Raw genomic sequence first — 287,616 nt, forward strand, 5'->3', positions numbered from 1 at the left:
ATTGCTATTATTATTATTATTATTATTATTATTATTATTATTATTATTATTATTTGGTTTTTCAAGACAGAGTTTCTCTGTGTAGCCCTGGCTGTCCTGGAACTCACTCTGTAGACCAGGCTGGCTTCGAACTCAGAAATCCACCTGTCTCTGCTTCCCAAGTGCTGGGATTAAAGGCGTGTGCCACCACCGCCTGGCCTTATTTGGTTTTTCAAAATAAGGTTTCTCTGTGTAGCTCTGGCTGTCCTGGAACTCTCTCTGTAGATCAGGCTGGGCTTGAACTCACAGAGATCTGCCTGCCTCTGCCTCCTGAGTGCTGGGACTAAATGTGTATGCCGCCACCATCTGGCAGCTTGTTTTATTTTTAAAGATGTATTTATTTTTATGGTATGTGTATGAGTGTTGTGCCTGCATGGATGTCTGTGCAACACATTATTAGAACTGGCCCTGATGACAAAGGCACAGGTGAGCCAGTCCCGAGGGTATAAGAGCAGGAGAGCTGACCCAGTCCCTTGAAAGCTGCAGCACTTGGGGATTGTGCCCCTTGATTTGACTGGACAGCAGTCACAGTGGAGCTGGCTCTGGAGGTGTGGGTGTGGGTGAGCCATCTCCAAGGGCATAAGAGCAGGAGAGCTAACCCTGCTTCCTGTGGATGGAGGCACTGGGTAGCCTAGCTGGAACAGTGCTGGAGAGCTCAACCTGGTGGTTTGGATAAGGGAGAGCCAGCATGCTGACCATCTCAGATACCACCCAACTCAGATTCAGGGCTCTGAGTTGGCCCACCCCAAAAATCTGTATCATCTGCGAACTATTGGGATGTATAAAAGGGCCAGTCCCACAAATCTGAAGCTGCAGGATCTCCAAGACACAGTGCAACAACAGGATAGCCCGGAGTCCCAGTGAGGATCCAGTATTGATGGTGTCACAGAAGCCAGAGACCTCCAGACCAACGACTCATTGCAATATAATTGTTCATTGTATTGATGTGTGTAATGCCATGACTTCCCTGCAGTGATGGATTAAAACCTCAAATAATGAGCTAAAATAAATGTTTTCTTCCTTGTTTTTTATTAGATATTTTATCACAGTAACAGAAATGAAAGTGGGACACTTGGGGAGAATGTGATCTCCTCAGGGTATCACATAGAAGAGGGTGTCAGGTTCCCCAGATCTGGACATCTGAGCTGCCATGTGGATGCTGGGAATCAAATCTGGGTTCTCTGGGCCTTGAACTCTGGTTGTCAGGCTTGGCACCAGGCGCTTTTACTCCCTAAGCTATCTTGGCAGCCCTGGATATGTTAGCTGATGCTAACGTTAAGAACGCTGCTTTTCAGTTCACGGGTTGAACAGGAGAAAAGGGAGGCTGCTCGAGTGGACTGGTGGGTCTAGGGTCCTAGAATGGAACTAGATGTTCGTTCTCTCTCTCTCTCTCTCTCTCTCTCTCTCTCTCTCTCTCTCTCTCTCTCTTTCTCTCTCTCTCTCCCTCCCTCCCTTCCTCCCTCATGTGTATCAGTGTTTTACCTTCATATATGTCAGTGTCAGAGTGTCAAATCTTGAAGTAACAGACAGTTGTGAGCTGCCATGTGGGTGCTGGGTTTGAACCCAGATCCTCTGGAAGAGCAGTCAGTGCCTGTAACCACTGAGCCATCTCCCCAGCCCTGCTTCCTGTCATCTTGCTTGAGCTCATCTTTTTTATTTTCCATTTTCTCTCCTCCTTCATCGTTTTGTTTGTTTGTTTCGTTTGCTTGAGTTAAAGTTTCCGATGGCCCTGGTGACCCTGGCTGGCCTCATACTTAGTATGTAGTTGAGGATGACCTTGAAGTTTTTACCTTCCTCCCTCCACCCCACTCCCCATGTCACCAAATCCAGAATTTCCATGTGAGCTCTGAGAATCTCAAGCTTGCATGACAAGCACTTTGCTGACTGACGCAGCTTTTGCTAGTTTTCCTCTCTGAAATAGGTTGGTCATTATATTAGGACCCAACATGACTCTAAAATACCAGATAGCCAACCCACACATGGGTCTATGAATCTGGAGTCTGGATATTCTGTCTACATCCCTGAATCTTGTCCACCACCAAGCTAGGATTCTAGTTGTAAAGGACAGAAGTACAACCTGAGTGAGTTTGGGGTGGTGTTGGGGGAGGAATTTATCAGCTAAAGGGGGTGCCTACATTTGGGGAATTCAAAGATCCAAGAATGGAGCAAAGACCCTATGCTTAGGAGTCAGAGATGGTGGGTTCAGCCCAGGTCTGCCATTTGCTTATTCCATGACCTTGAACAGAAAATTAATCAACTTGTTATTTGATTAACAAAATAACAAAATGAGGGAGTCTGGGCCATAGCTGAGTCAGGAAGCAAAGAGTTTCTAGAGTGTTCTCAAGTCTTCTTTGTGATCTCACTTGTGACTGAAAACTTGGCCATTAGCAGATTCCTGTGCTACTCTCTACTGTTGAGGTAAAGGAAGGCTCCTTCTGAGTCCCAGGCAGGGAGTCCCTGGCAGGGAGTGAGTGCCAGGCAAGGAAGGCCTGCCCTGTTTCCTAAGGCAGTGTTCTGGCTGCTGGGCAGGGCAGCACACAGCTAACAACATCATTAATGGCTTGCACTTGTTTTCCGGGCCATTCTAAGAGAATAGGGACCACTGTGAACCAGGAAGCTTTCCAAGAGGCCTTAACCTCAGCCAGTGAAGACAAGAGCTGGGCCACCATAGGCCCTGGAACCTTCTCATACCCCAGGGCAAATCAGTAGTTCCCTCTGCTTAACATGCCCCTGGAGCAAGTCACCTCCTCCATCTGTCTGCCAGCTCCAAGGAACACTGCCCAAAATAAAAATCCCCAATTAGAAATTCCTGCAATCCAGAGCAAAACAACTTATTTGTTTCCTAGAATAATCTGGAGCTACATTTGGCTTGGCAACCAGTGGGTTCCACATATTCATGCCGTGCGCCACCAGCAGGGACTTCTGTTAGTCAAGGCACAAGAAGAGGGCCTGTGGTCACTTCCCAGGCAGCAGCAAGCAGGGGCTGAGAACAAGGCCGGTTTGTTCAGGGCTCTGCAGTGGGTTTCTGGAACAGGGTAGCTAGGGAGAAGAAAGAACTCCAATAGGACTTCAAACAGCAGCTCCCACAAAGGCTGAACCAGTGATCTCTATGTTCTATGATCACATGTTCTGCAGGGAGACAGAGACACCAATGAAGGAGTAAAGACATCAAGCTGGGAGTAATAGGAAGTGAATTAACCCTGCTCTACCACTCTCGAGTTCTCTGACCTTGAACATGTGGCTAACCTTTCCTGTGCTTTCTTACCAGTGAAGTCCTGGTTCGGGGGTTTGTTCTACCCACCTACACTCACAAGTAAGAACTGGAAAAGAGTTAGAATTAAGGCTAGGCATGGTGACAGAAGTCTAATCCTAGCACTCAAGACTCAGTCAACCCAGTCAGGACTCCATAGTGAGCCAACCCTTCGTACAAATCAAAGTACAGCTGGGGACAGCAGCAGGGTCTGTAGCATGCTTACTTGACAGGCATAAAACCCTGGGTTTCATGCCCTGCACCACACATCCCAGGTGAGGTAGCCCATACTTGTAATTTCATCACATAGGAGGTGGAAGCAGGAAGATTAATTCTAGGCTAGCCTTGCCTACATTGGGAATTCCAGGTCAGCCTCGGTTACATGAAAACAGTTGGCAAGGTGAGACACAAAGTATTCAGCTAAGAAAGGGGGCTGCCACTGGAAAGATGGCTCAGCAGTTAAGAGCACTTGCTGTTCTTACAAGAGGTCAGGAGTTCAGTTCCCAGGACTCACATGAGACAAGCCACAACCCTCTTTAACTCCAGCTCCAGGATGTTCATCCACCTCTTCTGGATTCATGGACAGCTGTACTTACATACATACAGATAAAACACTTTATATAAAATATATCTCTTAAAAGAAGAAACAGTGGATAGCCTTGTGTTCTATGTTTCTGGCACCTACTTTGTTGTTGAGACTAGGTATCATTTTGTATCCCTAGTTAGCCTAGAAACTAAAAATGTAGATCAAGCTGGCCTTAAATTCACATAAATCCAGCCCCCTCTGCCTCCTGGCTAAAGGTGTGTGGGGACATAGGTGTGTGCCACCATCTGGGCAATTTTCTCTCCTTCATCCATTGATCCATCCATCTAAATATTTACTGATTACTTAAATTTCAGCTCGCTCACTGACTTATTACATAAAATGTGTGATGCCCACGACAGTGGTGGAACTGCATGGTTTGAGAGACTGGAGGGAGGCAGGAAGTAGTTATTCAGTCAGGATCCTGCAGGATGAATCCCCAAGGGACTGCACTAGAATTGCTATCAGAAGGTTGGTAGAAGTGACCCAAGGAAGGGAGAAAGTCTGAGAGGGTGGATGTGGGAGGCAAAAGATACAGTGTAACAAAGTCAGAGACAAGGAACAAAGAGGTGAAATTCAAGGTGCTGAAGAAAGTTCTCCGAGGCTGGAAAAGAAGTTGGGGGAGGGGCCAGAAAGGAGAAGGGGGGGGTCCAGCTGCAGAGCTGCACGTGCTTAGGATCAAGGAAGACCTTTCATTTAAAAAATGATTTTTATTACATGTATTATGCATGCCACACCACGAGCACCAGTGTGGAGCTCAGAGGACAGGTGGAGGAATCAGTTTTCTACCTTGTGGGTCCTGGGGATTGAATTCACCGTCAGGTTTGTCAGCAAGCTCCTCTGCGCACCCTTCATGCAGGATCTTTTAAAAAGCTTGCGAAGGCATCTGGACCTGACTACTACTTGCTAAGAAATCAGAGGCATCAGGAAAGCTCGAGCTTTATAGGTAAGACAAGGTTGGTTTGTTTGTTTTGAAATAGGGTCTTATATAGACTCAGCTGGCCTGAAACTCACTATGTAGACCAGGCTGGTTTCAAACTCACAGAGATCTGCCTGCAGTCAGGCTCCCAAGTGCTGTAGTTAAAGGCGTGTGCCATCAAGCGCTGCTAGTGACAGTTTTTAAATTTAGAAAGATCAGTGTGACTAAGGAGATGTTCCAAAGGGAAGTCAGCAAGGTTCAGTTCTGAGGACCACACCCAGCCTTGTACCATGTGATGGCAACAGGGAGGAGGAGGTTCACCCCCTAGTATCTCCCTCCCCAACCCAGGTCCTCAGGTGCTGGGTGCTCTACCATTGAGCTGCACACCAGCCCAGAAGCCATCCTATAAAGGACACTCAGAGCTGATTGGCTTCACTTGGGCAGAGGGAGCAGAGTTCCTGGGTTCTCTTGACAGTGGGCTGGGTACTTACTCAGGTGGAGAACTAGCAGTAGCAGCAGCAGCAGCAGCAGCAGCAGTAGGATCTTCCCACCCACGCACTGGGTTTATTTATGGAGCTGCATTTCACATACAGGACAATAACAAATTTTTTCATGTATTTGTTGATGTTTCTCCAAAATCAAGACATGAAGCATCTCTGTCCCCTTTCTAGCCATTAGACACCCCTTCAAGTAACCCCTTTCCTCAATTCTGTGATTCACTACCTTGGAAAAGGTCAGGGCCCACTTGCAGAATGGAGTCAAAAAGGTTGTTACCTCAGCCTCTTCTGGTGATGTCCTGTTTATAATGGGTATGGACTATGTACAATACTTATGACAACTCACTCAAGATTGTCAGCCATGCCTCCTGCTCCACCAACTACCTAGGCCCCTAGCTAAGGTCATCCATGACAATTTTGTCATTGCCTCATGGCCCCATGCCTCATTTGACTCATGACCACAGTCCATGCCATCACCCAGAAGACTGTGGATAGCCTCTCTGGGAAACTGGTGTGATTGCTGTGAGGCTGCCCTGAACAGTATCCCTGCATCCACTGATGTTGTATGGGCAGAAGGGAGCCATACTCGCTCAAACACCATCAATACAGTTTGCTGTAGCCAGCCTTAAAAGGAGGGGGAAAGAAGAAGAAAACTCAATGGTTATAGAGAGATGCATTTGGGTTACTGGAGAACAACTACTATGAACAGTGATTTAAGCAGATGCTGTCCAAACTATACCCTATCTCCCAGTAGATGGAACTATTTGAGAGGAGTTAGAAGGCATTGCTTTGTTGGGAGAAGTGTGTCACTGGACTGGGCTTTGTGGATTCAAAAGTGCACGCCATTCCCACTAGCTCTCTCTGCCTGTAATTGTGGACTAAGATGTAAACTCAGCTCTTGCTTCAATAAGCATGAGGGGTCATTCACAAGAGCTGTAGCAGGTAGGAGATGTTACTTGGAGGCAGCTGTGCCATGGAGAAGCCCATCCTCCCAGCAGCGCTCACCCCTGGAGCTCCTTACAAAACTTGAAGGCAACATCTGGTTTTCTCAACAAGTGTTACTATTTGTATAATTTGGGGGAGTCTAGGGAGGCAGAGGAAATGACACCAGACACTTGAACCTTGTGAATTTCAGGAGCTTTCTGAGACTTGTAAATTCTGTTTACTTCTTGAACCTTACAGGGAATGTTTCAGTTTTAAGGACAGAGCTGCCGGCTTTAAAAGACCAGCCAGCTTTTGAAACTTCCTTTCAGTTCACTAGGAGGTTCCTGGGAGGCAGATGATTTTAAAATACACATCTATAGGGGAGGAATCTGAGGAGCCTGGTGTTGAAAGGTCATACTTTCCGATTCCCAGTTAGTTTTATGGTTGTTGTTACTGAAATTATTAGTTTCTAATGTATTTTTGGGGCTTAATCCTTTGTCAGATATATGATCTTAAGTTATCTTTTCATCACAGGTTGCCTTTCCATTCTGTTACCCACCCCCTTACATTTTCTTTCTTCCTCCTTCCTTTTCAATGCTGGGGATTGAATCCAGGACCTCTCAAGTGCTGGGTTAGTGCCCTGCCACTGAGTTACACCCCCAGGCTGGGTGTTGTCCTTATTGATGGGTTCCACTGTCAAAGCTGTCACCCAGACCTATGACAAGAAGTTCTTCACTTACACTGACTTCTAGTGGTTAAAGGTTTCATGTCTTAAAATAATCCTTCCATTTGTTTGGAGTTGGGTTTTGTATTTTTGTACTATTGTAAACTAAGGGTCCAGTTGCATTCTTTACTGCAAGGGTCTGTTTCCCCAGTGGTAGCTACTGAACAAATTACCTTTCTTCATTGTGTCTTTTGTGATAGCCTTGTTGGAGATCAGTTGGCCTGAGATGTGTGGTTTGTCTGAGATGTGTGGGTTCGTCTGTGGGCTTTCTATTCTGTTCTGTCACTCCATTTGTCTGTTTTTTTAGGCTAATAGCTTACTGCTTTTTGTTATTATGTGTGAGAAAGTGCACCTAGTGCATGTGTATATATACATGTGTGTACAAGGGTATGAGTATGTGCAAAGTGCATACATGTGCAGGTCAGAAGTCAACAGAACTGTCTTTCTCAATTATTCTCTGTGATGGTTTGAATATGCTTGGCTCAGAGAGTGGCACTATTAGGAGATGTGGCCTTGTTGGAGTAGGTGTGTCACTGTGGGTGTGGGCTTTAAGACCCTAGTCCTAACTGTCTGGAAGTCAGTCTTCTCCTAGCAGCCTTCAGATGAAGATGTAGTACTCTCAGCTCCTCCTACATCATGCCTGCCTGGATGCTGCTATGCTCCTGCCTTGATGTTAATGGACTGAACCTCTGCACCTGTAAACCAGCCCCAATTAAATGTTGTCCTTTATAAGAGTTGCCTTGGTCATGGTGTCTGTTCGAAGTAGTAAAACCCTAACCAAGACAGACATTCTCCTCATTATGTTTTTAGACAGAGTCTCTCTGTAAACCCAGCACTTACTGTTTGGCTAGACCAGTTGGTCATAGAGCCCCAGGGATCCATATTCCCTGCTCTGGAGGTACAAATCATACCTGACTTTTTGTGTGGGTTCTGGGGATCTAAACTCAGGTCTTCATGCTTGTGTGGCAGGTACTTGACTGAGTGAGATGTCTCTCTATCCTTGTTTTGTGATCTATTTAAAATCAGCAAGTGGGATGTCTTCAATTCTCCAGTTTCTGCTCTTCCTGCTTGTGCTGGATAGTTTTATGTCAGCTTGACATGGCTGGAGTGATCTAAGAGGAGTCTAAATTAAGAAAATGCCTCTGTAAGATCTGGTTATCTTATAGAGCCAAAGAAGTCCTGAAAAATGTCTTAGGGTCTTTATTGTTATGATGAAACACCATGACTAAAAGCAAGCTGGGGAGGAAAGTGTTTCTTAGGCTCACATTTCCAGGTAACAGTCCATCAACAGTGGCACCTACAACAGCAGACCTGCAAGGCGTTTTCTTAACTAGTGATTGATGAGGGAGAACCCAGCCCATTGTACATGGTGCCATCCCTGGGCTGGTGGTCCTGGGTGCTCTAAGAAAGCAGGCTGAGAAATCCATGGGGAGCAAGACAGTAAGCAGCATCTTCCCATGGCATCTGCATCAGCTCCTGCCTCCAGGTTCCTGCCCTGTTGAGTTCCAGTCCTGACTTCTTTCAATGAAGGACTGACTGTTGTTACCTAGAATGGATTGCTTTGGCTCTATAAGGTAAAGGTTACCTTTTTGAGATTTATGCATTAAAACTCATGACTGGGGAGATATAACAGCCAGTAATGTGAGTTGAAAATACTAGGACCTGAGTTTAATCTTCAGATCCCACTGATGGGGAACTGGAGTCAAGGGTACCTCTGGGGCTCCAGGGCCAGCCGGCTTAGTCTATATGGCCAGCAAGACACTCTGTCACAAAAAAAGTAAGATGGAAAAGACTGGAAGAATGACACCTGAAGCTGTCCTCTGACCTCCACATGCACACATGCACACCTACACACAAAGATGTATCCCCTTGCACTGGAGAAATGGCTCAAAGGTTAAGAAAACAAACTGCTCTTACAGAGAACCCCAGCACCCACAAAGAGAGGATCAAAACAACCTGTAACTCCAGACCCAGGGATTGGCATCTTATTCTGGCTTCTGAAGGTACACCCACAGACTTGCACATACCCACACAGAGACACGTGCATGCATGTGCACACACACACACACACACACACACAGGATAATACCTGTAATTCCAACATTCATGTATCATAACTGGAGAATTCCAAGCCATCCTGAGTCATAGTGTGAGACCCTGTCTCAAAAATAAAAACCAGACTAATCTCTCAGGTCCTCAGCTTTTCTTAGCCATTTCTTCCATTCAAATGTTAATTGGATATGGCCCTGCTTAGTCTCTGAGATCAAACAGGATCTGGTGCTTTCAGAACGGTCTGGATATATCCTCTCCTCCTCATTTATAAGTTACAAGCCTGTAGGAATTCCAGAATTCCTGTTCAACTCCCCCTGTTCACCTCATCCTGTTCACTGCATGGCCCCATGTCATAGAAGCACTTTTGAAGATTTTTTAAAAAGGATTTTTGGAGCCTTTATTTTATGTGCATGAGTGTTTTGCTTGCATGTCTGTCTGTGCACCATAAGAGTAGAGTACCAGTGAGGGCCAGAAGAGGGCGCTGGATCCCCTACGACCAGAATCACAGACCATTGTGAGCTGCCATGTGAGTGCTGGGAATCAAATCCAGCTCTTTTGGAAGAGCAGCCAAGTGTTCTTAACCACAAGCCCGTCTCTCTAGCCCTTTAAGAGATATTTTTATCAAACGGACTAGAGTTGGGAGAAGATGAAGCCAAAGAGTGACCTCTTTTTTAAAAAAAATTACTTATTTTGTATTTTTATACAAGTAGATATTGTATGTTCTGCTGCCAGGAGTTTCCTCTTACAGCAGCAGATCATCATTGGGGAGGTGTCCACCCCAAGCTTTCCGATGTCCCTTTTGGGACTTGGAGGAGAATACCATTTACCTTATAAATTTGAAACACACCAGATTTGGAGAGGTGTGTTTCTTTCTGTGTAGCTAATATTTCTAAATTGACAAATATCCAATTTTGTTGGGCATGCTGGTACACACTGATAATCCCAGACTTGGCTGTGGATTCAGGAGGATCAGAAGTTCAGGATTATTCTTGGCTGCACAGCAAGTTTAAGGCCAGCCTGGGCTACTTGATACTCTATCTAAAAAAAAGCCAAAAATGTGGGCTAGTGAGATGGCTCAGAGGGCGAATGTACTTTGTTGTCAAGCCTGATAACATTGTTTCAATCTCAAGAACCCACATGGTGGAAGGAGAAAAGGTGTCTTCTGACACTGTGATACATCCAAGAACACACTGATACATACTAAGTAAATTAAAAATAAATGGATATTCGAAAGGAATGTGAAGATGTACAAGATTTCCGCCCCACATCTCCCCCTCAGAGAGAACTTCTTTTTAATTAACTTTAATAATGTAATAAGCTCTACCAAGCAAATAACTCAACAACCAAGTCTTTTGGTAGGAACCCACAGGCAACCTTAATCCAAGTCCCACCCAGCACAGTCCCTCACTTAAGACGACTTTTCTTATGTTCCAGTCAGGCCTGTTCTGTGGTGTTTCCCTCCCGTCTACTCTGTTCTGTACCAACAGGGCAAATCAGCTCAGCGGGTTTAACATTTAGCAGATCCTTAAATGGCCTCACTTGGCAGAGAGGAACGCTCGGATTAAATGCTATTTCTTGTAGCAATTTTTTCTATGTTTAAGAAGAGTTCAAATATAGCTGAGATATTATTCATCTTGAAGCCATCATCCACCAATTTGGATATAACTTCCTTCTACTCATTCTGGAAATCCCACTAGGGCAAGACTCTTAGGCTAAGAGAGCCTCCACTGGAGCCCACCCAGCTCCTCTCCCAGGACAGTTGCTTCCTTTCCAGGACTGGTCAGTGCTCTCTCCTGAGGTTCTGCCAAGGGGTGTAATGGCTCCCAAGTTTTCCTTCTAGTATAATAATTTAGAGGTTACTGGTTGGAGAGACACAAGCTGCTGTTAGCCACCCCTCCTAGCACCAAGCTTATTTCTAAGTGGTCCTAGGCTCTGTAAGAGGTGATTGACGAGCTACAGAGATTGCTCAGTGGTTAGAGCATGGAGCACTTTGATCTTCTAGAGGACAGGTGTTTGATTGCCAGCACCTACTTCAAATAGCTTATAAGTGCCTGTAACTGCAGCTATGGGGGGTGGGGGGGAATCTCTCTCTCTCTCTCTCTCTCTCTCTCTCTCTCTCTCTCTCTCGTTGTTATTCTTGAGTGTATGTATGGTTTCTGTGTGTTCTGTCAATGTGAGTTCAGTGCTTGTGGAAGCTAGAAGAGGTTGCCAGATCCTCTACAGCTGGAGTTATAGGTAGCCTAATGAACGAGTGAGTGCTGAATTGCACACTTGGAGCTTCTGCCAGTCTGCTAGAGCAGGAAGTGTGTTAACCCCCAAGTCTCCAGACCCGTCAGGAAAATCTTAACTGATGTAGCTCATCAGATTTCAAGCTTTATTACTTTGTTGTTTTCTTTGTTTCTCTAAATTTCTCTTGTGTCTATTTTTTTTTGTATCTTTGACAACAATGAATTGCGTGCTCTCAGTGTAACAGGATTGCTTTCCTTTGCTTGAAATTTATTCACTCCTATTTCTAGCGTCTAACCACTAAGCTTGGTTTGGTGTCGCAGACCTCATGCTGTCCCTCACACTCTTAGTTGTCATCCTTTTTAGGTTCCATCTTGCCAACATCAATGCAAAAACAGAACCCTAGCCTCAAAGGGAGTAAGACGTAGTTTATTCTAGAGCCAAATATCAATGCTGTTGGTCCATGAACATAGACCAGGATGACCCCAAATTCCATTGTCCAACAGAATAACAATTTGGTGATTTTTCATAGTGACAAACGGAGAAAGTCATAAATCAAGGCACTTTTAAGATGTGTTGGTGGGGACATCAGGTAGGCAGGCTAAGGTGGACGGAGATTTGATGGACTCTGGAGACAGAAATGGAGGTTCTGTTCGTACCTTTCAAAGGACTCACCTAATGGTTACAAGGCATTAGGCCACATACCAGGGTGGCAATAAATGGTTATTAAAAGTGCCAAAGAAGGCCAGGAATGATTTGACTCTAGGCTTGGAATATCCTAAACTCTCTGAATCCTTGAAGTTTTAACAAGTCCATCAGCCTTGCAGAAGATCCAGCATAAGGTAGGAGCCTTTTCAGGAACAAACATCTGCTTACACCAACAAGACAGGGTCTTCCCTTTTCTTCTTCAAGGTCATTTCAACCAATCCTGTGTGCATAGAGAGGATGAAAACAGCCAAAGACAGACAAAAATATCCAGTCTCCATGTGCAGGAAGGTAAATTATATAGCCAAGCATGTGAAAATGGTATCTTATCTGGTGCTGCAGAAGATGTAGAAACTCATGGGAAATTCCTCCCAAGTAATTCAGGCATTTCTCTCTTCCATAGAGAGTTCCACTGACCTAGGAGCCTGACACAGACACTGTAGTAAAGTCTGGGGAGATGGCTCTGTTTGCCTTGCAAGCATGAGGACCTGCATTTGATCCCTAGAACCAACACAAAAATAGCCATGCCTAGCCTGGCTGGTGAGATACAGACTGTTTCAAAAGAAAACCTGTGGGCTGGGATAGAGAGATGGCTCAGTGGTGAAGAGCACCCACTGCTCTCCAGAGTGGTGCATGGACTTGGCTGTCAACCCCCAGAGGAACTTACTAGAATGTGGATTTCTAGCTTCCAACCTCTTCTCTAAAGCACCATGCTGGGGTAGAGAGGTTCCATATGGCTTGCCTGGAAGACACTTCTTATATAGGAGTGACCAGAAGTGATTGTGGGTGATGGCTGGCTGGCTATGGGCTGTGTGTGACACTAGAGAGACTAGAGAGAAGATGTGCAAACATCTTCTCATGCCAGATAGGGAACTGATGGCAGACCAAAGTAATAAAATCATCGAAGTCCAACTTGGCAAACTGAGGAGTTTATCTGGGTTACTTACAGGAGTGTGGGAGAAGTGTTTCTTGCATTAGACACACCACCAAAAGCCTCCTCTAGGTTGCTCAACTGAGCTAAGAGTCCTCGAGGCAGCTCAGCTGCTCTCTGTCTCCTTAGCAGTCCTTACTGCTTCCGTATCCTTGGGGAGGAGGAGGTTTCTTAGGCTTGTGAGTTTTTAACTAACTTTTGGTTTTTAACTATTCTTTATTACATTTCTTTCATGTGTGTGAGGTTCATAAGTGTGGCACTCAAAAGACAACTTACAGGATCAGGCGTTGGTGGAGCACATGCCTTTAAACCAAGCACTCAGGAGACAGACTCAGACAGATCTCGGAGTTTGAGGCCAGCCTGGTCTACAGAGCAAGTTTCAGGGCAGCCAGGGCTACACAGAGAAACCCTACCTTGAAAAACAAAAACACAAAGACAGCTTATAGAAGTTCTATAGAACTCGCAGAGGTTGGTGGCATTCTCTGTGGAAGGATCACAAATACCAGGAGGAGAGAGGGGAGTTATTTGTGGGGGGGGAAGGGAGAGGGGAGTATTACAGTTTCCCTTGAGTTTGTACATCTCCTGCACTATCAGATAAGATATCATTTTCACACTCTTGGCTGTTATTCACCTTCCTGCACATGGCGACTGGACGTGCTTCTTTGACTTTGGCTGTTTTCATTCTCTCTTCCTTCCTTGCTTCACTCTCTGCTCTCTCCTGTTCTTGCCTCCTTGGGGCTGGCTCCTCTCATGACAGCCCTGGCACAAACATTTTATTCCATTTTCTCTGGGAGGGAATATGGACTAAAGACAGAGAATAGAAATAAAAGGGTTATATGTAAGTACATTTTCCACAAACCTCAAATTAAGTGGGCAATTTCCTTTGGTTGATTCCAAGAGTCTTGGGACTTAAATGGTTTATAGGTGCCCACACAATGAGCATCGCAGTGAGGCCAGGAGAAGGGGGGCATTCGCCATCCTTTTAGCTTTGGTCTCCTGCTCCCCAGGGTCTCTTGCAGGTATTGAGTTTAGGGAATGACAGTAACTGCTCTCTCTGGGAATGGGAGGAAGGGCCATCCTCTTCAGATCTTGGTGACTGTGGGGCCAGTGCTACCCTTTCTTAGATGTCCTTTTACATCTTGGGACTCTGGAAAAATTGAGCTGTGCTGTTAATGAGAATGTAAATTAGCTCAGCCATTATGGAAACAAGTAAGGATGTTCCTCAAAAAATTAAAAATAGAACCACCATATGATCTGGCAGTCTCATTACTAAGTATATATCCAAAGAAATAAAATCAGGATCTTGAAGGGATGTGTGTGCTCCCCACTGTGTTCTCTGCAGCATTATTAATAGCCAAGATAAGGAGTCAACTTAAACATCTATCAAAAGGTGAATGAGCAAGGGAGACACACAGGCACACACACACAGAGGCACACACACACACAGAGGCACACATACACACACAGGCACACACACACAGAGGCACACACACACAGAGGCACACATACACACACAGGCACACACACACAGGCACACAAAGGCATATAGGCATACACACAGAGGCAAGCACACACAAATACAAAATATTATTTAGCTTTAAAAAATAAATCCATCATTTTGTGATAGCTTGGAAGAACCTAGAGGATATTGTGTTATGTGAAATAAATTGAGCACAAAATATAAATAATACATTATCTGACTATACATGGAACCTTACAAATACGATACATTGAGGCTGAGAATCGAATGCTGGTTTCCAGCATCTGAAGTGTGGGGTTGGTTTGCTAGGTAATGGTCAGAGAACACAAAGTTTTATTTAGGTAGGCGTATATTCATGAGGTCTATTGTGCAACACGGTGACTGCAGCTGATAGTAGTTCTGGTTGTGGTCTTACTTTGCTCTTTGCAGCCATGGGATGGGACCCAGCCTCTCTCACAGTGCTGGGGACACACTCTACCACTAAGCACACCTCTGAGTATTCTAGAAAGTTGTTAAGAAGTAAGTTTTTTAAATTAATTTTTAGTTTTTCCCCTAACTTTTAGGAGTTTCCTAGTTAGGGTTTTACTGCTGTGAACAGGCACCTTGACCAAGGCAGCTCTTACAGTGACAACATTTAATTGGGGCTGGCTTATAGGTTCAGAGGTTCAGTCCATTATCATCAAGGCAGGAACATGGCAGCATCCAGTCAGACATGGTGCAGGAGGAGCTGAGAGTTCTACATCTTCATCTGAAGACTGCTCAGAGAATACTGGTTTTCAAGCAGCTAGGATGAGTGTCTTAAAGCCCACACCCACAGTGACACACTTACTCTAACAGGGCCACACCTTCTAATAGTGCCACTCCCTGGGCCAAGCGTATACAAACCATCACAAGGAGTGTGTGTGTTTTGCCTGCACGTATGCGTACCATATGCATGCCTAGTGCTCTCGAAGGCCAGAAGAGTGCATTGGGTCCCCTGGAACTGAGGCTATAGATGGTTGAGAGCTACTGTGTGGGGGCTGAGAATCAAACCCAGGTCCTCTGGAAGAGCAGCCAGTGCTCTTAACCACTGAACCATCTCTCCATCCCTAAATCCCAATCTTTTTATGCAGTTTAACTGCTGGAAGTAGACTTTGTTAGGTATAGATGGCAGTTATTTCAGATGGGAAATAAAAGAACAAACCCTCAACTTGGAGATGCTGGCCTGATTTTGGATTTAGTTAACAATGTCTAGTTTAGGGCTGGAGAGTTGGCTCAGCAGTTAAGAGCACTGACTGCTCTTCCAGAGGTCCTGAGTTCAATTCCCAGAAACCACATGGTGGTTAACAACCTTCTGTAATGGGATCTGATGCCATCTTCTGGTGTGTCTGAAGACAGCTACAGTGTACTCATATACATAAAATAAATAAATCTTTAAAAAAACAATGTCTAGTTTATTTCAGAGACTTCTGTGGCCATGGTCCTGTAACATTCTCAAAAGTGCTGCAGCTGGTGATGTATCTGTGGCGGGCTGAGAACTGCCTACTGTTACATACCAGCCAGAAGACTTCCAGGCTAAGCTGGTTGCTATACACCAATTTTATCAGTAGCATGGTAATAGTTTGTTTCTGTTTACTCACTCTGCTGTTTTAGTTCATGTTTGTGTGTGTATGGTGTGTGCATGTGTGTGCAGGTACATATACATGGGTCATATAGGTGTTTGTAGGAAGTCTGAGGCCAAGGTCAAATGTCTTCCTCAAATAGATGCTCCAAGTTTTAAATTTTTTATTATTCATTTAGTTCTTTGTTTTTTATATTATGAGAGAAAGTGTCTCTCCATGTTGCCCCAGCTGTCTTGGAACTTGTGTACACTTGACTGTCCTTGAACGCACAGAGGTTCATCTGCCTCTGCCTTCCAGGTGCTGTGTATCAGCATGCCAACCTTGAAGAATGCCTTTTGTGTGTGTGTGTGTGTGTGTGTGTGTGTGTGTGTGTGTGCATGCACAAGCAAATGCATGTGTCTGTGAAGGTTCCTGTAGAGTCCAAAAGAGAGCGCCAGTTTCCTTGGTGCTGGAGTTGCAGGCAGTTGTGGATGTCTTGAGGTGAGTGCTGGGTACTGAACAGGGTTCCCTGCAAGAACAACAAGAACCTTTAAGCTCTGAGCCATCTCTGTAGCACCTTCACCTCAGGTTTCGAAAAAGTTTTTCGTTGAAACTGGAGTTCATAGATTAGCCAGACTGGCTGGCCATCAAGCCTCAGGACTCTTGTCTGTCCTCACCCCACCCCTACAGGGCTGGACTACAGATAGACACAAGCTGTCACATCTACCTTTTACATGGGTGTTGGTGACCTGCATTCAGGTCGTCATGCTTGAATAGGAAGCACTTTGCCTGCTGAGTCATCTCTCCAGCCCTCTTAATTTTATTTCATCCACTTAACTAGTTGTCTGGTCTAGATGTCTCAGCTGTTCCTCCTCAGCTGGATTCCTACACTGGAATTCTAAAGTAGGTTCTAATACCACCGAAGGAATGCCTCAGCAACAGGGTAGATGAACTTCCCAGTAAGAGTGAGGGCAAGTAGGCAAACAGGGAAATCTTTCTCCTTCCATGTCCTTTTATATTGGCTGCCACCAGGAATTAGTGGCCCAGATATAGGGTAGGTCTTCCAACCTCAAATGATCTAATCAAGAAAAATACCTCACAGGAGTACCAGCTGCTTGGGTCTTAGTTGATTCCAGGTGTAGAAGAGTTGACGGGCAAGATTAGCCATCACACTATGTAATTGTAGATGAACCTCTGAGTGCTAGGATTATAGGCATACACGCATCATTATGCCCCATTTGATTCATTGCTAGAGCCCTGGGGTTCATGCGTGCTACATTTCATAGTAAGCTTTACCTGTCACCTCAACACAGCTTAGAGACATCGACACCTAAATTGAGAAGTTGCCTAGATCAGATTGGTCTGTGGGCATGTCTGGGGTGGGGTGGTTATTGATGTAGGAGGGCTCCGTCCACAGGTATCCCTGGGCAGGCACTTTTAGGCTGTGTAAAGAGCTCCAGGCTGAGCACGAGGAGCTTCAGAGTGAGCCCGAGAGCCAGTCAACATCACTACTCCACGGTTTATAGTTCCGGGTCCTGCCTTGACTTCCCTCAGTGATGGACTGTGACACAGAAGTCTGTTTAGCCTTGGCTGTCCTGAAACTTGCTCTGTAAACCAGGCTGGCCTTATACTTATAGAGATCCACCTGCTTCTGCCTCTGGAGTACTGGGATTAAAGGCCTGTGCTACCGGCATCTGGCCCCTGAGCTTTTTTTAGTCAGGGTATTTAGTAATAGGGAGGTAGGCAAAGCTCTCTACCAACTGAGCCCCAGGCCTGTCTGTCACACACCTCTTCTGATTCTAAAGCTCCAGGACCTCTTGCCCTCAGAAATTCACTTAGTTTTCCCAAGTCACAGAAGCTGAGGCTCCAGGCTCACTTCACTGAAAGGTGTGGGCAAACACGGAGGGCACTGGATAGACGGGAAGAGGTTGGTAGACCGTCTGGACCAGAGTCTCTGCATGTCTAAATAAGATCAGAATGTAACCTCAAGACTTCTCACTCAGTCCTGCCATTCTGGGTTGCTCACTGACTTACGGGTTGCAGCGTAAAGTTGCCTGTTCATCTCTTCATGCCAGTTTCCCAGGCTAGATTCAACTCTTCCTAAGGCCTGGTGGTATGAACGGTCAGTCTTAGGCTCTGTGCTTTCCTCTTGTCTCTTGGGGTTGGGCTGTGAGACTTTGTATACTTCCAAGTTTTCTAAACCCACAGAAACTCAGTTTATAGCTTTCTATACTTTTCCACACCCAAGTTCTAAGTGTGAGGAGTAAACTCGGGACTTTGTGTGTGCTAGGCAAGCAAGCTACCAAGTGAAGTCCATTCTGAGCTCAGCACTGTGTACTTTAAATAGAATATTTGCATAGATTTTCTAGTTAGAACTTGACTCAGTCTCTGTCTCTCTTCTCTCTTCTCTCTCTCTCTCTCTCTCTCTCTCTCTCTCTCTCTCTCTCTGGAGGAGGCATGCATACTTGCATATGTGTATGTGCCTGTGGAGGCCAGAGATGATCTCAGGAGTCATCCTTGTTAAGATAACATCTACCTTGTTTATTGAGCAGAGTCTCTCACTGGCCTGGAGCTTGCAGTTAAGCTAAGCTGGCTGGTCAGGGAGCCCCTGGGATCTGCTTGTCTCTACTTTCCCAGTATTGGTGTCACAAGTGTGCACCGTTACTCCTAGCTTTTTTAGATGTGTTCTGAATATTGAACTCAGGTCCTCATGCTTGCATGGTGTAGTGGTTTGACTAAGAATGGTCCCATGGGCTCATAGATTTGAATGCTTAGTCACTAGGAAGTGGCACTATTTTAAAAGATTATATAATGATAGGAGGTGTGGCCTGGTTGGAGGAAGTGTGTCAGCCCCAGCCTCACCCCCTCTGTCCCTTTCTTTCTCTGCCTATGGATCAGGATGTAGCCCTTGGCTCTGCAGTACTATGCCTGCCTGCCACCATGCTTTCTATCATGATAATGGACTAAACCTCTGAAACTATAAGCCAGCCCCAATTAAATACTTTCGTTTGTAAAAGTTGACATGGTCATGGTTTCTCTTCACAGCAACGGAACAGTGACTGAGACATATGGCAAGGTCTTTAGGAACTGAATTATCTCCACAACCCAAAAACTTGCCATTTCTCTGTTTTTAAGAATTTTCTTCAACTATTAATTTCTAAAAATTTTATCTATCTATCTATCTATCTATCTATCTATCTATGTGTATGCACATGCCATGACACATGTGCAGATGTCAGAGGACATATTATAGGAGTTGGTTCTATCCTTTTACCATGTGGTCTTGGGATGGAACTCAGGTAACAAGCACCCTTAAATACTTACTGACACCTTGCTAGCTCCCTAAAAAAAATTCTCTTTTCATTTGTTTATTTTATAAGTGTGAGTATTTTTGCAGATGTATATGTCTGTGTTCTACATGTGTGCCTGATACCTGAGGAGGCCAGAAGTGGGCATTGGATCCCCTGGAACTGGAGTTGTAGGTGCTGGGAATTGAACCTGAGTCCTTTAAAACAGCAACAAGTGCCCTTAACCTCTGAGCCATCTCTCTAGCCACGCCCTGAAACCATCTCTTCAGAGGTAATGATTATTATGTATTTTCCAGATGGGAAATTGACTCTTGATGCAATGAAGGGCTGTGGGAGGTTGTCTTGATTGTTAACTGAGATAGGAAGCTATGCCTTAATTGTAGATGGACCACTTCATGGGCTGGACTTTAGGCTGTATAAGAGTAGAGGAAGCTAGAGCTGAGAGAGGAAACAAGCACATAACTATACCTCCTGACTGCGGATGTGATTCTTTAAGTCCCTGGCTTGACTTCCCTGCAGTGATGGCCTGTAACCTGAAACTGTGAGCCACATTGACTCTTTCTCCCATAAATTGCTTTTCATCAGGATGTTTCACTACAGCAACAGAAATGAGACTGGAGAACCTGCCTCAAGTGTTGACAGGACACCTACCACACAAAGCGACCGCACCAAACACATACATGTATTATTCTGTGCAGTCCTTACAGGAAGTCTACTGTGATGATTAATCTCAGCTGTCAACTTGATGAGATCTAGAGTCACATGGATTGGAGCCCCTCGGCTTGCCTATGAGGAATTATCTTAATTAGGCACCATATTCTGGGCTGGGATCCTGGACTGTATACAAAGGAGAAAGTGAGCTGAGCTTCAGCGTTCATCGCTCTCAGCTTCCTGGTTGTGGACACTTCATGACAGTTGCCTGAAGCAGTGTAAGCTGTCATAATTTCCCTGCCAACATGGACTGTACCCTGTAACTGTGAGCCAGAGAACCCCTCATCCCTTTAACTTCTTGTGGTATTTTATCACAGTATTTTATCTTCTGGGTGTTTTATCACGGTAACAGAAAAACAGTTAAGATACAAAGATGACTGCTGGAGCTTAGCTTTCTCACAGGAATTGAGGGAACTGAGTTTTTTGAAGGACTGAGGCTTAGAAAGGTTAATTAGCTTATCTAAGGTCACAGAGCTCTTAAGAGTCAGAGTCAGAGCTCATATCAACTGTCCTTGCAGGGTCTGTATGACAGAGGACAATGTTGGTGCTACATAGCCCAGAGGGGAGGTTGGAGAGATGGTAGATACTCATAGGTCACCCTGATAATGCTTCAGCACCTCTTCTGGAGCAGCCAAATACATGGGGGAAGAAAAAGAGTGCATTAGTAGGTCAGGTCTGCACAGGACACCTCTGCGGGAGCAGGAGGGAGGAGGACTCAGAGAGAGAGGGAGAAAGGGGCAGGAGGCCGGTGAGAATCCAGCAGAAGTTCACTGATATCTACAGCTGAGCAACTTCGTCCTCAGGTTTTTTGATAATGACCTCTATTGAGGTTGGTTCACATAAAAATATTTATCTCCAATGAGAACAGAAATGAAAATATCTCAGAGAGGAGGGTGGGGAGACATCAAGGCACCAGGAGCCGGAATCTCAACCATCTGGAATCCTGCTGAGTTTTGGCGGCCCATTCCAGAGTCTCAGGTATCTTGCCAAGATGTTTGTTTTCAAAGGAGAGGGAGAGAGGGGATAAATTAGTGTTGCCAGCTATTGTAACACACCAAGTCCTCTTCTCCTTGGCATTTACAGACTTCCTGTCAATGGCCTGGAGAGCATCTGACAAGGTAGCAAAGAAGCAAGGTGGGGCACAACAATGGAGTGATTGAGCTGTGCCTCCCTGGGTTCATAATATCATCCCTGCCTGGAGCCATATGCTCCTGAGAGGCACTGATGAGCTTGGCCCGCTTTCAAAGGAATTCCTAAACCCAGATTTTGCTATCGTCATTACATCTCCGGATTGTCGATGCTCTGCATAGGAAACACACATTTCTGAAAGTTCTTAAATGTTTCCCATCAGTGTTGATCAGCTTCCCCACCATTCCAGGAGGTGCCTGGGGTGTGGAGAGAGATGCCGAAGAACAGCAGGTACAGTTTAATAAGAGGGAATCAAATGGCTTCTTTTTTAGTCTGTTTGGTTGCTCCTTACCACCCCCACCCCCACTGCCACTTTTTAAAACAGAATGAAAACAGACCCGATCTGCTGAGAACGCTAGCTCTGAAATACAGCATGGACCCTGTTAATGCCGTGGCCACCATCTTAGCATTCACTCTGTGCTGCCATGGGGATCCCATTGGATTGTACCTCTGCATATCTTCTAGGTCTTCCCATCCATTTTTCTTCTCCTCATCTCACATGCTAACTTTGCTGTATTTCATGAACAGTAAATCTATACCCGAGGCTGAGAAGTGATGGCCGAGCAGTTGGGTTGGAGGCTGGGAGATCCCATAGCCAGGTTAGGCCTTTAACTCCACAGCATCCCTGACCCAGGCTCCTATCTGATGGGACAAAGTACCAAAGGTTCCAGAGAACCCAACGCTGTCCGCATCCTGTGTGTTTAGTTAAGGTGTGTGGGAGAGAACAGGTCAAAGGGACGAGTTCTGGATAAAGATGGGAGTTTCCCACTTGAGAGGTCTTGGGTGGATGGCATGTTCAGAAGTTGGGGGTGCTGGTTATTTATATGTCTCCATGAAGGGGGTTAATAGTTCAAGGACACCCTTGGGTATTGAGGCAGAATGATAGCATATTCAATTCGTGGTCCAAACTCTTGATCTCTTCATGGGAGTCAATGATAAATCAGGCTCAGAACTTAGAAAGGAAAACAGGCCTATAACTTTCTCTGTCTCTCTCTCTTTGCCTCTGTGTGTCTGTGTGTCTGTGTCTATCTATCTATCTATTTATCTATCTATCTATCTATCTATTATCAATCATCTATCTATCTCTTGTACGTTAAGCTAGCCTTGAACTTGCTCTACAGCCAAGGATGACTGTGAACTCCTACCCCGGCTTCCTGCTCCCCACCTACCCCACGCTGGGATTACATGTGTGTATTACCATGCCTATTTATGCAGTGTTGTAGATAATAGAACCCAGGGATTCCTGCGTGCTAGGCAAGAATGCTACAAACCGAACTACACCCACAGCCCTTTAAGTATTTTTTTGTTTTTAACATGTATGGGTGTTTCCTCCAAATATGTCTATGCATGATATGCATGCCTTATGCCCATGCTGCCAAGAAAAGTTTACCAGATCCCTGGACTTATGGGTGATTGTGAGCTGCCATGTGGTTCCTGGGAATTGAATCCAGGTCCTCTGCGATATCAGTAAGTGCTCTTAACCACAGAGCCTTCTCTCCAGCGCCTTTCTTTTCTTTAAAACATTATTTTTGAGACTGTCATATGGATATAGTATATTATGGCCACCGAAAATTTACTCCTCCAGTTCCACCCATATCCCTCCCTACCCCATGTCTCCTTTTCAACCTCATATCCTCTTTTCATATCCTACTGTGTTGAAATTAATGTCTTTATGTGCATGGGTGTGTCCATTCTCTGGAGCATGAATATGCCATTAGTGGGCACCTCTCCAGTTGTTTTTCTTGAGCACATACTGCAGACCCGGAAAAACTGAAAGCCTATTGTTAGTGCCACCCCCTTCAACCCTCCCAAGGACAGTCAGGTTAACATGGGAGAGCCTAGGTGCTGTTCTTTACCACCTGCTCTGTTGCTTTCTCCTCATCAGAATCATTAGCTGCCCTCAGAGACCGCCATTTCTGGATGATACCTGTTCCTCCTCTAGTCTATCATAATTCTAGTGCCCCCCACGCTATGGAACGAACGAACGATAAATTTAACTACCACCTACATACCCACTTACAATGGTGAGAGCAGGAACTGAACCATAACTAGTGCTTTAGTGGAAAGGAAAACTGGAAGGCAATTATCCAACCGTCGACTATGTTAGAAGCAACACGGAAAATACACACGTGATTATGGCTATTCTAACGCACATGTAAATTTGGTCTTTTCATCATCAAGACTTCAACTGGGAGAATATCACTGACTTCAAGGTTTGTGGATGATCCAAACTACCAACAATGGAAGGATTTGGAATGTTTACTTATTTATGTGGGAGGAAGGCTTATGTTAAGGTCAGAGAATGACCTTGATCTCTCCTACCATTCCTACCATGTGACTTAGGATTGGACTCAGGTTATTAGGCTTGGCAGCAAGAGCCTTTACCCAGTGAGCCACATGACTGCCCTACCCCCACCCCTTTGAAACAAGGCCTTACATATCCCAACTTAGCCTTGAACTCTCTAGGTAACTAATTGTGACCTTGAATTTCTGGTCCTGCTGCTTTGAATTCCCAAGCCCTGGTATTATAGGTGTGTACTACACAGTTTACCTGGCACTGGGCTCTAACTCAGGACTTTGTGCCTATTAGGCAAGCCTACTCACGAATCCACAGCCCTAGCCTGAGCCAATAATTTCAAAAATATTCATTCCATTTTTTTTCTCTTCAGAATTACAATTTCTGATAAACCATCTTTACTTGTTTCCTATATGGCCTTGAGTGCTTACAGGTCACAGTGTGGTCTTTCTTTTGTTTGTACTTTCTGTGCAAGTAAAGGAACTTCCTTCTCATCCTCTCCTTTCATGGAGAAGTAAATGAAAAATTCTCAAAGTCAGATTTTCAGGGTGCCCTCTGGGGGACTCTGGAGCATGGTGGAACAAAATGTGGCTATTAGTTTTTAACTCCCACTGTCCTCTCAGGGTGGTGGGGTCTTTGGTTTGTGCTGAGTTTAAATAGTCATCTTTAGTGCAATAGTCTTGAGGGTACAATTTAATGCTGGGTGTGGAGGGGTATACAATTTTAGATGTAAAAGCTAGAAGAAAGCAAAATTACTGTGTTTAAGGAGTAAGGAACTATAAAATAGGGGTAATAAGCATTTGAAGACACAGGGTTGTTTTGAGGGCTAAATGAGATAATTTGAAGTGTCTGGGCACAGTTAGCACCTAGAAGCTGAAGCAAAGTTAAGACGGGTTGTTCTGTTATCATTGCAGTGGTTTTTGCTGTTCAAGTCGAAGGCTTGCTTTGAAAACATGTTAATTACAGATTCAAGCAGAGGATCAAAACAGGAACCACGGAGGATATTTCGAAGCATCACTTGCAAAAACAGAAAGAAAGAAATGTTATAGACTGTGAGGCTGAAGAATGAAATGTACATGCTGTAAATGTTGACAGTGAGAAGTAAAACCGTGGGCATTAAAGCTCAGGACGCAGGAAGAAGGGTGAGTCCGCTCTTGTTTTACGAGTATTGGTGGAACACAGTGGATAGGACTTAAGGAAGAATATGGTAAGGGTCTGTGATTCTTGAAGAAAGATACCTGAGACTCAAATAGTAAGCAACAGCAAAGAGCATTTATTCTACAGAGAGCATGCATGCAGGGGTTTATCATCCATTAGGATGAAAGACAGAGGTGTGGACTTTGCAGGTCAGCTTAAAGCCTGTTCTGGTAGGGGTGGGTGACTTTTCCCCTTGATTGGTTGGCTCTATCTCTAGGAGTATGGCTGTCTTCATGATTGGTTAAAGCTCTGGAGGATTCTGGGGACTTTGGCTCAAGCTAGGTCACTGGTGGGGCAGCTCCTGACACCTCCTGATTGGCTGTTCATAAGAGCTGGTTTTTCCTGGAATTGACTTGTTTTTAACCTGAACTCTTGATCCTTTTACCCCCACCTTCCAAGTGCTGGGATTACAGACGTATGCCATCATGCCCAGATCTTTAGTGTTGAGCTATATAGCATGTAGCAGGCATGTCTTAGCTAGGGTTCCTATTGCTGTGACAAAACACCATGACCAAAAAGCAAGCTGGGGAGGAAAGGGTTTATTGGCATTACACTTCCACATTGTAGTCAATCAATGAAGGAAGCCAGGACAGGAATCCAAACAGATCAGGAACCCTGAGGCAGGAGCTGATGCAGAGGCCATGGAGGAGTGCAGCTTACTGACTTGCTCCCCATGGCCTTCTAGCTTGCTTTCTTATAGAACTTAGGACCACAAACCCAGGGATGGTTCAAGGTTAGGGCTGGAAAGATGGCTTAGCAGCTTCCAGAGGATCCAGGCTCAATTCCTAGCCCCTACATGGTTGTTCATAACATCTGTAACTCCAGTTCCAGGTGATCTTGTGCCCTCTTCTGGCCTCTTGTGCACTAAGCACGCACATGGCACGCAAACATACTTGCAGGCAAAAACCCAGCCTCTGAGATAAATGAAATTCTGTCTCAAAAATGTAAACAAACAAATAAACCGAAGATAAACAGTTTCATACACATTCATGCATGCATGTTACATGACTTGTCCCCCCTTTCCATCTGAATTTTTGTCCCCTGTAACTTTTTCCTTTTTTAAAGTCAGTGTCTCACTATATAGCTGAAGTGGAAGCTTAAGGGTTCTTTGGAAAGTTAGTTGGATGGTGTGTTTTGTTGCGGCAAACACGTGAAGGAGTGTTTAGCTGTAGTGGACACAGGTGACAGGTGAACACCGGTGAAGGAATGTTTTGCTGAAGCAGACATAGGTGAGAGGAGGTTCTACTAAAGCAAGCACGTGAAGGGACAGTAATGAAGGATTCTTCACTAACAACACACATGTACTGCTCCACCTTACACTGCGTAGTTGAGCTCCTTTTGTCTGGACTCCATAGAAAGAAACACACCAAAACCAAAAAACAAAAAACTTTTGATGCTGTACTGCAGTTTCTTGCTGTTTCCATGAACTCTGGCTGATTGACAGAGTGATGCCAGCTGAGGCAGATTCATAGATGGAGGCAAGACACATGCTGAGGCAAGACCCGTAGAGGACACGTGATGTTTTGGGGGCACATAAAGGGGGAGAGCCTGGCTTGTTTGCATAGCTGGACACTTGTTGGTCTCAAGTCTTCACTCCCTCAAGAGAGAGGCACAGCCAAGAGTTGCTTCTGACATCCCTGCTGGTCTGAATCTCTCCTGACTGGCTATTCCTACTAGGTCGTGCCACTGTTAGTGATTTGTGTTTGCTTTCCGGACTCTACTGAACTGGGCTACTGCCTTATCCGTAAAGAGTTTATGAGTGGATCGAGCTGCCACTGCTAACCTGTGAACTAAACTGCTTGATTTCCAAACAACACAGATGGGAGTTGCTCCAAAGAACCTTTCTAAACAGATTCACTTCCCCCATGTCCTTTCTTTTCTACTGCCTCTAGTGGGTGATGGGCTAAAAGAGAGGTTAACGCATTTAAGAACCATCATTAAAAGTAGGCTTTAAAAAAAATTAGTTACATATAGCCCTGGCTATTTTGGAACACAGATACCCTCCTGCCTCTGCTTCACAGAGTGCTGAGATTGAAAGTGTGTGTCAGCATGGCTGTCCTAATATCATTTCTAGTCTTCCATAGTCTGTTTCTTGTCACAGCAGGGTTATGTGTGCTGCTCTGGTTCTTGGTGCTCTCCTGGAACTCACTTTGTAGAGCAGGCTGGTCTTGAACTCACAGAGATTGGCCCGCCTCTGTCTCCCGAATTTTGTGATTAAAGGTGGGCACTACCACAGCCCAGCTCAAAATTGTTATTCTTTAAAATGTTTTATTAGCCAGGCATGGTAGTGTACACCTTTATTTAATTCTAGCATTTGGGAGGCAGAGGCAGGTGAGTCTCTTGAGTATGAGGCCAGTCTGGTCTCATAGCAAGTTCCAGGCCAGTCAAGACTAAATAGTTAGATCTTGTCTCATAAACCAAGTAAGTAAATAAAATTTTTGTTAATTTATTGTGTGCGCATGTGTTGGAGGAGTGAACTTGTGAAGGTCTTAGGACAACTTTTAGGAATCAGTTCTCTACTTTCACCACCAGGGTTCTAGGAATTGAACTCAGGTTGTCGGGCTTTGTAGGTTGGGTCTTTATCCACTGAGCCATTTCTCTGGCTCCTTAAAATCATTATTCTCAAGAAAAGAGATAAAGAAATATGGAGAAAATGACAAGACAGAAATGACTTAATATGATGAGTAAAAGAAAAATAAGTTACATCCATGCAAAAAATGAGAACATTAGGTCTGAGCACAATAGCTGTTGAGGCCCACACTCTGCCTCAACATTTTTGGGCTAAGTGCTCTGGTCAAGAGAGAGAGTGGGGCTGGAGGGGCAAGCGACGTGAAGAATGGAGACAAGTCAGGGTGAGTGGTCAGGTCTTAATTCTCCTCCTGTCTCGTTCTGTCTCGTCCCATCTCCCTCCTGTCTCTCTTCCGTCTCTCTTTTATTGAAAGGAAATCTGGGGTATTTATAAACACAAGCAGGAGAACACAGATGAAAACACTTTACCACGCACACCATACAGCTGAGGTCACTAAACAGCAAAACAAGCTATGCAGGATAAACAATATATTTATCAGAGTGTGCTTCAGCTGTTATAGGCTTTTGAAAACCAAGTCTTTCATCAGGGTATATGGTTCCAGATGGCTGCAAAGTTGATCTAGCCGCTTTCTACTAAAGTCGGCTCCCAACAAATAGCTGAACCGTTAGCTGGAGAAACGGCTGGGTAGAGTCACTGTTGACATAGCGACTCTGAAGGACAGGTTAAGCAGTCCTTTCATGGAACTGGGGATGTGCTTCAGTTGGTAGAGTGCTTACCTCGTACACACGAAGCTCTGAGTGGTTTAAGTGAGAACAACCACCTTAGGATCTTAAAAGTGAATACTTGGTTCCTATTTAGTGAAACTGTTTGGGAAGGATTAGGACGTGTGGCATCGTTGGAGGAGGTGTGTCTCTCTTGTGGTGAGCTTCGAGGTTTCAGACGTCCATGCTATTTCTAGTTAGTGCTCTGTCTGCCTCATGCTTGTGGATTAGATATAAACTCTCAGCACATGCATGCCTGCCTGATGCTCCTCACCTTGGTCATGAATTCTAACCCTCTGGAACTATGAGTCCTTAAATTAAATGCTTTCTTTTATAAGTTACCTTGGTCATGGTGTTTTGTCACAGCAGTAGAACAGTGACTAAGACAAGCACAGAACTAGACATGAAGGACAATGTGACTGACGTAGTAAGTCTGAGCAACACTGTCTATATCAGTACTCTGCTTTTCAAAAGAACAAAACAACAACAACAACAGCTTTCCTTTCTTCCCTCACTGGCAGGCATTCTTTGTACAAGATACTGGGTTACATAAAGATATTTGTATACAGGACTGTAACGTACATTGAGCAAATTTAAACTTTTTTTAGAAAGTGATGGCTTAACTAGTAAGAGCACTGGCTACAAGCCCCATCACCTGTGTGGCAGCTCAGTTCTTTGTAACTCTATTTGCAGGAGATCAATGCCCTGTTCTGCTCATATGGTACATATACCTGCGTGCAGGCAAAATGCTCATAAAATTTAAAAATGTTTTATAGACTTAAACATAATCAAGTTCACTGAGACAATAGTGCAGTGGGGGAGGGCAGGGTAGAATGAGGACTGAGTTTCTGGTTTTTGGATGGAATATTCTGGAAATTGGATAGTAGTGCTGACGGTTGCATGCTAATGAGAATGTACTTAGTAACACTGCACTGTACACTTAAAAGATTACCAAGGGGGAAGGTTACAGATACAAAGGGGCAGGGAAATGCGTGGGATTGGAGTGCATGATATGAAACGCATAAATAATCAATAAAAAGTAAAAAAAGAAATCAACATGGAATTACTATGTGATGGTTAGCTTGTTAACTTGGTTAGAACCATCACCTGGTTAGAGCGTCTCTAACCAGTGAAGGATCGCCTACAATGGGTTAGCCTGTGAGCATGTCTGTGGGAAAATGTCTTAATTAAACTTAGTGTGTGGGAAGGCTAGTGCACTGTGAAAGGCACCATTCCCTAGGTACGGGGTCCTGAGCTGTTTAAATGAAGAAACTGAACTGGGAACAAGCAAGTAAACATGCATGAGTTCGCTTCTCTCTGTTCTTGATTGTAGATATGATGTGACTAGGTCTTTGAAGTTCTTTGCCCTGACTTCCCCACAATGATATATTGTAATCTGAAATCGTGAGCTGAAATAAACATTTTTTCTCTCCTAAATTACTTTTTTATTAGTGTATTTTATCACAGCAATGGAAGTGAAACTAGGACATTGTATGACCTAACTAACCCACTTATAATTATTTAAGCAGCGAAAACGCATGTCCACACAAATTCCTGTACATAACTGTTCTTCTTTTTAAAATTTTACTTATATGGGTTTTTACTGTGTGTCTGTGTATTGTGTGCATATCAGGTGCACACAGAGTCCAGGAGAACTAGATTTACAGACAGTTGTGAGCTACCGTGTAGGTGCTGGGAATTGAATGTACAGCCTATTGAAGAGCAGGTAGTGTTCTTAACATGTGGGCCCACCCCCAAAGGTTCTTAAGAGCACGATCCAAAAGTAGAAAAAAGCCTGAATGTTTATCAGTTGATGAGCAGGGATGGAGAATGGGGGATGACCACTAACAGCTGGGGGTTCTTTTGGGGAGGCGATGAAAGTGTTCTGTGGTTAGAGAGTGGTAACGGTTGTCCAGTTCTGTGGTGGAAATGACCGATTATGCACACTTCAGACAGGTGAGCTGCCTATCCTGTGAGTTATAGCTTAGATAACTACATTCTGTAACTGAACAACATTCTTAGAAAGGTCTTCACTAATCAGGTGACATGTGGGATGATTGGTTGCTTTTATGACTCACTTGGAGTTTTTAAATATTAAGCATATGTGTCTGTGTAGGCGTATTTACACATTACACATGGGTACAGTGCCCTCAGAGGCCAGACGAGAATAATGAATGCTTTAAAGCTGGAGTTACAGGCAGTTGTGAATGACCTCGCACTGGGACTTGGGCCTTCTGTAAAGTCCTCTTAACCACTGGGCCATAGCTCCAGATCTGCCTGGATTTATAGTTGTTGTTATTGCTATAATTTGATTTTTTGAGGCTGGACCTCACTTTGTAATCTGGCTAGGCTAGAACTCGATATATAGACCAAGTTGGCCTTGAATTCACAGAGACCCAGCTGTCTGCCTCCTAAGTGCTGGAATTAAAGGTATGTCGCACCACACTTGGCTCCACTTGGCTTTTTAGAAACAAGGAACATGAATTCAAAGAGGCAATCCGACAGTGATTCTGGACTGTACAGATCTCAAAAGTTAAAAAGAAGATGTGTGGGTGTTTGGTAGTTAAAAGAAACAGGCTTTCGAGCAAAAGCTCTTGTCTACAGAGACTGTTTCCGGATGGACACTATGCTTGGTAAAGAAATGCGAACTTGACTCAGCTGGTAAAGTGCCTGCTGCACAAGCAGGAAGGCTGAGTGTGGATCCCCAGAAGCCATGTAAGGTAACTGGGCATGGTGACATGCATCCATAACCCCAGCATGTGCTCAGAGAAATGCAAGGATCCCTGCAGCTCAATGGTCAGTGAGATCCAGCTTCAGTGAGAGACCCTGTTTAAAAAAAAAAAAAAAATGAGGGACTGACTATTCAAGTTGGTCTCCACACACATGTACACACCCACTCACACAAACATTGCATACACACACACACACACACACACACACAGAGGAAATAAAACGAAAACTTTGTTAGTACTATTACAATTAGAAATATCACTTCATTTTATGTTCCCTTAAGCTGAGTAATTTTCAAATAAAGACTCCCCAGGATGCGATTTTACTGAACTCCAGATCTTTTAAGACAGATAATTCAGTGACAGAAAAGTCGCTTTCAAAGCAGCAAGAACAGGAATATCTCCTTTCTGTGGTGTTCCTCTGATTTAATCATGGTGAAGTATGCCTATAGACATTATCTCAGCAGGCCAATCCATAATTAGAGTTCTCATTTTCTTCCAGGCACTTTTTCTTGAATTGTTCAAGGGACCTGATGAGGAGAGTCTCTAACACCATGATAATGGTTTTAACCCTGTTCAGTGCCAGCCTATGACTGAGAGGCGCGTGGGAGGTAGGATGTTGCATAGTGCTCTGGGAGAAAAGCAACCACATGACCCTTGGGCTTGCATACAGATTCCTGCCTCTTGGAAAGCCCCTCAGAATCCCTATCAACACTTTCTTTGCAGACAGACCTTTTCCTTTTAAGCATCTGTCAGAGAAAATATGCTTTGGTCACTAGAGTATCTGGAATAGAATAAAGATAACCCTAAGGGAGGGACTAGAGAAGTGGCTCAGTGGTTAAGAGCACTTGCTGTTCTTGCAGAGGACCAGGGTTCAGTTCCCAGCACCTATTCCTATTCCAGGGGCTCTGCTGTCCTCTTCTGAACCCCATGGGCACTCGTGGCTTACATATATGCTAGCAAAACACTCATACACATAAAATAAGAATAATGCAAAGGAGACCGGAAGTAAACCAAACAGGCTTTATGTGACTTCCACTGAAGCAAGAACAAATTAGGAGTCTAGGAGATCAAAAACAAAGGTCAAAGGGCATGTGTCACCATGGACTTTTTATAACCCTCTGTCTTCGAGTATTCTAACAGCTTCCATCTTTCTGTCATGTTCCCTGTCCTAAGGTTTCTATTGCTATGATAAAATACCATTACCTAAAGCAACCTGGGGAGGAAGGAGTTTGTTTCATGTTGTGTTTTCAAATAACAGTCCATCACTGAGGGAAGTCAGGGCAGAACTCAATCAGGGCAGGAACCTGGAGGCAGGAGCTGATGCAGAGGCCATGGAGAAATGCTTGCTCTTCATTGCTTGCTCAGTCTGCTTTCTTTTAGAACCCAGGACCACGAGCCCAGGGTGGCACCATTCACAATGGTCTGGGCTCTCCTACATTAGACATTAATTAAGAAAACTTCCAAGTCTTGTCCACAGGCCAATCTAGTGGGGGAGTTTCTTCAAGGTAGTCTCTCTTCCCAAATGACTCTTGATTTTGTTAAATTGACATGAAACTAGCCAGTGCACTCCCTCTAATTACACACCCCACCAATTCCTTAGTTATCTTAGGTCTCAATTCATAGATTTTTGTTTTTCAACACAGGATCTCAGGTAACCCAGGATGACCTTGAACTTCTATGTAGCTAAGGATGCCTTTGAATTGATAACACCATGCCTCTACTTCCCTAGTGTTGGGCACCACCATGCCCAGTCCATGTGAGCGTCCTGTATGCTAAGCAAACATTCTAGCAACTGAGCCTCAGCTCCAGCCCCCAGTTCATTATTACTCCTGCTCAGCTCAGCTGAGTGTCAGGGATTCAGGGATACTGACATTGAGATGCTTATTTGATTTTACTTGGTTACTTTCAATTTACCTACTTCTAAAACTAGCTTGAGATGCATCGAAATAGCAAAACACTCATGACAGAGGGAGTACAGATTTAGAAAAGGAATCCAAGATTATTTAAAATGTCAATCAAGAGGGAACTGCTTATGTAATTAGAAGAAGAATCACCCTTTCTCACACTTTTTCTCTGTCAGAGAGTAGAGGGAGGGTCAGCCTAGACTAACAGTTTAATTAGGCCAAAGGTAAAGAAAAAGGGCAAATTTAAAATTGGCTTTTTGTGTAACTAAGTCATGGGTGTAGAGGGTGGTTGGCTGAGCCAGGCATGGCACTCAGGCCTAGGATCTAGTGCTTGAGAAGTGAAGGCAGGAGGATCAGAAGGTCAAAGTAATCTACATGATATGAAATTCCTTCTTGCTGGGAAGTGATAGCCCATACCTTTAATCCCAGCACTCAGGAAGCAGAGACAGATGGAAGATGGGTGTCTTGAGTTCAAGGCTAGCCTGGTCTACAGAGCCAGTTCCAAGACAGCCAGGAAATCCTGTCTTGAAAACAAACAAACAAATGAACAAAAATTTTCTTCTTCCTCTCTCTCTCTCTCTCTCTCTCTCTCTCTCTCTCTCTCTCTCTCTCACACACACACACACACACACACACACACACACACACACACATACACACACACCTTACTCATTTTGAAAGATATAAGCTGCCATAACAGACATAGATAGCTACGTGGTAAGGAATTCTGGATAGTCCCCTAGAACTGAGGAAAGCCTGTCAGGAGTGATGAAAACCCTTAATTGTGGATCTGCAAGGAAGTGAATTCTTTGAGCTTCAGATGGGAGCCTGGCAGCTAATCCTTCTACAGGCTCTAAGGAGGCTTCAGCCTCAGCTCACATGGGCACTGGAAGTTGGTGAGGCCATGTCCAGACTTTTGAGCTACAGAAATCTCACAGGAATGATTGTGTATTATTTGAAACTACCATAGCTTTGTATTTTGTCAGGTTCCAATAGGAGGACAAAAACACACTGGAAGGTCATAGCATTTTGGAGTACAAAAAAACCAAACAAACAAACAAAGCCCAAACCGAATAAAAAACAGGAGAAACAGGTTAGAGGCATTGCATGGGATGAAAATTCTGGTTTTGTCATGTTAAATTTTAGCTTCCTATTAAATATCTGAGTAAGATGTCAAATGGGCAATTAGAAACATAACCCTGGAGCTTTAGGGAGAGACAGAACTATAATATTATAGGGAGTCGTCAGAGGATGACATTTAAAGTATGAACTGGGTAAGTTCATACAGAGGCAAAAAGACAGAGGACTTAGGTTGGGTGGAAGATTCCACCAACACTGATTGGTAGGGAAGAGGAGATGGAGCCAGAGAAGTGGGAGACTGAGGGACTGAAGTACCCAGTGAAGCAAAAAAGATGCAAAGCATTATGATAGAGTACTGAACAAAACAGCTTAAAGAAGCATCTGTTCGGGCTGGAAAGATGGCTCAGAGGTTAAGAACACTGACTGCTCTTCCAGAGGTCCTGATTTCAATTCCCAGCATCCACACAGTGGCTCACAACCATCTGTAATGGAATTTGATGCACTCTTCTGGTATGTCTAAAGACAACTACAGTGTACTCATATAAATAAATAAGTCTTAAAAAGAAAAAAAGCATCTATTCGGTTCACAGTTTGAGGGATCCTGTCCACTGTGGTGTGGAAGGCATGGTAGTGGGAAAGCAGGGTGAAGAGTCATGGTGTATCCACAATCAGAAAGCACACAGAGAGGTAGATGAATGGTATCTTCAGCACACTTTCTCCTTTTTGATTCAGATTCCAGCTCATGGGATGCTTCAGCTCAAATTCAGGGTGGATCTTCCATTCGCAGTTAAACCCCTTTGGGGTTACCCTCACAGATGTACCTAGAGGTGTACTCTCGCTCACTCTCTCTTCTTCCCTCCTTCCTTCTTCCTTTCTGTCGCTCATTATCCTCTCCTCTCCCCTTCTCTCCTCTCCCTTCTCTTCTCTCTCCCTTTCCCTCCTCTTCTGTTCTCTTTCCTCTCCTCTTTCCTCTCTTGCATCTTCTCGTCTGTCTGTCTGTCTGTCTGTCTGTCTGTCTGTGTGTCTCTCCCTATCTTTCCTCTGTCCTTGAAAGCCTGCCAGTATACTCATGAATCTCAGGCCTCCTGGGCGGGTATGTCTGCACCTCGTGGATGGATCTTCTATTTTCTGTTAAAGCTGTCTAGGAATGTCCTCTCACACATACCTAGAGGTGTGTGTCCTTGGTGACTCTAAACCAAGGCAGGCTGACAATAGAAATTCAACACCATATCGCCTGTGGTAAGAGTTGTTAAGAGGTTGAACAGCATGAGGCTGAACAAGCCTCCAGTATTTGGCCAGGCAAAGATCAATGAAGGCCATAGATAAAAGTTAGTGTTAAAGGATTGTTATGATGAATAGAGTTGGGAGGGGTGAAGAAAGGTGCGGATGAAAGGCTAGTAAGAGTGGGCAAGAACGACTTGAAGTTTTATTTACTCTTTGCTCTGGAGAAAGACAGAAGGATAGAACAGAAGCTAGAGAAAGGTACAGATTTAAAATTATTATTATTTCTTTTTTTTGGTTTTTCAAGATGAAGTTTCTTTGTATAGCCTTGGCTATACTGGAACTTGTTTTATAGACCAGGCTGGCGTTGAACTCACAGAGATCTGCCTGCCTCTGCTTCCAGAGTGCTGGGATTAAAGAAACACACCGCCATCATCACTCAGTGAGTTTTTTTTTTTTTTTTCCAAGATGAAGGATTTGGAGGATTAGGAGGCATTAATTTCCCCCAATGGAAGCTGTTCAATAGAACGGGAGACATTTGATAGACGATAACAAGCCAATAGTTGCAACTACAAGGAGGGAGGACTTAAATCTCAGTGGGAGAGATTAGGAATCTGTCTGTTGCTAGAGGACATATGTCAACAGATGGACATACATGAGAGGAGGTGGCAGAACAGGCGATGGAAAGGTGACAGCCTTCCTTGTGTGCTTAGCAACAAATGACACAAGGTCTTCAGCTGAGAGACAGGGGTAGGAATGGCATTGAAGGCTTGAGGAGACAGGAAGCACCTTAAAGTAGATGTCTCCAGGACATCTCCACTTCAGTACAGAGCCATGGGACCATCAGTCACTTCTTCAATCTTGTTTAGATTTGTACTTAGAATTTAAAATGAACCAGTTCAAGTAGCAAGGTAAGAAACAACGGGAAGAACCAGGTTAAACAATAGTTTTCAACACCTTGGCTGCATAGATAGATCTGAACATGACCTGGCAGCTGTAGGCAGAAGAAGACAGGGTCAGAAAATTAAGGTGACAGGCTGGGGATGTGTTTGGTTAATAGAGTACTTGCCTAGCATGTACAAAGCCCAGAGTTTGATTCCCAGGACTATATGAACCAAGTATGATGACGCATAATCTCAGCACTCCAGAGTAGAGGTAGCGAGATCAGGAATTCAAGGCCAGCTCAGCCTATGTGAGATACTGTCTCAAAAATAAATGAATAAATAAACAGACTTTGTACTTGGGAGGTGTGGTCAGGAAGACTACAAGGTTGAGAACACCCTGGACTACACAGCAAGATCCTGTCTCAAAAGAAAGCAATGGCTAGGCACAGTGGCATAAACCTTTAGCACCAGACTCAGGCTAATTTCTGTCAGCTTATGGCCAGTCTCATCTACATAGTGAACTCCAGGTAGCCGAGACTATATGGGAGACCTTGTCTTAACAAAATGAATGTTTCTTTTTTTTTTTTTTTTTTTTTTTTTTTTTTTTTTTTTTTTTGTTGAGACAGGGTTTCTCTGTCCTGGCTATCCTGGAACTCACTCTGTAGACCAGGCTGGCCTCGAACTCAGAAATCCGCCTGCTTCTGCCTCCCAAGTGCTGGGATTAAAGGCGTGCGCCACCACCGCCCGGCAAAAATGAATGTTTCTTGTGAACAAGGTTGCTTTACTTGGAAGAAGTGTGGGTACAGAAGTCAGTAGGGATAGGGCCAGCAAATTAAGGGTCTCCAATTTTAAAAAAATGTCTAGAGTAGAGCATTGGAATTGAAACTGGGAGGGAGGGTGGTGGGCAGAGATTTTTGGAGGCAGAGTATTGACAGATGATGACAGCTATTCAGATCTGTGCCCCTTATCCTTGTTGACCTTCTAAACCTTTGAGGTCCTCGATGCTTATGACTCACAGAGACCACAGCCTCCAATTATTTAAACATGTTCATTCTCTCATTCCTCAAATAGTAAAATCACATAATTCATGTTTTGAACTAATTTAAATCTGGTTCTATAGTCTGGGGGGGGCAATGAAAACGAGGAAGAAAGTGCAATTTAAATAACGCAGTTGCCTGAGTACCTCGTAGCTCCAGCGTGTGTGGGGAGGGAGGATGTGGTGGGAACCATACAGGCGCCTTCTCCTGCACTGACTCGGGGCCCCTGAACCTCTTACTGTCTGAGCCTAACATCTAAAGGGCCCTCTCTTCTTTGGCAATATGGTTTCTAAAACTGGGACAACTGCTTCACTTGCTCTTCAAAGTCAGAGTTCGAAGCTAACTGCAATTATGCACTTCTTCCCGAAAAACACCGTTGGTGTTTTAACAAATTACATTTCTGTTTGTCTTTTGTTTTTAACAGCGTCTCAGGTAGTCCAGATTGGCCTGGAACCCACCATATAACCCAGGTTGGCCTTCAACTTGCTAAGTAGCAGATTATAAGCTTGAACAACAGCTTTCTTTCTTTCTTTCTTTCTTTCTTTCTTTCTTTCTCTCTCTCTCTCTTTCTTTCTTTTCTTTCTTCCTCCCTCCCCCTCCTCCTCCCTTCTGCCCCCCCTCTCTTTCTTTCCAGGGTCTTACTATGTATCCCTGGCTGGCATAGAACTGTGTAGAGCAGATTTGCCTTAAACTGACAGATCCACCTTCCTCAACCCACCAAGTTAAAGGCACTTGCCACCATAGTCTGCTAGGAAAAAGAGTCCTAAGAAGGAAATAGCTAGATGACATTGGTCTTGGGGCAGGCCTGTGGGGGATTATCATAACTGTTAATTGGTATAGGAAGACGCAGCTCATTTTAAGTGGCACTATTCCCTAGTCAGAAGGCCTGAACACCGTAAGACAGGAGGATGTTAGCTGAGAGAGAGCGAGCAAGCCAAGTACCCACGTGCTCACTCTCTTTGCCCTTGACTTTGGATGTGATGTGACTAGCAAATTGACCTTCTGCCTTGACTTCCCTGAAAGAGCGGGCCATGGCCTGTAACTGTTAGCCAGATAAACCATTTCTTCCCTTATGACGCCTTTTTCCAGGGTATTTGTCATGACTGAAATAAAAGCAGAACAATAAGTTTCCTCTCGTGCTTTATGTTTAAATTTATAGTTAAGTCTCTTTCTCTGAATGCTGGAGAAAATTACTGAGAGACAGGATGGCATTAAATCTGAGCTCAGTCAAGCCACTGGGAGGGAATATTGAGCACAGGGAGATCAGATGTGAGAAAGGAGATCACACCACAGGCAAGCTGAGGCTTGAGCCGTTTCAGAATTTAGACTAATGCTTTTATAGGGTGAATTGATTCTGCAGTTCTGTCTGCTTCAGAGACCATGGGGAGAATAAAAGGTTGCTTTGATAGAATTAGAGAATGTAGAGAGAGTATTTAATGGAGCACCAACAAGGCTTGAATAGATTTTCTTTTTTTAAACATTTTTTTTTCTGCACAAGTAGAACATGTTTATTGTAGAAAAAAAATCAAATAATTCAGAATAGAAAAAACCCCAAGAACCTTGTAATCACACTTCATAGAGACAACCATTATTAATATTTTGCAGCAAATCCTTTAAGTTAATTTCAACTCTCGCTGAACACACGCCACATACATTTATTCTAACAAATGTACTTGTATTGAATATAGTATATTATAACCTGACTTTAAAAAAGGTTAAGATTTATTTTTATGTGTGCATGTGTGTGGGTGTTTGCTCATGAGTGCAGTGCCTTTGGAGTTTAGAAGAGGGTGTCGGATCCCCTGGAGTTAGGGTTACAAACTGTTGCTTGACTGACAGGGGGTTGGGAACCAAACTCAGCTCCTCTGGAAGAGCAGGATATGCTCCGCACCTCAGAGTTACCTGTCCTGTCCCTGACCTGATTATGTATGGAAGGCAAGGTCTCATGCAGAGCTGTTGTTATATGATTTACATATCTCCATATCTATTTACATATCTATTGTCTTAGTTTGGATTTTATTGCTATGATGGAACACCAGGACCATTGCAACTCTTATAAAGGACATTTAATTGAGGCTGGCTTACAGTTTCAGAGGTTCAGTCCATTGTCATCATGGAGGGAAGCATGGCATCATGCAGACAGCCTTGGTGCTGGAGGAGCCAAGAGTTTTATACTTTGATCCAAAGGAAGCCAGGAGGAGACTGTTTTCCACAGGCAGCTAGGAGGAGGGTCTCATCTGCACTGGGCATGGCCTGAGCATAGGGACTTCAAAGACCACCCTCATACTTCTTTTAACAAGGCCACACCGCCACCCCATGGGCCAAACATTCAAACACAGGAATCTATGGGCCCCAAACTTATTCAAGCCACCACATCTATAATAACTCTAACCCCTGTTATTTTACCTTTCATATCTAGACCTTACATCTACCTGGAGTTGACTATTAGGTAAGACATGAGGTAGGGTCCAGTCTCATTTGGGGTTAGGTATATTAAGAAGTTTGCTGAGAAGATTATAGGGGCTTTGCCACCAATTAGTTAAGTATCCATCTATGTGTGAGACTGCTTCTGGACTTGGTTTTACTTTGTTATTTTTTCTCTTTACCCCATACGTTTTGTCTCAATCTTTATAGTGAGAGAGACAGATTCATACTGCCCAAGCTGTGCTTGAGCTCACTATGCACAGCCAAGAGCTTGACCTCCTTAACCTCATGCCTAAGACGCCAAAGTGATGAGATTGCACCACCACACCTAACACAATAACTATACTTCAATTAAAAAAAAGATACTGATATTGTTAGCATTCTGTCTAAACTCCACCCCCACAGTTACATGGCAACAGCCAGGTATGCTCCTCCCTACAGTTACCTGGCAAAAGCCAGGGAGGCCTAGCCCACTATAAAAAGGACTGCTTTCCCCCCTCCCTCTCCCCCTCCCTCTTTTCCCTTCCCTTCCCTTCCCTTCTTCCCTCCCCTCCCCTCCCCTCCCCTCCCTCCCTCCCTCCCTCCCTCTCTCTCTCTCTCTCTCTCTCTCTCTCTTGCTCTTTTGCTCTTTTGCTCTTTTGCTCTTTTGCTCTTACACTCTTGCCTCTTGTTTCTCTCTTTCCCTCTTCCCCCTTTCTCCACATGTTCATGGGCGGCTTCTACTTCTCTACTCTCTCTTTCTCTCTCTTTCTCTGCCTCTACTACCCTCTTAACTCCTCTTCCCATATCCTGAATAAACTCTATTCTATTCTATTCTATTCTATTCTATTCTATACGATGGCTAGTCCCTCAGGGGGAAGAGATTCGTCAGCATGGGCCAGCTGAGACATCCCCTTCCCCCATACCTCACCGCACCTCCACAGAACATACTCTCTTTATCTTTATCTTCTTATAAACACATCAGATATCTTTGTGTGTGTGTGTGTGTGTGTGTGGTGTATACATGGGCTAGCATGTGGAGGTCAGAGACCAATGTTGAGTGTTTTCTTCAATTGCTTTTCACTTTAAAATTTTTATTTTACCTTTATATTGTATGTATGTATGTATGTATGTATGTATGTATGTATGTATGTGTGTATGTATGTGTGTGTGCCTGCGAATATTTGTATACGTTTGTGTGTGCACATGTGAATATTTGTGTGCCATAGCACACATACGGAGGTCAGGGGACAACTTACAGGTCTTAGTTTTCTCCTTCCATCATGTAGTTCCTGGGGACTGAACTCAGGTCTTCAGGCTCAGTAACAAGCATCTTCTTTTTTGAAATAGGCTCTATCCTGTTTTTTGTTATATTTTGTTATGTTAACCTGACACAAGGTAGAGTCACCTGGGAGGACAAACCTCAGTTGAGATAAGACCTCATCAAGATTGCCTGTAGACAAGTCTTCAGGGAGTTTTCTTTGTTAATTCATGTGGGTGGCCTGGCCTTTGGAGGAAGAGGCACTGGTGCCACCTCTGGGCAGGTGGTCCTGACCTGTATAAGAAAGCCAACCGAGCTGCTTCAGTTCCTGCCTTACTTGAGTTCCCCCTTTAACTCCCCTAAGTAATGAACTATAACTTGGAAGTGCAAGATGAAACGAACCCTTTCTTTCCCAGGTTGCTTTTGGTCATGGTGTTTTATCACAGCAGTAGAAACCTAACTAAGATGGATCTTTTCCTCAACCTGGGACTCACTGATTCAACTTGATTGACTGGCCAGTGAACCCTTAGGATTATAGATATACACCACTATGCCCAGTTTTCATGTGGGTGCTGGGAAGTGAACTCAGGTACTAATGTGTTACAGGATATTTGAATCTTTTTCTTTTAGCATTCTGTTTAGCATTCTCCACCCTCGCAGTTACCTGGCAACAGCCAGATATGCTCCTCCCCACAGTTACCTGGCAATAGCCAGGTAGGCCTGGTCTGCTATAAAAGGGTCTGCTTGCCCCCTCTTCTCTCTCTTATTCTCTTGATCTCTTGCCTTCTTGCTCCCGCTCTGTCCTCTAACCCCTTCCCCATTCCCTTCTCCATCTCTCCATGTGCTCATGGCCAGCCTCTACTTCTCTATTCTCTCTCTCTATCTGCCTTTCTCTGTCTTTATTACCCCTTTTAACTCCCTTCCCCATGCCCTAAATAAACTCTGTTCTATACTATACCATCATGTGGCCAGTCCTTCAGGAGGAAGGGATGCCTTGGCATGGGCCCACTGAGACATCCCCTTCCCCCATACCTGACTATACATTCAGAGAATATATCTTCTCTCTCTTTATCTTTTTATAAACACATCAGTTTCTAGTTAGGGTTTGGCTCAGCCCTTAGCACACATATTTAATCCCTCTGGCTAGAATACAAACATGTCCTGAGTACTCACCTTTAATCCCAAATAATGAAGGTAAAGTTAGTTTGGAGAACTAATGTTTGAAAGAGATGTCTAATTGAGTGGCAGAAAAAGTGATGAATCAGAGTAAGATCTGTTAGATTTGCATATGCCCAACTCTCACAACAACAGAGAGGAAAGGGAAGCTACTTAAGGGAGAGACTGACAGTACAGGAGAAGAGAGTGCAGTACAGGAATACAGTAGAGTTCATGGAGAGCAGCACAATAGAGTTGAAAGGGAGAATAGAGCAGCAGTAGAGAAGAAGGAGATAGTTTTACTGGGAGAGTTTAACAGAGACAGATTGAAGAGAGAACAAGTTAAAGACACAGGTAACAACAGAATGAGCAAGAAAATGAGAAGGAGCCAGAAGATTAGAACAGATTGCTAAAGTTAGTTTGAGGCCAAGGAGAGCAATTCAGAGGCTGAGGGAAGCCAGATTGAATTAGTCAGCCTGGATAGGAGTTTGAGCCAGAACAGCTAAGTTGAACCAGCCAGCCAGAGTTCAGAAAGAACAAGAAAGAGGGAGCTTATTCAGCAGCAAGCCTCAGAGACTGGACATTTTAGACCTAGATCAGGTTGTACTGAGGCTAAAAAACTTTCAGGACTAGGCCTAGGTTAGCAGATAGAGGCAATAAGCCTTTGAGATGACAATTACTACATGAGAATAAAAGTAACATTGACACTAATGCCTGTACGGCACTTTGCTGACTGAGCCACCTCCCCAGCCCAGGGATGTTGAGAGGTGATTGTTTAGGTCTTTCACTTTGTTAAACTTTATTATCTTGTGTGTGGGTATTTTGCCTGAACGCATGTCTGTGCACCACTTATGTGCAGTGCCCACGGAGGCCAGAAGATGGCATTAGATCCTCCTTAACTGGAGTTAAAGAGGGTGTGAGCTGCCAAGTGGGTGTCAGGAAGCTAACCCAGGTTTTCTGGAAGAGCAACCAGTACTCTTCTCTGATGAGCCATCTCTCTAGTGCCCGCCTCCCCATCTTGGTTTTCCTCACCAGCTGATAAGGCTAAGGAGGCTGTGGATTTGTAATGACAATGGCCCCATAGGCTCATGCCTTTGAGTGTTTGGCTCCTAGTAGGACAGTTTAGGAAGGATTCAGAGGTGTGGCCTCATCGGAGGAGTTGTGTCACTATGCATGGGTGCTGAGGTTTCAAAAGCCCATTCCAGGCCCAGCCTCTAGTTCTACCTTTTGAGGATCAAATATAAGTTCTCAGCTACTGCTCCACTGCCATGCCTGTTTGCCCATTGCCAACCGTGAAGATTGTGAATGAACCCTCTGGAACTGTAATCAAGCCTCCAGTTAAAAGCCTTCTTTGTTCCCTCTTTTATTAAAAATAGATTTTTTTTCCTCTCACATACACATCCTGATTATGGTTTATTTCCTTCCTGCACTCCTCCCAGTTCCCCCCATCCCCCCTCCCATCCACCCCTTTTCTGTCTCTATTCAGAAATAAGCAGATTTCTAAGGGATAATAATAAAATTTTAAAATTGATAAGATAAAACAAAAACTAGCACATCTGAATGGCAAAAAAAAAAAAAAAAAAAAAAAAAAAACCAGAAGGGAAAGAACCCAAGAGAAGGCACAAGAAAGAGAGATCTGCTTATTTGCACATCCAGGAATCCCATAAAACATTAAACTAGAAGCCATAATATGTACAAAAGGACCTATAGGGTAAAAAGAGATAAAAAAAAAACACATAAGATTAGATTAAGTATACAAATAAAAAACCCCAACAAGATAAAATTTAAAGGCCAGTGACAAGTGCCTTTAATTTCAGCACTCGAGAGGGAGAGGCAGGTGGATCTTTGAGTTTGAGGTCAGCCTGGTCTACAAAAAAGAATGGGAAATCCCTGATAAAACATTGTCAGGCAAGGAATTTCCAAAGATGCCACTGAGTTAGTTTTCTGTTGGCCATTGTTTCCTGGGCATGCAGCCTACCCTAAGAGTAGTTTGTTTCCCCATTAAAACTCCCTTGGAGGAAACTAAGTTTTCATTGCAAGTAGTTATCAATTGGAGATTGCTTCTGGGTTAGGGATGGGAACACATGTCTACTTCTTTCAGCTCTAGGGCCTCTTGTGGTACAGACTTATGCAATGTGTAAATGCTGTGCATTCTGCTCAGTCTTGGTTCCTTGGTCATATGTACATTGACTATGGTGATTTAGAGGGCCTTGTTTTCTTGGTGTTTTCTAACCCCTTTGGCTGTTACACTTTCTGCTTCCTCTGCTTCAAGATTTCTTGAGCCCTGTGGGGAGAGATTTGATGGAAACATCCTATTTAGGGCTAAGTCTCTCACTCTCTGCATACTATCTGGTTATGGGTCTCTCTATTTGTTCTCTTCTGCTGAAGAAGAAGCTTCTCTGATGATGGCTATGCAAGACCCTCATCTATGGTATTGTAGAATGTCATTAGGAGACCTTTTTCCTATCATAACATATTGTATCACTTTATTTTCAAGAATTTTGTTGGGCTGAAGAGATGACTCAGTGGTTAAGGGCACTGACTGCTCTTCCAGAGGTCCTGAGTTCAATTCCCAGCAACCATATGGTGGCTCACAACCATCTGTAATGGGATCTGATGCCCTCTTCTGGTGTGTCTGAAGACAGCTACAGTGTATTCATACAAGTAAAATAAATAAGTCTTTTATTTTTTTTAAAAATAAAGAATTTTGTTTAAAACCAACCTAAGATAGAAGTGCATTGCTTTTGATAATGCATATTCCATGACAGGTAAGGAAGGCATTCTTGTCAGAACGACCTAAGACAGGCTCAGTCTTGTTAATGAAATAAAAAAGGGGGAGGGGCAGAGAGTATTTGGGGCTGCTTGGCAAGAATCTGATATGGGCCAAGGACAAGGAAATAGGCTGCTTGACAGGAATATGACGTTGGCCAAGGACAAGGAAGTAGGCTTCAGGCAGGAATCTAACATTAGGCTAGAACAAAGAAATAATTTCAGGTAGGGATCTAAATCTTAGGCTAGAACAAAGAAGTAATCTCAGGCAGGGATCTAAATCTTAGGCTAGAACAAAGAAGTAATCTTAGGCAGGGATCTAAATATTAGGCTAGAACAAAGAAGTAATTTCAGACAGGAATCTAAATCTTAGGCTAGAATAAGGAAGTAGGCTTCAGACATGAAAATGACCTTGGGCTAGGACAGGGAAGTAGGCTCAGTTGCTTTGGTCATCCTGATAAGACCTTAGAAACAATGATCACGGGGGTGGGGGTGGGGGTGGTTCCCGTAATTGGGTTTAATGCCTTGCTTTTTCTTTGACTATTTGTGTCTATTGTCTTGCTTGTTCCTTGACTATTTGCACCTATTGTATTGCTAGACACTCAGCCTAGAACTGACCTTAATACATGCATGTAATTAAAATGGTATAAAAGCATAAAGGAGGAGGCAGGATGGGATAGGGGGTTCTAGGGAAGGGAAATGGGGAAAGGGAATGACATCTCTATTGTAAATAAATAAAATATCCAATAAAAAAAGTCAGAAAAAAATAAATAAAATCAACAGTAAAATATTACTGAACATTAATGTAAGTAAATCCAGACAAAACAGTAGGAGCTGAAAAATAAGACCAAGATTTTGAAAGAAAGAATAAAAACTCTGATTTTCACAGGATATTATTTTTTTTAATTAATTAGTATTTTCACTTATTCATTTTACATCTGGATGACTGCCCCCCTCCTGGTCATCCCCTCCCACAACCTTCCCCCATTTCCTCTCTCCTTCTCTTCTGAGTGGGTGGAGACCCTCATGGGTATCTCCCCACCCTGGCAGTTCTAGTCTCTGCAAGGCTAGGTGCTTCCTCTCCCACTGAGGCCAGACCAGGCAGCCCAGGAGGAAGAAATATATCCCACGTGCAGGCAATAGCTTTTAGGATAGCCTCTGCTCTAGTTGTTCTGGACCCACATGAAGACCAAGCTGCACATCTGCTACATATGTGCAGGGAGGCCTAGGTTTAGCCCATGTATGTTCTTTGGTTGGTGGTTCAGACTCTGAGAGCCCCAAGGGTTCAGATTAGTTGACTCTGTTGGTCTTCCTGTGGAGTTCTTCCACCTATTGTTCCATAAGAGTCCCCAAGCTCCATCCAGTTTGGTTGTGGGTGTCTGCATCTGCCTGAGTCAGTTGCTGGTGGGGCCTGTCAGAGAACAGCCCATTAGGAGTCATTTTATTACTACTATTTTTTTTTTTTTTAAGAATAGTAGTATTTGGTTTTACTCAAGGTCCCTGGGTTATCAGGTCTCAGGTTCTTGATCACCCAAGCAGTGTCAGGTATGGGTTCCATCTTGTGGGGTGGGCCTTAAGTCTTATCAGATACTGGTTGGTCACTCCCACCAGATTTGTGCCACCATTGCCCTAGCTTATATTATAGGCAGGACACCACTGTAGATCAAAGGGTTTGTATTTGGGTTGGTGTTCATATTTCTCCTTTGGTAGCTTGCTAAGTACCTTCCTGTACCAAAAGACACTAGCATGTAGGGGTAAAGACTCTATGTAGGCACTGACTTGACTTCTCCATGATCAATGAGTTATGTATTGTCTTCAGTAATAAGGCCTTGACATCAATTTGTGGAGAGCAACCTATAGTCTTGGCAACAGCCTGGGTTGTTTGGGGAATTGAACTTTAAATGTGACCCTTTTAGCCATCGACTCAATTAGATACAACCCAATCCTGGTACTGGAAGCTTCATTTGATGAGAAGAGATGGCCAGTTGGGGCTCTGACTCCCCTACTATTTGATGATTTCATTTAGATATCTTCCATATATGTTTATATTTTAGGAAGCTTCTACTGCACTAGGTTTTCATACTACCCCTACTGTGTCTCCCCATGTTCCTTCCCTTGTCCCCTTTCCCCCATTCCCACTTTATTTTTCTGTTCCACCCCCTATCCATAACTATCTATTCTATTTCCCTCTCCTAGGAAGATCTGTTCCCCCTACTCCCTTACTCTATACCTAATGACTTCTTTTATAGGTTGCCTTGGTCATGGTGTCTCTTCATAGTAATAGAACAGTAACTAAGGCAGAGGAAACAGAATCCTTAAGCACTGTTAGCAGAATGTAAGGTTAACACACACTTTGAAAAACGGTTTGCTACTACATGTTAAAGGTTCATATACTCTTTGATTCAGAAATCTACTCTTATTTATATACCCAATAGAAATTTCTGCATAGATGTGTCAACAGGTATACAAGAATAGTCTTAGCAATATTATTCTTTTTGAGACAGGGTTTCTTTGTATAGCTTGGTAGTACTGGAACTTGTTCTATAGACTAGGCTGGCCTCGAACTCACAGAGATCTGCCTGCCTCTTCCTCCCAAGTGCTGGAATTAAAGGCATGGGCCAACACCACCTGGCTCAACATTAATTTTTAAGAAATAAATCTGAAGCCAGTTGTGTGTGGAAGACACTTTTAATCCTAGCAATCACAATGGACAGAGGCAGGTGGACCTCTGAGAGTCGAGGTTAGCCTGCTCTACATAACAAATTCCAGCCTAGCCAGGGCTACATAGTGAGGCCCTGCCAACAACAAAAACAAAAACAAAAGGGTGGAGGGAAAAAGAAAGACAATCTGAAAATAACTCAGTGTCCTTCAACCATAGAACGTATCAAAGCACAGTGGTACATTCTTCCCCAGAGCTGTAGAAATAAATGGACCCAGTGTGAGAGGCAATGTTTCTATGTCCCTGTCTTAACTACAGCTCCTGCTAAGGGGCTCCTTTATGGCTTCAGGTCTCCCGTGGTGCTAGTACCACATTTCTGTCTTTCATGTTACAGGCTTAGCGCTGGTAACAGCTTCTCACTGTGTTGAGTCTGTGAGTGTTATGATCCTGCCCACATCTCTCTGTACAAGCTATTTCTTCACTTTCTTATGGAATCATATATGATTAATTCTGTTATATATGACCCTGAATGACATCTGTACACATTCAAACTTTTCAAGTACATGCAGGTTACCATATTATATATGCAATTATTTTTATTTCTAATTTTTTTAAAAAAATTTTATTTTATTCATATGGGTGTTTTGCCTGAATGTATGTCTGTGCATGCCTGGTACTCACAGAGGCCAGAAGAGTGCAAGAGACAGTTGTGAACTGCTATGTGGATGGTAGGAATTGAACCCAGGTCTTCTGGAAGAACAGCTAGTGCTCTTTACTGAGCCACCTCTCCAGCCCCTGCAATTATTTATTTTAAAGGTTTTTGTTCATTTTTATTTGTTTTTATTAGACTTTGGGTATGAAGTATTTTGATCATATTTGTTCCCTGTCCCCACTCCTCCTGGATCCACTCTTCTGTACCGACCCAACTTTGTGTCCTCTTTAGTTTTTTTTTTTTTTTTTTTTAACTCCTCATGCTCAATTTGTGGTACCCATGTACTCTGGGATGTGTTGTCCTCCACTGAGGCATGGTTAGCCCACCAGGAGCTGCACCCTTAAAGAAAACTGACTCTTGGGGTTGGAGAGATGGTGCAGTGTTTAAGGGCACTTGCTGCTCTTCCAGAAGACCTAGGTTTAGTTCCTAGCACCCACATGATGCCTCACAACCATCTGGAACTCCAGTTGCAGGGATCCAGTGCCCTCTTCTGGCCTCTGAGGGCACCAGGCATGCATGTAGTGTATAAAACAGACAATATATGAAGATAAAATACCTATATACATAATTTTTAAATTAAATAAAAAGAAAACTGACTCTTCTTCTCTGGGAAGCTATCAACTGTTCATAGCTCCTCAGGTGGAGGAGAGACTTTGTGCCTCCCGCTCCATGATGGTATTTGCTTAGCTTGAGTGTGCACAGGTCTTGGGCATGAAGTCACAACTGCTGTGAGTTCATATGTGCAGCTGCCCCACTGCGTCTGGGAAATACCATTTCCTCATATTCATCCACCACCTCTGGGCTTTTTCTCTTTCCACCATCTCTTCTGCAGTGATCCCTGAGCCTTGGGAGGAGGTAGAATAGAGAGAACCCACATACAAAACTTCTCAAAAGTTGTGTATGACGAAACCCTACAATTTGTTTTTTTGAGACTGGTCTCATGTAACCCAGACTGTCCTCTAATTCTTGATGCAATCCAGGATGACCCTTAGTTCCGGATCCTCCTGTCTTCTCCTGTCAAGTGCTGATATTATGGGTGTGAGCTACCCTGCTCGGTTTCTGCAGAGCTGGGGAAAACCCAGGGCTTCACACATGCTAGGCTAGCTCTCTAAAATCTGAGCTACAGTGCCAGTTCCCAAGTCTGCTTCTTTTCACTCAGATGATCAGGCTCTGAAATGCTGACTGTGAAAATCAATCTGCTCAGTCTTAATGTCGGGTAGAAAAACCATGTAACAGATACATCCTAGGTTTGTAGCTGGATTAGTGGCTGCTTTAGTTTAAATGTTGAACCTCCCCAAAGGTCTGTGTGCAAAGGGCATTGTCCCTAGAGTGGTACTATTGACAAGCACTGTGAAACAATTGAAAAGTGGGGCCTGGAGTGAGCCCTTGGGTCACTGGAAGATGTGCCTTCAAAGGGATTGTGAGACCTCAGTCTCTTCTCTTTTATTTTGATCCCTACTTTATGAGCTGAGTGATTTTCTCTATGACATGTTCCCTGTCCTTACCACCTTCCCTAATTGCTTTCTGTTACCATGATATAACAGTGGCCAAAAGCAACTTGAGAGAGCTTATTTGGATTACAGGCCACAGTCCATCACTGAGGGAAAGCAGAGCAGGAGCTCAAGGAAGGAACCCGGACACAGGAACTGAAGAAGAGACTATGAAGGAAGGCCATTTACTAGTTTGCTCCCAAGTCAGCTATCTTTCTTTTTATAGCCCAAGCCCACTTACCTAGGGATGGCACCACCCATAGGGGATGGACCCTCCTAGCAATCAAGAAAATGTCCCACAGATATACCTACAGGCCAATCTAATGGAGGCAATTTTCAGTTAAGGTTCCTTCTTCCTGGGTGTGTCAAATTGACAGCTAACCTAACCTAACCAGAACACCATCCATCCTTAGACTCAGAGCAGATTTGTTTGACCTTAGATGAGAATCTCTAAAGACGAGTCAGAGCAAACCGTTTCTCCTTGCAAGTGAATCATTTCAGCAGTTTCGTGGCAGCCACATTACGCTGATTTCCACGGCAGTCATGTGCAGATATCAGGAACAGTAAAAGGCTGTATTTAGATGCTGCTCTCCACTCCAGGCTGCATGTTACAGTCACCTGAGAGCTTTAGTTCTCACTGTATCTTTTTCATCCCAGGGATGGAACTGAGAGCCACATGCATTCTATGTACAGTGACACCACAACACTGGGAATATATATTAATATGTGTTATATTAGTATATTATATATGTGGTAGTTTGAATATACTTGGCCCATGGGAACTGGCACCATTAGGAGGTGTGGCCTTGTTGGAATAGGTGTGGTCTTGTTGGCGAAAGTGTGTAGGCGGGCTTTGAGGGCTCCTAGTGCTCAAGCTCCGCCCATTGTGGAAGAGCGCCTCCTGCTGGCTGCCCGTGTAAGCAAGTCTCCTTTTTGGATGCCTTTGGCTCAAGATGTAGAACCCTCAGCTCCTTCTCCAGCACCATGTCTGCCTGGATGCTGCCATGCTTCTCACCATGGTGATAATGGACTGAACCCCTGAAACTGTAAGACATCCCCGATTAAATGTTGTCCTTAGTAAAAGTTCTTCACAGCAATGAGACCCTAAGACAACATATTAATAGTAAATATGGTATTTATATCTAAATGAATTAAATGAAGAATCAGTTGATTTTTAGATAGGTGTGACGACTCACAGATATAATTCCACCATCTGAAAGGCTGAGGCAAGAGGATCAGGAGTTCAAGGATAACCTGGACAAGATAGACCCTTTTGGGGGCTAGAGAGATGACTCAGGTATCAAGAACACTTGCTGCTCTTGAAGTGGACCCAGGTCCAACTCCTAGTACCCATACGGAAGCTCGCAACCATCTATAGCTCTGATTTTCATGGGCACCAAGCACACACATGGTGCACATACAAACATGCTAGCAAAACAGTCACACATAAAGTTAATAACTCTAATAAAAAATTTAAAAAGATAGAGCCTGCCTCAAAGAACAACAATTACAGTCCAGTGAGATATCATAGAATAACAGCAGACAAACAAATTTATGCCTTAATAAATTATTTAAAGATGTACTCTGTCCAATTCAAACAGTGAAACTGGCAGGCAGGCTGGAAGCCCCTCAGGATAACCAATCAAGCTCCAGCCTCCCCTCTTTCCAAAAATAAATGCTATCTTATTAACCTCTAACTTTCTTACATCTTTCTTATAAGGATTTTTTTTCACCCAAATGTACATCTTACCTTATAGTTTAGTCTTGCCCATTAAAATGCATATCCTCTAGAGGCTGAGGAGAGAGCTTAGTTGGGGATGTGCTTGCCCTGTAAGCATGAGGACCTGAGTTTGATTTCCAGCACCAGGTAGACACTGGCTTGTGGTGTGAGCACCGGGATTTAGAGACAGGAGATCTCTGGTGCTCAGTGGCCAGGCAGCCTAGTCTGACCTGTGAACTCCAGACCAATGGCTGATAAAAAGGTAAGGGCTAAAACAATTAAACTATTTTTAAAACATTTATTTGTGTGTAGGGGGCAGGGAGTAGAGCGGCACATGCCATGGTGTGCTGTGTCAGAAGACAACTTGCAGGAGCTCCTTCCACCATGTAGGTTTTGGGGACTGACTCAGCTTGTCAGGCTTGGTGACAAGGTCCTTTACCCAGTACTGGAGGCTGGTTTCTTTCAGGGTCAGCCTAGATTTCATAGTGAGTTCCAGGTCAGCCAGTACTATATAGTGAAACCCTGCCTCAACAAACAAAAATGTATAGTACATATCATCGGTGCATATAGCCATTGTGAATACAGTACATCCTAGCCCTCGCGGTGACTTTACAGGGAATTGTGCAGTGAGCGACTGTCTCCTGTCCTCGCATGTAAGACCCTGCAGCCATTTTTACAATCTGAAGCTCTTTTTCATGTAAATTTCTTAGGAAAGGCTCGTGATAATATTACTGCTTTCTTATATGTGGGCATCAGACTCTATTCTTATACTTAAAAGTGAAACTTATTGGATGTAAAATCCGTATTTTAGTCTTTTCCCTTAGGCACACTCCTCCTTCCCCTTTTTCCTCCTAGCTTAAAGTATTGTAAAAATGTCTGGTGAAAATCTGATTTTATTTTTTAAGATTTTAACTAAAAAAAAAAAAAAAATTAGTGCTACTTGTATGTATATGATTTCAGGGCTGACTGCTTGGTATTGGATAACCACTTAGGAGACTTGTCCCTGGAGGAGATGGAGTCTCTATTCTTGGTATCTCTTAGGTGTTTGTGGTTCTTTGTCTAGGGATGAGCCCCATGAGGCTTACTGCTTCATGGTAGCATGTTTATTGGTTTTGTCCTCATTCAGGTATGTTTAGGCAGCCATATTATTGAGGGATAGTGGGCAAAGCTTCCCTGTTATTTCTCAGAAACACTCAGAGCAGACTCTTGAGTCTGTTGCCTTAGACACTTGACCACCCTGATACCTCAGTTTTAGGTTTCTTAAAAGTCACATAGGGAACAGAGAGACAATGGTTCAGCAGTTAAAAGCATTTGTTGTTCTTCCAAAGGACCTAGGTTTGATTTCCTGCGCCTGCAGGGAAGTCACATCTGTCAGTAATCCCAGTTCCTGCTGCCCTCTTCTGGCATCTGGGGGCACTGCATAACCGTGGTGCATGTCCATACAAGCTCAACAATAAATATAAAATAAATTAAATAATTTTTTAAAAAGTCAAATGAGGACCATATAAATGGTTCCATGAGTAAACACACTTTTGCCAAGTCTCATGACCAGAGTTTGGTCCCTGGGATCAACAGAGTAGAAGAGAACTGACTCCTGTAAGTTGTCCTCTGGCCTCACCATGTATGCCTTGGCACATGTGCCCTACCACTGCAAAATACATACATACATGCATACATACATACATACATACATACATAAAATATAACTTTTAAAAAGACACATTTTTCCTCTAGATGTCCAGGGATTTATTTTGCATTTTTCCTTAAAGTTTATTAACATTAGGATATATTGGGGTGAGTGACTTTACTTATTTAGTTCTGTCTTTACATAGTGTCTTAGTTAAGAGTTTCATTGCTATGAAGAGACAGTATGACCATGCAGCTTTTATAAAAGAAAACATTTAATTTGGGGTTGGCTTACAGTTTGAGAGATTTAGTCCATTATTGTTCTGGACAGAAATATGGCAGTGTGCAGACATTTATAGTGCTGGAGAAGGAACTGAGAGTTCTACATTTGATCTGAAACCAGCATGAGACTGTGTTCCACACTGGGCGGAGCTTGAGCACAGGAGACCTCAAAGCCCACCCCCACAGTGATGCACTTCCTCTAACAAGGCCACACCTCCTAATAGTGTCACCATTAGGTATCAGGGCCATACCTATTCAAACCACCACACACAGACACTTCCAAATCTTTTTTTAATTTTTAGCAAAATTAAGTTTCTGTTTGTTTGTTTGAGGCAGGGTATGGCTATTTATCCCAAGATGGCTTAGAGTTCATTGTGTAGCTCAGGCTGGCTTTAGTTCTCCATTATCCTCCTGCCTCAGCCTCCTGAGAAGATCAGAGGCCCACATAGCACACCTGACAGCAATTAACATCTATTTTGCAGCATTGCCTTGTGTGACTACTTTCGTATTTCATTTTGTCACTTGAAATTTTTACAACCTTATTGTTATTATACACACACATTCCATGGCACAAGTGTGGAGGACAATTTTGTGGGCTGCTTTCTTTCCCACTGTTTTGTGGGTTACAGGGATTGGACTCAGGTTGTCAGACGTTTGCTGTAAGCCCTTTCCCTGTTGAACCATTTTACTGGTCTCTTTTTATGATTCTCAATTCCTTCTTTATTTCAATTTTTTTTTCTCATTTTGGTTTCTAGACATTTCTCTTCAGGAATTAGCTGTCCCCTTTTACCTGCTTTCAGTCTTTTTTTTTGTTTCAATCATCATTTGCAAAGTGACTTTTTCCTTTTGATGTTTATTCTTTCCTGAGCTCCGTCATCCAATTTCTGAGTTCTATTCTGGTTTATGCTGCTCTCTTAGTGTGCTTATCCCGGAATAGCAGGGCACGGTTTTCAACTCTTCTGTAAGCAGGGCATGGTTTTCAACTCTTCTGTGGGCACACTTTTATTTGGCTTGCTTTTATTTCTTGGGGATGTAATTCCACTGTCTTTCTTTTTTTCTTATAATAATTTTGTGTGGGACTTGATTCTGGCAGTATTTTGTTTTTTTATTTTTAATTTTTGGTGAAATTAGTTTTTCTGGACCTCCAAAAATGTGACAGTGTGGATGGACTGGGAGAACATTGTGTTAACAAAATAAGCCAGCCACTTACAGACAAATGCTAAAGGATTTCACCCACATGTAGAGTCTTAAAAAGGAGGATTAGAGAGAAGATCAGTTGGCAAGTCTGTAAGGTACTAGCCATAAGTTTAGGATTTGGGTTCAGATTCTCAGAACCCACTAAAAAGCCAACATTGTGGTCTGTGTATATAATCCCAGCTGTAGTGAGGTATTTTGCAATGATCAGTAGAGACAGCCTGACCTATTAGTGAAGTTTCAGACCAATGAGAGATTTGTCTAAAACAAAAGGAGGAGGGAAAAGAGGAGGAGGAAGAAGAGAAAGAGGAAGAGGTTAGGACTGAAGTTCGGGAGTGGAATGCTCACATGCATTGGGTCTTAAGTTAGATCTCCAGTTTGGGCCAAAACAAACAAGCAAACAAGCAAACAAATGGTAGAAGGCACATGAAGACCAATACCCAATGCTATCCTGTGATCCTCTGTCTCTCTGTCTGTCTCTCTCTCTCTCTCTCTCTCTCTCTCTCTCTCTCTCTCTCTCTCTCTTTCTCTCTCTCCTCCTCCATAGAAGTAGAAGTAACACAAGTTGCACAGTGGTTCCTGGAGGAGGATAGGAATAGGATAAAGAGATGGATGAAAATTGGCCTGTGGCAAGCCCTCTTCCTGCTGAGCCATTCTGATGGCCCTTTTCCTGTCATTTTACATTTCTCTTTACTTCATCCCCCCCCCTTCAGAAATTTCTCTCAGGAATTAGCTGCCCCTTTAACCTACTCCTTCACTCTTTTCAGTTCAGTCTTCCTGTATTAGATAAGGAGTAAGTTCCACACAGCAGGGTGCTTGCATGGAATAGCAGAACACGCTTTCAAAAGAGCTAGAAGATGGGATTTTGAACATTCTCACCAGAGATGACAAGCCATTAAGGCAATGGAAGGGCTGGAGGGATGACCCCGTGGTTAATAGCACTTGTTGCTCTTTCAGAGGGCCTGAATTTGATTTCCAATATCCACATGATTGCTCACAACCATGTGTAACTCCAGTTCTAGGAATCTATGCCTTTTTCTGATCTCCGAGGGCACTACACACATATATACTCATGCAGGCAAAATAGTCTCACATATGAGTAAAATAAAATAATCATCTAAAAATGCTTAAGGTGATGGATATATCACTTGTTCTGATCTTTAAACAATTTTACATGGGTCAAAACATAAGATTTTACTCCATAAATATGCATGATCATTATATGTCAATCAATCAAAACAAAAACAAAAGCCAAACCAAACCAAATCAAACCAAAAAAAAAACAAACAAAAAAACCAACAATAATTAAAAAAACTAAAACACACACACACACACACACACACACACAAACCCCACCAAAAACTAAACCAAAACAAAAACCCCAAAAGCCCAACCCCAGGCCATGGATCAGGAAAGGCCTTCACAGAGCGCCCTCTTCTGTTGTGTTTGTGTAGTGTTGAAACACATAGCTTGCTTTCTTCCTGGGATTCTCTGCCACCACTCCCCTCCCCAATTTATATCTAATTTTTCTATTTGTTTATAATGTCCTGTCTCTAAAATTATCTTGTTTATTTATATATTTGTTTGTTTATTCTGAGACAAGATTTCACACAGCTGAAGATGACCTCACATTTCTGCTCTTCCAGTGGCCACCTCCCAAGTGTTACAATTCTGGTTTTGAAGTTCAAATTGAACTGAGCATGCTGTATCTTTATTTTCTGACTCTGGCATTCTTAAATCATAAATATTTTCTGTGTTTTTTATTTCACTATTTGGTGGTTTTGCTGTTTTTTATTGGGAGATTTGTAGGTACTGAGAAGTTAGACTATGGCTATTGTTGCCCCTTCTCAGAATCATTAAGTAATTGCCAATGATCTGCAGTCCTTCTCCTTCTTTTCTGCATCTCGTCCCTTCTCTCCTGCCTCATGTATACATGAGTGTGCACTCCTTGTGTCTGCTCAGTTAATAATGCTCTAAACCTGGTGTCTATTTTTCTCTAACTGTATCCACATAAGAATTATGTGTGTAAAAGTTTCTGTTAGTAAAAAAAGATAACTCCACTTAGGACATTTTTCTTCACCGTGCTCTACTTAGCAACATTCCAAAGAAATCCCTCCAAAACACTGTATGGACTGTCCTTCTTTTTAATAACATGTGGAGATCCCTCTGGGCTATGCTAAATTCAACCATGTTTTTTAGTGTTGGTCTTCCCTTTGTTAATAGAGTTTGCACCAGTAATAAATATCCTTTTATTAGATTTTCATGCGCAAGCAGGGCTTTACTTCTATGGGACACTCCTGACAGTCACTGCTTGTGTTTCTGATTGTTGTGGGAATGATTGAGTCACTGCATGTCCACTGCAGCCCTCTTCGAGCAAGCCTTCCTATAGAAGAGAGAATGGACTGTATAAAAAGCTGAATCTTAGCCTTGGATTGTGTACGGGCTCAGGACTCAACCAAACCACCCGAACCTTGTGAAGAGAGGCTGGCCCAGTCATATCAACAGTGAAAATGTAAAATCAGGACAGCTGCTTGACAACGGTCCAGCAAAACTGATCCAAGTGATTTGGTCACTGTTGTGTGGTCTTCCACTTTTCCTCATGATCTCCACATGTTGCATGTTTGAGGGCTTTTTAAAAAAATATTTGTACTACTTGGGATGTTGGATTGATGGAAATTTCAGTCATTTACACTTTCTCCCAGGAGTACTGCTTCTAAGCTTCCCCAGGCAAATCCTGAGCTTACTACTCCTCCTGCTTCCAGGGAGATATCCTTATCGGGCCCCACTTGAAGGTCTTCTTTATGTCCTGGAGGTTGTGACTCAAAATAAAGACACCAGAGGTCCTTCAGGCTCTGACTCCAAGATACTCTTAGAACATCTGCCCCTGTACTTACTTAGGAACAAGATAATCAGAACAAAATAAATTTAAAAAGGTAAACAATATTTGGTGGGCTAGAGGAGTTGGCAGATCAGATTAAAAGCCTCTTCGTAATATACACTCTGACCATAAAGATTTTATAATACATTGCTTGGGACATGACAATCTGCCCAGGCTACCTTGGAGATTTTCTTCCTATCTGGTGCCCTTGAAACCACAAGATTCTTAAATATTGGGTTATGGGGTTGATGAAGGAAAGTGATTGTAAACGTTAACTCTGTTCTGTCTCTGTTTATCAATGATGCCTAAACTTATGACCAAGAGGAAGTTAAAACACATGTTCAGCGACAAAAATGTTCTGGAACACTATGAATCTATAGCTGCCTACTGAGCTCTGTATAAATAAAGAAGCACACTGACTGCCAGTCAGTCAGGATGCAGAATTCCCCTGAACCCCATGCCTGACTCACGCCTCCCTGGCCGATTCCTTATCTCCTTGTCTGGACCTGGTCATTGCTGGGTCTGGCCTCCTGGCAAGGAGCCATGCTATTATGTGGCAAAAGTACTGGCTTCTTAGGGGGAGTGGTGGCTGGGATGAGCTTTCTTTTCACAGTCTTGTCCTTAGCCTCATACAAATCTGAAAAAGGAATCGATAGCCATGGGGTTTGGGTAGGATCTTCTGTAAAGACAGGCGTTTCTCTTGGCTGTACTGTAACCCCAAGTTGTTCCAAAAATTTTGAGGTGGTATCTTAGGGGCTGGGAAAATGTTTGCTGTACCCACAAGAGGACCTGAGTTTGCTCCCTTAGAACCTACAGAAAAAGCCAGCTGCAACAGAATGTGCTTGTAATAATGATACAAGGGAGGTGGGGAATGGAGGATCCCTTGGCTTGTTGACCAGACCATCTAGGCAAATTAGGGTGCTCAATGGGAGATCCTGACTAAATAAAAAAAAAATGAGATAAAGGGGTTAGAGGGGTGGCTTAGCAGCTAATAATTCTTTTACTCTTGCAGAGGACCAGAATCTGATTCTTAGCTGCTCATGATCACCTGTAAGTCCAACTCCAGAGGATTCAATACTTTGTTCTGGCTTTCCTGACCACTTTAACTAGGTGGAGAGCCAGGTGTGGTGGTGTGTGCCTTTAATCCCAGCACTCCAGAAGCAGAAGCGGGTGGATCTCTAAGTTCCTGGACAGTTAAGGCTACACGAAGATCCATATTTTAATAAAGCAAAGCAAACGAAAACCAAACTAAGACAAAACAAAGCACAAAAAGATGGAGAACAATTGAGGATGACACCTTGATCAACCTTTGTTCTCTGTATGTGTGCATGTGTACACACATACTACACCCATGCCCACATGGATGTATACATGTATGTGTGCTCACACACATACACAAAAGATGGTATTCTAGAAGATGGAGAGATAACTCAATGGTCAAAAGTGCTTACTGCTCTTGTGGAGGACCTGTATTTAGTTCTTAGCACTCACCCTGGGCCTCAAAACATCTGTAAATTCTACTCCTAGGTGATCTGATGCCCTCTTCTAGTCTCTGAGGGTACTGAGTGCATATGATGCACGCACATACATGGAAGCTAAAACACATACACAGGAATGGAACATAAAAATAAAATAAATCCTAAAAAATGATTGTGCTAGCTAGGTGTGGTTCTGCAAACCTTAATCTCTGCACTTAGGAGCCAGAGGCATGTGAATCTCTTGTGACTTGAAGACCAGCCTGGTCTACACAGTGAGTTCCAAGTCAGCCAGGAGTACATAGTAAGACCCTGTCTTAAAAACAAAACAAGAGCCTGGCAGTGGTGGTGTACTCCTTTGATCCCAGCACTTAGGAGGTAGAGGCAGTCAGATTTCTGAGTTTGAGGCCAGCCTGGTCTACAAAGTGAGTTCCAGGACAACCAGGGCTACACAGAGAAACCCTGTCTCGAAAAAACAAAATAAACAAACAAAAACCAAGACTCAACCTACTAACAAACAAAAAGGCTCTATATTACTAATAATTAATATTATTATATTAAACAGGGCTCTATATTAAATACATTTTTATGAATATATGCTCATATAAAGTCTGCTGGTTAAAATAAACAACTAAGACCAGCTATGACTACAATATTTCATGAAAGGGGAAGGTGAGGTTGGTTATTCATCAGGGGTACAGATAAATCTGCAACAATGTGTTTAATATCAGAGGATACTTTAAAATGTCACTGATTCTTTCTTGCAAGCAGAAGCCTCCTCCACCCCACCCTACCTGTTGTTAAGTACTCTTGGGTAGTTGAAATCCCTTTTCTTCCTCTCTTCTATGGTTTGCTGCAAGTGGCTGAGTGGATGCTGATCCTTAGGCTAGGCCTCTTCACTTCCTCTCATTACATCACAATCTTCAAGTAGAGCCAAATTGTCTCATCTCCCAGGGGGCCAGTTATGAAGTCAAATCCTATTTAGCGAATGAAGTGCAAGGTTTTTTTTTTCCTTGCTAATTTATTTCAACAGACATGGATAATGTATGTGGATATAGAGTCCCCAAAATTAGCAACATGCTTTTTAAAAAGTAGTTTACACACGTTTCTTTGTTTTTATTTTATATGTACGTATGTACACCTGAGTATACGTATGTGATGACAGGTGTCCTGGGTTACAGGTGGTTGTGAGTTGCTCAAAGTGGGGACTAGGAACTGAACTTGGGTTCTCTGCAAGAGCAGCAAACGTTCTTAGCAGCTGAGCCAGCCCTCTAGTGCCAGCAACACACTTTTAGACTGCCTTCAATTTATTTAATTTTAGAGAGTCTGGCTGCTTGGTTGTAGTGGGAAAGGTAGCTGATGCAAGGTGAAGTTGAGAAATCAAAATACATACCAGAAATGAACCATAGTGTGAAACAGGGAAACCTAGAGACAAGGGTTCTGGAACTTGTCTTTATCTGGTATGCATGCATCCCTTACCCCTTGCCTAAAAAACTTACCTGGGAAGGTTCAGAGAACCTTCCTTTTATCTGGGCTGGAAAAATGGAATAGGGGCTGGAGAGACAACTCAGCAGTTAAGGGCATTTGCTGTTCTTTCAGAGACCTGGGTTTGGTTCCCAGCACCTATACATGGTGGGTCACAGATGTCTGTAAGTCCAGTCCCAGAAGATCAGATGGCATCTTTTCACCTCCTCAGGCATCAGGTGCCTGAATGGTGCACAGACATACATATAAAACATTCATACACATAGAATAAAAATAAGTAAATCTGAAAACACTGAAATGGAAGAAAATGTGAACTCATGATATTCTTCTATTGAAATGTGCAGTTTGGATTTGCTGTAGAGCTGATGATATCATAAGAAGCAGAGACTACAAAGTGGCTCTTAACAACAGAGAAGGTGGGCCTGACTACCTGATGGGTTCATGGCTGAAGTGATAATCAAAAAAGTTGAGACTCAGAAAACTTCGATGTGGTTTCTGTCAGCACAGAGGGCCAAAAGGACAATGCACTTGATGTTCTACTTTAATATTAAAACCTGGAGGAGGAGGAGAGAGACAAGAAGGAGGAGGCCCTTTTAAGCACATGAAGAATCCTGACTTCTGATAACGAAACAAAAAATTCTGGCTTCTCCCCCTCTTTCTCATTCCTGAGTCAGGACTTTGAATAAAAGTGATCAGGTACCCTGTGTCACTCAGAAACACACAGCAATTCTTATTCTCTGTCTTTCCCAAAGGGACACATACCTACTCGCCATGGTAACAGAACCTGGCAAAAGAGAAATAAGTAGATCTCCCAGGAATTGTATCTGGCTCTAAACCAAAGTTGATCTGCCTGCGGGGCCTGGGCTTACTATGGGACATCATAGCGGTGGGACTTAGGAGAGCTTGGTGATTCCTCTTGTGCTGATACTGTAGGTTTGTGCGTGCAAGTGTGTGTGTACAAGTGGGTGCAAGTGTCCAGAGGTCAATATCAGGTGTCTTCCTCAGTCTTTGTCTTAGTTTTCTTTTTTATTTACATTTAGTTTTTTATGGGCATGAATGTGCACTATGTGCATGCATGGTAGCCACAGTGGTCAAAGGAAGGTCACATCCCCTGGAACTGGAGTTACAGGTAATTGTGAGCCACTGTGTAGGTGCTAGGAACCAAACCCTCTGCAAAAGCAACAAAGAGCTCTTAACTGCTGAGCCATTTCTCCACCCTTTCTATCTGATTTTCTGAGAGAAGATATCCCATTGACTTTGGAGCTCAGTTAGACTGACTGGCCAGTGAGCCCCAAGGATGCTTCTGCCTCCTTTTCGCCAGCTCTAGGACTACAGATACTTGCTATCACACCTGGTTTAGACATGGATGTGAAGAATCTAACTCAAGTCTTGGTGCATGCATAGCAAGCCCTTTACCCACTGAGCCATTTCCCCAACCCCTTGGCATTCTTTTCACAGTGGTCCAATAGATCTTCAAAACTTCCTGTGATTATTTTCCTAGTTTTTGAATTCTATGCTTGAACTAGAAATATCCAGCTACCCACAGAAAAATACACATTGCTCCCTGACTTTACAATTGTCTATTGTGGAAGAAAGGGCTTAATGGAAGTGCTTGTAGTAATTCCTTTAGCTACTATAATTATAAACTAAAGTGAGTTTTATTTGTTTTCTGAGACAGGTCTTACTATGTACACCTGGTTGGCTTGGAACTTCCTACGTAGAAAACAGACTGGCCTTGAACTCTGAGAGATCTGCCTACCTCTGCTTCAAAGTGCTGGAATGAAAGTCACGTACCACCACCTGAATTTAAGGGAGTCTTTCTAGAGAATAGCATGTGGGTTGGTGGACTGTGTGAGGAAGATCTTTTTCTCTGTGTAGGCTGGCATCACCTGGGAGCCTGGATAGAACTCTGTGTTTTGTGGAGCCCACATTCTTTTTTGTTTCTTTGTTTTTCTTGTTTTGTTTTTCGAGACAAGGTTTCTCTGTGTAGTGCTATCTTGGAATTCACTCTATAGACCAGGCTGGCCTTGAACTCAAAGGTACACTGCCTCCACATGTGGTGTGCATACATAAATGCAGAGCAAACATTCATGCACATTAATAAATGAATATAAATAAAAATGCTTAAAAAGGAATATGTCTGCAACACAGATGATCTTCTGGAGCACTCTCTAAGAATGGCATGTCTAGCAATATCATGTCATGGAAAATGACAGCTACCTTATGGGTCACCTAATGGAGCACAGACCCTGTGACGAAGGCTGAGACATGAAGGAGATATGAACAGGGTTGATGTGATATGCTATGGTTTGTGTCCAGTTGCAAAAATGAGGAGTGTTGAGGTTACTGTGTTGCTCCTTACATTATGATTATAAATTGTAGCTATGTAATTGTCTGTTTTGAATTATGTTGCTTCATGTGTCTTGTGATTTCATTGTTTCATACAATGTGGCTTAGTTACACGATGCTGATGTCCTCAAACAGCACTTCGCTCCATTTTTCTTTTCTTCCTTCCTTCCTTCCTTCCTTCCTTCCTTCCTTCCTTCCTTCCTTTCTTTTTATTTTTTGAGACAGGGTTTCTCTGTATAGCCTTGGCTGTCCTGGAACTCACTCTGTAGACCAGGCTGGCCTGGAACTCAGAAATCCGCCTGCCTCTGCCTCCCAAGTGCTGGGATTAAAGGCGTGCGCCACCACCACCCAGCTTCAAGATGTTCTTGAACTCAGAGATCTACCAGCCTCTACCTCTGGAGTGCTGAGAATAAAGGCGTGTACTACTCCGCCCAGCTACAGCCTTCATATTATTGTGCATGAGCTCAATAAAGACAATTTAGGGGAATTAGCTCTCGCCTTCCACTTTTATATGGGTTCTAAGAATCGAACTCAGGTCTTTAGGTTTGTGCTGTAGATGTTTTACTTGTGGAGTCATTTCTTCAGCGCCAGGGGGTGGGATGGAGTCTTAATCTCATTTTATAGGCGCTCCTCAGATCCCTGCTCCTACCCCCCTCCCATTTCTAGTTCTGTCTCTCTCTTTCTCAACTATTCACCCATGCCCTTAGATTCACTACTGTTAGGTAGACTGTCACGTAAGGCACTAACCTTAAAATTTGTAACTTGCGAATGTGATTATTATTAGTTTATTCTAGGGCAAGAGACAAGAAGTCATGGGTGAATTGTGCAGGGCCCCTAGCGCCCACAAAACCCGGTCTAGGTTTATTGTGAGCGTACGGTACTATGGTACTATGAGCAAGGGCTAGTGACAATAAAGGACGTAGCTGGTTGCTAACCCACCTCTTCCGCGGCTTTCCCGCGCTGCCCGCGAGGCGTCCCTAGCAACCCGCGCGCACGTCTGCGGCTCCGCCCCGCGTGAGGCCGTGAGGGCAGGTGCGCCTGCGCGCAGCCGCAACCGCCAGTCAACTCGTTTCCCCTCCCTTCCTCGCCCCTCCCCCTCTCCTCCTCTTCCACAGCCGCCTGGAGCGCGAGGCCAACATGGAGCCTGAGGACCTGCCGTGGCCTGACGAGCTGGAGGAAGAGGAGGAAGAGGAGGAAGAGGAGGAGGAGGAGGAGGAAGAGGAGGGGAAGGGAGAGGTGGAGAACGCATCAGCGGCGGTCACCGAGGAGGAGGCCCGGACCTGTGAGGAGAGCGGCAGACTGGAAGAGTTCGAAGAGGCGGGGCCCGAGGTGGACTTGGATTTTAACAGCGAGTCCCAGCTGCAGGAGAGCACGGACGAAGAGGAGGACGAGCTGTCTAAAGCTTGGCTGCAGGCTCACCCTGACCGTCCTGGCAGAGCTTTCTCTCCACCCGCGCCTCCGCCCCCGCCCCCGCCCCCGCCCCCGCCCCCGCCCCGGTCCCCGCGGCACCTGTACACTCCGGTGGAGCATCTGGGCCAGACTGAGGTGTGAAGCGGCACTGTAGCCTGGAGCTGGGCTGTGGGGAGGAGCGGGGCAGAGACGACGAGTTGGGGCTGTGGGGAGGAGCTGAGCTGTAGGGAGGAGCGGGACTGAGGCCCAAGCTCCTGTAGAGGTGTTTGATCTACTGAAATTGGTCCAGGATCTCGGGACCTACGTGCTGCGGGTCGCCCTGCCTATGGACTGGACACCCACCCTGCTTGTGGGGCTGGAAGATTCTTTGTAATCTCAGGTTCTTCCTGACGATGACAGCTTGGTGTTTCTCGTGCTTCTTCTTAGTGGATCCGTTTTTTGTTTTTATTTTTAAAGTAGGGCAGATAAGACAGATGCGCTGGGAGCCAGTACTCCCAGAGCGTGCGGTTAGAAAGGCTTCTTTGGCAGGAGGTGGGAGCTGGGGAGGGAGCCTAGGGAATAGCTAACCAGTGGAGAGAAGTTTAGCATTTAATACCTTAATTTTATTTAAGTGCAAGCAGCCCCCCCCCCCGCAGGAATTAGTGTTGGTTAAGTACTCGGCGTGAGCTTTTGTGTGTCTTCCTGACCATTGTGTGTCTCTGCATTTGTAGCAATTAATGGGTTTCTAGCCAGTGCCAGGAACTTGGAAAGAAAGCAATTTGTGAGGCAGATCTAGTCTGGAAAATTAGAAAGCACCAAGTTAAGACCAAATGGAGGAAGAGCCAAGTTTACAGAGGTCCTGCCAAGATCATTTTGGAACTAACCGTGTTGCTAATGCTTTTTAACTATCAAGAACTGCGTTGTTGGTCAGTACAGCCACGTGTGGATCTTTACATCCTAATTAGTAATAAGTAAAACTAGAAAGGCTGGTGGTGTATTTAAGTGGTAGTGAGGTCTAGCCTTGTGCCATGAATATTTAAATTTATTTCTTTAGGTCTAGTGGAGGAATTCTTAAATTAGCCTACTTTAACGCTTCCCATAATCTAATACAAGAAAATTGTTTTTTCTGTATTACAGTGACCTGTCTAATTGTAGTAGAAAAATACTGCTTCTTAGAGCTTGGGGTGTCTTTCTCCTTCCTTGGAAATTTTGTTTTGTTTTTGAGACAGAATCTCACTATGTAGTCCTGTCTGTCTTGGTGCTTGCTATGATCAGACTGGCTTTGAACTCTTTAAGATCTGACTGCCTCTGCTTCCCAAATGCTGGAATAAACATGAGATCATCATACCCAGCCCTGCTTACATCAGTAGTGAATATATGAAACTGTAGCAGCCCTCCTTTTGTTTGTTCTCTTTATGAAGTTGGGGATTTCCAATCCTGATCTTGATGCATGTTAGGCAAACCCTGAGCTATAGCCCTCCTCCCCCATCTTTCTTTCTTTCTTTCTTTCTTTCTTTCTTTCTTTCTTTCTTTCTCTTTTTTTTTTCCTTTTCTGGAAACAAGATCTCACTATGTAGTCCTGACTGTCCTGAAACTCCCTATGTAGACCAGGCTAGCCTTGAACTCAGAGGCTTGTTTCTGCCTCCCAAGATTAAAGGCATGCACCACTATACCTGCCTCCTTCCCAGTGTTTAAAGATGTGTTCATTGTTCATCTGTTGTGTAACAGTGTTTTGTGTGTGTGTGGTGTGTTTGTGTGCATATATGCATGAGTGTATAGGTATATATTGAAGTCAAAGTTGTACTTCTACCTGGATTGCTTCCCACCTTATTTTATAATTTGACCAGGCTGGTCTACAAAGTGATCTTTATAGAGATCCACATGGCTTTGCTCCAGAGTGCTGGGATTAAAGGTGTGTGCCACTACACCTTCTATCTTAATTTTTGAGACAGGATCTGTTATGGAACCTGGAGCTCATTGGAAAGTTAGGCTGGCCTACCAGCAAGTCACAGATCTCTACCTGTCTCCGGCTACCAGAGCAGGGGCTGAGGATTGAATACAGGTGAAAGTCAGAGGACTATGTCTGTCTCTGTCTCTCTGTCTCTCTCTGTCTGTCTCTCTCTGTCTCTGTCTCTCTCTGTCTCTCTGTCTCTCTCTCTGTCTCTCTCTCTCTCTCTCTCTCTCTCTCTCTCTCTCTCTGTGTGTGTGTGTATTTGGTTCTCCCCTTTTTATGTTGACATTGAACTCAGGTCAGCAGGCTTTACACATGGAGTCCACTCCTTTCCCTTTTCCTCCCTACATCTTTTTTTTTTAAATAGATTTATTTTTTCTGTTTATATGAATACAGGGCAGCCTCAGATGCACACTAGAATAGTTCATTGGACCCCATTACAGATGGGTGTGAGCCACCATGTGGTTGCTGAAAATTGAACTCAGGACCTCTGAAAGAGCAGTCAGTGCTCTTAACCGCTGAGCCATCTTTCCAGCCCCCTACATCTTTTTAAAGTGAGTGATTCTGAGGCTCTGCTCTTTGGTTTTCCTGATGGTCCTGCACATCTTTCAGCTCAGATGATTTAAAACACTTCTCCTTGAAGCTTACATTTCAAAGGGAAATGTGTTGGGCTGTGGCCGTAGAGATTCTTGGTTTCCAACTTTTAAATGAGTCATGAACCCAGCTTACACATTTTTTATGTTTTCTGTTGGCCCCTCCTCCCTTTACTCTTACCCTCCAGTTTCTATCTAGTGTTCAGCATCTCTTCTGATAGTAGGTTGTCATTTTTTTCCGGAAGGAAAACAGTTTGAGCTTTAGTTTTGTCTGTGATATTCCATTTGCATGAAATGTGCTGGAATGAATATTTTTCTATGTCTAGGAGAACAGTTTAGTTGTGCAGAAACGTTTCTCTAATGTTTGAGTGATACCAGAAGCAAAACTATGGTGTTTCCAGATTTCCTCTCAGGTGTGGTCTGTATACATAGACTCATGTTTCTTAGGTTAATTTTGATAATTTATGATTTTCTTAGAAAATCCTTTAGTTCAGCAATGGTTCTAGTTCACTAGAATAGAGTACTATATAGTTTTTAAAATTTTTGCATGTATGTGGTGATTTTTGTTTCTCATTCCTAGTTTTGTGTGTCTCATTTTTGTCTTGATTTGTCACTGTAGAGGGCTATTTACTTTTTGTCTGAGGAAACAGCTCTTGGAATGTTCTATTTTTTTTTCCTTCATGTCTTAGGCTTTTAAAATGCTGTTGCTCTAAACATACACATATATGTTATTGTGTGGGCATGTGAGTTCATTGCTTTTGAGTATATATCTGGGAGTGGAATTGCTGGACATTTAGCAGGTCTGTAGTTAACCCTTTAAGGGTCCACCAGATGGTTTCCTGTGTGACTGTGCCATTTTACATTCTTGCTAGCACTGTAGGAGAGTGTCTAATGATTATAACCTGTTTTCTTGTTTTTATTGATCATTCATATGTTTATTTTATAGTAATGTCCATTTAGAGCTTTTGCCTAATCTTTATTCAGGTTGTCTGTTTCATATTGGGTTTTAAATTAAAAAAAAAAAAAGGGACTTTGCTTGTATCCGAGGATCTCTTATCTAATGTAATAAGTAGGGCAAATCCTGCTTAGCTTCCAAGATAAACTGAGATCAGTCAAGTGCTGGGAGGTGTGATGCAAACTATTGAGGACCTTTTTGTTTTTACAGTCATATGGCTTTTCTATTGAATGGTATGAATTCTTTATATATTTTATCTACTTCAATACAATTTTTAGATTTATTTATTTAATGTGTAGGGTGTTTGCTGCTACCTCTATATATACATATGTGTGTGTGTGTGCGTGTGTGTGTGTGTGAATGAGTGTGTGTGTGTGTGTGTGTGTGTGAGAATGAGTGTGTGTGTGTGTGTGTGTGTGTGTGTGAATGAGTGTGTGTGTGTGTGTGTGTGTGTGTGTGAATGAGTGTGTGTGTGTGTGTGTGTGTGTGTGTGAATGAGTGTGTGTGTGTGTGAATGAGTGTGTGTGTGTGTGAGAATGAGTGTGTGTGTGTGTGTGTGTGAGAATGAGTGTGTGTGTGTGTGTGTGTGAATGAGTGTGTGTGTGTGTGTGTGTGTGTGAATGAGTGTGTGTGTGTGTGTGAATGAGTGTGTGTGTGTGTGTGTGTGTGTGAATGAGTGTGTGTGTGAGAATGAGTGTGTGTGTGCGTGTGTGTGTGTGTGAATGAGTGTGTGTGTGTGTGTGTGTGTGAATGAGTGTGTGTGTGAGAATGAGTGTGTGTGTGTGTGTGTGAATGAGTGTGTGTGTGAGAATGAGTGTGTGTGTGTGTGTGTGTGTATGTGTGTGTGTGTGAGAATGAGTGTGTGTGTGTGTGTGTGTGTGTGTGTGAGAATGAGTGTGTGTGTGTGTGTGTGAGAATGAGTGTGTGTGTGTGTGTATGTGTGTGTGTGTATGTGTGTGTGTGTGTGTGAGAATGAGTGTGTGTGTGTGTGTGTGTATATATATATATTTTTTTTTCACTTGTATGCATGGTGCCTATGAAGTAGGAAGAGGTTATCAGATCTCCTGGAACAGGAGTTATAGATGGTTGTGAGCTTCCATGTGAGTGCTGAGAACTGAATCCTTGATCCTCTGCAAGAACAGCCAGTGCTTTAAGCTACAGAGCCATCTCTCTAGCCCCTATATGTAGTTGAAATCAAGAAATAGAACACCTAGCTTTTTCTTTCTCAGAATTGCTTAAGATTGTTTTGAGTATTTTGTAGTTTCATATGAATGTTGGGAATTTTTTGCTTTAAATTTTTTGTGAAGAATACCATTGGAATGTGATAGAGCTTGTATTGAATTTGTTGATTTGGGCAATATGCACATTAACAATATTAATTATTTCTAATCCCCAGACATTGGCTATCTGTCTATTTGTGCTTATTTTCTTTTTCCACTGTCAACTTCTTTTTCTCCCCTCCCTACCTCTCTTGAGAGGTCTCACTGTATAATTTGGCTTGGCTGGGCTGAAACTCAACTCTACATAGATCAAGCTGGCCTCTACCTGGGATTAAAGGTGTGTGCTACCATGTCTGGCTAAAGGTCCTTTTTTTCAATCTCTTTCATTAGAATCTTAGACTCTTTAGGATGCAGGTTTTTTACTTTCTTGACTTAATTTGCCCTTCAGTATTTATTTATGAACTGACTGTGTGTGTGTGTGTGAATGAGTGTGTGTGTGAGAATGAGTGTGTGTGTGTGTGTGTGTGTGTGTGTGTGTGTGTGAATGAATGTGAATGTGTTAGGGTCTGGAACTTGCTATAGCCCAGGCTGGCCTTGAAGTCTTTAAGTCCTCTGACAAAGTACTGGGATTACTGACTGTTGATCTGTCTGTCCTGTCCTGTCTGTCTGTCTGTCTGTCTATCTATCTGTGCTACTTTTATTATTTCTTCTTTGCATAGTTACTTGTATACAAAAATGTAACTGATTTGTGTGTGTGTGATATGTATATACATGTTCATGTATATGTGCATGCAGGTATGCAACTATATGAAGGCCAGAGATCAGCTCTCCTCAGTTACTGCCATTTCTTAATGTAGCTCATAGAAATTGAACCCAGGTCCTTGTGCTCATAAAGCAGGTACTTTACTAACTCGGCTACCTGTCTAACCCTCTAGGCTTTGTCACTTTTAAAATCATTGTCTCTGTTGCTATGACATCATTTTGCTGACTTTAGTTTACCTTAGCTTATTTGACATGTTTAAAAAAGTAGCTTTTTAAAGCTTCTTTGTGCGCACAGGTATGCAGGTGTGTGCAGGTAATCATGGAGGCCAGAAAAATGTGTGCGATTTCCTGGAGCTGCAGGTACTGTTGATTGTTAGCATCCTTCAGCCTATGGGTGCTGGGAATTAAATTTAGGACTGTTGGAAGAGTAGCAAGCAAGCACTCAACAGCTAAGCCAACTCTCCAGTCCCTGTTTTTATTTAATTCATTGCATTTGGGTGTTTGTGTGTGAATATGTGCCTTCACATGTGTACACTCTTATTTGTGGAGATCAGGAGATAATTTATGGGAATCAGCTCCCTTCTATTATATGGTTATGAGTACCAGGATTGAAGAATGTGTTGGTCATGCTAAGTGAAAATATCTTTATCTCACAACCTTATTTATGTAGAGAAGGGTATCATGTAGCCCAGGATAGCCTCAAACTTACTAGCCAAGGATGGCTTTGAACTTTTTTCTTCTCTATTTTTTTTTATTATTTTTATTTTATGTAAATGAGGCTCTATTTGCATGCACACTTACATGCTAGAAGAGGGCATCGAATCCCATTACAGATAGCTGTGAGCCATCATGTGGTTGTTGGCTATGTGGTTGCTGGGAATTGAACTCAGGACCTCTGGAAGAGCAGATAGTGCTCTTAACTTCTGAGCCATCTCTCCAGCCTGGCTTTGAACTTCTGATTCTTGTGTTAGCACATCCTGAGTACTGGGATGATAGGGCTGTATTACCACACTTTGGGTGTTTACATGGTGCTGGAAGTTGAACCCAGGGCTTTGTGTGTACTAGGCAAGCACTCTTCCAGCTGAGCCACCTATACAGTTTCTACTCTGATTTCTAATTTCCTGTTATTTAGCTCTCCTGACTTTTCTTATTTCTTATAAACTCAGATTTGAATATAAAAGTCATTAATTTTGCAACTTGTTAATTTGTAGTAGATTCATTGTAGAAGCTTCTAGATAGAAATTGATACAGTGAATTTGGATTTTTTTTAACTGGATTTTTTTAAAAAATAGTTTTCATATTATCTTTTAACCAACAGAGGAGTTGCTTTTCAGCATTGCTGATTCCAACAGCCAGAGGAGCTCCACCCAGGTGTACACCCAGGTCTCAGGGGTCGAAGAGGTCTTAGGCTACAGAAGGAATTTTAGGACAGATCAATGAGAAGTAGAGTTCATTATGAACAGTTTACTCCCAGACTCCTGTGGAGACATTTCAATAGAGACTCATACCAATTTTCAAGTTATCTTGTTTAAAGGATCATGTATCAGAATTTAAAAAATTAAGTAAAATGTGCTGGACCATAGATGGTGGTGAAGGCTTTTAATCTCAGTGCTCTGGAGGCAGAGTCAGGAGGATCTCTGAGTTCCAGCCCAGGCTAGTCTACAAAGTGAGTCCTAGGACACTGAGGACCACACAGAGAAACCCTGTCTTAAAAAAACAAAAACAAAACAAAAAAGTACAACGTTTTGATATGCTTATTTTTTCTTTTTGAGACTATAATATAATCACATAATTTCTCTCTTTCCTTTCTTCCCTCCATACCCTTCCATATGCCCCTCCTTGGGCTCTTTGAAATTCATGGTCTCTCTTTTCATTAATTGTTCCATGCATATATGTATGTAGGTATATATATATATATATATATATATATATTTTCCTAAATATAACCTGCTCTATCTAAAAGATTTTTATTTAACAAGATTATAAGTTATTTATGGGTGTTTTGTGGAGGTTTTCAGATGAATGCTGATAAGATAGATTAGGTCATATATTTTTTCTGCTGCGTATGTCCCTTCTCATAATGTATCTGATTTGATTCATATGCATGTACAATTATATGTACATAATATTATAAATAGGAATTTTCCCAAAAAATTCACTGAAACAATGAAGTTTGTCTTACTGTACATGCACCTCAAACCAGTTCTGGTCAGATTAGCCTTTCTTTTCTACCTGTCCAGATACATTGGGATTACACTTGAATAAGAACAGTCCAAATTTGATTGTTAGGGTCAGAGAAGCTTATACTATTGCTCAGAGTGAAATGTACATTCTGTCTAGGTGGAGAGTAGAGGGTTCTGAGATTGCTAGGTGCATTGTTTGAGAGGGGTATGAGTACATGCAGGTGAAGGAACTAGACTGTCAGGTACATTATTACAAGGGTATGTGTGTACATAATCCAAACCAAATAGGGTCGCAAGCCACTGAACTATACCCTACGTTTGCCTGCCCACACCCTCCTGTGAGGGAAGATCAACAGGTCCAGTCTTGAGAGTCTCTTGTGGGTAAGTTATAGCTGCTTCTGCTGAAGATGGTAATGTTAATATGCTTGGAGAATAGCATTTTATAACAGAATGAAAGCATTTTATAAAGTGAAAGATGTGTTCTAGCATGGATACTTTTGTTATTGTACATCACCCGGCTTACGTGCGCTTTGACTTTTAGGTTGTTCCACTGACTTGCCATGTATGGCAGCAGTCATCATATCAAGATAATTTTAGATCCCAGTTTTCCAACTCCAGTACAATGTTATTGGAAGCAGCAGTCCAGTGGGGCCCTGAGGAGGATCAGGTAAATCTGGGACACATTCTTTTTTTTTTTAACCAGTAGCACAAGAAATGTAATATGTTTCAGTGTCCCAATGGTGCTCATAATTCTATGTAGAGCAGAAGCTCGTCCCTGCTTTCTTGGTCTCAATAGTCTATATTCTTCAAGACTGTTGTAAAGAACTTTGTATATGTGCATTATGTCTTGGGATACTTAGCATACAAGAAGTTAAAACATTCAAAATTACAAACTCATTACTTGACGATAATTTATTTTAAGAGGAAAGGTGTCTTTTTTTTTTTTTTTTTTTTTTTGTTTTTGTCTTTTTTGTCGTTTTTTGAGGCAGGGTTTCTCTTTCTCTGTTGGTTGTCCTGGAACTTGCTCTGTAGACTAGGCTGCCTTTGGACACTACCTGCCTCTGCCTCCCCAGTGCTGGGATTAAAGGTGTGTGCCACTACTACCCAGCTATCTATTTCCATTTTTAAACAGCTAAGTGTATTGATGTATAAAGAAATGTATTAATGTGAACTGTTTTAACTATATAGTTTGTCAGATGAGCTTTGAAAGATACAGTCATGTACATATCACTGTGGTTGAGACATACAGCTTTGGTATTATATACAAAAGATTCTGAATGCTATTTTAATCATTGCCTTCTCCAGTCCCTGATCTTATAGCAAGCATCCTGTAGCTGGTGGCTCTGTAGCTTTGCCTTTTCAAAATTATAGTGTGTGGACTTTTAAAATCTGATTTCTTCCTTTCTTTCTAAAATTAGCTCATGTTACATGTATCAGCTCTTTAATTTTCATTGTTAAATAATATTCTTTCAGTTTTTTTTTTTTTTTTTTTGAGTAAACTTGTCTTTCTGTTGAGTAAATACCTAGGAGTAGATCAGCTAAATTATATAATGGTATATTTAACGTTATAAGAATATGCTAAATTATTTTCTGAAGTACCTGCTTTTTTTTTTTTTTTTTTTTTTTTCCCAAGGAATGGAATAGCTAGGTTTAGAAATACTTGTTCAGTTTTTTTTTTTTTTTAATTACTACAGTATAGATTTGTAATTTAGTACCAAATGTATTGATTTGACAATGAGAACTTAAAATATAGCATTTTATACCGTAAGTGACTACCTGGTACTAGGAGATGGAAATGATTGAAAGAGAACAAGAAGGAGGTTAATAGAGCAAGAAAGAACATAGAAGGAACAACTTTTTTTCCCACTCTGGTGAGAATGTTGTTAAGTATGCTATGAGTAGACAGTAGTATTAATGTGTTGATTGAGTTAATGACCAACATCTTTTCCTTTCAGAGAGCAGACTCTTGGCATTGTCTTCCTCAAGAAAGGGATTCTTCCCAAACCTTGGATATATCCCAGACTGAGATTGGCAGAGAAGGAACAGAAGTAACAGACCTACCCTCTCAGGAGGGAGGTGAATCGGCTCAGTCACAGCATCCAGTAAAGGAACCAAAGCTGGATCTCTTGTGTTCTCCATTGCTAAGTAATGCCTTTCTCTCTATATTTTAACATTTTATTTTATTTCATGTGCATAGGTGTTTTACCTGCATGTTAGAGCTGTGCATCGTTTTCGTGCTTGGTGCCCATGGAGGCTAGAAGAGAATGAGTCTCTGGATCTGGAATTATGAGTGCTAGGACTCACAAGAGAATTCACATTCTCTTGAAGGGCGACCAGTGTTCTTACCTTTCAAGCTCTCTCCTCAGCCCTAAGTGGCCTCTGTGTCTTTAACCAGAGGTAATAGCTTATATTTCCTTTCTTTCCTTTTCCTTTTCCTTCCTTCCTTCCTTCCTTCCTTCCTTTCTTCCTTTTTTTTTTTTGGAGGCTGGGTTTCTCTGTAGCCTCGGCTGTCTTGGAACTCAATTTGTTGACCAAGCTGGCTTCGAACTCAGAGGTTCTACCTGTCTCTGCATCCTGAGTGCTGGGATTAAAGGTGAGAGACACCCCTGCCTGGCAATAGCTTATATTTCTAAAAACACTTTGTGTATGTGTGTGCACACAGAACCTTGTTAGTTTGTTCCTAACTAAATTTATTTTAATTGAGGATCTCTGTGGAGCTATACTCAAAAGAACTGGTTGGTTTTAGTTTCCACACTAGCTAGTAGGGATAACCATATTAAATAGACTATTGATCCTCATTTTAGCATTGCTCATAGAAGGCTGAAAGGTGATCACTCCCATTCTCATGGGTATTTATCAGTAGTTGTCAGTACGTTTTATCTTTGATTGGTATTCCCTCATCAGTGGAGAGACTGTTTCCTCACATAAAATAAGTGTCTATATGTCTTCACTTGATTTTTATTGTTGTGATAAAGATCATGAACAAAAGTATCTTGGGGGGACAGAGTTTATTTGGCTTATGTATGCTGGATCAAAGTCCACTGAGAGAAGCCAAGGCAAGGACTCAAGATAGGAGCTGAAGCAGAAGCCATGGTGGAATGCTCCTTACTGGCTTGCTCAGCCTGCTTTTATATACTAGGATTACCTGCAGGCAGCCCACAGTGGGCTCAGCCCATTCATATCAGTTGTTAATTATGAAAATACCTCCCAGAGTTGCCTATGGGCAATCTGATGAAGGTAATTTCTCAACTATGGATATGTCTGTGATCCTTGGACTTGTTCTAAGCCATTGTTATCCTCAGCTTTGAGAACAAAACAAGATGAAATTGGATCATTTCTTTGAGATCGTCCTGCTTGTCTTTTAGTGTAGAATGGCTTTCTTAGCTCTCTACTAAAGATAAACTAACTTCAAGTAACTCTCAAACCAAGGTATTCAACTATACAGATGGTTTTATAGAGCTTTGTAGAGAAGAAGTCTAGGACCCAATTGAGCATATTCTTTTCAAAACAAGCTGATGATTTGCAAGACAGCATGCTAGTGCAGTGTTATGTGGTGTGGAACATTAAAGTCTATTGCAGGTTTCCCTTTGGAGAAAGGTGGTTGACCTTGCTGGGAGGAGATGGCTGTGATCAAATAATTGAAGGCCGCCTTGCTAAGGAGAAAGTAGCTCCTTTTTTGTCCACTAGTTTATGTAACCGATTAAATGCCTATTGTGTTTTAGTCCAAGGGTAGATAGATGAACAATACCTCCTTTTCTCTGAAGAAATTTCCATAGCTACAAGAACAGAAGTCTACAAACTGTAGCCCACAGTCTAAAATTTGTACTCTTTATGAATGCAAATTTTAAGAATGTTTACTTTACGTATTCATTTAATTTAGCTATTCTTTAAAGAGTCTTGACATACTCTATCTTGCTGGGAATTCTGTGTCTCCCTGCTTCAACTTCCCAAGTGCTGGGATATATGTGTGTACTACCCAGCCTGAATGCATTTTTGTTTTGTACTTTTAATGTAATACTCTAGATTTAACCTAAAGCTTTGCACATGCTTGGCAAATATTTTACTGCTGAGCTATAGCCCTCACCATTTGAATTTTTAAAGGATTGTGAAAACAAAGTATATGTAACAGTTCATATGTTGTCAACAAGCCTAAAATATTTATGCTCTGACCTTTTACAAAAAAATGCTTGCTAACTTGTAGAGGTTAAAATGAGGACATGTAAAGTATGGGTGCTGCATTTAACTTAACATAAGGTCTTTTTACAAAGGTAATATTCCAGCAGCCGAAAATTCTGTTCTGTTACAGCAAAATGTCAAGGAAAATTCTATAATAGAAAGATTTCAGCATTGAATGAGAGAGTATACAGTGCAATTTCTTGTATAGCTGCAGTTCTTCTTGTCAGTAGATAAAGTAGACATTTAAAGCTACTGGATCTTGTGTCATATGGCCACTGGACATGGCATTCCTGCTGTTCTGTCCCGCACAGATGCTGTCATCATGGTATTAGGCTTTCACCAATGGCAAATATCATTGATCTGATGAGTAATGGAGGGTCCTACGCTGGCAACGTCTTTCCAAATGTGAGGACGCAACAGTTGAGAACAAGTATGAGGAAGTCACCGCCAGCTATCTGTATAGCCTTCCCATCCATTACACACATATACATGGCATGCTTGAAAATTAACAATTCTGGTTTACTCCTTTAAAAAATACATTTTTTTTTTACTTAACCTAATTTAACTCTCATACACCACTCAGATATTTTTAAAAATTTAAGGAGATGCTCAAATGATGCTTATAACTAATTACTTAGGATTTTTTGGTTATATCTCAATGTTTATGATAATAAAGATTTCTGTAAATTTTGGAATTTGGTTAGGGATAATTTTAATTTTATTATTTATTTTTCATATTATTTTATGTGTGGGGGTGTTTTGCCTGCATGTATGTTTGTATACCACTCAAGTGACTGGTGCTGGAGGAGGCCAGAAGAGGGTGTCAGAACCCTTGGAACTGGAGTTACAAATGATTGTAAGTCACCATGTAGGTGCTGGGAACCAAACTTTGGTCCCCTGGAAGAGCATCAGCCAGTTCTTTTAACCATTGAGCTATCACTCCAGCATCAGATAACTAATTTTTAAAAAAGATTACCAGATCATTTAGTTAATTGAAAATAATTTCTTCATTTTTTTTTTTTCTCGAGACAGGGTTTCTCTGTGTAGCCCTGGCTGTCCTGGAACTCACTCTGTAGACCAGGCTGGCCTCGAACTCAGAAATCCACCTGCCTCTGCCTCCCAAGTGCTGGGATTAAAGGCATGCGCCACCACTGCCCGGTGAAAATAATTTCTTGTACTCACCAGAGCCCTTTGTGGTGTTAGCCCTAGTTTTTTTTTGTTTTTGTTTTTGTTTTTTTGTTTTTTTAAAACTTTGTTGATTCTTTGAGGGATGAAGATTATTTGTTTTGAAGGTTTAAAAATGATTATCTAAGTCAGTGCCAGAGCTGAATCATATTAACTCTTCTGATGTTAGTTTTTCTTTGTGTGTGTGTGTGCGCGTGTGCGTGTGCATGTGTATGTGTATGGGTATTTCAATATGCATGCTAGAGGACAGACTCAGGTTTTGTTTGCCAGAAGCCATTTTCTTTTTTGAGACATTGTCCCTTACTGGCCAGAAACTCACTCATTTGACTTATTGGCTGGCCAGAAAACCCATGGATTTGCCTGTTTTTAACCTTTTCAGCCCTGGGATTGCAAGTGTGCAATACCTTGCCTAACTTTACAATCATTAAGGAATTGAACTTAGGTTTTCATGCTTGACCAGAAAGCACTTTACAATGACTAAAATTATGTTTTTAAAGTTACTGTCATTTCATATTTTTAACCAATTCAGTAAATAGTTTTAATTTAATACCTACTAAGTATAGCAGATCCTTTGCTTGCCATTGAGGATATACCTGTGATAAAGCAGCTCTATGGAGTTTGAGAGGAACCAAACATGTGTGCCAATCCAGAGCAGTGAGAGTGATAGGGTCCCAAGTGAGGGCCCGTATCACCAATGTGAGCAAAACTCCTCTGAAGGCATTCCAGGAAGAAGGCTGATACCAGGGTGGAGTCTCAAGAAAGTGTGCTGTAGCAATCATTAAACTCATGTTGAAAAGCAGTTTAGTTTTAGCAGCACATCACTAGTCAATTTTTGTAGGCTGCTGTTTTAGAAATCAAGGTTTATATGAATAATTTTTGTTTGGTAGTTTTATAAGTGCTATAGAGAATAAGGATTTTGTACTACTTTCTATATATTTAAAGAGATAAGAATTATTTAAGCTGAGCATGGTGGCGGCACATGCCTTTATTTAGTCCCAGCACCTGAAAGGGAGAGGCAGAGGAGAGAGATAAGCAGAGAGGTAAAGACAGGCAGTCTCTGAGCTTGAGGCCACCCTGATCTACATGGAGAATTCCAGGACAGCCAGGATAATACAAAGAAACCCTGTCTTGAAAAAACAGAAACACCCCACTCCCCAAACCACCAACAAAAAATAATTACTTAAGCTGTTAGGGAACCATAGTGCTTTTTTCTTTTTAAAGTTCAAACTCTTTAGGTAATATACCTATTTTATACATTTTAGAACTTCAAAAAGCATTTGTGTTTGTGATACCATCTTATGGTAAAGCTTAAACGGAAAATTTAAGAAATTTATTTATTTAAAATTGGCCACCTGTTACTTATATATTAATACCATACATAATTTTCTTGACAAGCCATTTTGTAAAACAAATATTTATTTAGAAGGGAGGCCTTGTTTCAATATTATTTTGAATGTAATTTTTATCCTCATAATCTCTTAACAGTGTCATAGGGCCCCAGAGCCCTTAGATTACCCTTTGATATGTTCATATATAAAATTTCACATTACTTAAGATTGAGGGGCCAGCAATATGACTTCACAGGCAAAGGCACTGCTGCCAAACCTGATGACCTAGGTTTGATTCTTCCCACACAGTGGAAGGAGAGGAATGATACTGCAAGTTGTCTCCTGACTGCCATTTGATCATAGCACACACTCACACCCATCCACCCACCCACCTCACACCCACACAGAATAAAAATTAATAAGAAAAATTAATAAGAAAAGACACCCTTTAATTGCTAATGATTGTTAATGTAAATTGTAGAGTAATATGCAAAGAAGTTAGCATGCTGACATTTAACTTGTTTACATATGAGGAGATTATTTAATAATAGTAGGTTTTGTAAATACATTTTTTTTACCTCTAAGGTAGTAGTGGTACTTAATCTTCAGAGTCTTGGTGGGTTAAATGAAATGCTGTATGTTAAATGTTTAGACTTTTTCCTGTTCCATAGATGATTGCTGCTGTTACTATAGTACTATTGTACTGATGTAGAAGATGCTTTAAAGTATTGCACGAGTAAGCTAAACACTGCACTTTTCAATTGCTCAGCCTTTTTACATTTGAAACTTTGCAGTGATACAGGATAACTTTGCTGCTCCTGATTTGCCTTTGCTGACATGTGTGACACAAGACCAGGAGGTTGAGCTTGATTCCTTGTTTCAACAAAGTGAACTAGAATTTGCACCTTTGAGGTAGGGTGATTCATTTTTTTTGCCTTCTAAATTTTGTACTCTTCTCGTAAGTCGTTAATGGTGTTAATGGATTCAGGCTAGTGTGAGATTGGGAGTAGAGTTTAGGTATTCTTAGGACAGTCTTGCATCTTACATTGGTGCAGTGTTTTACATGTAGCGTACTATGTAACTATAGTTCATTTAGAAGTCGTGTATGGTTTTGTGGCCTTGAGGCATACTTTGGCTATCAGTTCCTGAGTTTCCTGTTCTAAGTCTGTACATACTGCTGCTGTCCTTCCCCTCCATCCTATCTTCTTTCTGCAAGAAAGCAGGCATTTATTTCTAGGATATTAATTTGTCTGCACTTTGAGTTTGCTCAGCTGTTATTGAATCAGTCTAGTTAGGTTTGTTTATATCGTGCAAATATCAAGTAAGATTTTTGTAATATTTCTTTTTCTTTCTTTTTTTTTTTTGGTTTTTTTGAGACAGGGTTTCTCCGTGTAGCCTGGGCTGTCCTGGAACTCACTCTGTAGACCAAGCTGGCCTCGAACTCAGAGATCCACCTGCCTCTGCCTCCCAAGTGCTGGGATTAAAGGCGTGCGCCACCACTGCCCGGTGTAATATTTCAAATTGATGTCTTTTAGAACAATCAAAATGGAAGGACATTTTGTAATTCTTCAGAAACATACTTGGAACTGTCCAAGGCTTTGTTTTCTTTTAAAACTAAAAGAAAACTGTACCTTAAACTCAAAACTCTAGATATTTAGCTCTGTCATTATGCTGTATATTACTTTAGAATCATGGTTGCAAAGTTCTTTGTTTCCTTTAGATTGTCAAAGTGATTAAGCTAGATTGTGTTTTGGGAGAAGATCTATAAGTACAATAACTGACCAGTGAACTGAGGAATATAAGTTAGATGAGTGTCAATTCACAGTAGGTGGCATGCATTTAAAATAGCAAGACTTATTAAAAGGCAAGCTTTTAACCTTTTTTTTTTTTTTTTTTTTTTTGTAATGTTGAAATTGATTTTGTTTTAGGAGAATGCTGAAGCAGTATCAGGTAGTTGTTTACTTACTGGTTGTAAAAATTTTCTTTGTTTAATCTTTAGCTAAAGAGTGAAGATTAGAACTTTTAAAAATGCACCTTTAAGATAACCTGATTTTAGTGATACCAGGTTTGTATTTTTGTATTAGTATTTAAAAATTAAAATATCAGGACCTAATTATTTCTTTATAACTTTGTATTTTCAGAGGAATTTCTGAGAAGTCTGAAGATACTGAATGGCTTGCTCGACCGTCAGAAGTTAGTGAAGCTTTAATCCAGGCCACCTCAGAAACATCTTCAGACTTAGTTAACAGTTGCTTTAGTATATCTCAGCATCTACTCCCAGGTAGCACAATTTTTGGGTCTCAGCGCTCTCTTTTCTTGTTTGAACAAGAAAATAATGGAGAAACTGTACCATCTAATGCTCCTGATGAACTGAAAAGCCCAAATGACTCGGATCATTGTGATGCCTTGTATTCATATATGCCATGGCCAACAGAAAAGGACACTCAGCAGCCAGAAGGCAACTTGGCTGATAAAGACCAAGTTTCCACTTCAACTTTATCTGATATTAGTGATGAAAGTATAGCTGCTAAAAGAAACAACAGTTTTGGTGTTTCTTGTTCATATAATCAGTATTGGGAACAGGAAGTTAGTAAGGACCATGCTTCCTTCCCATGTGAAATTACTCCTCTTCCTAATAAAATGCCATACTCTTTCCTGCAATGCATGTTAAAAAGAGGAAAAGGGGCTCCCTTGACCTCTGATAATCATCTTGAGAATGTTTGTTTAAGGACTCCAGCAGAAGATGAGATGAGTCAAAAGAATGATTCTTTGGAGGGTTATGAAGGAAATGAAGATCTGCAGAAAGAATTGTCTCAATTTTTTAAGCAAAAAGAGACTAGAAATACTTGGGCATCTTCTCAGGTGCATGCCAAATATCCAGAGATAAAGTATGTTGGGACTGTTGCTGTCCCTGGTACTCAAAAACAAATTGGAGAAGCACATATACTCTGCAGAGGACTTGATATCTCTAAGCTGGATATCTCTGGTTGTCCTCTTCAGAGAGTCAAATCCAACTTGGATGAGACAGCACAACAACTCTGTTTTCAAGAGGAAAGAAACCAAAAGGCAGCTTCTACTTTTGGTGAGAAAAATGTTGATGCTACTGAAAATGTAGCCTTTGAGGCAATTATTGCCTCAATTGAGTCTTCCAATCAAGAGAGTCTTGCAAGTGAGACCCAAACTGACAACAATGAACTGTTAGCAGATGACAGTGAAGAGAAAGAACCCCTAAAACCAGACCTTTCCCCATTAAATTGTAAGGATGAAATCTCTTTCATTGATAAACTTATGCATCTAAAATACTAATCTACTTCTGGGGTGTTTAAAGCAGCAGATTCAGAACTATTGTTGTGTAAAGATGATGATGCTAGCTCCCTATATCTGTATCCAGGTTTGAGATTACCCATTAATGCTCCTCAGAACATGCTCAGTAAGCCAGTTTCTGTCTTTCTAGAGCTTAAGTCATCTTTAAGTGAAAAAGCTTACAACCAGGCTGTTGGTCTTGAGGAAACACAGTCACCTTCATTTCAATATGGTATAAACAATCTTGACCTTACAGAGAAGGTAGGATCTTCAAACATTAGTTTTGCAATGAAAATATCTATTTCAGAATCTTGGGTTTTACAAGATTTAAAGCAGCAGACCTTTGAAGAAGTTGCAGATTTCTCAGACTATAATTTGGGTAAGGATGGAAACTAGTAACCTTATTGAAGGTCTGATCTGCTGCTGTATGGAACAGCTTTTTAGCACACTTGGCAGCATGTGATGCTGGTCCCACTTTGCATTAACACTGATTCATGATGCATCACTGATTATAGTCAAGTCAGCCAAGAGGTATTGCTGGAAGCTGATGAAGGCCAAGGTGAAATTCCTTGGCCTTGGGGGCTGAGTCAGGCACTATATATATAGTTATGCAACATGACCCTTTTTTCTTTTTTTTCCCTTCCTTCCTTCCTTCCCTTTTCTCTCCTTCCCTCCCTTGCTCCCTCCCTCCCTCCCTCCTTTTCTCCCTCTCTTCCTTCCTTCTTTCCTTCCTTCCTTCTTTCTTTTTTTTTTCTTTTGATAGACGGCCTGCAGGGGAAGGTTGAGTCTGGCGTCCGTGCTCTGTGTGGGGATGCTGAGTACTTCAGCCTATATGGAAATGCTGGTGCACACAGTGAGAGAATTGCTGAATGGGAAAGAGAGGTGAGATACAATGAAGTGGTCATTGTAGAATACAGTCCTTTCCAGTATTCAGGAAATGGTGTTTATTTTTTGCCTTTCACTGTTTCCCAAACATGGGGCCTACAAAGCTTAACTGGTAAGTACGTGGAGCTTGCAGATTTAGAGAATTTGCTTGATTATCTTTGTGACAGCTCCTTGTTTTGGCTACTTACCTCACAATCATCATCTGAGGAGAACCATTTTGAAAAGCCTGTAAGTTTTTCGACATTTTTTTGGATTGATAAAGGAGTATTTTAGTTGAAAAGAAAATCACAATGAAAGTAAAGAGCTCACTTGTTTTTGATACCAATTCTGACTCACAGTGTGGTCTTCATCTCATGCCCAGGAATATGATCTCTACCAAGTGTTGACAGAAAGATTGTTTCATAGCCTGTAACACTCTACAAGTTCTTTGGTGTCTTAGGAAAGGACATCTTTTGTCAGTCTCGCCTTTTTATCTTTTTTTTTTTTTTTTTTCTAAGTAGTCCAGGTTGTCCTGGAGTTTGCTATGTAGACCAGACTGGCCTTGAATTCAGAGAGATCCCCTGCCACTGCTTCCCAAGTGCTGGGAGTGAAGGTATCTACCACCACCATGTTCAGCCCTCCAGGCTCTTATTTTGAGGTATCCTTTTCATGCTGGGCTAGCAAAAATATTTGGGATACGTGAAAACAAGACACATTGAAGTTCTAGAAAATTTTGACTTAAGGCATTTAAGAAAATGCCAAGCATCATTGTTTGCCTCAAAAGGATACTTCAATGCAGAGCCCAAACTAGTCAGTCTTTCTGAAGATACCTAACAGCCTCTTCTCAAGTAAGCAACAGAAGCTTGTACACACTCCCCACCTGTCTGCCCATGCCACCAGTATCGTTGTCTGTAAGAAAAATGGTGTCTCGAGGGACTTACGAATTCTTTATAAGGCTTCATTTTTTTTGATCTTTGGACCTCCTTGAGTCCCACCCTTGTTTGTGTGATGCTGTCATCACCAAACTGGTCTCACTTGTGATGTGTCCTTGTTCAGGTTTAGAAGCTGATAATGGGAAGATAACAAAGATCACATGAAGAGTTTTCCTTTTATTTATAGGTTGTTGACTGTGTAAGAAAATTTCATGGGGTTAATTTGTTTTCTTCAGTATTCTAAAGTATATATTGTTTGAATTTTTAATCTGATGAGAGTGGGGTAGAAATAATGGCTAATACTCTGCTCAGGTTCAGTGCCAAGAGGTTCATAGGTCACAGCAGTTCACTAGTCCATCCTGTCAGATTGATTAATGTGGATTATTTTGGTCCACAATTTATAATGAATACTTCTAGGATCATGATTCACTACATAAGAATACTAATAGGTAACCTTATTTTGTTCTTGATGCTGTATTATGACTGCCTACTACCTAGCTATTAACCCTCTCTCCTCAAGTGGTCTAGCTTTCTCTGAATTGCTGTCAACTGTGCTTCTGGGTGGTAATCTTTTCCAAGTTAGGTCCTTTATGGTCCTTTATGGTTTTTTTTTTTTTTTTTTTTTTTTTTTTTTTGCCTTTTGAGACAGCCTTTCTCTGTGTATCCTTGGCTGTCCTGGAACAGAGATCCATCTGCCTTTGTCTCCTGAGTACAGGGACTAAATGCATGTGCCACCACTGCCCAACAGATTTTTTTTTTTAATGAATATTATTTTCACCTCCAATTCAACTTGTATATATCAAAATAGCTCATATGTCCCCTATATCAGGCTGATCCTGCAGATTCTGCTTTTTTATAGAAATGTTAGCATTTTTCTAGTTTCTTACTCATCTTTTATTCTTTTTTTCATTAGCAATTAAAAAATGGGAATTTCCAGAGGATTCAAGTTCAGTTCCTAACACCAATATCAGGTCACTTACAACCACCTGAAACCAAAGCTCCAGAGGAACATCAGGAGCCTCTTCTGGCCTCTGAGAGCACCTGCATCCATGGAACAACATACATGCATGCATATATACATTCATAACATACATACATTCATAACATACATACATACATACATATAAATAAATAAATAAAACATCTTTTAAAGTAATGGAAATTAAGGGGTGAAGGCCTAGCTCAGTGATAATTTGCCTAGCATGCCCAAGGCATTGCCTGGCACCACACATTCAGACTTAAAAATGGGAAATAAATCTGAGTATTTTCCTCCTGGTTCCTCTCATTTTCAAATAGTTCAAATCTGTTGATCTATTAAATACTTCTCATTCTTTTAATTCTATATTATTTTCTCTTCACTTAGCCAACAGACCATGAAGTTATCTGTAGATTCTTTGGTATTACCTGCTATAATAACCTTTATGTTTGAAGGTGTGTTAATAGTACATTTTCATTGAAGTCAAGATTATAATTTTTTTTCCATTATTTGGAAGCAGTGGAAGAAAACTAATTCACTCTCTTTTATTACCTATATCAACTTTTTATCTCCCTCTCTTCTTCTTACTCTGCCTTTACACTTAAACTAAACTTTTAGGAATAAGATTCTTGACTTAAAAATTTTGGGCTTCTCATTCTATATTTTGGACTATATCCTTTTGATCTAGAGAACCACTCTGTATTTTAGTCTGTTTGTTAGCATTTCTGGCCACTATTCACTAGGTACCAGCAGCTTCCTGTCTTACCTTCCTGTTCTCACTGTTTATGACAATTAAAAGATGTTTCCTGACACTGCTGAATTTCTCTTTGCAAGGGATAGGATTTTCCCCAGATGAGAGCTCAAAGTAGGCTTAGAAAAGCCTTTTGGGAAATAGAAGTAGAATATTAATTCCTACATGTGGCTGCCAACTTCTTGAGAACTGAAAACCCAGTTAAAAAATATGATAAATAATGTATGCCTATAATCCTTGCAAATGAGATGTAGGGACAGGAGGATCAGGAGTTCAAAGCCAGCCCTAGCTATGTAGTGAGGGGTTGAGGTCAGCCTGGGCTACAAACAAGCAAACAAATAAAAAATAAAATCATGTTTACATGTATTTTTGATTTGGTCCTGAAAGAGCATAACTAGACTATTCCTTTATAAAGTTAATAGTGCTATATACATTTTTATCTAAGTGTCTTATGAACTTAGTGGAGATTTATATGCATTTATGCTTTAATACCATCAGTTACTGATATGTGGTACTCTCTAAAGCAGCATTGTAAACCACAGAACCATTGGTGCTATCTGTTTTTTGTTTTTTTGTTTTTTTGTTTTTTTGAGACAGTGTTTCTCTGTATAGCCCTGGCTATTCTGGAACTCACTCTGTAGACCAGGCTGGCCTGGAACTTAGAAATCCACCTGCCTCTGCCTCCCAAGTGCTGGGAATAAATGCATGCGCCACTACTGCCCGGCCCATTGGTGCTATCTTAACCAAACAAAATATGATCTGTATAAATTCAAATGGCTTGAGAACATGAATCTTATTCTGCTGCTAGCCTGGCCCAGGTCTCACTGTCAGCTTCCACTGGTCTCAGTCTTGTGATCCTCTTGCCTTTGTCTTGCTTCTGAGATTTCAGGGGGTTATACCACCACACCTGGGAGGAATAGAGTTGTAAGTAACTGGTAAAATTCCTCAGTGTGTTGTGCTGGGGAGATGGGTCATCAGTGAAGAACAATTGTTGTTGTTCTTTTTAAAAGATTTATTTTTATGTGTGTGAATGTTTTGCCTGAGTGTGTATCTGTGTGCCACATGCGTTAGTAGTACCTTTGGAAACTAGAAGAGGGCATTGGATTCTCAAGGACGAGTCAGACAGTTGTGAGCTGCCATATGGTTGCTAGGAATTGAACTCAGGAAGAGTAGCCAGTACTCCTAACTGCTGCAAATATCTCCAGCCCCAACTTGTTCTTAGAGAAGTCTTGGGTTTTATTTCTAGTGTCCACATGATGGCTCATAATCATCTGTAACTCTAGTTCCAGGGCATCCAACAACTTTCCCTTAACTCTGTACCAGGTGCACATACGTACATGTAGGCAAAACACGCACACATGTAAAATGAAATTAAGTAAAAAATTATTAAACCTTTTGTGTTTATTTTTATAATGAAGTTTGGGTTTTTTTTTAGCCAACTAAGTGTCAAATTAATAGAAGTTTTTCTCCTTCATTTCTTATTTCATAGGTAGACTGTTCCAGTCTGGGCATTAGCCAGGCTTTCCCATCTTCATTGCCTTCATTTGTTCCTCAAGAACCAACCAGTGAGTCAGAATATCATTCCTCCAATCTCAGAATGTTGAGGGTATCTCCTGACACTCTGCTAACAACTCTTACACGTTCTACAGGTATGTAGAGAATGGAGGCATCTCATATCCTCTTTATATCTAGGTCATGATTGATGTCTAACCATGCCTTTCTAGCAGTTGGATGGATTAAAGGATGCCCAGATGTCTTAGTTTGTGTTTTATTACTTTGATAATACCATGGCCAAAATCAACCTGGGAAGGAAAGGGTTTGTTTCATCTTAACAATTCTCGGCCACACTTCATAACTGAGGGAAGTCAGGGCAGGAACTCAAGGAAACTGGAGGCAGGAACCGAAGTAGGAACCTTGGAGGAATGTTGCTTATTGCCTTGCTCCTCCTGGCTTGCTCAGTTTTTTTTTTTTTGTTTTTGTTTTTTTTTTTAATTACATATCCCAAGACCACTTGCCCAGGTGGTAGCACCATCTACAATGGGCTGGGTGGGTCCTCCCTTCCCACATCAATCATTAATTAAGAAAATGCCCCACAGCTTGCCTGTAGGCTGACTTTATGGAGGCATTTTTTCAACTGAGGTTTCCTTCTTTCAGATGAATGTAGCTTGTGTTAACTTGACAAAAAAAATTAACCAACACACCAGATAATTGGTAAAGCAGTATTTCTACACATACCTGAAAGGATATCTGAGGAAGAGATTTGAATAAGTGGATTGAATAAGGAAGATCTGTCTCACCATTGTGAGTTTGTCCAATTGGTTGAGACCTGGATTGAACAAAAAAAGCCGACTGGGACACCTTTTACGCAGTTCCGCCCTTGAATGCAGAACTCCAGGTTATTTGGCCTTTAGGCAGTGTTCCTGCCTTTGCTCTTAGGTTGAGGTTTACTGTTGGCATGATTGATGTCGGGGTTTTGGAGCGTGAGCTAATCCGTATCATCAGCTTCCTTAGGTTGATATCCTAGGGTCAACTTGTCCCGTTTTTTCTGAGAATTACCTGCTAATCTTTTTATTCAGTCATTCCCATTTAGTTTTCTCTTTAATATACATTCTAAGTTTTCTTTTCTTTCTCCCCCTCCTTTGTTTCTCTTTTCTTTTTTGAGATAGGATCTCACTATGTAGCTCTGGCTGTCCTGGAACTCAATGTGTAGACCAGGCTGGCCTTGAACTCACAGAGGTCTGCCTGCCTCTGCCTTGAGTGCTGAGATTAGATGAGTACCACCATGCCTGGCAAGTTTTCAGTAGGTCACTCTGAATCTGCCTCTACTGCTCACCACTTTCCTCAGTAAATAACACTGCTTTCCTCCTCAGTATGACCTTCTGTGCTCTTTTGTACAAGATTATTTGCGTGCATACTTCTCTTGAGCTCAATTACTTTTGCCTTCCAGTTATGAAAAAGTAAAAAGGTTTGTTTTTTTTTTTTTTTTTGAGTAGATGGGGGATTATGATAGTCAGAATGATTATGTCTCCTAAAATTTTCTCTTTGAAATTCTTATTCTCAGAGCGATGGCATTAGGAAGTAAAGGCTTTGAAAGGTCACAAGAACTCTTAGTGACAAAGTAAGGACCTTGGAGTGATTGATCCCTTGTCACTCTCTTCCCACATGAACACAGTACAGTGGCATCTTCTGTTTCTAAGGGGCCCTTGCCAAGTGCTATGTCTGCAAGCACCTTCATGTAAGGTGTTCTTCCTCCTCCTTTGTGAAAATAGGCATGCATTCTAAGTCCTTATATGTTGGATCAGAAAGGCCTCCTTAAGTGTTCACATAGATGATACCACTAAACTAGAGCTTTGGAAGAAAATACATTCAGAAACCATTTTTTTTTTTTTTTTGGCCAGGCTGACTGTTCAGATTACTGGTTATTAATCTAGTTGTCTTTGTCTCTTCAGTGCATGTAAACTTCAGATGATATTTTTTGAGAGCTGGTCTCTTTCCATTATGAGTTCTGGGAATTGAACTCAGGTTACCCTGCTTATATGGCAAGTAATTATAACCTGCTGAACCAACTCACTAAGTCCTATATCTTAAGCATATGATCATATTGCTTGCAAAAAGGAGGGCTTTGATTTCTTTTCCTTTTCTATTTGCATATCTTGTATTTCTCTTGTCTTACTGTTCTAGAAAAGACTTTAGTTAATATATTTAATCTGAGTGGAGAAAATAGATACTCTTAGATTTTCAGTTATTTCCCATTTAGGAATATATAGTCTTTATTATATTGAGATATATTTTTTTCTGTTTTAATTCTTCAGAGCTTTTATCTTAATGGGTGTTGGACTTGGTCAATGGTATTTTCTACATCTGTTGAGGTGATTGTATGATTTCTGTCCAAGTTTATTAATGTTGTATGTTATGCTTATTTACTTATATATGTCAAATCATTCTTATATTCCTGGAATTAAGCTAACTTGGTCATTCATGGTAAATTATCCTTACAATGTATTGTTGAATTTAGTTTGCAATATTTTACTGAGATTTTTAAGTATTTGTCTTCTTCTGGTGGACTGACCTATTTTTCTTTCTTTCTTTTCTTTTCTTTTCTTTTCTTTCTTTCTTTTTTTTTTTTTTTTTTTTTTTTTTTTTTTTTTTTTTTTTTTTTTTTTGTGAGTCCCTGTCCAGCATTGGTATCAGAGTAATACTGACTTAATAAAATGAACTTGTTAGTATTCCTTTTTTATCATATTATATGGAATAGTTTGGGGACCATTGGTAGCTCTTTAAAGCTCTGGTAGGGGCTAAAGAGATAACTTAATATTTAGAGAGCACTGGCTATTCTTCTAGAGGATCTTGGTTTGATTTCCAGTATCACATGGCAGCTAACAACATCAACAACTCCAATTCACACCAGTTTACACCTTGCTTTGGTCTCTGCAGATTCTGCAAGCATTTGGTGCACAGACATATTCAGACAAAATACCCATATACGTAAAGATAAATAATGTTTAAAAGAAAGTTCTAGTATAGAGCCAGAGAGTTCAGTGGGAAAAAGCACTTGCTGTGTGCAAACTTGGCGTTTGATTCTTGTGAAGAGAGAACTGATCTTTGAATGTTGTCCTCTGATCTCTAGTGCACAACATTGTACACTGGTGTCTTAGTGACTATATTGTTGCTGTGAAGAGACACTATGACCAGGGTAAGTCTTACAAAAGACAGCATTTAACTGGGAGGTAGTTTCAGGGGCTTAGTCCATTATTGTCATGATGGGGAGGGAGCATGGCAGCACACAAGAGGTTGGAGTAGTATCTGAGACTTTTAGATTCTGATCCACAGGCAGAGAGAGAGAACCTGGGCCTGTCATGGGCTTTTGAAAACTCAAACCCCACCCCCTGTGATACACTTCTTCCAACAAGACCACACCTCCTGATCCTTCTAATCCTATCAAAAAGTTCCACTCCCTGGTGACAAATATAAGCATTCTAATATATGAGTTTATGGGGCCAATCTTACCACCACAACTAGTATTTGTGTACACATATACACTAAGTAAAATTAAGTATTAAAATTTTAAAAGAAATCTGATAGACTGGGTGGTAGTTGTGTAAGCCTTTAATCCCAGTTTTTGGAGGCAGGGGCAGGTTTGGTCTACAGAGCAAGTCCCAGGACAGCCAGAGCTATATAGAGAGACCCTGCTTTGAAAAACCAAGGGGAAAAAAGGCCTGATAGAATTCAGCAATGACAAGGCACCATCTCCACCTGGACATTTTTAGGTGACTTTTTAAAAAAAACTACTTCAGACTTATTGCTTGTTGTAGATATGTTTAAGTTACTCATATTTTGGTTTAATTTTTTATAGTTCATATGTGTGGTGATTTGAATGAAAATGGCCCCTCATAGACTCATTTATTTGAATACTTGGCCTCCAATTGTTGGAACTGTTTGGGAAGGATTAAGTGATGGGTCTTTGTTGGAGGTAGAGTGTTGCAATAAATGGGCTTTCGGTTTGAAAAGTCTGTACTATTTCCAGTGAGTGCTCTCTATGTCTGCTGATTGCATTTCAAGATGTAAGAACTTAGCCACTGCTCCAGAGCCATGCCTGCCTGCCACCATGTTCCTTGTCATGATGGTCATGGGCTCACCCTCTTGAAAGTGTAAGCCCCAGTTGCAGATTAAAACACTTAATATAAAACAAAATAAAACAAAAATAAAAAGGTTTCTTTTATAGGTTGCTTTGGTCATGATGTTTCTTTATAGCAATAAAAAGGTAACTAAGGAAATATATGCTTAGAAATTTATCTTTTTTTTTTTGTTTGTTTGTTTGTTTTTTGTTGTTTTGTTTTTTTGTTTTTCGAGACAGGGTTTCTCTGTGTAGCCCTGGCTGTCCTGGAACTCATTCTGTAGACCAGGCTGGCCTCGAACTCAGAAATCCGCCTGCCTCTGCCTCTCAAGTGCTGGGATTAAAGGCGTACGCCACCACCTCCCGGCTTATCCATTTCTTTTAGATTTTCCAGCTTATTGACATATAGGTTTTCATATTAATATGTTTTAATAATCCCCTGAATTTTATTGTTATCTGTTGCAATATCTCCCTTTTTCATCTCTAATTTTATTAATTTGGGTATCCTTTCTTTTGTGTGGTTTTGCCTAAGAATTTGCTAACCTTCTTTATCTTGTGAAAGAACCCTCTTTTTGTTTGATTGGCTCTTATGTTCTCTGTGTTTCCATTTCAATAATTTTCATTCCGATCCTTATTTCTATATACTGATTACACATTTGCTTCGTATTTATTTTCTGAGACCTTGAGTTCCATGATTAAGTTCTTTATTTGAACGCTCTGACTTTTTAAATGTAGGTATGTGTGGCTTTAAACTTCCTTCTTAGAATGGCTTTCATTGTATCTCACAGGATCTGTTGACCAGAAGATTGGAGCAGCAGTAGTCTCTTCTACTTATTCACAGGGAATAAAGCCTGGAAGTTTTCACCCAGAAGAGTTGCCAGATAGACATCTTATTGAAGAGATTCAGAAAGTGTCACTTGGTTCTAGGCCAGCTGGCCAGAAGCTTGAGATGCCAACAGTACAATCTAGTTCCTACTCTAAAGGAATGGAATCTATTTTCTATCATCGTCCCATGTCACACAGTCATCAAGGCAGAGAGCCTCTAAATGTTTCAGCTGTTCCTCGATCAGCTGAGAATAAAGCCTTCTACCAGCAAACATCAGACAGTCTTCTAACTGAAGAAACATTGCGACTTTCTATTATTCCTGGCCCAGGTGACCAGAAGACTACTTTACCATCAGAATTCCCTCTTTCCTATTCTTATAGAGGAAAGAACCTGCCTGAAGATGTTGTGAACGTTTCCACTGACTCTGGATCTGCTGACAAGAAGGCTGACATTCCAACAGTGTCCTCAAGTACCTATCAGCACAAAATGAAACCTGGTATTTTTTATCACCAAAAGTTGCCAGACAGTCATTTACCTGAAGATATTTTCAAAACTTCTTCTGTTTGTAAGTCATCCGATGAGCTATCTGGAATATCAGCTCTAACCTCTGTTTCCTACTCGTATAAAGGGAGACCCAATATTTCTCATCATCAGAAATTTCCAGATAGCCACCTAACTGAAGAGGCCCAGAAAATCTTGGGTACAACTGGAACAGTAGACCAGGAGACAGTGACACCAACAGTGTCTTCTTCGTTTTTACAAAAAGAAAAGCCTAGTATTTTCTACCAACAGGCACTGTCAGGTGATCATTTGCCTGGAGAGCCTCTGAATGTTTTAGCGGCTCCTGGACCACCTGACCAAAACACTGGGACACCAACAGTATCTCCTAGTTCCTGTTTCTCTGGAGAAGAGTCCACTATTTTTTACCAAGCTGGCTTTCCAGGTAACACTCTATCTGCAATGTCTTTCAAAGTTCCAGGGATTTCTGGATCAACTGAACAGAAGACTAACGTAACAATAGGATCATCAGGTTCGTACTCAGTTGGAGAGAAGTCTATTATTTTCTACCATCAAGCCTTGTCAGATGGTTATCTTCCTAGAGAAGCTTCTCCTACACCAGCTGACCTGAAGACTGGGGAGCCACCAGTATATTTGGCTTCCTGTTCTGTTGGAGTAAAGCCTATTATTTTCTACCAGCAGCCTCTTTTGGATAGTCAGCTAACTAAAGGTCACAAAGATTCAGTTGTTCCTGGACCAACTGACCAGAAGACTGGCATACCAACAGTGCCTTCTATTTCCCAATCATATATAGAAAGGCGTACTGTTTCTTACCAGCAAGAGTTTCCAGATCTTAGTGAAAAAGCTTTGAAAGTTCTAGGTGATGTTGAATCCACTGAACAGAAAACTGAAATACCAGTAGTGTCATCTTCTCTCTTATGCAAAGAGAGGCCTAGTGTTTCTTACCAGGAGGATTTGCCAGATCTTACTGAAGAAGCTTTGGAAGATTTTGGTGTTCCTAAAGAAGTCCCTTCTGTCCCTTACTCACATGATAAGACAAGTCCCGACTCTTACCAGAAGAAGTTACCAGATGGTGCTGAAGTATCTTTGAAATCAGTAGGCGCTGGCTCTGCTGATCAGAAGACTAGGGCACAAATAGTCTTCTCCTCAAGTAGAGAGAAGTCCAGTGGTTTTCATCAGCAGGAGTTGCCAAATACTGGTGGGGATGCATTAGGTGCTTTTCATCCTGAACCAGTTGTCCAGAAGGCCGGGAAACTAACAGAACCTTTAAGTTATTATCCACAGGGAGAAGCCAGTGCTTTGTCTCCACAGGAGTTGCCTGCCGGCCATCTCACAGGAGAGACTCTGAAGGTGTCAGATGGTTCTGCACTTGCAGCACAGACAGCTGGGACATCAGCAGGACCTTCCAGTTCCTATTTCCATAAAGCAAAGTTCAGTGATTATCAAAAGGCCTCACCAGGTAGTGATCTAACTGAAAATTCTTTGAAGGCTTCAACTGTTGCTGGACTATCTGATCAGAAAAAGAGACCTGCAGTCTCATCTGGTTCCTACTCACACAAAGAGAAACACAAGGTTTCAGCTGCAGATTTACCGGATGACCAGACTGGCAAGTTGCCAACAGTTATTCAGAGGTCCTGCTTACATAGAGAGGATCCTGCAATTTCAACTGTGATCAAACCAGATGACCAAAAGATTCCATTATCAACAACTTTTCATGGTTCCTGTGCTCAAAAAGTAAAACCCGTTATTTTCGTTCAAAAACAGTTAACAGATAGAGATCAAAGTGAAGATATTCCGAAGATTTCAACTGTCTCTGAGCCAACTGTTGTAAACACAAGTGTGCCAGTACTTCTGTCTGGTTCTTACTCACACAGAGAGAAGTCAGATTCATTTTACCCACAGGAACTGCCAGATAGACATCTAATTGAAGTTGATCTGAAGGCTTCAAGCAGTCTTGGTCAAGCTGACCATATTTCTGAGTTACTTACAATTTCTCCTGCTACTTATTCACACAGTAAAAAGCACCAGCTTGTCTCAGAACATGTCCAAGAGCTGATGGATAATTTGAATTCTTCTGAGTCTTCTTGTCTCAGTGTAGATAGTATGCCTTTAAATTCACAAATTGATGATGGAGTTATCATATGTAAGCCAGAATCTTTAGGTTTTGCCAATGTTGGCTATGAGGAAATGCAGAATATAGATCATGGTTCCAAAACTCTTAAAGAAATTCAGACTCTTTTAATGGAAGCAGAAAACATGGCACTGAAACGATGCAATTTCTCTGCTCCCTTAGTCCCTTTCAGAGATGTTAACGATGTTTCATTTATACAATCAAAGAAGGTGGTTTGCTTCAGAGAACCCTCCACAACTGATGTTTGTACCCAGAGGGAGTCATTTGTAGAGGAAGTCCCACACATTGAATATGTACAGAAGGACATTGGCACACAGACGAACTTTAAGTACCAGAGGGGTGTTGGAAATTGGGAATTTATTAGTTCAACTACCTTTAGAAGTCCTCTACAGGAAGCAGAAGGCTCAGCTAGAATGGCGTTTGATGAAACTTTCAGGCAATATAAAGCTACCAGGTCTGTAATGAGGTCTGAACCTGAAGGCTGCAGTACAGGCATTGGGAATAAAATGATTATTCCTATGATGACAATCATAAAGAGTGACTCCAGTAGTGATGTAAGTGATAGTTGCTGTTCATGGGACAATAATTTACCAGAGTCTTTGGAATCTGTTTCTGATGTTTTTCTAAACTTCTTTCCATGTACTTCACCCAAGACAAGCATAACAGATAGCCGAGAAGAGGAGGGGTTGTCAGAGAGTGAGGATGGCTATGGTAGTGCAGATTCATTGGCTGCACATGTGAAGTACCTTCTGCAGTGTGAATCCTCACTGAATCAAGCCAAACAGATACTTAAAAATGCAGAGGAAGAGGAATATCGGGTCCGAACCCAAGGTAAGACTGACTGACATAATAGGCACATTCAGGCTTGTGAACATTACAGCTTAGCAATTTAAAGTAAGACATTTGGAGTTCTAAATTTATTTTCTTGTAGAGCTGTAGAATCATATTTTGTATCTACAATCTGGAAAACAATGTTGTAAATTAGACATGATCAATAGTGCTAGTCTGTGGTATTTTCATGTTAGATGGACAGTAAGAAAGTAGTTTAGCCAACAGCTTGGACTTCCTCTTATTGTAATATCCTTGTTTGGGGACACATATGCCTCCAATTTGTTCTTTGGTAAGTTGTTTTGTATTCTAAATCTATGTGTGCTTTTGACACTTACCAGGTCTTTAGTACTGAAACTTTGGTTACAGGTCTAAGTTTAAAGGGTATTTATTAGCCTCATTAATCTCTAATAGAATCTTTGTAAAGGAGACATAACAATCTTTAAGGCATACAGAAATGTGTTTTGGTTAGTAATTTGCACATGGTTCAGGACTGGCTCGGAATATTGAGGTTAACTGCCTGTACAGTTCCTTGTACATTTGGATTCTGTCAAAATCTTCCTAGCTTTGCTTGTATTAGGTATCACAGAAGTGTTAGTAACTATAGCAAGTACTATGGAGAGATAAAGAGACTTTTTGATTAGAAAAAAAATTAAGATTAATGACTTAAATACTATATTTAGTTTGGCTTCTTTGGAGATAAATTTGTAGGGGATGGTTTAAAAAAACCTCAGACTTTCAGTTTATTTATGGTGACACATAATTTTAATCTCTGTACTAGGAGACTGAGGCACAGAGATTGTGAGTTCAGGGTTACCCCATGTCTTATTAGGGGTTTACTGCCATGAACAGACACCATGATGAAAGTGACTCATAAGGACAACATTTAATTGGGGTTGACTTACAGATTCAGAGGTTGTCCTAGTGTTAGGGTTTTACTTCTGTGAACAGACACCATGACCAAGGTACATGACACCCTTACAAGGACAACATTTAATTGGGCTGGCTTACAGGTTCAGAGGTTCAGTCCATTACTATCAAGGCATAGCAGCATCCATGGTGCAAGAGGAGCTGAGAGTTCTCTGTCTTCATCTGAAGGCTATTAGAAGAAGACTGGCTTCCAGGCAGCTAGCAGGATCTTAAAGCTCACACCCACAATGATACACTTCCTCCAACAAGGGCACACCTCCTAAAATTGACATGCCTGGGGCCAAGCATCTTCAAACTACCACACCCTGGCTTACATAGAAATACCCTGCTTTGGTGGATGGTCAGACTCTGCTTCAGTGAAATGGTATTTTATGAACTAATGTGTCACATACTTGAGCCTACATACTCAGTTTCATGTTGTGCATTAAGGGGCAGATATTGCTGGTTTTCGTTACTTGAAGAGTAATTGAAAAATTACTAGTTTCACAGTTTTTAAATCTCAACTGTTTTATGATTTTTCTCCAGCCTGGAATCTAAAGTTTAATTTAGGACGTGACTATGGATGCTCCATTTCAGAATTAAATGAAGATGACAGGAGGAAAGTAGAAGAGATAAAGGCAAAGTTGTTTGGTCACAGAAGAACAACTTACATGTCTGAGGTATACAACCTAGAAGTGAAAGCTGAAACTGAAAGAGGGCAGTAGAAATGAGAGCTCTGACTTATTAATGACTCCAGATGAGTTGCTAATAATCTTGGAGCAAAGTGTTAGAGTCTTAATTCTCTAAAAGTTAAGAGTAAAGGACTAGATTCTTTAAATTTTGTTTCATTTTAAAATTATCATAGTAGTAAAACAATAATTGAGTTTTTTTGCCAGTGTATTTTTGCAATTGAGAAGTTAAACTTCTCCTTTACATCTTAAAATTCAGATGGAAGTTCAGATTCAGAAGTATATGTTCTGTTTAAAAATAGTTAAAATAGTTTTATGTAAAAACAGCTTTCTTTTTAATAGTGCTTTTTTTATTTAGTGAACTGTTTGTTGAATGGAAGCATTTATCTAAAAAAATTTTATTCCTGTGTTTCCTGTCCCACTGTAGAAACAGAACATTAACAGATACTAAGGAACTAGACTTGGTAGCAAGTCTAATCCTAGTATTTGGGAGGCTAAGTCCAGAGGATCACAAGTTCAAGGTCATCCTGGGATACTTAGCAAGATTGTATCTCAAAAACCAAATCAAACCCACCCCTGACAAAATGACTTTGTTTTGGATCTCCTTCCCTAGACTTAGTCTTTATTACTAATCCTGACTTGTATTGGCTTCTGCTCTTCAGTATACTTTTGAATTTTACATAGAATCAGCATGATATGGGGCTGGAGAAATGCCTCAGTGGTTAAGAGCAGTTGTCTTTGAAGAGTATCAGAGTTCAGTTCCCAGCATTCATATGGTAGTTCATAACCATCCAGTTATAAACTCCAGTTCCAGGGGATCTGAACTGTCTTCTGGCCCCTAAAGTCACCAGGTATACTTGTAGTACATATATATACATGCAGGTGAAACACTCATGTACATAAAAAAGAAAATCAGCAGATGTTTTCATTCTTTATGAGGGTAATGTTCCATTTTGTACATACACAACATTTTTCCCCCGTCATCCCTATTTGGACACTTAAATACCATGTTTTGACTATTAACAGTAGCTTTTTAAAAAAGAACCTCTTGCACATCTGTCAATATGTTGGCTTATTGTAAGATTTTAGGAAGAGTAGTCTAAAAATAATGTTTGACAGGTACTAAAACAATAAGAATTTAGAAAATTTACACATATTAATTTGTGGGGAGGGTGCCACAGTACGCCTTTGAAGGTCAGAGGACAATTTGCAAGATTCTATTTTCTCTCACCATGTAGTTTCTGGGGATTGAACTGCGTCAGGCTTGATAGCAAGTGTCTTTACTTCCTGGTCATCTTGCCTCCCAAATACTCTAAAGAGTTTTTAAAGTGGAAAGATCTTTATGAATTTATTATGAAAACTTGAAAGATGCCACAGGAAGAAGTAGGCCACTGAGAAAGAGAAATACGTTTTACATGAGTACCAATGTGTAATGATTTCCAGTTTTGAAAGTGGTGGAAATTTGTATTTCTCAAATTAAGGCATTTGTTTTCCAGTGATGTGTCAGGAGTTTCCAGATTAATTAGAAGCTTCAGATTAAAAAATGGCAACTCTGTATATTTAATTCAGTTTTTATTTTAAAGCCAATTATTGTTTTAAATTGTAGCATTATACGCAGCTATAAAAAATTTTATCTAGAGAGAGGCTATCTGTCCTGCTGTATCCAGTTTCTTCACTGATCATGTCCTACAATTTTTTTTTTTTTTTTAGTTTGAGACAGGGTCTGGTTAACCTGGAATTTAATTTGTAGACCAGGCTGGCCTTTTTTTCACAAGAGATCTGCCTACCTGTCTCAAGTGCTGAGATTGAAGGCATGCACCACTATGCCCAGCCAATGTCTTGCAAAATTTTAATGATCTTTCCCAGTTATGACATTCGCTTTATAGTCAGGATACTGAAAACTGATACTTCACAACCTGTCTAAGGCTACTCTTATATATAATAGCTATATCCATGCACCTCCCCTCCCACCTCTTCTGTAACACTTGTCAAACCCTAGTCTAGTCTCCATTTCATTTTGTAATTTTAAGAATGTCCTGAAATGAAGTCATAGCATGCATTTTTTTTGTGTGTGTGTTGGCCTTTTTATTTCAAATAACTGAAATAATTGAATTGAGAATAATTCACAGGATATCCTTTTTTGATGTTGAACATTCTTTTAATATCCTTATTTCTCATCTTTATGTCCTGTTTATTGACATTTTTATGTCGCTCTTTCTGTTTGTTTATATATGGGTTATGCTGGGGATCAAACTTATACCATCATATATGGTACGGAAGCACTTTACCACTGAGCTACTCACAGTCCCACTGCTGAGTTTTGATATTTTTTTTTTTGTATGTACTTGATATGAGTGTGTGTGTGTGTTTTTTTTTTTTTAAGGAATAATAATAATTTATTTAACTAAAGCTACTAAAGTTGTTATTAACATTATCATCATCATCGGTTTTTCATGACAGGGTTTTTCTGTATAGTCCTGGCTGTCCTATAACTTGCTCTATAGACCTGGCCTCCGACTCAGAGATCCACCTGCTTCTGCCTCTTGAGTGCTAGAATTAAGGGTATGCATCATCACACCTAGCTATTTTTATTATTTTTAAGTATGTATATATGTTTGTGTCTGCATGTAGGCATATGTACATGAATGTAGGTACCCTTGGAGGCTAGAGGCATTGACTCTTTGGAGCTCAATTTACACATGGTTGTGACCTGCCTGATGTGGGTGCTGTGAACTGAGCATGGGTCCTGGAAGAGCAGTCAGTGCTCTTAACCACCGAGCCATCTCTCCAGCCCCAAGTAGAACAATTTTAAAAGAGTTTCCTAAGTGTTCTTCATTATTGTGAGCTATTTTATTCTATAAAGTTTCATTTTTTTCCTTGCTGTTCTTTTGATCTATCTTATAGATGAAGAAGGTAACACTCATGATCATTTTTAGCTTGGATATAAAACTAATCAGTATATGTCAATTGGATTTCTTATATCTTCTAGGGCTTACAGAGTCCACGAGGAATAGGATGTGTGCCTGGTCACATTATTATTGAGAGCCATGAGAAAGGATGTTTCAGGACTCTTACTGCTGAACAACCACGACCAGACAGCCGCCATTGTGTTTTTCGATCTGTTGAACCTTCAGACTTGATTAGAGGACATCGGAGCCCATCATCATGGAGAGGCAGGCACATCAACCTTTCCAGATCAATAGATCAGAGCAATCCCCATTTCAAAGTAGGGAATTCCTTTCAGTTACAGAGTCATCCCCCATTTCAAAAACTTGTACCCGATGACATCAAAAATAGCAAGGGTGTTGGAATGCCAGTCCATGCATACATGGATCCCCAGCCATCAGAATTAGTAGAACCTACTTGTGTGCCAACTAAAGAAAAGGATTTTCCTTCCTCATCTCAAATACTGCCTCCTGAACCCAAGAAGCAGTTCACTTCCTCCATCACTTTTTCTTCTCACGAACACTCTAAGTGCATTTCTGATTCTTCTGGTTGTAAGGTTGGTGTTACTGCAGGTAGCCAGTGTACTGGACCATCTTTAGGGGCGTTTAAGCATCATTTCCCTGAAGAGCAGATTTCTCCTAGAGATCTTAAACAGAAAACTTCTTCCCATTCATCACTTACAAGGCATATACCAGTGACTATTTTAGCTGACGGTAGTAGGCAAAGGCAAAAATTACCTGTTGATTTTGAGCATTCTCATCAAAAAGAAAGATTAGGTTTTAAAGTCAGCCATTCTGAACCTAATGTCAGTACAAATATTAGCAATTTCAAGGGAGCTCAATTTTCTGGTCAGGATACCATTGTTAGCCAGGACAAACTAACGTCCACAGTAGAGGTAAGAGAGAAGAATGTAACTGTAACCCCTGATCTTCCTTCTTGCATTTTTCTTGAACAACAGCTCTTTGAAGAAAGCCATACCCCACATACAGATCTTCATATGAGAAAATACCCTTCTCTCTCTTGTCCAGACATTGCTTCTTGCATTTTTCTTGAACAGCCAAAACTCTTTGAGCAAAGCAAAGCTCCACATGTAGATCATGAAATAAGAGAAGACCACTCTTTCTTTCCTAAGTGCCAGAATTATATAGTTGCAGACCCTTCTCCCGATTTTCCTGATCAGCAGCAATGCAAACCTCCAGATGTAGATGGCCACTCGAGAAAACAGCACTGTCCTCTTTCTCAAGTTCAGGATTGTAAGGTAGAAGAGGTTCAGCATATACCTCAATCATACTTTTCTAATATGGTAAATGTTGAAGCCAAGGTCAGTGATGTTGTCTCCCAGTCAGCTCCCGACCACTGCACAGCTGCATCTACTCCACCTTCAAATAGAAAAGCACTTTCATGTGTTCGTATAACTCTTTGTCCCAAGACTCCTTCCAAGTTGGATAGTGGAACCTTAGGTGAAAGGTTTCATTCATTGGATCCTGCTTCTAAAACGAGGATTAATAGTGAGTTTAACTCTGATCTTCGAATTACATCTTCAAGGTCATTGGAACCAACCTCCAAATTACTGACCTGTAAAGCAGTAGCACAGGATCAAGAATCTTTAGTTTTTCTAGGACCTAAGTCTCCACTGGATTTGCAAGTCTCACAGTCTTCTCTTCCACATAGTAAGACAATTTTTCAGGACTTGAAACTCAGACTTCCTCAGAATAGCCAGATAGTAACCTCAAGGCAAACACAAGTGAACATTTCAAATTTGGAAGAATATTCCAAACCAGAGGGGACTCCAGTATCTGCAGATGGGTGAGTCACTGTGATAACAGGCAAACTGATGGAATTTGTAACAAAGGATTTTAAATAGTTAAGCAAATTGAAAGACTTTGGGGTGTGGGGGAGGCAGTGTGATTTTGTTACAGGAGATTGAATCTAACTGGTCTTAAGAGGTATGTAAATGAACATGTAAAGGTAATGTAAATGTAAAACGTGAAGTAACATGGGAAGAATTTTTTGTAAGATTTGACATCGGATGTAAGAAATCAGAAGCTTTGTAAAGAACCATTGGCCAGCCCGTGGTACAATTATTACTTATTTTTATATTGGAGATTCACTGAAGATCCTGGGAGGTTGCAACATAAGTGTGGAGAGATTTGTTTTGGTCATAGTTTTAGAGAGGTCAACTGATGCTTGCTTGCTTCAATATCATGTCATGACTACAAGAGGATGAGGTAGAGGAGCCTCCAAGAAAAGACCCCCAAGTGATCTAATTTCTCCCGGCTATTTCCCTCCTTGAACAATTCTACCATCTCCCAGTAATCTGCTTATATTTTGAATCCATCAGTATTTTAAGCTATTTTTAGATCAGAGTTGTCATAATCTAATTAACTCTACAAATACCCTCAAACACATCCAGTCATTTCTCAATCCAGTTCACAGTCATGATTAACCATATTTCTGTTCACATTCTCTCTTTGTATATATTTTTCTCTCTCCTTTCTAGCCCATGATTTCTCTTTTATATTTTGTATTTACAAGAGATTCTTTTTAAAGCCCCATAACTTTATAGTATTGAGTGTTATCCTGGCACATAAGCACTTTAGGCAGCCCAGCAGTGATGTGTATGGTTATATATGATTATGATATTCCTGGGTGAGACGCCTCCCTTACTGTGTGTTACAAGAATGGAAGCTAAATTCATGGACAGCTTAATTAGATTTGTCTTACTTGACTTAATATTAGTAATTCATTGCTGAGTTAGTTTTACCTTTATAAGTATTTTATCACTAATGAAAAAGAATTAGCTGTATGTACACAATTGAGAAGGTAGCATACTGCAGTGGAAAGCCCAGGGCTTGGGAAGGAGAAGTTCATAGTCAAAATCTATGGGCATAAGTGACATTGATATACAATCTCATTTAGTCCTCATGACATCTCGATGCCTGATTGACTGGGAAACCAAGACACCAGCATTGTTTCTTGTGCCAAGTGATGTTGCTGGGGAGAGAATTGCTCAGCAGCAGTTTATTTTAACAAGGCAAGAACTCCGCTTCCCACATCATGGTGTTTGCACATTCTTGAACACTACTTGTAGCTTGCTTTTAGCCACAATTTTTGAACAAATCATTTAATATCTTTGACACTCTTGTGAGATATTGTAGAAGGAAAGTGTTGAGAAGTTGAAAGGTCCTTTACAAAGCTGAAGTGATTAAGAACTGGATTTGGATAAGAAATCAAAGGTGTCAACTTGTGGTTTTAATATTATAAATCATAGGAAGTGATGGATTTTATTTTAATTTTTAAAAATTAAAAGTATAGCAGATTTGTGTACAGTATTCATTATTCCCTTCAAGGTTTAAATGCCAACTTATTGGAGCTGAGTTTCTTTAAAATTTAGATAAAACTATAAACAAGAAAATTATTGTAAGTATTAACTAATAACGATGCTGCTTATTGAGAGCATACTAAATCCCACGCTTCATGTTTATACTGCGTAGACTTACAAGTCATTAACTCCATTCCTGGGTTTTAAACCTTGAAACATGTTTATACTGCGTAGACTTACAAGTCATTAACTCCATTCCTGGGTTTTAAACCTTGAAACATGTTTATACTGCGTAGACTTACAAGTCATTAACTCCATTCCTGGGTTTTAAACCTTGAAACATGTTTATACTGCGTAGACTTACAAGTCATTAACTCCATTCCTGGGTTTTAAACCTTGAAACATGTTTATACTGCGTAGACTTACAAGTCATTAACTCCATTCCTGGGTTTTAAACCTTGAAACATGTTTATACTGCTTAGACTTACAAGTCATTAACTCCATTCCTGGGTTTTAAACCTTGAAACATGTTTATACTGCGTAGACTTACAAGTCATTAACTCCATTCCTGGGTTTTAAACCTTGAAAATTGGAGGGAACTTTTTTGTGGTCTAGAAGTAGGCAGTGCTGCTGGAAAAGTGTTTGCCTTGAAAGCATGATGACCTGAATCTGATCTCTAGTACCCATGGCCTAGAAAAAGTCAGACGTCAGGGTGGGCATGTGCAATCATACAATGTGATTCCAGCGTTGTGGTTAGAGAGACGGAGAGATCCTTGAGACCTGTTGGCCAACCTATTAGTATTATTTGTATTAGCTTAAGTCAGTGAAAAGGGTTATGAGATGACATCCAGTAACAGCTGAGCAAGTCTGGAGCTTGCATCAGGGTTTGTAAATAGTTGAAATACTATACTCCATGCAAAAGAAAAGAGTTCTTTAGAGGACTGGCTGATTCTGGGCAGGAGTGGGAGTCAGGGGCAACACTCTGAAATCACTGATCTCAGAAACTGAGTAACTTAAGCACTGAATTATAACTCAAAGTATGAAAGAGATACCAAGTCTATACCTATGTAAATAATTTAAAAAGAGGAATGAATGAATGTAAGAGGAGCAATACTTCTTACAGAGAATATCAGGGACAGAGGTTTCTCTTGGCTGGGCTGGGAATATACTGTTCATCACGGTGGGGAAGGCACAGTGATGGAAGTGGCAGGAATTATGATGACAGGATGTGATGGGGATTGTTACATCTTAGCAGACCAGGTAGAAGAGAGACTAGGGCTGGACGTAGGGCTGGTTACAGTTGTCAATACCTGCTCCCTAGCAACCCACTTCCACCAGTGAGGCACCACCTTCTAAAGGTTCTGCAGCCTCTGAAAGCAGTGGCCATCGTCTAGGGTTAGGGACCACCTTGGGGGCAGTTTACATCCAAATGCTGACCTACTTAACTCTCTTTAGACCTTTAACTGTCTTAAAGACATTTTTTAAATTTGTTTTGTCATGTATGTATGTGTGCATGTATATATGTATATACCTCCATGTATGTATGTATACCATATGTGTACAGTGCATACAGAGGCCAGAAAAAGATGCTGGATCCCTAGAACTGGAGTTACAGATGGTTGTGACCTACCGTTTAGGTGTTGTGAACCTAATCTGGGTCTTCTGGCAGAGCAGTACGTACTTTAACTACTGAACTGTCTCTCTCATCCCTTTGTAGACATCTTTAATTTTTTTTTCATGGTTGATTGGTTACCCAGGCAGAAGCAAGATAGATTCATACTCATTGTTTTCTTCACACCAAGAGAATATTAAAGGAAATTTCTCATTCACACAAAAAATTTCAGGGAGATCTGTCCATAAGCAGGTCTGGAGTAGCATGCACAAAGCAAATGAAGTGGATCGAGCTGGCAGAGCAGAAGCTGTGTGGCGGGCCCACATCTCCTACTGGTAAGCAGATGGCCTTCCCGGCCAGCTTGTCCAGCTGAGGAACCAACGTGGGAAAGGAGGGAAGTCATAAGAAGGAAATTGGCGATCACACCTCAGAAGCAGAAGGGAACTTTTTATTATTGTGGGTTTTTGTAGAGATTGCCATCTACATCCTTAACTCACGGAAGGAAGCCTGCTGATAGCTACAGATTTTACAGTGGTGCTCGTGGATGCAGCAGCCTGCTGATGGTCACAGATTTTACAGCGGTGCTTGTGGTAGTTACAGCGGCGGCCTGTTGGTAGTTACAGATTTTACAGCGGTGCTCACGAGAGCCTTCACTCATGAGTAGTTCTCCAGTGTTGAACTGGAACTCGTTATGAAAGGATTGGTAGTCTGAAGATTTGGAATTAGTTTTATATGTTTGGTAGAATTCACCAATGATGTTGTCATGGATGGGATAGTTTTTATTACTACTTCAACTTATTTAATGCATATGACTACACAGTTTTTTTGTGGTGATTTGAAAAAATGCTTTAAAAATTTTTTTTTCTAAGTTGACAGGTGTTATCCTATTGTGACATTAGCTTCCCCCCACCCCCTTTTTTGATATTGGTAATCTTTCTGTGAGGTCATTATTGTTAAGGGTTAAAAATAGGGGTTTTGGTAAGCCTCTTTAGTGGTTTTTGTTAATTTCTACCCTTTTGTCTTACATTTCACATCTTAGTTTGTTTTGTTTTGTTTTTTACCTTCCTAAGAATAAATAATGTATTCATAATTTTTTGTTAATTTTTAGCATTTTTTTCTATTACATTTTTAGAGAGGTTTTTTTTTTTTTTTGCATTATAGTCAACGGCAGTTACTTGGAATGACTTCACTCACTCTATTTAAACATGTTCAGAATTGCTTTGTGATGTTTTTATTTTGACCAATTTGTGGTTGAAAAGACTGTTATGTTCAGATGTTGCTGTGTGGGGTAAAGAACAATCTGATTTAGCTGGTCATGTGAGTTGTTGTGTATTTCCCTTTGCTACATTTGTCTGCTAGTTAGTCAACACACGATAGGAACATATTGCATGGTAACATATAATCACATTCCCAGGCATGATTTTCTTATTTCTGTCCTTTGCGCGCACGTGTGTGTGCGTGTGCGTGTGCCTGTGTGTGTGTGTATTTGAATTAAAAGTTATGGGGAAGTTGTAAGTTCTCCTTGTAATTAGTCTTTTGTGGAGTTGGTGACCTGCCCCATCACTTAATATGACACATTTTCATTTCCTAAAAGATTTTCTACATAGCGACAATGAAAACATCCAGGTCAGGAAATTGATACTGGAATTCATTACAAGTGTCATTCTGACTTCTCTACTTCTCCTGCTAGTCTCTCAGCAAAAGAAATACTTCAAAATTACATGTTGTATGAGTTTATGTGTGTTTAAAGTTTTTTCTTTAAAGCTGTTTCTTCAGTGGTTTCTTGTTTTTATTTGTTTTTTGTTTTTGAGTCTGGGTCTCTTTATATAGACCAGACTATCCTGAAACTCACAGTGTAGACCAGGCTGGCCTGGAACACAAAGGTCTGCCTTCCTCTGCCTCCCAAATTCCGAGATTTAAAGATGTGCTCTACCACATCTGGCTTTAGTACTTTCTTGATGTTCATAAGCTTGAAACTTTTTAAGATTTTATAGAACGATTATTTTGTGAGATGATATTTGAGTTTTCTTATATTTGTACTTCTGTTAGTTACTTTATGCAGCACAAATTATATTGACTGTCATCATTATATCATATCTTGTTACATAGTTTTAATTTGTCCCATGATTGAAAATCATCACTGGAATTACTTAGTAAGGTTGTAGCAGCTACATGTTACTATTGTTAAGTTATTCTTTTCTCTATGTAATTAAATATGTTATAAAAGATTCTTGAACATTATATAAATATCTTGGTGTTAGGCAAATTTAGTTTATTATTTATGTCTATACAGAATTATGCTTTCTTATCTGAGTGGCTTGTGATTTACTGTTTTTATTTTTAGTCCCCCCCCCCCTCTTTTTTTTTAGACAGGCTTTGAACTCACAGAAATCTTCCTGTCTCTCCCTTCTGAATGCTGGAATTAAAGATGTGCACTACACCGGCCTCTTTCTATTCTTATAGAATCTTCTCTGTAGTCCAGGCCTGCTTCAAACTTGTAATCATCCTGCCTCACATACTGGGATTATTGCTGTGTGCCATGACCCCTGGTTATTGATGCTGCTTTGCTTTTTCCTTTTTATTTGAAACAAACACAGAATAACAGGAAAACATAAAAATAGTCCTGAGAAGCTGAATATGGTTGGCTCAGGCTCATAATCCCAGCATCTAGAGGGCTGAGGCAAAAGAAGGGTTGCCATAAATTCCAAGCCAGCTTGTCCTATATATTAAGTTACAGAGTAAAACTTTCAAAAAGGGTTGGAGAGATGGCTCAGCAGTTAAGAGAACTGACTGCTCTTTTAGAGGACCTGGGTTTCAATTCTCAGCACCAGCATGGCAGCTGATACCACTCTGTAACTCCAAGATCTGACATTCTCATTCAGACATATATGCAGGCAAGACACCAATGCACATAAAATAAAAAATAGAAAAAAATAAAATGTTGAAAAAAGAACTTTCAAAGAGATAAGCCAGGGGTGGTGGTGTACATGTTTAATCCCAGCACTCAGGAGGCAGAGGCAGATAGATCACTGAGTTCTAGGCCAGCCTGGTCTACAGAGTTGGTTCTAGGACAGTCAAGGTTACACAATAAACCCTGTTTTAGTAGGATTAATGATCTCCAGCTACCAATTAAAACCTGAGATCTCTTTGAGACCATCCTTGACCTTCCTATATTAATAGAGTTGTTATATCTTTATTAAACTCACTAGGTATTTGATACTTTTATAGTATCATGTATGATATTTCTGTATTTTAAATTTTTATGATATGGAACATTTTAATAGATTTTAAAGTACTTTTGACCTTATATCTGGCAATTTTAAAAGTCAGTTTTATTCTGAAGTTATAGTATATTTTATTGTTTATGTACATAATATTATTCCGTTTCAAAGAAATGGCTTTTTACTTTTTGACTCATTTACCATTTTTTCTATTTTTCCTGCCCATTAATACTTTCTGCATATCATTAACAGCTTACTAAAATGTTGAATAGGAATGTTGAGTTGATAACCTTATTTTGTTGCTATGTAAAATGATTATTCACATTTCACTCTTAGGGTGATTGTTCAGATTCAGAGTTTTAAAAGTTTTTCTATGTTTTGGATATATTCTTCATTTTATTTTAATGCAACACACTTATGTTTCCTTTCCCTTTTTTTTTTTTTTTAAAAATTATTTTATCTTTTTTGGAGTTACAGAAAAGTAGCACCAAAAGTAGCTAAATTTATTTTTGTAAATTTTATATCTATAGAAAATATACATGCAGAATTCCTTCTAGCAATCACTCAGCTTTTCCTATTTCTAATGTTACAGTTTCATAGTATATTTGCCAGAATGAAGAAATCGGCACCTGTATGTTGCTAAGTATTCCTGGTTTTTATCTGTATTTTATCAATAACCTTTTTCTCTTCCATGGAGCCTTCCAATATTTCACATTTTGTTTAGTTGCTTCTGTGGTCTGAATGTTTCTGTGATTCAAAAAAAGCTTGTCGAACCTTATTCCCTAACATGATGATTGGAGTGGGAACTCTGGGAAGTGTTAGCAGGTCGTGAGTTGGTCGCTCATGAATGGAATTGGTGTCTTACACAGGGGACCTACATCCTTATGTCATGGAGTGGTATGGCAAGCAGAGGGCAGGCCCCTTACTCTACACAAAAAGCAATTTAAAACTTAAGACTTGGACATAAGGCTTAAATCTTTAAAACTCCTGTAGGAAAGTATAGAGGAAGTACTTCAATATATCAGCATGCATAGGCTTTGACTTCCTGTGGCTTAGGAGGTTAGAGCAAGAATTGACAAGACTACATTTCAAGTTGAAAAGCTTCTGCAGAGAAATGAAATATTAATCAGAATGAAAAGACAGCATACAGAATGGGAGAAAAATCTTTGCATCTATTCATGTGACCGGGACTGCTGTCTGGGAAATAGTAGGAACTCAAAAAATTGTGCATTAAAACTCTAATCACCTAATCAATAAGTGGGAAAAATGAGCAGTTCTCTAAAGAGTAAATACAAATGCTCTAAAAATACATGGAAAAATACTTGGTATCTTTACCCATCAGGAAATGCAAATCAGAACTAGGCTGAGATTCCATTTCACTCTAGTCAGAGTAGCTGATATCAAGAAATCAAGCAAATGCTGCCAAGGATGCAGGGAGAAAGGAACAGTGTTGGTGGGAATATAAGTTTTAGGACAGCTGGTATGGAAGGTAATGTGGCAGTTCCTCAAAAACCAAACCTGTGATACTGTATGATCTAACTCTACCAGTTCTGGGAATATACCTGAGGACTCTAAGTCAGTTTAGCACTGAAGAAAACTGCACGTTTGTGCCGACTGTTGTGCTGTCTACAATTGTCAGGTCACAGGATCAGACTAGATGTTCATCAGGAGATAAATGAATAAAGCATATATGCTGTCTATAAACAATGGAGTTCTATTCAGCCATGAAGAAAAATGAAATTAAGTCATTGGCAGGACAATAAGTAGAGGTAGAGGTCATTAGCTAAGCTGAAACATGCCAGATGCAGAGTCACAAATAGTACATGGAACTTTCTCTCATACATAGACTCTAGATTTTAAAACAATGTGTAAGTTAGGAAAATTAGGTGACATAATGGTTTTAGGAAGGGAGAATTTGTAAGTGATGAACTTGGCTGAAATCTCTAAGAAAAGTGTTGAAGGTACAGCTTGGCTTTTCTTAGATGTTGGTTATAAAATAAAATAAGAAAAATAAGTTTTAAAAAATGTTAATTTATTTTGTTATTATTTTGCATGTGCATAGAGTTATTAATTAGATCATTAGTAACTTAACTAGCAATGGTTATACCCTGAAGAAAATTAACCCTTCCACATTCAGCAGTCATTAATTGCCAATAGCTTCTCATCAAGGAGTGGGCCCCTTCTCTGTTTGTGCTGGGATATTAACATGTCAGAACCTGCATGTGTCTTGTGTAGGTACCATAGCTGCTGTGAGTTTTTTAGTGCAGTGGCCCTGTTATGTCCAAAGGCAGTATTTCAGAGCACTGCTCCCATTTCCAGCTCTTCACATCTTGCCCACCACCTCTTCTGCAATGAAGGAAATGATTTAATAATACATTTTAATATGAAAAGAAGTAGAGATTATTTATTGAAAAATATTTAGCATATCTGTATTATAAAAATGAGAACGTGTTTAGCAGAGAACACTAGTAGTATCTTGGTAAAGTAAGTATGGATCAGCCAGATCTTTTCTTTTCACTAAGAATATTGAAGAATATATCCAAAGGCATTTCAGATACTATTAGTGGCCTACCCACTAATAACCCAGAGTGCAGGGACTTGGGGGTCATAATTTCAAAGGAGACATTTTAGGTCTTTGTGCATTTTCTGTGCTTACTGCTCAGTGCTGTCCCACAGATCTTCTGTCACTGCACTCCTTTGCCATCTCAGGTGTGGCTCTAGGGCCCCATGTATGTGCTGTACCCAGCAACATTGTGGTGATGTGATTTAGAGAGTGAGTGAGAGAAGGGCCATTGGGAGAAGCCCCACAGGGATTCACTGCCAGAGTCACAGAGACTAGAGGTTAGAGCTTCTGTTCAATTCTCAAGATTTAACATTTGAGATTTCCTTTTTTCTCCTTCCCTTTTGGAATGAGACTGTCCTGTGCTGGTTGTCACATTTGGAAGGACATACATACTATGTTTTATGTCATTGTTTCACAGTTGGAGAACAGTTTGTCTGCATATAAATTATACGTTGAATCTGCCTCTGATGAAGATGGTACTTAGATGACACTCCAGACTTAACTTCAGCGTTCTTACTGTCATGAGTTACAACTGTTGGGGCGGAATGAGTATATTTGCATGTGAGGACATGAATTTTCAGAACCAGGAACGGAATGTGGTGGTTTAAATACTTAGTTTCTCGAAAAGTCACATATTAAAATCTAATCCCCAGTATGATGGTGTTTGGAGTTACGGCCTCAAAGAAGTATTTAGGTTGTGAGAGTAAGTGCCTCATGAATGAGATTAGTGAGTGCCTTTATCCAAAGAGTTCCCTCCCATCATGTAAGCATGGCAACATCTATGAACCAGAAAATAGGTCCTCACCAGACGAATTCTGTCACTGCTTCATTGGCCTTCTGAGCCTCCATACTGGTAATCAGTGAGTTTTGTTTAAAGGCCACACAGCTTGTGAATTTTGCTATGACAGTGCAAGTATCTCTTTAACCTTCTGCAGTATATGCCAATCCTGTTTCCTTCCTTGTTTTTAAATGGACTTGGAAATTTTGGAGAATACTAGACATTTGCTAAATAGATCCTCCATTCCAGTTTGATTGATGTTCTTGTGATTAGACTGAAGCTTTAAATTTGAGGAGAGAATACCACAAGTGAAATTTTACCCTCACATCAGATAGGGGAAATTATACCCATTAAGTATAATGTGATGTCATCTCTGATCACTAGGTAGGTGGGTTTCTCACTTTGTAGGCTGCATTCCTTGAGGTCTAGCCACTAAATCCAGCCTGTACTTGGGGGTTTAGGAGTTGGAATTAAGCTTTACCTTCTTTGATGAGAGGTGTCTGTGGAATTCTTCATAAGCAAAACTAGCCGTTCTTCCTAGATATTTGTTTATTCAGTTATTCATTTACTTTATTTTACCATGAATTCTCAATAATCTTGATTAAATATACACACACAGACACACCCTTTAGAACTTCTGGTTTCACCTTTATGATTCTCTTTTGGGAAGTCTTTGTTTCATGTTTATCTTTGTGTCCCCTGGGCATTTAATATAGTTTTATAATAGTTGTCAAATTAAACATAAATAAATGAGAGTCTATTAATTTTAACTAAGAAGTACTGTTTCCTCAGTTGAATTACATAAACGTATTATAAATTGATTACAATTATTACAATTATTATAATGATTTTGGAATAAATAATAAATATATGCTTGATCACTTGTTACTATGTATCTTACAAAATGAAAGCTACTATGGAAATAGGTTGTTAACATGAGAGATCACTATATTTACAGTTGCCTAATTACTTAAATATTTCTTGCCAAAGATATGAGCTGTTTTCTCTTTTTTTGTTGTTGTTAGTTTACAAGAACAGAGTAAGGTTCCCTTTATTACATCCTCTGGAAAGTTACCATCATCTGATGCCATCACTCAGATAACAACAGAAAGTCCAGAAAAGACTACGTTTTCATCTGAAATTTTTATTAATGCTGATGATCGTGAGCAGGACATTCTAGACACCATGGCCCAAAAGCCATCCCAGTTTGCCTCATCATCCTCAGTGCAGCAAATTACAGCTTTTCATGGCAATGACGGTAAGGATATAACTGAGGTTTACATCATTAAACCAACATATGTATAATTAATTATCTTTAAAATGTTATTGTCTTTCTCATCATTAAACCTCATTATTAGCATTATGCTACAATATTACCATATCCAGTTTTTGTTTGCATACCTGTGAAAAGAATAGGATTTTTATCTTTACTTTAAATAGAGTTAATAAGAGTATATAAAATTCATGCTGCTATGGCTGGCTGACTTTTGTCCATAGATTTTTGTAAAAATATAGTTAGTATGTAAGAACTATTTTTAAGGCAGGCAGATGAATTTATTGGCATTTGGTTCATAGTAATATGACTTTAATTGTTCATAGTAATAGTGTATTTCTTGCTTATGAAACAGCCACCTGTTCCCCAGGTTGACCAGTAATCCTGCTGTATGGAAATGTGAACACATGTGAACCCTGACACATGTGAACAAGAACATACACATGTATACATAACTGTGGAGAGCCTTTGGTGCCACTTATAGAAGTTTGCTGCTTATAGAAATTTGGCATGTACTTGTCTTGTCACTGGGCTCCAGGAAGCAGGCTTAGATAAGAGTATTTGGGGTAATGCAAGGATCAAGGTGAACACAGCCCAGGAATGTGTGACTTCCCTTTTGTCTGGGTCATCCTGGTAAGCCCCAGACCCAGTGACTCAGGGACTGTGTTTATTGCTTTGTTTGATTGTTACCTGGTATGATCTCTTTGTTCTTTGCCTTATGTGATTACTTTGTCTTTGATCTAAAAACTGACCCTATTCTCTACTAGTACCTAGAATGGTATAAAAGCTGGCTGGGAAAAATTAAAGCAGCTTCAGCCTCAGCACTGGCCATTACCAAATTACTGAGTTTGGTATTGTATGTATTTGGTAATGTATATGTATTTGGTAGTTATACCAAATACATACACATTCATGCATACTCTCGCAGGTGTGTATATATTCAAACTTCTGTCTTCACATCTCAGGCTTTTGAGCCAGTTGGAGTTTGGCCCCAGATGGCAAAAGTACTTTAGGTGCCTCCAAGTGCCTGTTTCTGAGATTCAGGCTATGGGACAATTTGTGTCTTGTGTAGAATATGTAGCTGTCATTATGGTGGTAAAAACACAAGAAGGGAGACCTAACTGAAAAAAAAAATTGAAACCTACATTTATATCAGAGTTCTCTGTGTATGAATGGGATAAAATTAATATTATCATAAAACAGAAAAACTGAATTGAAACTTACTTATAATGAGTGTAAACAGAAGAAAAACATGAATAGAGTCTACATCAAATTGATGATTTTTTTATAAAAGAATTATTTATTTTATGTATATGAATACACTTGCTGTCTTCAGACACACCAGAAGAGGGCATTGGATTCCATTACAGATGGCTGTGACCTACCATGTAGTCACTGGGAATTGAACTCAGGGCCTCTTGAAGAGTAGTCAGTGCCTTAACCACTGAGCCATCTCTCTAGCCCCAAACTGATGATCTTTGAATAGAGTCAGATCTTATCTTTTTTCTTTGTGTTTACTTTGATGTCTTTTTAACTTTGATATATATACTTTGTCATTTTTTTAAAATACCAAATAACTTGCTTGTATATTTTAATTGATTGTGTCATGTATTTTCCATCTCTGTTGAAAGCAAAGGTGAATTTATGTTTAGTTCATTCATGAATTTCAAGAAATGTGAGCACTGCCTGTCAGGTGAAAGGTACCTGGTGTGTATTTGCAGAGTCAGTGCTTTCTTACTAACAGTTCTGATATTTGCTTCTCAGCCCGGCCTGTGCTGTTGCCATATAAGCCGTCTGGTAGTTCGAAGATGTACTATGTTCCACTGTTAAAAAGAGTTCCTTCGTATCTGGATTCCAAGTCAGATACCACTGTGGAGAGCTCACATTCAGGTATTATGTAAAAATTATTCACGATTTTATTTTTAGAAACACTGTATGTTGGCTGGTTGATTTTTGAAATCTTTTAGTCAAATATGGGGGTTTTCATGCCTTAACCAGCCTCTGATTCATAATAAGTGATTTATTTGAGACTTTGTGTAAGAAAAAAAAGGCTAAAATTGAGTTGACATCTGCCTGTGTAGGTGTTAAAGCCCCTTTAGAATAAGCACAGAGCCAAAGACTTGAAGACTTCCTGGTTTCAGTTGTTTAAAGCAGTCTTCACATAGGCATCAGCTCACTACCACACTAATCCAATAGGAACTTTAATGCCATATACAATCCAGAAGCTACTAAACAACATAAAATAATAACAAACCCTGAAGTGAGAGTAGAATCTGACTTTCGTATTTACTATATTATTTAAGTGTCCAGTTTGCAACAAAAAAAATTATAAAGGAAAAACACAAGATACAGTATGTTACATACACAGGAAAAAATTACTTGAGGAATCCCAGACATTGGACTTATTATACAAATACTTAACAATTTAAAGTATGTTTAGTAATCTAAATGAGACAACTTGTGAAGAACTAAGAAAAAATATAAAAACATTGTCTTAGCAGATTGTCTTACCATTCTAAAGAGATAGAATTTATTAGAAGGGGCCATATTACAATTTTAGACTTGAAGAGCACAAATTTATTTTCTAGAGGAACTCAACAGATGAAGTTCAGGCAGAAGAGACAGTGAACCTAAATAAAGAAAGGTCCATTGAGATGACTTAGTGTGGAGTGTGAGAAACAGACACAAGAGAAAGAGACGTAAACCCCAGAGTTCTATGGGGCACCATTAAGTTGCCTATGTATATACAATGGCGGGAATAAAAGTGTAATAGAAATGGTGGACCTTCTCAGTGAGAAATCACTCTAAATGAAGGAAACACTTTCTACTAAAGCACCTAGTTGACTGGGGCTAAGATCCAAATAACAGTTGGCACGGAACAGAAGATTTTATTAACTTATGTATGCTTTAGGTGTATGCATTCTGTAGACACTCATGCTTAAATCCCTTTCCTGTTTCTACCCCAAGTTACGATAAAAACAGTTTGAATAGAGACAAGAGACTGCAAGTCTGGCCATTTAGGCAGATTTGCACAGCAAAGTTACTACATTTTGCAAGATTTATTTTAAATATACCAGTGTTCTTTTTCAAATAGTTGTTACCCAGTGTCATCTTGCTCACATGGCAGAATTATGCTCTTCCTGATCAGTGCTCAGAGTACTTAATGGCGGACCTCCCCTTGAGCTTCCTTTGGAGAGTGCTTACAACCTTCCTAATGCTGGGAACACTTAATGCAGTTCCTTATGGTGTGGTGAGCCCCAGCTATAAGACCATGTTTGCTGCTACTTTATAAATACAATTTTTACTACTGTTAAATTTATTGAATTATCAAATTGTAATTTAATATTTTTGGAGATAGAGATTTGTCAAAAGGGTTGAGACTGAGAGGTTGAGAACAGCTGCTTTAGAGGCATGTCTTTGTTATGGGAATGAAGTTTAATGGCTGGCCAGTGCTAGTGAATAACCATTTACATTGTAGCATCCTAAATTTTGCTTATCCCTAACAAACCTAGGTAGCACATTACCAATCTTAGATAATTTGGAGGCTGAATTTTACTTGTATAACTTAAGCAAATTTATTAGTGAGTTCTTTATAATATCAGTTCTATCACTGAGTTTCTTCTATATCAAAATGAAAAGAGAGACAGAAATAAGAATAAAAGAATATTTGAACATGTGATGACCCTGAATTTTTCTTAAATTTGGTGAGATCCGAAACACGTAAGAGCTTCACGTAGGAAAAACACAGGACAGCATTTAGATATTTATGAGTCAAACTGCCCAAACCCAGGTCAGAGAGAGGCTCGAAAGCATTCAGAGAAGTGATTCATTATGTGCTAGATACATTATGCGTTTCTTATCAAGACTTATCAGATCTTATCAGAAACCTTGAGCTCAGGAGAAATTGAAATGACTTCCTCAAAGAGTTGACAGAAATGGGGAGCAGAGGGAGGGAGGGAGGGAGGAAAGAAAGATCAGGCAATAAACCCAATAAAAAACCCAAACAGGAAAATTGCACCTCAACCAAGATTCATTATCCAGCAAAACTATTCTCTAAAACAAAAACAAAGTTTACATAGGAGGTGTTTGTTTGTTTTTTAAATAATTCTTGGCAGTTACTCAAATACGTTGTTATAAATTAAAGTGCAAATAGTAATTCCCAAGACAACTTTAAGAAGAAACTAAAAACTGCATAGTAAAAAAAAAATTCAGTATTTAAAGGCCATAGTAGCAAATATCTTTTTTTGAATACAAAAATTTAATAGGAGAGAAATTGAGAAACAAACCTAGACATATGGATTTATTAAACAGGAATAAAATAGACATAAGTTTTATATTATCTGTAATTAAATATTAGTGCCTTAAACTATAAGACAGATATCAGCAGAGCAGTTAAAGCATGATCTGACTGTAGTCTAATCTACAGAATAAATTCAGAAACAAATAGGATAAAAAGAAGATAGAAAAAATTATGCTGTGGAGCTTAGCTGTATTAATATTAAATGAAGTGGACTTTAATGAAGGTGATTTCTAAAAAACAAAGACATTTTATACTTAAAAAGATCCAAAATCCATCAAGGAATAACATATATGTAACAATATAGAGAAAATGACAGTTTAAAAACCCTAACATAATGGGGAAGTGAACAGTGAATAGTTGGAGCCATTCACAAACAGTCATGTAGTCTGTGAGTCGATGTGAATAGAATGTGTGAAATAGGTAAAACTGTGGAGACAATGGACTGATGGTTGCTGGGGCGATGGGGTAGACTATAAGGGATTCTTTGTGGAGTGATGAGAATTACAGAATTGGATACTAGTGTTGATTGTGAATGCATTACATATTGCTGAATCATACACAAATCTACATTGGTAACCTTTATGTTATGTGAATAATATCTCATTTAAATTGTTTTTGAGACAGGTTTCCTCTTTAGCCCTGGTTGTCCTTGAACTCAATCTCTACACCTCGCTCACCTGGAACTCAGAGCTGCCTGCCTCTACCTCCAGAGTACTGAGATTAAAGGCATGTGCCACCATGCCTGGTAGTTTTTATTTATTTTTTTAATGTGTATGAGTGGTGGGTGGTGTGGCACATGGGAGGAAGAGGCAGACAGAAAACAAAACACCAAAATCAAAAATCTGTATGAGTGTTTTGCCTTCATGTATATATGTATTTACATAGTATATGTGTGCTTGGTGCCTGAGGAGGCCAGAAGAGGGTGTGTAATCCCCTGGAACAGGACTTAGGTATTGTTGTGAGAAGAGGGTGTGTAATCCCCTGGAACAGGACTTAGGTATTGTTGTGAGAAGAGGGTGTGTAATCCCCTGGAACAGGACTTAGGTATTGTTGTGAGAAGAGGATGTGTAATCCCCTGGAACTGGACTTAGGTATTGTTGTGAGCCACCATGTGGGGGCTGGCAATGAGTCCCGGGTCCTCAGCAAGAGCAACAAGTGCACGAAACCACTGAGCCATCTTTCCAGCGCAATATTTCAATTTTTTAAGAGGAGGGGGCAGGCATAAATAAAAGGAAAACTTCTTGAAAATGTAAAGTTTGACTTCACATTTTAAAATGATTTTTATATAAACAAAGGGTTAAAATTAACATGAAAGAAATTGAATTGGTGATGTTGGCAAGTTGAAACTGTCTAAAAAGCACAAAAGAAAAGGGAAACCAAAAATGGAGCGTAAGGAAATAAGATCCGTTAGAGACAGTGCTGACTCCCAACCAGGAACTGCCTTGTAGACAGCATGGTGTGAGCAGAGTAAGGAGATCCAAGGCCTAACTACAGAAGTGTTTTTCTCTCAAAATAAGTAAATAGATAGATAGATAGATAGATAGATAGATAGATAGATAGATAGATAGATAGATAAAACAAAACATAACATGTAGATTGAAACATCTTTTTATAATCCCAACAGAAACCAATAGCAAGAGACTGAAGTGCATGTTCTACGTTTTAACTTAAAAATCTTGTAAATCTGTAAGACTAAGATTTTCAAAACATTTTTATTTTATGTGTATTGAATGTTTATTGAATGTTTGGGCACCATGTGTGTTCAGGGTTCTTCAAGGCCATAAGAGGGCACCAGACCCCCTGGGACTGCAATTACAGACAATTATGAGCTGTCAGATGGGTGCAGGAAATTGAACCTAGGTCTTGGAAGATTGGCTTGTGCTCTTTGACTGCTGAACCATCTCTCCAGCTTGTAAGCTTAAGTTGTATAGTTACTGGAACAAGATTATTTTTTTTCCTTAAAATACTAAATTTACAAATGGGCTAAAAATGATCTGTATTCAGTGGAGAAAGAATATAAATCAATTATTTGTTACTTTAATACATATTCGTCAAACAGTATGGCCATAAAAATACCTTTTCACTAATGTGTGTAAGCTAGAAAATATAACCTAGTCCTGAAAATTTCAGATCTGTGAATTGCACACTCAAGACAGATGAGGAGGGTGCTGACACCAGTGTGTGTGTGTGTGTGTGTGTGTGTGTGTGTGTGTGTAGCCAGTAGGAAATTGTTGGAACAGAGGGGAAACAAAATTGAAGACATTTTGGGATGAAAAGCTTAAGAAGAAAAGCCAATTTAATTTTATTTTTGTCTTTAACAGAAACTAAGGGGATTTTATTTTATTCAAGACGTGGTAATTGAGTCTGCCTGTGGCTCACTAATAATAGGTGCATATCCTGCAGGCATGAGGTTTTAGGTTTGATTCCTACGTAACTCTACTCCCTAACAAAAACCAAAACCGAGGCTTGATAGTTAAAAAAAAATTATTTGTTTAATCATTTTTATAAACTAACATAATATCTAAAATTTAGGTAACAAAGAAGAAATAGAAAATTAATTCAAAATGTTTATATACCAAAGAATACCCCATCAACAAAAAGGTAATTCAGAGTAGGAAGGTGTTTTGTTTTAGGGAGTCTTAATACATCACTGTGCTGACCTGGAGCTCACTGCGTACATTAGGCTGACTTCAAACTCACAGAGAACCTTCTGCCTCTGCCCCTCTAGTATTGGGATTCAAGGCATGTTCCACCAATGTAAGACAGATAGGGGAAGATTTCCAAACCATATGTATTTGTGATAAGGAGTTAATATCTAGAAAAATGTAAAGAACTTACAACTCAAACAATAAAAAACCAAATAACCTTGAGTTATACATGCTTGCAGAACCTGAATCCACATTAGCTTACAAATACATAAAAATGTACTTTTTTATCCGTCATCACAAGCAAGTATGTCCCAGAGCCATAACAGGTCACACAGCACTCTTGTTAGAATCACTCCTAATTTCTTTAAAAATAAACAAGTGTTGATTGAAGCTATGAAGAAATCTAAAGATCGTGCTGATGAAAGTGTAAGTGCTTGGCCATTGTAGAAAACAGCAGTTTTTCAGAACTATAAACACAGACTTTATCATATGTTTGAGCAATTCTGCTTCTAAGAAAAAAAACAGGATCTCAAAGTGTTACCAGTGTACCCAGGCTTATAGAGGAAAAGGTGGATCCTATATGTCTGTCACCATGAGTAGATGAACACATAGAGTGTTACTTAGGCTTTGTCAAGCAACAGCATTCCGACACATGATGCATTATTTGTTCCTTGACTTAGTGAATCTTAAAGCTGTCCACATGTTCCAGTCCTATGCCGTGCTAGGTGAGCATGCACAAAAGCTTTGGTTCAACTCTGGAACCACTGTGCATACCCTTAGGCTTCCGCTGGCTTTGGTTTTCTTTGTAACTTTTTAATTTCAGACACAATCTCACCGAGTTGCCTAAAATGGCTTTGAACTTGTTCTGTAGCCAGTCTTTGAACTTTTGACCCTCTTGCTTCAGAGTCCCAAGTAGCCTTGATGAGAAGTCTGAGCCACAAATGAACTTCTGGGTTGTTTTAAAGTGTTCCTAGATTACACAGATTTAGTCTAAAGACTGAATAGAATCTTATTAAATATTCACAATTAGACAGTCTACAACATTGTTTAGAACAGTTGTCCTGCTGAGCATGGCAGAGCAGTTGGTTTTCATAAGCTGGAACAAAGAGCCAGGAGTCAGAACCTGGAAAGCAGATTGGTCAACATGTTGCTCTCCTTGTGAGGGTTAAAGAGGTGACTTATTCTGTTTCTCCAGTCAGGCTGATAGCCTCTTTTCATCTGGTTGGTGAAAATGTGTTATTTTGAAATCTGGTCTGTTTGGCATTCTGCTTCTTGAAAGTTTCAGTTTGCTTGCATGTCACTTAGGGCATGAACTTGCGTGTACACGCGAGCACACATACACGCACATGCATGCATGCACATATTCCAGCTCCACACAGGTACTGGACAATAAGCACATGCTCTCCATTGTGCATGTTTGTCTACACTCTGTTCCAGAGCACCTCAGCTCTGCTGCTATTCATTCTCTTGCTCATCTGCTGCAACTGTCAGAAATTATCTGTTGCTCTCAGCCCAGCGGACATGGTCACCCCTCTTGTGTGAAAAGGGTAGTGGACTGATTGTTCATGTTGCTGCTCCTGGTGTGCTTTGCTGTGTAAAAGGATTGGTGAAAATGACCAGCAATTAGAGTTGTGTTGAGCTACAATATATAGTAACTTAAAATGTATAAAGAAGGAACAGGACATTACTTTCCATTAAAATGATATAAGAACTACCTTTATACTTTATTGCTAGAATTTGAAGCATAAAAGAAAGGAGACTCTTGGCTAGTAATAAGCTTGCTTGAGGGGTGTGTGTGTGTCCCTTGTAATTCACTGTGTAGACCAGGCTAGCTTCGAACTTTGGGGTTCGTCTGTCTCTGCCACCCATGTACTAGAATTAAAGGTATATGCCATTAGGCCTGGTTTAAGCATTTCTTTTTTTTTGAGCCATTTCTTGGCTTTCATGTGTATCTAGGAAGAGTAAAGGTCCATTTCTGTAGGAGAACTGGGCACTTGGTAGAAGAAAGGATATTAAGACTTGCCGGAGAGCCAAGAGGCTGAGGCTAGAAAATGATTACCAAGTATGCTAAGAAGATCCACGTCATCTGTGTAGACTTAATCTAGAAGGGAAACTTGTAGGCAGTTCTGAAAACCTGTTGTGGCTTATTTATATTGCATTGAACCAACGAAACTGCTACTTTCTCAGCACTTAGTTTTATATACATTATATATATATATATATATATATATATATATATATATATATATATATACACATACATACATACATATATACACATACACACACACACATACTATTACATATATATATTAATTACACAATAATAATTAGGAGTCCAGTAAATATACATGGTGTGGGATCCTGGGCTAGAAAGACAAACTGTTTGATAGAATTCTGTTGTTTCTATAAGCTATAGTTATTTTATAAGCCTTTATATGTCCAGAAATGCTTTTTGCCTATCAGATGTGACACGTATAACAGCTCAGTTTCTCTTGTCAGTATATATACGAATGTTGAAATACACTTAATTCTTTCAGGTCTTTGCCAAGTTAATTATTCCTTTCAGTTTTTGTCTTTTTAAAATTTTTATGGTTCTGGGGATTGAACTCTCGGCCTCATACAGGTATATTTATGCTCTTAGCTCTGAGTTACATGACTAGCTCTCATTCAGTATTTTGTATTATTGGGCAGATTTTCCTAAGTCAAAGCTTATTAATTACTTCATGATTAAAAAATAATCTTCACTGATGTTACATTCCATGTACAGTAAAATTTATGGTTTTTGATTAGGATTGCATATGTTGCTGTTGTGTTTAAATATTCCTCTTAATGTATCCTGTTGTCTAGCCTGACCACAGTGTGTGTTATTCCTATACATGCTTTGTGTAGTACCACCATCTGACCTGTCTTTTTGCCTTTGTCGTCATACCAGAAGACATCCCCCAATCATTTTCCTTTTAGTAGCTTTCCTGACTGGCATTTGCCCCCTGAACTATCTGTTCCATTTTTTGGGTCATTCTAATTGGCTTGCAGCATTTCTTGTCATGGTGCTGTTTCCATGGAAGTGGTCTAAGGAAAGAAAAAGTCTTTCTTGACTTGAAGACTGTTTTAGTGTTAATTGTAATACTTTCTCATTTTTATATAGGCTCCAATGATGCTATTGCCCCAGACTTTCCACCTCACGTGCTAGGCACAAGAGACGATGACCTCTCCACCACTGTAAACATTAAGCACAAAGAAGGGATCTATAGCAAGAGGGCTGCAACAAAGGGGAAAAACCCCGCCCAGAAAGGTAATGCAGGTAATGGGTGACCTTGCCTGGTTTCAGATTTGTTTCTTGAACCTTTGTATTTGAAGTGAGAATATTGTTTTATTTATCCATTTTCTGGTTTGTCAGAAAATGAGGCCCTGAGTTTAATCCCCAGAACCATAAAAATGAAAAGAGAAATTTAAAAAAGAGACAAAAACTGAAAGGAATAATTTACCTGACAAAGATCTGAAAGAATTAAACTTTAAGTGTTTTTCAACATTCATATATATACATATACTTATACATATACATATATATTGACAAGAGAAACTGCTCTGTTATTCATGTCACATCTGATAGGCAAACCTTCTTACCACTGCATTAAATAACACAGCAAAGTAAAATATTAGAACATTTAAAGTGCTTCACAGAGGTTAGAAAACTGAAAACTTAATTTTCAATGTAAATAAAATATATTTTAGGTGTTGACACAAAATACTAAGTCAAGCTTATTTTAAACATTAACTAGCAGAAAATCTTGATTAAAATTCTTAATGGATTTATCTCTGTCAGACATTGCAAAGTGGAATTTTAGGCAGAATTTGACAAGGAGTTTAAAAGTTCACATGATGTTTGAACTTTTATTTTTTGGTACCAGCTCGTGCAAATTCAATTTTGGGCTTGTTGGAAAAAAAACTCTGAGTGTCTGGTTATTTTTAGTACACATTCCTCTATGACAGCAGTCACCTTGAGCGGAGCCCGGGCTGTTTTCTACAAACGGACATTCATTTTTCTGTTTGTTTCAGTCTCCAGCCATCTCAGATCTGCTTCATTCACACACCCAGTCTGTCTGCTCAGAGTGCTGAGTTTTCAGTTTTTTCCTCTAGATTGAGGACAGCCATTTTCTAAAAGTGCAATATATTTAAAATTGCAGGAAAACCAGTAGTTCTAGCAATACACTGTTCTAAAAATACCCCAGACCAAAACATATAAGCATAGGTAACTAGGTGGACAGATAACTAGATCTTCTATAAGAAAATGGAGAAGTGTGCCTTCTTAATCTTAGAAAAGGAAAAATTTCATTAAACTGGATTTTTCTTCTCAAAACAAAGCAGAAATTAAAACTAGCAACCATATAGAGAACTATTATTAAATAAGGTGTGTTAGAGTAAAAAATTCCATAAAATCTGAACAGTAAATAAAAGCAAATCATAGAGTTGAAGTGAAAATTATGCATTCTATACATGATATCCTGAATGTAAAAAAGAAATTGTGTGAAGAAGACATTCAACTCAACAGAAATTGAGCAAAAAAATTGGATAGTCTATAAAATAGATTATGTAATACCAGATAATTGTATATAAAATTTTTCACTTTGTTGACCATCTGGGAACACAAATTAAGATAACAGTAGCTTTCTATACTCATTAGATGTCTGAAATGAAAAGTGCTATGCTGTTACGAGTGCAGACTGAGAATGCATTCACTGCTAGTGAGAGTGTAAATTAGTATCCTGACTCTGTGTTGTTGTGTTTTGAATACAGGGCCTCAATTAGGCTTAAACATGCATGCTACACTAAGCTATACCTTTAGCCCCACACATATTCTTCAAGCCCTGTTTGTAATAGTTCCAATCTAAAAGCCACCCAAGTGGCCAATATTTGTTTAGTAGAATAGATAACTTGTAGTACTATTGGAATCTTACTGGCACAGAGAAAAGTGTGAATACATGTAACAACACGTAATAAACTTTACAAGCATAGTGTGAGTGAAGGAAGGAAATCTCATATGTTTTATTATCCATTTATACCAAATTCAGACATCTCCAATGAATTTGTTCTATTTAAAATTGGCTATTTGTTTTCCTCTTCAGATGGTATAAATCTTTTTTTAAAGATCTATTTATTATGTATACAATGTTTCTGCATGTATGCCTGTATGCCAGAAGAGTGCATCAAATCTCATAATAGACCGTTATGAGTCACCGTATGGTTGCCAGGAATTGAACTTAAGACCTCTAGAAGAACAGCCAGTACTCTTAACCTCAGAGTCATCTCTCTAGCCCCAAGATTATATAAATCTTAAAATTAAGTGAGGAAGAATGAGGGGACTGTGTAGACTTCTATTCATATTTTATTTCTTGACCTGGGGAAGGCTATATACATGTCTGATAATTATTGATAATTCCTGCATTTCTATGCAAATATTTCTAGGACAGTAAAATTTTTTTTTTTTTTTTTTGGTTTTCGAGACAGGGTTTCTCTGTATAGCCCGGACTGTCCTGGAACTCACTCTGTAGACCAGGCTGGCCTTGAACTCAGAAATCCGCCTGCCTCTGCCTCCCAAGTGCTGGGATCAAAGGCGTGCGCCACCACCGCCCGGCTATATTGTTTTATTTTTAAGCCAAGTTGACAATACCTTGTTAGGGTCCTAATATGTCTAAAATATAAAAACTGTTAGAAAGTTAGGATTGAATTAATAGCAATAAGGCCAAAAAAGAAATTCCTGAGTAAGGCAAGGTTGATGCTTTGTTGTGTTTCATTGTCTGTTAACTTCCTGATTTCTTTGAGAAACACAGGCGCTTAAGAAATAAGAGAGACCATATAACCAGGTAGGGAAAAAGACAACATAAAGTATTAGGTTTAAAAGTTATAACTACATCAAATTAAGAGAATGCTATATATAAAATCTAGATAAGTATTTTTGTTGATTATATGATATGTTAATTAGCCTGCAGTTAATTGACGCTTTGGAGAGGCCAGAGAGGTTCAAGGAGTTGTTTAAATCTATATTTTTACTTTGAAAAATATAATTTGATTAATTTTTTGCAGTTGCATCAGACTTTTGGTATATTTTAAAGTGTTTACTTAAACTGGTGTCATCCAAAAAGATGTGGCAAGCTTTGTGGTTCATATTTCCAAAACAGGGCCTACGAGGTCTTTTTCTCTCATTTATAAAAGCTTGGGGGTGGCTGTGTGTTTGGGAGGGGTGGATGGATAGGAGTGCTGCTTGCCCTTTGTTCATTGTCATCTTTTTCTCTCTGGGATTGATGATTGTCTTATCCAGAGGCCCCAGTTCAAATGCCTATAACTCAGGGTGAGAATGTCTCTGACGAAAACCAAGAAGAGATCATCAGAAGAAGAGTTGTGATCAAGATGGCAGGACCTGAAGAAATGTCATCCCTGGAGAAGGACCTTGCAGGTGGCTGAACCAGTCGTTTAGGCTCTGATGTCCTCTGTTCTTCTAAAAAGCTTGGAGGTCACAAGCAGCAGTGTGCACTCCAGTCTCTCTCTCTGTCCCCATTGCCCATCCTGCTCTGAGGGTTGCTAGCAAATGTTTTTGTTGACTTTGGCATGGATAAAATTGACATTTTAAAAACTTCAAGATGTTTCTGGAGAACTTTTGAATATAATGTACAAAGTAATTTTATTGTCAGAAATTGGCTTTAACGGGCCTTCTCCTTTTCCAGTAAATAATTTCAATATCACAAGATACTCTCCAAATGAAATATATGCAAGTCTTGGAAAGTTTTTGGTTTTGCTTTTTGTTTTTTTGTTTTGGTTACCATAATCCCGACAATTATATTTTTAGGATTGTTTAGAACTGTGTTTTTCTTGTGTATATTTTTATCTTTTCCTTATTTGTAGAAATTACACTATTAAGTTTCCCTGTAACGTTTGGTCTTTTAGCTTATGTACTTTATGTCAGTCATTACCGTGTGACTCATTTTGAATGCAGATAAACTTTCCCTCTTTTCCTCCTTTTTTTTTTTTTTTTTTTTTTTGCATACAAATTACAAGTCATGATTTTGAAGCTCTTACCATGTTTAGACTGTGCCTGTAAAATGATCCTGTTTTATGGCTGCTCTTAATTTTTTAACACTTAAATTTGAACGAATATTTTAAGAATAAATAGTAGTATATTAGACTGTGCTGTACATTTTCACTAGTTAGTCTCTGACATAGATTACATAATTTTTCACTTTAAATCCCAATATTACCCCCCACCTTGTTTCAGTACCCCCTCACACAGGTCTTCCCCCATCCCTTCTCTGATAAGTGAGAGGTCTCAGCCCCCCACTTTCCCCACACACACACACTTCAAGTCACTGCAGGACCAGGACTAGGCATATTGTCTCCCGTTGAAGCTAGACAAGGGGCCCAGCTAGGCGAATGGTATCCACAAGCAGACGACAGGTTCAGGGAAAGCTGCCACTTTAGGTGTTGGGGGACCCACATGAAGACCAAGCTGCATATCTGCTACATATGTGAAGTGGTCCTAGGTCCAGCCCATACTCACACTGTGGTTGGTGGTTCAGTATCTGGGAGAAGGGTACAGGTTAGTTGACTCTATTGGTTTTTCTGTGGCGTCCCTGTCCTCTTTGCTTCCCTCAATCCTTTTCCCAGCTCTTCCTCAAGACTCTGTGAACTTCCATCTGATGATTGGCTATGGGTTCTGCATCTGTTTCTATTGGCTACTGAGTGAGGCCTCTCAGGGGACAGTTATGCTAGGCTCCTCCCTTCAAGCATAACAGAGTATCATTAATAGTGTCAGGGATTGGTTCTTGCCCATGGGATGGGTCTCAGTTTGGGCCAGTCATTGCTTGGCCATTCCCTCCATCTTGGTCTGACACATTTGGGTCAAAGTTTTTGTGAGTAGGTTTCTGTTCTTATCTCTCCACTCTGAGTACTACCTGGCTACTGAAAATGACCACTTCAGGATCTATGTCCTCCCTGCTAGGAGTATCTATGCCCCTATAGATACCCAGGGGCTTCCCCATCCCAGGTCTTTGGCACATCCTAGAGAATCTTTCCTCCCTGCCCACCGTGGATTTCTGTTCTCCCCTGCTCTCCCTATACCTCATTCCTGCCCCTCCCCAATACCTTCCCACCCAGATCCCTCCCTCCCTACCTCCACCTCCGATGTCTATTTTATTTCCCTTTTTGAGAAAGATTTAATCATGGGCCTTCCTTGTTATTTGTCTTCTTTGGTTCTGTGGATTGTAGTGTGGTTATTCTTTACTTTATGGCTGGTATTCACTTATAAGTGAGTACATATCATACATATCCTTTTGTGTCAGGATGGTATTTTTCTAGTTCTATCCTTTATCCGAAAAATTCATGATGTCCTGTATTTACTAGCTGAGTAGTATTCTATTGTATAAATGAACCATAGTTTCTTTGTCCATTCTTCAGTTGAGGGATATCTAGGTTGTTTCCAGTTTCTATTACAAATAAAACTGCTGTGAACATAGTTGAGCAAGTATCCTTGTGGAATGGTAGAGCATCTTTTGGGTATATGCCCAGGAGTGGTATAGCTGGGTCTTGAGGTAGAACTATTGCCAATTTTCTGAGAAACCACCAAATTGATTTCCAGAGTGGTTGTACAAGTTTACACTCCCTTCAGCAGTGTAGGAGTGTCCCCCTTGCTCCACATCCTCGCCAGCATGTGCTGTCACTTGAGTTTTTGATCTTAGCCATTCTGATGGGTGTAAGGTAGAATTTCAGAGTTGTTTTGATTTGTATTTCCCTGATGACTAAGGATGTTGAACATTTTTAAAAGTGTTTCTCTGTCATTAGATGTTCCTTTGTTGAGAATTCTCTGTTTAGCTCTGTACCCCATGTTTAAATTGGGTTATTTGGGTTATTGGTGTCTAACTATCTTAACTTCTTGAGTTCTTTATGTATTTTGGATATTAGCCCTCTATCAGATGTAGGGTTAGTAAAGATCTTTTTCCAGTCTGTAGACTTTTTTTTATCCTATTTATGGTGTCCTTTGCCCAACATAAGCTTATCAATTTCATGAGGTCCAATTTATTAATTGTTGATCTTAGAGCCTGAGCCATTGGTGTTCTGTTCAGGAAGTTGTCTCCTGCTCCAGTGAGTTCAAGGATATTTTCCACTTTCTGTTCTATTAGATTTAGTATCTGGTTTTACCCAGGTCTTTGATCCACTTGGACTTGAGTTTTGTACAGGTTAATAAATATGGATCTATTTGCATGCTTCTACATGCAGACATCCAGTTAGACCAGCATCATTTCTTGAAGATGCTCTCCTTTTTCCATTGTATGGTTTTGGCTTCTTTTTAAAATCATGTGTCCATGGGTGTATGGTTTTATTTCTGGATCTTCGATTTGATTTGATTCCATATAGTTTTTATTATTATTGCTCTGCAGCACAGCTTGAAGTCAGGGATGGTGATACTTCCGGAAGTTCTTTAATTCTGTTTGTTTATTTGTTTGTTTTAAGTTATTCTGGGTGGATTTCTTTGGTTGTTGTTGTTTCCCATATGCAGTTGAGAATTGTTTTTTTCAAGTCTGAAGAATCGTGTTGGAATTTTGATAGGAATTGCACTGAATCTATAAATTGCTTTTGTTAAGGTGACCATTTTCACTATGTTAATCCTACTGATCCATGAGCATGAGAGATCTTTCCATCTTCTGAGATCTTCTTTAATTTCTTTCTTCAGAGAGGTGAAGTTCTTGTCATACAGATCTTTCACTTGCTTAGTTAGCATCACACCAAGATATTTTATATTATTTGTGGGTATTGTAAAGGGTGTTATCTCCCTAACTTCTTTCTCGGCCCATTTATTGTTTGTATAAAGGAGGTTACTGATTTCTATGAGTTAATTTTATATCCAGCCACTTTGCTGAGGGTGTTTATCAGCTGTAGGAGTTCTCTGGTAGAATTCTTGGTCATTTATGTATACTATCATATCATCTGCAAATAGTGATACTTTGATGTCTTCCTTTCCAATTTGTATCCCCTTGATTTCTTTTAGTTGTCTTACTGTTCTAGCTAGAAATTCAAGTACCATACTGAAGAGATAGAGTGGACATCCTTGTCTTGCTCCTGATTTTAGTAGAATTGCTTTAAATTTCTCTTCATTTAATTTGATGTTGGCTATTGACTTGCTGCATATTGCCTTTATTGTGTTTAGGTATGTGCCTTGTATCACTAATCTCACCAAGACTTTTAACAAGAAGGGATATGTTGAGGACCACACTGACCCACACTTTGGCCACTGTGTCCTACCTGAGCTGCCCCACGTTGGGCGCCAAAATGTTGAGGCCCACTCTGCCCCACGCTTTGGGGCCAAAAAGTCCCAGACCGCTCTGCCACTCCAGTCCGCAGGTCAGGGCCTAGCAAGAGACTCGAAGAATGGAGACAAGACAGGGTGTGTAATCAAGTCCAGTTTCTCGTTTATTGTCTCTCTTCATGTCTCTCTTATCGTCTCCCTTCTCTCTTATTGTCTCTCTCTTTTCTCTCTTATTGTCTCTCATTGTCTCTCTCTTTATTGTCTCTCTCTGAAGGGAAGTTTGGGGTATTTATACGCTTTGTCACATGCCTTGTAGGCTCGTGGATACCACGTGCCTTGCAGGTGTGGATATGATGTATGTCTTACAGGCGTGGATAGCGTGGATACCACGTGCACTGTGCACCTTGCAGGCGTGGATACCACGTGTGCCTTGCAGCTGTGGGCACTAAACAGCAAAACAAGATATGTGGGATAAACAAAATGTTTATCAGAGTGCTCAGCTGTTGTAGGCTGTTAAAAACGAAGTCTCATGTCAGGGTTTATGGCTTGAATGGCTGCAAAGCTGATAGTTGAGTTGTTTTCTAGCTGCTTTCTGCTAAAAGTTGGCTCCCAACAGGGATATTGGATTTTGTCAAATGCTTTTTCAGCATCTAATAGATGAGCATGTGTGTGTTTTTTTTTTTTCTTTCAGTTTGTTTATATGGCAGATTACGTTGATGGATATTTGTATGTTGTACTACCCCTGATCCCTGGGATGAAGCCTACTTGATCATGGTGGATGATATCTTTGTGTTCTTGGATTCGGATTGCGAGTATTTTATTGAGTATTTTCATCAATGTTTATAAAGGGAAATTGGTCTGAAATTCTGTTTCTTTGTTGAGTCTTTGTGTGGTTTAGACATCAGGGTGACTGTGGTCTCATAGAATGAGTTTAGCATTGTTTCTATATTGTGGAATTAGCTCTTTGAAAGTCTGGTAGAATTCTGTCCTAAAACTGTTTGATCCTGGGCTTTTCTTTTGGCTGGGAGACATTTAATTTCCTTACAGGTTAATGGACTATTTAAATTGCTTACCTAATCTTGATTTAACTTTGGTGAATGATATGTATCAAGAAAATCATTCATTTTATTTATATTTTCTAGTTTTGTGGAGAATAGACTTTGGGCGTAAGAGCTAATGATTCTTTGGATTTTCTGATGTTTTGCCCTCTTTTCATTTCTGATTTTGTTGATTTGGATAATTTCCCTCTGCCTTTTAGTTAGTTTGGCTAAGGGTTTGTCTAGCTTGTTGATTTTTTTTTTTTTTCTAAACCAACTCCGGTTTCATTGATTCTTTGTGTTGTGTGTTCCCTTTGTTTCTAACTTATGGATTTCAGCCCTGAGTTTAATATTTCCTGCCATCTACTCCTTCTGGGTGTGTTTGCTTCTTTTTATTGTAGAGCTTTCAGGTGTGCTTTTAAGTTGCTAGGATGAGATTTCTTCAATGTCTTTATGGAGGCACTTAGTGCTATGAGCTTTCCTCTTAGCTCTACTTTCATTGTGTCCCATAAGTGGATATGTTGTGCCTTCATTTTCATTATATTCTAGAAAGACTGACTTCTTTATTTCTTTCTTGACCCAGTATTCATTGAATAGTGAGTTGTTCAGTTTCCATGACTATGTAGGCTTCTGTTGTTTCTGTTGTTGTTGAAGTCTAGCTTTAATCCATGGTGTTCTGAAATGAAACAAGGAGTTATTTCTATTTTCTTGTATCTATTGAGACTTGCTTTGTGACCAACTATGCGGTCAATTTTGGAGAAAGTTCCATGAGGTGCTGAGAAGACGACACATTCTTTTCTGTTTGGAGGAAATGTTAGATATAGATATCTGTTATGTCCATTTGATTCATAATCTCTGTTTCATTATTTCTCAGCTTAATTTCTGTCTTAATGACCTATCCATTGCTGAGTGTGGGTTGTTGAAGTCTCTCACTAGTAATGTGTGTGGGGTTTGATTTGTGATTTAAGCTTTAGTAATTTTTTTTTTTTTTTTTTTTTAACGAATTGGGGCATAGAACTTCATCTTAGGAATTTTATTTTATTTTATTTTATTTTATTTTATTTTATTGGAGTATGACATGTCCTTTCCTATCTCTTGATTACTTTTGGTGGAAAGTCTGTTTTATTAGATACTAGAATGGCTACTCCAGCTTGTTTATTGGATAATCTCTCTCTACCTTTTGATTAGTTTGGCTTGTCAGTTTCCATTTGCTTTGAAAACCTTTTTCCAGCCCTTTACTCTGAGGTATGTCTATCTTTTTTGCTGCCGTGTTTCTTGTGTGCAGCAAAATGATGGATCCTGTTTACACCTCTAGTCTGTTAGCCTGTGTGTTTTTATTGGTGAATTGAGTTTGTTGGTGTTGAGATAATAATGACCAATGATTGTTGGTTCCTGTTATTTTGATGATGTTGGTGTGTGTGTGTGTGTGTGTGTGCGCGCGCGCGCGTGTGTGTGTGTGTGTGTGTGTGTGTGTGTCTGTGTGTGTCTGTGTCTGTGTGTCTGTGTGTGTCTGTGTGTGTGTGTGTTTCTCTTCTTTTGGTTTTGCTGGTATGGAATTATCTATTTTTGTGTTTTCTTGGGTGTAGTTACCCTCCTTGTGTTGGAGTTTTCCTATAGTATCCTCTGTTTTGCTGGATTAGTGGAAAGTATTATTTAAATTTTGTGGGTTTTTTATGGAATGTATCTGTCTGTGGTAATTGAAAGTTTGCTGGGTGTAGAAGTCTGGGCTCACGTCTGTGATCTTTTAGAGACTGTAAGACATCTACCAGGCTCTTCTGGCTCTTTTAAGGTCTCTGTTGAGAAGTCTGGTGTAATTCTAATAGGTCTGCCTTTATTTACTTCTTGGACTTTATCCCCTGCAGCTTTTGGCATTCTTTGTTTGTTCTGTACATTTAGTGTTTCTATTATCATGTGACAGGAAGATTTTCTTTTTTGGTCCACTCTATTTGGCTTTCTGTAAGCTTCTTGTATGTTTATAGGTATCTCTTTAGGTTAGGAAAATTTTCTTCTATGATTTTGTTGAAGATATTTTCTGGGCCTTTGAGTTGGGAGTCTTCTTCTATTCCTGTTATTCTTAGATTTGGTCTTTTCATAGTGTCCCAGATATCCCAGGAGTATTTTTTGTTAGAAACTTTTAGCTTTAGCATTTTCATTGGCCAATGTATCAATTTCTTTTATGGTGTCTTTTAGGCCTGAGACTCTGTTTTCCGTCTTCCGTGTTCTATTGGTAATGCTTGTGTCTGTAGCTGATGTTCTCTTTCCTAGGTTCTCCATCTTTTGGGTTGCCTCAGATCAGTTTTTTTGTTGTTGTTGTTGTTGCTCTTGTTTTTTGTTTGTTTTTTATTGCTTCTGTTTCCATTTTCAGGTCTTGAACGGTTTTATTCATTTCCTTTACCTGCTTAATTGTAGTTTCCTGTATTTCTTTATGATTTTTTGTTTCCTCTTTAAGGGTCTCTACCTGTCTGTTTGTACTTTCCTGTATTTCTTTAAGGGATTCATTCATTTTTTTTTAAATGCCTATATCTTTATAAAATTAGATTTAAGATTATTTTCCTGTGATTAAGGTGTGTTAGGATATTCAGGGTTGCTGTAGTAGGTTAGCTGGGTTCTGGTGCTTCTATATTGCTTTGGCTTTTGTTGATTATGTTCTTGCACTGTTTAGCCATCTAAATGTCCCTACAGTTTGGCAGGCCTTGTAGTCTCTGATAGAAGTAGGACTCTGGGGCTGCATATAGAGCTAGTAGTTCCTGATGTCAGCAGGCCTTTGGGATTGCAGGTAGAACTGGTTGGACCTGGTGGCAGTAAGCTTCCAGTGATGCAAACAGAGCTGATAGACCCTGATGGCTTCAAGCTTCTGGTTATCCCATGGGGGCAGGCCTCTAGGGATGCATGTAGAGCTGGTGGTCCCTGATGTTTTCAGGCCTCAGTTTGTCCTGGGCAGTAGCAGGATGTAGGTGGAGTTGTGTCCCTGGAATTGGAGTGCAATGGAGCAGGGCAGAACTCACCACTGCTGAGTTTGCCCAGAGGGACCAGAAGGCAGAAAATTGGGATAGGGGTCCCACCTGGTGGTCAATGATGGCTGCATGTGTCTGAGATATTGGTTAGAGGTGTGGACCAGAAGATAGGGCTTGGGTAACTTACTTGGTTGTCACTGTCAGCAGCAAGGCCTCCAGCCACATTTAAAAAAAAAAAAAAAAGTCTTATACCATTATTGTACTAAAACTGTTTACTTTTTAGAAATCCACCTGCCTCTGCCTCCCAAGTGCTGGGATTAAAGGCGTACACCACCACTGCCTGGCTGTTTTTCTCTCTTTCTTTCTTCCTTCCTTTCTTTCTTTCTTTCTTTCTTTTTTCATACTATTTTTTTTTTTCTTAAGATTCTAGATTTGTAGCTGGGCGGTGGTGGCACACGCCTTTAATCCCAGCACTTGGAAGGCAGAGGCAGGCGGATTTCTGAGTTTGAGGCCAGCCTGGTCTACAGAGTGAGTTCCAGGTTAGCTAGGACTACACAGAGAAACCCTGTCTTGAAAAAACCAAAAAAAAAAAAAAAAAAAAAAAAAAAAAAAAAAAGATTCTAGATTTGTATTCTGGGAAACACTCCAAAATTATACCACTTTTTTTTACTGTTGCTAAATGAATGGTCCTGAAACTGCTTTTATTATGTTAGTCTCCTGATGCATTTTAGTCTTCATTGTCTTTGGGAATCAAATCTAAGGGCTTTTAGCAGTTTTTCAGAACATTAGGACCAGCTCCAAAATAGCCTTGCCTGCCCTAGTTTCCCCTCTTTCCCTTATTAGATGCTCTAATCTGTAGATGTTTGGTTGCGAAAAGAAATGAGAAAATGATTCCTCTCTTGTGTTATACAACCACCTTTGCTTTCAGTGACTTGTGATTTCCATTTCAAAATGCTTCTGATTTTGAGAGGCCCAAGTCAGTTGTCTAGAGTTTTCTATGCTACTGCTTGTTAGAATTTCTCTTTTCTTTGAGCACTTAATACCTCTTCATGTATCTTTCATGGTGATTCAGATATTAGATGTTTTTAACTGATTTTATTTTGTGTGCATGGATGTTTTGCCTGTATGCATGTGTGTGTACTACTCGAATGCCTTGTGCCCGTGGAGGTTAGAAGAGGATGTCAGATGCCCTTGAACTGGAGTTGCTGATGTTGTAGGCCACCACATGGGCTAGAAACTGAACTTAGTTTCTTTGCAAGAGCAGCAAATGCTTTTAACCACTGAGCTGTGTCTCCAGTTCCTTAATGTTGACTCTTTAGCTCTGTATGACATTTGTGTAAATGTGCTTCCATTTCCCATTTTCCTAAAAAATGGTATAAATATTTATGTTTTTCAGTACCACTAACAATGGCTTTCACATATTAGATAATTAGAGGTGTTTTGGTGGGTCAACTTCTTGTATGTATTTAATACATTCGTTTTGTTCTCTTAGGTTCCAGTGATATCACTGTACAAGACAGAAAAACTGAAAATCTGCCAGACACTAAATCCATTAAACAGAAGAAAGGATCCTTGGAGATAGGTAATATAGTATATGTTAGTATGTGTGCCTGAGTGCTAGTGTTTGTGTTTCTGGTTAATTCTGACAAAAAAAGAGATGCTTTTCTATTTTACTTTTGAATGTGATTTCAATACTGCCTCCATACTGAATTCAACCAATTCTGTGCAGAAAACATTTTGAGAAAAAAGTTATCATTTTTGATCATGTATAGATTTCTTTTTCTGTCATTACTTTCCACAGATAGCACAGGATAATGACTATTGACTTAGCATTTACTTTGTTTTTGGTGTTGAAAGCAATCCAGTGACGATTTAAAGTATAGAAATACGGATGCACATGCATATACACAGGAGTGTGCAAGTGTCTCCCTGTTATGTAAAGCAGTTGGCATCTGTCAGAGGTCCAGGAACCACTTCCACCAGGCTCTGAGGGACAACTACCCCAAGGCTCCTGATGCTAGAAGTGCAGTACTGTGTCTTAGTTCTGAATCAGGGACACCTGAAGCTACTCCGGAATACTGAAAAACAAGGATAACATCAACATGTAACAGTAAAAAGCCAAATTAAATCAATTTATATTTGTATTTGGCCCCAATGTTATGACAGAAGAGAACAACATACAGAACATAGACCATTTCTATTCAGCTGTCAAATTTTACCTGTTAGAAAATAAGAATTTCCATTTAAGAGAAAGGAGTAAAGGAATCTAACAACACTGTATGCTGAAAAGACTTTCCATTATCTACTCATATAGAATGTATAGAATCAGTTTTCACTAAGGATACAACTGCTACACAGTGGAGAAAGGATAATTTTTTCAACTGATAGTATAGAAAAACTGGGTAACCACATTAAAAGAATAAAGTTAAATCATTACATAAAACTTACATCAAAAAGAATTAGAGATATAAACACAAGACCTGAATTCCTGAACCTGGTAGAAGACATGAGAAAAGCTTCAGGAAACTGTATTTGGTAATCACTTATTTGACATGACAGCAAAAGCTGTCCTGAGCAAAGGAAACTGAAGCTAGGCTATCAACAAAACTGGGAAAATTCTCCTAAAGTATTGTTGGGAGTTAAATGTTGAATTTATAAGGAGCATGTGTGCCTTGAAAACAAAAAACCAAACCTGACTTACTTAAAAGTATACAAGGAGTTAAAAATATAGTTCCCCAAAGAAAATAGACACTACCCAAGAAAGTATGAAATGACACTTAAGAGAAATGCAGTTCAAAACCACAAGGAACTAACAGCTCACACTATTTAAGAAAAGCTACCAAAAGAATACTGTTAGGAAAAATTTGGAATTTATGCATTTTTAGCAGGAATGTTGTACAAGCAATTTAAGCTTATCCCCGACTAGCTTAGAAATAAATGACCCTCAGACTACAGTTATTTTATTTGTCTTTGACAATGACTGGGGCCAAGGGTCACCCCTATTCTGTTCTAACTGCTGACCTGGCTACTTCCCCAGTAGTGTTCCCCAAGTATTTGCTATTTCTCTTGGCCATGTGCTCATGGTACCTCTCTTCTCATGATGCCTTCTAGTCTCTCTCTTCATTGTCTCTCCTCTCTTCCTCTCTTCTCCACCCCAACCTGGTAACTCAAAACCCACCTTCCTCTAATCCCTCCAGTAATTTGCTGTAGCCAATTTTATTTAACCAAAAGTTTTAAATTAAGGAACAAGGTTTGCACAACAAAGGCTTGTAAACGTGAGAATTCACTTGTAGGCCTAGACCTTTGGGTACAGAATTTAAGCATTACAACACATAGCTATAGACCAGACCTCCACAATGTAAAATGGTATAGTTGTTCTGGAGAACAATGTATTCCCTCAAAAAAATTAAAGAATTACCATACGAGTGTAGCAGTCTCACTTTGGGACATATATTCAAAAGAATTTAAAGCAAGATCTCAAACATCATACATGTTTTATCATAGTTATTTATTATAACCAAGAGGTAGAGTGATCCAGCTGTTCATCAGATAGTTGGATAAGGAAAAAGTGAATTCTTGGTTAATGAAGAACTTACATAGAGTGATAGATATATGCCTGTAATCAAGCACTCCAAAAGCAGAGCAAGAGGATTACAAATTAGAGGCCACTACGATTTATATAGTCAATTCAAGGCCATTATAGAATACATAAGTAGACCTTGTCTCAAAGCAACAATAAAAAAGATAATATGATTTATATTTAAAAATGGTTATTATGCCTCCTTCATGAGGAAATTGTCAGTGTGCTATAACACACTTTGTTACTAAACTTTGATAAACTTTGTAAGGAGATACACTAAGCAAAATAGTCCAGCCATTAAGGTTAATCTAATGCTTTGATCCTTGTGATAGTACTAATCTGTCTTGATTACAGTTGATTCATGGTAAGGTTTGATCTAGGATGTGTTGGACCTTCAACTTTGTTTTATGAGATATATACACACACACACACACACACACACATACACACACACACACATACACACGCACTTATATATAATATATGCATTACATTATATAAATTGCTTTTCTTCTGTTTGGTATAGTGAATAGTCAGACTGGTAATTAGAACCACTGTTATTTTAGTTTCTTTTCTGTTGTTGTGATAAAACATGACCAAGGCAGCTTAAAGAAGGGTTTATTTGGGCTTCTGTTCTAGAGGGATAAGAGGCCTTCATCATCATGGTGGAGAAGTAAGGCAGGTATAGCCACTAGAGCAGCAAACTAAGATGTGAATCCTAAAAATGTGCAAGCATGAAGCATACAGAGTGAACTGAGAATGAAGTAAGGCTTTGAAGCTTCAAAATCTGTCCCCAGGGATATACTTTATCTAGCAAGGCCACACCTTCTAAGCCTTCCAAACAGTGCCTCCACCTAAGGACCAAATATTCAAATGCCTGAGCCTCCAGGGGACATTCTCTTTCAAACCACCACAACATATACACATAGCTATATTTGCTGGATATCCCTTGTTACATGTTTATGTTTGTGCTAGAAATGGTTATTTTCAGTTTATTCACTGTAAGTGTATAAAATTTAAATTATAAACACATTTTTATCTTGAAATCTTACTAAGCTCTTTTATTAGTTCTAATTATTTTTATGGCTTTCTTAATAAAGGCTAGAAAAGAATTAAGGACATTTAAAAGTTAAGGTGACTATACATCTCAGTGATATATCTGGTACATTGATATGAATTGATTGAGAGAAATCATGGCTTGAAATACAAGTCTAAGCGTATATATTGACACTGAAGTGATACAAAAAACTGTGAAGAAAGGTGTGTGTGTCTTGAAAGGGAAGTTAAGGTGTGAGCATACTAGAGATAGAGTTGATGCTATGAAGAGACTATTGGTCACAAGAGAGCTGTTATAATTCAGTGGTGTGGCTAAATTCAGGAGTAATTTAGAAAAGAGAACGGGGAAATGCGTGTTTTCTACTTTAGCAGCTTAATAGTGAAGAGGAACAGAGAGATGACCAGTACAAGGGTTTTCTGAATGCCATGATTCTGAATGGTCCAGGATTCAGGGATGAACTTTTAATGTGCTTCAGAGAACCACATCCAGCCTATTAAACTATAATATATGATTGTATTCAACAATATGTACTTTGATGTGGAGTGATGATTGCCCAAAAGTGAGGATTTAAAATAAATTGTTTCACTCCACCCACTTAATGCTGATGGTGAAATCTCAAGGTTTTTTTTTGTTGTTGTTGTTGTTTTTGTTTTAAGCTAGAAATACCCATTAAGTCTTACTGCAAGATACAATTTTTAAAAGTAAGAACACATACAAAAAGTAGCCTAAACAGAATAGGTAATGGATACATGAGGCAACTAATTATAGTGTAGGGATCTAAAGGGGCTGTCCTTGAGGTCAGGCATCTTTGTCACATGATGGTAGAGTTCAGTCCATATTGTTTTGTTTTGTTGAGACAAGATATCCTTGGCTGTCCTAGATCTTAATGTATAGACCGAGCTAGCCTTGAACTCAGAGATGTACAACAATGGCTCTGTACTCTCTACTGCTTGGACCAGTTGTTTTTAGTTTTTGTATAAGGTCCCATATAATTAGTACAGGCTGGCCTTGAATTGGTTGTGTAGAGAGGGTGACCTGGATCCTGATAATTCTGTCTCAATATTCTGAGTGCTGGGATTATAAGTGCAATTTAGACCATGCTAGGAATTGAACCCAGGGCTTTGTGTATGCTAGGCAAGCACTTTTAGAGCTGAGGTCCAATCTCAGCTCTGTTATACAATAGTCAAGTTTATCCAAATCCTTTTGATTCATGCCAGTCTGATTGTTAAGCACAAGTTCTATGTCTAAAGAAAAAAAATTTATAAAAGGAATACAAATATTTCTAAATTCTTTCAAAAATTTTTTTCTTTCAGAATCTGAATGTCATTCAGCATTTGAAAATACTACTCACTCTGTCTTCAGATCAGCCAGGTTTTACTTCCATCATCCAGTGCACCTGCCCCATGAGCAAGATCTCTGCCATGAACCCTTGGGAAGGAGTGTTTTTATGCAACATTCTTGGAAGGATTTCTTTCACCATCATTCAGGACACAGCTGCCTTCCTCCCCCTGGCCCAAGTTCGGACAAGACCAAGATAGATTACACCAGAATTAAGAGCCTCAGCATCAATTTGAATTTAGGAGACCATGAGAAGAAGATACATAGTGTTAAGAATCAGGCCAGAGACCAAAAAGGCAAAAGACAAACAAATGATGAAAAAAAGGATCAGCAGGTCACCCCAGAGCTAATAACTGAATGCCCTGTGAGTTTGAATGAACTCTGGAACAGGTACCAGGAGCGACAGAAGCAGCAGAAACCGTCTGGTGCTTGTGATAAGAAAGAGCTCTCCTTGGTGGAACGACTTGATCGTTTAGCTAAACTGCTTCAGAATCCCATCACACATTCACTCCGGGCCTCAGAAAGTACACAAGATGATAGCAGAGGGGGACATGGAGCCAGGGGGTGGACTGGGAGGAGGCAACATCAACAGAAAGGCAAGCAGCAGAGGAAGTGGAGTAAGAGCCTAGAGAGGGGTCAGAGTACAGGTGACTTAAGGAAAAGCAAAGTGCTTTCTCCTCAAAAAGGTGGGAAATCCAGTCAGCTTAAGATTGAGCAGGTTAAACTAGATAAGTACATCTGGAGAAAACAGCCAGATTTTAATAACATCAGCAGTGCCTCCTTGGATTCTAGACCCTCAGAGGAAAGTGAGCTCCTCACAGATAGTCCCAACACTTTCTCCAGCACTGCTTCTCCTGTGGACTCGGATACATTGACCCAAACTGATGGAGACGTGCCTTTAAATGAAAGGAGTAGCTCCATATCCACCATTGACACAGTCCGGTTGATCCAAGCTTTTGGCCATGATAGACTGTGTTTGTCACCTAGGCGAATTAAATTATACAGTAGTGTCACTAGTCGGAGGAGATATCTGGAGAAGCCATGCAAGCACAACAGGAAGGCATTGAAAACAGCCTGTCCCCAAATGACTTCTGAGCACACCAGAAGGAGGCACATCCAGGTACAAGGCTACAAATTCCAACTGGCACTGTGACTGCCTTTTTTGTGGACGTTTTAGTTAATCTCTTCACAACAGGTGGATAAAAAAAGCCATTTGCCCTTTCCTCACTATATATAACGTTTCTTCCCAGCTGGAAAAGAGTGAGAAAGTGTAGCACAGTGCTATTGTTTGTTGTCATTCTTTCCACCAACACGCTTTGCACTAGATATTTTCAGGGTCTTGAAGTAAAAGGAAGGCCCTGGCATGGGCAGCTTCGAGCTTAGCATGGCCTCTGTTTGGCCAGGTTGGGGCGGGATGGCCGGTGTCTTTATTATTTTTTCCTGTCTTTTGAGAAGTATTTGAATTGCTTTTAAACACTCACACTCAAATAATACAGTATGATTTTTTTTTTTTTTAAGAAAATGAAGCATTAGGATCCTATCAAAATTGAAAATGGGGTCAGCCACAGCATGATTTAAAGTGTATAACTAAATGAAGAACTAAGAGATAGAAGAGAAGTTGAACCACAGGGATTAGGTACACCTGGTAGATGTGTCTGCAAGAAATAAGCTCCAAGTATGGTGTCACACACTCCAGAAGAGAAGTGTGATCACTTAGCATTATATTATAGAAGCAAGTTGGAATCTCAGAATTATTAGTCATTTCAGTTAAAAATACCTAAGTGAAGTTTCCTCATCTGTCTTCATAAGGAAGACCTTACAGGGTCACAAGCCCTCCAGAGCTCTCATGGTACATGGCACAAAAGTCAGAGCCTATTAGGGTCACATTACATTGGTAACAGGTAACAGCCTCTACCCAAGAGAAAATCAGAGCCCTGCATGTGGTGGTGCACATCTGCTACTTCAGCATTTAGGATGCTGAAGCAAAAGGGATCATGAGTCTGAGATGAGCCTCAGCTACCTAGTGTAAACCTGTCTCAAAAAAAAAAAAAAAAAAAAAGGCAAAGTAAAATCTAGAGAAATGCTCTGCCCATTGGAGTAGGGAAAATAGAATTTATATTTATTCAAGTTTTCAAATTTTCTATTTTTGTATTTTATAATATATGGTAAGTGAAATAATTTATAAATAAATACCTATTTTGGCAATTTGTGCTCAAAAATATTTTGTCAGTAGGACTGCATGGAGACCATGCAGTCTAGAGGGAGAAAGGAGATGCGGTTTCCCATAAGCAGTATTTCTCATGACTGAGCTTTTGGTAGATATGAAATGACAGTGATTACATGTGTGTGTTAATAGTTTTTTTAAACTAATGAACTGGAAATAATACTGGAAAGAGGGGAAAGGATCCTGGTTGGAGATCATGTGTGAGCATGTAACGCAAAGTCTACACTTTGAGCTGGGCATCATGGTGCTTATCTATATTGGAAGTACTCAGGAAGCTGAGGCCCTAGACTCAGAGTTCAGATGGTTTCCTTTGTTCTTCTTTCCAAGTAAACAGTTAAGTGACATTTGGAGCTTATAGTAATCATCTGTACTCTGCCCTTCCCCCTATCCCTTGGGAGTCATTAATTTGCTTCTGTCTCTGAGGACTTGTCTATTCTTGTCATTTCATATAAATACAGCTGTATAGTATGTGATTCTTTTCAGGTTCCTCTGCCACCAGGATTGAACATGGGGCACATGCTCCACCATTAAGCTGCAATTCCACCCTTTTTACATTTTTTTTTTCAAGGTTCATCTATGTCAAAGCACAAACAGTACTTCAAGGTTTTCATGTTTGGTAATATTCTGTTGTATGTATATACAATACACTAGTTTTTTAAAATCTATTTATAAATCCAGTGATAGACACTTGGACACGTTCAGTGCTTCAGCTATTGTGAACAGGGCTGATCTTGGAATTCCCGTATGCAGTTCTTTGAGGTATACCCAAGAGTGGAAATAACAAATCGTATGGTAATTGTGTCTTACTGAGAAACTGACCCAATGGCAAGACTGCAGCGCCTGTCCTTTTATGCTTCTGCCTGCAGTGATGGTTGAGGGCTCCTGCAGGCCTCACACTACTCTTGTGTGGCTGCTTGTTTTCTGTTTTGATTTGGTGGTTGTATTGTTTTTTGTTTTGTTTTTGTTTTTGTTTTTTGTTTTGGTTTGTTTTGTTGTTTGTTTGTTTGTTTGTTTGTTTTTTGTGACAGGGTTTCTCTGTGTAGTCCTGGCTGTCCTGGAACTCACTTTGTAGACCAGGCTGACCTCAAACTCAGAAATCTGCCTGCCTCTGCCTCCCAAGTGCTGGAATTAAAGGCGTGCGCCACCACTGCCTGGCTTGTTTTTTGTTTTTTAATGTTATCTATTAGCTGTACTATTGAATATAAGATGGCTTCTCACTGGGGTTTTATTTACATTTTTATTGAACATTCTATATGCATCTTAACCATTTGTATAGCTTTCTTGGAGAAATGCCTTTTTTTTTTTTTCTTTTTTTTTTTTTTTTTTAAAGTCCTTTGACCTTTACAAACTTAGCTGCTTGGCTTTTTGTTCTTAGTTGTTAGATTTTTCTCTATGGTAATTCCTTACTAAATGTATAATCTGAAAATATATTTTGTCATTCTGTAGGCTGCCTCTCACAGTCACTTTGTTGATTGTATCTTTTGACATAAAGCAGATTTAATAGTTAAGCATGTACTTTCTGTTACCCATGTTTTGGGAGACATATCCAGAAAATTGTTGTCAAATCTAATTCATAAGATTCTTGTCTTTTTGGTCTAGCTTTTATATTTAGGAACTTAGTCTATTTTGAGTTAATTTTTGTACATGGTATACAGAAAAGGTCTACTTTCATTCTTCAACGTGTTTGTGTCTAGTTCTGGCAAGATCATTTCTTTAGACTATTTTCCTCATTTGTTCCTTGACAGTGCCATTAGAAATCTTGATTGTATGTGTGTCCACATTGGGGTACTCAGTTCTGTTTTATTGGTTTTCCTTATGCCAGCACCGCTGTTTGTATTCAGTATATCTTCATCATAATTTTTGATAATAAGAACCGTCCTGTTTTCAAGATTGTCTTGAACACTCAGGGTCCCTTTAGAGCCTCTACTTGTAAATATTTTATTTTTTCTAATGCTATTGTAAGTGTAAATATTTAATTTCATTTTTAGATTACTTGTTGGTATAGAGATACATAGCTGATGTTTACATGTTGATCTTGTACCTTACAGCATTACTGAACTGATTGTTAACTCTTAATTTTCTTGTAGAACATACAGACCTTCCTGTCATCTGCAAATAGAGATTTGCAATTTGGACGGTATTGATCTTTCTAACTGATTTACAGAGAACTTCTAGTAGAGTGTTGAATGGTAAAACAGATACCCTTGTTCTGTCCTCAGGAGGATACTTTCAGTCTTTCACAATTGAGAATATAGTACTGTGGGGTTTTCTCTTGTGACTTTTGTTATATTGAGGAAGTTCCCTTTTGCTAGTTTGGTTTTTATTTTTATTATAAAAAGGTTTTGATATTAGTCAAATTTGGCATCTATTGAAATGATCATCAACTTCCCATTGTCTATTGATGTGGTATATATTGATAATCACATGTTGAGCCAAACTTGCATTCCTTGTATAATTTCCATTTTGCTGTGTTATGCAGTACTTTTCAAGTGCCATAGGATTCATTCAGTTTGCTAGACTTTTGAAGACTTTTTGCATCTATATTCTTGTGACCTAAAGTTTTCTTGTGATGTCTTTGCTGCTTTTGCTGTCAGGATAATACCAGTCTTGTGGAATGGGTTTGTCATCTTGCTGTGTTTTGATACTGAGTATTAAGATTAATGTTGATTCTTTATGGGTTTGATAGAATTTAATTGATATAGGTCATATATTTTTCTTTGGGGGTCTTCTGGTTGTTTTTTTTTTTTAACTGACACAATATAAGTCTAAGATGTCTATTTCTTGAGTCAGTTTTTATATTTTGTGTTTTCTAGTAGGTGTTACTTTTTTTTCAAAAAAGATATATTTATTTTATTTCATACGGCTTTGGACTAAAAAAAAACTGTCTGCCTGTTTCCCAGGATTATAGACCTGTGTCATCACACCTGACAATATGTGTTTGTTTTTTTAAATTGTACAGAAAAGTGAAATGTTTTAAAACAGAAATACAGTAAGGCTGGCTCTTAAAATTACGTGTGTCGCTTGGCTTTAGGCTAAGTTGTATGAGTCCTCTGCAAAGCTTGATTGCAAATCTTTTAATGGTTATATGATTTGAAAATATGTTGTTCTTTTATTTTTCTTGAAACAGAGTATCTGTATAACCTTGGCTGCTCTGGAACTCACTCTATAGACCAGTTTAGTTGGCATGAAACTAAGAGCTCTCTCTGCCTCTCCCCACAAGTACTGAGATTAAAGGCCGGTGCCGCCGCCTGAGCTTGTTCTTCCCTTTTTCTGCTTTGCTCTCCAGACTGTTGACTTCACTTGCAGTGCAGCACTTTAGCAGAGTCCTATTCTGCACGCATCACGTGTTTCTCAGTGTCCTAGCTGATAGTTAGGCTCAACCCAACATCAGATTCTCAGAAGTACTCCTTGGTTTTCTTCTAGTAAGCCTATAATTTTAGCCTTTGTTTAGTTTACATCAGCTTTAGCTACTTTTAAAGATTGTATGGGTGCAGCTTTATTCCTTTGCATGTTGCTATCCAGCTAGCCTGACATCATTAGTTAGTTGTAAAGACGATTGTCCTCCATCAAGTATCTGGATACTTTTGCCACATATGTTTTCTAAAAAGAAACCATAAAACTTGTGTGTGTGTGGGGGGGGCTTGTCTTTATTGTGTATGTATGAGTGTTTTGCCTACATGTATGTATATGCACCACAGGAGCTTACTGGCCGGCTGCCCATGGAAGTCAGAAGAGGACATCAGATCTCCAGGAACTAGAGTTATAGATGGTTGTGAGCCACCATGCAGGTGCTGGAAATCAAACCCCAATCCTCTGCAAGAACAAAAAGTGCCTTTAACCACTGAGCCAACTCTCCAGTTCCCCACCCCCAACCAAAACTGAGTTTGACATTGATAGGTGAGCAGAGAAGGTGGATTTCTAAGTATCATTAATTTTTATTTTCTGCCTGAAAGTTCATCTGACCCTCCAGTTTTGTTATGTGACTCCTTTCAGAACTGGGGAGATAAGAGCTGGGCAGTGTCCATGCCATTTCTGTTTTTCCCCTTCTCTTCGTCATCTTCATATTTTTAATATACATGTTTCACTGTGAAACACAAAGCTGATCTCAAGGTCTTAATCCCCCATCCTCAGTCTCCCAAATTCTAGGATTATAGGTATACACTATTATGCCTGGTAGAAAAATAAAACAAACCCTTTAGTGTGAAGGATGGTTTAATTAAATATGTTCCCAATCATGGCCTCCCTTTTAAAAATTTTTCCTGTGCCCATTCTCATTTCAATCATATAACTGGCCTTTTGGAAATAGATTTTGAGTTTACTTGGGTTTTTAAAAAGTAAGTGTGTGTGTGTGTGTGTGTACATGTGTGTACATACATGCCTTTCAGTAGGTATAAAAAGCACAATGTTGTTTTATGTTAATAATCTCAGAATCTATTGACATCTAGTCACAGGTATATCCAACCCAAGTATCTATTCACTGCAAAATACTCCATCTGAACATTTACATAAGCTCTGCTGAACACTCAGCCCAGCTGGCCAGCACACAAAACAAGCTATCAGATCTTTGTCCCTCTGTGTGTTTGTCTTTTCACTTTACACTCCTGTCCCTTATCCTCCTCCCTTTATCCTCTGAGAGGTTGGAGCCTCCCTACCCTGGGTATTTCCCCACTCTGCCACATCAAGTCTCTGCAGGGCTAGGCACATCCTTTGCCATTGGGGCCAGACAAGGCAGCACAGTTATGGGAACACATTTCACTGACAGATAACAGCTTTAGAGAAAGCTCCCTGCTTCAGTTGTTGGAGAACCCACATGAAGACCAAGTTGCACATCTGCTATATATGTGCAGGTGCCTAGGTCCAGCCTGTGTATGCTTCTTAGATGGCGATTTAGTCTCCGAGAGCCCCTAAGAGTCCAGGTTATTGGATTCTGTTGGCCTTCCTGTGAAGTTCCCATCCCCTTTGGCACCCTCAGTTCTTCCCCAGCTCTTCCATGAGAGTTACCAAGCACCCTCCAATGTTTGGCTGTGGGTGTCTGCATCTGAGTCAGCTGCTGGGTGGAGCCTCTTAGAGCACAGCCATGCTAGGCTTCTGTGCAAGCATAACAAGGATCAGTAGTAGTGTCAGGGTTTGGTGCTTGCCCTTGGAATGGGTCTCTAGTTGGACCCGTTGTTGATTGGCCATTCCCTTCAGTTTCTGCTCCATACTCTGTCCCTGCATTTTTTTGTAGAGAGGATAAATTTCGGGATACGTTTTGTGGTTGGGTTGGTATCCTTTGTCCCTATATGTCCAATGAGGTTCCTGCCTGGCTACAGGAGGTGGTCTCTTCAGGTTCAGTATCCCCACTATTGTTGGGGCATCACGAGTTTAAAGTATTTATTCCTGCCAGAATTAAAAGAGTGTGTGTGTGTGTGTGTGTGTGTGTGTGTGTGTGTGTGTGTGTGTTTTGTCTTTTTGAGTAAATGCTGTTTGTTTCCAAACTCTGGTGTGGGACAGTGGTATACATACATCTTCCAAGTCAAAAGATGGAGAGGCTGTTAAGAGATTTGCTTTATTTTCAACTTTAACACATTGACTTGTCCATCCACACACAGTTCTAATACAGAATTTGACCAGTGGGGTAGGATGTTCTAACTTGCTTCTCTTTCTTCACGAAGAAAGGATGGTCGACTGTAGTATAGTCTTGTATTAAGCTTGTTTTTAATATCTCTGTAAAACTCCATTCTCAAAACATAGCATCCATAGTTAATTCCAAAAACCTATAGAATACTTATTATATTTTAGGCAAAAGGTTAAGAAACCCCAAAGTAGTTTTATGAGTAAGCCCGTTCTGTAACCACAATACAGTAAAACTGAGCCAAAAAAGTATAATTTTTAAATACACGAGAGTCAATTTTTTTTTCTTATGTTTCAAGGTGGCAACAGTATATCAAAAGTTAGTGGTTTTGGCTAATTGTGTGATGAGAAGGGTGTGTCTGTTATAGGAATCCATCCCCGGGACTGATTGATACCAGGAGCAGATACTTTAAAAGAAGAGTTCCTCTCTGACTGTTGTTGCCAAAAAGGAAAGAGTGTCAACACTTTGACATAGAGACACAAGCACAAACAATTTTTTTTTTTTTTTTTTTTTTTTTTTGGTTTTTCGAGACAGGGTTTCTCTGTGTAGCCCTGGCTGTCCTGGAACTCACTCTGTAGAGCAGGCTGGCCTCTGCCTCCCAAGTGCTGGGATTAAAGGCATGTGCCACCACTGCCCGGCTTAAGAGGGTTCTTAATGTGCATGAATGGGTTTGCCTGCGTATATGTGTGAGCACCACATGGCTGATCTTTTTAAAGATTGTTTTGCATTGTTTTATGCAGATATATTTTAAAATCTAAATGTGATTGATCAAAATTTAAATTAAACTGACCAAGAGGTTACAAAACCTACCTAGTTATCTAATTAAATTGCAGTCTATAATCTATGCTCTTCTTGCTTCTGTCTCTAAACATGTCCCCTCTGGAAAGTTTCCATTCAGTGGGTCTGAGAGAGTGTGCTGTGTTATCCCCAGGTCCCTGCCAAGGACTCTGCTTTCTAATATCTGCTAATACTCTGAAGTGTGTTTTTAAAAATATTTCTGATCTGCCACTTATATTTCTTATGTCTTTGTGCTGTTTTCATTTTTGTCTGAGGGTTTTTTTTTTTTTTTTTTTTTTTTTTTTTTTGGTTGGTTTTTAAACATTGGCTGGACTGTAATTACTGCTATTATACACATTCATTCTATGACAGTGGAGCTCTTCCCAGCCTCACAAGTTCCCTACTTTACAAAAGTCGAGGAAGAGAAACTACATTCAGACTGTTAATGTGCTACAATTCATTGTGTGTGTAAGTATTTCTAAATGGTCAGTTATCAATAGATATCTTTTAATAAGCAATATAAAGTTCCTAAGAAAATCTGGTGTCCTCTTAAGCTGGACTCTCAATCATTAAGACTTAGTAATTAACTAGCTTGGTTCTTTTGAAATTTTAATCCAAAACAATTGCAATATGGAGGACCTGATCAAAATGGAAAGATCTGAAGAGGAAATTACTTCTGGCTGAAGTATGAAGTTTTATTTTTACTAATCCTAAAATTAAGTCAGAACCTCCAAGTAAATCTAACAGGTGTAGCTGGCACCTGAGCCAAGTAAAGATGCAGTTACCCAGTGAGAGATCATGGTCCCTGTGGATGGTGAGAGCCAGTGGCAATGGTGTTTAGGGGAGGACAAGGGAAAACCACTTTAACCATGTTTCCAACTTGGCAGAAAATCTTTGGAATTCCTACTATTCTGCTCTGCCGCTCCGCAAGGTTTTCATGATCATGTGTCAGCTCTCTCTGTTCCTCAGTCCTCCTGTATCTGGGAAACTTTCCTGACCCTGACCATAATGGCCTCTATAGCATGTTAACCATCTTGGTAGCTGCAGCTTGAATGTTGATGTCACCCAAATCTGTTCCGTCTTTAGTCCTTACTCACATGGGTACCAGAAAAATAAACAACAACAACAACAAAAAACCTGTTCAGATACAATGCCCTTTTAACTTTCTGGGGATGGTTTTATACACATGCATGCACTTTTTGAGATGGGGTGTCTCTCGTACCCTTGCTGTCTGGACCTCACTTTGTAGACCAGCCTGGTCTCAATTTTTCAGAGATCTACTGTCTGTGGCTCCCAAGTACTAGGTTTAAAAACATGAACCAATACACCTGACATTTTTCATAATTTCTTAATCTCTAGGAATTACATGTCAAAAGGTTATTTTTTGTACAGATGCATTATAATTATATAATTATAATCCATTTCTCAGAAAGAAAAAAACCTCTCCTTCACCTCAGGTGCCTAGTTGATTGAAGGCCATTGATACTAAACTTCCTATGTTATAACAAATAGGCTCTTGTAAGCCCAATTTTTATATTCAGAGTAATTTTCTTATTTTGGACAGGACTTCATGTAGCCAAGGCTGGCTTTTAACTTGCTGTGTACCCAAATATGACTTTGAACTCCTGATTCTCCTGCCACTACCTTCACTGCTGAAATACAGTTATATATTATCACACCTGCCAATTAAGTTGGCTAGTTTTTACTAGTATGATTAATGAAAAAAATTAGAAGTAAGTTTATACTTTAAAAAGGTTTCAAGAAGCTAGAGCACAGTGGCAAATCCCTGGTAATCCTGGACTTGGGAGGCTGATACAGGTAGATCAGAAAATCAGAACACAACAAGTTAGAGGGGTTACAGTGAGACCATGCCTCCATAAACACAATAGTTAAAGGGTTCTTGATGTCTAATCAACAAATGTGGAAATGTGTCTCATCTAGTACTTTTTAACTTAAAGGGTACTACAAAAGTTCAGAAACACTGAAATGCTGGCATTTTCCTCTTCCTGTGTAGAACCAGGCACCAGCAGGTGAGTTTATTTTCCAACATTAGAGAAAAGCAGCAAACATCTTCTAAGATAGTATACAGAAACAAAGTTTACACTGTGACAGCTGATACCATTTAACTTGGAAACGCTTAAATCTTTATGTGGAAGCCCCACTTTGGAAGACAGTCAGCCATCCCACACACGCCTGTAGGTTGCTAAGGTGCTTGTGGTCTTCGTGGATACAGGGACTTGTTCTGTAGCTTGCCAGCTGCATCTGTCAAAGGATTTTAAAAAATGTATTCCATGGTGGATTCCCTAGAACCAGTTGGATCTTCTCATGGTGACATTGGAATCTGGGTAGAAGTTAGTATTTCCCGTATCACCTAATGTTTTCATGTCATGCCATAGCATGTACTCACTGTTTTACACACACACACACACCATACACACACATGGTTATTTTTAAAACCAGCCTTTCAATACTAAATTCTGAGAATGTTTAATGTCTTCTTTTTATGCGACATGTGCTAGAAACAGTCTTCACTATAAACATGTTTGTTAGTAAACCTGGAAGAGCCATCATAAGTGATCTTGGGAAAATTCCTTCCAGTCCTAAATTCCTGTTCAAAAGTGCCCTTTCACTTTACACCTGTAAGCAGTGTGAACATTACAGTTTGTCAACATTTCTGTTAGTATATGTTCTGTCTCATTTGACTTTCACCACCATAGAGGTCATTTCACATCATAAGGACATTCATACATTTTGTTGTGGGGACTTCTTTAGACTATAGTTTTGAATGTTTGCCTTTTCATAGCAATTTTTCAAAAAAATGCATTGTAAGTGGGAGTTTTCCCTGGCTTTTGTGCATTCACAATTTACTTCCTTTCACAAAGACAGCAGCCTTCTTAGGGGTACGTTTGTGGACATCATACTTTGAAACTCGGATCTTTGAAGTAAGCATGATGGAATCAGTTTGCCACATTTATAGGACTAAATTTTTTTTCAACTTAACACCATCAAACTCTTTACATCGTCATTGCTACACTCACCACGTCCAAGTGTTTTTGTTGATTCTCTCTTGAACTGGTAATACAGCCTAGTGAAGCATTAGAATTGATGTGGCTCACGCATTCCATGAGTCCTTTCCACTCTTGTTCCCAGGCATCCAACTCAGCAGAGGCAGCCAGTGTTGTTTCTGGTGCACGTGAGTCGTGCTTTTAGAGTATGTATTTACTCTAGAAAGCTCTCTTTTTGTTTACAGTTACTCCTTATTCTCAGCTTCCAGAACCCGTATCCTGTCCTCTTCCTGTCCATTCTGCACAGTTCATATAGTCACTGACGAAGCAGCCTTTTGCAAATGACTTGTTTGCTTCAGTGTAATGTTTTCAAGGTTTACCCATGTGATACACTTTCAGTAGTTCCTCCTGCTACTGCTCAGTAGTAGTTGATTATGTGGGTGTTTACCACAGTGTGTCTGTCAGTGGACATTTAGAACATTTGGATTATTTTTTCTTTTCTCTCTCTTTTTTTTTTTTTTTTTTTTTTTTTGGTTTGTTTGTTTGTTTGTTTTGAGACGGGGTCTCTGTAGCCCTGGCTGTCCTGGAACTCAATTTATAGATCAGGCTAGCCTCAAACTTAGAGATACACCTGCCTCTGCCTCCTGAGAGTTAGGATCAAAGGCGTGCGCCACCATACCTGGCTTTAGATTGTTTTTAATTGTTGCAATATAACTATGACCATTTGTCTAGAACTTTTATGTAAACATTTTCATTTCTTTTAGGTGTGAAATAGTTTGTGATTTTTTTAAAATGTTTTTTAGAAACTGCCTGTGTTTTTTATTCACTTATTCATTCACTCAGTCATTTACTGTTTTTTTGAGACAGGGTTTCTCTGTGTAACCCTGGCTGCCTTGAACTCACTTTGTACACCAGACTGGCCTTGAACTCAGAGATCTGCCTCCCAAGTGCTGGGATTAAAGGCGTGCACCACTACTCCCCAGCCCTTTTTGATTTTGTTTGTAGGGGTTTTGGTTGGGTTCTTTGTTGCTGCTGTTTGTGACTTTTTGCCTGTGTTTTTTTGTTTGTTTGTTTTGTTTTGTTTTTGTTTTTGTTTTTTTCCCAAAGTGTGCTCTTTCCAGTGCCTGTGTGCAGTGTATTGAGCATTCCAGTGTCTCTACATCTTACCAAGATTTGTCATTATTCATGTTTTTGGTATGACCATACTAAATAATGTGAAGACACTCTATCATGATTTTAATCTGGGCTTCCTGGTGACTGGATAGTAAAGACCTTTGTGTGTGTTTGTTTTTGCTGACAAGGATACTCAGTTTTGCCTACTTTTAAACTAGGTTGTCTGTCTTCCTGCTCAGCTAATAAAGAGTTTTATGTATTTGGGGTCACTTCTCAGCCTTTTGGATATCAAATGTGTTATCTATTCTTATCAGCTCTGTATTCTTGTCACAAGTCTTACAAGATGTATAACTTGAGAATGTCTCCTGATGCTTCTGTTTATTTTAAAAATGAAATTTGAAGTTAAAGGATGAATAATGCAGTTTGCTTTAACAGTTTTCCCCTTTTGGATTGTGCTGTTGGTATTAGAGCTGAGGTCCCCCCCCCCCCCATGTTTTAATTTTAAAAGATGATGCAGGCATGTTCAACCTGTACTCCACATGCGTCTCATGGTTGTGAGTGTGCCATCGGCTACACTGCAGTGTCATATAGCAATGTCAGAAAGCTTGGACATATCTGCTGGATTTAGTAGTTATTTAGGTCTGCATCCTTGTTTAGACTATTTTTTGTATGTGATGTGGTGGCTAGCATCACCTTTTGCATGTGAATATGTGTTTATTCTGAATCCCAGCTGACCATAATCTTGTGTATCACTCTCAATTCTGTGTTGACTGATGTGTCTACACGACAGTTTTTAATCTCCATTATACTATATCTTAACCATTTCAACTTTGTTTTGAAATTAGGAAATATACTTTTTATCTGTTCTTTTGCTTTTCTTAATTTTGGCTCTTATGATTTTTTGGCTTTTTTATGGAAGCTTTGGATCATCTTATACATTTTTTTTAGGAAAGTTCATTAGGATTTTTTAGGTTTATGGAGAAACTACAGATTAACTTGGGGGGACTTGCTATCCTAGTAGCTTTGAGTATTAACTCGCACATAAGTGTCTCCATGTAGTTAGTTGTATATTTTGTCCCTTAGACACTTGTCTGGCCTGCACTGTCCCTTTTGTGCTTGTGTATTTTTGCTTTTTAACACTTTAGCATTCTAAAAGTTTTATACTAGTTATGTTTCATTCTGTTTTATGCCTGCCATCAACCAGGAAATGTTTGTTTGTTTGTTTGCTCTGAGATGGTGCCTCATGTTTTGCCCAGGTTGGGCTTGAACTCATGGTCTTCTTACTTTAATATGAATAGCTGAAATTTTATTTCTCTTTAGTATTTTTTGTTGAATTTTTCTTTGTTCTTTTGAGCACTTTTTGATGGGTCTTTTCTCATTGAAACAGGTCCTCACCATATAGCTCAGGCTAGCCTCAGACAGGCTGCATGCAGTCCTCCTCCTGCAGCCTCCCAAGTGTTGGGATTACAGGTATAAGACAGTGTGTTTAGCCTCTATACTTCTGTAATTTGAGGAGTAAAAATTTCAGTTCCATCTTAAGTGAGGTAACTGACACAAAGAGACAACTTTGTGTCTTGAGAGATAATTAGTAAAGGCAGGACCTAGCATTGGCTCAGGTCAGGATTCTAGGCCTGGAACTGACTGTTTTGTTTTGTTTTGTTTTTTTCCTCTCCTGCATCAAAATATCTTTTTAAAAAAGATTTATTTATTTTATGAATATGAGTACACTATCACTGTCTTCAGACACACCAAAAGAGGGCATTAGATCCCATTACAGATGGTTGTGAACCATCATGTGGTTGATGGGAATTGAACTCAGGACCTCTGGAAGAGCAGTCAGCGCTCTTAACTGCTGAGCCATCTCTCCAGCCCCAAATCAAATATCTTACCATTCTGTCTCTGACCTTTAATTTATATAATTATCCATACTAAATATTCTTTTATTTGATTTGGGCCATACTCCTGTTTCTTAAGAGCTTTTCAGCCTCTCAGGCACTCTGGGTGTTTATTATATAGAAATTCTGCTTTCCAAAATTCTAAGACATTGATATGCAAAACAGGCAAGGATGGCTGCAACTAAACCATTCTTTGACAGAGACCAACACAAGAAGTGCTCTGTGTGAAGTGCAAGGTGTGTACTTGGCACAGCCTCTGTGAGCTTTCAGATAACGCTAGGGTAAGTGTGGACTGACCATGGTCTGCCAGAGTGTCATTTCAACCCTGAGGACTCCAGTCCTCAGATATACTAGTCATGCTGCCACTCAGTGACCACGTCTACCAGGAAAAACGGCTGATCTGAGCCAGTTTTTGTCTTCTTTACCATGCTTAGACATTTGCGAGCCTTTGACTTTCACATGCCTGCAGATTAGCAGATTGATGAGATCAAGTTTAAATTTGACAGGTCAATAGTGTTAAACTTAACAGTTTACAATACTTACTTTTCTGAAAGTCAAAATATTTTCTGCTTTCAAATGCCTTATCATGGTCCCCCCTTTTCCAGGATTCTGAGGTAAGTTCCCAGAGGCCTTGGAGTCTGTCTTGTTCAAAAGAGTAGATGCCTTGCTTGGACTGCACTATGGTTCTATCAGAGTTGCTTATAAAAATGTCATTTGGCACCTAGAAGAAATGTCGATGACTAAACCACTCCCCTAAAGATTCTGTCTTTTCCCTCCATAGGGTTCTCTTCCACCCCCACCCCCAGACATTTTATGATGAGCAGGCTTAAGAAACACACTTGGGCTGGGGAAATATCTCAGTGAAAAGGACACCTGCTGTGCCACCATGCCAACCAGTGCTCAGGTCCCAGCACCTGCTTAACAAGCTGAGCATCCCTTATACGCCTATAATCCCAGATCTAGGGAAAGCAGAGCCAGGATTGCTGGGGCTTCCCAGCTTCCAGTCTAGCTGTGGAATGTGAGCCCAAGGTCCAGGGAGAAGCCTTGCCTCACAGAAATAGACTAAGAGTGATGGAGGGAGATGCTGATGCCCTCTTCTGACCTCCATGTTTGTGAACTTGCTTATAGACTTTATTTATTTATTTATTTATTTATGTATTTATGTATTTATTTATTTATTTATTTGCTTTTTGAGACAAGGTTTATCTCTCCGTCATGGCTGTCCTGCAACTTGCTCTGTAGACCAGGCTAGCCTCACACACAGAGATCCATCTGCTTCTGCCTCCCAAATGCTGGGATTAAAGGCATGGGCTACCACCACCCAACTTATTATTTTAAACAGTTTAATGGGGCATTTTCTCAGCTATATTTTGAACTTTTTTTCACCCACCAGTGTTAGCTTCCATTTCGCAACTCAATCTACTTGCTCTGAAAAGGGCTTAGGGGCTTTCATATGTTTTATACTTAACCCATTTGGGATTTCTGAAGGTACACTGCAGCTCTTTGGTATCTGTCTGATATATAAGTGTCTGAATCTGCTCTGACTGATAGATCTGCTATGGACTTCATCACTTAGGTTAACATTTCATTTAGCTCCAGAACTATCTACAGGTGTCAGCTGAGAATTTCATTGTGGAAATGTTTGAGGCTAAGGTTTAGCTACCAGCTTCTTCGGTTTTCTCAGAGGGAAATTCCTGGCTCTCTATTGCAGTAGCTTAGGTTCTGTCATCACAGCAGTGCTCTCCCCAGCACAGACACACAATCACATCACTCACAATCTTCTTTGAGCTGTGTCGCTGGCTTGCCCTGTGAGTAACTATACCTTTGGCTGCAGATCACTCTGAGAGAGTCTCTTCATTTTTCCAGGTAGCCAACCATATGATTTCTTCTGACTCCATGTCATCTGCTGGTAGCTTGTTGAGCTTGGACTCTGTTATTTCCAGTGAGGAAACTGTGCACATGGTGAACAAGGGTGTACAAGCTGGTAAGTCCCTTGAATTTAAATGTTGCATTGATGTAGACATACCTCTTCAACATACTTACTTAACTTCACTCATGATAAAGGGTGTAAAGATTAAAGTATCTGCATATTTAGTGCTATTGTTTATGTATTAATTGAAAAATGCAAATTTCTAAGCAAGAGTTTAGGGAAATGAGTGTCTCTATAGCAGGGATCCAAGTAATTGAGCCCCTGTGAAGAGCAGTTTGGCAGTTCCTACCAGATTTAGTTTGACCCAGCATTTTTTTGCATTTGGAATTTGGCCAATAGATATACTTAAATATATGCAAAATTCTAAGTGTAAAATGTAGGTTCACTATAGCAGAAAAATAAAATCAATGTTGATAGCCATCAATATCAATGGTGAGATTATTGTATTTTCCTATAAAAAAGTTTAATATAGAATGAGGACACTCTCTACAGGCTGTTAAGATGGTTAAGAGCACTGGTTGCTCTTGCAGAGGGCCTTGGTTCCCAATAGACACATACATGCTCAAACATCTATAAATCCAGTTCTGCAGGTACGCTTGTCACACAGACATACATGAAAACAAAACACTCACACTCAAACATAAATCTTACTTTACCAATACTGCAAGGTCCTGAGCATATATAATTTAAAAAGAAAACATACAGAACAGTGTATGGTTTATCACTGTGTGCATTTTGTGGAAACAGAAGAGGGAAGAGAGTGGCTTGTGTGAGTAACGTGCTCTGTGTCCTGAGTTGTGAACAATAACTGGAGAGCAGGGCTAGTGAGTTTCTGATTTTATACAAGTCAGTCTTTTCCCTTCTTCCTTCAAGTCTTGAACTCAGCACTGTCACCTCTCTCCTCCTCTTCCTGATGATTGGCAGCCAGGCCAGACATGTTTATTGCCCTGCTCCCTTGGCATCAGAGTTCATAAAAGCCTGGACCGAGGACTCCATGTTTCTTCTTTCTGTCTGATAGCGCAACCCACTTAGAAATTAAATCTTTTTCTTTCCTCTGTCTGCATCTGTCTTTTTTCCCCATCTTCCTTTCCTCCTTTGCTCTCCCTGCCATGCAGTGTATTTGAGTTATTAATAGGGCTCCCCATCTGTCTTGATTACGCCTGCCAGCTCTGCTTCCTGTCTGCTCCAACATACATCTTTCTTCCCCTCAGGTAACTCGGAGATTGTGACTGGTGTCACAAAATATACTAAGGATGTTGGGGTGACTTTCCCAACTCCCAGTTCTAGTGAGGCCAGATTGGAAGATGACAGTGATGTGACTTCTTTGTCAGAAGAAAAAGCCAAAGAGAAAAAGTTCCTTTCCAATTATCTTCAGGCCAAACACCTAAGGAAGAACAAGCCCAATTCTTGTGAAGATCGGTTTCTAACTCCAGGTAGCTGGGAAACTAGTAAAAGGCTGTTGAGGCCCACACTCGGCCTCAATGCTTTGCCTCAATGCTTTGGGGGCTAAGTGCTCTGGTCAAGAGAGAGAGTGGGGCTCTTGGGGCAAGAGACGCGAAGAATGGAGACAAGACAGGGTGTGATTCAGTCTCTTCTATTTTCTCAAGTCTCTCCTATTGAAGGGAATTCTGAGGTATTTATATACACAAGCAGGAGAACACAGGTGAAAACATTTTACCACGTGTACCATACAGCTGAGGTCACTAAACAGCAAAACAAACTATGTGGGATAAACAATATATTTATCAGAGTGTGCTTCAGCTGTTACAGGCTTTTGACAACCAAGTCTTTCATCAGGGTATATGGTTCCAGATGGCTGCAAAGTTGATCTAGCCGCTTTCTACTAAAGTCGGCTCCCAACAAAAGGCATGTGTAAGTTTGTTGCAGCACTGAGATCCCTTGATTCTGAGACTCTGTGGACTTCAGCTGCCACTAGCCACCACAATGGCATATTTTGAAAATAACTAGAACTTTATGTAGAGAGTCTACTATGGTTAAGACCAACTTGAGGGCATCCTAAAGGTGTCACCCCCAACAGATGAGTCCCATGCAAGTCAGTATTACATACATTTCTTTGATGTAATTGGGTACAATTGTTAAAGTTTCTTATTGAAAATATTTCCTGTAGAAGTCTCATGGTTTGTTCCTGTGGAAAATAGAAAGTCTGGATCTAAGAAGGAAAACCTGCCAAAGATTTACAGACCTGGTATCTCCTGGTTTGAACCATTAACCAAAACCAAACCCTGGAGGGAGCCACTGAGGGAACAAAACCAGCAGGCACAACGCATGAACAGTCGTGGGTCCCTGGGAGGCCCAGGCAGGGATGGTGGCCAGGTTTCTCTTCGGCCATTTGTGAGAGCAACCCTGCAGGTAAGCACAGTGACATCAGGTTGACTGTAGCCATATGTGTTTGTGAGCATGCTGTGGTTTAGTCATTCCACTGTCCTCAGCATCTGAGGACTGGAAAGAGAAGGAAGGGTTCTGTTGCTGCACTGCTCGCTGTCCAGGCTCCTCCATGTGTAGTAGCAGGGCTAGTGTTTGGGTCAGCATGCAGTGTTAACCAAGTGCTCATCCAGGAGCTCTTCCTCCTTGGTGGCTAAAGGAAATATTTAATGATGAATTTGCTTGAAGTGAATGAATTGACCTCTTGTCTCATCAACGTTTGGAAGAGTTGGAGGTGACCCCACTTTAGTTCTCAGCTTTTCCTAAAGGCATTTCTGGGCTCCCATTGATCTCCCTGGGTGTGCCCTCCCCTCAGGTTCCCCAAACCTGTGGGGTAGGTGCTGGTTTTTTGGTTGGTTGGTTTGTTTTTCTGGGCACTTGGAAAACAGGCTGTGTCATTAATATAAGGCTCTCTCCTGTAGGAATCACTTCAGCTTCACAGACCTGATTTCATCTCCCGCTCCGGAGAGCGGGTAAAACGTCTGAAGTTATTAGTCCAGGAGAGGAAGCTCCAGAACCTGTTCCAGAATGAGCGGGAGGCTCTGTTCAACACTGTGAGGCCCCTGCCTAGGAGAGGTACACCTGCCCACCCCACATCAGCTTATTGAGGGTGGCCGCCTTGTGAGGGGCACTGCTGGATGCCAGGCAGCGGCAAGGATGCTGAATGTGTGCGGCACTGCTTACCAAGACTTGAGTCTCTGTAGCTGGCAGAGTGGCCCAGCCTAGACTGGCCCAGCCCAGCTTCTCACACCTCTGTGACCCCGTAAGCCAGTCTGCTAGCCCTGTTACTGCATCTCTTTAAAAGGACAAGCCATCTTAAGGAGGATGCCTCCTGTGAACTAGCCTCGTGTTTATGGCTTCAGAGTGTGGCGGGAACTGACGAGTGGTACACTGACCTGAGGTCTGCCCAGCACTGTGCTCAGAGTGCCTCTCTAAGGAAGGTGGTGTGTTAATACTTCACAGGGAGAGAATAGCTCACCCAGGTACACGCTTCAGAGTGAAAGAGCTGGGGTTTGCAGCCAAGGTCTGTGTGCTCTCAGTTGCACTGAGTGGCAAGTCTCAGTAAAGTAACAAGAAAGCTGTGAGGACGTAAAGCACGACCTGAAGCTGTCAGCCTCACTGGTCACCTGGTCAATAGTCGGGTTCCTGCCTGCCATAGCAGATTGAGGTGGTGGCCTCTGTCCCCCAAGGCAGTTCAGACTCGGGCCTTGTCCTTGGTCTTTAGTCACTTTCCTGTCCTCCATCTCAGGTCAGGGCCAGCACAGCAGCTCCTCAGCTAAGCTCCTTACACGTATCCCCTAATGAGCGTCCTCTCTTGTTTAGTCCTCCTGGCTGTCCAGAAGAACAAGCCTATTGGAAAGAAGGAAATGATCCAGAGGACCAGACGGTAAGTCGGGAAGAACAGGGGTGATTGTGCAGCTGTAAGCCAGGCCCCGGGTAGCCAGGAGCTCTGCTTCCCAGCATGTGCCCAGCTGGAGGCATGTGAGGGTAGGTTTGATGTTGCTTCTTGTGGCACAGGAAAGGAAGAGAAAACAGAAAATAGTGTGAACGTGGTTCCTGTTCAAAGGGAAGGGAATACCTAGTGTGAGCTGCTCTGCGTTAGACATCTGGATGAAACTAGAAGATATTTTGAAATAAATTATCTTAGCAATCTCATTTCTAGGAGCTTTTCTAACAGAATAAGAAATAGTGGGTTGTTCTCCATGACATTAGCTTAAGACCTCGGGTTTTTCAGTTTCAGTGAACATTGCTAGTGTTCAGAAAGAAACACCTTTGCCTTTGTAGCTGTGACCTGTGCGTGTGTAAAGGGTCTCTGTAAGCTGCAGAAGAACTCATACAGTGCTGACCTTTGGGAACAAGGGCCGAGTGGCCGGGGTGCAGGCGCATGAGGGACCAGGCTTTAATTCTATTGTTGTTTTAAGATTTGTTTACTTATTTATTTATTTACTTATTTATTTTTTGTGTGTAAGTGTACCCCATGCATGTAGTGCTCTTAGGAGGGCAAAAGAGGGTGTCAGACTTCCTGGAGCTGGAGTTAGAGACATTTGTGAGCTACCATATTGATGCTAGGAATTGAAGCTGGGTCCTCTGCAGGAGCAGCCAGTGCTCTTGAGGCTGAGCTATTTCCTCAGACCAGTTTGTCATAAAGACTTTGAATCTTATGCCATTAAAAATATTGTCTACTGGTTAATTAATCAGCTTGATAAGCATATATTGATTGTGAAAATGCTATTGAAAAACTAAGTTACAGGTTTCTGGGGCTGAGTAGAAGCTGGCTTTAATAAGAACAGTCATGGAGTTGCATGGTGCTTCTGAAGTGGTGGATTGGTTTGTTTGTTTGTTTTTTATCGATGTTGGTTTGTTTGAGACAAACAAATGAATATATAGATATAGATAGCCTTGGCTAGCTTGGCTTTTGCTCTGTAGACCAGGTTGGCCTAGAACTCACTGAGATCCTCATGACTTTGCCAGTGCTTCTTGAGAGCTGGGATTACAGATGCTTGCCACCACTCGGCGATGCCTCCTTTTCAATGATTTTTGTTTTTAAAATTGTAAAAATCTTTAAAAGATATTTTTTAAAAAGTAGAAAGAAGAAAATAAATACTACTCAAAATTCTCTCTTTCATCCTACAAACAATCATCTTGTTGATGGAGTGGGATTTGTAGTGATTGGTACAGTGCACTTCCCCGCCCCCAGTAGTGGTTATGCTGTGTGTCCAGGTCCAACTCCTGCTTTCTCTTACCATCGTGTTGTGAATGTGTCCCCATACCAGTTAGCATTACTTGAGACATGTTCTACTTTATTATCATTCCATCATTATTATGCAGTCTATTCTCTGTTGGGAGTTTAGACTCTTTTCAGAGTCAGTTTTCAAATGCATGTTTGTGCTCCTCTCGGCTTGAAGTTAGGGCCACCCAACCCTATATAGGATGAAGATTACCTTTTCACACAACTCTAAGATGCTCGTCTTGTGCCAGCCTAGTGTCACCTGCTTCCTGCCTGGCCTTTGTACCACAACTCTGCATGTTCCCCAGTGTGGATGCCCTGTCTCCCTTTTTTTTTCTCTGTCCTTGACAGTCTTTCATTTCTAACGCAAGCCTAAGCGCCTCTTTGAAGCTTGCTTTGCCCTTTCCTCAGAATAAAGTTTTTCTTTTCTCTGAACTCTATAGTATTTTACAGGTGCATCTATTCTAGTACTTTCTTTATTTCCTGTATTTTAAATACAATAGTAACTGAAACTGCTAGAGGCAAAACAGATTAAGATAATAGGAATATGTCCTAAGACATGAACATGGAATTTTATGAAATTAAAGTTTCTTTTTTTTTTTTTTTTTTTACATTTCAATTTTTCTTTAAAAGGAGTGAGTTGTGTACAGGGGGGTTAAATGCTTTATAGACAAGAAAAAAAACTGCGCTAGAACCAACTTATTCATCATCATCATCTTCTTCTTCATCTTCGTCTTCCTCTTCTTCCTCCTCTTCCTCATCCTCTTCATCCTCCTCATCATCTTCCTCTTCCTTCTTTTTCTTGATCTTTTCAGCCTTGACTACCCCCTTTTTCGCTGCATCAGGTTTTCCTTTAGCTCTATAGGCAGCAATATCCTTTTCATACTTCTCCTTCAGCTTAGCAGCCTTCTTCTCGTAGGGCTGCTTGTCATCCGCGGCAGTGTTGTTCCACATCTCTCCTAGTTTCTTTGCAACATCACCAATGGATAAGCCAGGATGCTCGCCTTTGATTTTTGGGCGGTACTCAGAACAGAACAGGAAGAAGGCCGAAGGAGGCCTCTTGGGTGCATTGGGGTCCTTGAACTTCTTTTTGGTCTCCCCTTTGGGAGGGATGTAGGTTTTCATTTCTCTTTCATAACGAGCCTTGTCAGCCTTTGCCATATCTTCAAATTTCCCCTTTTCTTTAGCAGACATAGTCTTCCACCTCTCTGAGCACTTCTTGGAGAACTCTGAGAAGTTGACAGAAGCATCTGGGTACTGCTTCTTGTGCTCCTCCCGGCAGGTTTGCACAAAGAATGCATATGAGGACATTTTGCCTCTCGGCTTCTTAGGATCTCCTTTGCCCATGTTTAGTTGGTTTTCCTCCGCGAGGCACAGAGTCGCCCAGTGCCCGTCCGGCTCTCGCTTGCCCCGGCGCTGTCTCTATGGAGCTCAATGTACTGCAATGGCCGAAATTAAAGTTTCTTATAGCAAAGAAACAGCAAAGAGATGGCCTTCCAAATGGACGACAGTCTTTGATAGCTATGCATCTGACTAGTTATTTTCTTGTTGCTGTGATAAAATGTCCTAATACAAGCCTCCAGCTCCAGCCCCAGGGAAGGACATGGTGATGGAGCAGGAGGCTGGCTGACCAGCCACATTGCACCACACTCAGGAAGTAGAGTGTGACAGGAAGTGGGTCTGAGCTCAAGACCCAGCCCTAGTGAGCCACCTGTTCCAGTGATGTTTCTCAGCCTTCCCAAACAGTGCCACCAACTGTGTTCCAACATTGAGACAAAGGGGTGTTTCACACCACATCCCACAGAGGATTATGAAGAATCTATAGAGAACCTAAGGAGAGTAAATCAACTAGGATAATCGTCCAGCCGATAAACAGGCTAATAAGCTGAATAGACGGTTCTCAAAAGAAGAAACATAAGCAGCCAGTAGGTATTTGAAGATGCGTTTACTATCTTAGCCATCAGGGAAATGCAAATCAGAGTGCTTTTTTTTTTTTTTTTCAAAACACTTTATTTATCAGTATCTGTATATACATATATACTTATACATGTATACATATATAAACAATAATTAAATAATAAGATGTATTTTAAAAAGTATGGGGGTTTGGGGAGAGTGGGAGGAAGAAAGAAAGGGGAAAATTATGTAAATACAGTGCTCATATATAAAATTCTCAAAAAGGAACCCAGTTTTTAAAAATGTTCAGCAGATTAACTAGCATTTTACAATATGAAAATAAATATGACCTATAATTATGTTGAAGGACATTTTAACTCATTACAAACTTTGAAGTTTAAAATGAAATCAATAAAAATTATTTGACCCAGCTTACTAACAAAAACCACAATAACGTTTTATAATTCAAAGTATTTCTGAGAACAAGAAAATAGATTGTCAGGAGCTAAGTCGGCAGAGCCAGGGGGACACTGTGTGTTATTTCTTTTCTTCTTTTTTTTAATTATCAAATCATAATTTTTACTTTTTAACACAGGGGTTATAAACATGAAAATGCAGGATGTGGGGAAGGGGATGACACAGGAGCATAGGTGTTCAGGGGGAGGACAGATATCTTTCAGAACAGGGTATCAGCTGGATGAAGGTTCAGGGGTCAGGTCACTATGACTCTGCCTATGATTCACTTGTCCTTATCTAATTTGGTACTATCCGCCAAGGCTGCCTATTTACAAGGTCTATGACTACTCAGGCTGGTAGATTTCCACAAAAGCTGCCTGTTTACAATAGTTTATAGACATCTGTTTCAGTGTTTTTCCATAGAGACCCAAGACTTTGTGATAGCAGGCTGTATGTCAGGCCTATTGCTGATTTTAGGCCTTCAGTGTATAAGCAGGGCTGCCCCTGACATCTCCTCCCTTCTCCAAGTATAGAAGGGCTGTGGCGATTTTAATCTTGCTAAGGTGAGGATAGAGGCCTGACCTCCAGTAATTAAAGGGGACCTTGTAATGGCTCCAGTCCTCCTGTCATTGTCCAGTGAGGCATGATGGCCATACCCATCCCAATGTCTTTTTCCTGGAGAGGGGATACTTTTGACATCAACCCCTATGCAGTCAGGCTTGTCCCTCAGGGAACCCAGAAACATATTTTTAACTTTTATTTATATTCCCTTTTAGTGCTTAGCCTCGCAGCCTAAGCAAGAATTCAGATTGCCAGACAGAGGGGGTTCTGGGTGGCCCCTCTCTGCTTGGTCTAGGGGAAGAAGTCCCCTCTTTTAGGTTGGGTGGAGATGGGACTTGGGAACACCCTGGATAGAGTAACATCCTCATCTAGAGTCTCATGGTCCTCCATAGCTAACATATGATGATGTATCTGAATAGATTTTGCTATCAGATTATCTATCTGTTGTTTCACAAAGTTAGTCAGCCTATTTAAGGCCCAGGGACCTAAGGAAATAAGCAAAAATAACCCAATTAATGGTCCCAAGATGGAAGGAAGTAGGGTTAACAATCATGGAGAGGTCGAAGACCAATTCTTGTACAAGCTATCAGAGCTCAAGAGTCAAGAACCAATGACAGGAAGTGACAGAGAGGATGTGCACTGTGGGAGGGATGCCACTGCCAGAGCAACTGAGACTCAGCATGATGCTCCTCAAAAACAAACCACACCCTCCCCCCAAAAAAAAAGAACTGAAAATGAAAACATGACCCAGCTGTAGCACTGTGGGTGTGCACCTGAAGGCCTTATGGTGACGCATCACAAAGATGCTTCCGTATTCATGTCCTGCAGCCATATTCACAGCAGCCAGGAAGGGAGGTCAGCCTCAGCATCATCAGCAGAGGAGTGGATACAGGAAATATGCTGAAGTCATGTAGTGGAATTGAATTCAGCTGTGAAAGTGATACTTCCTTTCCAGGAAAATGTATAAATCTGGAGTCGCTGTGTTAAGCAGAACATTGCGTGCAGAGACAGCCTTGAGGGAAGGGATAAAGAGACATAGGCTTGTCATGAAACCAGGAAGGGGTGTGGCATGAAAAAGTTTACAGGACAGTAATGAGCTGGATATGGTGCTGCATACCCATATAGGCCTAGCATTTAATAAGCTAAGGCTAGACTGAGTTCCAGACTAGCCTGGGGTACCCCAATTGATACTGAGATATATATATACATAGACGTATATATCTATGTTAATGTATGTATGTACTCAGTAATACCTGTTTTGAAAACATATGGCATGGAAAACAGAAATTTACCTATTCTCTCTATTTTATTCTTTTTCTGGAAATAAGCACTATTGTCAGTGTTTTGTGGTTTTATTCATCTCTCTTTCAGACTGTGGGCGTCCCAGGCCAGGCTCTCCATATCCATGGATATGGATGCTCAACAGGGGCTGGCCTTATCTAGAGGCTGGGTGCCTAGGCAGCGTAGAGCAGAGTGTGGGCAGAGCCAATCTGTGCCTTCATGCCTGATAACCTTACTGCTTTCTGTCTTTCCACTTGTGACATTTCTAAGGATTTATGAGCAGCTTCCAGAAGTGAAGAAGAAGAGAGAAGAGGAGAAGAGAAAATCAGAATATAAATCCTACCGGTTGCGAGCTCAGCACTATAAAATGGTTTGTGGAGTTGGTACTATCTGTGGAGGGGTGGTCAGGCTTATCAGCAGAGGGAAATAGAAGTAGCCTGACTCACTGTCAAGAAGCAGAGTGACTGAGTGCTGAGGTTGCAGCAGTAGGCAGCTATGATTAGCCTTCAAGTGAGGGGTAGCTGGGGGCCACTCTCCATGTGTCTGCAACTACACCTGACTGCACACAGGCAGCGTCTCCCTCATAGCTGAACTATACAAAGTATTAGGCTTGTAATGTTCAAATGGTGATTAAACTCCTGTGGTAATCCTCTAGAACTATGCAAACACACTGGACTACATGAGAGAATTGTCAGGGAGTGAGGCTAGAGCGTGGAGCCTGCCAAGAATCTCCTAGGGCGGATTTCCGTGGGAGCCATGCTGGCCACTGGCTTGGAGGTCCTGTCCCTCACAGTTCTTGTTTTCCTCCCAGGCTACTCACTGCATTCTAGAGAACCCTGAAAGTCAGAAGCTGAACACCAGACCTGACTGAGGGTTGAGAACCATGTCTGGAGCACCCAGGAGCCTGGGCATTGGGGGAGACCCCAGGAACTGCATGGCTGCCTGCTGTGCTGGGGTGCTGTCAGAACTCTAGATCATCTGCCTCTATGGAGGAGGAATAGGTGTTGCTTATAGACCATCTTTCCAAAACACTTTTCCTAATTGCCACTATCAGTAGGTGGGCAACACAAAGCTTAGGGAAAGTCTGAGTCCCTTCCACAGTGTGCTGAGGTGAGGTTGATCAGCTACCCATGCCTGCATCTGACTTCTTCCTGTGTTTTCTTCTACAGAAAGTGACCAATCATCTCCTGGGGAGAAAAGTGCCTTGGGACTGACATACGACTACTTTCTTTAGAGCCTAGGAATACTTTTTTTATGAGCCCAAAGAAGCTAATTTATACTTTATGGGTGTGATTTAATAAAGTGTTTTCTTTGTCTATGTGCAACTTAGTCCCTGTGGGGTCTGGGACAGTGGCAGAGCCACTGGTAGTTTGGAAGCAGGTCTCCTTTTCTCCACTGAGTCCTTGCCCACAGGCCATGCCTTACAATGGAACTCTAGTTCTAGGAGAGGGAGCCCCTACTTGTATGTGCTTTTATACTTTTAGAGAATAAATCACTGCTGATTGACTTATAGTGAAGCAAGCAGCAAAAGATAATTTTTTTCCTATTTGGAGAGGAGCAGGGAGCTGGACATTGTCTGCCCTGCTGTATGAGGGACATGAGCTCAGAGAATGGAATCGCAGCTTGGAGTGGTGAGGTCTACTCCTGCTCATTGGGCTTGTTTGGAATGTCTGGTCCATGGCCACACACATCACCAAAGTCTCCCCAGATGCCCCGCACCCCCTTCAGGTCTCCCTCCACTCGCTCATTTGTTTGTGGAATTGAAGACTTGGGTCTTGTCATTTCACATGAAACAGTATTCTCCACGTAGAACAACATCTGGAAAAGAAGTGTTGGTAAATGATTCCCACATTTCTCTTAATCTAGTGGCTGCACACAATACAGAAAGGTTTTTTCCCTGGGACTTGGAATCACAGCTGAAGCCTAATGCTGAGGAGGGAAGGTGTAAACTCAGCAGATAGCTCCCACTCCCTGCAGTGGTAAGGGCACCCAGACCAGTGGCCATCTCCGAGCTTTCCTCAGATGGTGTGAAAGCGCCCAGATGTGCTCTCTCTCTCTAATAACTTTAGTTTAGAATTCACTGTGTCTCTGTCTTAAGTGTGAATTCCTTTTTCATAGGCTTAGCAAATATTTCCCTGTTTTCAGAATAAATGAATTCTTGTCAAACAGTAGACAACAATGGCAGAATCTACGAACAGATGAATGGATAAAATGTGGCTTATACATTCTCAGGCCAGGGATTAACATTTAGCCCTTTTGCATGTATATTTGTGTACATTGTATTTGTGTGTGTGTGTGTGTGTGTGTGTGTGTGTGTGTGTGTGTGTGTGTATAAGCCAGAAGTTAACATTGGCTATTGTAGTGGTTTGAATGAGGATGCCCCACACAGGCACATATATTTGAATGCTTGGTCCTCAGTTGGTAGAACTGCTTGGGAAGGATTAGGGGGTGTGGCCTTGCTGGAGGAGGTGTGTCCCTAGGGGTGGGCTTTGAGGTATCAAAATCTCGGGACATTCGTAATTATCTTTCTCTCTGCTTCCTACGTTTTGATTAAGTATGTAAGCTCTTAGCTACTGCTCTATCACCATGCCTGCCTGCCTGCTTCCACACTCCCTGTCATGATAGTCATGGACTCTCATGCTCAGGGAGTGTAAGCAAGCTCCAATACACTCTTCTGTAAGCTGCCTTGGTCGTGGTGTTTTGTCACAGCAATAGCTGGCTTCCTCAGTCTCTGTTCAGCTTTTATTACTGATTTGGCTGTCTACCTATCTAGCTTGCTCTTAGAATTCCCTGTTTCTACCTCCTCCCCCCCCAAAAAAAACCTGGAATTACAGGTGGTTCACCATGCCCACCCAACCTTTCTGTGGGTGCTAAAAATTCAAATTCTGGTCTTCAGGTTACAAAACACAGTAGAGAGCCAGGCATGGTGGTGTACAACTTTCATCCCAGTGTTTGGAAGTCAGAAGCAGAGTTGAAGGGTAGCCTGGTCTACATAGCCAGCGTCACGAAAGCTGTGGCTACATGTACATGACAGGCTTGTACCAGGGTCTGTATTTAATCTGCAGTAACACACCCACATACACCTAAATACACACACATCCAGAAGCAAAATTTGATGTATGCTACACCATGTATGATCCTCAAAAGCACTACACTAAGTGAAGTGAAAGAATTCAGACACAAAAGGGCAAGAACTCTGATTCCACTCACATGGAATACAGACAAGGCACATTCATAAAGGTAGCAGGAAGCAGACATTAACAAGGGCTGACTGGGGAGGAGCTGGAGTTATCTATTGTGCAGTGCCCACAGATGAAAAACAGACAGTGGGGATAATTGCATTACACTACGAATGTAATTAGTAATACTGATCTACACAATTAAAAATGTTGTAGCAGTGGTGTGGGTGAGGGGAAAATGCCCTCCTCCCCCCTCATCCCTGGTTGCCTGTAGCAGGCAAGTGGATGAGCTGGTCCCAAGGTCATGAGAGCTGGAAAGCTGACCCTGCCCCTCACCGGTTGCAACACTTGGAAGAGCTGGCCCTGCACCTCAGCTGGGCAGCACATTAGAGTTAGCTCTGGTGGGAAAGGTGTCGGTGAGCCAGCCCCCAGTGTGTGAGTATGGGAGAGCTGACCCTTCTCTCTATTGGCTGAGGCATTGGGTGGGCTAGCCTGGACAGTATTGGAGAGCTTTCCCTGGTGGTGTGAACAAAGGAGAGCTGGCTGACTGACCAACTCAGCTACCTCACAGGCCCACACTGAGGGCTTTGAGTTGGCCCACCTGAGCATCTACCTCATCTATGAACTGCAGATTGAAAGCTATAGGACCTCCATGACACAGGGCAACAACAGGATATCTGAGAGGAGTCCCCATGAGGGTCCAATATTGATGGTGTAGCAGAAGCCAGAGGCCTTCAATGACCCATTGCAATGAACATTTGCAAGTAAAGATGTGTGGGCAAGGGGCTATACTGTGTGACACACTGTGACATACCATAGCTTCCACAACAAGACTTTTAAAAAATTCTATCTTATTTTCTTTTGTGGGGAGGTTGCAAGGCAGAAGGCAGATATGAAGAATGGGGAGATAGTAGGACTGAGGTGCATAATGTGAAATTCATAAAGAATCAATAAAAAGTGTACAAAGATGTCTTGGCAGGTAAAGGCATGTGCTACCAAGTCTGACAGCCTGAGTTTGATCCCCCGACCCACAACTGTGAAAGGAGAGAACTGAGTCCCACAAATTGTTCTCTCACCTCCACACAGTCACACATTTATACAGAAAGAGAAAATAAATAAATACATAAATAAAAAATAAAGCAAGCCAGGTGGTGGTGGTAACTCCTTTAATTCCTGCAGAGCCAGGCAGATCATCCGCTGTGAGTCCAAGGCCAGTTTTGGTCTACAGAGCATGTTCCAGAACAGCCGGGCTACACAGATAAACGCTGTTTTGAAACCCCACCCCCAAAACGTAAACAAACAAACCATTGTGTACTGTGTACATTTACCATAGCGTTTAAAGTGAGAAGAGAGGAAAGCAGGCAGGAAACAAGGAGTTTGAAGGAGGCCAGGCTGGCAGACTTCAGTTGTGTGTACCCATGTCCTCAAGTGTGCTTATGTGTGTGCCCAGGTGAATAAATGTATCCAGAAAGTCAAAACCAAATTGAAAAAAATAGGCTATACTTTAACTAATAACCTATTACCTAGTAGCTCACTTCCACTGTGTCTTATAGGACATAGGCACATAAGATAGGAAAAGGTTTTACTTAGAGAGGTTTCATTTGGCTCACAGTTTGAGGGTACAGTCCATGATCGAGGGAAGGCATGAGGCAGGAGCATGACACTGCTGGTTATATTCATCTATAGCTAGAAATCAGTGACGAAGCCTCAGAAATATTAATGTCTTTACATGTTTACCATTTTCAGAATAAAATCTTGTTCTTTAAATTAGAAAAATTATTAGCTGAAGGAACTGAAAGCCACAGTCCAGGGTTTCTCACTGCTGGATCCGAGTCACTAACCTCCAAAATTATCTTGGTTCATGCCCTTATTCCTTCTGCCTTTTGGAAAACTGTCAGTCTCCTACCTTCTATGAGCATAAACTAATCCTTATACAAATCATAAGTCTACGTTTTGTCATTCTGTGGAATCCCCCGAATTCATAGGTTTGCTTGAGTTTCTGCCCACCTCGATTCCGTTAGAAGCAGCCCTTCCATCCATACCTGAAGATTTTGGGTTCCTAAGACAAGTGTTTCTCTATTGCCAAACAGGGTGTCATACCGGCCAAGAAGACCCTCAGAGCCTCTAGCACCACTAGAGCTGAGGTTTAGAATGGTGCATTCCACTTTCTTGAGCCTATGTGACTGCAGGTGACACAGCAGCAGCCCCCGCATAGAACTCAAGCAGGGGCTGGGCAGCTGAGCCAGTAAAATGATCTGGGTTTGACCCCTAAGTCCTCAGATTTCCAGAACCTATATTTAAAAAAGCTGGGTGTGGGGGCTTGTGTTTATAATCTTAGCAATTGGGAACCAAGATGAATGAATGGATCTTGGGGCTAGCTGGCCAGCCAGTTCCTGCCAGTGAGAAACACTGTCTCAAAAAACATTTGAGGTTGAGTTCTGGCATATTTGCACGAGCACACACACACATATACACACACACACACATGAGAGAGCAAGCACACATGTGTTCACATGTATACATGTGCCTCCCTCAACAGCATTGCTCTCTTTAACTACTTGTGAACTTGAGAGTTTTAGACATCTCTATAGGCTTCTTTCATTTTTCCAATTACTGGGAGAAAACATTTACAAAATTTAAAGTTAACCATTTTATTTTAAAAATTATTATTATTAAGATAGGGTTTCATTATGTAGCTCTCGCTGGCCTAGAATTTGCTATGTAGAATTTGCAAATATGCTATGTGGTCTTGAAACTCACAGTTGCCCCCCCCCCCCCCCCCCGCCTCACCTCTGCCTTCTGAGTGCTGGGATTAAAGGCATGCAAATACTTGGAGTTAACTATTTTTAAATACACAAGTTGGTGGCATTTTTTATAACATTTGCACTGCTGTTAAAATACTGTCACAACCCTAACACATCAAGGCTTACAGGAGCACATTCAGGCCAGACACACTTAGGGAAAACAGGAATCCCAGGGCAGTGTGGACAGAACGAAGCTGTGTCCCAGGGGTTATGTATGGGAACCTTACTGATCCTATAGCTCTAATTGGCTACAGGAACACTTCATGTCCAGCCTAGTTCAAGGCATGCATGCTGCTCCAGTCAGCTCCCAAAGGGTGGAACAATCTGTAAGACACCCTGTACTCCACCCCCACCCACTCTCCTAACCTTATGCAGAAGCAGTTGAACGTGTTGCTGTCTGGCTAGTCACAGGGCCACAGCCTGCCCCTTGGTTCTGTGACTTCAGTCCCTCGACGACAGAGGTGGGTGAGTTTGCACCCAAGTCTTGGATGTTCCTGCACGTGACACCTTCAGGGTTTGAGAAAGGTCTTCACTTCCTCATGCTTTTGCTTTCGTGACTATAAAATCCTCAAGCCCTGCCTGAGCCAGTCTGCTAGAATGAGGTAATATGCTTCAGCCAAGCCAAGATGTCCTGAGACCCTGACAGCTGTCCTGCCAAGCTTGGTAGATGAGCCAAAGATTCACAAGCTAAGTAAAATTTTATTATTTTGTGTTACTTTTTATACATGACTGTAGTGTTAGCGAAAGGATGCCTCAGAAAACATGACTAACACAGAGTTGCCATTGCCCCAACAACAACCACAACCACATTTATTCAGATGTACTTAAGAGGAAGGGTTAGTGGTTTGCACCTGAAGTAGCTGCATTTGCTTGTTACTATTAGAGAAGCAATTAGATCCTGACTGGTGCCCACAGGAGAGAGCTCACAGGTCCCCTTCCAGAGGAGAAGCGAGGCAATACTTTAACTGTATCATTGGAGATTTCCTTAGTCTGGAGATAAAGGTGAAGAAAGTCTCGCCAGTCTTCTGGAAGCCCATGCCCTGATAGAGAGCTAAGGCTGCATACTGCAACATGCTGGTGGCAAGGACAACTTCACTGAAGCCCTGCATCTGTGCAAACTGGAGGACAGTCCTGACCAGAGCTTTCCCTATCCCCTCTCTTCGGTGTTCCAAGGACACAGAGAGGTGACGTAGCTGTAGTTGCTTCTTCTGCAGGAGGGGATTGTTCACCGGCAGCGCAGCCACTATGCCCACCGTCTGACCTCTAGACTCAGCTACCCAGAAGCAGGAGTAAGGAGAACTCAAGTAGGTTCCGGTGATGTCAGCCATGTCTGTGTGCAAACACATTGTTATATACTTTTCCCAAGTGTATCTTGCAAGGAGCCATAGGGCGACAAAGAAGGTAAGGATGGACAGAAGAACCAGAAGCCAGGAGCCTGAGACCAAGAATAGAGCAAGAGGGACCCCGAGTAGGAGCAGGAGGGTTCGGGGCAGCAGCAGCATGTGGCGGAAGGAGGCGGGGATGTGCTCCTCCATGCCTCTGCGGAACAAATCCACCACACTCCTGTGGTCGCTGTCCTGGTATTTTCGGATACGATAAGGAGCCATGGGAGACTTCTGGGTCTCAGATCTCAAAGGCCAAAGACACAGCTACTTCTGACTGTATGTTTCCCTGTAACTCTGAAAAAGAGAAAAGAAACCATGTAAGTCCCCCAACCAAGTTTCCAGCTTGCCATTCACCTGCTCAAGGGTGTGTGTGTGTATGTGTGGTATGTGTGTGTATGTGTGTGTATGTGTGTGTGTGATGTGTGTGATGTGTGTGTGTGTGTGTGATGTGTGTGTGTGTGTGTGTGTGTGTGTGTGTGTGTGACCTAAGAGGAAAACTATCACAGGAAGAAACCATAAGGCCAGACACACTAGTTGGAATATTATTTTCTCTGCCTGACTGGATTAAGTGACACTGGGCATATCACTTAATCTCTCTGGACCTATTTCTTCACCTGCAGAATGTGGTAAAGAAACATTTGCCTTCTAGACTCCCCTAGAAGCACTGGTGGCCCCCTTCACTTCTACCCTCCTGGCCCTATTACTGGCTCTCTAAATTTCTTGGAGCATTGTGATAATGCCCTGTGTCAGCCAGATCTCCAAGTCGAGCCCCTTTGATCACTCTTTCTCTAGAGTGTGTACATTGCAAATCCAGGATTTCCAAGAACGAGTTTCAACAAAGCCATTTCCCCTCAACTCTGAACATTTAGACTTTTGAGAAAACATGAACAAGAAAGTCCTGATACTCCAGAGAAATGCAGAGACACCCTCCCCAACCTTGCCCCCAAATATACTCACCTAGTTGCTCAGAGCTAAGGGTCTAGATCGGTCTTAGTGCTGTGCTTGTGACTGACTGTGAAACTAATCTGTGACCTGCCATTTATGGAGGTAGCAGCCTTGGTAGAAACCTCATTGGCTAGAAGCTGGATGTTTGATAATTATAAACCACAGAGCCAAGTAGCTGGGCTGTGAAGAGGGACATTCCGGTCTAGTCAACTTGGTGACCGCCACAGAATGAGCCTGAAAGGGAATCAGAATTTGAGATGGCTCAGGGGTCATTACCGTCATGGTGGAAGGCCTGCACCTCACCTCCGTGTCCCCTCCGGGGGCATTAGTTTCTCCTAGCACTCTTGCCCCTCTCTGAGGCCCCTCTGCTTCCTGCTCCCCTGCTATGTTGAGCCCAGGGATTCTGACCCTCCCCCTGAGCTCACTTGTCGCACACAGGAGTGTACATCTACTACCTAAGAACAAGATCCTTCATTGGTGGGCTTCTCCCTGCCCAGGCTGCACTTGCTTCCTTTTCTAATGGCTCCTGGTGGTCTTCACTGACTTCTCTATCCCTTCCTCAGCCATGTGTTGGTGAGCCTACCATGCTGCATGAGTCTTCTCAGGCCCCAGACTTAGAAAGACACCCTTCTATGTAAAAATGTCCCTGTGGAAGAGACCCACTTAGGCCCTCAGCTCATGGCTTTCATCCTAGGGTGAAGCCAGTATTTGTAGCATTTAGCTCTGTGTGTGTGTGTGTGTGTGTGTGTGTGTGTGTGTGTGTTGGAATAAACTAGGAGCATTCCCTCCCCCATTCACAGAGCTAGACCCACAAGCAGAGGCTGATTCTCCGAATATAAGTTCAGTTCAGTGGGGAATCTCAAGGCATTGAAATAAAGTATGTATTACCGCACACAGGGCCCACTTTCCAGTAGCTGGTGCAAATGAAGAAGAAGGCTTACATAACAGTCTTACACAACCTCTCTTGGCAACAAAGATGGAAATCCAGAGGGATCACGGATCAGTAGCCAGAGCATCGCCACTCCCACCATGACCTAGGCAGAGGCGGTACAGGATTGTGGTGACCTTGTGGCAACATGTGGTTCTAGTTTGGTCTTTGGTGAGTTTGGCTACCTCTGGGACACACACCCTCCAGATCTCTCCTATATGACCAAACAGCTTTCTTTGCTGACTCGTTCATCTGAGGAGGATCTGACTGAAGTGAGCCTGAAGTAGATTAGGATAGCCCACACAACATTCCTGCAACTTAGCAACACATCTGTGTCCTTGTGCATGGTTCAGTGGAGTGGAGGATATTCCCAGAGATTCAAGCTGAGGACAGGCTTTAGTGCCCGTCCATCCTCAGCCCTTGCAGTCTGGCCCTCAGCCTCAGTTTCCAGAGTGGAAGCTTCCAGACAAACTCCTTCCAGACTGGGACAGAATCCATCTGGAAGAAGCTGGCCAACCAGGCTTCCCTTCCTCCTGGGAGGTAATAAATTCTTTCTGGCCTTAGTCTCTAATGACCTGGAGTTGATGATTAGTGTGGGGATAACCCCCTAGGGGGAGTTTGGGATTTCTAGGCAAAGCAGAGAGAGTGCAAAGGTCTTGTGCTTTCTTGATGCTGAGAGCAGCTTCAGCACCCACTCACTGTACCAAGTGCTGAGTTCACAGTTGGTAGTTTCAGGTTGTCATGCCCCCTAACTCCAAGCAGATCCACGTCTCTGGTGAAGTTGCTGGTTTGTCTGTGCCACATTTCTGGGTTCATTTTCTTTGTTGTCATTTTCCTCAAGAGCTGTGATACTAAAAAAACCTGATCCCATTTTATTGATTGCTGGTTTGAACTCCAAAAATGGGTTCTCTTTCCATCCTGAAATTGTGGGTCCAATAAGAAGGCTGAGTGTTGGTTGAGCAGCAAGGTTGACTTGCATTCTCGGCCAAAAGCAGAAGTAGGAGATGCTCCCAAATCTACCTCTATACCCACTGTCATCTGTAGTGGAGAGTATAAAATACAACTGAAGAGAGGGGTAGCCTAGAGAAGAGATGGGAAATCATCTTCTTGGGGATGAGTAGAGATTTTCCCAGAATTTACACACCACATCTGTCCCCTCTTTATACAATTCTTTCTTTTTCTCATTATGGCAATGATAAGAGTCTTGGGGTGGCTGGGGTGTCATCAGAATTCTAGTGCTTTACAATGAAGTTATAGATGTCTGCTGGGCACTCTGGCAGCCTTTCTAGTTCCAAACAGAACCCGAGTTAATGCCATCGTATACATCTGTTAATGTATAAGCTGTCTCCGAGAGTTTAGTTTTCTCAGGGGGTTGATTATTCTGGAAATGAACATTCAGATTTAGACAAGACTCTAGAAAAGCTCTTTTGTTTCCAGTAGTGACAAGAGAAAACTTAAGCTCTCTGTCTTCTACTCATATTTTTACAGGTGGGGTCAAAGTGGCAGCTCCCAGTGGGCCATGACACTCCCACAGGACCCTTAAGAACACTGCGCCCACAGCTTGCTCTCTCTACTCCCACTGATCACGGATGTGAATTTAGATTCTTCTAAATTGTTTTATTGTTTACAGTGACAAAACCTATAAAATGTAAGTTAACATTTTCAGTGTAAAACTTTGTAGCATTTTGTCCATTGACAATGCTTTGACCGCTGGCATTTATCAAGGGCTAAACACACTCATAGAAGCAATGGTTTTCTATTTGACAGTTTGGAATTATATAACCTTGTCTTGACCCTTCCCATGATGCATTTGATTTTAGATATACATAATCAATTATGTAATTAGATAGTTTATCTCTAAAAGTTCACTTACATGACATAGTTTGTCTCACTATACATGTTCCCCAAAACCACTCTGGGCTGAATTGACACCCTCTCCCTTACACAGGCGATATCTCAGAATATACCACGATGGAAAGTATCCACAAAAGTGACTCTAGCAAATCTTAGGGGTATTGGAATTTATTCACTTAGAGTGAGGAATATATTCATCTCAATGGGAGTAGGGGTCTTAGGTTGCCACATATAGTTAGGAGAGGACATATGTGCAGATTACAGGCAGGTGAGGGTCCCAGATTGTCAAGGGCATTGTTAGAAGGAAGATGCATGTATAGTCCAAGCCAAGTGGAGTCTCAGGTTGCTAAACTGTTCTCTATGCTTACCGCCTCAATAGAACTGATTATAGAAAAACGTGTCATGATTACCTTGGTGTTGGATGCCCCACTGATAGGACTGGCTTCAGTAGCTTTGCTGGGCACCCTGGTAGATCATGATCTTTACATGACAGAAGAGGTTTTGGTATATCTGAATTATTTAAACTGGCATGTAAATGGGAATCATAAAGAAATCAGAAAATGATCAAGGAAAGGGAAATCAGATGAAAGACTCTGTCTTGATCGGTTGAATATAAATATGGAAGGACTTGTGTTAGATTGGAACATGTAAAGAAAAGGTTGACCAAAAAGAAGCTATGTTTGTGAGCTTCTGGAAGGCCTTCAAGTTGTAGCCTGGCAAGTAGCTCAAGACAGCCATGCTGACTTTAATAAGGGTAGAGATGCAAGGTGGCCCAGGAAAGAATCTCAAAGACGAAGCAAGTGTCTCACGGAGAATGGCTGTGCGCTGTAGAGGTCCTGCACCACACACACACACACACACACACACACACACACACACACACACACACAATTCTGCTACTACATCCAACATTGCTTTTTTGAGCAAACAATTGATCAAAAGCAATGAGGTGTTTTGTTTATTTGCTTGTTTTTGTTTTTGGGTTTTTGTTTTCGAGACATGGTTTCTCTGTGTAATAGTCCTGGCTGTCCAAGACTCACTGTGTAGACGAGGCTGGCCTTGAACCCCCAGAGATCCATCTGATTCTGCCTCCTGAGTGCTGGGATTAAAGGGGTGCACCACCACACCCAGCTGCAATGAGGTATTTTTATGTTGTCTTAAACCATATGAAATGTTTGAATAACTGACTTAGTTGCTGACTCATGTTAAGAGTACTAGAATGTATTGTATTGTATTGTATTGTATTGTATTGTATTGTATTGTATTGTATTGTATTTATTGAAATTTTCTTAGGCCGGGCAGTGGTGGTGCACACATTTAATCCCAGCACTTGGGAGGCAGAGGCAGGCGGATTTCTGAGTTTGAGGCCAGCCTGGTCTACAGAGTGAGTTCCAGGACAGCCAAGGCCACACAGAGAAACCCTGTCTCGAAAAACCAAAATAAATAAATTTATTTAAAAAAAAAGAAAGAAAGAAACTTTCTTAGAAGGACAGTGGTGAACCTTCAGAGGTCTTGCACATCTACTGCGAGCAAAGCTTTGTCATATAGTTCTAGCATTTGAGTGTCTTAAATTTTAAGTATCTGGAAGAACAAGGACCAGAGAAGTAAAATAACTTCAATGAAGGTACCTGTGTGGGTAAAGAAGACACTGCCAGGAGCCACAAGGTTATTGAGTAAAGACCCCAGTGTGAGGAATGGCTTCCTATAAATTGTTGGCCAGGGAAGTCTGATTTCCTATGCAAGACAGGTATTAGGAGCTGGAGAGATGGCTTAGGGGTTAAGAGCACTTGTTCTTACAGAGGACCTGGGTTCTGTAATAGCACCCATAATGGCAGCTCACAACCTCTTCTGACCTCTGAGACACCAGGCACACATATGGTACACGTACATACATGAAGGCAAAACAATCCCATAAAAATAAATAATCTAAGAATATTTATAAGAAATAGGCTATTATGGTTGCTGTTTGTTGGGTGGCAGAACTGGTGGCGAGCCACCACTGATGGCGGTGCTGGATGGTTTCATTACAGAGCATGGACAATAAGGCTGGGACTTAAGTTGAAAAGTCTTTCCCTTTCAGATTTCATTTTTCAGAGCCAAATTGCTATGCTGGCTGCTGGAGGATAATTGTTAACAGTAATTCTATAATCTGATAATCAAGATAGACTTGATGATAGGTGTGCTGGCTGGTGCTATGTCAACTTGACACAAGCTATAGTCATCTGAGAGGAGGGAACCTCTATTGAGAAAATGCCTCCATGAGGCTATAGGCCGACAAGCCTATAGGGCATTTCCTTAATTAGTGATTGATGGAAGAGGGTCCAACCCATTATGGATGGCTCCATCCTTGGGCTGGTGGTCCTGGAATCTAGATGAAAGCAGGCTGAGCAAGCCATAGGAGCAAGCTGGTAAGCCGAACTCCTCCATGGCCTCTGCATCAGCCCCTGCCTCCCGGTTCCAGCCACCTCAGTTAAATCCCTGCCTTGGCTTCCCCCAATGGACTATGATATGGAATCCAAATAAACTCTTTCCCCTCGAGTTGCTTTTGGTCGTGGTATTTTGTCACAGCAATAGTAACCCTAACTGAGACAATGTGATAGTGCCACAGTTGTTATCTACGTCTTCTGGTTGTATTTAAGACATACTTCACAGGAGACAACTCACATTTGGCAGTGTTAGTAAGCTGGAAACGTTGACTGGATTAGTCATTGAAGGGACTCTGGTCAGCTCAAGCATGGCGAGCATGGCTCTGGCTGGCCTTGCCCTTCTCCCCCATTCTCTCTGCCTTGCTAAAAACCATTAGATTGCATTTCTAAAACTAGCCACCGAGGTCTAGTTCCTTATTTGGCCACTTCCTCCTCCTGCTGGGACAGATACCCATTACCCTTCCCCTTTGCCCCCTTTCTTTCCTGTCCTTTGTTCCTTTACTCTTCTCCCCAGTTTTCTATCTCTCCACCCCCACCCCTCTGTTCTGGAACTCACTCTGTAGACCAGGCTGGCCTCCAACTCAGAAATCCACCTGCCTCTGCTGGGATTAAAGGCATATACCACCACTGCCTGGCTCTGTCTTTGTCTCTTAGTCCCTTCCCTTTGTCCTTCTGAAGCAAATAAATCTCCTTTGTGCTAAGAACTTGGTCCTCGGGTGTCCTGAGCCAATTCTCAGGTTTCCTACAGTCATGGGCTCTAGAAAGGAGGGTATTGTTATTTTGTTGTTGTTAAGTGGATGTTGTATGTTTATAAGTCACCTTCTAAACATTTCTGTTCACACCCAGAGATGTCTGAGGCTGTTACGCACAGTTGTGGAGAGGAGTGTTTTTGTTTTGTTTTGTTTTGTTTTGTTTTTTGTTTTTTAGTAGGCAATGGTTACAGTGGAGACTCATAACCAGTCAAACAACAGAGAATATGTACCTTTTGCTGTAGCCTGTACTGTTGACATTTATATCACCCTGTATGTGGCTCAAGAAACATTAAGGAAGAGTGAGCTGAAAGAAATTACTGTGTGAAGGGATGTAACATTGTGTAGCTTTTCCGTCCAGATTGAAATATTTTCTTATATTTATATTATATTTATAAAGGGAGGCTCATGAAACCCCTAAGATCCATGGGACCCCTCCCAACGCTTACACTAGCAGTTAACAGTCATTGCTAGGAAGAAGACTCTGTAATGCAGGGCGTGCTGAAGACCCAGACATGAAGCATATATAAATTGTTATCTGTGTAGAGCTGGCTTTTGGTTACCATTCTGTCTGAAGCTTCTTCCTATGTGCCCATCAGTAACCCCTCATGGGTGCTCCCATAAATAACTCCAGTAAATGCATCACGGTGCACTGTGACCTCTCTAGGGGAAAGATATTGGTTTCACGTTTCCCCAGAAATCATACACCCTGAGCATCTGTAGCTCCGTGGAGCTCTATCCCTGAGGGACTGATGCCTCCCATGGTGGTCCCACCTGCCCAGGACTCCTACTGATCTCACCACGACAATTTTCCTTGTCCTGTTGGCCTTCTCTGGAATATGCTCCCAGCATCCTGATCCCATACATGCTATGGAAGACAGGGGCTATTTCCTTGCTGTTGTCTATACATCACAAAGTACAGGGAACTGGTTAGGGAACCTCCCTTATGTCTTGTCCTATGGCTCTCTAGACCAGGCCTTCCTGCATGGGAAAGATGGTGCAAGCAGAGAGAGAAAGAGACTCGAGGAGGTAAGTTCAGCACCTTCCTTGGCACACAGGGCTGTCTTAAAGGGTCTGCAATAGAAAATTCAACTGATACAGGGTACAAGGTAAAGATACACACCGTGGACAGTGGCCTGGTTAGGATGGATAGAGGAACAGACTTGGATGATTGAGTTACGAGAGACAGGAGGGCATAGGGCTGTGGAGGCAACTGGTGCTTGGCAACACAGCAAGGAGCAAGAACTGTGTGCACGGCACATGAGAGGCACCTGCTGCTGGGAAGCAAGTTACTCGGACTCAGAATCACTCCATCTTTTGCCAAAGAGCCTACATGAAGCAAAATGAAGCTGAGAAGGCCAGTTGGCAGGACAGCAGGGAGTTGTCAGTCAGGTCCCTGGGTGACGGCTACCAGCAGGATGCAACACCATGGCTGGGCAATAGTAGCCTCAGTACTGCCTGGAGATCACACATTACCAAACAAGGGGAACCTAGACGCCCTTGATTGAAGGACCCACTGGGTTTGAAGTGATACAATGAAAGCCACTCTAGCTGCACTGTTTGTTGGGTACTTTATGGGTTCCTTTTTCCTACCAGTCTACTCCAGCCTCATCCCTTACAACCCTCCAACACAAGATAGGAGAGAAAGGCTAGAGGGTTAAGGGGGTGTCAATATCATTAGACTACTTCTTGCTGGTTAGGAGGTGCCAAGTTCCTTGGGGCAACTTTGATCTTCATTGTGGGGATACATTCAACCAGCAACCACCAACCAGCAGCAGGAGGAGCAGTGGGAGGAGCAGGAGGAGGAGCAGCAGGAACAGCAACAGGAGCAGCAGCAGCATCCACAATTCCTCTTTGGGCTTTGACGCTTATTTACCCTCTCAAGAATCCCCAGAATTCCAAATACCATACATTTGCAGAAATTATTTACAGCTGACAAAATTACGCTCCTGCCAGAGCACGAGGCAAATCACAGTCAGCTGCTGTGGACAATCTGAAGCAGCCTCATATCCCATACCTGTGATTAAAACAAAAACATTCCCATAACATTTCTGTGTTTTTAAAGAACCCAAAATCTCACTACAAGACACCAAATGACAGTGCATTGCTGGAGACAAAGGTGTAAGGAAGAGAAGCAGTGTCTTGGGCAGCAGTACTAAGACTGACCCCACCCCATCCATGTATTTGAGTCTTGCAGGATGGCAAGGTCAAGCTTAAGGCACCTAAGTTCTGTTTCTTGGGACAGAGAATGGTGCCAGCCTTAGACCCAAGAGCCGTATGTCTGGGACACTCTCCTGTCACACATCCTCTTTCTGGACCTGGGGGAACACTCCATGCTTGGCCTCCACTTGTTGATACTAGTCCAAGGGATTGGGTCTAGCCTATGCTAGTAGGGGGCCACACATCCTGTTCAGGTCATGAAAACCAGTTCCACTTCATCAGTGGCCACCAACCTGCCACCTTTAGGAAGGTGACCTTAGTGGAAACAGTGCTTTTATTGCCTCAACTCTGTCACCCTAACACTGTCAAATAGATAGTAATACAGTAAGCATGAAAATATGCTTTTATTATTTGTTACAGTACAGTAATTGGAACCTGACCTATATGGTAAGAAATAAGGTTATAGTGCATGTTCCTGAGTAGAAGGAAAAGAATACATGAAACGAATTATAGAAAATTCAAGTAACCATTTAACAATGCCGCTCTCTAAGTATTTTCCTGTCCTTTGGAATCCCATAGCCTCATAGAGGGCTATAGCACTTTGCTGTATGATACTGGTCTCAAGGACAACATCACTGTAGCCCTGGTCCCGTGCAAACTGAAGGACAGTTCTGACCAGTGCCTTCGCTATCCCCTGTCCTCGATGCTGTGAGGATGTAGACAGGTGGAAGAGCTGCATCTGCTTCCTCCCTAATGGAGGATCCTTGACTGGCAGAGCACCCACCGTGCCCACCACCTGCCCCCCAGACTCAGCCACCCAGAAGGAGCCATGTGCATTCAGGTAAGACTTGGTGATGTCAGCCATGTCTGTCTGCAAACACAGGGCCACATACTCCTTGAAGGGCTTTCCAGCAAGGAGCCGCAGGAGTAGGAGCAGAAAGAAGATGCACATAACAGCCAGCAGCCAGGAGCCAGACACCAGGACTATGGTCAGAGGCACTGCAAATAAAAGCAGGAGGGTCTTGGGCAGCAGCAGCACATAGCGAAAGGTGGCAGGGATGTGCTCCATCATGCCCCTGGAGAACAAGTCCACAACCTGTTTGTGGTCCCTCTCCTGGTACTGGCGGATCTGATAAGGAGCCATGGGGGAGACTTGTGGGTCTCAAATATCAGCAATCACAAGAGAGAGTTAGACCTTTCTTCACGCCTTCCTTGAGCCCTGCAGGAGAGAGAGAGAGAGAGAGAGAGAGAGAGAGAGAGAGAGAGAGAGAGAGAGAGAGTGTCACATGAATTTCTGCACCCTCCACCCTGCCCCCAGCCTCCCAGGAGCCATATAAACTTTGCTCAAGGGTGTGTCTTCTTGTATCATACAAGAGAATGCAGAACACCACTGAGAAAAAGCACTGGGTCAGCAACACCTGATTAATCCCCAGGTTCTAGCCAACTGACCATGAACATGTCACTTCGCCCCTCTGAGCCTGCGTGTGTTTATCATAGAACATGGAAATAACACCTGGTTTCTAGGTTGCCTTCAGGATTTACTATGGTGATCTATATGCAGCAGAGACATAATTTGGGCCTTTTCCCTCTCCCCTCCTAACCCAGTTATCTGGTTCTCTGGTATTTTGATACCTTAATATGGCACACTGGAAGGAGGAGGTGGTGTCTCCTGCTATTGGTTTCTTCTTCAGGGTCTGTAGACAGCAGAATCCCATGTTCCCATGAGCACGTTTCAGAAAACCCTATTCTGCCTTGTTGGCATGACTTAATCTGCCCAAAGGGCAAAAAGTCATTTTCATCACCCCACCCTTAAATCCCCAGGAAGGTTGTCAGACTGCAGGTCCACAAGAGACCTCCTGCCCAGCCTTGACCCTCTATCCTCTCACCTGGTACCTCAGAGCTGAAAGTGTTCAGGAAAGCCTCAGCCTCCAAATGCCTTGCAAAGAAAATACGCTAGAGCCTGCCTGAGTGCTGGGGAGCAGACTCAGCCTGGCACCTCATTGGCTGCCTGAGTGCTGGAGCAGACTCAGCCTGGCACCTCATTGGCTGCCTCTTGAGTAATCATAAACCAAAGGTTAAGGGCTGAAATACGATAATGGCGGGCGTCCTTGTTCATTTGATTTGCGATCACCATGGGATTATTGTAGCCATATCTAGATGACAGGCTCAAGCAGGCCTAAGGAAGAGGTTGACAGAACACCAGAAGCTGTGCCTGTGAGCTTCTGGAAGGCATTTGATCTCAACCATTGAGACACTGAAGAGCCCTTTATCCTAGTTTGATTTCTATTGCTGTTATAACCATCATGACCAAAACCTATCTTGGGCAGGAGAAAGTTAATTTGGGTTATACATTCCATTCACAGGGAGAATTCTCCATCCCTGGGAGAAGCCAAGGCAGGAGTTAACGTAGAGCAGGAACCTGGAGGCAGGAACTGAAGTACAAGGCATGGACAAATGTTGCTTAGTGGCTTGACCACTGTGGCTTGCCCAGTGTCCTTTGTTATTCCTCTCAGACAACCTGTCCAAGGGTGGCTGAAGGAGCCCCTGCAGGTGTTCAGGTAGGGAATGAACCCAGAAAAGATGAGAATGAAAATTCGGTTCAGATTGATTTCACCAACCTGGCTCAGACTCAGGGAGTCTGGTGGCAGACAGTTCATTGTCACCATATTTAAAACACAGTGCAATCTGGGGAAAAGTTTCCAGGCAATAGTCAGTCCCATTTCAGGTGTGCAATAAAGCTGACAGTGTGACTACTTAGAAACTCCTATACAAAGTACATGTGGTCACAAAGGTGGGCTCTATAGCTAAAGAGACTTGACTCTATTGTGGTCTCTGACCAAGACAGCATAGAGGTCAGCAGGCCATAAAGTACATGTGACATTTCCCCCAAGGATGGGTTCTATTAACTGGGAGCTAGAGATAGACTCTGGGATAAACATTCTTGGGGAGGTCTGCCTCTATAGCAAAAAGTGGGTGAGGTCTGGTGCTACAGATAGCAGTAAAGGTCACCACGTCATTAACAATATCTACTCTTGCCAGGAGGTGGTGGCGCACGCCTTTGATCCCAGCACTTGGGAGGCAGCAGCAGGCAGATTTCTGAGTTCGAGGCCAGCCTGGTCTACAGAGTGAGTTCCAGGACAGCCAGGGCTACACAGAGAAACCCTGTCTCGAAAAACCAAACAAACAAACAAACAAACAAAAAACCAACAACAACAAAAAAAACCAAAAACCAAAAACCAAAACAAAAACAATATCTACTCTCAGCTTTCTGGTCAGGAAAACAGGCATTTTAATCTGCTCTGTTGAGGAGAGGCTCCTGTCTGTTGAATATTCCCGGTTTTCCTAGTGATCTGTGGGCAAAAAGACCCCTGTGCTCCCAACATGTGGCTGTCTGAGTCAGTGTTCTTTACTGTTAAGAAACACCACAACTCTGGCAACTCTTGTAAAAAGAAAGTATTTAATTAGGTGCTTGCTTAAAGTTCTAGAAGATTAGTCCATGGTCATCGCGGTGGGAAGCAGGCAGGCATAGCGCTGAGCAATAGCTGAGAGCTTTACATCCTGATCTGCAGGCAGCAGGATGAGAGACAGACTGGCCCTGTCACTTTTGAAGCCCCCCTCCCCCGTGACACACCTCCTTGAACAAGGCCATACCTACTCCAATAAGGTCACACCTCCTAATCCTTCCCAAACCGTTCCACTCCATGGTAGTCAAGAATGCAAATATATGAGTCTATTGGGGCCATTCTTATTCAGACCACCACAGAATCTTTCCTTACTGTTATTAGACATTGCTAATTTATTTTTAGTGTCTTTTCAACCACTGAATCACTAGACCAAGTGAAGTTTTCTTGAAAGGGCCAGCAGTGAGCCTTCAGAGGTCTTGCCTATCCTTTGTAAAAAAAATTGTTTCTTCATACAGTACTAACATTGGGGTATAATAAGAATTTGTGAAAACATCTGGAAGAACTGGAAAAACGACAGCAGGGTAAGGACATTCATAACACTGAGATAGGAACTTGCTTCAGTGCCTGTCCTCTAAATAAATGAAGGTACCTGTATGGGGAGAAAAAGAAGCTCTTAGGAGTCATGTTCTTCCAGAAGACATGGGTTCCTTGAACCTATATCTTGGGTGGCCCACAACAGCCTGTGACTCCAGCTTCAAGAGAGTGCATGTGCGCATGCTTGTAAACACACACACACACACACACACACACACCATACTTTTAAAGTCTTTAAAAAACAGATGAGCAAAGGTCAGTGAGGAATCAGAGCATTACTGCCCTATCTGTGTGCCATGGGAAACCCCGTAAGCATCTCAACGGGTGAGGCACAAGAGGGTTTAAGGATCCCAGGGAGGATTATATAAGAGTGAAACAGCAACTCTTGACCACAGTCATTAAAAATGCAGCTCAAGGATCAATAGTCACAGTGGCACCACTCCCATCTTAAACTGACAGTCACTGGGCAGGTAACGTGGCAGAGTGGTGCGCCTGTGGTGGCCTTTGTGCCAGGGTGGTTCCAGCAGGAATTTTAGCATTTCTTGCTTTAGGGCACATGATCTTGATATATTTCCCTTACAGTCAACTGCATTTTTAAAATTGACGTATTTATTGGCTAGGAAAATTGACAAGTGATTGGGGTTTGATTTTGACAACATGTACAGAGTAACTGGAGTGTCCTAGCACAGTTCAGCAGGGTAAGGACATTCATAACACTGAGATAGGAACTGGCTTCAGTGCCTGTCCTCTTAGTCCAGCCCTGAGTTTGGAAGCTTCCAACCAAACCCAGGACTCTAGTCTTGGACCAGAATATAAACCTGTCTGGAAGAAACTTGCTGAGAAGGCTTCTCTGCCCCTGGACAGGAGAGAAATCCTTCATGATCTGAGGATTATGATATGAATGTGAAGACAAGTGTGTGGGGAGGAAGAAACAAGGCACCCCAAAACCACTTTTAGGGAGTCTGAAAATTCCGAGCATAGCAGAGAGTGGAGCAGACTTTGTGCTCAAGTGTGCGCAAGGCTCAGACGCTTCTAAATGTTAAAGTTCATGTTTATGGGGATGTGATCAGGACTAACTGCAGGCAGATCCCACATCTCTGGTGAAGTTGATGATGTGCCTGTACCAAATTTCTGGGTTAATTTTCTACATACTGAATTTTTTAGGTGTTTATGATTAAAGAGTTAAGCTCTTTCTATCTTTTGGACATCTGGCGACCCAGTGTGTCTGTCCTTTTACACCTTCAGAATTATGGAGCCATTGGGAAGGCTGAGTATTGATTGGGCAACAAAGGAGCTGTGTGTTCTTGGCCAAGAGCAGAAGTGGGACACATTCTCTATCCACTGTTGCTCTGGAGATGAGAGCTGCCCAGCAAGAGTGGAGAGGAATGGACCAATAAAGAGGAAGAAGCCCATTTCCTCTCTGGGAATTTGCATATCACTTCCTTCTGCTTCCTTCCTGTCCAGTTCTTTCCTCAACGTGGCAAAGTCTACTATCTTGGGGATGGAGGGGGTATCATGGAATGCAGATAACAATGAAGTCCGAGACTGTCTGGTGATCACTCTGACAGCCTTCTTTAGACTCAACTAGCCAGCCCACCTAAACTAAATTACCTGGGTAAGGTGACAGTATGAATAATCCAGGACCTTAAGCTATCTCAGCTAGCTCCACTCCCTCAAAGTTATGATTTTTTTTTTCTGGAAATGAACATGTAGATTTCTAAAATATACTAACCAAGCTAATTATTTCAGTAATTACTAAGAGAAAAATTCATTTATAGTCTCAGGGTTGGGCTTAGATAACAGTTTAGAACTGGAATGTTCCTTTATTGAAGGCTTTGTCACCAGCTGGTGATGCTGTTGGGAGGTTGTAGATTCTTTAGGAGACAGTCATTGGAGGTGTGTTCTAGGTTACACTAGGTCTCTAACCTGTTCCTTTCTCTTTCTACTTTCAGGCTACCTTAGGTCGGCAGTTTTACACTTTCAACTAGTTGCTGGCTTATTAGTGGTGTAGTCGTTATGACTGCAGCAAACCACCCTCTATTTGTATTTAAGACATGCTATAACCAGAAGCACCTCACCACAACAGTCTCCTTACCATAGGCCAAACTGATAGGGCTGAAGAACCACGGGCTGAACTCTCTGAAACTGTGAGCCAAAATAAAACATTCTTCCTTACAAACTGACAACATGGATATTTGCCTCAGAAGTAGAAGCTAAATAATCAACTGATCCCTGAAGTCCTAGACATCTGACAAGGAAGTCCAGGTCTCAGAAGCAGGGTAAGTCAAAAAGAAAAACAAAGAAGTGGACATCTCTCTTATTGTTTTAAAGTAGAGAGGACAATTGTTTATTCTCCCTGTGCTTAGGACATTGTCTTTTTATTTACGTTTTTAAAAGCATATAAAACTGGATTTTGTTATGTTATTTCAATGCATGGATATCATTATACTCTTTGCTTATATTTGCTTCATAGCACCCTTCCTCCTGACTCCCAGAGCATTAAAAGTTTCCTCTTCTCAGGCCACTCCTATACCCAGACAGGAACTCCAGTAGAGCAATAGAGACACCAACCCACCCACAAAATTTTCAACCCCAAATTTATCTTGTCTACAAGAAATGCAGGCATGGAGGAGGGAGCAGAGACTGAGGGAACGGCCAAGCAATAACCTGCCCAACCCGAGACCCAGCCATGGTCAAACACAATCCCTGACACTACTAATGATGCTCTGCTGTGCTTGCAGACAGGAGCATGTTGTCCTCTGAGAGGCTCCACCCAGAAGCTGACTCAGACAGACACAGACACCCAAAGCCAAACAGTGGATGGAACTTGGGGACTCTTATAGAAGAACAGGAGAAAGGATTGCAGCCCCTAAGGAGATAGGAACTCCACAGGAAGAACAGAGTCAACTAGCCTGGACCCTTGGGACTCTCAGAGTCGGAACCACCAACCAAACAACATATACAGGGTGGATCTAGGCCTCCCACACATATGTAGCAGATGTGCAGCTTGGTCTTCATGTGGTTCCCAAACAACTGGAACGGAGGAGGGGCTATCCCAAATGCAGTTCCCTGTATGTACATGGGATATGTTTTTCTAGCTGGGCTGCCTTGTCTGGCTTCAGTGGAAGAGGAAGCACCTAGCCTCCTTGAAGTGCCAGGGTGGGGGGATACCCAGAGGGGCCCCCACCCACTCAGAGGAGAAGGGGAGGAGGGATGGGAGGAGGTGAGCGGGAGGTCAGGGCAGTGAATGGGATGTAAAGTGAACAAGTAAAAAAAAAATTAAGCTGGGTGGCGGTGGTGCACGCCTTTAATCCCAGCACTTGGGAGGCAGAGGCAGGTGGATTTCTGAGTTCGAGGCCAGCCTGGTCTACAGAGTGAGTTCCAGGACAGCCAGGGCTACACAGAGAAACCCTGTCTTGAAAAACCAAAAAAAAAAAAAAAAAAAAAAAAAAAAAATTAAAATTAAAAACGTTTCCTCTTCTTGGAGATATGCATTTATCTAACAGTCGACAAAGCCTCTTTCAGCTGTACACACGTGCTGACTTCTCAAGGAACTCAGTATCTTCTTTCAGATGGTCACCTACAAGGTGGTTCTGACCTCCTAGAAGGCTAAGTGCTAGCCTGTTCCTTCCTGTACCAGACAAGACTGGCAACATAACACAAAGAAATGTCCCAGGATGGACCTCCGTTTGGGGAGAAGTTAGGGGCTAGAAGGAACTGTTTTGTATTGGAGTTGTGGCACTGTCTGAGTCTGAGGTCTTTCCCCTGGGATCTGATGAAGATGACCATGGGGGGAAGAATATGTCACTTTCACCTAGGTACAAGATGGAGAAGGAGTTGATAGAGAATTCCAGAGCTAATGCCATTGATCAGGAAACTTCTCACAAGCCTCAAACAGTGGGGCCTTATGGCTTACCCCTCCCTCACACAGGCTTTTTTACTCAGTCACGCCTGATTCACAAACAAGACAGGATTAAGACCAAGGACAGGGCCAAGGTGTTTGGAACATCATAAAAGGTCACCTTATCAAGTTGTGCTCAGATCCTAGCTGAACTGCATGAGAGTCTTTGAGTTCCCTTTTCATCTTCCTAGTGGTCAAGAGTCCCCAGGGACACATGTGAACCTCCACAAGGAACACAGGCCTGAGATCAGCAAAGGCTCTGGTTTTGTGACATCTATAGGTCCTGGACAGGAGTTGGACCCTAGGCCAGGGTGTATAACGCTTGGCTCTAAACACTTACCTTTTCCTAATCTTGTCCCCAGTGGGGCCCCTGCCATGCCATTTGCTTAGCTCTTCTGGGTAATGGCTAACAGCACCTCCCCATCTTGCCTTAGTGGTTATTCACACAGTTGGTCAGTTCCTGGGATTCATTATCATTCTTCAGTCATCTCTGAACTGCTCAATCCTTACTGAGGCTGCAAACTGCAACCTAAGCTCCCTGGAACACATAGTATAGCCCTACTATGGTGAGTAGAAAAGGCCTACATAGGGGGTCCTCAGCTGGGATATGTGTGTGTGTGTGTGTGTGTGTGTGTGTGTGTGTGTTGTTATGTATGCATGTAGTGCATGTAGGTACATCCGCACATACCACGTGTTTCTGTTTCTATATGCCCCAGATGGATGTCAGGTGTCACTCTGATCAATTTTGAGATAGGATCTCTCAATGAACCTGCAGCTCACTGATTCAGCTAGACTGGCTAGTCAATAGGTTTCAGGATTCTACCTGTCTCCATTCCACTTCACCAACCTCCAAGGCTGCACTTTTCAGTAGATCTGGATACTGTCCTTCAGTCCCTAAGAGCATTGGACACACAGGTCTTTAAGCTTTCTTGGTCTCTTTTTTTTCTTCTCCTTCCTTCCTTCCTTCCTTTCTTTCTTTCTTTCTTTCTTTCTTTCTTTCTTTCTTTCTTTCTTTCTTTCTTTTTTGTTTTGCTTTTTTGTTTTGTTTTTTTGAGACAGGGTTTCTCTGTGTAGCCCTGGCTATCCTGGAACTCACTCTGTAGAACTCAGAAATCTGCCTGCTGCTGCTTCCCAAGTGCTGGGATCAAAGGCGTGCACCACTACCGCCCGGCTCTTTCTTTCTTTCTTTCTTTCTTTCTTTCTTTCTTTCTTTCTTTCTTTCTTTTTTTTCTCTCACTGTGGTTTTAGACTGCTGTAAATCCTTTTCTTAATTCTTGATGAAGTCTATACATGCAGATTCGGGTGTAGGTTCCCCACAGCACAGGCCTCTCCTCTGCACCTTCCTGGAAGAGCAGAGCTGGTCCTATCTACTGGACTATGTAGATTTGGCCTCAGAGAACAAGCAGCCAGGAACACAACGGTAAGAGTCTGACTCCAACTCTCCCTGGAGTTCCTTCACATAGCATCTCAAATACCAATCCCATATTTCTGAACACAGAATTTTCCAGAACAAATGCACACAGGTTGGTACTTGCTTTGGGACAGAGACATTAATGTTCACGTTTGTGTTAAACAGTTTCCTCCACTCCACCCCACCCCCTTTGTGGAAGCAAAGGAGAAGATCATGAAATCCTAAAAAAATCTTAAAGACTCAGAGGCCCATCTCTAACGTTATATAAGCAGTTAACAATTGCCAAGGAGAACAGATCCTTCGCCATGCAATAGTCTGCAGGAACTCTTCCAGTGAGTTCTCATCAGTCATTACTATGTTGGGGTGGGCTTCTGGTTATATAGTTGCCTGAGTACCCATGATGCTCTAAGAAAGGTCAATAAGCACATTGGTTCGTCACAGAGCATGGAAGGACTCATTTCTTTCATCATCGCAGTATCTGGATGTATCTTCATGCCTCCACAGGAAAAGTTACACATCAGAGGCAAAAGCCCAGGCCCTGACGGATCCACACCAGTGAGGAACTGGAGCTGTAGGTATTGTCCTCAGGCACCCGAGTCTCCCCATCATGTCACTATGAAAGCTTTCATTTTCTTGCTGTCCTTCCCTACAACTCCCATTTGATCTCCACTATCCACGGTCCATGTGTGTCCTAAATATTTAAAAACATTCTCATGCTATTACATATGTACTTCAAAGGACAAGGATCATTAGAATGTGCCTGGTGCCCCGGAAGAAGAAGCACCAGATCCCCTGAATGGTTAATGGTTGTAAGCCATCATGTAGGCTAGAAATGGAATCCAGATCTTATGTAAGAATAGTCATTGCTCATAACCACTAAGCCAGATCACCAGGCCTGCCTCTCTGTCTCTGGAGGTGTCCCTGGAAGCCCTGACCCTACTGTATGAGGAAAGCAGGAGACTCAGGAAGACAAACCCCACACTTCCCTGATATCGGGCTGTCTTGAGAGGCCTGCAGTTGAGTATGACGCTGATGCAGATATCAAGAGTCAATAAGTCACTTGGTTTGGACAGTGGCCTGGACGGAATGGACAGAGAGCAGATATAGATGGCTGAGTTGTCAGACAAGCACCGGGAAGCAGGCTTGAAGAAGGGATGGCGCTCAAGAGGGAAGGGCAGCCTTGTTGCAGGGCAGGGGAAGGCAAAGAGCGTTGTGTGGGACCAGACTGTGGTCCATAGTCCCAGGTGATAAGTTACTTGGGTTTGGAAGTACTCCATGACTTGGCAAAAGGACTTCAAGAAGATAAATGGGCCTGTGACAAGGCAAGTTGGCAGGATGACAGTCACCCATCAAATCCCTCAGAAGAGATATCTGTGACCAGAATGAAATGACAGGCTGAAGAGTAGCCCTGGTGCTTCCTGCATGTCACAAGCGATTCTATGAGGGAACCCTGGACACCTATACACCTAATGGCACTGCCGTGGTAGAGACGAAATGGCATGAAGTCAGGCAATGTACTGAAGACTAGTAGGATGGAATTATCATGCCTGGGGAACCTACACTTCTTGAGCTCTGGACCTTTGGGATGCAGGATGGGTCTAGCTTCAGTTGCAAGAAGTGGTAGAGGTGAAGTTATAGTCTCCAATTCTACACCCTCTTTCTGGGCCCACATATCCTCCAGAGACTCACACTGGCCCATAGGCTGAATCTAGCCAGTGCCAGCAGGAACTACACACGTTAGTTGGGCCATGAAAACCATCCCACTGAACCAGTGGCCAGTGCTGCCCCTCTGTCAGAAGTCATTTGAAAGGTATCAGAGCACTTCGTTTGCCCTCGTTCTTCACTGACCACCAAACAGGCAGGAACACAATGAGAACCACAAAGACAACTGTGTGATTTTCCACTGCAATACGGCAGTCATTTGTTCCTACAGCACAGTGAACTAGAGGCTGACAGATACACAGAGAAAAATCACAACTCATGTTTCTGAGCAGAAGGGAGTGGGTATATAAAATGAATTAGAGAAACATCCACAAGCCATGTGAGTATGTCCATGAAGGATTCACCTGTCTTCTGGAAGCCCATGCTGTAGTAGAGAGTCACAGCACCTTGCTGCAAAAGGCCAGTCTCAAGGACAACATCACTGTAGCCCCGATCCCGTGCAAACTGGAGAACAGTTCTGACCAGCGCTTTTGCTATCCCCTGTCCTCGATGCTGTGAGGACACAGACAGGCGAAAGAGCTGCATCTGCTTCCTCCCTAATGGAGGATCCTTGACTGGCAGAGCACCCACAATGCCCACTACCTGCCCCCCAGACTCAGCCACCCAGAAGGAGCCATGTGCATTCAGGTAAGACTTGGTGATGTCAGCCATGTCTGTGTGTAAACATTTGGACACATAATCCTTCCAGGGTTTGCTGGCAAGGAACACCAAGAATAGGAGCAGAAAGAAGATGCATACAACAGCCAGGAGCCTAGAGCCAGACACCAGGAATATGGCAAGGGGCACCCCAGCTAGCAGCAGGAAGGTTCGGGGCAGTGTCAGCAGGTGGCGGAAGCCTGTGGGGATATGCTCCTCCATGCCCCTGGAGAAGACATCCACGACCTGTTTGTAATCCCTCTCCTGGAATTGGCGGATGTGAAAAGAAGCCATGGGAGAACTTCGTCTCGAATCTCAGCATCCACGAGAGACACCAGATCTGTTTATATTGCTGCCTCGTAGCCCTACAGGATACAAAGGAAGCCAGGTGCATCTTCTAAACCTCTACTCACCACCCAGCTCCCAGCCTCCAGCCCCAGAGATTTCCATGACCACCCAGGAGGGAGCAGAACACCAACACTGGGAGTAGATGTCAGTTTCCAGATTATACCCTGGACTCCTCCCCTGCCAAGTCAGTGAACCTGGGCATGTCAACCTCTCTGAGCCTGTGTGTGCTCATCTACTGCTCAGGGTAAAATATACCTGGTTTCTGGAGTGATTTGGGGGATTTAATACTACAAGCTTGTTACAGCATAGACATGTACAGTCCTCTCTCCTCCTCTCTCCTTACCCAGTTACAGGCTCCTCAATCTGTGGTACACTGAGATGGTACCCCCGTGGATGGAAGATGTGGTTCCCAGTTGTGTTTCCTCTTCAGGATTTATAAATACCAGAATCCCATGCTCCCAATAGCAAGTTTCAGTAAATCTTCTTCCCCTGGTTAGAACAATTCAATCCACTAAAAGGCAAGGGTCAAGCCCCAGGCACCCTACCCTTGAACACCCAGGAAGGCTGTGGAATTCTAGACACCCAGAAATACCAACCTTGTCTCTCTGTCCTCTTAGCTGCTACTACAGCTGAGTGTCCGGAATGGCCTCAGTCACTGGTGACAACCAGAACCTGCCGGGATCTGCCCCACCTCTGGGAAATAGACTTGGTCTAGTGCCTCATTGGCTGGCTCCTGGATAATCATAAACCAGAGGTCAAGACCTGGAATGTGACAGAAGAAGGCACTCTCATGCACTTACTTTATGATCCTCACAAGACTAACATGGAGAAGCAAGGTCTGCGATAGCTCTTGCTCCTATGGAAGGCAGCCATCTCTCTTCATGGCTTCTTCATGTTATACCATCTCTTGCCCAGGATTCTTGGTCCTGCCTGAAGCCTAAGACATACCTGTTAGGTGAACCTTGGGACAGTGCAACTCACCCTGGGCTTACCCTGGTAGAGGTCTCATTGGCTAGCACCTGGGTGTTTGATAACCATAGACCCTGGCGAAAGAGTTGGGTTGTGACGAGGCAGGGAGCCAAAGTCTATCTGAGGTTGAGATCTCCACAGAATTAACCTGGAAGGGAGGGGCATCTGGGATGGCTCAAGGGTCATTACTCTGGTGGGAGGCTGCAGCTCATCTCCTTGGCCCTTCCTGCCCACAGCCTGTGTCCTGTCACAGTTAGTTCCCTCCGATGCCCACTTTGGTCTCTGCATGCACCTGCTAGGAGGAAACTAGAACTGGAGGCACTCCCTTTGACCTTTGACCTCACATGCTACAAGCAAGAACCCAAGTCTGTGGGCTCCGGGAAAACAGCCTCAGTGCTGAGTGTGCCTGCTCCTTGGCAATGGGTTTGGGTGGCCCTCACGGACATGCTGTCCCCGTTCTCACCTTCCCATCGTTTTGTGCCCAGCACACAACAGACCTGGACAAGGGTACCTGCATGAGCTCTAGGGGTTGCTCATAGGTGGACGCCATCCCCACTCCTGTGGCCACACAGTGTGGCTTAAAATGTGGACTGGGTTAATGATTTCAAATATTTGATGTGAAAGTAAAAAAAGTTCCACCAACTGAGGACCACTCTAGTTCAAGTCATCATATTTGATGTGTGTGTGTGTGTGTGTGTGTGTATGTGTGCACGTGCGCGTGCCTTACAGGACACTAAGGAAACAAAAACCAAAATCCAGGTCAAGTGGCAGAGCAGGAGCTTGTGACTTTTCCTGCCCTCTGTGTCTTTATGTGCACAGTGTTCACTGGAGTTTTCTCAAAGCCCAGGAGTCTAAATCCCCCAGGAGACTTGAAGGAGGGTTGGACTGTGGACTTTCCTGCCATTCTGAGCACAGGATGAGCTTCCTTCCACCAAATGCCATCCTAAGACAATGAGAGCTGAAGCCTAGTTCCCCTCTGCCTCAGTGTCCCAGTGTCAGTGACAGCTGGTCAGTCTCAAGTTCACTTGTATCTCCTGAGGATAGGAAGTGTGCATTTGCTGTTAAGGGACAGTTCGTTGTCATCTTAAAAAGGTTCAGTGCCAAAGACACCAGATTGCTGGAGATTCAAGCCATTGTGATCCCAGGTAGCTGGTACTCTGCAGATATTGATGGCTCCTGGCAACAGCATTCCTGGTGACCCATAGAGAGGTTTATGGTATCAAGGGTGTACATGCTCCAGGATGGGTGGAGGCCCTCAGGGAGAAAGGGTGGGAGAACCAGGGTCCCAAGAGACCTACCATCATAATTCAATGTTGTTTGTACCTGAGACAGAGTGTAAGCCACCATGAATTCAATAACATAAGCACCCCAACAGAAATAAAGGACTACTGGGAACCCAAGAAAACCTACATAGAGATGCAGATGTAAGGCAAGATGGGGTACACTGGCACCCTAAAAGAAGGAAAGAATACCATGCAGCAAAGGATAGAAGCACCCAGAATAGGATCTAGGTCTTCTGTGTATATAGGCATGGGAGGGGGCGGTGCTCTGGCCACCATCAGGGTGCCCAGAAGTCCTGAGACTTCCTACAGCGGAGACATAAGCCATATAAAAGTAGGTTTGGTGCAGAGTGCTGGAGAGATGGCTCAGTGATTAAGAGTGTTGGCTCTTCTTGCCTTCACGGCCACTTCATGCATGTGGTACACAGACATACATACAGGCAAAGCACCCATACACACAAAAATAACAGATTTTTTCAAAAGTAGGTTTGTAAAGATGACAGGGCTCCAGAGTCTTAGTATTGAGGGTCCTATTCCACCCCCACACCTATCCTGTTCAAATGATTATGGGATGCACAATTAATAGGAGTCCAATTTTATCTTGACATCCACAGTTACCTTCCTGGGAGGTTATGCTGTTCTGACAGGGGATGGAACTAGAGGCAACAGAGACCTCTGTCCCTCCTTCTGCACTAAACATCCCATGCGTGAACCCTAGCACCCTTCCTCAGGCCCCTTCCTCACTCTTACCATGTGACCACCCTGTTCCAAGTTCAAACTTGTGTACACAGTAGTATCCACAGTAAGAAGCTGTAGGGAGACTGAACTAGGAGCCCCCTCCCCCATTCACAGAGCTAGAATCACAAGCAGAGGCTGATTCTCCGAATACAAGTTCAGTTCATTGGGGAATCTCAGGGCATTGAAATAAAGTATGTATTACTGCACACAGGGCCCACTTTCCAGTAACTGGTGCAAATGAAGAAGAAGGCTTACATAACAGTCTTACACAACCTCTCTTGGCAACAAAGATGGAAATCCAGAGGGATCACGGATCAGTAGCCAGAGCATCGCCACTCCCACCGTGACCTAGGCAGAGGCGGTACAGGATTGTGGTGACCTTGTGGCAACAAGTGGTTCTAGTTCGGTCTTTGGTGAGTTTGGCTACCTCTGGGACACACACCTTCCAGATCTCTCCTATATGACCAAGCAGCTTTCTTTGCTGAGTCGTTCATCTGGGGAGGATCTGACTGAAGTGAGCCTGAAGTAGATTAGGATAGCCCACACAACATTCCTGCAACTTAGCAACACATCTGTGTCCTTGTGCATGGTTCAGTGGAGTGGAGGATATTCCCAGAGATTCAAGCTGAGGACAGGCTTTAGTGCCTGCCCATCCTCAGCCCTTGCAGTCTGGCCCTCAGCCTCAGTTTCCAGAGTGGAAGCTTCCAGACAAACTCCTTCCAGACTGGGACAGAATCCATCTGGAAGAAGCTGGCCAACCAGGCTTCCCTTCCTCCTGGGAGGTAATAAATTCTTTCTGGCCTTAGTCTCTAATGACCTGGAGTTGATGATTAGTGTAGGGATAACCCCCTAGGGGGAGTTTGGGATTTCTAGGCAAAGCAGAGAGAGTGCAAAGGTCTTGTGCTTTCTTGATGCTGAGAGCAGCCTCAGCACCCACTCACTGTACCAAGTGCTGAGTTCACAGTTGGTAGTTTCAGGTTGTCATGCCCCCTAACTCCAAGCAAATTCCACGTCTCTAGTGAAGTTGCTATGCCAAGTTTTGAGGTTCACTTTTCTATATAAAATCCTTAAGACCTGTAATACTAAAACAGCTAAGCCTATTTGATCTTTTACTCGTTTTGACCCCAAATGGGTTTGGGTTTTTTTGTTTTGCCTCTTGAAATTGTGGAACAGATAAGGCTGAGTGTCAGCTGAGCAGCAAAGGAGATGTCTATTCTGAGCGTGTGCCTTTCTGAGAAATTCTATTTGGACTTCTTGATTTATAGGCTGAGGGTAGGACCTAAATTGTCTATGCCTGAGGCTCCACAGACCTAAGAGAAGCGCTGAGGGTGGAGCTTTAAGTTGGAGGCAATGCAGACCTTATGATAGAACCCATCAGGGTTCCCATTCTAGTCCCGCCTCTAATGACTGACTTCAGCTTTCAGTCCTCCCCCCTATTTGTGCAGTTGGGGACCAAAGTGGCTCCTCCCACTGGGTCCCTTAGAACACTGTACATACAGGCTTGGTCTCTTCCATTTTTTGTTGGCTTCAGACTTCTGAATTCTTTTCTTATTTCTTGATGAAATTTCTACAACATAAAATTAACCTTTTACATTAAGAAACTCTGCAGCATTTGGCCCACGGGCAATGCTTTGGTAGGCGACATTTCTCAAATGCTACCCGTTCCCAGTACAGATCTCAACCTGTGTTCCTACAACAGTGGCTTCCTGGTTCCTGTCTCTGTAAACCCTGGGCACCAGTTAGCTCTTAGGCGTCTGCACTCAGCTCTTCTGGCACGATTCCTACTCGCCACGTGGACTTCGGCAATCTGAGTCATCCCTGAACCTTCCTGCTGCTCTTAGCTCACCATGTGACCCAACAACCCCGTCTGCCCATCCAGGAGTGGGTACAGGCACCTGTATAGCATAGGTCCCTTCTTCCCACCCTTCGGGAAGAGCTGAGCTAGCCATATTAGACTATAATTGGGTCCCAGCCTTCTTTGAAGATGCTCCACTCAGACCACATCCTGGAAACTGATCTCATGTTTCCAGAAAAACTCAAATCATGTTACTTGCCTTGGGGACTGAAGACGCCTTGAACCCACTTCCGGGTTGAACAGGCTTCAGGCAATATGTATGGCAGCTGGTGTCAGGGACGACGCTTTCAGGAACACAGGCCTCAATCTCAATGATTGCCACGATGCAAGCTGGACAAAGATATGTATCTGGGTCCAAGAGCTGGCAATCTTCCTCTGCCCTTGAAGAGTTCTTGCGTCAGAGTTCTTGTGCCAGACTTCCTGCACCGGAGAGCCAGTCTTCACATTTGCCTCCCTCCTTCTTAGGGATTGTAGAGCTCTCTCCCTGGCCCCTGGGAGCGTCCCAGAGAACTTCACTGAGGGTGAAGAGAAGGCCACTTTGTTCTTGCGAAGCTGGGGTTGCCACCCTTAGACTCCAAGGCTTAGAGGCAGGGGCGACGCCATTGTAGGGCTCCTGTTGGTCTCCAGAACTTCCTTTCTGGCTTCCTTTCCTTCAGACGTCTGGCTGAGGGAGGAGTCGGTGTAGTAAGAAGCACTGAACTCTTGAGGGCGCTCTCTGCTAAGAAGACGACCTGCCCTTCTTCCTGCTCCTGGTCTGGGATGCCAGCATGGGAAGACTTGTTTCCTTTTGCATTTTCCTCGGATGATACCTTTAATGCTGCCTTTATTTCCAGACGAGGAATAATCGTTAATACGAAAGTAGTCAAGTTAAAATGAGAAAGATCAAGCTACGGATAGGAGTCCAGCAGGCCAATTAGAGACTTCCACCATCAAAACTTCCTTCAGAGAAGCAACAGGAATGCTAGTATGCGTCATCACCAGTGGGGAAGAGTTTTGAAAATGTCAGGAGGTAGCTTAGAATCGTGGATGAGCCTGTCAGTGTAGAAAGGTTTCTAGGAAAGTGTGAGACAGATGATGAAGCCGAAGACCAGCTTTCAAGGGAATGTGGCATTACGGGTTTGGAGATTATTGCAAAAGCAATATAACCGGCAAAGGGCGGGTGTTCCTCACAGCAGCTGATGCTAATCCTTCCAAAGGCCCAGAGTGAAAACATAGATAGCAACAAGGGGCAGCGTGTGCCTGGCCATCTCCACAAATAAAGGTGAAAGAGATTAAGGGAGACACATGTCAAGTTCAAGCCTCCACATGCATGCACACACACGTGCGTAAGCATCTGCATACATATATGTACCTACCCATGTGAATATCTGTGTACATGATTGCCACATCCACTTGAAAACTGTTAAAATTAACCATTTTGTTTTGTGCTGTCATGGAATTTTCTGTTGTTAGTAGTGTGGGGGAAAAAGCCAAGCAAATGTGCATTTCACCTTGACTACGGAGGTGGTTGATTTTGTCTTGTGCCAGATGTGGACAAAACTTTCTCTGGACCCCAATAGTTTCCGTGGCTGGAGTTTTTCAAGTATCTGAGGGAAACGCAGAATCGCAGAATCGAAAGCTGTGTCTTACAGTCTCTGTTTCAGTGGCCTTGATATGTGAATGTGTTCCTGCCGTGGCGGCTCTCGGCTCCATCCTTCCTGCAGCTCACTGTTCTGCACGAAGCTTTAGTTCCCTGCTCTTTCACCACTCCGGGTATGAGTTTTGTAAAAGACTTGATGTTGGGAGGAGGACTTATTGAGGGGCTGGGAGTAAAGTTTGAGGAAGGAAAGGGGGTGGATAGAATCATATTTCATTGTATACATGTTTGAAATCTGAAGAAAATTATAATTAAAAAATAAAAAGACAATTTTTTAAATGAAAGGTTAAATTAATCTAGTAGGTTTGCCAAGCTTAACATAAAGCGTGGATTTAGCTTGCTAAGTGAGCGTTCGCCTGCTGTCAAATGGCAATTAAGTGCTGTTTGTCTCTCATTCACTCTCTCTCCTAAAACCCTATCTCTCTGTTGTCGGTTTCCTTTCCTGTCCCTTTCACATCCATCACGACTATGAAATGGCAAAGTGAGTTGGTTTGTCTTTCTAATTAAGAAGTATTCACATCCCTTTGTTAAATCTTTTATCCTAAATTTTAGCAGCTCCATCTGAGCAACAGTCCCGGTAAAAACTGTTTAAAAGAAAAGTAAGGTGTAGGCTTGTATTTTTCAAAACCTACTTTAATAAGTGGACTTAAACGCTTTGACCTCCCTTCTAGTCCACCACCCACCAGAGGGAGTGGAAAGGAAAGGCTAATCCGGCAAAGGAAGATGCGGACCTGTTTAGAAATAGTTCTTTGGAGCGAATCCAGCCTGCGTTGTCAGGAAAGCAGCAGCTCAGTTGATGTGAATCAGCAGTGATAGCTCCATCCACTTGGAAACACCATCCACAAATCAGCAAAGGCAGTTCGATCCAGAGGAAAGCTCGAGGCTCTGTCAATCAGCCCAAGTCCTTGGAATCGGCAAGAACCCACTGGACGATCTCCAGAAGTTCCTTGGTGGCATTTCTCTACAAAGTCACAACAAATGATGATCAGCAAAGAGTGGCAAGGCGAACCAATACCACACAGAATCATCTGCGGTCTGTTGGGTTATACCCATACCCTTTCCAAACATCCCGTCCTGTCAAACATCTGCTCTACCAAAACATCACATGTCCTTTCTCCAGGATACTTCCAGAAAAACACCTCATGTCTGTTCTCAGCAAAACATCCTCTCATGTGTGTGCTTCAGCAAAAACACCCTCTCATAAGACAGTTTCCAGAAAAACATCACGTGACACAACTGATTCATGTGACCAGAAATTTCCACTTCAATAAGGGAGTTGGGAAGGTGGCTCACAGGATAAAGCTTTTGCCTTACAAGCATGAAGAACAAAATTCAGAGGCTCAAGCACCCACATAAATGGTATGTGAGAGGCCGAGATGGGATCCCCACATTGAGCTAGCTAGCTAGAATCCCTAAGTCAGCAAAGTCTGTGTTTGGATGAGAGGATCTGCCTCAGCACAGGAGACAGAGTGACTGAGGAAGACACCCAGTGATGTCAATGTCTGGCCATGCCAATACATATGTGAATATGCATATGACCAAGATCTTGGTTCACAGACACAACAGCATAGGGACCTCTGCTATGAAACCTGGGAGTTTTTCAAATACTCCTCTAAAGACAATTCTGTAAGCCTCACTAGTGGCTCTTGGTTTATTTTTTCTTCTCGTGGGACTTTATCATTGTTTACTAGTCAAAAGTAGCATTGCCAAATAATCCTTATTTTTCCAGTTTAAAAAATAAAAAACAAATGCAGTTAGGGTTTTTGGAAAGTTTCAGGCTAAGCCCCTGTTATTAGATTAGCCTTTATACAGTGTTGTTTCTCCTCATTTCAAATGTAGCAGTAGCTTAAAAAAAAAAAAATTCAACCCTCTTTAATCCTAACTCAACTCAATGTCTTAAAATCTGAGAGCTAAACACTGGCATTTCTGGCTAGCAGGCATTTTTTGCTATTTGCTTAATTATTAAAATCAGCATCATACATAGAAAATATATGGCTACCTTCTGTTAAATATGCACTTAGCAAACATCAAAAAATGAAGCAGAAATACGTTTTTAAAAGATTTTATGTTTTTATATTATGTGTGTGTAGCCTGTTTGTATGTATGTGCACCACCTGAATGTGTGTATATGCACTACTTGTATGTATGTAGTATGCTACCTATATGTATGTATGTATGTATGTATGTATGTATGTATGTATTACGTATGTGCAGCATCTGTATGTGTGTACACAGTGCCTTTAGAGACCAGAAGAGAATGTTGGGTTCCCTGGAACTGGAGTTGCAAGTGGTTGTGAGCCGCCACGTGGGTTCTCGGGACTGAGCTGTGCTCCTCTGGAAGAACAAGAACTCAGACAATTCTAAACAATTCGTTTAAAACATCAGCTTTATGTGCTTAGTATCATGGCCTTCACCCTTTTCTGTAAGTCTGTCCTCATAAAACATCTGTAGGTCCATCCACTCTAGAATACAAACTACAAGTTTGGTTTCACGGTCTACTTAACAATTTAAATAAACTGAAACATTTCTAACAACAAGAAAAGGACTAAGAGCTTCTACTGAGCTCACAACTCATCATTAGAAGCCATTCAGCCCTGCCCCCATCTGAAAATACAGGGGCCCTGGAGAGATGCCTCAGTGGTTAAGAGCACTATTGTTCTTGTGGAGAACTTGGGTTCGATTCCCAGTACCCACAAGATGGTTTATAATTATCCATAATTCCAGTTCCAGGGGATCCAGGGTCCTCTTCTGACCTCCACAGTTTGAGAACCACTGCTGTAGCTCAAGCCATTCCTCCTGGGTGGGGGGGATAGGGAAGTCTGAGGATGGAACTTCTAAATGAGCAGTCTTGATAGGGCCATTTGTCTTTATGTGGTGTGAGATATCCTGCCTCCTGGCTGTAAATGCAGTTTCATGACCATTACAATGGACAATAAGACATGTCTCTGTAGCCTGGCTGTCTCTTTGGAAGAAAGTCAGACTGGACCATAGGGGAAATCCCAGTGGGCTGTTTCTATTTATCTTATGAGTGGAGAAACTCCTTGATGAATGTGGTCACCGAAGTACAGGTATCACCCTGAATGGTTGATAGAGCAGGGAATGTATTGCTGTCCCTGGGAAGGGAGTGCTAACTGGGACAAGTGTGCATGCCAGTCTGCCACCTGCTGGACAAGACTATGGTGAAAGTGACTGTAGGAAACCGTCATGGCTGTGGTTGTATTAGATGCACCATTCACTGAGCAGTGAGTCTGTGTTTACCAGAGACGTAAGAAAGAGATTTATTTAATCAGGGCCCTCTGGTCTGCTGGGGGTTCAGCGGCTTTGCTGAGCCTCATGGTAGAGCTTACTCTCTGATAATAGAAGAGGTGCTGGTGAATCCAAATGACCTGAACTGACTTTCAAATGGAGTTCATAGAGTGCTAAAGCAACCAAGAGAGGACCAAAGAAAGAAATGCTTGTGAGAATCTGGAAGGCTCTTAAGCCCAAGGGCACCTCACCAAAGGAGTGGCAACAGATCCTGTCTGAACTGGCTGCTAGGGAAGAAGACATCAGTGGCTTCCCTGAAGGAGTGGCCAAGGTCACCTGCAGCTGAAGATCCTGCAGGGCAACTATAGGGCCCGTTTAGGGTTTTTTTTTTTTGTTTTTCCTTTCTTATGTGCAGAATGTGTGGGCATTGGAGGATGCTGGCCAGAAGTGCTTTGGTTCATGGAAACCCCAAATAGTACCCAAGGCAATGGACCCATTGAATAGACAGTGCTACACCAGTAAAAAAAAAAAGATGCATCTTGTCCTGGAGGTAGATAATTATCTCTGCCCCCGAGGGTATGCCTCTGTACTTCTCCCTTGGGTGAAAGTACACTGAGGATAAGGGATGTTAGTGAAACCCAAAGTCTTTTCAATAGCAAGACGTAGTCAATGGGGAAAAAAAAAACCAGTGGATTCAGCTTAGAGTCTATCAGACCCAGGAAGCTTGTCTTAGCCAGGGTTTTATTGCTGTGAGGAGACACCAGGATCAAGGCAACTCTTATAAAGGCAAACATTTAACTGGGGCTGGCTTACAGTGTCATCATGACAGGAAGCATGGCAGCCTGCAGGCAGACGTGGTGTTAAAGGAGCCATCTTTATCTGCAGGCCACAGAAGGAGACTGTCTTCTGAGGGCAGCCAGGAGGAGGCCTGATTTCACACTAGGCAGAGCTTGAACATATGAGACTTCAAAGCCCTCCTACACAGTGATACGCTTCCCCAAACAAAGCCACACCCACTCCAATAAGGCCACATCTCCTAATAGTGCCATTCCCTGTGGCCATGCTTTGAAACACATGAATCTATGGGGGTCAAACCCATTCAAGTCACCACAGAGCTTCTCAAGCAGTGGGCATAGCCAGCATGAACATGTCCTTGTTTCTTCTAGATCCAGAAACTATTAAGTGGTTCAGGCTAGCCATGCCAAATTCGGTGGGTATAAGGTTGTCTTGTGACAGCAGCGCAAACTGAGGAATCCAAATGGCTCACGGGGAATGAGTGCGGATTATGGAAGACTCCATATGGTGAGGTGCAAATCCGTGTCATTGTTCTCAACGTTGATCTTTGGATCTTTGGTGAGGTAGTAAATAATGCTGATGCTCTCTTTAGTATCCTCCGGGAAGCTGAATTCCAATGCTCAATGGAACTTGCTTAGAAGGGACAAGTGTCCCTTCAGAGATCTGACTGACCCCTGATAAGAGATGTAATTTTATAATGATGCACTTGAGTGTATTACAGATTTGTAAAAGCACCTGGAGGAATGGTAAACACAACAGTTTAAACAATCTGAATAATCTCCCCCTCCCTCCCTCTTTCTCCAAAACAAGAAAATAATAAGACAAAAATATCAAAACTAAACAAGACAACCCCCCTACACACAGGGGAAAAAAACCATGAAAGTTGGTTGGGCACTGGGGGGCAGGGTGGATCTGGGAGGTACTAGAGGAGAGAAAAAGCATGATTAAAATATATTGCATGAAAACAATTTTTAGATTAAAAAAGAGAGAGAGATAAATAGACAAATTGAATCAAAGTGCCCATGTGGGTGGGAAAGGACATTCCCACTGGTCATATGGTTGTTGGATGAATATCCCAGTGTGAGAGCAGAAATAGCTCCATCTGAGTTGTAGGTCAGGGGCTCTCTGAGTCTACACACAGTACAGACTAATGGCACTGCTGTTGGTTTCTTGTTAAAACTAGACCTTATTTATTTATTTGTTTATTTATTTATTTATTGGATAAGACATGAGGAAATAGGCTAGGGTGAAAACTCCTTCCCTACTGGTTAACATTTACAGTGTCAAAAAAGATCTATGTAAGATTCTGGGGGAGAATTGTGGCAAATGGTCTTGTTGTCAGCACATACCAGGCCAAGTTAGTCCTGCTGGTATGATTGAGGAATAGCTGTGGGTACATCTGACTGCCTTCTGGTTGAGTGTAAAGCCAACTTCCCAGGGGAGAACCCTGGTACTGTACTGTAAGTTGGTAAAATCGTGTGACAAGGAGAGGCCATAGGCTTTGGAGTGGAGTCTACTCTGTTGTTATGTTACATTGATGCACATGTTTATCAAACTGTTTCCTAGGCATGCACATTCATACCCAAACAATGCTGCTTCTGATAATTATTGTCACAAAGAGGAATTTCTTTTTTCCCTCAGTGTTACTGCGGAGATCCATAGCTAGCCAAGTTGCTAAGAAAAGTGTGTCTTACTCTTGGTGTATACTCTTGACAGCTACATTTCCCTGTACATGCCTCAGGGAACACTGCAGAGTTGTGTGGATGTCAGACCTGGAAGAAGTGTGGATGGGGGGATGCTGGGTGAAAGAGACACTGAAACTCTCAAAAAAAAAAAAAAAAGTTCCAAGACTCCCCTACCAGGAGTTACATGAGCAGTTATAGTTGCCTGTGTTGCCTGTGGTTATGAAAGAGCAGAAGCCGCTTCCTCGTTAATGAGAGATCCTTAACTGGCCTAGCAGCTACCATGCCCACCCACTACCTGGCCCTCAGATTCAACCACCAAAAAGTAGGAGCCAGGCTCACACAGGTAGGACTTGGTGATGTCAGTTAGGTCTGTGTATAAACACATGGCCACAAACTTCTTCAAGGGCTGTCTAGTAAGGAGTCACAGTAATAAGAGCAGAAAGAAGCTATATCTAGTGGCCAACAACCAGGAGCCAGACTCCAGGACCAGGACAATGGGCATCCCAAGTAACAGCAGAGGGATTCAGGGTAGCATCAATGCATGCTGGAATGTAGTGGGGATGTACACCCCCCTGCCTTTACAGAACAAGTCAGGACCTGTTTGTGCTTCCTCTCCTGCTATTGGTGGAATTTGCATCCACAAGACCTGCCAGCACACCTTCCCTGAGCCCTGAAGAAGAGAAAGAATACCATGTGAGTCCACTGAGACCCTTCAACTCTGCTCCAGGCTCCTAGGAACCATGTAAAGTTGTGTTTTCTAGTGTCACCCAGGAAGGACAGGATGTTTTATTGGAAGAAAATGTGATGTCACCAACACCCAACCACTCCCCTGGCTTTCTCCTCTTTCCATCTTTGTGACTTTGGTCATGCCACCTGACCCCTCTGAGCCTCCATGTCTTCATCTGCAGAACACAGTAAAACAACAGGTGGCTTTCTGGTAATGTGAGGATTTAATATGGTGGCCTCCATTCCACATCACTGTCCTTGCTCAGTTACAGGCTCTCTGGACCTTTGGTGCCTTGAGACAGTGTCCGGTGGCAGAAAATCTGGTATCTAAATGTTTCTTCTTTAGGTCCCTATGAAGACCTCCAAACTTGGGAGACCCTTACTCAAGCCTCAGGTAATCACGGCCACCCCAAAATCACAAGGCACCGTACCTGGATGCAATCAGCAGAGGTTTAATGGGGAGAGTTGGCTAGCCAAAGTCAAAACTGCTCATCCACGCAGAAACAGAATTTTGACAAAAGGCCAGCAAGCTGAGGGGCTTTTTTATAGCAGGCGGTGGGGAAAGGGAGGAATTTTCACGAGGGGGGTGGGGGGTGGGGTAACCAAGAACAGTGGAAAGTTAGCTAGTTCTTGGAACCACCCAGATGACTTGCATCTTTCTCTGTGGTCAGGAATGTGTCTTCTTGCTTTGGGCCTTCCCCACCCTGAGGCTTGAGGAATGTTGCTCCTCCCTGAATGTATCCTGGGGCAGTGAAGGCCTGAAATCTTACATCCAGTTCTGCTTTCTGGAACCTGCACTCTTTTTGCTCAGGTCTAAGGGCAAAGAAAAAGCCTGCATATAATTCACAAAATGGTCTTTATAATTTTTCACTCTACACATACATTGCAGAACCCTGTGCTTCCAAGTACAAGTTTCAAAAAGCCTCTTTCCTCTGATTAGAAAGTTTAATTTAGTGAAAAACAAACCAACCAACAAATAACCAAACCAAACCAATGAACCAACCAACCAAACAAAAAACCCCGGCTCAAGCCAAAACACCTTATCTATGAGTCCCCAGGAAGGTGGAGGAAGTCCAGACCCACAGAAATCCTCCAGTCTTGCCTCTCTGTTCTGTAGTACAGAGCAGAGAATCCCAGAACACTGAACACTGGACATTCAGAAGAACCTGCCTGGACCTGCCCTACCTCTGGGCAGAAAACTTTTCTAGTACCTCATTGGCGAGTTCCTGGATGATCATAAACCAAGGGTCAGGAATTAGAACGTCACATCGAAGAACAGAAGCCGTCCATTCACTTTCTGATCCCCATGGATCTATTCTGGGAGGAAAAGTAGGCTGGGGTGGCCCCTGTGAGAAGGCTGCGACCTTCCTTCCTGATCTAGTCACATCACACTGGCTCATGCACAGCACACTTGGCCCTCTCTGAGGACATCCTGGTCCCATGTGCACACCTAGGCAACAGTGGACCTCACCCCAAGCTCGCATGTCCTTGACAAGAATCCAGTTCATTGGCTCAGCAGTAAAGTCCTCTGTGGTAGGGTTCTCTCTGTCTAAGCTTGCCCGGGCCATTGTTCTAGGACAATGAATGCTCTTGATCTGCAGTACTCCCAGTGCCTCCGACTATCATGTGACTTTTATCATGTGCAGCTTTTTTAGCCCCAGAAGTGCTGCTTTCCAGATGACAGGCTCTGGACAGGGGACAGCTGTGTGAACTCTGGGGGCTGCTGAAAGTTGGGAAGATAGCTCATCCATCTCACTGGGTTAACTGAGGGTTTGTCTTTCAGACAAGAGCAACTCAGAGGAACACCATTCTCCAAGGAGCTGTCTCTGCAGAAGCAATGCTCCTCTTCCGCCCCCAGCCCTGACCTGCAGGCCTGTGAAGGTCCTGCTGTCCAATGACTCCCTGCACAGGTGGAGAAGGGCCTACAATGACTGTTCACTTAGAAGGGGCTTCATACGAGCTTTGGAGCCAAGGAAAAGCGGGATACCCTCACAGCTGTGACAAGGACCAGAGCAGGGAATGATGCTGCCAAGCCAGGCTAGAAAAAGGATGTCCAGAGAAACAGCACAGAAGAGGCTGGTCTGAGCAGTGAGGGCAGGTCCTCCTGCTGAAGGGAGAAGTCCTCCTTGCTGAAGGGAGAGTTACTCCCTGCTGAAGGGAGAGGTGCTCCTGAGGTGGGATGAAGGCACAGCCCTTGGGAAACGATGGTCCTCAGATGAAGGAGTGGCTGATACTAGTAGAGACCTGGCTATACAGGACCTACATCCTAGCCAAGGAGTTCAGATTCCAGATGCACATGAGTCTGGGAATATGCTTTTAGCTGGGAAGCTAAATGACATGTATGGTGATGAAACCATAAGTTTCTGTCTTTGTTCACCCGGAACACAGGTTAGTCAAGGCAGGAAGAGAAGCTGTGCATAGAGACGTGAGGATGGTCCTGGAAAAACAAGGCTCCCTGGTTGTGTAGGCTGCATGCTGCAGAAGCCCATGGCCAACAAGATGTCCTGGAATTCAGTCAGTGCTGGCTCCTAAGAGGAACCCTGGCACACAGCTGAGTTGGGGACAAGTTCAAAGAATGTATTTTTAAAAAATTGGTAAAAGGTCTCATTTGCCCACAATGTTGTGGACTGAGTGGGTTTATTGTTTGCAAGGAGAGCTGACTAAGGGGACATCAACGGGAACAGCGTGCCTTGTGGCCTGTTCATTATGACACAGGCAAGAGAGGGAAATCTGCACCAACCTTGAAGGGCATTTAGACCAGAAATGACATGAACCAGCAGCACTCAGACAGTGATGAACAGGACAGCCTCAATGACGCACAGAGGGCTGCAGCAGAGCATACGAACTCATGTAGGGAGCGGCCAGTGTTGCATAGCTCAGGGATGTTATCTGCAGATTCTTCATGGCACACCAGAGGCTGGAACCCAGGGCCTGGCAGAGGCTGTAGCTTATCTTCAAGCTAGTGTCCCAGGCTAACCAGTCTCATGATGCTCAAGAGAAAATGGGTACTGTGTATCAGTTTCCTATGATTACGCCCTTCCATCTCAGAGGGAAGCTAGTTATGACGCAGGATGTTTATAGGGAAGTAAGACAATGTTGCAAGGGGAGGTGAAATGCTCAACCTGTAGGGAAGCTTCCTAAACGCAGGAATTAAGCATTTCAAGAACTTCAGGAAGTCCTTGAAACCAACCAGATTCACCACCCTTCCCTCCTCAAGCTTTTGAGCATGCATGTGCAGGAAGGACTCCTGGGAGACTCTAAGACAAGTTGAGCTGCATGAGAGAGTGGAACTCAGCCAAGTTACCTAGAAGAGACTCCGACCTACTGAGCCACATGGAACGGACACTCTCCAACTTGTTCAGGCACCAGTATGCAGTTTCTCAAGTTTTCCTGCTTTTTGTGGACTGTCATCCAAGATTGAGTCAGTTTATCTGCATTTTGACCAGTAATGCCATAGCTGCAACAATAAGCAGGCAGGGTAGCCATCCTGTTGCCACTGGGTCTAATTTCTTTGACAGGTAAGCCACAGGCCGTTTCCACGGCCCCAGAGTTTGAGTCAAGACCCCTTTGGCTTTCCTTTCTTTTCATCTGCATACCAGTGAAATGGCTTGGTGATGTCTGGTAGCCCCAGAGTAGGAGCTGACAGCAGGGCCTGCTTTATTCTCTCAAACGCCCTTTGATGATCTTGAGTCCAAATAAAGTCTTTGGCTTCTCCGGTGGCTTCATATAAAAATTTGGCTATTTCAGCAGAGCCTGGAATCCATAGTCTGCAAAAGCCTGAGGACCCCAAGAACCCTCTTCCTGCAGTGGGCTGGGGGTGGGGGGAGATGTTGAGAACGGTTTCTTTTCTTGCTGTGGAAAGCCACCGCTGGCCCTCCTTCAGGACATAACCAAGATGGGTGACCGGAGTCTTGCAGAGCTGTGCCTTCTTAGCAGACACCCGATACCCCATGTTCCCCAGAGCCTGTAGGAGATTCTGAGTCCCTTCCTTGCACCCCTCTTTGGTTTCTGCTGCAACCAGAAGGTCACCTACGTACTGTACCAGAGTTATGTCTGGGTGATTGACCCTGTACTCACCCAGATCCTCATGTAAAGCTTCATCAAAAATAGTGGGTGAATTCTTGTAGCCTTGAGGCAGACAGGTCCACGTGAGTTGCCCATTAATGCCTCTCTCAGGATCATGACATTCAAAGACAAAGTATTTCTGGCCTTTGAGGGCCAGGGGTAAGCTGAAGAAAGCATCCTTTAGGTCCAGAACAGAATACCATTTCCAATCTGGAGGTAGGGAACTTAATAGGGTATAAGGATTAGTCACTGTGGGGTGTATGTCCATCACTCTGCGGTTAACTTCCTGCAGGTCCTGGACAGGGTGGTAGTCATTTGACTTTGGCTTCTTCACAGGCAAAACTGAGCTGTTCCAGGCTGATTGGCATGGCCTAAGGAATCCCAAGGCCAACAGTTTCCAGATTTGTGGAGTGATCCCCTTCTGTGCCTCTTGGGACATGGGGTATTGGTAGAGCTATCCCCCATGCTGGTGACTTGTGGGTGCGAGGGCCTGAGCATCTAGCTAGCAGGAGCCCGGGTCAGAGCTGAGGAGCAGTGGGAACATGGTGGCTGCTTGGGAACAAGCCAGACTGGGCGCCGTTTTCTAAATATCTCCCCCTTCAAGTGGTGCACCAATTTGGGGCAAAAAATTCACTAGAAATTTAAGACTATTCACCTGAGAGTTAAAGTTGTATTTTTTATTTTTTAAAAAGTGAGTGAGTAGCGCTGATAAGAGTCATGTGACACCAGCTTGGGAACTTTGAACAAAGAAACTGCTTGCAGGCAGGTCCCCTGCTGAGAGAAATTGCAGGCTGCTCTGAGTCAAGAGAGCCAAATGAATGAGCCTCTGTTTTGGAGCAGTTACAGGTTTACCTGTGAATTTACAATATAGAGATTATCTGCTTTTAGGAAAGAATTTATAAACAGGTTTGTCCGAATCATGTGGGGAAGCTAGCCCAGGGTTCAGAACTAAGATAGGGAAAATTGCCACTGACTCCAGGTACAGCGTACAGTGATGTTCACTGCTTGCTTTGTTCAGGTAATAAAATTTGTGTGTGGCTTTTATAGAGAGACCTACAGATAAATAACTAGAAGGCTGCTCTAGACAGAGAGCCAAACAGATAGATGGTATAACTATAAAGATGCTCTAGGCAGAGGGCCGAACAGAAGGACAGTGTAGATCAGGTGTATTAAGATGGTATAAAGTTATGTTGCCTCACAGGAGACTCGGGTTTAGTCTAATGTGGGCCCCACAGGAATTCTGGGTTTATTTCCTGCTTGGCAAAATAGGAAAGGCCTGAGAATCAGCATATACCGTTCTTTAGTTACTTCATTTATTTTAGATTGCTTTAACTTTTAAAATCGGTGTGATTCTGAGTTGTGTAGTTATATTTTTCCTCTGGAAAAAAAGGTCAAGATCAAGGTTTTTCTGGTTACTGGCTCAAGGATATTCTGATTTGGGGAAAAGGTTTTGTCTGTATGTTTACAGAAGAGGTCAGTCATTAAGGTAGTTATACCTTCCCTCTTATCAGAAGAAACCAACCCCCCAGGTCTGGGTGATCACCCAGATCTATAATTGTTCAACTAACCAGTTCAGCTACCTCCATCCAGATTAAACAATACCCAATGACTCTGGAACCAAAAAGTGAAACTGTAGTCCTAATTGCCTGGCTTGCAGCAACAGACATCCTGGTGCCCTGCCAGTCACCCTGGAATACACCTCTTTTGCCTGTGAAGAAAACAGGGACCTTGGGTTCTCCTAAGTCTGATTCTTAGCTTGGGGAACTAGGGTCCTAATAAACTTGATAGGACAGGTGTGCTCTGTCTTGGACCTGAAAGATGCCGTCTTCAGCTTCCCATTGGCAGAGGTTAGTCAACCTACCTCTGCTTTTAAATGAATAGACCCAATGGGAAGTGTCAACAAACAACTATGATCAAAAGTAATTAAAAAAAAAATCTTGCCTTGGCTAACTGCGCCTTCCCTGAGAGACAAAAACGTAAATCAAATAATTGATACCAGTCTCTGTTCCCTTGGTCCCCCTGGCTAACTATCGACACTGACTGGATGATCCTTAGGACCAACTGCACCTCTTGAAAACAGGATGAGTTCATGATTTGACTTAGTCACTAAGACCAGTGGGAAATTGGGCTGGAGAGATGGCTCAGCGGTTAAGAGCACGGACTGCTCTTCCAGAGGTCCCAAGTTCAATTCCCAGCAACCACAGGGTGGCTCACAACCATCTGTAATGGGTTCATATGCCCTTTTCTGGTGTGTCTGAAGACAGCAACAGTGTACTCACATATACAAAATAAATAAATCTTAAAAAAAAAAAAAAAAAAAAGATCAGTGGGAAATGTAACAGGGCCCTAGATCTTAGTAGGCCCCAAGACCTTAGCACAACTGACTCCATAATAAAAGTTCCATGTAGGCTGCATGGAGACAACACTGCCTGCCAAAACTAAAACAAAAGCCTAGTCCATTAAAGTACATAGTTCTGGGAAAGTCTCAACGTGCACTAGCCTTGCTTTTTAGCTTGTGTAGTTAACTGTTCTTGTTAACTCAAGTATGATAACCTGGAGCATGTTTTTTGTGCTTAAAAATTCGTCTTGAGCTTTTAGGGTTCAGGGCTATATTGGGATCTTGAACACCCACCCAGTGTAGTCGCTGTCTGGCCAATAAAGACTTTCTATTGGCTTAAATATACGACTGAGCATTCTTCTCTGGTGAGTATCTAGCCACATAGTGACAAGCAGTCTCTAAAGATCACTAGCTCATTACAGTGAAAAGAAAACCCACAATGTGCTGAGCCTGGTAGAGGTTTCTCAGCCTGGGCTCCAGGCTCAAAACTGGATGGCTGGGTGAAAGCTCTAGGCTGGCACAGTGGTTTCTGCGTGGCAGTGACAGATACTGCTCTTGTTTCATTCACACCAGCCTCCAAAATGGCTCAGAAGTGTGGCAGTGGGATGTGGTCAGGAGTGTGGAGGCAAATCCCTGGGCCTCAGCACCTTGTCAGTTTTCACAAGAAAGTGTCCTGTGTTCCACGCTTTGTGTGCACTGTTTAGTCTTTAGCTCCAAGATATTGGGAGGGTAGAACTGTTTACTTAAAAAAAATAAAATTAGGCACGGTGGAAAACATCTGTAATTCAGGTATTCAGGAGGCTGAGGCAAGGGAAGATTGAAAGTTTGAGGCCAGTCTGGATTATGTAGCAAGAGATTGCCTCAAAACAAGTTTTTCCCTCCAAACCTATGGATTAAACATAATCAATGCGGGAATTCTGTGGTGGTGTTGAAAACAACAGAGACTTTCTTAGCTTGGAGAACTAGGGTCTTGAAAAACTTAAGAATCACAAAAGGCAACTCTAGCAAGGGGCTTCTAGGTGATTATCTCAAAACTCAAAGACTCAAATGCATGGACCATATTTTAAAGTTTTAGAGACAAGTTTATTATAGCTTTATAGTTAGAAGCATAAGAGAAACAAAGACAGATGCACCATTTGAATTAACCTGAAATGGAGGCCAGACACATGGCAGACAAAAAAAGGCAAGGTGACAACCGGAAAGAGCAAGGAAACCCAGGGTACCAGCAAATTATACTTAGGCACTGGCCAGGACCAGGAAGAGACAGAGGGGCAGACCCAAAATCTTATGGCTGCCACAGAGAGTGCATGGCCAGGGATTCTGGGAAGGAAAGGTTCATTACCTTATTAAAGAGATAATTATTCCTGTAATCTCTCCAGTGGGTGTGGCAGGACCTTTCCTGCCCATTGTATTTGCAGTGGGGCTCTGTCATGGGATAGAGAAGAGGTAGGTGAAGCTAGGAGTTGGGAGAAGGAAGGAACAAAGAAGAAGGAGGAGAAGTGAGATGGAGGCAGATGTTACCTTCGTGTCTCTAGCTATCAAAGGTAGTTATTATCAAGGTTAGATAATTTGGGTTAACAATTCTAATTGGGGTACTGGAATTGTTATATCTACCCCACGGAGGTGGTGGATATTTCCTGGGTTTTGGGGGGCTGGACGCAACGGAGCTGATTGGTGGAGGCAACAGCCACGTCAATGTCTCGTGAGTATTTGCTGATACATAAATCTATTTGGTGAATCTTTAACCATTAAGAGTCTTATTTCTATCGGGTACTGGAATTGTTATATCTACCTCACGGAGATGGTGGATATTTCCTGGGTTTGGGGGGCGGGGGGCTGGACGCAACGGAGCTGATTGGACGCAACGGAGCAGATTGGTGGAAGCAACAGCCACGTCAATGTCTCCTGGGTCCAGCCAGTGCCGCAATTAGTGTGGGGACTTAGAGTGGGAACATGGAGGCCAGGCCAGGAGCTAGCCCGACTGCTCCTTTTTTCTAATACCTCCCGCAACAAGTGGGCATTAAGGTGAACCTACCATACGGAGGGATGGTACCTTGGACAGGTGATTAACAGGTACAATTGGATCAGTTCTTTTATAAAGAAACCGTTTTACTTTAAGTACTAGTATGTGTATGGGGGCTTTGCCTTCATGTGTATCTGCGTTCCTGAGTTCACAGAGCCAGAGAAGCGATCCCATTCTCAATAACTAGAGTTACAGACAGTTGTGAGCTGCCTTGTGGGCACTTAGTTGAGCCTGACTCCTCTGGAAGAACAGCCAGTACACTTAACCATGGAACCATCTCTCTAACCCCTGTGGTAACTCTTGGGATAGCAGATACTGGCTTATGTCCATAGGAGGCAATGGCTTTACCCAGAGGCCTTCAGCACTATGGTAGCCCACTTCCCAAAGTAGCACCCCCAAAAGCAATCAAGTGATAGGAGTATAAACATCACCCACAACACCCAGATTCACTTCTGTTTTAATTTATTTGAAAGATGAGGGAAGAAAGGAGAGACAGAGAGATAGACAGACAGACACACACACATACACAGAGAAAGAGAGAGAGAGAGAGAGAGAGAGAGAGAGAGAGAGAGAGAGAGAGAGAGAGAGAGAAGGAGAAGGAGAAGGAGAAGGAGAAGGAGAAGGAGAAGGAGAAGGAGAAGGAGAAGGAGAAGGAGAAGGAGAAGGAGAAGGAGAAGGAGAAGGAGATATGTAGATATGTTTTCCTGGGTCACATGTTTTGGCTTCCTTGGATAAGAACAGGGAGAAGATGGAGTAGGGGCAGAGTAAACCAGTGGTCACTGTTGCTCCCCAGGATTGGGAAAGACAAGCAAGGCTTTGTGGCAGTTAGAGGAGGTGTCTTTGGCACACGGCATCCACCACTGAAAACCAAGCCTGCCCTAAGCCTCCCCAGCTGCATTTTAGGAGAACCCAGTGGCTCACAGGCTTTGTGGATGGCCTCCTACTGCCAACCTCCTTCTTACCCCATCCCAAGGTGTTTGCTCAGCAGCCTGGAGCTGTGCTGGCTCATGGCCACTCTGGCTTTGTTGTTCTGTTTTTCCTGGCTTTGCTGCAACTGTTTGGTCACCCCAGAGAATGGCTTTCAGGGTCAGTTGCTTGGGGGACAGAATTTAGATGCATCACAACTGCCTAACCTAGATTCCTCAGCCTTGTGGGCCCAGGGCAGCACTTTAACTCCCTCCCACCCTCTGCCCTAGAGACTGGCCCTCTGTACTGCCACAGCCAGGGTTCAGCATTGAGGATGGGGTGGGAGGCCTGGGAGAGATTGGAAGATGGAGAGAAGGAGAGTGAGCTGGTGCTTTGCCTGGGGCATCCTTGAGGACAGGGTCTATTCTCAGCTGTCCAGGTTTCCCAAACCTTCTCTCCCTTCCTGTCCAGAACAGGCAGCCTTGATGACTTCAAACTTCTGCTCATCCCGTTCAGGCCCATAGTCACAGCCTGCTGGCTTTAGAGCATCCCGGATGTGAATACTGCCTGTCCCTGTGGTGCTCAGCTCCACATCACTGTCACTCAGTCCCCAAGGTAATCCACTGGCAAAGTGAAAAGGGCTGTAGTGACTCAGAGGTTTGTAGGGTCTAGCCCAGGGTAGACCCAGCTGCCCTGAGAAGGCTCTGAAAGAGGGACTCCTGCAGGCTCACGGCAGCTCAGACACTCACTGGTCAGGAGACTGTCTCTAAGACCTTGGGCTGGATGAGCACCCACACTGCATTTCACAAAAGTCTCTAACTCCAGTTCCATGGAATCCAACACCCTCTGCTGGCTGCCATAGGTACCAGGCAAGAATGTAATACACAGACATACATGCAGGCAAACACTCAGAAATATTTTTTTAAAGATGCTTAACACACACACACGCACACACGAAACATAATTTTCTTTCTTGATTGTAAGTACTTAAGTTTTGTTTGATGTCTGTAGAAGTTCAGAACATGCACAGCAGAATTTTTTAAGAGTAAAATAAAAGTCACCTAATGATCTCAGTACTCAAGACTTCTGCATTTTGTTATGTTTTCTATTATATTCTATGCATGTTTTTACATGACAGCATCCTGATAATGCCTACCGTATTCTTTATCAATTAGATGCTAACATGAAAAGACTGTGTCAGGCAGGACATTATTTATAAAACTCTTTACCTGTAACAGAAACCCTCAGACATAATTCTAGAAAATCAGAGGCAACTTTTGTTATACTTAAGTTTTGTGGGTTTTTAATATTTTTAATGTTTATTATTTTTGTGCATGGATGTCTTGCCTATATATATATGTGTGTATGCCACTTGTGTGCCTGGACCAAGGAGGCCAGAAGAGGGCATTGGATCCACTGGCTGGGGCTGGGGTTACAGATGGTTGTGAGCCTCCTTGTGAATGCTGAGTCCTGGTCCTCTGCAAGAGCAGCAAATGTTCTTGATGGCTGAGCCAACTCTCTAGTCATGTGTTTTTTTTTGTTTTGTTTCCTGAGGCAGGATTTCATATAACCCAGGCTAGTCTGGGACTGGAGTTGTGTAGTTGAGGGTGACTTCTATCTCTTTTCCAATGAAAATGTAACTTTATACACATTTAATAGGATAAATTAGAATAGGCATAAATAAAGAAGAAACTCAGAATAAAGAGTCAGTGCCGTGTTTCTTGCAGGGAGGAAGGTGTAAGAAACTGGAAGAAACTAGGGGGTTGAAGGGAACATTCCAAAACTTCCTCCAAAGGTCCTAGGGAATATGAAGTTAGGATTTAAGTGTCAGACTTAATCATTGCCACTTAATGTACACATGTAATAAAGAGAGTCCAAAATTCTGTTTGGTATTAGAAGTTTTTCAGTAAATATGTGACTGTTTTCCAGAAAGTGATAGGTCAACCTTTAGAATTGGCTTCAGTTATGCAAGTATTAGGAAATCTCAAGTACAAATCACCAGCTGTGCTGATTCAGGCGAGTGTAACACAGAACCAGTGTTTTAGGGCTTTTTGTTTGTGTTGTAAACCATCTCTCCAGCCAACATTTGGGGTTTATAAATGGCATTGGTTATTATATTTTGGGTTTTATTGTATATGTTCAGTATAGCTTTTTTGTTTTTGTTTATTTTTGAGACAGGGTCTCACTGTGTAGCTCTGGCTATTCTGAAACTCACTATGTAGACCAGGCTATCCTCAAACCCACAGAGATCCACCTGCTTATGCCTTCTGAGTGCTGGAATTAAAGGTATGTGCCACTATGCCCAGCAGATATGTTAACCATATGTCGCAGTCCCAGCAAAATATTGAGGCCCGGGCTGCCCCACGTTTGGCGGCCACTCTATCCCGGACCAAGCTGCCACTCTGGTCCGAGGGTCGGGGTTCAGCAAGAGAAAGAGTGAGGATGAACTCGAAGAATGGAGACCAGACAGAGTGTGATTCAATCCCGTTTATTCTTCAGTCTCTCTTCCTAGTCCAAGTCCCAAGTCTAGCTGTACTCTCTAAGAGTCTCCCTAAAGAGTATATCTCTCTGCCGTCTGCCTCTGCCTTTTATATGTCTCACTTCTAAGCCAGGCCTCTAAGTTGCACCTTTAATCATGCCCTTAGGTCTTGTCTCTAAATCTGATCTCTAGGTCACACTCTTAAGTCACACACCTTTAATCTCACACACCTTTAATCTCACACACCCAAGGTATCTAAACCAAGATTATCAGAGTGTGCTCAGCTGTTGTAGGCTATTGTAATCCAAGTCTCATGTCAGGGTATATGGCTCAAGATGGCTGCAAAGCTGATAGCCGCTTTCTGCTAAAAGTCAGCCCCCAACAGGTCCCCCTTTTTAAATTTTTTTTTCAAAAGGGAAGGATGGGAAAAGTTATGGAAACTGTGCCTGTCCTAGGTTGGAACAAAGGACCCCAGCCTCCCTTTCCCGTCATTGGATACTCAACAGCCATTGGTTGAGCTCCTGACTTAGGATGGTGAGGCCTCTCTTCTTTTAGGGGCAAGGGTCTTGGTATGCTCTCTTACCTGTTTTTGACTATACAGCTTAGCGCGTAAGATAGGGGATATACCTCATTAGTCTTGATGACAGAGGTTTTACAATCCCCTACTTCCAGCCTGTAATAATGGACCTGTATGGGTTTCATTTGAATAGCATCTATCTGTTGCTATACAAGAGCCATCAGTCAGTTGAACTGCATGGACCCAACAGACAAGAGACTTAACAACACCTGAATAGTTAGTATGACAGCAACATTTTTTTTTAAGGGCAACACCTAACTCCCTCTATCAGAGGAGTAAAAAGTGTAAGCCTCTTCTATTCTGTTTATAAATGTCTTATATCAGAATCTAAATCTATAGAAATACAAAACTGATCATAACTTTGATCTAAAGAAAACAAGTAAGGAAATCCCTGTTCCTGCTCTAGTCAATATCAACCCCCCAAAACAACTAAAATAACTGTGGTAGTGGGTTTAAACAATCTACCCCACTAAATCATAAGTCAGGGAATAGAGCCACCCTGGAGATTCAGGTGGTGATGTCTCCTTCAGCACTGAGAACTTCCCAAGTCAGGTTTACTCGTTGATCTGTTCCAGTTTGAAGGCAATTGTGAAGCATCTTCATGTTTCCTTCATTTTTCCTGCAAAGAAAAAATACGCTTCTCAGGGGGTTTCTCCTCCCTGGATTTGTTATTGTTGTCTATTTGTTTAATCAGTCTCTCTGGCAGCCAACGTGCAGCATCTGCAGTTTGGGAATATATGCAAACAGAACCTCTTCCCCAGATAGGCACTGGATCTGGCCCATTCCAGGTTCCAGTTAATGGATCTTTCCAGAGGACTGTTGCAAAATTCTTTTTGGTATCAGGATGCCAGAATCTATCTGCAGCAGATTTTCCTTCAGAATCCAAAGTTATAAAATTTAAAATGAAGAGTGCATGATGAAGGATATTTCTGGAGGATCCCTTGGTAGGATACCATTCCTCCTTTTTTAAATTTTTTCAAATTGACATTTAATGGTTTGATGTGCCCTTTCTACCATACCTTGGCCCTGTGGTTTATATGGAATACCCATTTTATGTAGTATTCCCAATTTTTCACAAAATTGGTGGAAACTGGAGCTTGTATAACCTGGGCCATTGTCAGTTTTTATCTGTTTAGGCACACCCAATACAGTGATTGTAGCAAGCATATGAGCGATCACATGCTTGCTTGCTTCTCCAGTTTGTAATGTTGCATAAATGAAACCACTGTATGCGTCTACACATACATGTATATATTTCTGTTTTCCAAATTCACTATAATGAGTAACATCCATTTGCCAGATACTGTTTGGTATCAGTCCCTTTGGATTTACACCCAAATGAGGAACTGGTAAAAGTTTAACACATGATTGACATTGTTTGACAATTTGTCTAGCTTGTTCTCTGGTAATTTTAAACATAACTTTTAAAGTTTTAGAATTAAGGTGCCGGGCGGTGGTGGCGCACGCCTTTAATCCCAGCACTTGGGAGGCAGAGGCAGGCGGATTTCTGAGTTTGAGACCAGCCTTGTCTACAGAGTGAGTTCCAGGACAGCCAGGGCTACACAGAGAAACCCTGTATCGAAAAACCAAAAAAAAAAAAAAAAAAAAAAAAAAAAAAAAAAAAAAAAAAAAAGAATTAAGGTGATGTAACTCATGAGCCTTTATGGCCTGATCCAAGTTAGATAATCCCTTTTTCACTTTTTCCTAATCCTTTCCCTGGGGAAAGCTCAGAGTTTACCATTTGAGCCATAATTATTTCATTAGGGCTGCACATAATCAATCCCAACTGGGATAACAGATCTCTGCCCCAGAGATTAATGGGAAGGCCTGAGATGACATAGGGTTTTATATTTCCTGTATTTCCTTCTTTATCTTTCCACGTCAGCAACTTAGAGCTTTGTAGTGGGTTTTGACTTTGGCCAATACCCTTAAATTGGTTAAGGTTGGGGTAAGAGGCCAGGTGGCAGGCCAATCATTTTGTTTTAGGATAGTCACATTAGTTCCTGTGTCAACCAAGCCTTGGAATGCCTTTCCATCCAGCCACATTGTCATCATAGGTTTTTGTTTTAACTATAGGCTGTACACAGTATGCATCAGAGGAACCAAAGCCCTGATTCCCCTCTTTTAGGATTCTTATATTTGTGATTAGTAGGGTACAATGGAAGTAACAATAGTTGAGCTATTCTCTTTCCTGTAGGAATGGTGACTATGTTCTGAATTGCCTGTGCCATCACCTTAATCTCACCCTGATAATCATTATCTGTAATTCCAGGAAAAATTTGTAGTCCCTGCATAGTAGTACTGCTTCTTCCCACTATCAGGCCAAACACATTTGGATAGAGAGGTCCAAACACTCCAGTGGGTAAGGCCTGAGGTCCCATTTGGGGGGTTAATACTGTGTGGGTGGCAGAACTGAGGTCCAGTCCTGCACTTCCTGGTGTTGCTCGACTAAGTTCAGAAAGGGATTGGTGTTTTCTGATAGGACACTAACTGCTCCATAAGCTTGTTTTGGCTTTCGTCGGTTCGGGGCCTGGAGCTGGCCCCTGTTCCCGTTTCCCTGATTATGGGAAAGGGTGTTACCTTGTGAGTCTTGTTTAGACCTACAATCACTAGCCCAATGCCTTCCACGTGTGCAACGTGGGCAGAGCCCAGGCTGTTTTCTGGGCTGTCTCTGGCTTAATTCATTTTCTACCTTGCAATCTCTTGCAAAGTGTCCAGGCTTACCACATTTAAAACATGCTTTTCTGTCTTTACTTGCCAAAAAAATCTCTTACTGACTGTCCTTGCATGGCAGCTGCCATAGCTAAGCCCTGTTGGTAAGAGGGACCTATGTCAGAACAGAGTCTGATATACCCCATAAGGTCTGTCTTTTTCCTATAAGGTCTAATGGCCGATTGGCAGGCAGGATTTTCATATGCAAGTTGTTTCACATAATCTATACCTGCCTCTGCATTACCAAAAATCCTTCCTGCTGTTGTCATTAATCGATGAACAAAGTCAGAAAATTGCTCATCAGGCCCTTGCCTGACTGTTGTTAAAGATGCACCAGGGTCTCCCTTTACTGAAAGTTTATGCCAAGCCTTCATGGCTGCATGTTGAATTTGAGCATATAGACCTGGGTCATATTGCATCTGGTTATCACTAGAAGCAAATTGTCCTTCTCCTACTAAGGCATCAAAGGACCAACCATTGCCTGCCTGAATGTTTCTCCTAACTGTCTCTTTACAATTCTCATGATACTCTGATTTCCAAATAAGATAGTCTCCACTACTAAGAACTGCTCTCACTAACATATTCCAATCACTAGGAGTCAGCCACTCCTCTGCAAAAAACTCTAAAATTGCAAGAGTAAAGGGAGCAGTGGTACCGTATTGTGATACTGCATTTTTTAATTCCTTAATAATTTGAAAATTAAACCCTGTGTGATGTCTCCAAGCAATCCCTTGATTGTCTCTGATCTCTGATACAGGGAAAGCCTCAGCGTTTCTCTTCTCTGGATGATCTGTGGCTAATCTTAAGCTAGGGGACAGAGACTGTCTTTGGACTCCTGGTTGAGGAACACAAGGAGCCAGGGGGTTTTCGCAGTTTACCTCTTGAGACATCTTTGCTGTCTTTAATTTTTGTAGCTGATTAATTAAGTCCTGATACTCTTTTTCTAACTCTATTTGTTGTTTAAGAACAGATATTTTTTCCTGTAACTCCCTTATGGGATCGATAACCACCATCTCCATTGCAGTAGCATTTGGAGGTGGAGGTGCATAGGGAGGGGGTCTTCCGGAAGAGGGCCATTCAGGGTTATAATGTTCAGCTGCCTCTTCCTCTAGGTCAGCACAATCTGGCTCTGACAAATCATCATCAACCTTTGGTTGTATTTTAGATTCTAATTTTGGATAAATATGTTTCTTTTTGTTTTGAACATGAAAGACAGCATTCAGGCAACGAAACAAAAGCAGACAATTAACACATGTGAGCAACAAACAGCAAAATAAAAACACAGAGTTGAGTTCAGGCTGACTAATTTCTTGTTCCATTTTCATTACCTTTCTTGAAGCAAACCAAAACAGAGAGTTGGATTCAGGTTGACTAATTTCTTGTCCCATTTTTCTTACCTTTCCCAATGCGGCAGATTCCTGCGACAATCAACAGATCCTTCTTCCAGTAACGTCCCTCACTGGATCGCTCGTTCTCACTGCCTCTCGTTGAGCGCCTAAGCTGGAGTCCCTGTTTGGGCGTCAAAAATGTTGCAAACCGCACTAGCCGACGTTCGGGCGCCAAAAATATTGAGGCCCACACTAGCCCACGTTTGGGCAGTCAAAAATGTTGAGGCCCGCACTAGCCCACTAACTAGGCCAAAAATGTTGCGGCCCTCTCCACTCCACACTTGGCGGCCACTGTATCCCGGACCAAGCTGCCACTCCGGTCCGAAGGTCGGGGTTCAGCAAGAGAGAGAGTGAGGACAAACCTGAAGAATGGAGACCAGACAGAGTGTGATTCAATCCCGTTTATTCTTCAGTCTCTCTTCCTAGTCCAAGTCCCAAGTCTAGCTGTACTCTCTAAAGAGTCTCCCTAAAGAGTATATCTCTCTGCCGTCTGCCTCTGCCTTTTATATGTCTCACTTCTAAGCCAGGCCTCTAAGTTGCACCTTTAATCATGCCCTTAGGTCTTGTCTCTAAATCTGATCTCTAGGTCACACTCTTAAGTCACACACCTTTAATCTCACACACCTTTAATCTCACACACCCAAGGTATCTAAACCAAGATTATCAGAGTGTGCTCAGCTGTTGTAGGCTATTGTAATCCAAGTCTCATGTCAGGGTATATGGCTCAAGATGGCTGCAAAGCTGATAGCCGCTTTCTGCTAAAAGTCAGCCCCCAACAGGTCCCCCTTTTTAAATTTTTTTTTCAAAAGGGAAGGATGGGAAAAGTTATGGAAACTGTGCCTGTCCTAGGTTGGAACAAAGGACCCCAGCCTCCCTTTCCCGTCATTGGATACTCAACAGCCATTGGTTGAGCTCCTGACTTAGGATGGTGAGGCCTCTCTTCTTTTAGGGGCAAGGGTCTTGGTATGCTCTCTTACCTGTTTTTGACTATACAGCTTAGCGCGTAAGATAGGGGATATACCTCATTAGTCTTGATGACAGAGGTTTTACAATCCCCTACTTCCAGCCTGTAATAATGGACCTGTATGGGTTTCATTTGAATAGCATCTATCTGTTGCTATACAAGAGCCATCAGTCAGTTGAACTGCATGGACCCAACAGACAAGAGACTTAACAACACCTGAATAGTTAGTATGACAGCAACATTTTTTTTTAAGGGCAACACCTAACTCCCTCTATCAGAGGAGTAAAAAGTGTAAGCCTCTTCTATTCTGTTTATAAATGTCTTATATCAGAATCTAAATCTATAGAAATACAAAACTGATCATAACTTTGATCTAAAGAAAACAAGTAAGGAAATCCCTGTTCCTGCTCTAGTCAATATCAACCCCCCAAAACAACTAAAATAACTGTGGTAGTGGGTTTAAACAATCTACCCCACTAAATCATAAGTCAGGGAATAGAGCCACCCTGGAGATTCAGGTGGTGATGTCTCCTTCAGCACTGAGAACTTCCCAAGTCAGGTTTACTCGTTGATCTGTTCCAGTTTGAAGGCAATTGTGAAGCATCTTCATGTTTCCTTCATTTTTCCTGCAAAGAAAAAATACGCTTCTCAGGGGGTTTCTCCTCCCTGGATTTGTTATTGTTGTCTATTTGTTTAATCAGTCTCTCTGGCAGCCAACGTGCAGCATCTGCAGTTTGGGAATATATGCAAACAGAACCTCTTCCCCAGATAGGCACTGGATCTGGCCCATTCCAGGTTCCAGTTAATGGATCTTTCCAGAGGACTGTTGCAAAATTCTTTTTGGTATCAGGATGCCAGAATCTATCTGCAGCAGATTTTCCTTCAGAATCCAAAGTTATAAAATTTAAAATGAAGAGTGCATGATGAAGGATATTTCTGGAGGATCCCTTGGTAGGATACCATTCCTCCTTTTTTAAATTTTTTCAAATTGACATTTAATGGTTTGATGTGCCCTTTCTACCATACCTTGGCCCTGTGGTTTATATGGAATACCCATTTTATGTAGTATTCCCAATTTTTCACAAAATTGGTGGAAACTGGAGCTTGTATAACCTGGGCCATTGTCAGTTTTTATCTGTTTAGGCACACCCAATACAGTGATTGTAGCAAGCATATGAGCGATCACATGCTTGCTTGCTTCTCCAGTTTGTAATGTTGCATAAATGAAACCACTGTATGCGTCTACACATACATGTATATATTTCTGTTTTCCAAATTCACTATAATGAGTAACATCCATTTGCCAGATACTGTTTGGTATCAGTCCCTTTGGATTTACACCCAAATGAGGAACTGGTAAAAGTTTAACACATGATTGACATTGTTTGACAATTTGTCTAGCTTGTTCTCTGGTAATTTTAAACATAACTTTTAAAGTTTTAGAATTAAGGTGCCGGGCGGTGGTGGCGCACGCCTTTAATCCCAGCACTTGGGAGGCAGAGGCAGGCGGATTTCTGAGTTTGAGACCAGCCTTGTCTACAGAGTGAGTTCCAGGACAGCCAGGGCTACACAGAGAAACCCTGTATCGAAAAACCAAAAAAAAAAAAAAAAAAAAAAAAAAAAAAAAAAAAAAAAAAAAAGAATTAAGGTGATGTAACTCATGAGCCTTTATGGCCTGATCCAAGTTAGATAATCCCTTTTTCACTTTTTCCTAATCCTTTCCCTGGGGAAAGCTCAGAGTTTACCATTTGAGCCATAATTATTTCATTAGGGCTGCACATAATCAATCCCAACTGGGATAACAGATCTCTGCCCCAGAGATTAATGGGAAGGCCTGAGATGACATAGGGTTTTATATTTCCTGTATTTCCTTCTTTATCTTTCCACGTCAGCAACTTAGAGCTTTGTAGTGGGTTTTGACTTTGGCCAATACCCTTAAATTGGTTAAGGTTGGGGTAAGAGGCCAGGTGGCAGGCCAATCATTTTGTTTTAGGATAGTCACATTAGTTCCTGTGTCAACCAAGCCTTGGAATGCCTTTCCATCCAGCCACATTGTCATCATAGGTTTTTGTTTTAACTATAGGCTGTACACAGTATGCATCAGAGGAACCAAAGCCCTGATTCCCCTCTTTTAGGATTCTTATATTTGTGATTAGTAGGGTACAATGGAAGTAACAATAGTTGAGCTATTCTCTTTCCTGTAGGAATGGTGACTATGTTCTGAATTGCCTGTGCCATCACCTTAATCTCACCCTGATAATCATTATCTGTAATTCCAGGAAAAATTTGTAGTCCCTGCATAGTAGTACTGCTTCTTCCCACTATCAGGCCAAACACATTTGGATAGAGAGGTCCAAACACTCCAGTGGGTAAGGCCTGAGGTCCCATTTGGGGGGTTAATACTGTGTGGGTGGCAGAACTGAGGTCCAGTCCTGCACTTCCTGGTGTTGCTCGACTAAGTTCAGAAAGGGATTGGTGTTTTCTGATAGGACACTAACTGCTCCATAAGCTTGTTTTGGCTTTCGTCGGTTCGGGGCCTGGAGCTGGCCCCTGTTCCCGTTTCCCTGATTATGGGAAAGGGTGTTACCTTGTGAGTCTTGTTTAGACCTACAATCACTAGCCCAATGCCTTCCACGTGTGCAACGTGGGCAGAGCCCAGGCTGTTTTCTGGGCTGTCTCTGGCTTAATTCATTTTCTACCTTGCAATCTCTTGCAAAGTGTCCAGGCTTACCACATTTAAAACATGCTTTTCTGTCTTTACTTGCCAAAAAAATCTCTTACTGACTGTCCTTGCATGGCAGCTGCCATAGCTAAGCCCTGTTGGTAAGAGGGACCTATGTCAGAACAGAGTCTGATATACCCCATAAGGTCTGTCTTTTTCCTATAAGGTCTAATGGCCGATTGGCAGGCAGGATTTTCATATGCAAGTTGTTTCACATAATCTATACCTGCCTCTGCATTACCAAAAATCCTTCCTGCTGTTGTCATTAATCGATGAACAAAGTCAGAAAATTGCTCATCAGGCCCTTGCCTGACTGTTGTTAAAGATGCACCAGGGTCTCCCTTTACTGAAAGTTTATGCCAAGCCTTCATGGCTGCATGTTGAATTTGAGCATATAGACCTGGGTCATATTGCATCTGGTTATCACTAGAAGCAAATTGTCCTTCTCCTACTAAGGCATCAAAGGACCAACCATTGCCTGCCTGAATGTTTCTCCTAACTGTCTCTTTACAATTCTCATGATACTCTGATTTCCAAATAAGATAGTCTCCACTACTAAGAACTGCTCTCACTAACATATTCCAATCACTAGGAGTCAGCCACTCCTCTGCAAAAAACTCTAAAATTGCAAGAGTAAAGGGAGCAGTGGTACCGTATTGTGATACTGCATTTTTTAATTCCTTAATAATTTGAAAATTAAACCCTGTGTGATGTCTCCAAGCAATCCCTTGATTGTCTCTGATCTCTGATACAGGGAAAGCCTCAGCGTTTCTCTTCTCTGGATGATCTGTGGCTAATCTTAAGCTAGGGGACAGAGACTGTCTTTGGACTCCTGGTTGAGGAACACAAGGAGCCAGGGGGTTTTCGCAGTTTACCTCTTGAGACATCTTTGCTGTCTTTAATTTTTGTAGCTGATTAATTAAGTCCTGATACTCTTTTTCTAACTCTATTTGTTGTTTAAGAACAGATATTTTTTCCTGTAACTCCCTTATGGGATCGATAACCACCATCTCCATTGCAGTAGCATTTGGAGGTGGAGGTGCATAGGGAGGGGGTCTTCCGGAAGAGGGCCATTCAGGGTTATAATGTTCAGCTGCCTCTTCCTCTAGGTCAGCACAATCTGGCTCTGACAAATCATCATCAACCTTTGGTTGTATTTTAGATTCTAATTTTGGATAAATATGTTTCTTTTTGTTTTGAACATGAAAGACAGCATTCAGGCAACGAAACAAAAGCAGACAATTAACACATGTGAGCAACAAACAGCAAAATAAAAACACAGAGTTGAGTTCAGGCTGACTAATTTCTTGTTCCATTTTCATTACCTTTCTTGAAGCAAACCAAAACAGAGAGTTGGATTCAGGTTGACTAATTTCTTGTCCCATTTTTCTTACCTTTCCCAATGCGGCAGATTCCTGCGACAATCAACAGATCCTTCTTCCAGTAACGTCCCTCACTGGATCGCTCGTTCTCACTGCCTCTCGTTGAGCGCCTAAGCTGGAGTCCCTGTTTGGGCGTCAAAAATGTTGCAAACCGCACTAGCCGACGTTCGGGCGCCAAAAATATTGAGGCCCACACTAGCCCACGTTTGGGCAGTCAAAAATGTTGAGGCCCGCACTAGCCCACTAACTAGGCCAAAAATGTTGCGGCCCTCTCCACTCCACACTTGGCGGCCACTGTATCCCGGACCAAGCTGCCACTCCGGTCCGAAGGTCGGGGTTCAGCAAGAGAGAGAGTGAGGACAAACCTGAAGAATGGAGACCAGACAGAGTGTGATTCAATCCCGTTTATTCTTCAGTCTCTCTTCCTAGTCCAAGTCCCAAGTCTAGCTGTACTCTCTAAAGAGTCTCCCTAAAGAGTATATCTCTCTGCCGTCTGCCTCTGCCTTTTATATGTCTCACTTCTAAGCCAGGCCTCTAAGTTGCACCTTTAATCATGCCCTTAGGTCTTGTCTCTAAATCTGATCTCTAGGTCACACTCTTAAGTCACACACTTTTAATCTCACACACCCTTAATCTCACACACCTTTAATCTCACACACCCAAGGTATCTAAACCAAGATTATCAGAGTGTGCTCAGCTGTTGTAGGCTATTGTAATCCAAGTCTCATGTCAGGGTATATGGCTCAAGATGGCTGCAAAGCTGATAGCCGCTTTCTGCTAAAAGTCGGCCCCCAACAACCATAGTTAAGACAACAGTTGACACACATTAAGTGAAGATAGTTGAATTTTAATGGTAATCATGGTAATTTTTGAAACAATGCTTATATAGAGTGAACCAGTATTGATTACACACACCAACCAAGGAAACTTAAACAACTATCAAAGGCAGTCTACCCTAAGTAGGCCGTGGTAATGTCTACTATTACATATGTAAAACTGGGTGCTAAAGTAATACAGACAGCACTGTAGTTCACTTGGAGTAAAAATAGCCTGTCAGCCATTCTAATCAGGATCTTACAAAAGCATCAGGTTTCCAGGAGAGACACTATTTTAGAGTAGTCAGTAAATCCTTTGATAGTTTTACATCTGTAAAACCAGGAACAGGCTACATCTTGGAATCTGAAGAAGATAGCCAATCACACACCCTGACAAGATTTCAGCCACAGTGTGAGATGAAAAGGTCTTCCTTCTGCCATGTGCCCTGGTTCTAAAGGAGCTTCATGTGTACAGAGTTGAGCTGTGTTTACACGTTCGTCGTGGCATCTAAGCCTTAGAAGTAGGTCTTTGTAAAAAGCTTTGTAATTTGCTCAAAGATAAAAGTGGGTGTGAATGTAATTGTAACCACAATTCTGGATATGTCTGTGAGTCCTTCAGTCCACTAACGCCTGTCCATTGAGTTCACAGAAGCTATGTTGAATGAGGAGAGTTGCTTCTGTCAACAGGACTGCGTTTCACTGATGTGGGTATTACTGCATCGTTCACACCTGGTTTTATACAGTGCTGAGGATTTCTTTTTTACACTTTTAAAGATAAAACCAACATGTCCACTACTATGCTTAGACTTAACGATTATCCGTTTGAAGGATCTGTCTCAAACAGTCATCTTCTTAGTTGTCTGTCTGAGCACCTTGTGCACCTTACCAGAGCTCCAGCCTAAAGAGTTTTCACCATGGATCTGGGTCACCTCTCTTCCGCATCTCACAACAGCCAGTGAAGTGTTAGCCCAGACTAGCTGAACAGAAAGACCATCATGGTTTGATTTCTGCCTGAGCCCAATTTTTCTGTCTTGATCCTTAGAGAAAATGGCTTCGGGGACCCCTCATTTACTTCCTGCTGTGTGGATCCCCACACCATTATCTGATGTGGGTGTTACTGCATAGTTCACATGGAAGATGCTGCTACTAGCTGGGTCTGGGCTAGTGCTCCAGAGACCAAGGCTAGGAGTGCACAGATTTCTTTTGTATATAAACTCAGCCCCATGTATTTGGAAGTACTTTGGATATGGTTCAAGGTAAAAATGTCCAGTTTGAATGATGGGAACAGAAGCATCTGTCAGAATTGCAGGGCTGGCAGGGTTGGTGGAGAGGGTAGTTTGGGCTTGGATTGCCTATATTCAAGAGAAGGTTAAAGAGGTGTTTTGTTTTGTTTTCAGGCATTTTTCAGACTGTAAAGACCCATGCTCCCAATCTCCTCCAACCCTGAACTTGAGAGCATCCTCTTCTGACCTCCCCTGGACTGGGTTCTGGTTGAGCCCTACACACCTTGTTTTATATAGTGCTCAGGTTTGAACCCGAGGTTTTGTGCACACTCCTCGAGTATTCTACTAACTCAGCCCCTTTTCACTATTTTTTATTTATGAGCAGCCTTTAAATTATTTTAACATTTTTTTATTTTCAATTTATGTGTAAATGTGCGCCTACAGATACATGTGCACATGGAGGCTAGAAAGAAGTGTCTGATCCCTGGGAGCTGGAGTTAGAAGTGGTGGTGAGCCTCCTGAAATCAGTGCTAAGAACCAAACTGCTAAGAACAGCAGACCTTCAAAAGTGCTCAACTGTCCCTCCAGTCTTATGAAGAGCTTTTCCAAGAACTCCTCAGTGAGGCTGAGAGTATGCTGAGCAAGGCAGAATAAGCTGTGACCGACAACCCTGCTGGTGTGGGGAGCAGTCAGACTGGCAGTTCCAGGCCAGCCTGGCTCAGAATGTGATATTCACACAAGATTAAAGTGATACATTTAGCCACGTTTTGTTTGTGTTTTCATTCCTGTGATTTTTCTGCTTTGACAGATCAACACTACACACTGGTTTTGTTTTGTTTGGGGGCTGAGACTATTGTACTGAAAAGTGAACACGCCCTTGTACATGCTTGAGGAGTGATTCATCACTAAGCCATTTTCCCTGCCAACATGAGAACTTTTTAAAAAAATATTTTTTAAGATGTATTTATTTATTTTACTTATGTGTGTACACTGTAGCTGTCTTTAGACACACCAGAAGAGGGCATCAGATCACATTATAGATGGTTGTGAGGCACCATGTGGTTGCTGGGAATTGAATGTAGGACTTCTGGAAGAGCAGCCAGTGCTCTTAACTGCTGAGCCACCTCTCCAGTCCCCACATGACAACTTTTTTTTTTTTTTTTTTTTTTTTTTTGGTTTTTCGATTCAGGGTTTCTCTGTGTAGTCCTGGCTGTCCTGGAACTCACTCTGTAGACCAGGCTGGCCTCGAACTCAGAAATCCTCCTGCCTCTGCCTCCCAAGTGCTGGGATTAAAGGCGTGCGCCACTACCGCCCGGCACATGACAACTTTTTAAAAAAGTTTTTAATTTATTTTTCTCTTATACAATATATCCTGACTGAAGCTTCCACTCTTGGCAGCCCTCCCCCACCTCCCTGTCCTCCTAGATTTATTTCCTCTCTTTTCCCCTTAGAATAGAGCAGGCTTCCCAGGGACGTCACCTGAACACGACACAACAAGATACAATAATACCAGGCAAACACTCTGACATCAAGGCTGGGCAAGGCAACCAGTGGGAGCCAGTAATAGGAAGAGTCAGACACGCCCACCCCACTGAGCATGACAGCTTTAGTCCTATTTAGTCTCATCAGATCTTGGCGTTGGTTGGATAGGTTGTTCTCAACCTTTCAAAAAAGACATTTTATCATCACCAAACGTCCAGTTAGTTCCTCAAGAAAGAAAACTAGAAATGGACCCGAGAGATATATAAGATGAGTAGACCGTCGGTGCTGGAGAGGCTGCTCAGCGGTGGAGTGTGCTTAGCCTTGGAAAGGCCCCAACTGCAGTGTCCATCACTAAAAAGAAAACTGATGGTTTTTGTAATGTATAGCATGTCTGCTATACCCAGGACATCATTCACATGAAGAACAGCCCTACCCTTCCTTACATTACACTGTAACTGTGAGCTAGCACGGCTGGTGAGAATCACTTAACAGGTGTATGCTCTTGGTCAGTTCCACACTGAAATATCTTTCTGGTAAGGTATGGTATTTGAGTCTTACAAATTATTTTTCTTAATATTTGTGGCCAGGCTTTGTTAAAGTGTAAGTAAAGTAGATGAAGAATCTAGGAAGGATGTGGTAAATTAAGGTCTTGTTACTGCTCTAGGTGATCTGTGATCTGCCATTTCCTGGCATCCTGCATCGGGTCGTCTGTGAGGAGAGTAGTCTTTTGAGCATGCACAGAAGCTTCCCATCTTTCCAAGCCGGGCACCAGCCACTTCCTTTGGCCTTTCCCTGGAAATGGGAGAACTAGAAACAGCTCAGCACAGTTAGAAACACACCTTATAAAGATGCCAAAGATGCTCTGGAAATGGACTTTTCTACTTTAGGGATTCTGTAGTTTATGAAATTAATCTGTTAGCTCCAGTTGTCCGCCTGACATAGTGTTCAGAGTTCCCTGAGAAGGGACTGTCAGTTGAGGGACTGTGCAGACCCTATTGACCCATTGACCTTCTATGATGGGCTGCCTTGACCCTTAATTGTTGTGATGTAGAAGGGCTTAGCTCACTGTGGCAGCACCATTTCCTGGGCAAGTGGTCCTGGACTGTATTAAAAATCTAATTAGTAAGCAGAAGCCAGCAAAGGAGTGAGCAAACAGTGTTCCTCTGTGGTTTTGAACTCCTGTTATCATAAGGCAAATAAGCCCTTTCCTCCCCTGAGTTGCTTTGCTCAGAGTATTTCATCACATCAACAGAGATCAAGCTGGAGCAGGAGCAGGAAAGTAGAATGCAAGGATTCTGTCAAGATGGTTACATCTGAGTGTGTTTTCATATGCAATTCTAGGGCTCAGAGGGCAGAGGCAGGAGGATGGAAGGACAGAGCAAGTTATAGGACAGCAAGACTGTGGGATGAGAAAGATAGACGGGGAGAAACTGGGTGGGAAAGATGGAGACAGTCTTTTACATATAAAAACCTTTGATCTTTTGTTTTGTCTAGGAGAGTCCTCCTTGTCTATGAAATGCAGTTATCACAGCAGCTGGACTTGTTTCCCGAGTGCAGGGTGACCCTTCTGTTATTTAAAGATGTAAAAAATGCAGGAGACTTGAGAAAAAAGGCCATGGAAGGATCTATAGATGGTTCATTGATAAACCCCAATGTGGTAAGTACAAAATATGGGAGTGAATTATCCAAGGCAGACATTTAAGAATATGCTCATTTGACCTTATAATTCTTTTATATTCAGGTAAAAAGTGTGTTCTGGCACATGCCTGAGTTTTGTGCTTCTCATGTGTGAGGTGTGAGTCTGCAGAAGAAGCACAGTGTCTTAGTTACTGTTCTGTTGAGGTAAAGAGACACCATACCCAAGGCAGCTTATGAAAGAAAACATGTGATTGGAGGCTGCTTACAGTTTCAGAGGCTAGTCCCCATAGTGGGGAGTGTGGCAGCAGGCAGGCAGGCAGGCAGTCACTAGGGCAGTAGGAAGGGCTAAGGAGAAAGGCTGGTTATAAGAAAAAAAATTATGGAAAAAGTTAACTGCAAGAATGAATCGCTTGAGAGAATTTGTGTTCTGCAACAAGACCCAGAGTAAACTTCTAGATAAAATGACGACGTCTTTCTGGAAGAGGGGCAACTGGTATACTGGTGACCCTTACCAGATGTACCATGATCGAACAAACCTGCGAGTATAGTTCAGAGCTGTCATAGTTCCCAACTATGGAATGTGAATCTCTGTGTATATGATGTCCTTGCAAAACTGAGTATTCATTAAACTGTAAGCTGTACCATCTGATAGGCAAGCTTGGGTCACCACCATTGTGCATTAAACATTCCCAGAGTTGGTCATACAACTAAAAAAAATTAAAAAATTTAAAAAATGAAATAAAATAAGAGGTTCAGTCACAATCAAAGCAAAATCAAATTCCAACTGTGTAAACAACACATTGTCCAGTATCTGGCTTGATCTTCTGGGCTTCTTCAAAGGGCTTGTGTTACTTCTCCAGCTGAGCCTTCTGTAGCATACACAGCTTGTCTTCTAAGTTCAGGCAGCCTCTGTTCACTGCTGCTGCTATTCTTGGGAATCATACTGGCTTCTCCAAAGTGCTGAGATCTCCTGCAACTGGGCCACACCTTCACCAATGGCCTTTCTTGGCCTCTCTCAATGTCAAACCTCAGCTTCTCTCCATGACCCAAAACCATTACCATCTGGGTGACTCTTAAACTTACTGCCAGCATAAGGTACAACCTTGACTACCTCTGGAACAGAGCTTCTGTGTGCTCTCAGGAAGCATTTCTAAGAAGATTGCACCTCAGTGATACTGCTGTTTTCTTAATTCCTGCTAATTTCTCAGTTCCAGCTAACCAGCATCAGTTATCCCTGTAACTTGAAGATTTCTTCTCAATGTTGCTGGTCTCTTGTTAATTATGGCTTATTATTATGCAATCCCAGTTGATCAGATACAACAGATTCTTCATATAAAAAGCCCTGTAGAGTCTTTGTTTCTCTCTGAAACTTCACAAGCCAGGCCTCCATTGTCTGCAGACCGGAGCAGCAGCTTGGGCCAGGAAACAGTGGCCACCAAGTGTGGAGTGGAGAGGGCCACAACATTTTAGGCCGCCCAAAGTGGGCCTGCCTAGGCCTCAACATTTTTGGTGCCCCAACATGGAGCTAGTGCGGTTCTCAACATTTTTAGCCGCCCAAAGTGGGGCAGCTCGGGTCACAACATTTTTTGGCACCTGAACATGGGACATCGAGAACAAGAGATCCAGTGAGGGACGTTACTGGAAGAAGGATCTGTTGATTGTTGCAGGAATCTGCCGAATCGAGAAAGGTAAGGAAAAAGGGACAAGAAATTAGTCAACCTGAATCCAACTCTCTGTTTTGCTTTGCTTCTAGAAAGGTAATGAAAATGGGAAAAGAAATTAGTCAGCCTGAATTCAACTCTCTGTTTTGGTTTTGTTTGCTGCTCACATGTGTTAATTTTCTGCTTTTGTTCTTGAATGCTGTCTTTTTTGTTCAAAATAAAAGGAAGCATAAGTTAGAATCCAAAATACAACCAAAGATTGATGACAATTTGTCAGAACCAGATTGTGCTGACCAAGAGGAAGAGGAAGTCAAATTTTATGACACTGAAATGCCCTCTCCCTATGTGTCTCCCTATGTGTCTCCACCTCCAAGTGCTCACCCAATGGAGACAATGGTTGTAGATTCCAAAAAGGAGTTACAAGACAAAATTTCTACCCTTAAACAACTGATAGAGTTAGAAAAAGAGTATCAGGACTTAAGTAATCAGTTACAGAAATTAAGGACAGGGAAGAGGTCTCAAGAGACTAATTGTGAAAATCCCCCAGATTTTCATGTTCCCCATCCAGTGTCCAAAGGCAGTCCCTATCCTCTAGCTTTAGTTTCGCTACAGATCAGCCAGAGGAGGGAAATGCTGAGGCTTTTCCTGTATCAGAGACCAGAGACACTCAAGGGGGTGCTTGGAGACATCACACAGGGTTTAATTTTCAAATTATTAAGGAATTAAAAAATGCAGTATCTCAATACAGTGCCACTACTCCTTTTACTCTTGCAATTTTAGAGTTTTTTGCAGAGGAGTGGCTGACTCCTAGTGATTGGAATACGTTAGTGAGAGCAGTTCTTGGTGGTGGAGACTATCTTATTTGGAAATCAGAGTATCATGAGAATTGTAAAGAGACAGTTAGGAGAAACATTCAGGCAGGCAATGGTTGGTCCTTTGATGCCTTAGTAGGAGAAGGACAATTTGCTTCTAGTGATAACCAGATGCAATATGACCCAGGTCTATATGCTCAAATTCAACATGCAGCCATGAAGGCTTGGCATAAACTTTCAGTAAAGGGAGACCCTGGTGCATCTTTAACAACAGTCAGGCAAGGGCCTGATGAGCAATTTTCTGACTTTGTTCATTGATTAATGACAACAGCAGGAAGGATTTTTGGTAATGCAGAGGCAGGTATAGATTATGTGAAACAACTTGCATATGAAAATGCTAATCCTGCCTGCCAATCAGCCATTAGACCTTATAGGAAAAAGACAGACCTTATGGGGTATATCAGACTCTGTTCTGACATAGGTCCCTCTTACCAACAGGGCTTAGCTATGGCAGATGCCATGCAAGGGCAATCAGTAAGAGATTTTTTTGGCAAGCAAAGACAGAAAGGCATGTTTTAAATGTGGCAAGCGTAGACACTTTGCAAGAGATTGCAAGGTAGAAAATGAATTAAACCAGAGACAGCCCAGAAAACAGCCTGGGCTCTGCCCACGTTGCAAACGTGGAAGACATTGGGCTAGTGATTGTAGGTCTAAACAAGACTCACAAGGTAACACCCTTTCCCATAATCAGGGAAATGGGAACAGGGGCCAGCTCCAGGCCCCGAACCGACGCAAGCCAAAACAGGCTTATGGAGCAGTCAGTGTCCTACCAGTAAACATCAATCCCTTTCTGAACTTAGTCGAGCAACACCAGGAAGTGCAGGACTGGACCTCAGTTCTGCCACCCACACAGTATCAACCCCAGAAATGGGACCTCAGGCTTTACCCACTGAAGTGACTTTATCAGATCAGCCATCTAATTTGTATCAGACCATAAAGGCTCATGAGTTATATCACCTTAATTCTAAAACTTTAAAAGGTATGTTTAAAATTACCAGAGAACAAGCTAGACAAATTGTCAAACAATGTCAATCATGTGTTAAACTTTTACCAGTTCCTCATTTGGGTGTAAATCCAAAGGGACTGATACCAAACAGTATCTGGCAAATGGATGTTACTCATTATAATGAATTTGGCAAGCAAAAATATATACATGTATGTGTAGACACATACAATGGTTTCATTTATGCAACATTACAAACTGGAGAAGCAAGCAAGCATGTGATTGCTCATATGCTTGCTACAATCACTGTATTGGGTGTGCCTAAACAGATAAAAACTGACAATGGCCCAGGTTATACAAGCTCCAGTTTCCACCAATTTTGTGAAAGATTGGGAATACTACATAAAACAGGTATTTCATATAATCCACAGGGCCAAGGTATGGTAGAAAGGGCACATCAAACCATTAAATGTCAATTTGAAAAAATTAAAAAGGGGGAATGGTATCCTACCAAGGGATCCCCCAGAAATATCCTTCATCATGCACTCTTCATTTTAAATTTTTAAACTTTGGATTCTGAAGGAAAATCTGCTGCAGATAGATTCTGGCATCCTGATACCAAAAAGAATTTTGCAACAGTCCTCTGGAAAGATCCATTAACTGGAACCTGGAATGGGCCAGATCCAGTGCCTATCTGGGGAAGAGGTTCTGTTTGCATATATTCCCAAACTGCAGATGCTGCACGTTGGCTGCCAGAGAGACTGATTAAACAAATAGACAACAATAACAAATCCAGGGAGGAGAAACCCCCTGAGAAGCATAATTTTTCTTTGCAGGAAAAATGAAGGAAACATGAAGATGCTTCACAATTGCCTTCAAACTGGAACAGATCAACGAGTAAACCTGACTTGGGAAGTTCTCAGTGCTGAAGGAGACATCACCACCTGAATCTCCAGGGTGGCTCTATTCCCTGACTTATGATTTAGTGGGGTAGATTGTTTAAACCCACTACCACAGTTATTTTAGTTGTTTTTTGGGTTTGAGATTGACTAGAACAGGAACAGGCATTTCCTTTCTTGTTTTCTTTAGATCAAAGTTATGATCAGTTTTGTATTTCTATAGATTTAGATTCTGATATAAGACATTTATAAACAGAATAGAAGAAGCTTACACTTTTTACTCCTCTGATAGAGGGAGTTAGGTGTTGCCCTTAAAAAAGAGTGTTGCTGTCATACTAACTATTCAGGCGTTGTTAAGTCTCTTGTCTGTTGGGTCCATGCAGTTCAACTGACTGATGGCTCTTGTATGGCAACAGATAGATGCTATTCAAATGAAACCCATACAGGTCCATTATTACAGACTGGAAGTAGGGGATTGTAAAACCTCTGTCATCAAGACTAATGAGGTATATCCCCTAACTTATGCACTAAGCTGTATAGTCAAAGACGGGTAAGAGAGCATACCGAGACCCTTGCCCCTAAAAGAAGGGAGGCCTCACCATCCTAAGTCAGGAGCTCAACCAATGGCTGTTGAGTATCCAATGACAGGAAAAGGAGGCTGGGGTCCTTTGTTCCAACCTAGGACAGGCACGGTTTCCATAAGTTTTCCCAGCCTTCCCTTTTGAAAAAAATTTAAAAAGGGGAACCTGTTGGGGGCCGACTTTTAGCAGAAAGCGGCTATCAGCTTTGCAGCCATCTTGAGCCTTATACCCTGACATGAGACTTGGATTACAATAGCCTATAACAGCTGAGCACACTCTGATAACATCTTGCTTTAGATACCCAGGACTTTCCTTGGGTGTGTGAGATTAAAGGTGTGTGAGATTAAAGGTGTGTGAGATTAAAGGTGTGTGACTTAAGAGTGTGACCTAGAGATCAGATTTAGAGACAAGACATAAGGGCATGATTAAAGGTGTGACTTAGAGGCATGGCTTAGAAGTGAGACATATAAAAGGCAGAGGCAGACAGTAGAGAATCAGACTCTTTAGATACACTCTTTAGGGAGACTCTTTAGAGAGTACAGCTAGACTTGGGACTCAATCCAGGAAGAGAGACTGAAGAATAAATGGGATTGAATCACACTCTGTCTGGTCTCCATTCTTCAAGTCCAGCCTCACTCTCTCTGTTGCTGAACTCTGACCTACGGACCGGAGTGGCAGCTTGGGCCAGGATACAGTGGTTGCCAAATGCAGGGCAGCCCAGGCCTCAACATTTTGCTCGGGCCGCGACATTTTTTGGTGCCCGAACGTGGGGCTAGTGTGGTTCTCAACATGATCTTATGGCGGCATTTTCTCAATTGAGGCTTCCTACTCTCCAATGACTCCAGCTTGTATCAAGTAGATATAAAATCTAGGCAGCAGACCTTCCAGTCATTTCTAAACAACCCACCGACTGAGAACCAAACATTCAAGTATATGAGCCATTCTCATTCAAACCAACACAGTGACAAAGTGGTCAAGAGCATGCAAGAAGGCACCAGGTTCCCACTTCCTGTGACTTAGGAAGAAGTGCCCTGTTCTTTGCATTGTGCATATCCCAACAGTCCTGCAAGGGGATGCTGTACATTGTCTCCCTCTGATAGGTAAGACAGCAACTTGCATGGCTTCCATATGGTAAGCAACACGGCTAGGATTGAAAGCCCACCATCTTTATCCGGGTTACCTCATCTGTTCTGTGAATAACACTGATGTCACTGAGTATGTGGGGATTGAAGAAAACAATGCTGTTGAAGTTTAGGTTGTGGCCTGTTCTGTATGAGCTACAAGAATCGTGCAGCTTTAAAGATATATAATTTATTTGTGTTGCAACAGCCCTTGAGGTCATAGTTTTTAAATACAGTCCATAAGAATCAGGATCAAAATTTCAGACAGAAATCTAAATTTTAGGCTAGAACAAAGAAGTAGGCTTCAGACATGAAAATGACCTTGGGCTAGGACAGGGAAGTAGGCTCAGATACTTTGGCCATCCTGGTAAGCCCTTAGAAATAGTGATCACATAATTGGTTTAATGCCTTGCTTGTTCTTTGACTATTTGTGTTTAATGTCTTGCTTGTTCCTTGACTATTTGCATCTATTGTATTGCTAGTTCCTCAACCTAGAACTGACCTTAATACTTGCATGTAATTAAAATAGTATAAAAGCATAAAGGAGGAAGGGGGATGGGACAGGGGGTTCTGGGTGGGGAAATGGGAAAGGGGATGACATCTGTATTGTAAATAAATCAGACAAACAGCTGGACTAAAGTTACCTCAGGAAGGCACAAGGTTAGGGACACTCCTGATTTTTCTGTGCTAACCTTTATATTCTCTCTGGTAGGTTGTCGATCCATTTCAGATACTTGTGGCAGCAAATAAAGCAGTTCATCTCCACAAACTGGGAAAGATGAAGACAAGAACCCTGTCTACTGAAATTATCTTCAACCTCTCCCCAAATAATAATGTAATGTGGTGACTGACTTTATTTCAGTTGGCCTTGTCATCTGTCCCCCCCACACACACACACACCTCCAGTGTGACACTGAGGGCTAGGTTTCTCCAAGTAAGCTGTTAGTACTAAGCCAAAGTAGTTACCTAGAGAGGTGTGGGCAGAAATGTTTAGCACTGCAAACGGCTGTGGAGTTGGTTTCTTGATCAAAGTTTAAACCACATGGGGCTAGTATCATCTGCCCTTTCAATGTTGTCTTAAGGACCCCTTGAGCATTTTTGTTTAAGAAATTGACAGAAACTCACATGATAAAAAGTGAGATATAGATACATTTTGTGTCACTTTCCATATTAATTTCTTTTTTTCTTTGTTTGTTTGTTTGTTTGTTTGTTTGAGACAGGGTTTCTCAGTGTAGTCCTGGCTGTCCTGGAACTCACTCTGTAGACCAGGCTGGCCTTGAACTCAGAAATCTACCTGCCTCTGCCTCCCAAGTGCTGGGATTAAAGGCGTGTGCCACCACTGCCTGGCCATATAAATTTCTTGAGATGGAATCTGTATTTGTTTTCATAGTCAGTACTAGGAACTTTCTGTGACCTATTAGAGTCATTGACACCTGCTGGATCACAGGGCACAGCACAGCACAGCACAGAATTATTCATGGCTTGAAGTTTTCATAGGAATTCTTCCATTCCTCTGTGTGTGTGTGTGTGTGTGGTGTGGTATGTGTGTGTGTCTATGTGTGGTGTGTGTGTGTGTGTGAGTGTGTGTGTGTGGTGTGTTTTGTATGTGGGGTGCTTGCACGTGTATAAGTATGGTATGGGAGTATGGGTGCCTGAGTGCCATGATGTGCTAGTGGAGGTCTAGAGAATGGCCTCAGGTGTTGGTCCTTGCCTTGTTGAGATAATGTTCTGTGGCATGGTATACACCAGGGTCTCTGGCCCGCAGCTTCCTGCGTTGTTCTGTCTCCATCTCCTCTCTTGCTGTAGGAAGGCTGGGATTACAGGTCATTGCTGCTGTACCTGGCTGTGCATGGGTGCTAGGGAATTGGACACTTGTGTAGCAAGTGCTTTACCCACTGAGCCAACACCCCAGCCCAAGAGATCTGTTTAAATGACAGCTATTGAGGTAATGACATTCTGTGTGTGACACATGGAAATGATGCCTGTACTCTGGTGATGAAATTTTGGTATTATTGCTGTTAATAACCAGCTACTAATATCAAAGGGAAACTTAAGAAGTCTTTGGCATGAATTAAACCACACTTGGTTACAAAGTTTATAAAATCAGTCAGCATGGCTTCATAACTCATTAATAGAATCATTGGAAGTAATTGAAAAACACCATTCCTGTTTGAGACACAGCTCTGGGGACAGAAAACCCAAATACAATCTTGATAATGAACAATACAGAACTTAGTACCCTAATATAAATAATAAGAGGAATACAAACTGTGGTCTGGAAGAGTCACCTGGGGACAAAGACAGGGGTGTTGTGTACAAAGCCAGAAAGGCTGGACTTGATCTGGAGGAGCAAAGTGCAAGAGTAAGCAGGGACAGCAGTAGGTACACCTGCAGGGGCAGGTGCACCGAGGAACAGGGAGGCTGACTGAGCAGGCCAGAACGGAGTCCAGACATGACACTCATTGTCTGTTGTTCCTTTCTCCTAGATTTCAGAGGCTTTGAAGAAGTTTGGCATCTCAGAAAGTAGCACTTCAGTTCTGATTGTTTACACTGAAGACGGAAACAAACAAGTGCATCAGGAACACATAGTATCTCAGGTGGACGGCCAGCAGGTGCCTGTGGAAAGGCTTCCAGAACTAACACGGCTCTCAGAAGTCAGGAAGGTGTGTAGTGCACATCCGGAAGAGATCAGTAGATGAACTCTGCCGACGCTGCCTGCTCATCACTGTTGTATGAATTTAGAACCATTGACATCTTAGTTGGCTTACAACATGATGGGATTCAGATTCATTACATTTATACAAATCCTGTTACTGCTCATATCTCATATCTGCTTCCCTCTTATTCCCAGTACCTTTTGAACTTTTCAGAACTAGTGCAGGCTGGAAGGATGGCTCAGCAGTTAACAGCACTGGCTGTCCTTCCCAAGTACCTGGGGCTGATTCCTGGCATGTTCATAGCCATCTCTGTCTCCACTTCCCCGAGGAATCCGATGTCTTCTCCTGGCCTTCATGGAAGTACACGCATGTAGTCCACATACTACAGGCAAAGCACCCATACAAGGAAAGTTTTAAAAAGCTTTAGAAACAGTAACATAAATTTACAAATTCTTGTAATGTATTTGTAAATGAAAACTCAGGTGTGGAATGAAAACTGTAAGAAAAGGGATTTCTTTCAATATTAAATACTTCATGAAGATAATAGCTGGATGTGGACTCTTAAAATTGATACAAATATGGTTTATATGTTCAGGCAACTTGGTTTTTTATATTAATAACTACACTTCAAAAGAATATTTGACATTAGTAACAAATTGCCAACAACTTTGAATACTTTAGACGTATTTGTGATTTCAAATCCTCATTGCCATACTAAAATGATAAAGCCACATATACACATCCATGTAATAGAAGCATGTGGACATAGCATTCATAGCCTGTCGTTCACTTTTACAGATATATAAACTGTCATCGCAAGAAGAGAGGAATGGGACGTTATTGGATGGTATCATTTGTAGAATGTCAACAAAGGATGTTTTATAAGATGTTTCAAGGGGCTGGAGAGATGGCTCAGCAGTTAAGAGCACGGACTGTTCTTCCAGAGGTCCTGAGTTCAATTCCCAGAAACCACATGGTGGCTCACAACCATCTGTAATGGGGATCCAATGCCCTCTTCTGGTGTGTCTGAAGAGAGTGGCAGTGTACTCACGTATGAAATAAATAAATCTAAAAAAAAAAAAAAAAAAAAAAAGACAGAGAAAGGTATCCAGATTCTGATTTCTCTTTTTAAAAAAAAATAAAGTTTCAAATGTTAACAGAAAATGGCAGTTCATCACCAGCTTCTCTTTCCTGGTTATAGAGTTAACATGTTCATCACAGGAAAAGGGAAGAAGTGTCTCTACCAGCCCGACTTTTCTTTTACTTCTTAAAGTTAACCTCTGTCACTGGTTTTGTCACTGTCACCTAGTCTTCTGCTTGTATTTTAAGACATTTCATACAATTGGAATAAAAGGCACAGCATCTGGAGAAGGCGGCAGTGCTCAAGGCTCTTCCTCGTCACCACCTGGCACTTGTGGCTTCTCCACATAGCCCTGTGAGCTCTGGACCCTGCCAGTTATATGCATTGTATCCCTTTAACTCTAAGCCAGGAGTGGTGACTCAGGAGGCTGAGGCAGGAGAGAGCCACAAGTTCCAGGTCAGCCTAAAGGACGATGTCAAACCCTGTCTCAGGAAGTAAACAGCTAGTCATCTAACTCTCTGAGCCACTTGTGAGGTGGGTATGACTTTGTGCCCACGTTATACAAGAGGCAACTAAAAGAGTATAGCAGTGTTAACTGACTAGCCCAGGGTCGTGTAACTAGTATAAAACCATGTTTGATGGTTCCTTTTCCCCTCACTTTATCTTGTATTTGATTGTATCCATCAAGATAGGCTTAGTCAGGGGTCAGCAAAGCTCTGTGAAGAGCCAGATAAGGACTTTGCTCCTCAAAGGCCATCTGGGTCCTGCTGCAATTACTCAATACCACCTTTGCAGACTGAAAGCAGCCACAGAGGACAGAGACATAGTGAGTGGCCTTTGTCCAGTAAGCCTCGACTTGAGCAAGTATTGGGTAGCCCTGGAGTTGAGGCTGTGAACTCCAGAGTTGGTTAGAATACAGTGACACTCAGGCCCTAAAGCTTCCTGGCTCAATACAGCAGAGGAAACATTCTGTTATTGTTAAGGCCGTAGGGATCAGAGGGAAGCCCACAGCAGTGCTTTAGGGGTTCTCTGCTGGGGCTTCTCTGCCTGGGCTTTTAGGTTACTAAGCAGTTGGGCAAAGCCCTGGGGAGGGCAGAGAAGCATAAATGCACCTTCACGGAAGTGACAGGCATTGCCACCTGCCTGGGAGTGACAGTCAGTGCCCACCTCTTTTCATTAATACAACTTTGAAAGTGGTGATTCATTTTTCCTACAAGCACAGTCAGTTCTGTCCCTTCAGTCCCCTCTAGAGCTTGTCATCTGCAAAGCCAGGTGCCCTCTCATACTGCAGTTCTGGGGTTCTCTAGGTACCCTGTGGTGGTTTGAATACACTTGGCCCAGGGAGTGGCACTATTAGGAGTTGTGGCCTCGGTGGAAGTGTGTCACCCGTGGGTGTGGGCTTTAAGAGACCCTCCTCCTAGCCATGTGGAAGCCAGTCTTTTCTTAGCAGCCTTTAGATGAAAAATGTAGAACTCTCAGCTCCTCCTGCACCATGTCTGCCTGGAGACTGCCATGTTCCTGCCTTGATGATAATGGACTGAACCTCTAAACCTGTAAACCAGCCCCAATTAAATGTTGTCATTATAAAAGTTGCCTTGGTCATTGTGTCTGTTTGCAGCAGTCAATCCCTATTTAAGACATACCCCATACCCAGAATTCCTTTCTGAGTCACACCTCTTGAGTGTTCAGACAAGCCTGCTACATGGAGCCGAGCAGAGAATGATGCAGAACAAAGAAAAAGTGCCTCTTGCACACTTGCCCAAGATTGTCCAAAATGAAAGAAATGTTGATTCCTCTTCTCACTATTGTGGGGAGAGGGTGCATGGTCTCAGTGTTCCTCCCTCATATGGGCTGTCACAGGCAGCACACTGAGTATGCAGCTGGAATGTTAGCTCAGGGGATGCAGACTCCTAGGGTGGTACGGCTGGGCTTAGTGTGATGGAGAAGGTCTCACAGAAGCCCAAGGAGGCTGACCTTGGTGACAACAGACAGAAAAACATACTGCAGTGACCATCAAGGCAGGCCAGCCAGAGTCAAGGAGAGCCACATGGCAGGAGAGGGTGAGGCATATAGTCCTACTAACCAAGTCACCTGTGTTTGGAGTGACATAGCAAGGGGTCTTTGTGTAATTTAAATTGGTCAGTGGCAAGGTTTGTCAGCAGGCCAGGGCAAGGTTTGGGTAGGCTGACCCCTCTGGGGTTAAGCTGTATCAGAGGTGATGCCAGGATGAAACAGGACCCCCCAGTAATGACCAAATGTCATAAATTACTGACCCAGGGGTACCTGGATCTCTGTGATCAGCAGTCTCTAGCCTAGGATGGGAAAGAGCAAAATACCCCACATCCCTAGTAGCATCCCAGCATCACAGAGGCACTAACTGAGAAGGCGGGACAGCCTTGCCTATATAAGCACAGCACCATATCCCATCACAGCCTCGTGCCAGAGGCTTGCAAGATGGCACAATCATGAACAAAGCTCCTGAATTCTGGAGTCCCTAAGCCTTTGAACTCAGGCTAGATGCAGCCTGAATTCCAGGAGTGCCAGCTGTAGGCTGCTTCCATCCCCATATCCTTTTAGAAATGCAGAGCTGTATGTCAGGCCTACTTAAAGTGATGCTGGCCTGTGAGATAGCCCACAAGCAGCTCTACAAGACTGGCCACCATGAGTCATCTTCCCCTTAGAATCAGGCAATACTCCATTCTCACCAACTGCCTCCTCCTCTGCCATGACAAAAAAAATAATACCTCTGCTGGTCCTCTTCTCAGTTCTACACCCAGCTCTGGTCTGTGACTCTTGAGATCTTGCAAGCACAACCTACATTTGTCTCCAAGTCTTGCATGTTCTGCAGGTGATAGATAACCTTTGTTTCTTTCTCCTTTGCCTTAACTTCGGCTGCTCTCAAAGCTCTTGACCTTGCCCAGCTGGCTTGCTGAAACTACTAGGCACACAGACATCTGGCACTTCAGCCACCTTAGATGTTTGCACAGGAGAGCTTAGTGAGCTGTTCTCTCCAGTCATGTAGAAACTTCTGAGCCACAGACTCATAAGTGAAATACATGCAGTAGTCTTTTGCATTTTTTCCTAATGCAACAGTGGTGTTGGGCTGTTGTCACCTCTTAGCCACCAAGGCCAGGGCTTCCTAGGGAGTTTCCAGTGTGTATGAACAGTAGAGCAGAACATGGTAGAGGTCCCTGATGGTCCCTGAAATGTAAAGTCTCATGTAGAAGCACTATATAGCTGTGTCCTACAGATTGAGAGATATCCTAAAGAGTAAGGAGGCTCACATGACTCTGGAAGCTCTCAAAATGTAACAAGGCCTGTGAGTCCCCTCTTGCGTTCTACAAGCAGTACATGGTTGATGGGTGTGGTAAGGACTGTGATGGAGCTAACTGCCTGTTGTTCGGGGTCTTCCAATGATACAGGTTTTATAAATCTTTCCTGGTGCTGATGTGGTCTCCTGTAAGAAACCCCATCAACATTTTACCTGATTGTACTTGAGGCGGTTTGAATGAGAATGGCTCCCACAGACTCACAGATTTTAATGCTTGGTCACCAGGGAATGGCACTATTTGAACGGATCAGGAGGTGTGTGCTTTTTGGAAGAAGTATGTTACTGGAGATGCACTTTGAGGTTTCAAAAGCCCATGCAATGGAAGTCTTTGTCTCTGTCTGAGGGCCAGGATGTAGCTCCCAGATACCGCTCCAGCACCATGCATACTGCCATGCTCTGTGCATGCCACCATGCTCCTTGACATGTAGACAATGGACTAAGTCTCTGAAACTGAAAGCAAGCCCCCTATTAAGTGTTTTATAAGAGTTGCCTTGACTAGGACAGTGGTTTTACATGGATTTTCCTCTTTTTTCTTTTCTTTTTCCTTTTTTTAAATCTTTTTTTCCTTTTTTTTTTTTTTTTTTTTTTTTTTTTTGTATGCTGTTGATGTCCTGATGTTTGTGAAGAAACATATCTCCTGTGGAATAGTCAGTTGCAAACACTTGGCACTACTAGAGACTAACCCCAGGTGATTCCGAGAAGTAAGTTGCATCACCCTACAGTGAGTGATAAGACATACAACCCAGGGAAATCAGCAAGATGTTCTCTGGCCTATACACGCCCACCTTCACACACAGGTGAACGGACTGAGGTAATCCTGTCCTAACTTTATTTTATGTCTGCTTGGTCGCTTCTCAACTTTCCACCCTTCAACAGCCACCTCTGTCTTAGCAATGCTTCAAAGACTGTCTGTGACCTTAACCATAGTCCAAATGTATTCAACAGTGTCTAAAAGATACGCTGGAGCCTTGAAAAGGAACCAGATGTTACTCAGCTGTTCTAACTCCTCTTTATGTACCTCCCCTCCTGAGTACTGATGTAATTGTGGTTTTTGTCTCACGCTAAGCCAGAGCTTAGGCAGCAAGAGGCTTTTCAGAGGCATGAACTCACTTTTGGTCTGGTTGTCAATTAAAAAAAAAAAAGGATGGAACACTTGTAATTCACTCAATCATCTTGGTTGTCAATAACTGTCTCGTGGACTATTTCACAGGCACCACACATATAAAGTAAATAAATGTGATACCTTTTGTAAATGACCAATCAACCAAAAATGATTGTTTAGTCAACTCCGGGCAGGTGTGTTGTATTGTACACGCTGTCTGAATCAGTCCAGTCATTTTCCTCAACTCCTAAGCAAACAAATTAATATGGAAAGCTAGTGGGCTCTGAAGGAAAGAGTTCAGGGATGTATGCCCCCAAAGCAAGAAATAATCAACAGAGACTGTGCCAAAGCCACACAGTGCAGTGAGCAGCTCTGCCAGGCCACCTGCCAGGGACTGTTGATTCAAGGTGGGAGTGGCCATATTCTGATTGCTGAACTTGAACTTCTTGGATTTTACTATTTGTGGTCAAGAACATCTATTTCACTAACTCTATGTATCCCTCCCCATGATCTTTAAAACCTTCCTTGGGGTTGGAGAGATGGCTGAGTGGTTAAGAGCATGTGCTGTTCTTGCTGAAGACCTGGGTTCAGTTCCCAGCACCCACATGGTGGCTTATAACCATATTTAACTCTAGTTACAGAGGATCTGACATCTTCTAACCTCCATGGTACCAGGGATCCATGGAATACATATATAGATACAGGCAAACACTCATGTGCAAACTATGTCGTGGAACAATTTCCTCTGAAATCAAAACGTTCCACCCTGCAGGGAAGTTCCTTAGGCAGGAAAGTGAACAACTCACATTAGCTTCAGGAAGTCCATGAAACTGACCAGATTCAGTAGGCCCCTCCCTCCCTACAATAAACAATAAAGCTTCAAAGATGATGCATAGACAAGCCAAGCTTCAAAGCAATCAAGCAAACAAACAAACAAAAAACAAGACCAGACAAACTGCCTAGAAAAAGTGCAAACCAGCCAAGCTGCCTGGGAGAGGTTTAGACAAGAGTCTCTTGGAAAGGACAGTCTCCAGCCTATTAGTCTCCAGCCTATTGTGATGCCTGTCTGTGAGTCAGTTCTGCTCCTGTAAGTACCCCATCACTGGCATTCTTGGAAGTAACCTACAATAAAACTCATTAGTTCAGTCAGAGTCAAAGTGGCACAACCACTGGCTCTAGCCACAGTCACCCCATTATTACAAAAACTCCACCCACAGCTTGCTCTTTCTGGCCTTGGAGATCCTAACGCTTAGAGTTTATACCTTTCCAAACAATTCTCTTTTCTTGATCCTTTTTTTTTTAATGAAAGGTATACAACATGAAATCAGTCTATGGTTGCACTGTAAGACATAGTGGCCATTGGTCCATCAAACCGTTGGCCATAATCATACTTCTCAAATCCTAAGTACTCCCAGAAGATACTGCTTCTTGTATCTGTCTCCCCAAACTCTGGCCACCTCCATTTTACCAGGGTAATGTACAGCCTGGCTCAGAGCTAATGGCACAGTTTCCTATTTATCATGTGAACTTCCCAACTCCAGTGCACCTTCCTTCTTGTATTAGCCCCTCTGACTCAGTGATGTCAATCCCATCCACAGATACATGCAGACATCACCATGTCATGGACTCCATCCTTCAGAAAAAGATAGAGAAGCATTACTGACTTATGTGGAATTGGTTCAAGACTGCTCATGACAGTTGCTCCCTTCCTCCTGAGATGGCTACATCGCACCTGCATGAGGCACTCTTTAGGATGGATATTTAAATGCTGGCATTAGCCTTGGAGGTGTAAAAAGCTTCATGTCCCTTCTTCTATTCATCAGGTAACACTGAAGGTGGTTTTTCCCCTGTGAAAAACACAAGACATAAAGCATAGAAATAACTCTCCGTGGTAGACAGAATACCAAAAAGACAACTGGTCACTGTTTTCTCTTGGCTGAAAGCACAGTTGCTGAACTTGTAATGATAAAGGCAGGGGTTGGGGGCAGAGACTGGGGGGATGTTAGTAGCGATTAGCTTGACATGTTTGGATGCTGCTGGCAAATCTTACTGCCCCTGAGCTGCTGCCATAAGGAGAAAGGGCAGGGCCGGGGCAAGGAGGTCCAGCACGGATCTGAGGCTGTGTCCAGGAGCAGAGTTCCTCACCAGGAAAGATCCCAGTAAGGAGGCGGAGAGTCACACAGCTTTCCCAGTTGCCAAGGACACCCACTTTAGCAGTCTTTCCACCTGGACTTGCTTGGCATCTCTGTTTCTGTCATTTGGCTTCCCTCCCAGGTAGGTACAAAATGAGTAAAACCATCTGTTTCTGAGCCTGTGTCAGCGTTTTGTGTCTGACTTCGCCTAGGGATGTGAATGAACATCTATTCACACCATCCAGAACTATGACAAAGCCAAGCAAACGAGCAAGCAACCAACCACACACAAATGCACCCAAGTCAAGTTTGATGAAACAGTTTATTGGTGCTACAGGAGCACAGGTGAGGGATTACTTATAGGAAAGTGGGTCACCGAGGCAGCGTTACCATTGCAATGGAAATGACTCACCAAATGTACAACACTGGGGGTCCTAAGAGGGTTTTCTCTGCTGATAAATGTTTACTGCCTGGGTGACTTTGGAGAGGGGCCTCTCCTCAGTCTTCTGAGCCTCTGTCAGTCCTTCACAAGAGGATGTTTCAATCAGACCAAACAGATACAGGATACCCCACCCACTCCAGATCTTACATCTTTATGCATCCTCTTGCATAACTCTTCTAAGCTTTGGAGCAGGTGATAAATAGACATCTATTTCCTTCCATTCACAACTCAATATTGGGGTGTATCTAAGGATCAGTCACTTCTCAGCAACTGGACAAGTTATGAGTATCTGGCAGCAGTCATTGGGCATAAAACAAATGTTTTGAAGGCAAGCTGACACACTATACCTGCTTGATAAAAGCTAAAACAATAGTAGTAGTCTCCTTATTGTGGCCTATGGCCTCCATGCCACAGAATTTTGTCCTGGCTTAGAATACTCAATGGGAATGCCTGCCTGTGGAGGTCTTAGTGAGAAACTGTGTGTGTGCAAACATAACAATACCACTACTGCACAACGATGTACATCATCCTGGGAAGTAACAATACAGCACAGAGCAAGAGTGTCTGCAACAACTGTCCCTCAGCAGCCTGAATGGAGCCTCTTGGCACTGGAAATCCAGCCAGCACACAAGGCTCTTCTGGCTGAGTCCCTGCTTGACTCTTCCATGTTCTGAAACCAAAGCCTGTGATGTCCTCAGCAGAGTTCTCCAGTTCCAGCATTCAACAAGAGCAGTGGCAACCACATTTGTGATGCTTGGGCCCTTGGTGCTTTTCTTCACAGTTCAGGAAGGTTGCCTATGCCTAGCATGGCAATCTCCACCCAACAACCTTGTTAGTTCTGAGACTGCCTTTCTCCATGCTACAATGCTGTTCCAACTCCTGAACTGCCATTTTAACATTTTACAAAAGGTAACTAGGAGCACTGGAAGCCCACTGCTGTCCAATGCAAGCAAGTGCCAATTGGTCCTGGGGCTTTTCTCTAGGGCAACATATTCATGACAATTTCTGTTCTCATATAGTTTTCCTGTATCCCCAAAATGTTTCATCCTTGGCATCCATTTAATTGTGCTTTCCAAATAAGACAGGTGGGATCACTCCAGCCAGGAGAGGCCATTCGAATTCTTCCCTTGGCACAAAGGTCACTTAGTAGTAAGTTACATGCTTTGTTGCGCCAGCTCTCACGGGGCACCCACCCTGACCTGTGACTGTGCTGTGTCTCTCCCAGTGGAGGCTCCATTTCTATACAATCTCAGGTTTTTCAGTAATTGACAAGTTCAGTGTGTCAGAAAAGCCTTTGTTCTGAGTTCACTTTAGCTTTTCTGCAAAGATCCTAAATCCTGTCTGAGCTGCTGGAACTTCAGCTCAGCAAGGCTGCTTGCCTTGAGGACTTGAGACCACCTACCTGAAACTGAGCTAACAGACTGCTAAGGGAAATGTGTGCAGGATCAACTTAGTGGGGTTCTGTGCTATCTTCCCATGGCACTAGAGAGACAAAAGAGAGACATTTAAAAGGGCAGAATGGAGCAGGGAGCAAACACCCACAAGTCTCCATGAGCAGGGCTGCATCAGAAGGAATGGAAAGAGAGCCCTTGGGCTTGGTGGCAGTAAACTGCCAGGGTTGGCTTGTTCCTACAGCACAGTGAACTGAAGCCTCCCAGACAAACAAAGAAAAATCAAAAGATCACATCCCCGGTTCCCAAGCAAAATGGAGAGAGTAGGTGAAATGAAGAATAGAAAGGCCCATTAGCCTCTTGGTTATGCTGACAAAGTACTGGCCTGTCTTCTGGAAGCCCATGGCCTGGTAGAGAGACAGAGCACTGTACTGCACACAGCCAACCTTCAGGACAACATCACTGTAGCCCTGGTCTCGTGCAAACTGGAGGACAGTTCTGACCAGTGCCTTCCCTATCCCTTTTCTTCTATGCTGTGAGGACACAGACAGGCGAAAGAGCTGCATCTGCTTCCTCCCTATTGGAGGATCCTTGACTGGCAGAGCACCCACCATGCCCACCACCTGCCCCCCAGACTCAGCCACCCAGAAGGAACCATGTGCATTCAGGTAAGACTTGGTGATGTCAGCCAGGTCTGCCTGCAAACTTGTAGTCACAAAATTTCTGCAAGAAAGCCAGAAAATGACCCAGAGGCAAAGGAGAAAGAGGAAGCTGTATACTGTGGCCAGGAGCCAGGACCCAGACACCAGGACTATGGTCACAGGCACCCCAGGTAAGAGCAAAAGAGAATGAGGCAGTGTCAGCATCTGGCGGAAGGCAGCAGGGACAAGCTCCTTCATGCCACTGGAGAACAATTCCAGGACCCTTTTGTGGTCCCTCTCCTGGTACTGTCGGATGTGATGAAGAGCCATGCTGACACTTCTGGCTCTCAAATATCAGTGATCACAAGGGACACCCAGACCTTCTTGCACAGCTTCTCTGAGCCCTGCAGGAAATAGAGGAAGCTGGATCAGTCCTCCAGTTCCCTCCCTGATTCTCAGAAGGCAGGGACAGTCCACTCATAGGTGTGCCTCTTTTAACACCCTCAAGGAAACAGGACAGTATTACTGGCAGAGGCATGAGGCCATCCTCACCCAGTGAACCCATTTGTCTCATTTTATAGCCATGTGTCCCTGGTACATGTTCCATGGCCTCTCTGATCCTGTGTGTCTTCCCCTGTAGACCATGGTAAAACTACACCAGGGTTCTAGGTTGCTTTCAAGATTTAATATAGGAAGCTGTATACAGAGCCCTCCCTGTGGCCCTCCTTTTCTAGTGACAAGTTCTCTGACCTTTGGTAACTGAGGTGCCACACTGGAAACGGGTGCTTTTCTGAGATCTTCTGTTTCCTCTTCAGGGTCCTGTGGTCCCAGTTCAAGTTTCAACAAATCCTCTTTTTAGCAACTGGAAAGATTCCATCTACGGAAAAGCAAAGGATCAATGCAAAAACTCTCCATCCATAGGTCTTCAAGAAGGTTGTGGGACTCCATACCTACAGACAGCCAAGTCTCAGCTCTCTGTCCTCTCACGGAGTACCTTAGCCCCAAGTATCCAGGACATACTCAGCATCTGATGACTTCCAGAAAAACTTACCAGGGCCTGATGAACCTCTAGGACACAGATCTGACCTGGCAGTTCATTGGCTGACACCTGGACAATCATAAACCAAAGGTCAAGTGTGGAGATGTGACATGGAGGGAGGCCATCTCTATTTATCTCTGTATCACCACACGAGTAACCTGGAGGGGAGGCTGGCTCTGGCTGGCCCTGAATTCCTCATCATTACAGGCAAATTCTTGCTCCTTTCTGTCCCTTTCATATCATAGCCTCTTATACCCAGAGTACTTTCCCTCTGGTTTCCAGCCTAGTCATTGGCATTGGCACATACCTCCTGGGAGAGGCCTGTGCTCGAGACAAGTGATTACTCTTCCTCTGTAAGCTGTGTTGGTCCTAGGATAATGGATCCTGATGGTCCAAACTGACTTCCTTTCCCTCCCCCTAACCATCATGGAAACCATCACTCAGCTACCATGCTGATGCAACTGCTGTGCTGATTGTGTCCTTTTCAGCCTCTGCAGTGCTTTGGTCTAGATAAGAGGCCCCAGAGTCAGCAGTGGAGTGAGTCTGGCAGCCATTCATACAGATTATCTGAGGAAGTACCTCACAAACCAGGCAAGAGTAACACAGAGGTGCACTTTTTCCTGCAAGGATGCCCCTGTAAGATGGATGTTATTTGCCCCCCAGTACTGACCTACAGATCAGTGAGGGCCCTTCTCTCTCTACTCATGGCTTCCTGTACAGGGTCATAATGTGTGTAAGCCAGCACTTGCTTGGTGCCGTTAGCTTGGGCCTATTGTAGGCAAGCCCAGTGGGCTCTCAGAAGACTTGCTACTTAAAGTGGGGTGGAACCTTATATCACAGAAGCTCATAGGGAGTTATCATGTGGCAAAGTTGGGGAGCCTTTGGACATGGTCTAGGTAGAAGAAGTAGGGCCACAGAGACAGGAATGACAGGTACAGCACACGATCATGATGTAAGCTGGTACATTTTGTAGCATTCAGTCTGTGCCTATGGCTACCTCGGGGTCAAGTGAGCTCTAAGGAGAAAGAGGGAAGGCAGCTTTGGTTGGGTCTTATATTGAAGAAGATTCTCAGGAGTTTTGGGGGCTTGAGGGACAGGGAGAAGCCTTCAGAACTTGAAAAACTTGATAATAAAGACAAGAGGATGTGGGGGAGAGGATGACAGGTGGTGAGGTTTTCCAGGGAGGACTTGGGATCCAGACTCTAAGAGGCATTAGTTAGCCTCTTGCCATCAGTGAGGGGGCTTTTCTGGTCGAATGAGGAGAGAAACAGAGATTCCTGTGAGCAGCTTGAAGAGAATATAATCATAGTTTTGGGGGAAAGACACCCTACATAGAGTGGTGAACATCAGGATGAGGGAGAAACGTGGGAGGAGAGGAGAGAGAACAACTTCAAGTGTATGTAGCATGGACCTTTACAACGAGCCGATGGATATGCTTTTAATTAGTGGGATGCACATATTGTGTGTATGTTTATATTACTTGATCTCTCCATGAGGATCAATCAGGAGAGAGAGAAAGATGGCAGCAGACTTCCCCAAAGGCAGGTGTAGCATCTGAGCTAGAGAAGGCCCAGGTGCAGGTGTATAAGCTGCTCACACAGCAGCTGAGCAAGGAGAGCAACCTTGCTTGAAAGAAATCAAGCTCCCTGCCTGTAACCAACACTTGAGGCTGATCTGTGCAGTGAGTCTGGCTGCAACAAAAGGCACCACTTAGGGTTAATTCACCCAGAGGTGTGATTTGCCACCACCTTGCATTCCATGGTCTGTTGGCATCTCATGGTTTGTATGATCTGAAGGAGAGCCTTGTCTGTGTTGACAAAGGAATCATTTGGACTGGGAGAACCAAGAGATGCAGGGGTAGCTGAGACCAGAGTAAAGACATCAAGACCTCTGAGCCTCCACCATGTGGACATACATTTTGGAGCCAAAATGACAGTAGATTTATCACAGTTCAGGTGGGGATTGGCACCCTGAGCGCATGTCTATGGCAGAGCAACTAAGAATCTGCTGGGGCAAGGCCACCTTTGCAAAGCTCATGGCTTGTCTGTCAGTGCTGCCTTCAGCTTTCTTCCACATGGCAAACCAGAAGCTGGAACCCAGGTCCTGGTGGATGCTGCTGCTACCAACTGAATGCCAAATGCTCCCGTAGGTTTATGTGTTTGAACATTTGGTCTCCAGAGCGTGTCATTGCTTTGGTATGTTGTAGACTCTTTGAGGCCCAGGTAGCTTTAAAGCAGGCCCACAGGTTTAGGCTAGAGTGTCATAGCCTACTCAGGTTGGGACCTGAGTTCTGTTCCTTGCTGTAAGGATGTGTTAACCAGATGTAAGGTTGTGTTCACGCCAAAGCCAGAAGCTACTCCTGGTATGTAAGCCCCCAACACCCCCAAAACACACACAGAGAGAGAGAGAGAGAGAGAGAGAGAGAGAGAGAGAGAGAGAGAGACCCTAGCTAAGTTCATCCCCATGAAAAAAAGGCCTCTTTGTGGTCTCTTGTGGTCCTGGAATTGAGTCCATGCTGCCTAATAAGGATGCAGAACCTGCAGATGCAGGTCTGAGCTGCCCATCACCCACTCTCTTCCTTGGTGACCTCCTTAAGAGCAGTGCCTTGATCTTATGCCATTCACTGCCTCCACAATGCCAGAAACACAGGAACTATATGAGGTCTCCGTCCAACATCTCATCCTGGAAAAATCACTGTCCTGAGGAACGCTTGTCATGGTTGAGGGTGTCATCTGGCCCCAGGCTTCCAAGCACTCCTGGAACTCCTTCAAGGTAAAACACTCACCCACTTCCCCACGTGGATGCCTCTCTAATTCCTCCCGAGGACCCACTTCTGAATAAGAGTTCAGAATGTTCTTGAAAATGACAGTGAATCTTCCCTTGGTGGTTATCTCTCTGCACTCCAGAGAGAACCTGAGGGTCTCTAATGAGAGCCATGATGCTGACTAAGAACAAAGGCATGACTCAAAACAGCATTTCAGTTTCCACCTCTGCTGGAAGAGCACCTGTTTCCCTCTATATCAGCCACCCTGGCTCTGAGGTGAGAAAGACATGGAAAGGAAGGTGAGGGTGACACCCACCAGGGTCAGAAAAACTTCTTCACAGTACAGCAGCTCTCTACCTGGGTAGGAATTAGGTCTCCTGGAAGTGGTGGACTTGTTTCCATGGGGAAGATCTTCCTGGGCTCACCTAGACTGAGGGCAAGCTCTGCTCTCAGGAACAGATGCAGCGAGTGCTTCTCCTGTCATACAGACACTCTTCTTGTTAGATGGTGTGGAGATGCCTGGCCCAAGTTCCCTGTGTGCTCTCCAAGGCTGAGGTTGGAGAGCAGTTGAGAGGGGTGCATACTTCAGCACAGCTCTTCATGGCTCCTTGCCCCGCAGCGCCCCCTAGGGGCAGTATCGAGGCTGAAGCAGGACGATAGAGCGCAGGCCACTGAAGATCTTGTGCTTGCAGGAGTGTGTGTGTGTGTGTGTGTGTGTGTGTGTGTGTGTGTGTGTGTCTACTGGTCTCTAGGGATTCAAGCTCAGTAGGTACTCAGACTTTGCCCTCTATCATGTTGTTTTTAATTAAAAAAAATAACACGCAGTTCATGACCTTAAGAATGTATAATTCTGTGTATATAAAGTCCCTCGAGATCATGAAAATACAGTCCATTAAAAATCAAAGAAAAGTAAAAAAGTAGATCAGTGTTGCCCGCCCACCTAGACCTGGGCACAGAGCGCGCATTCATGTGTGAGAATGCTTCTGGCTCTGAGTAATTCTTCTGATTGTTGACCCATGTCACATCTGGTGGCTACCATTAGATTTCCCACTACAAACTGGAAACTGATGATAAAAACTCCACTGAAAGTATGTTCAACCATTTGACAGGAAAACTTGTATCTGAAAGGGAGCACAGGACTGAGGAAGAAGGCAGGTCTGGAGATGTTGAAGACATAGAAAACACTAGTTCTTTGTTTTGTTCCGATAGCAGGGGTTTTGAAAGATGTCTTAGCTAGAGGTTACCGAACATCTCAAATGGAAGGTCATCAGGTTTGTCTAAAAGTTCTTCCTGAAATAACAAGTACTTAAGAAATCAAATCTGTTAGGGGCCAGGAAGACGATGTAAGGAGTACTGCCCTTGCTGGACAAGTGTGAGCATTGTGATGGTGAGAACCTCCACATGCCCTGAAGGAGCTGAAAGGGTTTTCGGGCCCCATGGGGAGAGCAACAATACCAACCAACCAGAGCTCCCCAGGGTCTAAACCACCAGCCTGGGAGCACATAGGGAGGGACCCATGGCTCCGGCTGTATACGTAGGGAAGATGGCCTTGTCAGGCATAGGTGGGAGAGGAGGTCCTTGGTCCCATGAAGGCTGGATGCCCCAGTGTGGGGGAATTTGAGGGTGGGAGGTGGGAGTGGGTGGGTGGGTGGGAACATGTCCTCATAGAAGCAGGAGGAGGGGGGATGGTTCCTGGGTGGGGAGCAAATGGGGAAAGGGGATAAAATCTGAAAAAATTAAATTTTAAAAAATTAGGGGAGGGGTGGCAAGGGAGCCATAATTTACATGTTCAAATCAGAGGAGAACATTTAAGAACTGGTTCTTTTCTTCCACTGTGGGATTCTGCCATTGAACTTAGCTTCCCTACAATGGAAAGTATGGGGAAAAAAGGAGGCAGGTACTCCTTAGTCGATTTTGGTATGAGTCTGTTTCTGTCTGCACTACTAATGCCAGTGTACAAGTTAGCCAGCTCCATAGCACCTCTAATGCCTGCACAGGGGGAAGCTGCCCCACAACACTCTGAAAGCCAGTGCAGGGATGAGCTGCCCAAAGCAATCTTGCAAGCAATGCCAGTTACTAAACACATCCTCCACTTTGAACTGCTGCACTGCTGGTACACTTTATTAATTTGTGTGTCCCGAAGATGATCTGTGAAGCTTTTATTTCACTCCTTGGTGTGTGTTTGATCCCTGTGAGCCTCTGACCAAGAAAACGAATAAAGCATTGCCATTTCCAGGTAAAGAAGTTGACAGAGGTGCCCATGTCTCTCAAAGGAGAGTTTGAGCCCATGTAAGAGCAATGTTCTCTACAGTAACCAGCTAAGTCCAGAGCCTGTGTTATCCTTTGGAAAAGCTGCTCATTTCTAGCTACAATGCAGTGCTTCGAGAAAAAGGGATGGAGGAGCTAGGGATGTGGCTCAGTCAGAAAAGCGCTTGCCACACAAACATTAGGACCTGAGTTGGATGGCTAACATCACGTTTAAAACTGAGGCATGGTGGCCAGCCCTTGGAACTCTGGCTCTGAGGAGGCAGAAACTAGAAAACCCCTAGGACTCTTTCCAGCCAGTGTACCCTTATAGATGAGTCCCAGGTTCCAGTGAGAGGGTGAACTCCTCCAACCTCTGCAAGCATGTGAACCAACCTACATGGGGTTGAGGGGTGGAGAAAAGAGACAGAAGATGTGTTTTCCTGGGTCACATGTCTTTGCCTCCTTGGATAAGAAGCCAGCAGGGAGAAGATGGAGGAGGGGCAGAGTAAACCAGTGGTCACTGTTGCTCCCCAGGATTGGGAAAGACAAGCAAGGCTTTGTGGCAGTTAGAGGAGGTGTCTTTGGCACACGCCATCCACCACTGAAAACCAAGCCTGCCCTAAGCCTCCCCAGCTGCATTTTAGGAGAACCCAGTGGCTCACAGGCTTTGTGGATGGCCTCCTGCTTCCAACCTCCTTCTTACCCCATCCCAAGGTGTTTGCTCAGCAGCCTGGAGATGTGCTGGCTCATGGCCACTCTGGCTTTGTTGTTCTGTTTTTCCTGGCTTTGCTGCAACTGTTTAGTCACCCCAGAGAATAAAGCATGGCCTTCAGGGTCAGTTGCTTGGGGGACAGAATTTAGATGCATCACAACTGCCTGACCTAGATTCCTCAGCCTTGTGGACCCAGGGCAGCACTTTCCCTCCCTCCCATCCTCTGCTCTAGAGACTGGCCCTCTGTACTGCCACAGCCAGGGTTCAGCATTGGGGATGGGGTGGGAGGCCTGGGAGAGATTGGAAAATGGAGGGAAGGAGAGTGAGCTGGTGCTTTGCCTGGGGCCTCCTTGAGGACAGGGTCTATTCCCAGCAGTCCAGGTTCCCCAAACCTTCCCTCCCTTCCTGTCCAGAACAGGCAGCCTTGATGACTTCAAACTTCTGCTCATCCCATTCAGGCCCATAGTCACAGCTTGCCAGCTTTAGAGCATCCCGGGTGTGAATACTGCCTGTCCCTGTGGTGCTCAGCTCCACATCACTGTCACTCAGACCCTGAGGTAATCCACTGGCAAAGTGAAAAGGGCTGTAGTGGCTCGGAGGTTTGTAGGGTCTAGCCCAGGGTAGACGAAGCTGCCCTGAGAAGGCTCTGAAAGAGGGACTCCTGCAGGCTCACGGCAGCTCAGACACTGGTCAGGAGACTGTCTCTAAGACCTTGGGCTGGATGGGCTGGGAAGAGATGAGTCTTGGGTAGGTGGCCTCTGGATTTCTCTCAAGAGAGCCCCAGACTAGGTCCAACTTGCATCATGGTAAGGGCTGAGTGTAGCCGCCCAGCGGCCATGGATGAACTGGGTTCACCTGGAAGGAGGGCTGGAAATAAAAAAGACATGGAGGGGAGAGAGAAACATGGAGCCAAGACAAAGTTCTCTGATCAAGGCTCAAAGTTTAATATTCAGCTCTTGTATATACAGGGAAAGCCAACATGGAACCTATCCTTTGTTTCAGCCGGATTATGGGATTATGTCACAAGTCAAGGTCAGCAGGCAGCCTATTCTTCTAAGTTCATGTAGGAATTTGTGCATGCAGCCAGGGTGGGTGACTCCATCTAGGTCTCTAGGTGTTTCCTGCCTGCTCAAGGCTGGGGGAAGGGCACAGCTGAGCAGTCCAGAGCCGGCTGAAGGACAGTGGCTAGAGCAAGTGTCCTCTCCCTGGAGTAAGGATGGACACCTTGGTAAGTAGAACCTAACATGCTGTTCTTTGTCCCCTAGAGTGGAGTGGGTGGAAGAACCTACCTGAGAAGTCCTGGGGTTTAGGTGCATGGGCAGCTCCTGTACAGAGGCTCCCCTGAGGCACAGCTCTGTATGTAGGTGGTCATAGACCAGAGTCTTCTTTCTCCCAGAGGCCCAGTGAAACACGTTTTTGGCTATTATGAACATCTGCTTGTTTGTATTCTAGTAGTGTGTGGCCGTGTTCTGAGGGTAGAGGACACTCTGCAGTGCCATGAAGTGTGGTATAGGGTGCATTCCCATTGCCACGGAGCCACTGTGTTGGAGACCAAGCTGGCTGAAGCACGTTACAGTGCATTTAAAAACAAAGATGTCTCTGGGCTGTGGTGGTGCACGCCCTTAATCCCAGCACTTGGGAGGCACAGGCAGGTGGATTTCTGAGTTCGAGGCCAGCCTGGTCTACAGAGTGAGTTCCAGAACAGCCAGGGCTACACAGAGAAACCCTGTCTCGAAAAACAAAACAAAACAAAAAACAAAAAACCAAACCAAACAAACAAACAACCCCCCCCAACCCCCCCCCCCCCCCAAAAAAAAAAAACAAAGATGTCCAATCTGGAAGGCCTTTCTGCAGGGGTAGGAAAGAAAATATTCATGGTTGAACAGAGACTACCCCAGTGGGATGCCATCACTGCATTTAAATGGCAGTGTTCCAGACTTAAGGAAACTTCACCCTGCCACACTGCCTGCAGCTATACCCATCCCATACTTCTGCAGTCTGTGATGAAGGGTCGCATTCACCTTGATCTATCCATGGAGCCTACCAAACTGTGTAAAGCAAAGCAACAAGAGACTCATATCTTCATGATCGTGCGTTAACTGTCCTACTTAAGAGGCCGAGGTCGGCTTCCAAGGTCCCCATGATCTAGGAGGTAGGCACTAACCATCTGGGTGACCACATCACAAGAGGACACCAGGGATCTGAAGATTGCTAGTGTGTAGCTTGTGAGCATTGATAACTCTTAAGGATTACAAACATCTCCAAAGAGCAGAGGATACATTTACAATGACAAGCATTGTGAGGCTTTTCTTGCAGAAACATGAACAGATATTCCAGACTGGACACTGCCAGACCAGATAACTTATACCAGCCAAGTCTTGCTTAGTTGAATTAGTGAGTTTACTGAGGTGTGTATAGTAATGCCAGCAAGGAGTTACTTACAGAAGCATGGATGATTCAAAGGCAACTTCATCACAGAAAAGCCACAGGCATGACTCAAAATACATTCGTCCTGGAACCCTGTACCACTTGCAAGCAGCTCTGAAGGTGAGTCTCTTTTCCCCAGCAGCTGCTGCTAATAGAACCTTAAGGTGGGCCTCAGTAGATCCTTTTAAGTTTCAGGTGCTTCCTGGTCTTGTAAGTTGTCTTACCTCTTGGGCCTGTTTCACTTACTGCACAGGTCTCATGAACTTTCAGAAAGTACCTATTTTTTTAGGAAACATGTAGCTAGTTCCTAGGAAATGAAACACTACTTTCTGAAAGGAACTTAATACAGAGAGCACTGCTATAAGAGAAAGTGAAAAAGGCACATTTTCCCCTAATTTCCAAATAAGGAGACCATAGTGACTATGTGCACATGTGTGTACACACCCATATTCTACTTCTGAGGAGTCAGAGCTCTTCCATGTGAGGATAACAGGGCTCTTGGGTCCCACACACAGGCGGCAGTTAGAAATGTACTTTTACTGAAGTCGGGGGTAAACAAGCTTTCTTAGTGTTTTGTATAACTTTGCATGCCTTCTTAATGAAAGCCTCTACTCTGAGGATGTGAACACAATCTAAGGCAACTCAAGGCCCTGGGATGCTGACCTTTCCCCCAACAACCTTCTGACACTTGCACTTCTGATACTGACACTTCAGTATCCTGCACTGGGGAGCTCCTGTCTTGTTTTGGGGCTGGGCTTAGCTGTAATGATACCTGTGTGAATGAAGACAGTACAATAAGAAACTCAGTGTATACATGTGTGGAACTATCAAATAATTAAAAAACAAGCGGACTCACGGTATCATTCACTAAGTCTGAGAAGGTCAATGACCACAGGTCAAAGTTCATGGCTTCCTGGAACACAGGAACAGAGAGAAACCTTCACGTTCAGTTTCCATGTTTATATTTATCCAACTAGGTGTCCTGGGGCTAGGTGATTTGCCCTCTCCAGCCCTACAGAAACGCTGGTCCACACTCAAAAGTGAAATACATGCATTACTATTTTGCACAGTTTCTATACAACAGTAATATGAGGTCACGTATAGGAAACATAGGCACCCTAGACACCTAGAACATAGTAGAGCCCCCCCAAACCCAACTCAGCAATCACATGCATTAGAATCTGGTGTGCACCAACAAGCTTTTATTGTTAATCACACTGACATGGCGGGGTTCACTGGTTTCTGTAGCAGAGTGCAGAGGAGTCTGCGTGCTGCATGGGAGCATAAGGTCACAGCCCCCACTTCCTAGGCAGAAGGGAAGGAGTACTTTAATTGAATTGTCTGAATATGCGCTAACCTCCAGAACATACTTATGAAGTATTGGCCTGTCTTCTGGAAGCCCATGCTCAGGTAGAGAGTCATAGCACCTTGCTGTAAGGTGCTGGTGTCAAGGACAACATCACTGTAGCCCTGGTCCCGTGCAAACTGGAGGACAGTTCTGACCAGTGCCTTCGCTATCCCCTGTCCTCGATGCTGTGAGGACACAGACAGGCGAAAGAGCTGCATCTGCTTCCTCCCTAATGGAGGATCCTTGACTGGCTGAGCACCCACCATGCCCACCACCTGTTCCCCAGACTCAGCCACCCAGAAGCAGGTGTCATGTGCATTCAGGTAAGACTTGGTGATGTCAACCATGTCTGTCTGCAAACACTTGGCCACATACCCCTTCCAAGGCTGTCCAGCAAGGAATCGTAGGAGTAGGAGCAGAAAGAAGATGCACATAACAGCCAGCAGCCAGGAGCCAGCCACCAGGACCAGGGTAAGGGACACCCCAAGTAAGAGTAGGAGGGTTCGGGGCAGCATAAGCATGTGGCGAAAGGTGGAGGGGATGTGCTCTTCCATGCCCTTGGTGAACACATCCACGACACTTTTATAGTCGCTGTCCTGGTACTGTCGGATGTGATAAGGAGCCATGGGAGACTTCTGGGCCTCAAATCTCGGCATCCAGGAGAGACAGCTATACCTGCCTGTACACCTTCCCTGAACCCTGCAGAAGAGAGAAACCATGTGAGTCTCCTGAGCTTCCCTTTCCTAACCTCCCAGGACCCATGTAGGCCTTGTTCAAAGGTCTATTTTTCTGCTGTCACCAGAAAGAAAGCAGGACACTAATAGTGAAAAGAAGTATTGTGCTAGCAGGACCTGATCACTCCCTGCATCCTCCCCTTTTAACCTCGACACTGAGTGCTCTGTCTCTCCTTTCTACTCTGAGAGGTGTGTCTTTATCAGTAGATTAGGAAGAAGGAACCTTTGGTTTTAATGCTCTGGCCTGTTCCCTCGTTACTCAGTTACAGGCTCTTTGGTCTTTGGTACTGAGATGCCACCTGTGCAGGAAGATGTGATGTCCCAAGAACTCTGTTTCCTAGTCACAGTCCTTGCACCACAGAGCTGTGTTTCCAAGCTCAACTTCCAGCAAAGCCTCTTTCCCCTGACTAGAAAGACTTGATGTGGGCAAAGGCAAAGGGTTAACCCCAAGCACCCACCCTTAAATACTGTGTAATACAAGCCCCAACCTTGCCTCTCTTCCTCTCACCTGGTGCCACAGTCAGAAGTGTCTGAAATAGTTTCTACTCCTGAGTAGCATTAAGTAGAAACTACTGGCACCTGCCCTCCCTCTGGGCAGTAGACCTCTGGAGGAATTTCTTGGATGGGTTTAGAATAATTGTAAACAAAAGGCCAAGAACTGGACTGTGAAGGTGGCACACATCCATTTTCCTTGTGACTCCATGGACTACACTGGACAAGCACGCTCTGGAATGGTAAAGTCCACCCTTATGAAGCCCACCATCTTCTTCCTGTTTCCTTCACTTCTTATTTTTCTCCAATTCTCAGCCTGGTTATCTGAATTCACCTGCTAAGACAGTGTTTCTTAACCTGGGGGTCAAACAACCCTTTTACAGGGGCCACCCAACACCCTTGGATATATCAGGTACTTACATTATGATTAATAATAGTAGCAAAATTACAGTTATGTTTGGGGGTCACCACAACAGGAGAAACTGTATTAAAGGTTTGAGAACCACTGGGGTTAGGAGGATCCTGAGATCTGGTCACTGGCTGTGTGCTCACACCTGCCTCAGTAAGGGCCTTTATAGCAGTGTTCATTCCTGCCTCAGCTGTAGCTGCTCCTACTAAAATGGAGTCCACTCTGACCTCCTCACTCCTTAGCCATAGTGTGAAGGACACAACTGTTGTGTCTCATGAGCCCCTTCTATCCTGGTAGATCTGGTTTCCAAGTAACAGTCCCCAGGTCAGGCAGCCGCTGGAGTTGAGCTATGCTCACATCAAGGAATCTTCTCACACCAGCAAACAGCAGCATTACTTTACTGATTTGGGCCAGAGAGGCTTAGCTGGCTCTCTTTCCCCATAAACATGAGCAGTTTTATTTAAAGAAAGTATGAGAATAATTTTTGTAAGGATAGAAGGGAATATTTTATTTATTATCATTATCATTATTATTATTATTTAAGACAGGGTCTCTCTGTTTATAGCTACCTAGCTCAACTGGAACTCACTATAATAGACCAGGGTGGCCTCGAACTCAGATCCACCTGCTTCTGCTTCCCCAGTGCTGCAATTAAAGGCACTGCCACGATGCCCAGTGAAAGGCGTATTTTAGATAATGAAGGATTTTTGTACAGTAAAATAGGATGTTGCCTCGGACAAAACAACTAGATTTTTTCCCAAATGAAAGCAAAACAAACAAACAAACAAAAATGAGGGTAAACCCAACAAGCTGAAGTGAGTGGCACATGGGAGTACACAAAGTCTTCGGGGACAACCTATGATGGTGTAGACCTGAGCTGTTACACTCACACAGCCTGAAAGCTGACAGTTTAAAACAGTGAGTTCTTGTACGACTAGAAGATATGAATCTGCTTTCAGCATTTGCAAAAATACTTAAAAACAAAAAATTTTAATTAATTACTTATGCTTTTTGTTAAGTTTGTCAGAATTTTAACTACTTAGGAAACACAGTCTTAAGCTGACATTCATTTAGTCTAATTTATATTAACGTCTTTAAATAACCAGTTTTATATATAACTTTTCCCAGGTAAATTTAATGCCCTATGCATCTGTGTGTAGCAATCTATGTTCGAACTTGTTTGCAGTTAAAGACGTTTAATTCCTACAGAATGATTGACACATGCTCTCTGTATAACAGAAGTCATTATGGCCAATATAATTTTTTGGTATCTCTACCATTTTTAGCCAGTACCATTCAGAATTAAAAGCAAAACCAAATCACAATCAGTACTGTTACTTAAAATCCCAGTCTATATGTCTTTACCTTGACAACAGACATACCTTACTGCTGTATATACAATTCACTTATTACATCTGTATAATCATTAACACTGTTCCCCATTATGGGTCTAAAGTTTATTTTTAAATAGTGCTGTAGACCTTTTACCCTACCCAACCAAAGAACCTACATTTTGCTTCAAAAACAAAACTAGGCAGATTGATAAATAATGGGGGGGGGGGGAGGGAGCACTTTAGTTTTGTGTAATTCTCCCATGTGGTGACGCAAACTGTTGTTGGAGATATATATATACACATACATACATACATACATATATACCTCTTGTATTCTATAAGCTTCCTAAAACATAGCAGGTGAGGAAGCATTTTGAAAACTGCTTTTCTCCAAATCAGAACTGTTAATGCTACTAACTTTTCCTAGGCATGTGTTCATGTGCCCCCAACTCTTGACTATTCTCTTTAAGCAATGATAATTCAACATTCTCTAATAGTGTACATTCTGAGCAATGCTTCCTAGTGATTAAAAGGCATTACATATTGAGATTTAAAACATACGTAATTAGATTTAAAAGGATCTATAGACAACTGCTTAATTTTTATTACGTGTGTGTGTGTGTTTGTGCCATGGCTTGTGAGTGGAGATTAGAAGGCAAGCTTGTGGAATGGTTCTCTCCTTCCTCCCTAGGTGGGTTCAGGGGATTTTATTCAGGCCTTAGGCTTGCTGGGCTACCTTGATGGATTATATACTTAATGTTAACACTAGCTTTCCTTAAATATTTGCTCATTAGTTCTGTTTTGTGTTCTCTTTTAAGAATTATAGGCTACTGCCTGCAGACGTTCTGCAGAAATATAGCCTCTAATGGACATTTTCATTAGTGATTTTGGAGATGCTAGATGTCACAAACAGGATAAACAAAATGTAAAAAAAAAAGACAAGGCAGGCTCTAGGGTTTATTGGCATTAATTCCTTGACATCTGTCACTCACTCACCTTCAACACAGAATCAGATCAGCTGGGACAGATCTCATCCCAGGGATGAGAGATGAGATCAAATCACCACAGCCAAACAATAGTATCTTCAGAGGACATTCTTCACAGATGTAGAAAGGCGTCAAAGTCAGAATCAAGTCACACTGGCACGATGTTACTTGTCTGCAATTCCAGCACTGCGGAAGCTGAAACAGAAAGGCTGACAACTGCAGGACAGCCTGGCCCCCAGGAGTACAACTGAACTCACTGTGATACACTTTCCAAAAGGAACACCGAGAAGTTAAAAAGAAATGTTTTTTATACGTGGTTATCTGACACTGTTTTCTAACTTTGGTTCAGGCTTTTATTGCTTATATTTGTTTCAGAACAAAGCATATTTCAGAAATTCTCACTCCAAGTCACGGCTGTTCCTGCTACATATGGTATGTTCTGAGGTCCAGCTTTTTGTGCATGGAATTCTCTTACAAGAAAGAAGTCATTCTGAAAATCAACCAGGTGCATGGTGTCAGGATGTCATCTTTCATATGACACAGATCTCGGCATTGCTACTGACAGTGGAGCATGATAGGGGACAGATAGGGACACTTTCATATTCTGTATTACGAAGACACACTTGTACTCCACACTGAGGAAAGGAAACAAAAATGGACGTATTGTTAGCTTAGCAGGGACACCCTCTCATTTGTTTTGAGTTAACCTCCTAGGTGCCTCTGAAGGAGTATAAGGTTGGTATCAGTAGAAACTAATTAGACTGAGTTTCAACATGTCTGGGTCCAAGCATCCGCAGATGAGGAAAGAGTGCAGTAACAAACAAACAAACAAAAAGTAACAAAACAAGCACACATCATTATATGAGAAGTGTAGTCAGGCTGACCACCTGACAGAGAGGCAAAAGAGAGCTCCAGGATTACTGGCTGTCTTTGCCTATGGCCCTATCTCCTCCTTACATAATCTGCTGAGTGGAGATGGTATGGAATACATGTCTTTAGGGTAATTAATGTACTTTCTCAGACTGCTGGCTCTCTCTGGATAAACTGTAATTTTAAGATTCAAGCCCTTTATTCATTGGGTTCTCTGATCCCGTCTAATTATCTTGGTGGCCATCCTTCACCACCAGCAGTATCCTGCTCTTGCAGTTCCCTGAGGCCGAAGGCTTTTGAGGACTTGATCCCAGCATCATGTCCTCCTGTCTACTCAAGAAATTTACCTCTTTCCTGTCACAGCTGTGGGAGTGCACTTGTCTCTAGATCTCCAAGCACAGGAAGAGCTACTTCAAGGTAACCAACCACGCCACATCCCCGTTTCCACTCGAGAGCACATTCAGTAAACTGAGTCTCAGAAGCCCTGATAAATTGTGACTCTCATCCTGGTGAATATTTTTCTTTTCACGGGAAAAGGGCGTTCAACACAGGCTAAGAACAGAGCTGACAATCAACACCATACCTCAACTTCTGGGCCCGACCTGTGGGGTCCGCTCCACCTCCAGGACAAAGTAGAAGTTGTTCTCCTCATGCTCTGCCAGCAGCTCCTAGCAGTAGTAGGAGCCCGCTGAAGTTCATATAAACATAGCCAGGAACACGCCCACCGGAAACGGTGCCTCGGAGCCCGCCCACCTGATCAAACAGTAAGCACTTCCGGAAGTAGAGAGCTTCGTTTCCAAGGGGACGATCTTCTGAGGCGGACATGAGACTGAGGGTGAGTTCCGCCCTGCAGCTCTTTCCCTGTGGACAGTTTTGTGGGCGAAGTGTAGGTGTCTTTGCCAGTGTTTGTCGCGAGCCCTCCCAGGTCCTGGGTGGAGAGCGCGGCTCGGGACGGAAGGCCGCTGGGCTGCGCGCACCGGGACGCCCCCTGCAGGCGATGCCCGAGACCGAGCAGGAGGAGCCGCTGGCGGACCGCGCAGCCAAGGCCAGGCCTTGGGAGGGAGTTGCCCCAACCCCGGCCTTACAGGGACCAGCGGCCTCGGCGGGAGGGACCTAGGCGGGAAGCTCCGAGGACAAGGATGCCCTATTGGACAGCCTGACCAACCTAAGCTGAGGGCAGGCTATGCTATCTGGGCTGGAAAGGAGTCAGGCAGGGTCCAGACTCTACCTGCGGGATCCCGTGACATAAAGTTAGGGCTTTAGCTTCAGCTCTGACATGCTCCTGAAGGACCCGTGACCATCGGGATAGGTTAGAGTTGCATTACTGGTGACCAGGGCCGGGATGAGGACGCTGTTAGGGTGTTACTGATAAGGGGTGATGGCAGTGCCTGTGACAAGGATGAGCCAGAATAGATATGGATGTAGAGTCAGAACATGGGCACTGGACTTGAGAAGCACCTTAGACTACCTCCTGTTGTTAATAATACCACAGTACCTCATGGGAGGGTGTGTGTGTGAGAGATATTTTGTTGTGTTTTCCTAGACAGGGTTTCTCTGTGTAGCCCTGGCTGTCTTGAACTGACTCTGTGGCTCAGGCTGGCCTCAAACTCAGAGATCTGCCTGCCTCTGCCTCAGGCCATGGAGCAAGTTAGAAGGCTTGGCAAATTTGCATTCATAACAGAATTCCTCTGGAGATAGAAGCCATTATTTGATAATCATATGACTGGATTAACAAAATTTTGACTTCAAGGCCCTTATTGCCCCAGAAGTAAATTAGTAACTTTATAGTCTCATCAATGGATTAATGATTTTTTTTTAGTATGAAGTCCTAATCACCTTTTTAATTCTTTACTTGGCCTCACCTTTTAATATCTCACATTGGGAACTAAATCTCAACATGAATCTTACAGGTGTCAAAACAGATCAATACAAGTAATGATTCCAAAATTTCTGGTCTAAGCGACTCTTTCACTAAACCAGAGCAAACTATACTGAGGCTTTCTTAAAGCCCCTTTCCTTACTATTAAAAATCAGACCAGCCAGGCAGTGGTGGCGCTCGCCTTTGTTCCCACCACTTGGGAGGCAGAGGCAGGTGGATTTCTGAGTTCAAGGCCAGCCTGGTCTACAAACTGGGTTCCAGGACAGCCAGGGCTATACAGAGAAACCCTGTCTCGAAAAAACAAAAAACAAACAAACAAAAAATCAGACCAGAGTTTCGATTCCAAGCACCCACATTGCATTTCACAAAAGTCTATAACTCCAGTTCCATGGAATCCAACACCCTCTGCTGGCTGTCATAGGTACCAGGCAAGAATGTAATACACAGACATACATGCAGGCAAACACTCAGAAATATTTCTGTTAAAGATGCTTAACACACACACACAAACACACGAAACATAATTTTCTTTCTTGATTGTAAGTACTTAAACTTTGTTTGATGTCTGTAGAAGTTCAGAACATGCACAGCAGAATTTTTTAAGAGTAAAATAAAAGTCACCTAATGATCTCAGTACTCAAGATTTCTGCATTTTTTTATGTTTTCTATTCTATGCATGTTTTTACATGACAGCATACTGATAATGCCTACTATATTCTTTATCAATTAGATGCTAACATGAAAAAGACTGTGTCAGGCAGGACATTATTTATAAAACTCTTTTCCTGTAACAGAAACCCTCAGACATAATTCTAGAAAATCAGAGGCAACTTTCTGTTATACTTAAGTTTTGTGGGTTTTTAATATTTTTAATGTTTATTATTTTTGTGCATGGATGTCTTGCCTATATATATATGTGTGTATGCCACTTGTGTGCCTGGACCAAGGAGGCCAGAAGAGGGCATTGGATCCACTGGCTGGGGCTGGGGTTACAGATGGTTGTGAGCCTCCTTGTGAATGCTGAGTCCTGGTCCTCTGCAAGAGCAGCAAATGTTCTTGATGGCTGAGCCAACTCTCTAGTCATGTGGTTTTTTTGTTTTGTTTCCTGAGGCAGGATTTCATATAACCCAGGCTAGTCTGGGACTGGAGTTGTGTAGTTGAGGGTGACTTCTATCTCTTTTCCAATGAAAATGTAACTTTATACACATTTAATAGAATAAATTAGAATAGGCATAATTAAAGAAGAAACTCAGAATAAAGAGTCAGTGCCGTGTTTCTTGCAGGGAGGAAGGTGTAAGAAACTGGAAGAAACTAGGGGGTTGAAGGAAACATTCCAAAGGTCCTAGGGAATATGAAGTTAGGATTTAAGTGCCAGACTCAGTCATTGCCACTTAATGTACACATGTAATAAAGAGAGTCCAAAATTCTGATTGGTATAAGAAGTTTTTCAGTAAATACGTAACTGTTTTCCAGAAAGTGATAGGTCAACCTTTAGAATTGGCTTCAGTTATGCAACTACTAGGAAATCTCAAGTACAAATCACCAGCTCTGCTGATTCAGGCGAGTGTAACACAGAACCAGTGTTTTAGGGCCTGTTGTTTGGGTTGTAAACCATCTCTCCAGCCAACATTTGGGGTTTATAAATGGCAGCAGTTATTATTATATTTTGGGTTTTATTGTATATGTTCAGTATAGCTTTTTTGTTTTTGTTTATTTTTGAGACAGAGTCTCACTGTATAGCTCTGGCTATTCTGAAACTCACTATGTAGACCAGGCTAGCCTCAAACTCACAGAGATCCACCTGCTTCTGTGTTCTGAGTGCTGGAATTAAAGGCATGTGCCACTATGCCCAGCTGATGTTCACCATAGTTAAGACAACAGTTGACACACATTAAGTGAAGATAGTTGAATTTTAATGGTAATCATGGTAATTTTTGAAACAATGCTTATATAGAATGAACCAGTATTGATTACACACACCAACCAAGGAAACTTAAACAACTATCAAAGGCAGTCTACCCTAAGTAGGCCATGGTAATGTCTACTATTACATATGTAAAAATGGGTGCTAAAGTAATACAGAGAGCACTGTAGTTCACTTGGGGTAAAAATAGCCTGTCAGCCATTCTAATCAGGATCTTACAAAAGCATCAGGTTTCCAGGAGAGACACTATTTTAGAGTAGTCAGTAAATCCTTTGATAGTTTTACATCTGTAAAACCAGGAACAGGCTACATCTTGGAATCTGAAGAAGATAGCCAATCACACCCTGACAAGATTCCAGCCACAGTGTAAGATGAAAAGGTCTTCCTTCTGCCATGTGCCCTGGTTCTAAAGGAGCTTCATGTGTACAGAGTTCAGCTGCGTTTACACGTTCGTCGTGGCATCTAAGCCTTAGAAGTAGGTCTTTGTAAAAGCTTTGTAATTTGCTCAAAGATAAAAGTGGGTGTGAATGTAATTGTAACCACAATTCTGGATATGTCTGTGAGTCCTTCAGTCCACTAACGCCTGTCCATTAAGTTCACAGAAGCCATGTTGAATGAGGAGAGTTGCTTCTGTCAACAGGACTGTGTTTCACTGATGTGGGTATTACTGCATCGTTCACACCTGGTTTTATACAGTGCTGAGGATTTCTTTTTTACACTTTTAAAGATAAAACCAACATGTCCACTACTATCTTTAGACTTAACGATTATCCGTTTGAAGGATCTGTCTCAAACAGTCATCTTCTTAGTCGTCTGTCTGAGCACCTTGTGCACCTTACCAGAGCTCCAGCCTAAAGAGTTTTCACCATGCATCTGGGTCACCTCTCTTCCGCATCTCACAACAGCCAGTGAAGTGTTAGCCCAGACTAGCTGAACAGAAAGACCATCATGGTTTGATTTCTGCCTGAGCCCAATTTTTCTGTCTTGATCCTTAGAGAAAATGGCTTCAGGGACCCCTCATTTACTTCCTGCTGTGTGGATCCCCACACCATTATCTGATGTGGGTGTTACTGCATGGTTCACATGGAAGATGCTGCTACTAGCTGGGTCTGGGCTAGTGCTCCAGAGACCAAGGCTAGGAGTGCACAGATTTCTTTTGTATATAAACTCAGCCCCATGTATTTGGAAGTACTTTGGATATGGTTCAAGGTAAAAATGTCCAATTTGAATGATCGGAACAGAAGCATCTGTCAGAATTGCAGGGCTGGCAGGGTTGGTGGAGAGGGTAGTTTGGGCTTGGATTGCCTATATTCAAGAGAAGGTTAGAGATGTGTTTTGTTTTGTTCTCAGGCATTTTTCAGACTGTAAAGACCCATGCTCCCAATCTCCTCCAACCCTGAACTTGAGAGCATTTTCTTCTGACCTCCCCTGGACTGGGTTCTGGGTGAGCCCTACACACCTGGTTTTTTTATACAGTGCTCGGGATTGAACCCGAGGTTTTGTGCACACTCCTTGAGTACTCTACTAACTCAGCCCCTTTTCACTATTTTTTATTTATGAGCAGCCTTTAAATTATTTTAAGATTTTTTATTTTCAATTTATTTGTAAATGTGTGCCTACAGATACATGTGCACATGGAGGCTAGAAAGAAGTGTCTGATCCCTGGGAGCTGGAGTTAGAAGTGGTGGTGAGCCTCCTGAAATCAGTGCTAAGAACCAAACTCAGGTCAAGAACAGCAGACACTCAAAAGTGTTCAACTGTCCCTTCAGTCCCATGAAGAGCTTTTCCAAGAACTCCTCAGTGAGGCTGAGAGTAGGCTGAGCAAGGCAGAATAAGCTGTGACCGACCACCCTGCCGGTGTGGGGAGCAGTCGGACTGGCAGTTCCAGGCCAGCCTGGCTCAGAATGTGATATTCACACAAGATTAAAGTGATACATTTAGCCACGTTTTGTTTGTGTTTTCATTCCTGTGGTTTTTCTGCTTTGACAGATCAACACTACGCACTGGTTTTGTTTTGTTTGGGGGCTGAGACTATTGTACTGAAAAGTGAACACGCCCTCGTACATGCTTGAAGAGTGATTCATCACTAAGCCATTTTCCCTGCCAACATGAGAACTTTTAAAAAAAATATTTTTTAAGATGTATTTATTTATTTTACTTATGTGTGTACACTGTAGCTGTCTTTAGACACACCAGAAGAGGGCATCAGATCACATTATAGATGGTTGTGAGGCACCATGTGGTTGCTGGGAATTGAATTTAGGACTTCTGGAAGAGCAGCCAGTGCTCTTAACCGCTGAGCCACCTCTCCAGTCCCCACATGACAACTTTTTTAAAAAGTTTTTAATTTATTTTTCTCTCATACAATATATCCTGACTGAAGCTTCCACTCCTGGCAGCCCTCCCCCACCTCCCCGTCCTCCTAGATTTATTCCCTCTCTTTTCCCTTTAGAAAAGAGCAGGCTTCCCAGGGACGTCACCTGAACACGACACAACAAGATACAATAATACCAGGCAAACACTCTCACATCAAGGCTGGGCAAGGCAACCAGTGGGACCCAGTAATAGGAAGAGTCAGACACGCCCACCCCACTGAGCATGACAGCTTTAGTCCTATTTAGTCTCATCAGATCTTGGCGTTTGGTTGGATAGGTTGTTCTCAACCTTTCAAAAAAGACATTTTATCATCACCAAACTTCCAGTTAGTTCCTCAAGAAAGAAAACTAGAAATGGACCCGAGAGATATATAAGATGAGTAGACCGTCGGTGCTGGAGAGGCTGCTCAGCGGTGGAGTGTGCTTAGCCTTGGAAAGGCCCCAACTGCAGTGTCCATCACTAAAAAGAAAACTGATGGTTTTTGTAATGTATAGCATGTCTGCTATACCCAGGACATCATTCACATGAAGAACAGCCCTACCCTTCCTTACATTACACTGTAACTGTGAGCTAGCACGGCTGGTGAGAATCACTTAACAGGTGTATGCTCTTGGTCAGTTCCACATTGAAATATCTTTCTGGTAAGGTATGGTATTTGAGTCTTACAAATTATTTTTCTTAATATTTGTGGCCAGGCTTTGTTAAAGTGTAAGTAAAGTAGATGAAGAATCTAGGAAGGATGTGGTAAATTAAGGTCTTGTTACTGCTCTAGGTGATCTGTGATCTGCCATTTCCTGGCATCCTGCATCTGGTCGTCTGTGAGGAGAGTAGTCTTTTGAGCATGCACAGAAGCTTCCCATCTTTCCAAGCCGGGCACCAGCCACTTCCTTTGGCCTTTCCCTGGAAATGGGAGAACTAGAAACAGCTCAACACAGTTAGAAACACACCTTATAAAGATGCCAAAGATGCTCTGGAAATGGACTTTTCTACTTTAGGGATTCTGTAGTTTATGAAATTAATCTGTTAGCTCCAGTTGTCCGCCTGACATAGTGTTCAGAGTTCCCTGAGAAGGGACTGTCAGTTGAGGGACTGTGCAGACCCTATTGACCCATTGACCTTCTATGATGGGCTGCCTTGACTCTTCATTGTGATGTAGAAGGGCTTAGCTCACTGTGGCAGCACCATTTCCTGGGCAAGTGGTCCTGGACTATATTAAAAATCTAATTCGTTCAGCAGAAGCCAGCAAAGGAGTGAGCAAACAGTGTTCCCCTGTGGTTTTGAACTCCTGTTATCATAAGGCAAATAAGCCCTTTCCTCCCCTGAGTTGCTTTGCTCAGAGTATTTCATCACATCAACAGAGATCAAGCTGGAGCAGGAGCAGGAAAGTAGAATGCAAGGATTCTGTCAAGATGGTTACATCTGAGTGTGTTTTCATATGCAATTCTAGGGCTCAGAGGGCAGAGGCAGGAGGATGGAAGGACAGAGCAAGTTATAGGACAGCAAGACTGTGGGGTGAGAAAGATAGACGGAGAGAAACTGGGTGGGAAAGATGGAGACAGTCTTTTACATATAAAAACCTTTGATCTTTTGTTTTGTCTAGGAGAGTCCTCCTTGTCTATGAAATGCAGTTATCACAGCAGCTGGACTTGTTTCCCGAGTGCAGGGTGACCCTTCTGTTATTTAAAGATGTAAAAAATGCAGGAGACTTGAGAAAAAAGGCCATGGAAGGATCTATAGATGGTTCATTGATAAACCCCAATGTGGTAAGTACAAAATATGGGAGTGAATTATCCAAGGCAGACATTTAAGAATTTGCTCATTTGACCTTATAATTCTTTTATATTCAGGTAAAAAGTGTTTGCCCAAATCACACTTGGGTGTTTTAAATAACAAATAGAGTGTAAAATGCTGTCTCCTATCTTAGGAAGGGCTATGGCCTAGCTGTGAGCTCACGTGTATTCTGGCACATGCCTGAGTTTTGTGCTTCTCATATGTGAAGTGTGAGTCTGCAGAAGAAGCACAGTGTCTTAGTTATTGCCCCAGCCCACAGGGATTCCATGAGACCCTAGGGAAGGGGGCGAAAGAATGAAGAGACAAGAGACACGAGGAAGAAGCACCAGTCTGAATGTCTGATCTAGTGCTTAAATTTTATTGTTCAGGCTGCCGTTATAAAGGCAAGCAGGCAGGAGGGTCATCTGACAGTCAGGGTCCAGGGTCATCCTGTAATTGCAGAGTTCTCTAAGCCCACAAGAATTCCTAGCCCAAATTACTTATCTAAATATTTTCTCACAAGCAAGAAGGCAATTAAAACATTTTTCAGCTCGAGTTGTTTATCTGATTAATATTTTCTCCCTGGCAGAAGGGCAATAAATAAAGTATTCCTAAACTCAGGATGTTTACTTAACTGACACTTGCTCTCAGGTAGAAGGGCAATAAAGTATTCCTTAACTCAGGCTGTTCACTTAACTGACATTTGCTCTCAGGCAGAAGGGGGTCTTGGCTCCCAGCAGTTACAGTTCTGTTGAGGTAAAGAGACACCATACCCAAGGCAGTTTATGAAAGAAAACATGTGATTGGAGGCTGCTTACAGTTTCAGAGGCTAGTCCCCATAGTGGGGAGTGTGGCAGCAGGCGGGCAGGTGGGCGGGCGGGCAGGCAGTCACTAGGGCAGTAGTAAGAGCTTACATGTGGCCCATGAGATGGAGGTAGAGAACACAGCTGGACATATTGTGGCCTTTGAAGTTTCAAAAGCCCATCCCCAGTGTCTCCTCACACCCCAGTGGCATCAGTAAATCCTCAAAGCCTATCTCCAGTGCCACACCTCTTTCAAGGCCACATCTCCTGTGATGGCTCTTCTTAGTTCTCAACCTGACTACATCTGGAATAAACTAACCCCCCTAAATGGCTGGGCATACCTGAGGGGAGCTTAGTTTAAGTGAGTCATTTAAAGTGGGAAGTTCCACTTGTAATCCAGATCTTGGAGGTGGGATGACACACCTTTAATCTGGATCCTTTGGTCCACCTCTGATCTAGGCCACACCTTCTTGGAAGCCTATATAAAGGACATGCAAAATGGAACCTCGCTCAACTTTCTATAAAATAAGTCTCCTATAAAATAAAAGGCTCAGTCACAATCAAAGCAAAATCAAATTCCAACTGCTTAAACAACACAGTGTCCAGTATCTGGGATCAACTCTAGATCTTCTGGGCTTCTTCAAAGGGCTTCTATCTCTATTTCTATATCTAACTATTCTAATTCCCTAACTATTCTAACTATTCTCACTTCTAAAGACTACTACTACTGCTAAGGACTACTACTCTTTGTCTTTGTCTTTAGTACTTATGCATCTTTCAGAGTACATGGTCACATGTTACAAAGTTCATCACAAGTTCACAGCAAAATTCAAATCATAAATTGAAATAGATGTTTACAACACAGAATGTTTACATGAATATCCATTAGGAGTAATTATCTAGCTAGACATTCATCACCTGTCTAGCTCCACAGGTTCGCTGAAAATTTGAAACTATAACTTAAGAAATTAGTGAAGTTTTGTATAGATAAACCCAGGCAACATTTTCTCTTCTGTCTGTCCTGGTACCTATAATTAATCGTTAATTCCCTTTTAGTGACCCTTGGTTAATTGTTTTATAACTTCTTGGAATGTGCTCTAAGCAGGAGAAAGTCTGGTTACTATCTCTCTCAGGGCAATTAACTGATGACACTCAGGAGACTGGCAGACTTCTCATTGCAGTTTTGACTATGCATGAGGGATCTAATAGCAGTCCTGTTATAAAAGAGCTTAGTAATCACTGATATAATTTTAGGAATTCTTATAGGATCATCATTAAGACTTAAGAAGTTATCTATTTGTCTATATAGTATCACTACAAGACAGTACATCTTCGTGGATCTGCAGAGATCTGCTCCAAAGGGATGTGCTATTGCTTAGTGATTGTTACATATGTTTAATAATAATAATGATGATAATAATAATAATAATAATAATAATAGCAGGAATCTTTCCTAAAATTACGTCTCCACAGCCTTGCTGGATGGAGCACACTCGTCGCAGATTTTATAATAATCTGAGGAAAGCATTTCAGGATGATCAGCTAATTATTAGCTTGTCCCATTATGGCTCCTGACAAGATTCTTCATATAAAAAGCCCTGTAGAGTCTTTGCTTCTCTCTGAAACTTCACAAGCCAGGCCTCCATTGTCTGCTTTGCTCTCAACATTCTTATTTCTGACATCATACAGAACAGCTCACTGAGCTCTCAACACTGTGTGTGACTGTGTGTAACTTCTATCCCAAAAGTTGTTCCATAGTCCTCCCAGAACAACATGGCCAGGCCCTTCACAGCAGTATTCCCTTCTCTTAATACCAGCTTCTGTCTTAGGATACAACAGCTATGAAACACCACAACCAAAGCAACTGGGAAAGGAAAGGGTTATTTATTTGGCTTACATTTCCATATCACTGTTCATCAAACAGATCAAAGGAAGTCAGGACAGGAAGTCAAGCAGGGCAGAAACCTGGAGGCAGGAGCTGATGGCCATGGAGAGAAGTGCTTACTCACTTGCTTCCCATGACTTGCTCAACCTACTTTCTTCCACAACCCAGGACCACCAGCCCAGGGGTGGTCCCACCCATACCAGCCTGGACCTTGTCACATCAGTCACTAATTAAGAAAATGCTCTACAAGCCGCCTATATACAGCCTGATCTTATGGAGGCATTTTCTCAATTGAGGCTTCCTACTCTCCAATGACTCCAGCTTGTATCAAGTTGATATAAAATCTAGGCAGCAGACCTTCCAGTCATTTCTAAACAACCCACCGACTGAGAACCAAACATTCAAGTATATGAGCCATTCTCATTCAAACCAACACAGTGACAGAGTGGTCAAGAGCATGCAAGAAGGCACCAGGTTCCCACTTCCTGTGACTTAGGAAGAAGTACCCTGTTCTTTGCATTGTGCATATCCCAACAGTCCTGCAAGGGGATGCTGTACATTGTCTTCCTCTGATAGGTAAGACAGCAACTTGCCTGGCTTCCATAGGGTAAGCAACAGGGCTGGGATTGAAAGCCCACCATCTTTATCCGGGTTACCTCATCTGTTCTGTGAATAACACTGATGTCACTGAGTATGTGGGGATTGAAGAAAACAATGCTGTTGAAGTTTCAGTTTTGGCCTGTTCTGTATTAGCTACAAGAATCGTGCAGCTTTATTATTTATTTATTTATTTATTTATTTATTTATTTATTTATTTATGGTTTTTCGAGACAGGGTTTCTCTGTATAGCCTTGGCTGACCTGGAACTCACTCTGTAGATCAGGCTGGCCTCGAACTCAGAAATCCACCTGCCTCTGCCTCCCAAGTGCTTGGATTAAAGGCGTGCTTCACCACTGCCTGGCTCATGCAGCTCTAAAGTTATATAATTTTTTTGTGTTGCAACCACCCTTGAGGTCATAGTTTTAAATACAGTCCATAAGAATCGGGATCAAAATTTCAGACAGGAGTCTAAATTTTAGGCTAGAACAAGGAAGTAGGCTTCAGACATGAAAATGACCTTAGGCTAGGACAGGGAAATAGGCTCAGATACTTTGGTCATCCTGATAAGCCCTTAGAAATAGTGATCACATAACTGGGTTTAATGCCTTGCTTGTTCTTTGACTATTTGTGTTTATTGTCTTGCTTGTTCCTTGACTATTTTCATTTATTGTATTGCTAGTTCCTCAACCTAGAACTGACCTTAATACTTGCATGTAATTTAAATAGTATAAAAGCATAAAAAAGGAAGGGGGATGGGACAGGGGGTTCTGGGTGGGGAAATGGGAAAGGGGATGACATCTGTATTGTAAATAAATCAGACAAACAGCTGGACTAAAGTTACCTCAGGAAGGCACAAGGTTAGGGACACTCCTGATTTTTCTGTGCTAACCTTTATATTCTCTCTGGTAGGTTGTCGATCCATTTCAGATACTTGTGGCAGCGAATAAAGCAGTTCATCTCCACAAACTGGGAAAGATGAAGACAAGAACCCTGTCTACTGAAATTATCTTCAACCTCTCCCCAAATAATAATGTAATGTGGTGACTGACTTTATTTCAGTTGGCCTTGTCATCTGTCCCCCCCACACACACACCTCCAGTGTGACACTGAGGGCTAGGTTTCTCCAAGTAAGCTGTTAGTACTAAGCCAAAGTAGTTACCTAGAGAGGTGTGGGCAGAAATGTTTAGCACTGCAAACGGCTGTGGAGTTGGTTTCTTGATCAAAGTTTAAACCACATGGGGCTGGTATCATCTGCCCTTTCAATGTTGTCTTAAGGACCCCTTGAGCATTTTTGTTTAAGAAATTGACAGAAACTCACATGGTAAAAAGTGAGATATAGATACATTTTGTGTCACTTTCCATATAAATTTCTTTTTTTCTTTTTCTTTGTTTGTTTGTTTGTTTGAGACAGGGTTTCTCAGTGTAGCCCTGGCTGTCCTGGAACTCACTCTGTAGACTTGAACTCAGAAATCCACCTGCCTCTGCCTCCCAAGTGCTGGGATTGAAGGCACCTGCCACCACTGCCTGGCCATATAAATTTCTTGAGATGGAATCTGTATTTGTTTTCATAGTCAGTACTAGGAACTTTCTGTGACCTATTAGAGTCATTGACACCTGCTGGATCACAGGGCACAGCACAGCACAGCACAGAATTATTCATGGCTTGAAGTTTTCATAGGAATTCTTCCATTCCTTCCTCCCCCCCATATCTCTCTCTCTCTCTCTCTCTCTTCTCTCTATGTGTGTGTGGGGTGCTTGCACGTGTATAAGTATGGTATGGGAGTATGGGTGCCTGAGTGCCATGATGTGCTAGTGGAGGTCTAGAGAATGGCCTCAGGTGTTGGACCTTGCCTTGTTGAGATAATGTTCTGTGGCATGGTATACACCAGGGTCTCTGGCCCGCTGCTTCCTGCGTTGTTCTGTCTCCACCTCCTCTCTTGCTGTAGGAAGGCTGGGATTACAGGTCATTGCTGCTGTACCTGGCTGTGCATGGGTGCTAGGGAATTGGACACTTGTGTAGCAAGTGCTTTACCAACTGAGCCAACACCCCAGCCCAAGAGATCTGTTTAAATGACAGCTATTGAGGTAATGACATTCTGTGTGTGACACATGGAAATGATGCCTGTACTCTGGTGATGAAATTTTGGTATTATTGCTGTTAATAACCAGCTACTAATATCAAAGGGAAACTTAAGAAGTCTTTGGCATGAATTAAACCACACTTGGTTACAAAGTTTATAAAATCAGTCAGCATGGCTTCATAACTCATTAATAGAATCATTGGAAGTAATTGAAAAACACCATTCTTGTTTGAGACACAGCTCTGGGGACAGAAAACCCAAATACAATCTTGATAATGAACAATACAGAACTTAGTACCCTAATATAAATAATAAGAGGAATACAAACTGTGGTCTGGAAGAGTCACCTGGGGACAAAGACAGGGGTGTTGTGTACAAAGCCAGAAAGGCTGGACTTGATCTGGAGGAGCAAAGTGCAAGAGTAAGCAGGGACAGCAGTAGGTACACCTGCAGGGGCAGGTTAACCGAGGAACAGGGAGGCTGACTGAGCAGGCCAGAACGGAGTCCAGACATGACACTCATTGTCTGTTGTTTCTTTCTCCTAGATTTCAGAGGCTTTGAAGAAGTTTGGCATCTCAGAAAGTAGCACTTCAGTTCTGATTGTTTACACTGAAGACGGAAACAAACAAGTGCATCAGAAACACATAGTATCTCAGGTGGACGGCCAGCAGGTGCCTGTGGAAAGGCTTCCAGAACTAACACAGCTCTCAGAAGTCAGGAAGGTGTGTAGTGCACATCCGGAAGAGTTCAGTAGATGAACTCTGCCGACACTGCCTGCTCATCACTGTTGTATGAATTTAGAACCATTGACATCTTAGTTGGCTTACAACATGATGGGATTCAGATTCATTACATTTATACAAATCCTGTTACTGCTCATATCTCATATCTGCTTCCCTCTTATTCCCAGTACCTTTTGTGTTGAGTATCCAATGATGGGAAATGGAGGCTGGGGTCCTTTGTTCCAACCTAGGACAGGCACGATTTCCATAAGTTTTCCCAGCCTTCCCTTTTGAAAAAAAATTTAAAAAGGGGGACCTGTTGGGGGCCGACTTTTAGCAGAAAGTGGCTATCAGCTTTGCAGCCATCTTGAGACATATAAAAGGCTTTGGCCGCGACATTTTTTGGCTGTGGGGCTAGTGTGGTTCTCAACATTTTTGGGAGCTGCACTAGCCCCATGTTCGGGCAGCCAAAAAATGTCGCAGCCCGAGCAAAATGTTGAGGCCCAGGCTGCCCCGAGTTTGGCAGCCACTGTGTTCCAGTCCAAGCTGCCACTCCGGCCCGCCGGTTGGGGTTCAGCAAGAGAGAGAGTGAGGATGCACTTGAAGAATGGAGACCAGAGTGTGTTTCAATCCCGTTTATTCTCCAGTCTCTCTTCCTCTAAATGTCTCATTCTCTACCGTCTGCGTCTGCCCTTTATATGTCTCACTTCTACGCCATGCCTTTTGCTCACACCTAAAATCATGCCCTTAGGTCTTGTCTCTAAATCTGATCTCTAAATTCTAAGTCATACTCTTAAGTTACACACCTTTAATCTCACACACCTTTAATCTCACACACCTTTAATCTCACACACCCAAGGTATCTAAACCAAGATTATCAGAGTGTTCTCAGCTGTTGTAGGCTATTGTAATCCAAGTCTCATGTCAGGGTATATGGCTCAAGATGGCTGCAAAGCTGATAGCCGCTTTCTGCTAAAAGTCGGCCCCCAACACTTTTGAACTTTTCAGAACTAGTGCAGGCTGGAAGGATGGCTCAGCAGTTAAGAGCACTGGCTGTCCTTCCCAAGTACCTGGGACTGATTCCTGCCATTCTCATAGCCATCTCTGTCTCCACTTGCCCGAGGAATCCGATGTCTTCTCCTGGCCTTGATGGAAAGTACACGCATGTAGTACACACACTACAGGCAAAGCACCCATACAAGGAAAGTTTTAAAAAGCTTTAGAAACAGTAACATAAATTTACAAATTCTTGTAAAGTATTTGTAAATGAAAACTCAGGTGTGGAATGAAAACTGTAAGAAAAGGGATTTCTTTCAATATTAAATACTTCATGAAGATAATAGCTGGATGTGGACTCTTAAAATTGATACAAATATGGTTTATATGTTCAGGCAACTTGGTTTTTTATATTAATAACTACATTTCAAAAGAATATTTGACGTTAGTAACAAATTGCCAACAACTTTGAATACTTTAGACGTATTTATGATTTCAAATCCTCATTGCCATACTAAAATGATAAAGCCACATATACACATCCATGTAATAGAAGCATGTGGACATAGCATTCATAGCCTGTCGTTCACTTTTACAGATATATAAACTGTCATCACAAGAAGAGAGGATTGGGACGTTATTGGATGGTATCATTTGTAGAATGTCAACAAAGGATGTTTTATAAGATGTTTCAAGGGGCTGGAGAGATGGCTCAGTGGTTAAGAGAATGGACTGTTCTTCCAGAGGTCCTGAGTTCAATTCCCAGCAACCACATGGTGGCTCACAACCATCTGTAATGGGATCCAATGTCCTCTTCTGGTGTGTCTGAAGAGAGTGACAGTGTACTCACGTATGAAATAAATAAATCTTTAAAAAAAAAAAAAAAAAGACAGAGAAAGGTATCCAGATTCTGATTTCTCTTTAAAAAAAAAAATAAAGTTTCAAATGTCAACAGAAAATGGCAGTTCATCACCAGCTTCTCTTTCCTGGTTATAGAGTTAACATGTTCATCACAGGAAAAGGGAAGAAGTACCTCTACCAGCCCGACTTTTCTTTTACTTCTTAAAGTTAACCTCTGTCACTGGTTTTGTCACTGTCACCTAGTCTTCTGCTTGTATTTTAAGACATTTCATACAATTGGAATAAAAGGCATAGCATCTAGAGAAGGCGGCAGTGCCCAAGGCTCTTCCTCAGTAATCCTCGTCACCCACCTGGCACTTCCTCATCACCCACCTGGCACTTCCTCGTCACCACCTGGCACTTCCTCGTCACCCACCTGGCACTTCCTCGTCACCCACCTGGCACTTGTGGCTTCTCCACATGGCCCTGTGAGCTCTGGACCCTGCCAGTTATATGATTATATCCCTTTAACTCTAAGCCAGGAGTGGTGACTCAGGAGGCTGAGGCAGGAGAGAGCTACAAGTTCCAGGTCAGCCTAAAGGACGATGTCAAACCCTGTCTCAGGAAGTAAACAGCTAGTCATCTAACTCTCTGAGCCACTTGTGAGGTGGGTATGACTTTGTGCCCACGTTATACAAGAGGCAACTAAAAGAGTATAGCAGTGATAACTGACCAGCCCAGGGTCGTGTAACTAGTATAAAACCATGTTTGATGGTTCCTTTTCCCCTCACTTTATCTTGTATTTGATTGTATCCATCAAGATAGGCTTAGGCAGGGGTCAGCAAAGCTCTGTGAAGAGCCAGATAAGGACTTTGCTCCTCAAAGGCCATCTGGGTCCTGCTGCAATTACTCAATACCACCTTTGCAGACTGAAAGCAGCCACAGAGGACAGAGACATAGTGAGTGGCCTTTGTCCAGTAAGCCTCGACTTGAGCAAGTATTGGGCAGCCCTGGAGCTGAGGCTGTGAACTCCAGAGTTGGTTAGAATACAGTGACACTCAGGCTCTAAAGCTTCCTGGCTCAGTACAGCAGAGGAAACATTCTGTTATTGTTAAGGCCGTAGGGATCAGAGGGAAGCCCACAGCAGTGCTTTAGGGGTTCTCTGCTGGGGCTTCTCTGCCTGGGCTTTTAGGTTACTAAGCAGTTGGGCAAAGCCCTGGGGAGGGCAGAGAATCGTAAATGCACCTTCACGGAAGTGACAGGCATTGCCACCTGCCTGGGAGTGACAGTCAGTGCCCACCTCTTTTCATTAATACAACTTTGAAAGTGGTGATTCATTTTTCCTACAAGCACAGTCAGTTCTGTCCCTTCAGTCCCCTCTAGAGCTTGTCATCTGCAAAGCCAGGTGCCCTCTCATACTGCAGTTCTGGGGTTCTCTAGGTACCCTGTGGTGGTTTGAATACACTTGGCCCAGGGAGTGGCACTATTAGGAGTTGTGGCCTTGGTGGAAGTGTGTCACCCGTGGGTGTGGGCTTTAAGAGACCCTCCTCCTAGCCATGTGGAAGCCAGTCTTTTCTTAGCAGCCTTTAGATGAAAAATGTAGAACTCTCAGCTCCTCCTGCACCATGTCTGCCTGGAGACTGCCATGTTCCTGCCTTGATGATAATGGACTGAACCTCTAAACCTGTAAACCAGCCCCAATTAAATGTTGTCATTATAAAAGTTGCCTTGGTCATTGTGTCTGTTTGCAGCAGTCAATCCCTATTTAAGACATACCCCATACCCAGAATTCCTTTCTGAGTCACACCTCTTGAGTGTTCAGACAAGCCTGCTACATGGAGCCGAGCAGAGAATGATGCAGAACAAAGAAAAAGTGCCTCTTGCACACTTGCCCAAGATTGTCCAAAATGAAAGAAATGTTGATTCCTCTTCTCACTATTGTGGGGAGAGGGTGCATGGTCTCAGTGTTCCTCCCTCATATGGGCTGTCACAGGCAGCACACTGAGTATGCAGCTGGAATGTTAGCTCAGGGGATGCAGACTCCTAGGGTGGTACTGCTGGGCTTAGTGTGATGGAGAAGGTCTCACAGAAGCCCAAGGAGGCTGACCTTGTTGACAACAGACAGAAACATACTGCAGTGACCATCAAGGCAGGCCAGCCAGGGTCAAGGAGAGCCACATGGCAGGAGAGGGTGAGGCATATAGTCCTACTAACCAAGTCACCTGTGTTTGGAGTGACATAGCAAAGGGTCTTTGTATAATTTAAATTGGCCAGTGGCAAGGTTTGTCAGCAGGCCAGGGCAAGGTTTGGGTAGGCTGACCCCTCTGGGGTTAAGCTGTATCAGAGGTGATGCCAGGATGAAACAGAACCCCCCAGTAATGACCAAATGTCATAAATTACTGACCCAGGGGTACCTGGATCTCTGTGATCAGCAGTCTCTAGCCTAGGATGGGAAAGAGCAAAATACCTCACATCCCTAGTAGCATCCCAGCATCACAGAGGAACTAACTGAGAAGGCGGGACAGCCTTGCCTATATAAGCACAGCACCATATCCCATCACAGCCTCGTGCCAGAGGCTTGCAAGATGGCACAATCATGAACAAAGCTCCTGAATTCTGGAGTCCCTAAGCCTTTGAACTCAGACTAGATGCAGCCTGAATTCCAGGAGTGCCAGCTGTAGGCTGCTTCCATCCCCATATCCTTTTAGAAATGCAGAACTGTATGTCAGGCCTACTTAAAGTGATGCTGGCCTGTGAGATAGCCCACAAGCAGCTCTACAAGAGTGGCCACCATGAGTCATCTTCCCCTTAGAATCAGGCAATACTCCATTCTCACCAACTGCCTCCTCCTCTGCCATGACAAAAAAAATAATACCTCTGCTGGTCCTCTTCTCAGTTCTACACCCAGCTCTGGTCTGTGACTCTTGAGATCTTGCAAGCACAACCTACATTTGTCTCCAAGTCTTGCATGTTCTACAGGTGATAGATAACCTTTGTTTCTTTCTCCTTTGCCTTAACTTTGGCTGCTCTCAATGCTCTTGACCTTGCCCAGCTGGCTTGCTGGAGCTACTAGGCACACAGACATCTGGCACTTCAGCCATCTTAGATGTTTGCACAGGAGAGCTAGGTGAGCTGTTCCCTCCAGTCATGTAGAAACTTCTGAGCCACAGACTCATAAGTGAAATACATGCAGTAGTCTTTTGCATTTTTTCCTAATGCAACAGTGGTGTTGGGCTCAGTAAAACACATGCCTGTCAGAAACCCAGAGTGTGGCAGAGCCCATAAATCCTGACTCAGCCTTCACATGCATTCGAATGTGATGTGCTCCTGCAAGAAGCTTTTATTGTTAATCACACTGACATGGCAGGGTTCATTGGTTCCTATAGCAGAGTGCAGAGGAGCGTGCTTGCTGCACAGGAGCATAAGGTCACAGCCCCCACCCCCACCCCACCTCTTCCTAGGCAGAAGGGAAGGAGTAATTTAGTTGAATAAAGCAAATATCCACTAACCTCCAGAACATACTCCTGAAGTATTGGCCTGTCTTCTGGAAGCCCATGCCCAGGTAGAGGGTCACAGCACCTTGCTGCAAGGCGCTAGTCTCAAGGACAACATCACTGTAGCCCTGGTCCCATGCAAACTGGAGGACAGTTCTGACCAGTGCCTTCGCTATCCCCTGTCCTCGATGCTGTGAGGACACAGACAGGTGGAGGAACTGCCCCTGAGTCCTCCCTAATGGAGGATCCTTGACTGGCAGGGCACCCACTATGCCCACCACCTGCCCCCTAGACTCAGCCACCCAGAAGCAGGCGCCACGTGCATTCAGGTAAGACTTTGTGATGTCAGCCATGTCTGTCTGCAAACACTTGGCCACATACTCCTTCCAGGGCTGTCCAGCAAGGAACCGTAGGAGTAGAAGCAGAAAGAAGATGCCTACAACAGCCAGGAGCCAGGAGTCAGACACCAGGACCAGGGTAAGGGGCACCCCAATTAAGAGTAGGAGGGTTCGGGGCAGCAGCAGGACATGGCGAAAGGTGGCGGGGATGTACTCTTCTGCGCCCTTGGTGAACACATCCACGACACTTTTATAGTCACTGTCCTGGTACTGTCGGATGTGATAAGGAGCCATGGGAGACTTCTGGGCCTCAAATCTCGGCATTCACTTGTCAGCTCTCTTTCCCTGAGTCTTACAGAAGAGAGAAGCCATATGAGTCCCCTGACCTTTCTCCCAACATCCCCAGATCCATGTAGGCCCCGCTCAAGGGTGTGTCTTTCTGCTGTCACCAGAGAG

At 42.5% G+C, this 287,616-nt stretch overlaps 9 protein-coding genes, 2 long non-coding RNA genes and 1 pseudogene across 31 annotated transcripts in view; 4 read left to right on the plus strand and 8 right to left on the minus strand.

Moving 5' to 3' along the window:
• Positions 1 to 63,309: 63,309 nt before the first annotated feature.
• On the plus strand, positions 63,310 to 166,464 carry Alms1 (ALMS1 centrosome and basal body associated protein). Of its 9 annotated transcripts, XM_076940012.1 has the most exons (24): positions 63,311 to 63,762; positions 71,812 to 71,937; positions 73,226 to 73,415; positions 78,754 to 78,871; positions 80,101 to 81,215; positions 82,026 to 82,144; positions 86,275 to 86,434; positions 91,188 to 94,429; positions 94,529 to 94,706; positions 96,159 to 96,292; positions 99,291 to 101,053; positions 111,769 to 112,001; positions 113,781 to 113,906; positions 122,113 to 122,259; positions 125,284 to 125,418; positions 134,742 to 134,831; positions 139,200 to 140,344; positions 155,719 to 155,836; positions 156,994 to 157,215; positions 157,911 to 158,152; positions 158,647 to 158,800; positions 159,548 to 159,611; positions 165,417 to 165,516; positions 166,316 to 166,464. In XM_076940012.1, exons 1-24 carry the CDS (start codon positions 63,355 to 63,357, stop codon positions 166,358 to 166,360), a joined length of 10,374 nt encoding a protein of 3,457 aa, XP_076796127.1. In that variant the 5' UTR covers positions 63,311 to 63,354; the 3' UTR covers positions 166,361 to 166,464. The 9 variants fall into 9 exon arrangements, with proteins under 9 accessions (XP_076796125.1, XP_076796126.1, XP_076796128.1 ...); XM_076940010.1 differs by having other exon boundaries at positions 63,310 to 63,762; positions 91,188 to 94,706; XM_076940011.1 differs by having other exon boundaries at positions 63,310 to 63,762; positions 91,188 to 94,706; positions 156,994 to 157,195; positions 157,909 to 158,152.
• Positions 161,540 to 162,398, minus strand: LOC117715227 (high mobility group protein B1 pseudogene; annotated as a pseudogene).
• A 5,344-nt stretch (positions 166,465 to 171,808) lies between the features above and the next one.
• LOC117715419 (N-acetyltransferase family 8 member 7) lies at positions 171,809 to 198,779 on the minus strand. 6 transcript variants are annotated; one of them, XM_076940020.1, is made up of 3 exons: positions 182,673 to 182,791; positions 174,401 to 174,493; positions 171,809 to 172,808 (listed from the first exon to the last, which is right to left on the minus strand). In XM_076940020.1, the coding sequence occupies exon 3, from the start codon at positions 172,734 to 172,736 to the stop codon at positions 172,053 to 172,055; it is 684 nt and encodes a 227-aa protein (XP_076796135.1). In that variant the 5' UTR covers positions 172,737 to 172,808; positions 174,401 to 174,493; positions 182,673 to 182,791; the 3' UTR covers positions 171,809 to 172,052. The 6 variants fall into 6 exon arrangements, with proteins under 6 accessions (XP_076796135.1, XP_076796134.1, XP_076796136.1 ...); XM_076940019.1 differs by having other exon boundaries at positions 174,348 to 174,493; XM_076940021.1 differs by lacking the exons at positions 174,401 to 174,493; positions 182,673 to 182,791 and adding an exon at positions 198,634 to 198,779.
• Positions 173,664 to 179,059, plus strand: LOC143443469 (uncharacterized). The gene is made up of 2 exons (XR_013112477.1): positions 173,664 to 174,558; positions 175,876 to 179,059. It is a non-coding gene; the product is annotated as an uncharacterized LOC143443469 (long non-coding RNA).
• Positions 181,957 to 182,720, minus strand: LOC117715418 (putative N-acetyltransferase family 8 member 5). The gene has a single exon (XM_034512216.2). It carries the CDS (start codon positions 182,718 to 182,720, stop codon positions 182,037 to 182,039), a length of 684 nt encoding a protein of 227 aa, XP_034368107.1. The 3' UTR covers positions 181,957 to 182,036.
• On the minus strand, positions 192,780 to 194,325 carry LOC117715420 (N-acetyltransferase 8). 2 transcript variants are annotated; one of them, XM_034512222.1, is made up of 2 exons: positions 194,189 to 194,325; positions 192,780 to 193,609 (listed from the first exon to the last, which is right to left on the minus strand). In XM_034512222.1, exon 2 carries the CDS (start codon positions 193,536 to 193,538, stop codon positions 192,858 to 192,860), a length of 681 nt encoding a protein of 226 aa, XP_034368113.1. In that variant the 5' UTR covers positions 193,539 to 193,609; positions 194,189 to 194,325; the 3' UTR covers positions 192,780 to 192,857. The 2 variants fall into 2 exon arrangements, with proteins under 2 accessions (XP_034368113.1, XP_034368112.1); XM_034512221.2 differs by lacking the exon at positions 194,189 to 194,325 and adding an exon at positions 193,936 to 194,081.
• Positions 198,780 to 232,791: 34,012 nt separating the features above from the next.
• Positions 232,792 to 244,643, plus strand: LOC117715322 (EKC/KEOPS complex subunit Tprkb). 2 transcript variants are annotated; one of them, XM_076940023.1, is made up of 5 exons: positions 232,792 to 232,915; positions 233,093 to 233,255; positions 240,026 to 240,148; positions 241,800 to 241,976; positions 242,165 to 242,514. In XM_076940023.1, exons 1-5 carry the CDS (start codon positions 232,902 to 232,904, stop codon positions 242,342 to 242,344), a joined length of 657 nt encoding a protein of 218 aa, XP_076796138.1. In that variant the 5' UTR covers positions 232,792 to 232,901; the 3' UTR covers positions 242,345 to 242,514. The 2 variants fall into 2 exon arrangements, with proteins under 2 accessions (XP_076796138.1, XP_034367978.2); XM_034512087.2 differs by lacking the exon at positions 242,165 to 242,514 and adding an exon at positions 242,769 to 244,643 and having other exon boundaries at positions 232,793 to 232,915.
• On the minus strand, positions 241,461 to 242,351 carry LOC143443470 (uncharacterized). The gene is made up of 2 exons (XR_013112478.1): positions 242,246 to 242,351; positions 241,461 to 242,038 (listed from the first exon to the last, which is right to left on the minus strand). It is a non-coding gene; the product is annotated as an uncharacterized LOC143443470 (long non-coding RNA).
• Positions 244,644 to 249,919: 5,276 nt separating the features above from the next.
• Positions 249,920 to 253,198, minus strand: LOC117715464 (N-acetyltransferase family 8 member 2-like). Its single transcript, XM_076940022.1, has 3 exons — positions 253,041 to 253,198; positions 252,841 to 252,967; positions 249,920 to 252,494 (listed from the first exon to the last, which is right to left on the minus strand). The coding sequence occupies exon 3, from the start codon at positions 252,418 to 252,420 to the stop codon at positions 251,740 to 251,742; it is 681 nt and encodes a 226-aa protein (XP_076796137.1). The 5' UTR covers positions 252,421 to 252,494; positions 252,841 to 252,967; positions 253,041 to 253,198; the 3' UTR covers positions 249,920 to 251,739.
• Positions 253,199 to 262,459: 9,261 nt separating this feature from the next.
• On the minus strand, positions 262,460 to 268,182 carry LOC117715170 (N-acetyltransferase 8F1). 2 transcript variants are annotated; one of them, XM_034511844.2, is made up of 3 exons: positions 268,036 to 268,182; positions 266,593 to 266,777; positions 262,460 to 263,326 (listed from the first exon to the last, which is right to left on the minus strand). In XM_034511844.2, the coding sequence occupies exon 3, from the start codon at positions 263,281 to 263,283 to the stop codon at positions 262,585 to 262,587; it is 699 nt and encodes a 232-aa protein (XP_034367735.1). In that variant the 5' UTR covers positions 263,284 to 263,326; positions 266,593 to 266,777; positions 268,036 to 268,182; the 3' UTR covers positions 262,460 to 262,584. The 2 variants fall into 2 exon arrangements, with proteins under 2 accessions (XP_034367735.1, XP_076796140.1); XM_076940025.1 differs by having other exon boundaries at positions 266,593 to 266,810; positions 268,036 to 268,173.
• LOC117715171 (EKC/KEOPS complex subunit Tprkb) lies at positions 268,163 to 283,376 on the plus strand. 3 transcript variants are annotated; one of them, XM_034511845.2, is made up of 5 exons: positions 268,163 to 268,287; positions 275,232 to 275,394; positions 279,599 to 279,721; positions 281,316 to 281,492; positions 283,087 to 283,376. In XM_034511845.2, the coding sequence occupies exons 2-5, from the start codon at positions 275,254 to 275,256 to the stop codon at positions 283,171 to 283,173; spliced, it is 528 nt and encodes a 175-aa protein (XP_034367736.1). In that variant the 5' UTR covers positions 268,163 to 268,287; positions 275,232 to 275,253; the 3' UTR covers positions 283,174 to 283,376. The 3 variants fall into 3 exon arrangements, with proteins under 3 accessions (XP_034367736.1, XP_076796145.1, XP_076796144.1); XM_076940030.1 differs by lacking the exon at positions 268,163 to 268,287 and adding an exon at positions 268,315 to 268,338; XM_076940029.1 differs by lacking the exon at positions 268,163 to 268,287 and adding an exon at positions 274,951 to 275,054.
• A 2,349-nt stretch (positions 283,377 to 285,725) lies between these two features.
• Positions 285,726 to 287,616, minus strand: part of LOC117715455 (N-acetyltransferase 8B-like) — a 5,600-nt gene continuing 3,709 nt past the window's right edge. For 2 of the 3 annotated variants that reach the window (XM_076940027.1, XM_076940026.1), the window contains one exon: positions 285,730 to 287,511. In XM_076940027.1, the coding sequence (XP_076796142.1) occupies positions 286,786 to 287,484 (699 nt within the window). In that variant the 5' untranslated portion in view covers positions 287,485 to 287,511 and the 3' untranslated portion in view covers positions 285,730 to 286,785. Of the gene's footprint in view, positions 287,512 to 287,616 lie in introns of all 3 variants that reach the window. The other variant, XM_076940028.1, reaches the window with a different exon arrangement.

Source organism: Arvicanthis niloticus, chromosome 9, assembly GCF_011762505.2.
Source record: "Arvicanthis niloticus isolate mArvNil1 chromosome 9, mArvNil1.pat.X, whole genome shotgun sequence".
In the NCBI taxonomy this organism is placed as follows: domain Eukaryota; kingdom Metazoa; phylum Chordata; class Mammalia; order Rodentia; family Muridae; genus Arvicanthis; species Arvicanthis niloticus.

Bases quoted from the DNA above. Each gene is read 5' to 3' on its own strand.
- Alms1 (XM_076940010.1), top strand. From the start codon at position 63,355: ATGGAGCCTGAGGACCTGCCGTGGCCTGACGAGCTGGAGGAAGAGGAG. The intron at 73,416-78,753 runs GTAATGCCTTTC...GAAACTTTGCAG, and splicing joins CTTGTGTTCTCCATTGCTAA to TGATACAGGATAACTTTGCT. The intron at 125,419-134,741 runs GTGGCTGAACCA...TTGTTCTCTTAG, and splicing joins CCTGGAGAAGGACCTTGCAG to GTTCCAGTGATATCACTGTA.
- LOC117715419 (XM_076940021.1), bottom strand. From the start codon at position 172,736: ATGGCTCCTTATCGTATCCGAAAATACCAGGACAGCGACCACAGGAGT.
- LOC117715418 (XM_034512216.2), bottom strand. From the start codon at position 182,720: ATGGCTCCTTATCAGATCCGCCAGTACCAGGAGAGGGACCACAAACAG.
- LOC117715420 (XM_034512222.1), bottom strand. From the start codon at position 193,538: ATGGCTTCTTTTCACATCCGCCAATTCCAGGAGAGGGATTACAAACAG.
- LOC117715322 (XM_076940023.1), top strand. The intron at 240,149-241,799 runs GTAATGTGGTGA...CCTTTCTCCTAG, and splicing joins ACCTCTCCCCAAATAATAAT to ATTTCAGAGGCTTTGAAGAA. The intron at 241,977-242,164 runs GTGTGTAGTGCA...TCTTATTCCCAG, and splicing joins GGCTCTCAGAAGTCAGGAAG to TACCTTTTGAACTTTTCAGA.
- LOC117715464 (XM_076940022.1), bottom strand. From the start codon at position 252,420: ATGGCTCTTCATCACATCCGACAGTACCAGGAGAGGGACCACAAAAGG.
- LOC117715170 (XM_034511844.2), bottom strand. From the start codon at position 263,283: ATGCCGAGATTTGAGGCCCAGAAGTCTCCCATGGCTCCTTATCACATC.
- LOC117715171 (XM_076940029.1), top strand. The intron at 275,395-279,598 runs GTAAGTACAAAA...TCTCTCTGGTAG, and splicing joins CATTGATAAACCCCAATGTG to GTTGTCGATCCATTTCAGAT. The intron at 279,722-281,315 runs GTAATGTGGTGA...TCTTTCTCCTAG, and splicing joins ACCTCTCCCCAAATAATAAT to ATTTCAGAGGCTTTGAAGAA.